At 36.4% G+C, this 244,719-nt stretch overlaps 10 protein-coding genes and 1 long non-coding RNA gene across 12 annotated transcripts; 6 read left to right on the plus strand and 5 right to left on the minus strand.

Moving 5' to 3' along the window:
- The first annotated feature begins 4,419 nt into the window (after window positions 1-4,419).
- On the plus strand, window positions 4,420-7,352 carry foxc-like (forkhead box C-like protein). The gene is given in 1 exon segment (NM_001164993.1): window positions 4,420-7,352. A coding segment is annotated over 1 exon segment (1,431 nt). The 5' UTR covers window positions 4,420-4,531; the 3' UTR covers window positions 5,963-7,352.
- A 28,793-nt stretch (window positions 7,353-36,145) lies between these two features.
- On the plus strand, window positions 36,146-38,602 carry Foxl1 (forkhead box L1 transcription factor). The gene has a single exon (NM_001168072.1). It carries the CDS (start codon window positions 36,327-36,329, stop codon window positions 37,821-37,823), a length of 1,497 nt encoding a protein of 498 aa, NP_001161544.1. The 5' UTR covers window positions 36,146-36,326; the 3' UTR covers window positions 37,824-38,602.
- Window positions 38,603-43,178: 4,576 nt separating this feature from the next.
- Window positions 43,179-44,808, plus strand: LOC146742163 (uncharacterized). Its single transcript, XR_014929815.1, has 2 exons — window positions 43,179-43,209; window positions 43,465-44,808. It is a non-coding gene; the product is annotated as an uncharacterized LOC146742163 (long non-coding RNA).
- An 11,609-nt stretch (window positions 44,809-56,417) lies between these two features.
- Window positions 56,418-91,698, minus strand: LOC146742164 (GDP-mannose 4,6 dehydratase-like). The gene is made up of 12 exons (XM_085500209.1): window positions 91,566-91,698; window positions 83,508-83,594; window positions 82,275-82,319; window positions 80,370-80,457; window positions 77,321-77,430; window positions 70,441-70,633; window positions 68,174-68,278; window positions 66,821-66,948; window positions 65,667-65,785; window positions 65,289-65,385; window positions 57,053-57,121; window positions 56,418-56,888 (listed from the first exon to the last, which is right to left on the minus strand). The coding sequence occupies exons 1-12, from the start codon at window positions 91,605-91,607 to the stop codon at window positions 56,826-56,828; spliced, it is 1,146 nt and encodes a 381-aa protein (XP_085356335.1). The 5' UTR covers window positions 91,608-91,698; the 3' UTR covers window positions 56,418-56,825.
- LOC100377597 (uncharacterized) lies at window positions 84,060-87,447 on the plus strand. Its single transcript, XM_085500806.1, has 5 exons — window positions 84,060-84,317; window positions 85,501-85,698; window positions 85,907-86,074; window positions 86,368-86,537; window positions 87,019-87,447. The coding sequence occupies exons 1-5, from the start codon at window positions 84,086-84,088 to the stop codon at window positions 87,304-87,306; spliced, it is 1,056 nt and encodes a 351-aa protein (XP_085356932.1). The 5' UTR covers window positions 84,060-84,085; the 3' UTR covers window positions 87,307-87,447.
- Window positions 91,699-100,020: 8,322 nt separating the features above from the next.
- Window positions 100,021-129,882, plus strand: LOC102800914 (uncharacterized). Its single transcript, XM_085500631.1, has 21 exons — window positions 100,021-100,332; window positions 101,027-101,172; window positions 113,213-113,328; window positions 113,426-113,548; window positions 113,983-114,093; window positions 115,891-116,034; window positions 116,452-116,574; window positions 116,736-116,882; window positions 117,025-117,135; window positions 121,814-121,909; window positions 122,543-122,650; window positions 122,973-123,276; window positions 123,485-123,594; window positions 124,274-124,437; window positions 126,456-126,545; window positions 126,969-127,074; window positions 127,255-127,327; window positions 128,411-128,468; window positions 128,709-128,779; window positions 128,955-129,030; window positions 129,365-129,882. The coding sequence occupies exons 1-21, from the start codon at window positions 100,021-100,023 to the stop codon at window positions 129,524-129,526; spliced, it is 2,751 nt and encodes a 916-aa protein (XP_085356757.1). The 3' UTR covers window positions 129,527-129,882.
- Window positions 129,883-145,436: 15,554 nt separating this feature from the next.
- On the minus strand, window positions 145,437-165,752 carry LOC144343113 (uncharacterized). The gene is made up of 22 exons (XM_085500632.1): window positions 165,591-165,752; window positions 163,441-163,586; window positions 159,369-159,484; window positions 159,156-159,278; window positions 157,039-157,149; window positions 155,360-155,503; window positions 154,800-154,922; window positions 154,310-154,456; window positions 154,099-154,209; window positions 152,957-153,052; window positions 152,712-152,741; window positions 152,440-152,547; window positions 151,845-152,148; window positions 151,547-151,656; window positions 150,806-150,969; window positions 148,212-148,301; window positions 147,794-147,899; window positions 147,547-147,619; window positions 146,752-146,809; window positions 146,406-146,476; window positions 146,149-146,224; window positions 145,437-145,598 (listed from the first exon to the last, which is right to left on the minus strand). Exons 1-22 carry the CDS (start codon window positions 165,750-165,752, stop codon window positions 145,437-145,439), a joined length of 2,631 nt encoding a protein of 876 aa, XP_085356758.1.
- Window positions 165,753-170,023: 4,271 nt separating this feature from the next.
- Window positions 170,024-184,774, minus strand: LOC144343114 (uncharacterized). 2 transcript variants are annotated; one of them, XM_085500808.1, is made up of 20 exons: window positions 184,415-184,774; window positions 184,226-184,324; window positions 182,343-182,660; window positions 181,650-181,791; window positions 181,059-181,178; window positions 180,852-180,974; window positions 180,530-180,562; window positions 179,689-179,796; window positions 179,282-179,320; window positions 178,818-178,919; window positions 173,284-173,503; window positions 173,041-173,147; window positions 172,657-172,820; window positions 172,131-172,220; window positions 171,901-172,009; window positions 171,699-171,771; window positions 171,444-171,501; window positions 170,992-171,062; window positions 170,506-170,581; window positions 170,024-170,363 (listed from the first exon to the last, which is right to left on the minus strand). In XM_085500808.1, exons 3-20 carry the CDS (start codon window positions 182,592-182,594, stop codon window positions 170,241-170,243), a joined length of 2,010 nt encoding a protein of 669 aa, XP_085356934.1. In that variant the 5' UTR covers window positions 182,595-182,660; window positions 184,226-184,324; window positions 184,415-184,774; the 3' UTR covers window positions 170,024-170,240. The 2 variants fall into 2 exon arrangements, with proteins under 2 accessions (XP_085356934.1, XP_085356933.1); XM_085500807.1 differs by having other exon boundaries at window positions 173,284-173,587.
- Window positions 184,775-185,514: 740 nt separating this feature from the next.
- Window positions 185,515-224,381, minus strand: LOC146742165 (low-density lipoprotein receptor-related protein 6-like). Its single transcript, XM_085500210.1, has 28 exons — window positions 224,295-224,381; window positions 222,632-222,741; window positions 220,445-220,530; window positions 220,155-220,275; window positions 217,148-217,316; window positions 216,618-216,740; window positions 214,912-215,321; window positions 214,178-214,320; window positions 212,561-212,663; window positions 211,898-212,081; window positions 210,050-210,281; window positions 209,003-209,171; window positions 208,405-208,536; window positions 206,529-206,937; window positions 205,419-205,609; window positions 201,198-201,392; window positions 200,440-200,553; window positions 199,684-199,833; window positions 198,750-198,899; window positions 195,624-195,662; window positions 195,275-195,313; window positions 194,877-194,915; window positions 193,060-193,317; window positions 190,578-190,823; window positions 189,921-190,082; window positions 188,634-189,104; window positions 187,691-187,846; window positions 185,515-187,279 (listed from the first exon to the last, which is right to left on the minus strand). The coding sequence occupies exons 2-28, from the start codon at window positions 222,705-222,707 to the stop codon at window positions 186,837-186,839; spliced, it is 5,010 nt and encodes a 1,669-aa protein (XP_085356336.1). The 5' UTR covers window positions 222,708-222,741; window positions 224,295-224,381; the 3' UTR covers window positions 185,515-186,836.
- Window positions 224,382-227,319: 2,938 nt separating this feature from the next.
- On the plus strand, window positions 227,320-228,912 carry LOC100377750 (beta-1,4 N-acetylgalactosaminyltransferase 1-like). Its single transcript, XM_002741525.3, has one exon. It carries the CDS (start codon window positions 227,320-227,322, stop codon window positions 228,910-228,912), a length of 1,593 nt encoding a protein of 530 aa, XP_002741571.1.
- A 2,834-nt stretch (window positions 228,913-231,746) lies between these two features.
- Window positions 231,747-240,336, minus strand: LOC100377897 (homocysteine-responsive endoplasmic reticulum-resident ubiquitin-like domain member 2 protein). The gene is made up of 6 exons (XM_002741526.4): window positions 239,717-240,336; window positions 239,443-239,520; window positions 237,647-237,825; window positions 235,479-235,637; window positions 234,783-235,091; window positions 231,747-234,125 (listed from the first exon to the last, which is right to left on the minus strand). The coding sequence occupies exons 1-6, from the start codon at window positions 239,852-239,854 to the stop codon at window positions 233,777-233,779; spliced, it is 1,212 nt and encodes a 403-aa protein (XP_002741572.1). The 5' UTR covers window positions 239,855-240,336; the 3' UTR covers window positions 231,747-233,776.
- Between the last annotated feature and the right edge of the window lie 4,383 nt (window positions 240,337-244,719).

The following is a 244,719-nucleotide window of genomic DNA, read 5'->3' on the forward strand; positions in this document are numbered from 1 at the left end:
GTTTCAATATTTGTTTGTTTGTTGTGTTATCACTTGGCAGCTCACTGTTCTGACAAGATTATTCTCGCAACTACAAGTAAACGAAGTCGTCGCGACCAATAATAATAACAGTAAATGCATACCAATGCATACACGCGTAAGCCTCGATCACGATTTAATTAGTAGAGAAATGTACATGTTGGAAGGAAACGTGGTTGACCCCGAGGTCAAAACTAAACATCTCTTTTCGCGCCTTTATATATTTTATAGTGAATATTCGTTTCGGGGGATACTTGTATGTTTAGGGATTAATAGGCAAAATAGACACGACGACCATATGGCGATAAGATGTGTGCAGTAGAGATCGGGGAGTGTATGTGTTTATCGAGCTCAATCTATCATAATCCCGATTTCAGCAGGATGTCCCAATCGTTTCGTACACACCTTATAATGGACTTGTTAATCCGTTGTGTTTTATGTCCTTTCAGCTAATGCTGGCTGCCAAGCGATGGATTTGGATATCCGGTATGCGCTGTTAGTGGAAAGTCATGTACAAAAAAATAAAGGGGCGTGTATTTATTGCGTCGTAAATCACAGATGTTTTTTACGAGTGTTTGCTAATTGCACGATAATTAGCTTGTGTGTCTGTAAACTTCTGATTCTGTTTGTCTCGCACCTCGTTATCGGTGGTTCGCCAGTGTATGAATAAACTCCCGTCTGCTTACAAAGGTGTCAAGAGGACACTTCCGCGGGCAACTATGTGTGTTCCTACCACCACTCTACTGGCTATCGGAATCCAATTTACCTCTGAACCAAATACGTTCATACACTTTTTTCAGAAGTTTGTAATATAATTATGGACGAGCAGAAAGTCTAGTTCCCGTTACCTAGGAGATGACTTAATTGTTCTCCTTTCTATTTGCCTGCCACTCCCCCGGGCAACTTGTGGGGCGAGTTCAAAGTTGAAAGTCACACATCCTACCCAATGTGTGATTCAACCATAGAAGATAATACCTGCTATTGTTAGGAAATACAGCTCTCAGAAAAATCATTTTATAAGAATTGAAGTTGTGCAAAATAGTTCCATTCTCTGCCAATCTGTGCATGTCATGTTCATAATTGCGTACGCTTTCTGAAATCTTTTGAAACATTATTTGTTTGAAACAATCACACCAAATTCAATTCTTTCAAATAAGGGTGGCATATGACATATTCCTTTTACGTAACATATAGGTTAAGTTAGTCACCTTTGATTGGCCAGGATCTGTTGTATGTATAGTAGATTGTTTTGTATTAGTTTTCTTGTCCTGGATTTACATTTTCCTTGTCATGTACTATATAACCAATTTAATTCCTTCCGAGGAATTTTACGTGTTTTAATAAACTTTACTGGTAAAGAATGACCGTTTTTTGGATCACAGGTTTTACTTGCCCAATTACTAGCGTCGGACAAGACTGCGTGCTACGTATTATGAAAGTAAATACAATTGATTCCCCTCCGCACGTGTCTTGAATTTTTGACAACATTTTCACAGTATTTCACGGTGTCCTGACCCCGATGTCGTATATTAATAATATTATAACTAATAAATAATACAAATATTAGTTTCCACAAATTGGGCGCCTTGACGCGTTTTTATAATCGCTCTATAACCCAGCAATGTAAAATGTCATGTAAAATAAAGAGTTTTCAGTCGGTACCAGCTGGTCTTCGCATATTTCGTGCATTTCCCTTTCTTATGCGACCCCTAGAGTAAAGCCGCGTGGTATTCCCCATATCAAAACATAACGCACAGGCATGGGTCTTTACCGGGAGCTTGCTCCTTATTGCACAAAGCCGTTTCCCGGCGCGCGGCTGGACTCATCACACTAAATAATGATATAGGATACATAAATAAATATGTCCCGTTATTAAGATGTTTTATGAAGAAATACACTACCAGCGTTCACGTTGTAGTCATATGAGCTCGTTTTACAAACTACACTGGGTCTGTAATAACAAGTACTATGTTTCATTGACGGATGAATGGTCAGAGGACGTTGCCACAACCGTTTTTCAATACAGGCCTTATACTCGGCAATACAAGCCTTTACACACAGCCTCACCAGTTAAATTATTGTGATATACACAACAACACCTGACACGAAGTCCCCGAAATAATGGTATATCTAATAGTGTTACGACACCTAAACATACGCGTGGTTTGACTTTCTGTAATACTTTTATGCTAAATTATTCGTCATGCATATGTCGTTGACGTTGAACTTCAAAGAAATGGACAAAATAAGGCCTGGCCCGGTAAATAATGTTCCAATCGAAGTGTAGTAAAATGACTAAACAAAAACAATTAACCCGAAATCTTCTTTGATGGCGTAAACTGGCCCTGTTGTCGCTTTCTTTCAAGGAAAGCTTTAATTGGTTACGAGGCTGAAATTACAACAACTTTTCGAGCGCTATTCGGCCTGATGGATTTCTGAGTCTTTGTAAGTATTGTTTCATGCCGCGTTTAGTGAAATGAGAGCTTGGGTCAGAACGGAGTCACCTGGGGCTACATCATAGCCGAAACTAGTGGGGATGTTGGACATTCGGTAATATTAGACACAGCTTCTGTTGCTCATTATAAAAAAAGGGCAGCTATATGTGGGAGGAAGAGGACGAATGATCTGCCAAAATTATAGGGATTACGGGTTGCAATTGATGTATCGATGCATTAGGGAGTGGGTTTCATTTCGTGGTGTGCGCATAACTGTTTCTACCTGTAGATCACGCTCCCAAGGGATTATTGATGTAAAGAAAAGGGTCTCCATACATACTTACATTCTTGTGTTGTTCGATCGCCGGGGACTGACAGAAGTTAATTAACACAAAAGCGTACATCAAAAGGCGTACTAAAGCAACACACAGAGATCGAATAAATCGTCTATGCGTTATGCTTAAAACTAAAACGCGCCCCGGGCGGGCTATGTCGCGATGCGAATAATTTCCTTGCTTTCGTGATTTTTTTTTTTTTTGATTCTTTCTCTTGCTTCATTTTCCGAACTGTGATATATGTAGTAGAAAGTTGTGTACATATACATACATCTGTAACTCGAAATAGACGTGTGAAACTGGAGCGCTCGTCTTTATTCGCTTGGGTGCAGGTGCAGGAAATCCAACACCAGGCAAGTCACAGTAGTTGGGGCCGGTACGTCACTCACTCCCACTGATGCTGGGCCTATCACATTTAGCATCCTAACACGACCAGTCGCGCACAAACAAACATGCATTATTAGTAGGCCTCTGATTCCCTGATTTCTCGCAGGTTAAAACAAGACCACGCTGAAAAATCAGAGATGGCCGTTACACATGTCTTGTTTTAAACCGCTCTTAGATTTAACGACTGGTACACCTTTGGGTAACGGAGTGGCACGTTTCTTTCGAAGTTTATAACATTTGAAGCGGGGTACGCGACTTGTTTGTCTGTTGATTCAACACCGGCTTAGACGGAATAAGCTACGGTTGCCAGTGTGTTACAATGAAAAGATCTCAATAGCTATATGTATGCATGTACACTATGGCTGCCAAGAGGGGTCGCGTGTTTGTTAAGCCGAACAAACCTCCGGTCATCCAAAGTATTATTCGCACAACTCGGAATAAATTTTAAATCGATTCACGTTTAATTCTATTTCCTTTTCTATGTTAGGGGGCGGCTACGCTAACGTGTTGAGATCAGCTCGGTGATGAATCTGTGTAGTGTTTATCATTGATATTTAATGCGAACCAGCTGGTTGCCGTATACCAAACAACACGCTAGCTGCTCAAGTTTTTTGTTCCCCCCCCCCTCCTCAAAAAAAATCACGCTTTAATGGTTTCACTTTTCACATTTGCTCGTTTACGTACGACATTGAAGTAAAGCATTGACGCGATACTCCGCACTACATGTTGCGAAATGGGCAATAGCCAATTAAAGCGATAGTATTCAGTGAGAGAATTAAAAGCCATCCGATGAAAACAGTGTTTGTACTTTATGTACGAGTGGATATTCAAACGCCGTATGTTTATTCTGGGTATGTGAAGTGGACGATTACACAAAAGTCTCTTATAGAAATACACTCCATTCATTTATGTACAACAACAATCGAACAGTCGAGTGTCCACGCTGCTGATCGTAGAGGGGGGAATAAAGCGGAAAGTTGTCTGCAATAGCAAGAAAGTTTTCTCTCTCAATTATATATTGTTAACTGCCGGTGTTGAAATGAACGAAATCACCAATTAATTTATTTGCTCGTCAAGGCGCTCATGACATGCACGTCTTTATTACTGGCGAACTCGGTGTGTGGCACTCCAGTATGGGTGGTCAGCTGACACCAGCGGTGATTGGCTGCGCCTGTCACTGGGCGGAGTCAGGGCGCCGTATAAGGCGAGGCCTCGTAACAACAATCGGGATAGTTTATGTTGATGATTTGTCATGATCAGAAACAACGTCAGGAACTCTCTGCGCATATCTCTTTCGGTTACACATTGGTGGCATCAATAAGATCGTAGTCGATAGCTTATTTCGCTGTGTAAACCATGCAGCCACGATACCCTCCAACACACGGTACCAGTCCCGGCGGTTTAGGAGTTATGCACCCTATGTTCACCGACCAGAACTACTATAGACACGCCGGATACTCCAGCATGCCGATGTCTATGTACGGACACGACCAGTATGCTACTTCTATGGGCAGGCCGTATGCTGCTTATTCGGCGCCTCATCATACACCGAAGGACATGGTCAAACCGCCGTATTCGTACATCGCCCTGATCGCCATGGCTATACAAAATGCACCAGAGAAGAAGGTCACTTTAAACGGTATTTATCAGTTTATTATGGATCGTTTCCCGTTCTATCGCGAGAATAAACAAGGCTGGCAAAACTCTATTCGCCACAACCTTTCATTAAATGACTGTTTTATAAAAGTTCCCCGGGATGATAAAAAGCCCGGTAAAGGTAGCTACTGGTCGCTGGACCCCGAAAGCTATAATATGTTCGATAACGGGAGTTACCTGCGACGTCGTAAAAGATTCAAGAAAGTTGACGGATCGAAAGAAAAGGATGGAATATCACGACGAGTTTCATTAGATCAGCAACAACAACAGAACGGCCAACAACAAGATGGCGTATCGGCCAGTGAGCAAAGAACCAACAACAGTTCCACGCCTGTCTCCTCTGCTGCGGCGTCGCCACCTTCCTCAATAGCTTCGACAGATACCACAATAACTCTTATAACTCCAAAAATAGAGCCTTGTGAAAGAAATGGCAATATTTTAAGCGAGACATCGGCAACAAATAATCGACAGTTGACAGTAGATGACACACTGGACTCAACGCAATCTTCCGCCAACTTTAGCGTGGAAAATATCATGACTCCTCTTCGTGACTCACCTAGTTATAGCAATACGGAAATGAACATTAACTCTGGTACATCTGCAATCTCGTCTAGACCAACTCAATTGATTTCTCCGCAACCCCAGAGCTATCGTTCTAATTCGTCAACGATATGTACGCAATCTAACAGCATTAACGCTTCCGTCGCGGCACTCAATTATCACTGTAGCGCACATAATGCCATGTACGAAGACACGACCGGTAAGCACATGAGCATAGCACCAACACCCGACGAACTGCACGCCGAGCACGTCATCCAGCGGCACAGTCCGCCACACGCCCACAACATAGGCTCACATGCAACCCACAGAAGTCACCAGCAGAGCATACTGCATCGAGCAAATGCGTGGTATCACCAAACAGACCTAGGCTCAACGCCCATTCACACCACTCAAGCAGGCGGCAACTTCCCGACTGTCAGAGAAATGTTCGAATCACAAAGACTCGCCACGTCAAACGCGACCATTGCACAGTCGCCGACGAATCCCTCGTGCATGGGTTACGGAAGTCCGTCTATTCCGTACCCGGTGACATCGTATGCTGCGGCGTATACGGACTGCAACAAGTTCTAACATCTCGCGGCTATCACCGAACAAAAACATTGCTTGAGAGGGTAAAAAAAAAGAACTTCTGTTAATCGTCGTCCACAGCTCCCAAGTTGTAAACGGTAACGTCTATTTATCTTACCTGTCCGCGCATAAAGAAACATATACACTTGAACAGTTTAAGCCTGTTATTTGCTTAAAGACAATTTGTTAAACCTAATTTTTCTCATTAATTTCGTTCCGATAGATATTGCTAGGCACACACGTACCCATGTTTTTAAACTTACAGACTATGTATCAATTTCTGGTGACTATATATGTTTGCCTTTTTTGTTCCATGTGTTTTTCTTGGGCAATCCAGTTGATGACATTGCTTGGACAAATAGACACAGCTTGTAACTTCCAAGGTGTTCTTGCCCAAGACTAGCTTGTCTCTTAGCAGAGGTATGGGGTAAGACTCTTACATACTGATAATTGAAATCAGGTGCATGGTCTTTTTTTATGGATGAAAAAAACTGTTATTTCCATATTGGTTTATTTTGGACATGTTAAAAAAACATGCACAAAAAAATAAAACGACTAGAGAAGCCAGGTGAATTTTTAATATTTTACGTAATATTTCCTATTTTAGTATGGAAAAATAATTTCTCAGGTTTTTAAAGTGGGGCGATCAAACGTATAAATATGGGTTTCCGTGCTTCATCTTTCTCTTATCCCATTTTTTATATAGATTTCCAATTTATATGGGGTTCCACTTCTTTTGAGTTTAAAAGTGAAAGATACAGTGGTGTTACTTACTTCAAATTTGAAGGACTTCAAGGAGACTAGTTATAAACAGTCGCCAGTCCCTCCATGTTGTTTAAATGCAACCCAAACTCGTGTCAATGAAGCCAATTTCTTGTATAAAAGTGGCATTTTTTTTTTCATTCCGCGAAGATTGGGGCATTTAGTCTAATAGCCACGTTTATACGTGTTGTGTGAATTAATAGTTGTTTTAGTATTTTTATAGCGCAGGTAAAAATCAAATCAGGGTATAATTTATTGACAAAAATACGAAAGGAAATTTTTTTTATTGGTTTGTTAAAATAGCCCGGAGTGATCAAAAACAGTATTTTCCAGCCTCAAGAAAGAGGCTTTAATTTATTAGGTACCGTTCTAGTCCAGTACAAACATATAACGTTGGACTGGTTTATAGGAATCTATCTATATTGGCTTTAAGAAAATACACAGTATGGCCTTTCAGACTCATTATCTCGTCGTTGCAAAATCAACAGTAAGCGTTGAACCATTGCAAGAGGGCTCTCGTTGGCGATCTCGCCAGGTTTTATGTTATTTTGTTTCTGTAATTTATGGTTCCCACAGCAATTTTCGTGTTCGTCGACAAAATAAATCATCATTTTCTTTGTTTCGATTGAAACTTGAGTCACTGCTTGATTTTTCACCCCGACGTCTTTTATTTTACCCCAGCCCTTTTGCTATCGCAAGGTTCAATGAATGGGTTTTCTTGCAATCTCACGGCCCACATCCATGCATGGCGTAAACAGTGGCGATGTTTGAGTACACACTGAAAGTAATTGACAAACATTCGAGCCTAAACGGTTTGGTCTGCTTTTATATTCGCAATACTGACTCAGTCAGTCTGGGTTTTCGTTCATTTACATGACGGAATACCTATTCATAAACACCGCTAGAGTCGGTAAAACTCAATATTCTCATTGGAGTCGTGTATTACAATGCAGCCACTGTTTTGCCTCGCCATGGATCACCTTAGAACGCGGCGGTACGAGACACATTACCCAGTGGGCTGGTGCGTCGACTCCGAGTTGCAAGAGCTTATTAACAAATCGGATAAATGAATAATGTGGTAACGAAATTTGATGTATTAATTAGGTAGATTGGAGCGTGCTTTGGCGGAGCATTGATGGCTTAATTTGACCGATATTTGCCATACATTTATTTCACAAAATTTGCAGGGCGGGACGGTATACCATACGCAGTTAAAAACATACATGTGTAACGTCTACCCAAGTGGCCAGAATGTATTTCTCTATCATCAACCCCTTAAAACACCTCCTATTCAGTTGGTAACTAGTCGTCCGTCTGTGGATACCAGCCAGCCAACAAATTAAATACACTCCATGTTGATTAATTGATGAAAAGATCGACTTCGCCTAAGGGAGTTTTCACTCAGGAAAATTACACCGCACATACGACAATCTATACCCGGTGTTGAAAATTCCCGACTGTCATAAAACTGATGGGCAAAGTACGTGAATTTCGTGCTCCGACATCGGCAGATTTGCCACACATGCAAACTGTATGCGATTTAATGGCCCCAGTGACTTCCTTGTTGGTTGTTAAGCAATACTCAAAGCTGTTACTAACATAGTCGTCGAGATAGTGAAGAGGGATGTACACACAAAGTTAAAAACCATCTGCTGAACGTCATTCTTTGTCAAATTGACCAAACATCTGCAAAGTCAACATAGTATTTACACTTCTGGCCCAGTCGGCTAATATGTTTCTTTCTTTTGGTTACAAATGTAGATTTCCCGTCCGATGAAATTTTACACTACACTTTAAAAAATAGCAAACTGCCACAAATTCGTGAAGTTTTATTGATCTTGTTAATATGATAATCATTGTCATATACATTAAAGCATTTTAATACGCAATTTTCGCTGACGCAAACGCCAATCATGCGTGGGGCACGTGACAAATCATCATATATGCAGTCATGTTATATTTGCATGTGCAGCTCGGCTACTCGATATATTTAGTTTAAAGCAATAAAAAGTTAAATACATTTTCCTGCAAAGTTATGTTACAGCACCCATTTCTCCCACCCTTTAATCAAGTATCGCTGAAGCAGTGAAATTTTGACACAACTATAAGAATATATATTCATCACTGAATTCTAATTAAACAAAAATAACATAGATATTGTAGGTACTCATTCTCTTTTGCTCATAGCCAGGGTCCAACTCTTCAATATTAATCCACCAATTGGTCAGTGAATCTTGTGTAGTTTTGCCGGTTTTTAAAACGCAGTGCTGTGCGTTTGTGTGTGTGTGTGTATATGTGTGTGTGTGTGAATTTCATCATCAACACATGACCAGTTTCCTTTTTTTGAAAGTTACCTCAAAATGATACAGATCCATGTAAAATTAGAACGGTGACTATATCCGGGTCGTCACTAACGATATCCCATGAAATCTACTTGAGTTAGTGTCGGCAACGAAGTTAAATCGTTGTAAAATTACAGGGAGATTTCAATTAAAGAAATGCATTGAAAGGAAATGTACAAATCCGCGCGTTAATGTTGTGTGGAAATTACGCGTGTTATTACATTTTACATTCCACCTTGAATTTAGACACAACCAAAACTACCACTGAACGCACCTGTTTTCGATTGTTTCTAACTCGTACGTCGGAAAACACTTCAATTTTCAGGTAGGAAATGGGAAACAAAATTAGCACCTCCGCTCCAGTATGAGATTATATTATTGGATTACACAATCTTCAACTTCAAAATTTCAATTTGATCCGCACCTTATACAACAATATTTCAGACAAGTAAATCCAATATTTGGAGTTCGGAAGAAGCAGTAAAATTGTACGTATTTTCACGTTCGTATTTGTCGTGTTTTTCAACTCCAATCCTCGAAGCAACATGAGTCTCACCCGTCATACATGATTCTGAATCAGCGTTTGAAATGTCCATACCATATCCAGTATGGATAAAATGAACAATTGAACTCCGAGTCGAGCAACTTTATTTCTGCAAATTCATAATTATGATTTTGGGCGTTGTTTGAGATATATATTTTAGGAGATCATGGTCAAATTTCCAGTAGTTAACACTCAATTTTCCCTCTCAGAAAATAACAAATATAATATGATCACGTAAATTGTTCGCGGAATATGTCATTTCATTTTAAACATGTTTACATTGATTCCTCTAGGGCCACAGTGCACCAATAAAAATGCCGTATACCGCCATACAAATTGTTACCCGTTCAATGATCCCATCATAAAACTGGAGTCGATGATCATGTTAAAAACATGTGATTGACCACAAACTCTGACTTAATGGTGTTAAAAACCTGGTATAACCGTTCCTGACATATGACAATATTAATTGGGTGCAAGTGTAGTATTCAAAACCTCGTGTGTGAGTATTTCGTCCTTCTGAATAACTACTTTGTGTATTTTTTTCTACCGCTAAGACTTGTTTGTCGTTCAGACCGACAAATTACGTAAAATTGCAGATTATAATAAACGAACTTTTCCTAAATTTACTGACTAAATTTTAAAACCCAAATGGTTATATATGTTGACAATAGCCGCCGGGGTAAGAACGTTTGATGGCACTCGTTTTGGAAAAAAAAAAACACTAATTGCCGTCATTGATTTTACCCACTTTCGTCATTGTTTTGCCTTTCTGCTGTCTGTGGATCATTTTACCTCACAAATTACCCGATTAATAGAGAATATGCAAAAAATACAGCGAAACCACGCACATACACTAAACACAAGTTAGGAACCGTAATATTATATAATAATAATAGAAAAACAACATGTTTTCCGGGCTTTGCAATATGTATGTCGGATGCGTTCAGGAATGAAACAATTGATCAGCAAAGTCTATCAAATTATAACGATGAAAAACAAAATTAAAATGACTTTCTGAGACCAATACTAGAAGAAAATTCGCAGTCGGATTTTGAGAAAATTAATTCATAGGACTTCGATGCGATGGGCTGTGTTCCTATTGTTAACGTGGGCCCGCAATGCTCATTCATATTTCCAGTGTCATTGTGAAGCGAGCGGCCATATTGAAAAAAAAAATCATATACTGATTCCTATGATTTTTAAAAAATAACGCCTTTTGTGGTCTCGGCATTTGCATTCGATTCATGTAAAAATGCTACCGTGATGAAAGAGACTGATTCTCTCTTTTTTCACTGATATTTTCTATAGTTTTGAATGGTTAATGTTTTCACACTCCTCCCAAGCGTGAATTGTAATGGGCGAATTAAGACGACGCGAAAGTGGATATTGGAGAGAGGGTGCCAGCTTTCGGGATTGGCGACACTGAAATATATCTCAGTAAGTCCGTATACGTGTGCATTTAATAAAGCAGCTCAGGACATTTTCTGAGAGCACATTTTGGAATTAGCTGCATCGCACAACCCACTCTTTTTAAGAGGTTCGCCTAAGAGCCCAAACACCCTCGAATACCGCTAAAATTGTTTTAAATTCAGAATATTATAGGCACCGTAGTTTTTTTTTTCGAGTTTGCTGGGGAGATTAAAAAAAAAACTTTGATTGCGATAAAGAAACGTGCTGTACTCCGGAGGCGAAATTTATCAAATGTCCCCAAGAAAAAAAGCAAACTGATTACACGAGCTTCTAAGCTGTCTGTCCATTTCAACAGCATGTTCCCCTTTTCATTCAAGCTACTAATTTCCCCCTGTATACAATATATACTTAGCAACCCCTCCCCCCACCGCAGCTGCCTAATTTCGACTTCTGCCGTCTATGACTCCGCCCGTGGACGTTTATCGACTTTACGCATGCTGCAAATTATCCAGAGTTGCGCCGATGGGTGTTATGTATCATGCTTTTACGATATCCGTGCGATAATCTCTTCTTAAATCTCCCTCGAGCAAGCTAAGGTTTAAACCCTTAGAATACCGGTTCGGCGTTCATTTAAACTGGTTTTAACATTATTTTTGTGTGTGTGTTAAGCTATATCTCAATTCAACTTGTTCGTGCTATAATATTACCACTACCGGGAACGTTTACGGGTGTATCCTATCTAAGCACTTGTTAACACGACTTGATTTATATACACGCTATCTAATTGGTGGGCCAGCCTTCCAAAACATCACACATAATTGCCTAAACACACATTCACACAAACAACATCACCGGGCAGTTACTTTTGTTGTAGCGTTAACGCAAAGCGATGGTTGTTAGATATTTTTACAAAAAATAAATGCAATGTATTGCGTTCGAGAGGGACGTCCTTTACGAAGAAGACCGCTACACGTTTCTCGTGAGGTATCCACACCAATATAACAACTAAAATAACAAACACACAAATAAACAGACGAGCAGCGACTCCGACGCCCTGCCTATAGCTCGCGATTACTACCACCGACTGAGGCAACTAACATGTTTGTCAAATGGCTGGCGTTGTGATGGAACACGAAAGCCATGTACTGTGGGACCAGTTGCCTAATACGGAACGGAAGCAAATCCGACCTAAATCCAAGTAAGTTCGATTATAAAGCACGTCCACATAGGATTTGCCGGTTAATCTGTAATTCAAGCAGTCGTCTCTCATTCATAAACATGTGGATTGTGTACGATATGCACCGCCTCGGAATGCGATCGCCTCACTCTAAGGTATATTATATACCGGTGTACATAAGCCTTACTGTGGCGCCTGTCAGATATAATAACACATTGGGTATTTGAGGTATGGGCCTCCCATCACACTGTAGACCTTCGCTTCTATTAGTCTTCTCATTAAAAACTATCCCCTCTGCCCCCACGCCACGCATACATCCCACATAACCTGCTAATTAGAACACAGAATGGAATTCCTGAACTTGGCAAACTCTTTTTTTTCTGTTAGTGGTTCTTTGGAGTGTGTGTATTTTTTCTCTTATTTGGTTTTGTTTCGCTTTAAACAGTTATTTCTGCAGTGTGGTTAAATGGGTGCATAATATCATTAATGAGTGGCAAAACAGCCGTGACACCTCCCCAGTAATTTACTATTCCCTCGTTGGTCAGGCAGCCCCACCCCTCCGACATACAACAGAATAGAACAGTATAAAAGTCCATTTACTTTGGATGTGTGTGCACCTTTGTGGCTTTCTATACAGGCTTAACGAGGGACATATAAATGTAAATTGGTGCACATTTTTAAGTGGCAGTTCCACAGTGATGCAATTAAAATGAGCCAGTTCAATTCTTTCCCCAATTCAATACCGTGTATTGTTCTGTCACTGGCCCACAGGACTCCGTTTGATATACTATACAAAAACCAATCCGAACAGGGGGGACGGTTAACGAGAAAAAATTTCATTGCAACTACTAGCGAGGTGAAGTCCATTACATGACAGCGAACACAAAACCATTACCGAGATTGTCGTCTGTCGGCGGACACTACCCTCTTGGTCACTCGAAGGCTTGGGACGTTTGCGCCGAGTATTCACTCAGTTGTTTCAATGATTTCAGCAACAAATAAGGCGAAGTTATCGAGTTGAATACGATGTATTATTCAGAAGTGGAAAAAAAAAACTCTGAACAATCGCTTTGGAAATACCGTGAAATGACAAAGAAGCTATGGACGGGCGTGTATGTAGCTCAATAGCTCTATAGCGATGGCTGGTACCTTCAATAGAGAAGCCCGCCTTCCCGTTTTAATTGGGTGAATAAGAGACACAAGTGAACCATGCTTAATGAAATAAATGCATTTGTATACAAATACACAAACCCTTTCACCATCGCATGAATCCTCCGGACGTTTTTGTTTGTTCCAATTCTGTACGTATTTGTAAGTAAAGTTTGTTAAAACTAATTGCAACACAGTGGTACAACAAGAAAAGGGTTGGCTCCAATGCTTGCCAAACATGCATAAAAGCATGTTATCGGCCGATCAAGCAAGTTGCGCGCCAAAAAACATCACGAATATTTTTTAAGGTGCTCTCATAGTTAGTGAGTGCGTGGCAAGTTGTGAAGTTAATTCATTTCATGGCAATAGTTTGACTCGGCCACAGAAGATGGACGATTCCAGTAGAGTAAATTGGCACAAAAGAATAATAAACATAGGTGGAAAACAGTTCGAACATTTGCCAACGTTTCTCTTAAGACCACATTAGCAAGAGTGTTGAAAGCCGATCAAACTTACGGGTTTGAATTAAACCATTGCTTAGCGAAAGGGGGAAAAATGACACCAGCCCGTCTTCATATCACAGCTTTTGACGTCTATGTAGTCTGGGAGTGGTACCATGTGTAAAGACAAAATGTTTAGGTGGTCGAGATAATAAGAGTGTCAGGGACTTGGAAAAAAACGTCACATGGTGTTATTCTCGATTTTTACGAGATTGCAATATGAAGTTAAAATAGAGACTAGGCATGTCTCACCACTGTGCATATACAAACGCGGTGCGGTGTTATTCCTTTTTTTTTTTTTTTTTTTTTTTTTTTTACAAATGAATATTTAGAAATGGTATTAAAATGGATACATAGAGAAACACGTGTCACCTTTCTGATATGGGTGGAACTGTACACCGATACACGGCAAGCTGAGTCGATACGGCCTATGTGTTCAAAGTTGTTTTAGCAAGCAGTGGACACAAACATATAACTAGTACCAACACAATCTGCAACATATTACGGGTTACATATACGTTTCGCCCACTGATTTCAAGTGTCAATGGAGCGAACTGGCGAGGTGCTGGCTGGCTGGCAGCAAGCATGCGGCAACGATCGCTGCAAGGGATAGATTGAGAAGTAACCTCACTAGCGAGTATTCATGCGTTATCGAGTGGGAAGTTAAAACTGGGGTGGTCATATTGTGGACCGATGATAAAACCTTCCAAAAAAATCTACACACGCAGGCATTATCGGCTAGAACAATGTGTGAAAAGAAAAAGTGCTGGAAGGGAAAATCATTCTGCTTCGGTTCACTGCCAGTCTCAGAGTGGTGAAAGAGCTAGAAACATTTCATTTATATAACAGAAAGGCAACTCTACAATAGATTCTATGCTAGTTGTACCCCTGGCAGCGAAGACAGAAGAAGAAGAAAAAAAAGAGTTTGGAATGTTTTTCGTTCAATTTTCCAGACAGATGTCGACGAGCCAAACGTCCACCAAACTCTCCATGCTTCACGGGCCCATGGGAGTGAAGATAACTGTAGCCATGGAAACAGGAAAGGTAACCTGGCAACATATGGTGTGAGAAACGAACTGGTTCCTCGCCTTGCCATCTTCCAAACTGGCAACAAAATGACACATTTGATTGCCAGGTTGAATCAGACGAACAGCCTCTTTATTTTGTACGGAAACGTGGACCACCATCGAAAACGTTTTTAACTCGAGGATGAAAATTGAAACCGGTATCATACATGCTTACATGTTTACGTAATGCGGTGTCAGAGGCCGCCTTAATATAGCTTACAGCTCTGAACTTTGCCAAGCGATGTTTAGACACTTTCGCCCGGTAAGAAGATTAGCTCGCGAAGATCGGATACATTTCCTTCAAACACTTTGAATCACTGTCGTCCTTATAGGAGCTTTAGTGCTCACTTCATGGCGATGACAGATCATTGAATTCTCAGTGGCCTTATCATACACGCACATCGGCCGGTTGCTCTTTCCTCCTTGTGGGTCTACTCTGAAACGCCTTTGCTAAAAACAACCACTTTAGAGCGTCCCAAGTTCATTTCATCACGATGAAACAACTTCCGACAATGCTCGCTTGCCCTAGGCGCCTTCCATTACAACAACTGTGTATGTCTCGATTTGTTTGGTTTCGCCGCAGAATATTTCCAGTCGGTTATAACAAGTGAATTTATAACGGAACCTCACCTGGGGATAGTTTGTCTACGTAACGCGTAACACCGTGCCCGTTTCTCAGAAGTCTGGGTTCGTGCGCATTTTAATAAACAAGCATATTACACGTGTGTATGTAAGCAAGAAGGGGGGCATTCGCGCAGTAGATATAGACCAATAAAAATACACAAAGATTGAAATAATACCACGAAGAGTGAAAGAAATTCTGGGGTCGTCAGAATGCTGGTTGGGGAATAATGATCCCCATGGTGTATTTACCATGGCACGGTGCACAGGTGAACGTTTGAACCTAATGCCATTAGGAGATACCTGACGCCTGGGGACCGTATCCCCAAACCTACGTTGCGAACAACGTATATGCATTGGGTCGTCTGCCAACCTCATTATACCAAATAGGGTATGGATATACATTGTGGAAGTAGTAGTATTATTATCGTACCCCCGTACAATGTCAACACAATAGCACTGTGTCACTGAGCGAATTCGATTAATTGGATTTTTTTTTATTTGCTTTAATCGTGAAATATTTTTGTTTGATTAAAAATGCTGCGGCGAAACTGAGAACTCGTCAAACTACACTTGAGTTAGCCGCATGCACCTCGAATTGCTAATATTTATTTGACGGTCAACTTGATTTGTTTTTATTCGCATGAAACATTCTCGAATTTGTACCGATCGAAGTATTTTTTTTAATGTACTAGTATGTTCTATAATTATCAATTTTGACGAACTACCGTATTTACAGATACCTGAATTATGCAGCGTACCACTACTACTAATTATTAATTAAATAATCGAGCAATCAATCGACATCACCCCTTCCCAAATATGCTGTTATGGTGTCTGGAATTCGATGTTCTCTCTCAATTCCCCATACTCACGTATAATACGATAAAAGTTTAATATCATATAGGCCGTTTAAGTTCTATTAAAGCGCCATTATTTTTAAATACATCCACGAACTCTGCAGCCAGACTCATCGTCGGTCTCGTATGACGTTCTTCGTATAAATATTTACCACAAGAACTTCGATAAATCTTCATCGGAAACCACAGATCTTCTCCTGAGTCACATCCATTTAAAACTAGAAACCATTGTTCGCAGCGCGTTGGCCCGTCTTGAGGGTTTACAAACGTCGATCATTCATTCAATATGGTGTTAGTTTGACGTATTGTATTTAAAGAACCACATATCTCGCCGGCCGGTATTAGACGTGCTCATATTTCTTAAACGTATGACGGCAAAACGCTCTTTCTCATAGTTTGTGCGAATATAAAAAAAAAATATTTAGAGTAACATCATGTTATTTTTCGACGATTTTTTTTTCTCACAAACCTTAATTTCTAATTTACAAAGAAGTGTATTTTATTGAGTATATAGCATTCAATTCAAGTAAGCTAAGAACGCGAGCATTATAAAGATCTACCAAACCGCATATTTTAGCTCCACTGTTGAAGTTTACATTCTCGACTTCTTGTAAATGCCATTAACCATATGACTTTCCGGGAAGAAGAAACACCTTGGGTGTTTTTCCCTCAGATTCAGAATATAATTTTTGGTAAAAAATGCTACTTCGATTTTTTTTTTTAAACTGTTAGGACAATACATTATATGCAGTGGTATTGGGTGGGCATCATTTTATGACAATAACTTTAATTCTCTGATTTTAATGGAAATTTGTTTCATTTTTGTTAAAAAAAAAATATATGCTATTTCCGAATATTTCTTAAAAACGACTAGCAGAATTGCATTGATATTTGAATCGCTCTCACATTTTAAAGTTGTTGACTTTGTGACAATAACTTGTATTTTCGTGAATTTGAATATTCCATATGTAGCCTAGGTAGACTTCTCCCAAAGTTTACCATTTTATGGGTCGTAAGTCTTTCTGACCAAGGATCAGTGTCAGCCGACAGGCTGCTTGTTTTTTCCTTAAACATTACCAATTTCAGTCGACCACGAATACAATTATTTGACGTGTCTCTGATCTCTATTCGTACCGATAAACAAGTCGCGATACAATACACAACTTGGTTTTCAGACGGAGCTCCACGTGTGTCCTCAATGACTTTATTTGCACTCATGCAGGATCATCAACATGTTAAAAGTCGTTTTCCTATATTGCTATTTAATCATTTTTGACATGACCGGCTGTTTTGCCTTGCTATGTTTAATTTTAACACACAGAAAGTGTTAAATTGTTTGCATTGTCCATTTCATTTCCGTCTGCAATATTTTAGTTATGTTCATTTTGCCCCGGGCACGTCAAGTGGTATCAGTTGATGATACGACACGAAATCCACACTTTTTTCCGCTCCCAGTAAGCATCGTGAGTTTGTGCATGTTCATATCCACAGACGATTTAATATCTAGGAGATTATAATTATTAAGCGTGCGGGCAATTAAATAATAATTAGATCGATTAAATTCTATTGTGATCAAATTGCTTTTGTGTTTTATATGTTAAATTAATGCCTTTACTGATCGTAGAATTGGTCCCATCGCCTGTAGTAGTTTCGTTTCCGTGCTGCGTTTAGCTGATTCAAAGAAGAAACTGAACAACAAATACAATCCGTCGTTGCAACATTTCTGTGAATATGAATGGAAATTTGCGTAAACCAAAACACGTCTTACATGACGTTGCATGCAAATTGCTGCCGATCCACCGATTCCATACTCCAAATTGGATGAAACAGAAATACGGCATTATTAAATAAGTTAAAATGTAAATAAATAAACAAATATGCCATGAATACATGCATAATGTTGCCGAGTCCTGTCCACAAACGGCATTAAAACTTGCAATCACATATGCAATCTAAGATTAACTTTCTAGTTTGATTGCGACGTATTTTGTCTTGCAAACAAGCGTTGGCGGGATTTACGAACACAATCTCGTAGACACGGTTGGAGTATACGTAAAATCCTACGATCGATATTTTCATTTTTAATTGACCAAGTTATTTTTTTTAAATGTCCATTACGTTTTGAGTAATAATCGTGAAGGGCAAAATTCTGGTTGAGACTTGATAAATGAAATAAACAAATCTAAACATTATCGAATACTATATAAAATAAAATAAAAAGATGAAGTGCGTTTGTGAACAACATTTTATATTTTTCTTTTGGAATTATTAATTCCTCTTCGAAAGTATTGTTCATCCAGACGCGGTACGATGATATACACTGTGGGGTACTTGTAAAAAAAAAATATGTTTTTAGCTTTTACGCCCCTCTCAATCTACGCTTTATTATTAATGTCGATGAAAGAGTATATAATGTTGTGGGTTCTCAGTATATCCTGTCTCTCAGTAATACTTGTATATTGCTGTATACTTGATGTATACGTACGATGGATGGCCCAGAGCGACGCACCAGCAAGCATGAAGTAAGCACAGGCAACAACGATGCGATGGTGTCGCCAACGCTAATGGGATCACATGGAAAGAAAAAAATAGTGTTTCCATATTGCGCTATGGAAGATAAACTGAGAAAGAGGGCTTTCTGTCACGTGTCAATCAACGATGTCAATAACGACGGAAGTATCTCCATTGAGAACGCTGTATTAATGGGGATATAATAGTATGACGTAGTCGTCACGCTACATATACTGCACTGAACAAATCTCGTCGCCGCTGATGAGGAACCAAAAACTTCCCCGAAGTTTACAATTTTGTCTGACCTTTAACCTCTTCATGGGAAAAGAGTATACACATGGATGCCAGCTTCACTTTTTTTTTTCTTCTACCGCGTGAATGAACGATTATAGTATGAATATCGTGGCGTCGCGCAGGTTCCCGTGTTCTCTTCCGGTCTCACGTGTTTCGTCATTGATGCAGTCAATCTTGTTTACGTTGTTGAGAAATGTCTCACGTGATATTTTCCCACCCTTGTTTAGAAATAGGTTTTCTCCGCTTGATTTTCAATCGACACGTTTTGTACTATACCGAAATTGAATGCATGCCTATGTGCTTTGACGCACGATAAGGGGGGGGGGGCTCTCGTTTAATTTTTTTTTAAATTAGAGTTTTTAGTCATAACAGCGTATCAGCTGGAAAACGTGTCTGTAGTGTTATTTATATAAAATGTGAAATGGAGCTTTCTTGTAGCAATATGTTTGTCTACATGGTATATTATTATTTTATTGTTGTTAGCCCTATAGGGTTCTATTATCTTTTTTAATTGGACGGTAAAAAAAAAGACGTGGGATAAAATGATACAGGAAAGGTGTGTAGTTAGAACCCGGATGCAACCGATCGAATTTGGGAATTATAGTAGAGAGAGAGAAAAAAAGATTAAATTAATTAGAAGTTAGGGAGATGTATTTTCAAAATCACGTGACAGGAATTGAAATGTGTCGAAATCGTGTTCTTTTAGCAGCTTCGATTCGGATCCTCGGTTGAACGCATTCGCATCAGTTTGGAATGTTTTGTGCGAATTTCGCGTTAATGATAACGCGGTTAAATAAATCCAAGGTGTATCCCAGCACGTTTTAAAGAAAGGTAGACCCATGTCACCGTAAACCACATTACGGTGTCTTCTCATGTTTTTGCGTGTATACGAGAAAACGAGCATATAGGTCGTCTTTATTTTCCCCTAGACCACACATGAACTTTTCATCCAAGAATGTAGACTCATTTATTTCTCGATCCTGTCCGCTAAATCTAAACAAATCGTTTTTCATGTCAAGAGCTCGCAGTAAAAGAAAGCAATTTGCCACAACAACACACTATCAAACTGTAAATCCTCAAAACCAACACTAGGAGTCTTCTGTTCGATGCTTGGTTCTTTAAAAAAAAATGTGAACAATACATAGGCGTGCCATTGTCGCAGTAATAATTTCCTGTTACTGCACTCAAACAAAAAAAATGGATCAGGAATAAATAACTTAATAAACTCGGCCATTCCTACTTCTTAAGATTTGCCAGCTAATTAAGGTGTTTTCATTTCGGACAAGGAACAGCGAAGCTAATTCAGCCACCTGTCCCCGCTACTCAACAGAAGGCTGGAGGAATGCCTTTTCAAAACGTCAAATGATTGGCAGTTTTTGACAGATGACCGTTTTCTTTCTCGCAGTGAAGTTTGCGGGATACAAGATGCACTTAAATGCATTTCGATTGCATTGTGGGTCACTTAATGCCGGTAGTTTCTAGTTTCTCTGACATCAGAGATATTTATAATCATAAGTTAATACTTTTTTACTTTGGAGAATTATTAAAAACGATTTCAATCAGTCGTCTCTATAGTAGCTCCACGTGTCAAGCCAGGAACACGTCACTCGCGAGGTACCCCCTGGTGTCTGGCATAACGGACTATTTTATTTTTAATTCCAAAGAATGAATTGTTAATCATATTTCATTCATAAATTTAAATATTGTTTGTTTGCCGCAAAATAAAAACATACCAATAACACAAATCAATTTAAAAACACATCAACAATTTTACAGATAAATAGTTGCCATGGCTACCTATATAATTATGGTCAGTAGTGCGATAATACTCGACTACGCTAAAGTTCGGACAATTTTAAATCAAGCAACGAGTCAATTTCTAATTCTTAATTAGTTTGCATTAGACAACATTAGACAACATTGGTAGAAATATCTTTGTTGCAAGCCATCGAAGCTGTGCGTACATGATATACGGTCGCAAACGGCGTCGCGATACCCTTAATTGGCCCGATATCAAACGTCAACGCGTAACAGACAAGCCAATGGGACACCCAACAGTTCATTGCTTCCGCTGTTTGATATCCCCATTACTGGCAATTGTCATTGATTTCTGCTGTCTGTGGTTTTGGAATCTCATAAACGAGCTTATTTTGTCGAACACATCATCGCAACTCGATACCGGCGATAACCATCTTGATAAGTATCATCACTGTACTAAGTCACTACATGGTGTCCTTTACGGAAATGGTTTCTCGGTGACTGGCTGGTAGGCTTCCGCCTTTCATGCTCGCTATCGTTATTCGTGATAGTAGGAGGTCGGGCAGAAGTAGAATGATAAGAACCATCATTACTTTTTTGAATCTTCTCCCCTCTTCTCGACTTTCCGGCTCATCTCTACCCCCGAAATCCCCCCTCCTCTTTCATCAATTCACATCACTAACACTGTATTGAAAAAATTAAACAATTAAATTTGTATCTTTCGGCTCCACTTTGCAAAAAGAGTCGCAAATTCAATGTCTGTGTTTATGCTAATTGCATGTGAATGGTATACTTGTCATACACACACGCTAGTGCGGGCTGTTGAACTTAGACTATCCTTTTAGAATTAAAATTATTTACATTTTTGACGAGACAAAAATTCCCTCCATGGCGATGATCAACAAGGTTTTCACTTTAGTGTCGACTGCCACAATACTGTAAATGCATTAATTATTCATTGAGTTTTAATTTCCCTATTTTCACCGATAAGTAAAATCCGCTAAATTAAATCTACGTGAACAAAGTCATGTAAAATAACAATAAAACTCACAGTTTCCTTGACATATTCGTGAAATTAAAACAAAGCGAATGTGCTGAAAACTTTAAAATAACGAAATTAAATAGTTTTACAGTACATGAATTATACATAACGGCGGGGCTACTGTGCATAAATAAAATAAAATATTCAGTACGTCTGCCGTACTATTTATCATCATGGGTTAAGAAATCAATTGAATTTTGAATATTTAACAAGAACGTGATATGTGGTCGCAGTCTGGAGTTCTTCCATGCCGAGGGGTACACCGCGTTCCCCGAGCTTCATATCAAAAAGAGTTTGCTTTGATACCCTGGTGAAAAATATAACGTCGCGCGAACGGTTCACTCACATTTCAGAGAAATGGGATTTAAGTATCTGAATAGAAGCTGACGGATATTTGTTTATATATTCAAAAAACATTAAAAAAACTGATTTCTTCCATATTAACCAAAATACACGCTACAAGGACACTCATTTTTACGCGTATAGGATGTTTTATAGTTTATTATTTTTGCCTGACACACACTGTGCAATCGATATACCTTTTTTGTTATTGCTGGTGATTTTGTTCGCACGGTTTCATTTTAACACAGCCCGTATCGCGGTGCATGCGATCCCGTCCCAACCTGTCGCTGAAAGTAAACAATTCCCAAGCCTTCCTATCGCCACAGCTGAACCATCTAACCGATACAACAGGGACAATATATATATATTTTAAAATGAGAAATACTTGTATACCAATTGATTGTTTCGTCATTTTTTTTAAATTTTGACGGGAGTAATTCATTGCGTATCCCAGTGGTTCCCAGGGTCCCGAATATCAATCTCTTTTGGCGGATCAGAAAAGTTTCGGTTACACGACACTGACCAAACATGGCCAAAATTCCCTTCAATTTCTATCAATTCTCTGCAGGTCATGGGTGAAAGAAATGAACAAACAGATCGGCGCAACTGGCCACTCAACTTGAAGAAAGGAGAATTGCAATTTTGTGTGTACATATACAACGCACCTTGTTTGCGTAGTGGCCGATTGAGTATCGATATATCAGAGGGTCCGAAAATCAAACCGCGGGGGCAGACCATGGGAAAAGTGCTGAAAGTCTGTCATCGCATACATTTGCAATATCATTTCCCTTGAAATAGTGACAGTTGAGTCTACTGTAATGTTCCGACACTTCCGGTTCTGGTCGGTAAGGATGACTGGGCCTCTAGCAAGGTAAACGATGTAATCGTATTCAATTGCCATAACGTAGCACACATAACAATATTTCTAAAGTAATATACCGACAAAAAACAATTCTTAAGAAAAAAGGAAGTGTGCTCGATCAACGCTTTTGCGGAAACTGAAGGTAGTCACGCTTTGCGAATAAACGATTACATTTATGAGATTCTCAATTTGAGTGTGATGTGAACAATCCACGTTAAGTTGAGGTATTGTCAATACCAAGGTAAGTAGGCCGATCTACCAAGTATTTTAAAACTGTTAAAATCACTAAGCTACGAACACAAAATACGTATTATTCACACTGTGTGGGTTTACCGGTTGCAGCATATTGTAAATTGTCTATATTCGCCAGCTTCTGTCGCAAGGCTGTCTTACCCCCCCCCCCCCCCATGAATATTATCCTCTGACATCCTTGCGCAGCGAATTTCCTTTCATTAGTATCAGCAACGTTCAGACCCTCCCTCAATAGTTTTATACCACCAGACCGTTGAACGGAGGAAATTACAATACCGTAACACATTTACGAAATGAGTGCGTCTACCTACAACTCCCGGGCCTGTTTACGGTTTTCATTGCTTGTAAGTTTTGTTTTCCTGTTGTAACGTTTATTGCGTTTACCTCATTAAATCAAATGACTGCTGGGGTGGAAAATTACGCACACTAACGTTTCAAAGATGGAGACTATTAAAACTAGCCCGAGACTGCATTTAGTCCATAAATAACTCTTTCTCTCTCCGGATACTACTCTCGTATATAACCTACTCCATTCAACGAGTTGTCGTTCCGAATTAAAGATCACATACATCATGGACACCAACGCGTCAATTCGAATTGTGTTAACGCGGAGCACAAACAGTGATGGAACTTAAGACCAGGCCAGTAGGGCAGAGTATGGTGTTGTCAATCACATATCGATAGCAGAGCCTTGTATGCCTGGTTCATAAGTAAACGTTGCCAACATGTAAATGGCCGTATCATTTGTAGAGGAAAAAGTGGTTTACATATTGTGTGTAACTAATATCGCAAGTAGTATTTCCACCCCAAACTTGTAAACACAACCAGGGTTCAATATCCAGTCTAATTCAGACGCACTCAGCACTGTGGAAAATGTTGAGATTCAATGTCTGAACCGCAGAAAAAAAAGTAATAATGGGCTGCAAACGAGGCTGAGTAGATCTATGTAACGCAAAAAATCTCCTACCAATCCCGGGATCTCCGCGAATCATACCGAATCACGAATGACGTGTTTTCCTCCGCAGCACCATCGAGCGCGCTCGCTGCTTTACTGAGCTTGTGTAACACAGCTCCAGCGGTTAAGTATCGTTAAATAAATTCCAATACTGTTTTCATATTTAGTTTGCAACAACAACAAAGTGTGAATATTTATTTATTTATTTATCGAGTCTAGTCTGTGTGTGTGTGTGTGTGTGAATATTGGATTGCAGTAATATTTGTCATAAAAATAGTGGATATTTCTTCAGTGTTAGTGATAGTTGACGCATCCCTTGTTAGACGATGTTATCTCAATATTATTATTATGTTCACACAACGCCGGGTCCCTTTATCTCCTTTATCGCTGTAATAGCCGTTTTCAAAATATATTTTACTGGAAAGTGGAAGTGCAAATATGGAAAGATAACAAAAAATAGAGATAGAAACGTGTGCGGTGTATAAGTGGTTGCCTGTCAGTATTATGCGTATGCTTATCACTGTGGTGTCAGCAGGTGCCGAGCGCTGCGCCGCCTGTATGTTCGTTGTACTTGGGACTATTGGTACACATTTCACTCTCTGTATCAGACACCGTAAGATAGTACGAACAGCACTGATGAACACTATAATCCAAAACACAATCTAACCCGACCCAGCATAATGCTAATAAATTGATATCACTAAAAATAACCTTTTTAGGAAACTTTTTTATGATGTGTTTTTTTCTACTTCTTGAATTCCAAACGTATTTTAATATACACAGAAACAGTGGTGTTTCCGCGTGCTTGCGTAGCCGCGAGACGCGCTGCTATCCGTCGGCGAGTTGAAAGCAGCTCTGCGCATAGTGTGTGTGTAATCGGGACTGATGTTTGAGAATTGATACGGCTGAGCCGATCACTGTCGCTGTCAGTGGCGATATACGGAACATCGCCGTGTCAAAATAAATAAGCACGTAATGAATGGAAAAATGAATAGACGAACGAATGAAGGAAGGAACGAATGAATGAATGAATAAATATATGAATGTTCTTAAAGATAGATGAATTCACTGGATGGCTTTGCAAAAAACACAACGCGTATTGTAAGTCTATATTTATACGGCATGGCGACAGGGACATGCACGTACAAAGCATGGCAGCCCACGATACAATAGTGAATCCCTTGGTAGCAGTTTGGTGGTGCGCCCTCCATGTACATATACTAACAATCTTCACATTCATCCACACGTCTGGCGATATCCAATAATTGGATTGATTCAAACAATACAACACTCAATTTGTGAAAACTTTGTCAATTTCGCGCGTCGATGAAAATTTGCCGATATAAATAAACTTATATAAGATGGCCTATTTAAAAAAAAGAGATTATTCAATTTATGATCCGAGAAACGAGTTAATCCATTTGTGACAGGCGATCTTTCATCGGCTGCCAAATCTGATTGAAGTACATTTGAATATTAAAGTTGAACATCTTTCCACGGAACACGAAGAACCTTAATTAATCTACAGCTAGATATCAAGGTAACAAATTAAAATAAATAAATAAATAAATAAATAAATAAATAAATAAATAAATAAATAAATAAATAAATAAATAAATAAATAAATAAATAAATAAATAAATTAATTAATTAATTAATTAATTAATTAATTAATTAATTAATTAATTAATTAATTAATTAATTAATTAATTATTTTTTCCTGTATGACATATCAACTCAACAAAATTAAATATTCACGAATATTATGTCTGTCGGAATCATGGAGTCGATGCGGTAGCCATGGCAGCACAGTAGCCGTGTGAAAGTATTGGTAACCAATATCCAAATAGATATTAGACTTTTTCCGATTCATATTGACTGTCATTTCCACGTTCATTATGGAAATACTGTGTGTAATTACAGCAATAATGTTATCTTTGTGGCAGCATTCGGCCAATAATCACGTTAACACTTGGCAAACGCCCCGCGGCTTAGCGACCTTTCATTGCGCCTAACGGCGGTCAATGAATACAATTGACTTGACGCCAGTGTGAATTTATTAAAATATATTGATATCTCATTGTGTGTCCGGTTCGTATTATACTCGACTATTTTTGTGCAGTCTTTTTTTTAATAATTATACCTTTATGTGTGTATACTAATTCGATATAAGACCCGAGGCGCCCAGCAAGAATGATTCGGCGCGAGGGGCTGTGATCAATCGTTATCTCTCAACCTGAACTCAAAGATGATGTTCGTCCTCTATCTCATCGGGCTTCAATTGACCATCGTTGTGAGAATCGTCCGCTCTTGACAGAAACTCGATTCTGATTGAACATCATCCTCGAGATTGTTGTGGTCTAATTAAGACTATCAGTTTTTCATAATTGGGATTCTTCATAGTGTGTTATGTAAAAGGTGATTTTTTTAATAACGTGGGGAATATTTAATCAGACTAGTAACTATTGATCTTGCCTTCTGTAAATTATTAATATATTTATGTAGTACATTGTGCCTAATAAAGTTGCGGCACTCCGTGATCATTTAATATCTTTTTTTTTTGAGGTCCGGAGACTATTGTGACATATTTGATGATAGAAATATGCACAAATTGTGGGACATAATTTAATTCAGCATACATTCCCCGCAATATGCACAAAATATCAGACCACCGAATGTTTCTTATTATAACCCCTAATGGCTTTATCACAGTCCCTCTATAGAGGGACTGTGGCTTTATAAATAGTCTCAATGAAATTTTAAAGTCGCATTCTGACACATATCGTGACTTGACACTGCAACAGTCTATATTGCTCACCAAGCGTATTGATGCCTCACATCGACCTGAGGTGTCAAAAGTATTGATTAGACTATCGTTTCAAAATGTCTTTTTGAAAATTTAAAATAGTATTAGTATAAAGATCACGGCGGTCATATTGATTTTTTTTTCGGAACTGTGGGAACACTCTTACAAAAGACAAAAACTGAAATTCATTACGCACTTTTTTATCCTCTGCATTGAAAAAAAAAATATGCTTTTATATAAATTATAAAATTAAAACTTGATGTCTTAATAACAATTTGATTTGAACCTTTTCTGTGCAAAGTACCACACCGTTCTGTGCAATACACTACACATCTCAAACTTTGGAACAATGGAACATCGAATCTTTATAAATTGTGTATGATCTTTAGATCGACGGCAAAAAAGGTAATAAATTATATACGTTTGTTCGGAGACAGATAACGAACAGAAAAAAAAAACTGAATAGAAAATGAGACTTACCCTCAAAGAACACCTTTTTTACGAGAATTGCTGTTAATTGTTTTAAAATTTGTATTTTGTAATTCGAATTGTATGTGAGATGTACGGGAACATATTTTTGTTTCTCTTCTTTATGTAATTGATTAGGCACCAATGCGTTTTTAACAGTAGTATTTGTCATCAACCGATGCTTGTTTTGTTTATTTATTTATTTTTTTTTGCTTTTCTTTGTAATAAACATACATATTCAGGATTCACCATTCATTCATTCAATCCTTAGTCATGGATAATGGGCATTTTGCATAATTAATATTTTTTCATTGTTAAACAGCGGTACAAACCGAGTTACGTATATTCGACCAACTCCCTGCTTACTTGAAACTCACAAAACAAAATTGGCTCTTTACCGTATTCAGTTAATACCGAACGTTGAATGACTGTTACTGTTTACTACGTGACGTCACACTGCATTTTTCCCGACAAATGGCAAAAACTATTTGAAAATCGTCTTCTTCAGAACCACTGAACACAATGATTTGAAATTTGTTTTTAGCATTTATGCTCTTCAAAGTTTGCGATTATTCATATGGTTTGGGCGCCATCTTAGATTTTCGCCAAAACAGTCACAATTTGGGAGCATTTGTGCCTCATGAATGCTTTAAAGGGCGGTAGTCGTCGCGCTGCGCATGTGCGACATTTGTGTTGATAAACATTGATTTTCCAATAATCCAATGCGCTCTTCTAATGAAAATCACAAGTATGAGGTTCGACCTTGGCGCGACTTGCACTAATTACCACCGGTGACTCCTTCGATACCTTCCAATCACATGAAAATACCTAATTAAAGCTTGGTAACGTCCCAGTGTGTACTCTTTTGATCTGCACAACAGCCAAAGTCACCATCTTTGTTTATATGAGACCTATATATATCTCGCGCATGCGTGGCACGACGACTACCGCTCTCTGACTGATCAACTTGCTATTTTGCATGTGCAACCAAAGTTTATTCTGCGAAAAATCACATTTATATCAGTCAGTACTCATTGAGGCATATTCAGCCTTTAAACATGGCATATTCAGCCTTTAAACATGGCATATTCAGCCTTTAAACATGGATCCGACAAATCTGGTCTGTAGCTTTAATGGAATTTGTATCCCGGAAATGTACTACCAGGATGTTTGACCTTTTAGGGTCACGAGAATCGACCTCTAAGCCTTGAACTTGAAATTCATATTTAATAGTGTATATTAAGTATCGAGGTCTGAGACTAAATTCGATGGTTACACGTACACAAACTTCTTAATACCATCACCAATCCTACCAGAATCGCACCGCAATGGAATCTCGAACCGCGAAACCCGGGTGGGGGATCCGACTGGCTATTGAGTTGTAAAAGACGATTGCACATTGCTCTGGTTTCCAACTTCTAGTCGGGTGCTTGACATCGCCGTTACTAATAACCTTGCTCAGAAGCGAAGCGTATCGTAGTGCCGTTCACTTGGGAAAATACAATCGGGCTTGATAGTGAAAGGCACGTTTGTATCCCGTACGCTCTCTACCGTATCACAATCGGGGCTTTCATAGGGATGTATCATATTTCCGTGGGGTAGCCATTACACACAAAAAAAACGCAGGTCAAATAAAATGCTCATATCGGCAAATTTAGACGTTTCGTAAATATATTTTTTTGAAACCGTCTAAATATACTGTTTTCTGACTCATATTTTTCTCTGTATTATACTAGCTCTACACATTGATTGTTTGCGAACATACCACATCGCGCGCGGCGCATCTTCTCAAACTCAGTATTTCGTCCACTTTTATTTCCCAACTTTCTGAGTTTTAGATTTGATATTTCGCATACACACTTAAAAAAAATGACCGAGTCGTAAACATGGCGGTACAGATCAATCAGACTGTATCATTCCCGGCGAAACATACAAACTTGAAGGCCATAAAAACTCGCCTTGCGATTTATTCCTTGTTTTTTTTTCTATTTTGATAATTAACTTCCTGTATTTATTTATTTATGAACATACTTTTTTTATTATAATATAGTATACATATATTAGTACTAGATATTATTGTAATCGGTTGTGCATTGTGTCGGACACGGCCCATCGGGAGCCCCACGTACGATACGTATTGTTTGATCTTGTAAAAACATGGCAAATAAATAAATTATTTTAAATAAATTGGAACACTCGAATCGAGTATTATTTTACTGTTAATACGAATAATGTGATTTATTGACTAAACATCAAGCAATAAAGGAATACTAATATTACAGTATTTAAAAATACATTCAATATAAACAAAGTCTTTTTCAGTGAAAGCTTTCTAAATATGTAGTAAAATCGGACAATGAAATTGACATGACTTATAATTTTTTCAACAGGGTTATGTGGTTGGGCCAGCACGGAACAGTATGTTGTCTTCGCCACGGTCACGACGGTCTTCTTCGCCTTTATAGTTTCTAATGTGTCATGACAAACATTCGCCGAAACCGTGACGTATTTCGTTGTTTGCTCGTATGTTGATCCTATACGTCAAAAATAACCAACCCGCGGCTAACTGGCAAACTCACATTACGTATTCTTGAAATTCTGCCGAGCGAAAAGTTCCATCACAAATATGAAGAAAAAAAACTATGGAAACAATGAATGAAAATTGGTTAAAAAAAAACACACATACAACTTAGGTTCACAATTGAAAAACTAAGTTTGGGTACGCGAAGATTCAGAAATGCAATCACAGGAAATGACCGCGAACATCCACACTTTAAAATCTAGAACATTACCGTTACGCAATACACTATAAGGTGAGCTAGACACTCTCGGCTGAATTTCCAAATGTACATATTCACATTACATACAACACACTCTCTCCTTTGTAGTATAAATGAGTTGTTCATGTACTTCAAAATCACATATGTCGGAGTTCAATGTAATGTGATGCCATAATAATATTCAAATCAACCCGGTGTTTGTGTGCATGCAAATGTTATTTAAGTGACAAAAAATAAATGCAAAGAACACCGTGTATCCATTTTCCCCCAGAGCTGTGAACATTGTGGAAAAACCGTGCATTCAGTTATGTTACGTAGCCTACTTGGGGTTACAAGTTTTACACAATATGTACGGTGGAACCGCGGTACAAGTTAACTAACATACGACGTTATATTAAGCTAGTCGAATTATTTGAACCAAGCTAAAACATGCTGCATATATCCCATCCGTTAATTTAATAACAATAATATACTTTTAAATTTAATTTAATTTAATTTAAAACTACATAACGGAATGAGAACAATTAAATTACATCTGTCTGAAATATTCTTGTCCCAATAATATTTAGACGTTCTTTATGCTCCTGAATCTCGACATACTCGACTGAAGAGAATAATCGTGGTTACCGTAATCCTTTTATACAGTGTAGACTGACCGTTGAAGTTTCCTACCATTTACACGGTAGTATAACACGGTGGTGTATTTAATTTACTTTTAATGAAGCTTTGGAAATCTGTCTTTTAATAATAGATATACGTTTAATCTGTGAGAGGATATATATATATAATATATATATATAAAGTGCTGGTCGTAATAATGCCTGTCACTGAGCTGCCGACATGTGATAGCTTGTTGTAATTTGTCTACTACTCGCACCAATTTACTAAGGTCCCACAGCGACGGCTGTACTTTGTCAGAAGATCTTTTAATTGAATATTTAGCGTTTTGTCAATTATACACGAGCCGATCGTTTTCAGACGCGATGAATTCCTTTAAAAAGAGTTATGAGTGGTAAACCACCTGCGTGTACGAGTCGTTGGGGGAAAGGCGAATGAATACGAGCCCACCGCAAGGTGAATCGCCGTGGCGATGATTAATGACTCCGGGGATTTGCGATTATTAAGATAAAATACAATTATAATTTGGGGTTTGTGGTGTTGTGTAAAATATAAGCGATTACGCCGACGGTCGTAGCATCTCATCGCTTAGATTCACACGACATCCCGTAGTGTGCCGTCATCTATATATGCACAGTGTTGAAGTTCTGGTCGTGGAAGCAAAAACTTAAATACAAGTATAATATTATGCGGAAAGTCCGAAGTCAAAGATGAATTGTTGTATTGTTAATACATGTACATAAAACGGGTTATAAATTAAAAATTAGTACCTGACTGGTTTATGAATGATTAAATTGCCCTGATTAAAGTGGTTTAATGGTCCCTGGCGAGAGACCTGTGCTTGACAGGATGCGTTCATCGCTACGGAAAAGTCTACCCTATTCTGTAACGACGCGAGATGAATTCGCAAGAAAAACAAGAACAGATGAAGCGATACTGACAACGGTGGCATGCAGGTATGGACTGGATGGCTCACTTTACGGTGGTACGTGGCAAAGACATCTCTCGAAACAAGCTGAAATCTCTGTGGACAGATTGGCTTCGGAGCACGACTGAATTTTCTACATTCTTGCCATACGTTGAATCTGCTGCATCAGCAAGGAATGCACAGAAAGAACAAATATGTGTATCTTTAGGAAAAATGTTAATTCACTAATTTACTGTAGACCTTGAATATTCAAGTTGCTTCTTTCGGATGATTCCATTTATTTTTTTGTAATATCATCAAGTTGATTTTTCTAGTGTATAAGAAACCAGAGCTGTTACTTCCATGTAAATACATATAATCAGTACGACAGCCTTTCATCGTCAGACAATCAGGAGAGCACGTGTTCGACTGCAGCGACGCAAGACAGACAGCGTTAGTCGAAAGCGCCCGCTACATACGAGATTTGGTTTTGAATTGTTCTATAAACATTTCCTGTTTTTCTTGTTGCTTTTCGTCTTATTTTTTATGTAATTGACCCGTTCAACATAAACATATTTATGTACAGTGGAGACAAAGCATGAAAGGTTTCTTTATTACAGATAATCTGTACTGTTGCTTTATCGCCCGAATCGTTATAGTGAATCGCCATATCGCCTGTTTTGATGTATTTTATCGATTTTTTTTTCTTTTCTTTTTTTTCTTGCAGAGACCACACACGTATGGGTCGGCATTTTTGGCGATTGCTTTAATTAATGACTGTAAATAGACGTTCAATGGTTACCAAATACGTAATTGTAAAAAAAAAGTGCCAAACCTACCGTCTGAGATTCACACCCACACACTCACTTTCTGTGTCGCGCGTAGAATTACAATTGTGAAGGGTGATCGGCTGTCATAAAGACTATTAAAATATTTGAGAACTGCTCATATTACCAGACACTGTATTACAATATATAGTTGAATGATGTTCATGTAGGATCTCGCAGCAACTTGTCCCTGTCCCACACTCGACTTGGCGACGTTTTCCAATCTGTTCATGATGAAACATGAAAACATGCACCAGATCTGACTCCCTCCCTTAATTTCAACACATTTAGTGATATTAATATGGTCGTAAAATCAAAGAGTAACACAACCAAGCATGTATAGTGTGGAACCACGTAGGCAGGGTACGAGTAGCTGGACGGTAGGTAAATAAATAAATAAATAAATAAATAAATAAATAAATAAATAAATAAATAAATAAATAAATAAATAAATAAATAAATAAATAAATAAATAAATAAATAAATAAATAAATAAATAAATAAATAAATAAATAAATAAATAAATAAATAAATAAATAAATGTACTTATCGATACATAATCACCAAATGACAATTTCTAGGGGTCACTAGTATTCGTAACACTTTTGACCCTAAATACTATGTTGGGTCTGAGGTGGAAGTGATGTTATGGATCGCGGTAGACGATTAATTAAAATAGGGTGATCGTACAATTCTAAACACAATTTCACACAAAAAGGAAACTAGGTAGTAATGTTACGGAAAGACTTTGGGGTAACGTGGTGTTGATTATTTTACTGAATAATAAAGTTACGGAAACACTTTGGTTAACGTGGTATTGATTTTTTTTTTACTAAATACTAGTAACAAAATTACGGAAAGACTTTGGGGTAAAGATGTGTTGATTTTTTTACGGAATAATAAAGTTACGGAAAGACTTTGGGGTAACGTGCTGTTGATGTTTTTACTAAATACTAGTAATAAAGTTACGGGAAGACTTTGGGGTAACGTGGTGTTGATTTTTTTACTGAATAATAAAGTTACGGAAAGACATTGGTGTAACGTGGTGTTGATTTTTTTTACGATGCCATATATCAAGCGGGTGGCATAATCACTTTAAATAGAGCGTAATTCAATGCAGCCATTCCATACACATGTCTTAATACTGAGTCGGACCTTTACCACGTACAATAATAAAATTGCAAGACATCAAGTACCGGCAGGTATTCGGAATATCCCCCATCAAACACGTGGAGCGAGATTGTGGGAATACCTCGACAAGCAGGGCTGTTGAAGTTATGCCAAGTATTGTCACCGAGCTGAACTTGAAGGGCATACTACAACGGTGTGTTTAAAAAAAAACTTGTAACCCGTAAACACAGCGTATCGAGTTGGAAAAAATAAAATCCACTTTTAGTATATCCGTGACGAGTTCAGACAAAGAGATCGGTTAACAATACTCTGGGAGCCGTTATAGGCTTATATCGTTTAGCAAAACATAAGAATGGAGAGGAGTCAAGCAAAAGTCAATTACATGTATTGCCTTTAAAAAATGAAGTGCTGAGGGGAGCATTTGAAAAGAAAAAAAAACAGTACGAAAAAAAAAGTTTTAACGGGGGTTGCGTATCAGCTGCTCGCCAGGATAGATGGCAGACACGATTGACGGCAAATTTCATCTTCCAAGCGAGGCCTAGTCTGCAACTCGTGTACCCTTAAATTGGCGCTGAAGTTGAAGACACATTAGAGAAAGGTCAAGAGTCAATGGACTTGGAACAACAAAACCTGCATTTAGATAAAATAGTATTTCTATCGGATGACCCGATTTGAGATGACATTGTCGTATAAATGTGAACTGTTTACGGCAGTTGGTAATAGTGTTTCCTCCTGTCAACTCACAGGCAACATTGAAATTTTGACAAAGTTTGAACATTGAATAAGTCCGACTCGTGCCATGAATAATTAAATAGATTTTTTAAGACTAAATTGTAGGAGCTGATACAATATAATCGTGATAAATATTTAATTCTGGACCCCACGCTTGTATTCCCGTGAAAAGTTTTATGACAAAGAAGAATTTCAAAATGGAAATTTGGTTGATTAATATTCTACTTGCGTTGTCTGCAACGTTCATATATTATCATGCTGTAAACATATTTTATACGTTCCGTGGATTTGGCCGAAAAGCAAACGTGTTCGTTTCGTTCCGTGATCTTGGCGATAGGTAAGCAGGCCCATGCAAAAAACGACCGAACAACAAAAAATAACAATGCGATTTCGTTGTCTATAGAGGGGGACAAGGGGCATGCGATTTTGACGGCCTCGATCTGGTATTACATGCTGTCAATAATTTGGAGGACATATCCAGGAATTGGTGATTACATGGGATCGTTGAAATTGGCAAGAGCTGACAGACCTAAATCCAATTAAAGCGCCGGATGAAGGGATAAATGGAAAATTGGAAAATTACCGTGATGTGTACTGTTAGTAAGGGAGCAATCTCATGGAAAACAATCGGTTCTGGTCGACTTGAAAAACCTACAAATGATACTCTAGTTCACAGCGGTAAGGTAAATATAATTTTAGCGGTCTATTCATGGTCACTGGTGCGACTGATGATAGCTTGTGCGGGGATTTTGTGCGGGGTAAACTGGGTTCCATACGGACGTCGAGGAGGATTGTAACGATTCTTTGTCGTATGTTGAGCAGGCGACTGCGACGAATAAAGACGAACACGGAATTTCGCCTCGGTGATGGGGATCGGTGATCACGCGTCTTCAGGACATTCAGCGCCACCAGTTTGGTTAGTCGAAGCTCTGTCTGACATGTGTACATTGCAATGTGTACCTTGGCCTCGCTCTCGATGTGATGTTTTAAAAGCCTCTGTAACGATTGTATACGTTTGCGTCAATCTTCCACTAACACGTTGGAAGTTTTGTCGAAATGGCGAAGTCGTCCAATGGCAGCCACCGACACACGATCCTGTGCCATTTTTCACACAATACGAGTGTTTACCAAAATGGGTGGTCAGTTTCTCTTCAGAAAAATTCAAAATAAACAGTAGTGAAAGCGGCTTGGGTGGGCCGCTTTAATTGGTGTTTGGATTTTATAAACAAACTTTTCCCCGATGGCGGATAGCGATTGGTGGAAACTCGTTCGACACGTGTTAATATGTCGTAATGTGCCATTGTCAAGACGTGTGGGTGGGCACTAGCACAAATCACTGTTTACCCAATGTTGCAGATATACACTTGTGTGATGGCTCACCTAACCCTAAATACAACAACATTCAACAACTTTAAAACAAAGTGGCATACAAGACGCACGAACAACACCGACTATCGGACAGTCCCCCAAGAGCCAGTTCGAGTCGACAGCTGTGAGTCAAGTATCCGTTGCTGCTCTGTCGGTCACCATTACCGGAGGAGAGGAACAGATCGGTTTTAGCAGGTGCGAAAACGTAACGGTGCCTTCCTGCTACGATACACCTGCTGTCAAGGTGATTGCTCAAAAAGGAACATTACTGTTAATGCCATGGCATCCATGGGCGGTCTGTACCCGGGACGCTTCGCCCCACACTCTCAGGGACATTTGAGCTACCTCACCCATCACCACACCGGTTGCTATTTCACGCATAGAGACAGCACGTACAGTCCTCTTGCGCTAAATGTCCTGGAGCGCCGAGAGCAGCCACAGAAACCACCGTACTCTTACATCGCGCTGATCGCCATGGCTATTCGCAGCGCTCCGGATCAGAAGACAACTTTGAACGGAATATATCAGTTTATTATGGAACGTTTCCCGTACTACCATGATAATAAGCAAGGGTGGCAGAACTCGATACGTCACAACCTCAGCCTCAATGACTGTTTCGTCAAGGTTCCCAGAGAGAAAGGGAAGCCGGGAAAAGGAAATTACTGGTCACTGGCGCCCGACTGTGAAGAGATGTTCGAAAACGGGAACTTTCGTCGTCGTAAGCGGCGACCAAAATCTTTTCTGAAAAGTGTTGAACGGGGGACTGAGAAAAGCACGAAATGCGTAGATCAGCGGGCTGAACGCATCGCAAGTTGCGAAGCTAGCTCCGTGAAAGAAGATGCAGAATCCCCAACAACCATGCCAGGTGAGGAGAACATGAGCTTTTTAACACCTGGTACGATTACCGGTAACACTGACAAGAAGTCTTCCGAAATTGAGCACGATATTCTTGACGGTGATCGAGTGATTACCGATACGGAGTTAAACGATTGCAGTGGAGATGGTTCGTCTTCTGATTCCGAGGATGTATCCGACACTGAGAGCCACAAGGACGGATATCGCAACAAGACTGGGGAAGCCAAACACGGGCAGTACGTAACAGGACACGGACATTCGTTATCATCGACCCGCAACCAACATGTATGCCAGAGTAGTAGTATTTCCTTCACTATTGAAAATATCATGAAACCGGAAAGAAGGGGTTACAATGACTACGATACGAAGGAATCTGAGAGGGGAAATTTTATTTCGGACAATAACCCTCACTTACTCAACCGGACAATCAAAGTTGAGCCAGTTGATGAAGCCGGTACGATGTTTACCAGCAGGCAGGGGATTATCAACGGACAAACCAGCAACTGCGAAAAACTGATAAAATTAGCCAGCATAGCCGATAGAATTAACGCACCTGATAACTTGGACATTGGTAGAGTGTACCCTAGATTTGACGTGTCGAACGTTTCACGCCGAGAATGTTCGTACCCAATCTCATCGAGGCCGCATTCACACCCCTCATCGTCCGCCCTACCCGCTCCAATGTCGCATACGGCGTATTCGAATTTGATGACGAGCACAGCGTACCAACATCTGATCCCAATTAGGTATTCGCCGTACTCCCTACCATACTACTTCACCCAATATCCAACGCCATTAGATGTAGCGTCATTGCCTCATCCGAGTCCTACGGCACACATGGTTTCCCTCCCTTACGGGGTTAAGCCCTGGGCACTGAACGAAAGGTCGGCCAATGAAGGACGATTGCCTTGTTTATTATAGTCCTCTAGTAAAACTTAACGGTGTTTATGACGGAACTGTGAGGACAAACACTGTGTTTGTAATATATTTCTAAATAATGTCAATTTCTGTTATTTCAAGATTTATTGTAAAATACCACCACGGGTGGAAAGTGTCTGTGTATACTTGTAGACTACGTGTATACACATTTTTTTTAGTTTTAGATATTCAATATTACTGGGTTTTCTTGGCGGTAATTGCTGTTCTGAATGAATGGGTGGGGGGGGGGTAGGAAGTAGGGAACTTGAAGAAGAAATGGATGAGTGAACAAACGAACGAACGAACCATCGAATGAACTTGATGAATGGGTTTAACTTGCGTTAACTAACCAAAATAATCACTTTTGATTGCCTTTTTGAATTTGGAATATAATTTTAGGCTGAACTATTTCACAACTGTACACATATGAAGCTAACATGTACTTAGTTTTTATTATCAAAATGGTGAATACTGTACCTTGGATGTGAAAATTATGTTATGAATAGTATTATCATTGCGATATCTACCTTTTTCAGAACATGCTTTTATAATATTTAAGTTGACGTCATGTCAGGCACGGAATTGGAAATATTGTTATAATTCTGATTATGTTACAGGAACTCGGTCACGTGATACAAGTGAAACTTTCTGTAAGACATTGTCACCGAATTTGTTTTTCTCTTCAGTGAGGTCTGTACTTTTAAGTGAAACAAGAGAAATATATCATTGTCAAAGTTGGACTTGAACAAAATAAATAATTTGCAAAGTTTTTGTTAAAGTAATTTGTCTTGAGTGTTTATTAATTTACGCTTCTTGTCAAGGATGATCAGCCTGAGCCTCGTTATGGGCGGATGGTGTTATTAGTCGGACTGCCCTACAACTGGTACATGATTGTTGAGTGGCGTCGATTTGACACAATGTCAAGGTTGATTATTTATATTCCATCTTGAAAAAAATGTGACAGAAATGTTTTCCGCATGCGACAATAGTACTGCTGGAAGCCAACTTTGAATCTTCCAAACGATATGTCATTATTAAGCTAGAGAATATGGGAACCTGTCAACATTTCGAATATCGTTTCGGTTGACTTTTCTTTGGTACTGAGTAAAATCGAACTATATGACAATCAGTACATCATTGGGCGCTACTTTCATGACCATTAAAGATAACACATCCTGGTAATTTTGTTGGTATGACAGCATCACAAGCATACGTAATTGGGGGTATTTTAACGTGCATTTTGTTTCGAATGAGAAACATTTTACCAAAGCAGCTGAAACAGACAAGAGACTCGGAACTTGTGCCGAAATACCAATAAAATAAACTCGTGTTTTATACCAACGAAAGTACCAGGATGTGTTACCTTTAGAGGTCATAAAAGTCATACCTGAAAATGTATTTCGATGTTACATCGATTTATCACCAAACCTGGGAAAAAAGGGAGTCGCAAGAAAGTATCTAAGCCCAAACTTTCGTCGAATCCAGGAGAATAGTCACCCAATTTTCGACTATATCCTTATTTCCATGAATAACAAAAATAATTCACTGATTTCGACATTTCTTTTTATGATTTGTCCAATTAATTCAATAGTAATTGCCAGCCACCGTGACTAGGTTATATTTATCAAAAGCAGTTCCCAGTGGAAACTTATCTGCATGGACGTAAGCTTAATATATTTCATTTATCAAATTAAAAGTAATTTGTCTGTTACTGAGCCGAGAATACGAAGTGTTGTTAGCAGTCTTCCAAGACAATGTTTAATTTTCCCGTGAACAACAACACCCGTTTATTTGACTTCAATTCGAAGGAGTAGACAGGGAGGGTGGGAAGACTCAGCCATCATTGTTAGGCATACACAGGTAGAAGTGATCCCGGACGATCGCAACAAAACCGATATGAAGTTCTACCTTTCGTGTAAATACCGATTTAACCGAACCCTGGAGTCAATAATATTGTTTCTGTGACCAGCGTTTATAAAAAAACAAACATCATCAACAATAAATAATATGCCCAGTATGTTGATTTCATCGGTGTTTATTAGTCCCTTCATCGGGGTAGCCTCCCTTTGTTAGACGCTTTGTCCGGTGGAGTCGTTGAATGGATGGGCTAGTTAAACAACAAGGTGGGGTTATGAAAAGGTGGATGCAGTTGACGGGCGTTAGGGAAAACATTATTAAGCATTCGCCTTTGTTCTCTTGAATTCCTTTTTTGATGTTTGGGCATTATGCTTAAGGGGAAATCACGGGGAAGAATGCCCACAAACAACAGTGCGTGTTCACGTTATAAGTAGGCAAGCCGAATGTACACAACTTGGAGTTTGTTTGAGCAATGGTCATAGTTGACATAAATGGAAACATAAACTCGTATGTTTTACAATCGAAAAGAAGACGAATGTGGGAGACGGGAACATTTCTACTCAGTGCCATAGTTTGAGAAAGCAGGACAGATACATTTTACAACTGACAGTCACACAATATTTGTATCAACACCATCACCAAATATGACGTAAAGTCACGTGGTAGAATTATGAAAATATGTAGTGTAACTTTCTTCAGCAGTTTCCCCGTACAGCTTCTGCCACTGTATTTCGCAGCAACCCTATTTTTTTAAAGAAATCACGTGACAAATGAAACTAATCGATTTGTCAACAGCAAAGCTGCAAGTACAAACAAATGTAATTAAAAGCGGCAGTATAAACACTAAAGTTTGGAGACATCTTTCGCGAACAATGTGTACTAGTTTTTCGACGCCTGTCAATTAAGTCAGGATATCGTACACCTGGGAAATCATTCATAGGTGAAGGCTAAAAAAGCTTAATTTGTAAAATGAGAATTTCGAAGTATCTCTCAGAAAACTTGCCGATCTTCACCAAGTTTTGAACATGGGGTGCATTTTATTCATTTATTCTTGCAATATTGGATAATCTGATTTCTGTGTGTATGGGAATTGCAAGTGTTGATATAGAACAGAAAAGACGAACAACTTCGGGTAGAGAAGATAAATGGACGAACAAACATTGAACTACTTCACCATTCAAGTTCACCAATACCCAAGTGGTTACCACACTTTGTAAAACGCAGAGTTTAACTACTAGTATTGGCGATCCTTAAAATGTGAAATTATGGGATAGTTGAAAGTTTGGCTTTCGGTAAGCAATGTTTAGTCTGTAATATGAACGGATGTAGATTTGCACAAAGTCTGTGTTTTTTTTCAATAAAATAAAATATCAAGGGAGTGTGTAAATGGCGAAAACCGAGTTACAAGGTTTTCTTGTTTGTTTCGCCATTTATAGACTCCCATACCCCCATATTTCATATTATAAAAAGTAACACAAAAAATAAACAGAAGACTGTATGCAAGTCTAAAACAGATGATGGGGTGCTCCAGTAGTTCAATATAGATGTTATTGCGCATGCGCGATATATGTGGCGTATGTATACAAATAAATAATATAAAACCGGTGATTGTTGTATTTTGTAGTAGATTAAAAATAAGTATATTTGGTTTTAGTAAAAATCTAAACTAGAAAATGAGGTAAACTCGTATATATCACGTGATGAAGTGATTGCATATGACGATAAATTAACTTTTGTTGAAAATAACAAGCTATGGTGTACCTATAGAGGCGTTTTTCCGATTAAAACAAACGCGAGTTGTCCATTGCAAACAATTGAGCGTGTACTAGTACTAATAGGCTACGCTGGCCGCCAATAGTCGACCGGTACGTAAAGTCAACAGTGCATCTCACGCAACAGTTAAAATACATCGTATGCTTTGAAAATGAGCCACGAGCACATTTCTGGCTATGATCAAAGTGAAACAGCATACCGGATCCATCTGTGCCGGTATGCAATTCCACCCGGTTAATTCCAGGTGAATGACTAACGATATTAACTAGAAATTGAAATATATATTTTTATGCTTCGCATATGATTGATTTCATTTTCAGACCCATCTGCGGACAGTATTACCGAAATGTGACGTCATACTTGTGTTGCCTTAACTACTAGTATATGAGTGTTCCACCACTATCATCGTGAAATTATGTAATCGACCCCAAAAATGGAGAGTTATTTAACATCGGAATCTGCCAATTTACATTGCCTCAATAGCCAGAAAAACTGTCGATCTTGTTTGACGAATATATTCTACTGAAGTTTAAAATAGACACCAATATAACGTAATGAAATATACACGTTGAAATAATTTAAATTCAAGTTGATATGACAACTGTGTTATTAATTGTAGTCAATATTTCCGCCCACAGTATTTTTCTTAATTGCGTATTGTGGCAGACTGTCAGTCAAATACATTTGAAGTACGGAGAACAAACGAATTCATCACAGCTTGTTTGGAAAAGGGGTGACCGTTTGCTTTTTTGACGGTACAAAGAAACAAGGTTTATTTTGCAAACGTTAGTTCTTTCCCCGTCCAGTTTACACAGTCTGTGCGTACAAATCCAATGGGAGTGTTTGGAAAAAAACAGTTGAGACCAACCGGTTTGTTGTATTTCCTCCTGTACATTTTATTGACCCGAGTTTGTATCCCATTCACACGCAATTGCTCGCCAATTGAATATTCGGGCTTTACAGTAGCATTTTGCAAACACTACAACGATGCGAAAATATAATTCCCAGTGTTGTTCTGCGACCAAGCGAGGAATGGCCCTTTCCGCTATGCTTCGCAACTAAAACCTAATGCGCTTGACGTGCCCGCTTATTATAAGACTCTCCCATGGTTGGATTGCAGAAAAGAAGAGGCTATTTTTCGGCGACTGTAACTCAAGTAACCCCGATCTAAGATGTAAACAGCGACGGCAGGAAACGGTTCTTAAACCGCGGCCGTGGTTGATAGATTTGACTGTAAGACGAGAACCATTTCAGGAGTTGTTTCTAGAAGCATACTCCTTGCATTACAGTTTATACTTTTCTGTACTGTTCTACACCACGTCTCCTATTGTCCGCCATGTTTAATCTCAAGCAAACTTTTCAATGAGAACAACTAATACTTTTCTCGTTTCTCTTCTATTTACCAACTTTACAGGTCACGCAGGCCAAATAAACGCCACCCCCCCTATTTCTATTTTGTCTTATCACAGAAAGTAAAATCACAGTCCCTCAATCTATAGAGGGACTGTGGTAAAATTCATGTATTTGTGAAGGTGGTTTGCGTTATCTTCAGAGAGGTTTTCTTTTCCCCTAAAAGCTTTTGAGTTCCATACTACTCGGTTTTCATGGAGGCTAATTGTCGACGATCATTGTATTAAACCTATGCGGATCAATATCAGTGAAAGGTCGACTCAGTTGCGAATTATGCTAAACACAACGGAGACTGGAAAACATGTTTTCACACGGTTAGTGAGGTTCGCGGTTATCCATGATGACGAAGGTCTGTTTGTTTTACTGCGATTTTCGCGTAGGTGTTTGTCCTGGCAAACCAATAATTGCTTTCAACGCCGATTGGATTACATTTCAAGAGCAGGCCTTTATATTTGCCATGGCAGCACGGGTGAAACAAAAGAACGTCTGCACTGTACGCTGGTCATGCCGACGTGTAGCATTATGAAATCAACTATGTTTAAATACTATTAATCAATATTTTAATGCTTTATAGTGATACTATTTGTGTCTTTTCTTTAACTAGGGTGGGACAGTACAGGTGTGAAAAATTGGAGAATGGACCGGATAAGACACGGTTTATTATTTAATGTACGTCACTGAAAAATGTGATTGGATATAATGGTACCTTCTTGCAATAAGTATATATCAATGTATTCGCGCCTGCGCCACGTGTGTCATCAGTAGTGAGACTTCAATGCGAGCCCCCCGAAAAGGTTGGATGTAGAGATCATAATTGGGCCCTCCTACACTTCGGAAGACTCTCTCCTAAGTTACGTGTACATGGAAGAATGTAAAATTATGATTCGCAATTAAGCTGCCCGTAGGTATCACGTGACGATGTCTGGCGATGTTATTTACGGCTAGCGTTGCGTTGGTGCCAATCAGGCTTACCCACCGTGTTTCTCCCGGAGTTTACGGAGTTAACCGTTCTTTGTAGCTGATTTTAATCTGATTAGAAACGTTTGTAGTAACATCCAAATTTGTTGCGAAAGCCAAATAAACAGAGAAGGAAAGTTTGGTACACAATTCCTCTCGAGTGTTTACATTTAGTTGAAAGGGCACAGGGGAAAACGAGCTCTTAGCCACGGAGCACTTATACGCCATTCTCACGAATATTACGCGGGCTTGAAGTGACCACACTCAGTGAATGGCACGCTCAATTCTTGTCCATTTCCAAATATTGCCTTATACAGTTTCCGCATACTCGAAGAGCTAAACGAAAAAACAACAACACGCATTTCACCATGACGCTTCAGAATCGGCGTACACCAGCCAACCGGAAAGACCCATCGTCTTCATAAAGAAAAAAAAGAACTGGGACTCACTCAAGCTTTCACCTCAACGAGTCTGCTTAGAAACATTTAGAGATATTTATTTGTCTTTGCCGGTATAATGTTATTAGGTTCCGCTGCTTTCGTAAATAGTGTTGAGCAATTTAATGGCTTTGTAGTCAGCCATCGACGTCACTGAAACTGGGAATCCTTTACATAGTGTATATGCCACGCTGTGGGTAATGGAAGATACCCCCATTAAAAGTGACAGTTTCGTTATGAAGATGAATATCACCGTGTGCGGTCCATATGTCAGATGGTAGTCGGTACTTGAAATTAAAAAAAAGAAAGTCATGATGTAATGTTTATCATCATCATCATCATCATCATCATCATCATCATCATCATCATCATCATCATTATCAGTTTATAATGCTAGCATTGAGAGTGAAATATTCGCAGTTCAGTGTCACTGCCATTCCGGTCACGGCTTACATGCCCAGTCCAGCATCATATACGAGTGTTTTAATTCAACAAATCAGTGGAATAAATGCGGAAGCTGACGTCTGTTAGACAGTATAAACTTTCAAAGATCACCTTGCGTGAAAGCTATCGTGTTTTACTCTTATTCACTTCAATGGTTTTACACTTTATTAAAAAAAAAAGAGCTCAATGGGAAAACAACATAAAGAAATGAGCCCGTAAGACTATTACCCCCGAAGAATGCGATTAATTGGAAAGTTGGTCTACCCTAAAGGAACCAATAATGATGAACTGATATAAGGGGAGGGAGACGTTGAAACAAACTGAAATGCAAGTTAAACCACACAAACAAAGGAGTGAATTCCTGCTTTTGAAGGGATGTTTTGATTCACTTGGAATATAGGAACCAAACACGGGAGTCCGTTGTATGCTCGTTTGTCACTGTTATCGGCAATCAACTCGCCCCAATAATCCGTTGATAAATCAGTATTGTATGAGTATAATAGTACCCCCAGGCAACATATGACCAGCCACTTCCCATTTTCTTCTCTTTTTTTTCAACAATAATTTGATCCAGGCCACAAGTTTGGCTAGCCCGTAGTTATTGTTGTAAAAACACTTGTGTTGCCGATATCAAGTGATAATAACTTTTAATGTCATTGAACGCACCACAACGCTGTGGTAAAACCTGCCCCGCAACTACTCGGAGGGTTATGGGTCACAGCCTTACTGCTCCGCTAAACTGCTTGATTTTCTACGGAGTTGGATAGATCAGGGGGATGAAAGGGACTCCTTAGGTCGGGAGTATGGGATAAATAAACACTAAAAAGCGAGTCTGGCCTAATTGACAGCTGTCACAGTGTAGAGTCTTCCATTGACCATTTTCAGTCGAACCATAGAGGTAAGAACATTTTTTACCTCCATGGTCGAATATACACAAAGATACATATCCGAGACGCGTATCCGACAAACTGAGTTAAATATATGTGGTTAGAATTTCGTATTTTACAAGTCGTTCTAGTCTAGCTATTCATAGAGGCACGAAGGGCCGACGAAATAATAAATAATAACCAGGATAAAGTAGTTCCAAATACAATTGCCCAACATTTGTTAAAAAGAAGGTAGACAGTAAGAATGTACTGGTATATATACCTCTACGCATGGTGATCGTAAACGTAACCATGGTAGTTTAAATTAACTGTAGGGTCATTGCCCGATACGTAACTTATCGTTAAGTAATAAATTTAAGCCAATAATTTGTATTACACTTTACCACCATGATAGTACATGTCCCAGTCACTGGTTGCACACGCATATAACTTGAAACTGTAGCAGTAAACTAGTACAACGCGAGGTGGTGAAAACGTGTCATCGCAAATTGAAAGCGACACAGTGTAGGCACATGTGAAACGTACAATTGCCGCCTTGCTAATTTATTTGTAGGTTTCATTACAAAATCAACGCTAGTATGTTTACAGAGTTTCCAAGTTACACGATAGCGAACATCGTTTATATTTTTTCTAGGGTTGTCTTCGCAATAATATCGCACATTGGGACAATAAGCAGATGATGAACAGAGATAAGACGTTGTACTAGGCGAGCGGGGTGCGACAGCTAATTATTCTAAATCCGGGCATCCGGTCTCAAAACATGCACAGCAGTCCCGGTGACGGGTGTTACAACTGGTGTTACTTACACACGCCACCAATCGGCGACGATTGTCGCGAAATTTTGCGATTACTTTAACCTCGTGTCACTTACTAAGTTAGCATGTGCTCAGTGCTTCCAATTTTACGTAGCCATGGTAACTTGTGCCACGTGACGCAAAAACTTCGTCGTATCCTGTATTCCTTTGCAGGGGGGTGCGCGTCTGTAAATTCGAAATAATCTGTCTCCTTTCTTCATGAACCATTACTTCGGGTACCAATCGTTTCTTAACGTGAAATAAAACGCTACACAAACTGTTACAAGTAAAATTATATTTGACATATTTAGATTGTTCGTATGCCTTTTATTGAGAGATATAGTTCATATTTTAGATATCAACACTAACATAAAAATAATAACGTAAAACGCGGTGTGTTACTACGTGTCATAGGAATCGAGAAATTCACCTCGTTTACATACGAGGACCGATGTCATCTCAATTAAAATCACGTGCTCAGCAACCTAAAACAAAACAAAAAAACAAAAAAAAAAAAAAAACTGACAACCGAATGAAGTGTCAATCACTTGGATGTGAATTTGAGTCAGACTAGGGGGTCAAATTCAAGTTTACTCGTCAGCGGATAGGACTTCCAACTGTTCGATCACGCTGGGGGCAACATGATCTGCCATTAAGGAGGAATGCTAGGATTTGTTTGTAGTATTCATTGCAGAATGGGATCGAGATGAACGGCATGCTCAACAGAAGTGTGGTCAGATAGGCTAAATGACGACCAACCACCGGTATTGCTATGACAACAGCCATCGAGCGTCTTACATTACTTTTACTATCAAACGATGCAAGCGAGCTGAATTCTCACATGTAACGCGTTATTGCAGCCCCGGGGTATGATCGAAGGTCTAGTAAAGTGCTCCGTGCATGGTGGCTGAGTACTCGCTTCCATCTCCGCGCTCTTCGGATCTCGTCTATATCTTTGTTTATGTTTTCTATCTCGAAAGTTTTCAAGTGACTATTAAGTTTTATTTTAGCCAATTAAAATACAAATGTATTCGAGGCTAACGTTGATGAAGTACGTACAAATGAAAACACAATCATGTTTGCTTTGTTGATTTGTTTGTTAATGTGTGTGTTATGGATTGTGGAGTGGGTGTGGCACGCTGTGTCGATCAACCACGCGTGCGTTATGAAGATTTCCTCACGCTCATTGCTACCGCTGTACACACTAGTAACGCACACATACATTCGAACGACCGACATTTTTAGCGTCTATGATTCGATCTATTCAACGAGGACATTTAAAACAATTTGTTTCGAAAATGTTGCATAATTCGTGTAAGAAAAAAGTAAAAATAGACATTTTTGGAAGTATTTTCAACTTGAAGGGAACTTTTTACAACAAATATATGATTCGTCAAATGATTTCCTAATAATTCGTGACACACAGAAGTACTTCTTCATAACTATAATTATTGTACCGTAACCAAACAAAAATGATAAGATCCTTTTACTAACGGTAACTTGCTAAATAAAATTACAATTTAATAGAAAACTGACCCATGTTGGATTTTGTGGGCAAAAACATAAAATAAAGTCTGCTATGATAAAGGAAACGTGGCAACATGTTTTGATGGTAACCAACTACCTTAACATAGCGTTCGTTCGCGGCACCAACGTCGAAATAAAGAATATCGATATTGCTAACCATCTTTGGAACTGTTCCCGAGATCAGAATCAGGCACAGTGTGTAATTCTTTCATTTTGCCGAATTTATTTTGGGGTTTTTCCATGGTCCATACTGACACTGACAGATTTGAATCCCGGACCATTTTACGAAGCTGAACGTCACTCGTGTTGCATAATAAACAATTTCACCACTTTTGTGACACTACAAAACACTATAAAATCTAATAATTTTTCCGAGCGAAATAATCCTTCAAATATATGACAAAAAGCAAATAAAAAGAGTGAACTTCCAAACTCGTTTCCATGGAAACAATGCAATTTCTCTATATCAATAAACTCTAATTTGGCGGCCATTTTGGATTGGAAATTGTCGGACAACAGACTGACAACTGGGGTTGATCAATATTTATTCTGTTCACGACAGTCTTGCAACCATGGAAGGCCGTCATCATCGGGACGACATTGAACCTGACATTGACACGTAATGTATTACCACGGGAAGTATTTATATCATTTGACTTGATTTATTTCATAAACAATTTATTAGATTTCGGAAGTTTATAAACCATCCAGTCCCCCCGGCGTTTACTCCCGTTCTAAGTAAAGCGAATACCGTGAACTTTTCAAAGACCAATCAATGACTGTCACTGACTGCGAGGAACGCAGTAATCATTACCAATGTTTGTTATTACGTGAAATGATACGAACCATTTGTCAACGGGAATCTATGAACGATACATGACGTGGGCAATCACGTGATGAACGCGATAAAAAACGGTAATACAGTATTCACAATTAATTTCGCAAGTTGTAAAATCAATATACGTCCGACTCCCTTTAAACTACATCGCGCCTTTTATTTGACAGCTTTCTAATATGGTAAAAAATACGCAAACATGGAAGATATATATTGTGACGTGATTATTATCAATGTAAGATTGGTGGGATATAATTAAAAGTAGATCAAATAATACCCGGTGTAATATTCAAACATGGTCTATCTACTACACTATTCATTCTAATTAATGCAAATTTTGCCCAGACTGCAGCACAGCATATTTTATAGTTTCACAACCGATTGATGAATAAACGAATACCATTTATCAGTTTATAGGGACAAATAAAACAACTCTGTAACATCAAAATCGGAAGAAGAGATTGAGTATAGTTTCAATAGCGCCGAGAATGCGGCAATAAAAAAAGTGTTATTGGTTTAATTTGCCGGCGTGGTAAAAAATAATCTACAGCCATTCCCGCAATGTAATATCACGACAGTAGATTATATCGAACCGCGTTACGGTGAACTCTTGCCCCGAACTTTGACTATACAGGTCCGCATTTCCCATTAAACGCAGTATAAGTGACACATCAACAATGCTGGCCACCCAGAAAGTGTACCGTCTCCAGGCAGATCGGTTGCCGGAAAACTTTAGAGCATTAGTACAACTAAATAGCGGACAGACCCCGTTGTCTCTCGACATCGCCCAAAGCACTATACAGTTCAGCGTTTTTGAGACAGAGAGAAGAAAAACAAGCCATATTGCATTAGAGGATGTGGAAGTGGGGGAGGAGTGTTTTATAAACAGATCACGAGTGAACGTTCTCATATAATCGCAAACGTGCGAAACGCTAATGCTTATACGTTTACAACAACAAACAAACAAACAAACAAGGGGTAAACCAGATATCAGCCTATGCTAGTATTTGAAGTTAGTTTCGCGTTATGGAAGCACCATCTACTCCACTGGGCGAGGTCACGATTGCAATGACCCTTGAGTAAAGATATTGCTTCTCAGCTGGACAGCTGACAAATTGCTGAATGCAAACTTTCTGCGTGGATGTCACCTCCATCATAAACAACGCACAGAGTGTTAACGGATAGCATAAGCTTTAAACTGCGTTGTAGCAACAACAACAAAAATATGATATGTGGTGGTTAGTCTCTTCAGCTCATTCGATAAAAGTATGAATTTCGAGGTATCGTCTCAAAGTAGATGCAGCCACAACTTGGACGACCTTCGACCTCTTTCCAGAATTTTAAAACTAGGCCATTTATAGCATTTTTGAAAACAGAGTTGGGATTTAATAAACAAAAAGTACGAACGTGGCTCAAGTAACTCAGAGGTTTCAAATAATGTGTGTCTAAAACTAAGAAAAAAAGGCGTGGTTTCTATATACGTGTTTAGAAAACAATGCAGTACACTGCGAGCGGAGTGCATTCTAGTCAATAATATTGAAATCTACATGAATAGAAATCGACACGATACACATCAAAAACATTATGCGTTTTAAAAATGGCAGTCCTTATTCTCTCATTCAAATGCACCCAATTCAATGTATACGTATATCCCTGTAACATTTAATGAGAACAACAAACAAACAAAACATGAAACGTGACCGAAAAAACGGTGCAACACGGGTTTAATAAACAAACAAAACATGACACGTGACTGAAAAAACGGAAGAAGAAAATAATCCCACATCCAAATGTTATTTTTGCATCGATCGCATTTATATACCATACACAACCCCTCGTCTTCTTTTTTTACTTTTTCAGGAATGGATTATTTTCCTACCCGCATCTGTCTCTAACCTCATGTATATTTTCCCGAAATCATAAAAATCAATAATCTGTCAAATTAATGGATGGGGCGTGGTGATGGCTTATTTGAGGATGGGATGTATATGTATTTTGTACACTTTTTAATTTTGCTGATACCGCGTTTGAGGGCTGTAGAGTTATGATTTATCGCAAACAATTGTCACTTTTGAAGCAATTGTTCTATGAACAATTATAATACACATTTGGAGTGACTGTTCAACAATCGACACAACAAGCATATCCGTTGTTTTATGGAACGAATACTTACATCATGCACGAACACCATTTTTAGTCATAATCCTATTACATACACGTATTCAACAACATGCACCATCAAACAGCAGCATTAGAAAATGATATGTTCTCATTTGTATTTTTATCTTCAAGGAAAAAGAAATACAATATTGAATGTTTTGTGTGTGAGTGTGTGTGTCTTTAAAATGTTCAAATATGTACTCAGTTTATTAATTGCCTACATTTCAGATTGCATCTAAGTCTGACACTGCCCGCGGCACTACATATACCGGTTAATCGACTCACTGATGCGGCATTGCGTGTATCTATTGGCATAAAATAACATCCTCTCAGTCTCAGATTGAAAAGAAGGGGTGAAAAGTACTCGATTTGGACATATATACTCATATTGATGTATATATGTATATATTACATTATATTGTCCCGCCACGCGACGTACCCACTTCTCCGTGTTTCTGTTTTTTGTTTAAATAAAAGCTGTACGTTTTAGAGCATAACACCGCGTTTAAGTATGTATTGGTAGAACCAGATGGGCGGATGAGCCCATAGGCGAATCACTACCTATACCTAGTAGGTTAAGTAAGCGTATGTATTACGTTCGTGCTAGTGCAGTCTATACCTAGAGGGCGTAACTTAAGAGCATCCATAGTCTATTATTAGTGTGTCTATTAATAAAGGCAATACATATTATATCACATTTCCTAAATGGAAGAAGCTGTTTAAACGTTTGTGAAAAGGCAGACGTAATAGAAATCCCGATTGAATTGGGCAAGAGGGCGCTATTTTCGTATAAAAATAATGATGTATACGTGCAAAAACGATTAAAGCGATAGTATAGATAACGTTCTGTATTTTTATCATGGTTGATATTATATATACATGTACGTACAATAATTCGATGCGCATGCGCGTGCGCACTAACACCTGCATAATTCATTATTGCTCCGAATATATACAGCCAAGCAACACTTTCAGTTTACAACAAACCACACCACATTATTTTAATCATTGTACATTTCAAGCAAAAACATTTATAAACACGCTCAAAAATATTCAGTTATCCATATTTTGTCAACTGATACAGCGTTTGTTATTACATTTAGTCGGTATCCAAACTATTTTAATTGAAATTAAATTCTACCAACCAGTGCAGAATCACCGCACAATATTACAATATTTGTAAATTTTGCATCATAATATATCGTAGTGGAACGGAATTAATCATGCAAATCGAACAAAAAGGAAAGTGAAGATTGCCTAAAATTATCTCATGGCTTTAAACAGTGTCACGCCAATTCAGGTTTTCATATTCATCGCGATTCATACTACGATTAATTGACTTAAAGCGGGAGGGTCGTCACCTGCGCACGCGCGAGGATCGAGTTCCAAGCGATAACACACGCTAAGAACGCGAAGGCTCATGGGTAGACGCTTGTTTGTAAACAATGACACACCTGACGCACGCGTAGTGGGTTGTCTAGTTTCTGAAGTTGAATACATGTACTAGTACTATACAGCATCATCACAAATATGAAAGTCCCAAATATAAAGCCGACCTGAGCACAGTGACAATATAGAAAACGTTGATCCAGTCGAGTACACTTTCTAAACCATTTCTAATACGCTGATTCGGTAAAGTTTGAAAATACAAGTATACCATCCCTTGCAATTGTTATTTCAAAAACAGAAGGGATTAATTACATTCGTAAACCTTGGTGTTTCTGAACAAAGTAGTTACTGATACTACTTAATCGTTCTTACTGATAATATAACCACAAGGAAAAACCAGATTCAACTGATGAAAGTACACATAGATGTTAATGCAAATTGATGATAAATTCAAAATTATTATAAAGATCCTGCCAACAAAAGATTTATTCTGGTCAAGGGATGTTTATTGATATGGTTGTTATGGTAACAACAGGAGAAAAATGAGTGTAATTGAGACTTTTTCCAAATATCATTAAGCATGTTACTATAGCAACTTACACATCATCTGAAAACTTAGATATACTAAAGTGAATAAAGGTAATGCATATGCTTTACCAATCTTTGTCTAAGGGGTTACCTGGCGGCCAATTTCGCTATTGACGTTTTTGAATATCAAACACTTTCAGTCACGCGAATGACCTGTGAATTGCACACGGGACGTTCATAACTCTGTAGGCCAGACGATCGCTCATTTGGTTTACCATCATTATTTTCACAACCAAATTACTACAGACATGATTCAGACGGTTGTAATTAGAAAACTAAAGCATGGAAAATAAATGTCAAGAAATTGTAGAGAACATGCTAAAATCAATTATGCAAATTAGTTAATTCAAATGCACAGATGGATTCCTAACAATTATAAGTATTGAAACTACACTAGCAGTATACATGCTCCCCAAGTTTCAAACATGCAAAACATGCTGCAAGTAATTAGATAGTATGTTAGCTAATTAAAATGCCCAAATTAAATCCATTTTAAGGTTATACATTCAACTAAACACACATGCAGATATCAAGTTTTAATTAATCCATTTGTACAAATTGTTAGAAAATAAAAAAATATGACAAAAACACTTAATTAATGTGTAAATTAGCAAATTTAAATGCACAGATTAATTAGAGACAATCAACTGTACAAGTGGTATGCATGTACCAAGTTTCAATGCATTTGAGGGACCATTTATGATAGAGAAGCTGAAAGCATTTAAATAGCATGCAAATTAGCTAATTAATATGCACAGATGAATTAGAAACAAATATCAGGTATTGATCCATTCTAATCCAGCCTCTTGGAATATCAGTGGAACAAAAAAATAAAACACAAGCAGAAAGACAGATGGACAGCAGACATTGGGACAACATTACCTTCCCAAATAAAACAGTTATGACAAAAAACGCATCAAGTAAATCTAAAACAGAATTCAATCCCATGATGCATTTCACTATACTCAACAACCAAACATTACATGACATCCAAAACTTTGTAATATTTTTTTTTTGAAGCATCATTGTCTTCATATACATGTATAATCCTGCCTTCTATTTTCAGGTTGCTATGGTTACCAACAAACATGAACTAACACTATTGCAGAAACAAACAAACCTTATTAACCCCTTAAATTCTCAATCACTTTAATTCTATTAATAAATTAAAATACACTGACTTTATTAACCCACCAGGTTCAAGGAAAACAAATATTTCAAGTTAAAAAAAAAAACTCATTTGTGACTAAAACAATCACCAAAAACTAATCACTACAGATCGGGCTTGGTTGGAGTTATTCAGTAATTTGAAAATGAAAATCAACAAAAATAGAAAATTTTTGACTCAGACATGATTTGAAATACAAGTAAATGAGTTTAACCAAGGCACATATGCATCAGACATATACTCTTTAAACTTTTATCACACCAAAAATGTAAGTACATACGTAAACTATAACACCTTGGTAACTATAAATCTGAAAAATAGGCACACGCATAAAAAAAAAATGGCTGCAAATCTGCATTTTGGAGACAGAAATGGCAGTAAATCAGATCTTATCAAATCAGAACAACGTACTGCAGCGTCTGTAAACACAAACTACCAACAAAATCAGACATTTCTGATTTGCACACAAAGTACAATCGAACAAGCAATGATACCACAACAAACATTCAAACATTTAAGTCACAAATATTTTGCATAATGTAAGATTAACCATCATAAATTGTAGAGCACCATCAATTTTGATATTATCATCATAAACACATGTATGTTACTTTCCAATATTATGTTTTCCTGAGATTTATCTTGAATCCAGCAAGGAACATGGCAGTAGGATGAAAACAGACGCTGTGGGAAATGTACAATCTCTCAATAAATGTCAAGTATGAACTTTTTTCAGCTAATGCCATCAAATAAACATCAAATAGTGACCACGGAAACCATAGACCCTACAAGGCACAGATACTGTGATTACCCACAACTATTACTAACAAATAAATGTGCAATTACGGCATTTCCCCCCAAAAAATGTGAATTATACATCTTGCTGTATTTATAACTTTGTAATTGTAAGCTATATCTCTGATTTCCTGAGTTTACAAAAAATTCAAATTGTCACTGAAAATTACAATTTCATAATTAACAAATAAATAACAAATTAAATATGCAGACATTTGATAAATAAGAGATGACTCCCATCATTGCATTAATTGCCTAGCTATGCTGCTAGTAATATCCCATTATTCATTTTGGCAGTTTGAAAGCAACATAATGGTGCAATCTCAGGTAACAGTTTATTTAATAACTTTCATTTATTTTGATGCAATTTAGTTTTTGCCATGTTAAATGTCATATGTGTTTGAACCAAAGACCATATCAACAAATACCTGTCTAAAATACCTGCGTATTCAAACCATTGTTTTGAGCACCTATTCTGAAATAAGTAAAAAATAAATACAGGTAACCATGGCACTCATTGGCATGGGCAAACATAGATAGATCCATAGATTGTGCGAAATACGCTTGTACATTTTACAGTGACATACACAAGAAATCAAGAAATTCACCCTCAACACCCCCCCACTTTTCTGACCCTTCTAATTTTACACATCACTCTTACCAGTACCCACTGTCTCACAACCTCTCACCTGTTTACATAAAATTTTTTACATTTTTTTTCACTATCAAAGAAAAGAAGTTACTGTAAAATGACTAATTTTCCCTGGGTTTAATTTTGCTGATTTACCATTTCAGGCATAATCAGTGGGTTTTAAATTCACGATTTTATCATTTAGGTAATGTGTTCTATGCTAAATTTGACATATTCAGTGGGTTATTATAATTTAGTGCATTTTCCAGCCAGCGAAATAAGCAAAATTAAAACCCAGTGAATAATTAACCTTTTTACAGTACTAAATATTTAGGCTTTCAGAATATATATAAGATGGTGTGTACTTTAACGGAAATAAAAGTGTATTTTAAACAATTCATCAGTCAAATAAAAAGTTTTAGAAGATACCGGTTCTATGGTGAAGACCGGCTCATAGTTAGATTGGTTTTACACGGGGTGTATTTGTTCTCAAATTTGGTGATTTACAGACAGAAATTTGTCATTGTATTTTGGTGCATTTTAAATGGTCAAATGTTGTATTTAGATTTTACGTGATATCAATACAAAACAGGCAGATTCCTGTGTTCATACACACCGATTATAAGCAGTGCTGTCACTTGAACAAAATAATTCACCGAGTATTGTCCACTTCCATTTTGCATCAAAGTGTTAAATCGGTTTTCGTCTCATGCCTGTATCCAATCTAGATTCAAGTCGATAGTGATTTCGAGATCACTTTGATCGTAGTCATGATTACACCGAGAAAAAGACATGACCATTTTTAACCATATGTTGATATTGTCGCCATGGTGATCTGAGTATCACTATACAGTGATATTTACTTCTAATAAACATCACAAAACCTAAATTAGCATGATTTAAATAATCACACTAAAAAATCAAACAAATAACAAACAAACAAAATTTCACCAATTACATGGACTCAATGAGCACACATGGAATGTAATTCAATGAAAGGAAGGCTAAATAAATAAATACAACAAATATCTACTCCCAAAAAAATGTTTCCCAATAAAATGTAAAATAAAATTTCTATTGTTAACTTAAAAAACGAATATTGGAAATTATTGATAAGTAGATAATTATTCTGAATGGATTTCATTTTTACAGTTCTGAGATGAAGACAATAACCAGTCTAGTTCCTCCCATCACCTCAACAAATGAATGTTACAAAAGAGAAAAATAAATCTGTTCTTAATATGCTGACCTCATATGCAAATACTGTCTGTACTGATAGTGGATGGAGCAGATATTAAAAGAGGGTAAAATAAGCCAAAATAAATGAAACAACAGAATAAGTAATATATTTTTCTATGCTTTTGGATTGGATTTCATCAGCTCGATGTCAGCTTCCACCATTTCTTTCACTAGTCCCTGAAACAAAGTAGACAGGAAAAACATTATTCATTAAAAAGGGCCACAAAAAGAATTCGTGTATTTTGTGTGAACAACCATGTCATGACTCGATATTTTAATAAAATTATTACAGAATAAATCATAAAATTCTGAAAATACATAAAATCACAAAATATACGAACCTTAAAATCAGTTTTTAATTCCCATTTGAGTTTGGTCTTTGCCTTAGTGCAGTCACCTAGCAAAAAGTCCTGAAAAGATAAAGAAATAAATAAGCGCAAATCAAGCGCAAAACATTTTCTGATCATACTACACCACAAAGTATTGACTTACGAGCTACGGCTACAAAGTGGTAACAAACTTTAATGCAGATTTTGAATTCCTACCAGCTGTTACCGTATTTGCTCTATTAAAAGAACAGCTCATCAGAAGTGCATATAAATCAAGCAATACATTGGCTGTACATTGAATTATTACAATAATAACTCATATGGATCATAGACGAATCTCTGTGAGTTACATAAGTGCATGGCATTTTACTCTCCCCTAAAATGCATACACACTGTGACAACAGTCAATATTGATGTTTAACTTTTGAATTCCATCATTTTTCAAAAACAAAAAAAATGTGCTCTCTGCAAACCATTATTTTTCAATAATAGCCTTGTCCATTTGAAGCAAATCAGCATACTGTAAAATCATTTATTTTCACTGGCATTCACCGGTTATTACAATATATTGTGATGTTTGAGTCTTTTCACTGGGTTTCATGTTCACAAATTTGTAAGAGAAATATTGAGTTTGATTGTTATTTAACAGATTCATGCGAATTAAACTTACTAGTGAAAATAGCAAAATTAAAAACCTGTGAATAATTAATACTTTTACAGTAATCCCCCCATATGGGTCTTGATCAATATGGAAAAAAAAATCAATTTTGTGGGAATCAGAGAACAACGTTTCTGCACACTTTCCAATTACAACTCAAATCCAGCAGTTAAGTACATTATGTGCTTTTTTTCTATGTGCAGTTTTGGTAAATAGCAAAGTACGAGTGAAATTAAATCATGTAACACAGAAGATGACTACCTGTGTTTGTTTAGATGCTAATTGCTCTACAATGCACAATGATGTTTCATTAGTCAGTTGGAAAATTTCAACCATTGTTCAAGAACAAAGAACGCTAATTAAATTAATTTGCATTTGCAGGATTAGTCAGTAAGCTGCTTTAAAGGCTCAAGGAGACTGAATTAACACATTTTGAGAAAGCGCTGTGATCTAAGCAATGAGCAGACAAATTGGCCATTGTTGTTATTCTTTGTTAAACCCTAAGTAATTACAAAGATCCAATTAATGTCATTTAAGAATGAATCACTTTTAGCACCGATGCACCTCATTCTACAAAAGTATTAGTGTTATGTGCCAATTTCCAGATACACCTGTTTGTGGATCACCACTTTATTCACTTAACAGTACACAATATTTAAGACGGTTACAAAACAATCAGTGGCACACTCACTCACTAAATTGGGTGGTGTTACAAAGAAAAAAAATGTGTATAAAATATAACCACTCAAAGTACAGTGTTTATACACTGAAACGAAATCAGGATTAAAGAAGATACAGACATCGCTAGAAGTGAGTCCAGACTCTGCACATGCAACCTGTCCAATGACTTTATCAGCCAGAGCTAATGTCGGTAGTAATCACTACAATGCCACAAACTATCAGTGTATACATCAGTGAAAATAGACTGCATGGTGTCAGTGTATATAAGACTGCAATATGCGAGTGTCAATATGTTAATATACCGATATGTTAACATTTGTACTTTACTCCGGTAACAATTCTATTGGTGACTCAATCAATAGGACACTTAAAATGACATGAGCATGTAGTGAATTTGGATATCAAATTGACCAAAAATCCAAGAATTGTCCAGATTCTTTCCTGCTCTGAACTATTGTGCACCGCAGATGGTGGAGGTGATTCTTTGTGAATTTACGTTAGAACTCAATTCAAAGGTGGTAGAAAAAGAAATTCAAACATCCAATCAAATGTGAAGTCATAGTAATCCCCAACATCATTGAAATTGAACGTATTTTTTTGCAATCTGTGCAAAATCGCACCAGTCAATATTTTTCAATATAGACCCAAATAAAGATATGTGAGTATGAAAAGTGTAAATTTAATGAGGTCATTTACATAGTATTATGCATAATTAATCATCACCAATACATTGTATGTAAGGGAACCAATAACCATCAGGTAGGAGTCAAACATAAGCATTAACAAACTATGACCATTTGTGATGCACCAGATCTTCTCTTGTACGTAAATTAGAACCACCCTCTCATGAAATGACGGTAGCTGGGTTCAATTTTCTAACATTGATTGCTGTCAGGTTCATGTGAAAAGTTTAATGAGAAACAAAGGGTGCTAAACTAAGAAGCTAAGCAATGTGGCCTGATTTGATTATGGACGTGGATTTCAAGAAATGTTGATGACTTTAGAATTGGAGTGTGATTCTGAGTGACACTGAAGAGAACACAGATTAACTCAGAGTAGATTATTGTATTGAAATACAATCAAGCGTTCACCTGATTTGTCTGTGATGTCATTTAAATTGTGTGATGTCACCTGATTTGTGTGTGATGTCATCTAAATTGCGTGTGATGTCACCTGATTTATGTGTGATGTCATGTAAATTGTGTGTGATGTCGCCTGATTTGTATGTGATGTCATTTAAATTGTGTGTGATGTCACCTAAATTGTGTGTGATGTCACCTGATTTGTGTGTGATGTCACCTTATTTGTGTGTGATGTCATCTAGATTGTGTGTGATGTCACCTGATTTGTGTGTGATGTCATCTAAATTGTGTGTGATGACACCTGATTTGTGTGCGATGTCATTTAAATTGTGTGTGATGTCACCTGATTTGTGTGTGATGTAATCTAAATTGCATGTGATGTCACTTGATTTGTGTGTGATGTCATCTAAATTGTGTGTGATGTCATCTAAATTGTGTGTGATGTCATCTTAGTTGTGTGTGATGTCATCTAAATTGTGTGATGTCACCTGATTTGTGTGTGATGTCATCTAAATTGTGTGTGATGTCATCTAAATTGTGTGCGATGTCACCTGATTTGTGTGCGATGTCACCTGATTTGTGTGCGATGTCATCTAAATTGTGTTATGTCATCTGATTTGTGTGCACTTTGGTTTTAACCAATACATATTTTGTGAGATAAGCAATTACACGCCAAACTGACAAACATCCTATCAGGGTGTACCATCCGTGAATTTAAAAAAAGAGATAGTGAGATGAACTTCATATGTCCAGTAGCTATCTACATTAGCCCAGATATATCTACGCTTAATTGTAACAACAAAAACAAGCAAACAAATAAACTGAGTAACACAGCAGATTTATCTATGAAACCAACACACATATGCTACGCATATGTCCTGCTGAGAAATAGACTTAGACCATCCTTTCCACAAATCAAAGTGATGGCAATTCTCAAGTGTTTGCTGCATGTAGGACACAGCAATATTGGTAAATCTCACTCACAGATACAAGTTACTCTTAGTCAAGTTCAACCAAAAAGTCCTGGTCGCACATTCAATATTTATGGTACCCCCATGACAGCGCCCTCTATGTACAGCATATGGCAACACAGCTGCTTTCAAACATACCCTCACTTGATCTAAACAGATTGCACATGTTATGATTGGCAGCTGATAGTAACAACGCATGACCTACGTTAATAAAGTTCAGAGACCTTCCCTGTAGGCTACCATCAGATATGCTAGCACACCGACAACACAGAGGGAACTAAAACTCAAGCCCGGGCAAAGAATTAATATTCGTCCATCTAATAACGAGACAATCATCACAGGGTTACGTTCACATCAAACATGAAATTATAGAATAATCGGGAGTTGGAATCAAGAAATGCGAAACTACCGAACGAGTCGAATTTAAGAGAACTGAAAGGATTACGAAAAATTGAAAACAGTATTCTACAGAAAAGTGAAAGCTCAAAAAGCAATTTAGAGCTGTCAAAATGATCTAGCTGTGAGGGAGAAGTAAGACAAAATTTGCATAATTGTAGATTAAAAGCTAAACAGTATTACAGATTTAAAACTATGTTTTTGAACTTGGCATAGAAGATGTTTTGTCTATGTCTACACAGCAGATAATAGTGTACTGTATTCTTGGTATGCAATTAGACAGAGAATACTGGTTAGTTGGGGTCTAGGATTAAATCGCTAAGAGTATAAAATTAACATCGTGTTAACGCAACAAAACTTGCTAGAACATAGTAGTGAATGCTGGGAGCTGAATTAAGCAACAAATACGGCAGCCGCAGCCCATTCAATCTTGAGCTGCAAACTGTCAAAACAGATCAGGACGCTGTCTAACAACAAACATGATTGTAGTGAAGTACTGAGAAGTTGGTAGATATGTGTTATCTCAGTTTCACTGAAAACAATGAGAACACACACTGAGCCTCCCTGCTCCCAAGGCTATGGTTGGAACTTTAATTGGCAGCCACAGCCTGAAATTCATTCCCAATTAGCATCAATCGGAGGTCAAAGTTGACAACCAGGGATCATTGTTCATTTTATCTTTCCTTGTTTCAACTGTCTTCAGCACTTTTCTTACCATAGCTTGGAAACCCAATAAGGTATGCAGCTTCAACACAGCAAAGTTGAGTGGTCAGGTCTGAATGAACAACAGCCATCACACTCAAATGGAGGGAAAAATTGGTTATTTATTAAAAACCTACTTGGAATGGTGAACCCATTGTTGCGAAGAAGCAGGTGTCCCGAAAAATAGATCAACAGAGAATAGTTTAATCTGACACGAGACAACCCATGTGCTTCACCAACAATAACACTAAAATGCTAAAAATGTGAAATGTGAAAAAAAACATGCAGGCCTTAAGGGGACAAAACTTGAGGGGATGAAACAAGAGTGATAGTAAATTAAAAAATAGGGCATTCACATATCTGGAAGCACTAATAGCTCTTTCAAATTAAGAAGATAAAAGAATTCAAAGTCATCTTTTTAAAAGTTTTTTTTTTTTTCTAGATGAAAGGGAATTGTAATAAAGGTGGTATCAATTATACCAATTGTTTGATTGTTTTCCAGTTTGCTGGCCTTGCAGTCCAAATCTGATTACTCCTACACTGCAAGTGACTAGAGGCGTATAAAGCTGAATAACAGAACAGAATTTAATGCTGCAAGGCAAAATAAATGGAATCTGTAAATCGGAACAAAGACTTAGACAAGAAGAAAGAAAAAAAAATGCATGGTGAAAATTAGTTTGGGATGTTGTTGGCTTAATAGAAGTAAGTGCAGGACTACCAAGGGACGTGTTATTAAACAAGCAATGTTTACAGGGCCAAATTGGAACAAGTCAAACAATGTTCTTTGTAATATATAGAATAGGAAGAAATGTGGATTGGATTGCATGGACATGAAGTTAAATTTTGTTGATCAAAGGATGAAACTAAGCGTGGTTTAAAAAATGTACCAGACTTCAAACTTGACTGTGATTACGTAGATTGAGGTAAAACTTTGGGGGTGGGGGTGGGGACATAATTTATACACTATTATGCTTTGTAATATATCACAATGGACAGGTAGAACAATTAAATTGAAACGACAATTAAAACAATGTAAATACTATGTAACATTCTCAATTAAATTGAAAGACAATAAACACTAAATAACACTCTGTTGACAATTGAATTAAACACTACACAATAAAACAAACTTTAAGTAATGTCTTATTAACAATTACATTGAACAATAGACAATAAAACAAACTCCATGTAATGTCCTGTTTGTTTTTTATTCTTTCCAGACAAAGAAATCGACACAAAGAAAATCATGAACAAAAAAACAAATGTCCTTTTGAGGTCAGTGTGCAATAACACAACTCATCACAGACATTTGTATTTGTACTATTACTGTTTTCTTAGTGGCCTGTTACCAGCAAACTTTCCAACTTTCCAAAATAAACATCAGAGTTACTTTGAGAATGTTTGACAATAAAACAAATAAGTATTCTTGTTCCTTGTTACCAAAACTGACACAGGTGAGCCCCAAGGTTTACAAGATAAACAAAATAGAAATGAAATTCAATCAGTTCCCTATTATGTATTGTCCTGTGAAAAGGAAGACAACGTGAATTGAAATCGACAGCATGTATCTTTTCGGTTACATATGCAGACATGTACTACTGACAACGACCAATTTTTTTTATTAATTTGATTAAAGGGTCATAAGCTGTATTTTTAGTAAATGATTGTATGCTTATTAATCCATCTAATACTGAGGTATCGTGGTACATTGTATTTGTGATACCTTAAGATAAAACAGAGTAGATAAAATATTACGATGTCCGTGCTAAGCAAACACAAACAGAACCTAGATAGATCATGCATGCTAGAAATTGAAAAACACAGCTCCATTTTAGAAATCAAAGTGTGAACAAGAGTATTGGAATGATACATTTGAAAGGTTGTTTAAGTGAGTGATGAGACTTTCATAAAATAGGCCATCTGGATCGCCAACTGTCGGACATATCGGACATATCGTAATCGGAAATGATAAAATAACAACTCATCCTATGTAAAGAAAACAATAAATTCTCCCTATCAAGATAAGTGGGATAATGAAGACGCTCCATTGTGATGAGTCTCTGGAGATCAAGAGATAACCTTGTGGCCAGGGGGCGTCTACCGACTACGGCAGGTGATTATGTGGTCAGAGCTGTGGAAAGAACACTTGAATACAACTGCTATACTTGTACAATGATACAGAAGTTAAACAGCAAAGCTGATTACATTTCTTTTCAATTTTCAAATAACATTCACTGATGTAATCAAGAGATTAGTTCATAAATCGTACATGTATCTCTCTGGATGTCAGAGGTCACTGCAGTGTCAACGGGCATCACAGAAAGAGGGGGGAGGGGGACAATGATCAGGGGCACACCTGGCCGTGTGTTGTCACTGAGCAACAACCCCTATCATGTATACATTAATAAAAACACACATTTGTTTTCTTAAGAGTGATTCGCAATGTTCTCGCCAGCGTTAGAAATTCCAGCTATGTATTACAGCTGTACTTTAAGGGAATTAAGTCTATGAACTCAACTCGGCCTTTTCACAGGGCACTCACAGGAGGACTCCAATCAACTTAGAGGCTGGCCACGTCATAATTGACACACAGTTTCAAACGCAATTTCTCTACAATTGTCCAGACTCTTGTAACTCAATATCAGGCATATGCTCCTCTATTACAACATGAAAATTAACGTCTAAGTGGCTGCCATTCCGAGCGTCAAATAGGTAAACTAAATACGCAGGACAAGTTCGGCACCAGCTGTCATAGTTGGTAACAATACAATAGTGTTCATTTCCCAAAAAGCGCGCAAGGTATCACGTGACTCCCTCGTTTCAAATTTCCAGGCATCTCATTTTGTTAATTAAGTCAGTCTTTGTTCTCTTGCTCAATGGCATGGAATTGATGCAAAAATTGTTAATTGCTTATTCATTGCTTTACCGAGTCATCAGGGCACTCACCCTGCTTCGTTCTTATTTTTTCACTTGACAAAATAGTAATACATCCAGTAAACTAAGCCAGGCTGACTGAACAAAGACATGTAGTTATGTAGGACAGCCAAATAAATACAATCTTACAAGTTATCGGCATAAAATATCATGTTCTCTATTGAAATAAATCAATGCTGGACTAGCATTTTTTAGGAAATATCAAATTTGTGGAAAAAAACAGTAAAAATTAACAAAAATTTCTAATCTACCAATTTAATTATGTTGTATGACACTGTGCTCACATAGATGATGTTTATTTTTTAAAGCGTCAAATGATTAACTTTTGAGTAATTTTGAGCATGTTTTAATAATATTATAAATAAAAGTGTTGTTTTGTTGACAAACATACAACAGTATTGATTAGAAATAATAAAAAGCTGGCATCCCAAATTTACCCACATGCACAAGTAACTGAAGCACACACATACACATTATTTTACCAACACACAATGCTACTCGTATGTTTGTTGCCAAAGCATCATTTTTATTTAACATTTTTATATAATATTTATCTGACTAGAGTACTCCATTGTTACTTCGTTTACTGTAAAATACTTTATTTTCGCTGAAGGAATGATTCAGTGAAAATAAATCCTACGAATATACCTTTTTTCCTATATTTTACATTCAATTTGTCAAAAATCAGTGAAAATAAATTCCATACAAAAAACACCCAAAATGTCTTTTTCAGTGAAAATTAATTCCAGCTAAAATAAAGTATTCTACAGTATTTATGATTTTATGTATAAAAGGAACTCATGAATAAATTAAAATTTACTCACGACTTCTGTTGGTCTGTAAAATCTAGCATCAATCTTCACTCGTACTTTCCCAGTTGCTTTCTCTTTACCCACCTCATTCAATCCTTCACCTTCCCATCTGAGATAAGCAAATGCGAGCATTGTTAAGAAATAAAATACATTCATAAAGTCACACATATTTAGTGTACAGACAAGACCTAAAAATTTAGTTTTTTATAAATAATAAAAAAACAAAACCCTGCATGCATTGATTTTGAAAAACTCCTACTTTTTTTCTAGACCTAGCCTACAACATATGAATCGGCCTTTCTGATTGGTAATTGAGTAGCTATAGAGGGTTTGTACCCCAATGAAAAACAGTGTTGTAAAAATTACATCAACAGTAAAAAAATTACTTACTCTATTTCTTTATTGACCAGTTTGAATGATTCTTCGACAAACTCTCGTACACTGTGGACCTCCCCAGTTGAAATGATGAAATCCTCAGCCTGCTCTTGTTGTAACATTAACCACATGGCCTGAATCAACAAGACATCAACATCTTACATCACACATTCTCAGCAGCTGAGATTTTCCCTGTCTAAATAATTTATTGTTCCTTGAAAGGATTGCGTAATGTGCCATTCTATTTTGACCTGTATCACCTGGACTCAAAGTAATAGTATTAATCTTATCTATCATCAAAAAATTGTCTTCTACTGTAAACTGCTTTAATTTCAGAAGAAAAATGTTCGCTGATTTCGCAATCAATTTTGTAGACGATTCAGCCAATCAATATTCATTTGATTCAAATTAAACGTATCAATTATTGAAGATTATGCAAAATATTGTAACAAAAAACTGGGAAAACTATGATGTTCAAAAGGTAGGAATAGTACCTCAGTTAAGAGGTTGTATGAATATTTGAAATTTGTCAAGAAATGGCCAAGAGTCAGCTGCGTAATGGCAAAAATGCCTGACTGTGATTCAATTTTAACACTAAAATGGCCACCATCTGGCCAGCTTGAATTGGATTGTGAAACAAATGTAGTTGTATAATTGTGATATTTGAATGTGATTGGTCTAGGCATGTCTGAGATACATTTAAGTATACATAGACGGACAAACAGAGATGAATTTCAAAGTCCCTGCCTACTTCTGAATGGGTATAGTAACTAAAAAGGTAATCTTTCAGCCATAATACAAAAAAATAAAATTTCTGGTTTTGAGATGTTTGTGAGTGACTCTTTTTCAATTGTCACATGTTCTTACCAGAAACTAAATAATTTGAAAAAAAAAATAGGCATAATATAATAACACTAAAAAGTTAACAGTCAGGGACGTGGAGTCATTTTAAATTAAGATGCAGCATGCACTGACCCGCCAAACAATCAGAACCGAATGTAATAATATTCGACAAATGCATTTACTTCACTTGTAGCTTATCCATGACAGATTGAATCAGAGAACAACACAAAATAACCATCAACACAGACGGACACCTACACAGACAGAAGCCAATCTGCAATGACCGGTATTTCTGTCATCATCTGATATGTTTTCATGAGCTTTACCTGTATATAATCTCTTGCATGTCCCCAATCTCTCTTTGAATCCAGATTTCCTAAAACTAGGTCCTCTTGTTGTCCTAGATGTATCTTAGCAACCGCTCTGGTGACTTTCCTTGTAACAAATGTTTCACCTGAAGGGATAAAATGTCCATATTATTATATCTTGTCAACTGGTTCTATTCAACCCTCCAAGCAACAAAAGTAAATTTTTTTTAAAATGTTTTTTAACATTTTGATCAGGATATGTAGGTTATAGAAAAATAAGTATTTGGTTCAAAATTGAGAAAAGAAATTAAAGAAAAATCCATAAAATATGCATACTGCTAGAACAAAGTCTTAAAAAACCAATTTGGCATTATTAAAGGGTTTATTTAAGGCCTGTTGCTCAAAACTTAAAATAATTGTTTGGCAAATGTTTGACATAAAAAAAAGATTTTTTGCGAGGTCAAAAATAATTCAACATAATTTCTTAGCAACAAGAAAATAAACTAAACTGACACGACCTTTTCCATGCAACAATAAATTCTATCTACTATTCATCATTATTTTTCCCTCTAAAATATTTCTATGTAAAAATGTCTTCGTTAATTTGGACAAAATAAAACCAACGCCCATCTTGATAAAAATATATGAAAAAATTCACATAGCTTTTTATTTTGAAGGGCAACAAAAGTTTGGTATTAAGGTAGAAGCCTAGTCATAATTTTTGACAAAATTGTTCAGAAATCGCATGACAATGTTCATTAGTTTATTATGTACAATCATGAAGCTAATGTCTCATGGTACAATGAAATAGCATTATTTTGTGTGTTACAGTTAAGCTTTTCGAGAAATGCGTCCTAATATTTCTTGAAAATTGCTATTTTTAGAACATTTCCATAGAATATAATGTTAAAGAAAAACTGCATTTTTTGACACTTTTTAAAACCCAGATTTTTTAAATAATTCAGAACAACAAAAAGTACTCCATCATTAACAATATATGTTTTTTTCAGCCTATGTCACCAGGTTAGATTTTGAGATATTGCATAATATCTCTGCCATAGAAACCTGTGGTAAAGGCGTTATAATAGTGTCAAAATGGCGATTTTCCACTAAAATAAAACCATAAATTTCTCAAAAAAAAGGCAGGTGACACCCAACTTTTTTTCGGTCAATATCCTTATATTGCCTTGGAGTACAATTTATTGCAAAATGAATAAATTCTGGGTTTAGAGTAGGCTTCTACCTTAATAGTTTAAAAAAACTGCTTGCTGATACTGGCAATACTAATGAGCAGATTAAACTCTGTGTGGACTGCAAGGGTAAGCACTGCAAGAAAAATAAAATTTTTACTGGAAAAGCGTTTGTACTTACCTCTTCTGGGACTCTCATGGTTAAATAGTATACCATTACATGCATACATATCATAAGCCTCTCGGAAATTGACAGTGATCCAATATGCGTATACTTTCGCACAACCTGCAGGAAATGACAATGTAAGATATGAAGTTTTGCAGTCGGTAACAAAAAAAAGGTTCTGTAAGGGTTAAATGAGCATGGAGGAAACATTTTTTTCTTACTATTTTTTATTTTCATTCAAGTTAACCATCAAATCAAATAAAATTTGTGACAAAAGTATAAAAGCTTACATAAAAGTAACCAAGTGCTGTAACAAAGTTTGATAGCAATAAAAAAAAAAAACAGTAAATAAAAAAAAAAAAAGTTCACATAACAGATGACAACAATTTTGAGAAATTAAGTTCTTCAAACAAATGCACTCATTTCTGCACAGTGTAATTCAGGGAGGAAAGCCACCTACTGTTGCAGGGCGATTTCCACAGTTGCCTAACTTTCAAAGTAGCACAGTTAGGCAAACAGAATATCACCAAACAGAGATATAAACTCCTTGCCTAACTGAGAGTAAACTCATCAGACAGCTGAATTACTCACATTATTGGCTTAAAATTGTAGAAAATATTTTTCACAGAAAGACTTTCTAAAATTTTTGAACTATTCATAAGAATTATTTTATAGAAAGTAAATACTATTCATAACAATTTCCCTCATTAATACATTTTTTTTTTACATTTGGTGAATAAACTACATTAATCTTGGAAATTCTAAGCATCTAAACTTTTAAATAAGAAGTGAACATGAATTTGTTTGTTTTGTTTCAAAGGTGTTACATAGCTGTTGATTTAGTTATTGAATTCAGGGTCTTTTTTTGTATTCAACGTTCAAAAAAGGATCTTTTTGAAACAATTTCCACTGGAATTCATATCTAAGCATTATATTGAGAAAAATAAATAGTATTCTACATAATTTCACACAACCATCGGTACACATTTTACATATGATCTTAACATTATTTGTACACAAATAAAAAATAACAAAAAAAACAATTTTACAAAAGAAATCAATGCTAAATAGTTCAAACATTTTCATGGGTGTTTGCCAAATTTTTTGTTCGAAAAGTAGTTTAGAAACCATACTATTTTATCTAGATTTTAAGGAAAGAACTTTGACAAGAAGGTAATGGTTAACCAACTTCCTTAAATCACTGAAAATCAAACATTTCTAATAATAATATTTTATTTTAAATCCTAATCTTTATAATCAAATACAAGTTTAAAATAGTATTTTGTTTCCTGTTTTATACTTTTGAAGGATATTCCTGCAATGCAAGAACTCCCCCCCCCCCCCCTCCTATCTTCTTGACGGAAGTGCTAAGCTGAAAAAAAGTTTTACAAATTAAGATAGAGGGGGCTATCAAGAACTGCCTGGGTTTTATCAGAAATATAGAGGGCGCTATTACTAAAGTAATTTTTTAAAAGAAACAAAGTAATTTCTAATATGACAGTAAGAGGGCAGTATTCAAAGAGATACACATTTAAGGATTCTCAATCCGTACAGGTTCTACATTAGAATTGTTACACATAATTGTTATTACAGCACTAATTCTCAAACTTATAATGAATGGCCAAATATTTCATCAATAAAACAATGTTAGATGTGTTATACAGGACAAGAAGCGATGTACACAATAAGTAAGTGATCAGTCAAGCACTCATACAATCAAACATAAATAAATTTCAACAACAATTTACAATTCATAAGAAATAGTCCTAATAAGACGAACAATATTGATGCACGAAACAAATGTTATACTTTCAAGAGCTGCCATAGAGGGGGCTCTATGAATAAATGTGAAAAAAAAACCAGGGCTGTATCCAAATAAAATATCACTCATACTTGAATTTATTAGTGTGAAATATCACTAGCTGATATGGTACAGTAATTAAACAAACGTTAAACAAACTATGCTGTGGTATTGTTTTTTGTTACAGTGTGGTATGTTAACTGACTGGATAACCACAATTATTGTAACCTGTAGGGGGCACGGGCACTGCAATAACTTTCACTGTATAACCACAATTTTAGGCAACAAATACTAGTACACCTTTCACAACGACAACAGCTACCATTCACACAAGCCACATTGTATTCCTTAATAGTTAAAAGATACACCTAAAATCATAAATTCTACCTTAAAGATAGAAGTAATTTCAAATTTATACTATTATCTAAAAATATTCAAAAATTAAGAGTAAGCTTTTACGGTACCGGGGGTAATTACTTACCATAGGGTGATCTGGGGTAGAATGGAGTTGTTTCTTTTTGTGGGATTTCCTGAACTTTGCCAAACATTTCACTGCTTGACGCTTGGTAAAATCTTGCCTTCTTCTCTAGACCGCACGTTCTAATAGCGTCGAGTAACCTGAGAGTACCAACCCCATCAACATCAGCAGTATACTCCCCCATTTCAAATGACACCTTGGAAAAAAAAACAATTGGTCTCAAAGTGACTCAATGTTTATTTTGCGTGATGAAAAAATAACAAAATTTAAATTGTATGATTTCTCCCAAATTATGAAGTTTAGATAACAATAATTCAGTCAGCAGTTATTTATCAGATATGCTTGGAGAACAAAACTTCAAGATGCGAATCCCTCTGGTGATGAAAAATTAGTGGTGATTTGTAATGTAGGACACGTATTAAATGCCACAGGCCAGCTTGTTGGATTTATATCACAAATTTTTAAACTGACCCCTTATAATTACATGTGTCTTTACACAAGTAAAAGTAATATCCCATTATTTAATTTAATTCCCTTTCGACTTGTTTTTAAGATAAACCTTGGTGCTGAAAACCTTGCAATACTCAACGGAAAATCAAATTGTTTGAATCAATCAAAGTCTAAAACCAAGCTGTTACAGATCGACAACACACAATATGTTAATCGCAATAAATACAATATCAGTTTTTTTTTTAATCCCAGTGCCACAGATTGCTCTTATAAGCAAAATGTCAGCATTATACCTACAATAAAATATTACAAATGGGAGTAATGCAGTCTATACAATTCAGAATTCATCAAGAGAAATCAGCAGATGTGTGCGGTAAACAAAAAAAAATTTCGTAAATTTAGAGTCAAGAAATATATAGACCGTAATATCAGTTATTTGTCGGAGGTTCAATTAGCTTTATGAAACATATACATGTATGCAAATTAGCATACAATGTGTCAAAGGTCATTTCTAACATTTGAGGAGAGAGAAAGCAAATTCATTGACGTAATATTTGTTGAACAAGGAGATAACCTTTGGGAATCTATCATCAGATAGGTGCATGGTAACATTTTATAAAACTTTGTAAGGATTTTATATATTCTTTTTGGCAATGCATATAGTATTTTTAATAAGTACAATATTGTCAGATTTTGTTCGTCTATCAGAAACAACTTGTGGTATTATGGGAAGCAGTATTGATATATAGTGTGAAACAAGATAATAAATAACTGTTTTATCATATATGTAACTACATCAGACTGAAAATCTCCAAACTGAAAAACAGAAAGACAAACGTTTAGATACAGGAGTACACAGTAGTACACATGCCATACCAATTCTTGTCGAAAGCATTGCCCGGTGACTAATTTTGATTTTTTTTGTTTTTAAAACTATACCAACTATTGTAAACATCCACGATCAACAATTTCGGTCAAGTGAAATGCACAGAATGTTCATAACACTGTTGGCTGGGCATTTGTGTTTCGGTTTTTTTTTATCTGCCTATTTTTTATCCATGACTAGATGAATACTGACATACTACTTATAACTGATTATAAGTGACACGTCTGTAGTTTAGTTTAGCCGTAGCTAGAAAACGATTAGCCTGACATGTATACGTGAGTAGGCCCTCGCCGACTGAACAGCATTAGACCTCACTAACGCCTGACATAATAGTGTATGTCTCGTCGACAATACTGCAAATTTGCATAATTCACGCCTTCTTACAATGAGTTCAGAGAATATTCATTTCGGTGGTCATTGTAATACCGTGGTAACATTGGGCGGAAATTTGCCGGCACCTTATCGCAAATTATGTCAACAAATAAACTCTGCCGTGAATGGTTACTCTTTGACGGCTGTCACTATCTGACGTTCCTGCAATTTGATTGGTACCAACAAAAAATCGTCGGGGGAAGTGAAAAACTACACTATTCTGTCAGGCGTGTGACGGGTTTGGAGCACCGCAGAGGGCGCAACTCACGGGACCTCGTCAGGCTAGAAAACAAACTGTTGTGTTCTGAGCAATTCACAGGTAATTTGCAAATAGGGCAAACAAAATATTCATCAAAATGGACATACAAGTTTTAATATCATCAATGCCATTGAAACTAAATTATGAGCGATAATTTTGGAAGCTAATGATAAAAATATCAATTTTAACCCCAACATATTTAGTGAGTTTATCACTAAAATAAGGAAAAAGTCAATGATATTATTATGAAAAAAACAAATCCAGGAAATTTTTTACCCCAGGCCAAAGCAAAAGCAATATATCATATAGTTGAGTTGAAAAAAAATGGAAATATAAAAATTGATGATTTGATGAATGTCTAGACACTGAAATCACTGAAATCAAAAAGCAAGAAATTGTATTTAAAGTACATAAACCAGTGTCAGTGCCCATTCTGAGCACATTTGACACTGAAAAAATATTTTCTTTGAAAAAATCAAATAGTCTAATATCACAGAGCAACTTGGTGAGGTCACAGCGCAACTTGGTGAGGTCACAGCGCAACTTGGTGAGGTCACAGCGCAACTTGGTGAAGTCACAGCGCAACTTGGTGAGGTCACAGCGCAACTTGGTGAGGTCACTGAACAACTCAGTGTGGTGACTGAACAACTCAGTGTGGTGACTGAACAACTCAGTGTGGTGACTGAACAACTCAGTGTGGTGACTGAACAACTCAGTGTGGTGACTGAACAACTCAGTGTGGTGACTGAACAACTCAGAGTGGTGACTGAACAACTTGGTGTGGTCACTGAAGAACTCAGTGTGGTCACTGAGTAACTTGTTGAGGTCTATTAGCAACTTGGGGAGGTTACTAGGCAACTTGGTGTCATCACTGGACAACTCAGTGTGGTGACTGAACAACTCAGTGTGGTGACTGAACAACTTGGTGTGGTCACTGAACAACTCAGTGTGGTCACTGAGTAACTTGTTGAGGTCTATTAGCAACTTGGGGAGGTTACTAGGCAACTTGGTGTCATCACTGGACAACTCAGTGTGGTGACTGAACAACTTGGTGTGGTCACTGAACAACTTGGTGTGGTCACTGAGTAACTTGTTGAGGTCTATTAGCAACTTGGGGAGGTTACTAGGCAACTTGGTGTCATCACTGGACAACTCAGTGTGGTGACTGAACAACTTGGTGTGGTCACTGAACAACTTGGTGTGGTCACTGAGTAACTTGTTGAGGTCTATTAGCAACTTGGGGAGGTTACTAGGCAACTTGGGGAGGTTACTAAGCAACTTGGGGAGGTTACTAGGCAACTTGGGGAGGTTACTAGGCAACTTGGTGTCATCACTGGACAACTCAGTGTGGTGACTGAACAACTTGGTGAGGTCACTGAACAACTTGGTGTGGTCACTGAGTAACTTGTTGAGGTCTATTAGCAACTTGGGGAGGTTACTAGGCAACTTGGTGTCATCACTGGACAACTCAGTGTGGTGACTGAACAACTTGGTGTGGTCACTGAACAACTTGGTGTGGTCACTGAGTAACTTGTTGAGGTCTATTAGCAACTTGGGGAGGTTACTAGGCAACTTGGGGAGGTTACTAGGCAACTTGGGGAGGTTACTAGGCAACTTGGTGTCATCACTGGACAACTCAGTGTGGTGACTGAACAACTTGGTGTGGTCACTGAACAACTTGGTGTGGTCACTGAGTAACTTGTTGAGGTCTATTAGCAACTTGGGGAGGTTACTAGGCAACTTGGTGTCATCACTGGACAACTCAGTGTGGTGACTGAACAACTTGGTGTGGTCACTGAACAACTTGGTGTGGTCACTGAGTAACTTGTTGAGGTCTATTAGCAACTTGGGGAGGTTACTAGGCAACTTGGGGAGGTTACTAGGCAACTTGGGGAGGTTACTAGGCAACTTGGTGTCATCACTGGACAACTCAGTGTGGTGACTGAACAACTTGGTGAGGTCACTGAACAACTTGGTGTGGTCACTGAGTAACTTGTTGAGGTCTATTAGCAACTTGGGGAGGTTACTAAGCAACTTGGTGTCATCACTGGACAACTCAGTGTGGTGACTGAACAACTTGGTGTGGTCACTGAACAACTTGGTGTGGTCACTGAGTAACTTGTTGAGATCTATTAGCAACTTGGGGAGGTTACTAGGCAACTTGGGGAGGTTACTAGGCAACTTGGGGAGGTTACTAGGCAACTTGGTGTCATCACTGGACAACTCAGTGTGGTGACTGAACAACTTGGTGTGGTCACTGAACAACTTGGTGTGGTCACTGAGTAACTTGTTGAGGTCTATTAGCAACTTGGGGAGGTTACTAGGCAACTTGGTGTCATCACTGGACAACTCAGTGTGGTGACTGAACAACTTGGTGAGGTTACTGGGCAACTTAGTGAGGTTACTGGGCAACTTAGTGTGGTCACTGAGCAACTTGGTGAGGTTACTGGGCAACTTGGTGAGGTTACTGGGCAACTTGGTGTGGTCACTGAGCAACTTGGTGAGGTCACTGAGCAACTTGGTGAGGTCTCTGAGCAACTTGGTGAGGTTACTGGGCAACTTGGTGTGGTCACTGGGCAACTTTGTAAGGTCACTTGGCAACTTAGTGTGGTCACTGAACAACTTGGTGAGGTTACTAGGTAACTTTGTAAGGTCACTTGGCAACTTAGTGTGGTCACTGAGCAACTTGGTGAGGTTACTGGGCAACTTTGTAAGATCACTGAACAACTTGGTGAGGTTACTAGGCAACTTTGTAAGGTCACTTGGCAATTTAGTGAGGTCACTGAGCAACTTGGTGAGGTTACTAGGCAACTTTGTAAGGTCACTTGGCAATTTAGTGAGGTCACTGAACAACTTGGTGAGGTTACTAGGCAACTTTGTAAGGTCACTTGGCAATTTAGTGTGGTCACTGAACAACTTGGTGAGGTTACTAGGCAACTTTGTAAGGTCACTTGACAATTTAGTGAGGTCACTGAGCAACTTGGTGAGGTTACTAGGCAACTTTGTAAGATCACTTGGCAATTTAGTGTGGTCACTGAACAACTTGGTGAGGTTACTAGGCAACTTTGTAAGGTCACTTGGCAATTTAGTGAGGTCACTGAGCAACTTGGTGAGGTTACTAGGCAACTTTGTAAGGTCACTTGGCAATTTAGTGTGGTCACTGAACAACTTGGTGAGGTTACTAGGCAACTTTGTAAGGTCACTTGACAATTTAGTGAGGTCACTGAGCAACTTGGTGAGGTTACTAGGCAACTTTGTAAGATCACTTGGCAATTTAGTGTGGTCACTGAACAACTTGGTGAGGTTACTAGGCAACTTTGTAAGGTCACTTGGCAATTTAGTGAGGTCACTGAGCAACTTGGTGAGGTTACTAGGCAACTTTGTAAGGTCACTTGGCAATTTAGTGTGGTCACTGAACAACTTGGTGAGGTTACTAGGCAACTTTGTGAGGTTACTGGGCAACTTGGTGAGGTTACTGGGCAACTTTGTAAGGTCACTTGGCAACTTAGTGTGGTGACTGAACAACTTGGTGAGGTTACTCGGCAACTTTGTAAGGTCACTTGGCAATTTAGTGAGGTCACTGAGCAACTTGGTGAGGTTACTGGGCAACTTTGTAAGGTCACTGAGCAGCTTGGTGAGGTTGCTGGGCAACTTGGTGAGGTCACTGGGAAAGTTGGTGTGGTCACTGAGCAACTTGGTGAGGTCACCGGGCAGCTTGGTGAGGTCACTGGGCAACTTGGTGTAGTCACTAAGCAACTTAGTGAGGTTACTGGGCAACTTGGTGAGGTCACTGGGCAACTTGGTGAGGTCACTGGGCAACTTGGTGAGGTCACTGGACAACTTGGTGAAGTTAACAGAGCAACTTGGTGAGGTCACTGGACAACTTGGTGAGGTTAATAGGCAACATGGTGAGATCACTAGGCAACTTGGTGAGGTCGCTGGACAACTTGGTGAGGTCGCTGGACAACTTGGTGAAGTTAACAGAGCAACCTGGTGAGGTTAATGAGCAACTTAGTGAGGTTACTGGCAACTTAGTGAGGTTACTGGGCAACTTGGTGAGGTCACTAGGCAACTTGGCGAGGTCACTGGGCAACTTGGTGAGGTCACTGGGCAACTTGGTGTGGTCGCTGGACAACTTGGTGAAGTTAACAGAGCAACTTTGTGAGGTTAATGGGCAACTTAGTGAGGTTAATGGGCAACTTAGTGAGGTCACTGGGCAACTTGGTGAGGTCACTGGGCAACTTGGTGAGGTCACTGGGCAACTTGGTGACATTACTGGGCAACTTGGTGAGATCACTGGGCAACTTGGCGAGGTTACTGGGCAACTTAGTGAGGTTACTGGGCAACTTGGTGAGGTCACTGGGCAACTTGGTGACATTACTGGGCAACTTGGTGAGATCACTGGGCAACTTGGCGAGGTTACTGGGCAACTTAGTGAGGTTACTGGGCAACTTAGTAGTGAGGTTACTGGGCAACTTGGTGAGGTCACTGGGCAACTTGGTGAGATCATTGGGCAACTTGGTGAGATCACTGGGCAACTTGGTGAGATCATTGGGCAACTTGGTGAGATCACTGGGCAACTTGGCAAGGTTACTGGGCAATTTAGTGAGGTCACAGAGTAACTTGGGCAGGTCACTGGACAACTTGGTGAAGTCACTGGGCAACTTGGTGAGATCATTGGGCAACTTGGTGAGATCACTGGGCAACTTGGCGAGGTTACTGGGCAATTTAGTGAGGTCACAGAGTAACTTGGGGAGGTCACTGGACAACTTGGTGAAGTCACAGAGCAACCTAGTTGTGAGAAAATAAGGCTCGGAAAGAACTGTGACAGAAGTGAAGACAACCGCAGCCAATTCAACACATTGGTTCATTGTCTACACACATACAATTACTAGAGAAATAGATTTAACACCAACCTTTACGTGACTTTGTGCACCTAAGTTGTAAATTTCAGTTGGAACCACATCACTAATGATCTTCACAAGATTAGTACTATCCGTCAAATCACCATAATGAAGTTTCATAGCTGAAAGGAATGATAGAAATCGATAAGTACATAATCTATTTCTATAGTCTCCAATAGCAGCACATATAAACCAAAAATTTATTGTATGCTAGAGGCTTATCTCTGTTAAGGTAGCGAGAAGGGTTTTGTGACGTTTTCGAATAAAACATTCTGTGTCTGTTGTCTCGTTCAGAACAGTAATTTAGCTTATATATTTCAAAAGACTAAGTATAGAGGTACAAGTTCACACAGACTGGACAGTCATTGTTTACATAATTATCATGTGATATCAAAAATGGCGAACCTTGTGAAAATGACTAAGTCCGCGATTGCGAGAGCACACTGCGGAATTTCCTGGTAAAATTTACGTCATGCATTGTCCGTAATCAAGTCCATTGAAATGTGTCCACGATAATCAAAAGACCTATTATTCCGATTTCTATGCAGGTTTGTTTTTTTGTCCCCAAATTATTTCATACTTGGCACCTTCAACAGACTATTATTCTGTGACAAAGCATTTTCAGACATATTTCGCACCATCATTATCTATTGAACGATAACTTGATTTGGCGGCGGTCCCAATGAGTCGTACTCAATCAAAACTTCAACACGAGAAAAACGCGAAAAACAATTTTGGTTAATAAAACACTGTAGATTTGCTGCATTATTATAAATATACACTAAAAATGGCCAAACATATTAACCACTGATATCATAGAACTCATAAGAGTATCAGATAATGAATAATTTCAAGCTCGAGCGTGAAAAATGAAGAAAACTGCAGGCATTTGAGTTCGTACTCCAGGAACGTTCGGGTTTCCATTGTTATGTAAACGAACAATGAGGGATAATCCTCTGACAAACATTACTGTCTCACTGTACACGCTGACAGTTTACAAACAAGCTAATCCTTCAAGTGTCTCTGATTAGAGATCTAATAAAATAGAGCTGGAGTTGCTCGCGGTGAAACAGCCGCATTGAAGACGATGCAACTTCAACTAGCCATTTCTCACCTTGAAATAAAAAAAAATAAAAATTCGAAGAGCATCAGGGAAAATATTAATAGTCATTCTTGTCAATCGCTTGCGTTATTTTATTCGAATCCATGAAATTTACGAGTTTTTTGACATTTGTTGGCAACTTCCGCTCTAAAAAAGATTGAAAATGTGGGTGTGGTTCTTTTGCGAGGTCCTGTTGTTAATACGGACAAATATGGTTCTGTGACCCAGGTCGTGCTTCGATCATGTGACTTTCAGCCAATCAATGATGTTGTAACAAAGCATATTTGACGCTAAGTGAAGGGTTGTCGTGCCACCCAATTTCCGGCGTCGATTCATATAATGTGTTTGTGCTGTGACAGGTTTCAAAATTATTAGCTGAAAAACATCAGTATATTTTGACAAACGGATGGAATTTGACCTCAATTCAAAAAGAAAATATAGGCTGAGCTACGGCGAGTCAGTTTTCTCTGCAAGTTGGGAAATAAAGTAAACCAGAGAAGGGTCGATGATTTTCAGCCTAGGAGGACTTCCGTGTGAATCCTGAGTTTCGAATTTTTCATCGACTGGCCACCAAATATTTATGACTATAACTAAATTTGACACATTTTTTTAAGCCCAATACATTATTCATACATGTCAAGCTCTATTCGATTTTTTCAGGGTATGTGGTCGTTTTTAGTCGAAAATATATTTTTACGGTACGTATACGGTATAGACTGAACTCATTCAATGATCGTGACTTATTTTTGAAAATTGAATGTCAAATTTTACCAGACCGACCGACGTGGATTCAGTGGTATCGTTGTTTTTGAAATTAATCATTAACATTTCCTCGTTTCTCTGATCTGTCAAAATGAGTTACCTATGCTTTTTTCACGTAACTGTCTCATTAAAATATTACATCTAGAACAAGCACCCAAAACACGTAACAAGAGGTCCCAGTTCAGTTGCGTTCATGACACAAGTGTCATACAACTATTAGATTTGAAGTGATGTTCAAAATTTAATAATAGTTAATACTAGTTGTATGTTCACACTTTACTATCAAAACCACCATTTCGACCACTCATGTGCCAGTGATCAGTGTTTGGGCTAGCGGTCGGTGTTTCAAAAGCGAGCGTGTGAAAAAAAACGCGATTAAAATGCAAACGGTTTCCGGTAGGACAAGACCGCATGGTCGGAAATTAAGCGATAAGCGGTTGATGTAAAAGCGGAAGGTTGGGCGAAATGAGTACTGTATGCCCGGACTGTATGACCATATTTCTCAGACGAAGTCTCGACTGACAATAATGCTAACAATAAACATTAGATAAACACGCTTTGTTTGCGACGGGAAGCTTATCACCCGTTATATCAGAATCATCAACAACAGAGTATACAGATAAGATGTTATCATTTAAACCCTTCCAAAGATAAACATTATGCAAATATCCACGAAACGGCAGTTGTAGTCTTTTCTGCTAGCGTTTCAAAACACTAATTTAAGCAACGTTATTTCGCGATTTTGATCTTTTGTAAACCTGGGATGATGTATCAAGGTCTAAAGTAACCGTTTTATCAATTTTTGAAAAATCAAGAAAAAAGTGAAAATTTCCCTTCCTGCTACCTTAATTTCCTGAAGGAATGCACTTCTAATAGAAAAAACTTGGTATTTACATTCAGGGTGAATTTTTGTGTTCATAAAATCTTAAAAGAGTTCAAATACAGTGTGTGTCTCTTGGATTTCAACGGTCATCACTGAGAACTGAACTTTGAATCATCACAGACACGCTGTATCAAAGGTTACAGCGCATGTAAAACACATTGCTTGTTTATGAGTCCAGTGCAGTGTCCTGTGACTCCTTGTCATTTCGCGGATACACAGCCTATCCGTTTGCACTGAAATCTAGCACTCTTCTTCTATTCATAAAAACTGCAAAGAATCACAAACTATCAAAGTGTATGTAGTAACTGTCTCACCTCCTTGTTCGTGTGTTTTGACATCTGCATAAAGATGCTCAATCCTCCCGGTGTTGAAGGAACTAGATCTTCGTATAATACCATGTACCTTGATAGACAGATAATAAGAATCAGGAATAAATAAATGATGGCGAGACTAATTGATTAGTGATTCAAGAGTGGAAGATAAAATGAGTTTATTACATGTACATTTTTGCTATCACTAAGATAAACCTGAACCAAATGAGGTTATCACCTGATATCACTTGTTTATGCAGCTGGTTGATACCAGTGACATCATTACTAGAATTATCCATAAAATGATAGGGTGCACGTAAATTAAAGCCCATACTGCTACAAGCATCTACCAGCTTTAAGAATAAGTAATATCAGTGGATAATTATCACATGACCAACTGTGAGCATTAAAAAAAGGCATCTATGCTTATGAATCGTATGTTTATTTATGCAAATACAGCATTATGTCAAAGTGCATCGATAAACATGCATTTGCAGTTATGGTTGTTCATGGTTATTAATGGGGATAAGCAACTGGTGTACCAGTATATCCTATGAAAAGCCATTTGAATAAAAATGAATGTGCAGAAAGACAATGATACTCAAAAAACCTAGTAATGCAATCAAACAAATCTATGAAAGAAATATGTTTGTTTTGTTCTTGTGTGTTTCAGAATATGTCACTCATTTCCATTCTTACAACTGAACCTTCCCATGATTATATGCAGGGGTTTTACATATCCATTCAATAGCAGGCCATCATCCTGCAACAACAGGCCAAAAATAAATAAAAAAGGCTCTTGCTAGTTCGAAGCCTGCAGCGAGGCCAGCGTAGATCAGGAGATGGGAGACCAGAAAGTCGATGGCCAATTTGGGCTTGTAACTGGCCATATGGTCAGTGGCTGGCTCTTAACAAAAGCCTTGATTATGTACCAGCCATTTGCAGCCTTGGCTTCCCCAAATACACAAAAATGCAATACAATCTTAGCTCGACTGGGACTGAAAAACAAGTACATAGATGCTACAGTGGTCTCATGGCCTGACCAAACAAATGTCCTGATCTTGCTTCATGCTGTATGCAACAGAAGAGTACGAAATGATATTTTCTTCAATATACGGGGCAACTTTTTCGAATGTCATCTCTCATATTCTAGTATGTCAAGCTGATTTAAAATTTGAAATTTAATAAATCATAATAAGTTTATGCAAATCACACAGGCATTCCAATCTTATGATGTCTGTATGTTGGACGGACCGCACAAACACAGTGTTGGCGGATGAGTTTAGGAAAGCGAATTTAGACATCAAATGCAATATTTTGAAATGTCAAGCCACGGACCGGTTCGGCAAATTTGATATACACCACAACAATGTTTCATTTGTGCTGAGTGTACCAAGAGTTATTGCTACTGCGCTCATCGATTGTAACATAACAATCGATTGTAACATAACAATACATAAACTAAAGCAACCAGGTTATCAGCATGGTCGGCTGATGAAGATATGACATCCAAAACATTCTTGTCAATTAACATGCTGCAAATAGGATGAATATCTCCTTGTACAGTACTGATGTCTTGAGACTATTATGCCAGGCCGCTGAGACAAGGACATTATACCTTGGTGAATAATTGTCACATCATGAAGACAAATCTTTATATATTAGTTGCAGTTAATCCCTGCAACAGAGACAGTCAAGTTTCCGGCATAGGAGGAGGTGTGATTGCAATTGATGGGTACATTATTGACATGCATGGTGTTCTGTGATTGGTCAAAACATATATGTATGTCCCACATGTGTAACACAGACTGAATGTGATTGCATATGATCGTACATGGTTATGACAGTTGTACAGAAAGAGATACGAGTAGAATAATGATACACTGAATAATTTAGAATATACTTTACCTCGTAACCCTTTGCTATAAGGAATTCAGCAAGATATGAGCCATCCTGGAATGAAAAGATAAACAATTATTATATAATCTGGATATTTAATTTTTAACATTAAAAAACAAATTTGCATGAAAGCTTACAGTAGAAGAAACTATTCATGAAGCTTTCCATTATCCTATTGCCTATCTACTAGTATATGTGTATTTGTTTAGATTCAGGTCGGATTCAAGATGACCCCCTCCCCCTCATTTATAGTAAATATCAGTGAATTAATCACAGGGCCCCCATTCTGCGAGTGACGAGTCCATGTGTATTTAGTCAAACAACTCAGTGACATAGCCCAATTTACATGGTTTCGGTGAAGCCGAAAGTCTAGGTCTGTTGCACAATGATAAGCTATAATCAATTGTACGCCCAACATGTAAGGTATGCAGGGCGGGGAGGGGTTATCAACTGGTATCTAGTGTGTAAAAATAGACAAGGATTGAACGCTCCGGACAAAAAGAAAGTCAAATTTATAAACAAAAAAATAACAGCTTGGAGAATATTAGTTGCTCTTACAATTTCACCAACACTTTTACTTTACCAATGTCAGTAGAATTAATCTTGAAATGTAAACAAACTATGAAGTCTGAGTGGTGTGTATGGATTTACCTGCATGGTTGGAGGAGTGGCCTATTTATAATCGGTCACGCACTATAAATCACGAGACTGGGTACGAACCTATCAGTTAATTATTACATTTTTTTCTGAGTGGGGGTAAAGTACATTTTTAATTAATATGAAAGCTGTGGTTGAACAGATGATATTTTGGATTTTTTTTTTTAATTCTAGCGAAGTACGACACAACTGTATAACGCTGTGTTTGTCGTGATAACTATTAATGAACAATGTCCTTATAGTTGGGGGGGGGGGGTCGCCTGTCCGCATGAAACTAACTCTTGACATGCAGCCTATGTAATCTCTAAGACAGACCGGAAACGGAAACGATACAAAAACAAAAGATTTTTCAAGTTAGCGTGGGGGAAATAACGTTGCTAAGTATTATCGTCAGGGAAAGATATTGTTTAAGCTAGTCTGTGATTGGTTGCTGGCAATGTTTGGGGGATTTTGACCAGTTTGTGACGTAGGCTTGTCTACTTGCTAGTACATCCATGATGTAAAGTACTATACAGAAGCCAACGACACAAGTGAATAATCCCTTTTCTACTTACGTCCTGTAAAATATAATCTGAAAGGCCTTACCTGTCCTGTAATACCCGTGATAAGTGCCACTTTTCTGTCTCTCCAAGCATCGTCGCCTCCATTCGACTTTATCGTTTCTGCAATTCCCTGAAAAGCAGCCATAATGTCATGGTATCATATTTAGAGCCATCTTACATGGATCTGTCTGATTGGTTGAGTCAAAGGTGAAAGGTTACACAGAGCAGAAATCCGGTAGAATTTTTGTGAGTTAATTTTAATGTTTTGAAACGGTTGTTGAATATATTTTGAAGTCATCATAAGACAAAAGTAAAATGTTATAGCTATCAGACCAATATTTTCTCATGAACCCGCGAACGCGTTCGGGCATGGCAACCGCATATACTTTGCATACATAATTACCAGTAGCGTGGGTTGTCCTCTGACATGTCTGAGCAGGCACGAACATGCTGCTATTTTTAGACGGTTGGAAGCTACGTCACGAAATCTTTTGTATTTTAATGAGAAAATTACAGCTGTAACCAATCAGAACGTCCCATTGCCGGCTCATATCGGCTAGCCGCATAATGAGCAAAACAAGTTCATTCATAGTCCCGCTAAGAGAAACATGAACGGAGGATATGTCCCGGTGTTTTTTACTATCGGGCACCGGGACACTGAAACATATTTATTTGAACATGGACGATTGTGCTATCGTAAGTTTTCTCGAGCCGATAGGTTTAATGCAATATTTGGAGACTTTCCAGACCAAGGGTTATGACAGGGAATCGGACTTCTGTCGCTTGACCGATACGTCCCTGGATGATTTGGAAATTACGGACATTGACCACCGAAATGCATTACTACACGGAGGTAAGAAACGATTTCATACGTAACACATTTAGCTGGAAGATATACAATATATTTGCATGTGTCGGTGAAAAGTTGTTTTGTCGCGAGTACGAGTATTACCGTAGTTTCATAGCGAAAACCGTAAATTACCGTTCAGTCATCTCTAGCCGGGGAATCCCCGATACACAAACAAAGTGTGCCCAATGCATCTGTCCTTGAATTCCATCTTGTTATTGAAAACAGCGACAATGACCTACCAGGACATCTCAATAATCCCGGGAATTTTAAATCGCATAAAACCGTGTTCATAAACATTAGATTTTTCCTTGTTATCGTTAAAATCATATTGCGGCGTGCATTGTTGATATGTGCCAACGTCAACTTATCTCCACGTATCGCACCATGACCCACGCCCATTTGAACCAGTCACCCTGTGGATAATTAATGTGATTTTACTTCATTTCCTTGCATTTTCGATGGCTGAGTTTAGTTTTTATTATTTGTATGTGTTTACACCCACGTTGTGATTCAGTGGTGCACAAATAGTGTCAATTTATTTTGTTTAAATAGGAAAGGTGGCGAAATAAAATAAGCAACAACAACATTTGTTATCATAAAACAAAGTACTTTTTTTTTCACACACACTGACCGTTCGGATTTATCCCCTACTTACGTTACGAAACTTGGGCAGTTCCAGTCTATTTTGGTTCGGTGCTTTTGAGTGACCTATACCTACGTCGATGACTAACGGGACATACCCCGATCATTTATGTGTTTTCAGTAGGGGCTGAATCACAGACCCTCTATCGGGGACTGTGATTCAACACACTCAGATGCACTCTCAGGTCGCGTAATCAAATGAAAAGTTTTCTATAAAATCTAAAATTGGTGTCTGCCCTGGGCGGTTAACTTGTTTCATATCTATCGCACATCGCGAGTACTGTGACCCCAAGATCAATGCCATAGAGCACTTTCCCCCTATACAATCTTGTGCGAATTCTTTTGGGAATTCCGTCGGACGCTATAAATAAAGCTGACAAAATCTATTGACAAACATGTTAATCTATTTTAAAACAAAAACAACATATTTGTTCAACCAAGACGAAGCTGGAGGTAGCAGGCGATGCTGGTCTAACAATTACCCCGATGGTGTAACATCGGGTCTTCCCTGAAATCATTTTAACACTATTTTTTGGGGTTTCAGCCGAGCAGTATGTGCAGTCAGACCAGTACAAAGTTTACCAATTTTTAAAAGACAACGACTTGGAGTATTATTACAAACATTTTATTAGCAGTGAGTACACGACAATTGAAAGCTTATCCAGGATTGATGTCAACAGAGAAACGTTGGACGACTTAGAAATCACTTTACCTGGTCACAAAAGGCGTTTGGAAAATGCCAGTAGGTTTTATATTTATTGTTTTTAAAATTGTTTTTATTCATACGCCATATACGCGAATCTCGGTTTTGACTTGTCTTTACATGTATCACCAATTTACATCCGTTATATGCAAACTTATTGAGAAAAAAAAAAAACAATATTTGTAAACGAAATTTATAGCTCCGAAATCAGGCACACAGTAAATATTAAACAATGTCTTTTTTTCAGTAACAAGCCTCAGGAAACGAAAAAAGCGAAATCAAGAGGAAGCGGAAACCCCCGTTGCCATCGGTTATTGGGGTCGACCTCAAACCCTGGAAGGAGCTAACTTTGACTTTCTTTGTGTATTTGCCACTATCAAATCAACTAGATCTATCATGCCGTCCATTGGACTCGGTAAGGCCATTATCACAGTGAAAAGATGTGTGTGTGTGTGTGTGTGTGTGTGTGTGTGTGTGTGTGTGTGTGTGTGTGTGTGTGTGTGTGTGTGTGTGTGTGTGTGTGTGTGTGTGTGTGTTCAAAACAATGTCATTCAGTGAGAAAACCTTGACCACTGCCGATGATGACTAATTTAGATGATGCGCCTGACTCTGTTTTGTTAGTAAAAATCAATACATTTTCTGTAAATATATAAATGTGTCGTTAGTAAACAGTAATTGAATGATCCGGTGTGTTTTTTCTCGTCCCAGAGTTTATGGTTGACTCGGGAAGTGATGTGGTGACGGCCCGCCAGGAGGTGCTGGACCAATTAGACTTGGAACTAATCGGTTCCATCGAAAGTAAAGGTGTGCACGCCACGGTGGAAAAACAGCTTTACAAAGCAGTGTTGGGGATTGGTCAAATCGATATCTCGATTGAGGTAGGTACAACTCTGAAGCTGAATAACACTGATTTATGCGTGGAATGAGCTATGTGTAGTATTACAAAAATTACCGGTATGGCACCAATGTCACTATCATGGAATGAGCGTACCGCAATAACTGTACAAATAGCAATATTGAATTTCAATATAACATGAAAATATGACTTCACCTCTCGCTCTCCCAATTAGAAAACTGCGTTGGGGGATGGTATCAACAACGACGACGTCGTCGTGATTTGAAAGAATTTCGGAAAATAGGAATAAAATATTCATGAAGATCGACGATTCGTGATATTCTATGTATCTACAAAATTAAGTTGACCATTATTGGGAGGACGCAGGATGCAGTTGAGGCTACACTATAGGTGACGTAGGTCGATGTGTATACATATAACCATTAGAAATAATGGAACATCCCTAATATTCAAGATGTTCCGTTTTTAAAACAGTAATATTAATATAATTTGTATTTGCACAGGTTATGGCACAGTCATACGATTCAATTGGAAACAGGGTACTGAGACACTTCCGCCATTTCATCGACTCGAAGCGGCACATCTGGCTGAAGGGTGACAAACTGGATACATCATCACCTTTCCCTATCGGCGCTTCTCTTTCGAGCTCCCGGAGCGCTGGGCCGTCAACTTCTGCCAAGGAGATGTCAGAAGAACTCATACCGCCACTTAGCCGGGAAGAATCGACGATGTCGACCACACTAGCTAGCGAGAGTACGAAAGAACACAAACAAAGCCAACAAAAAAACTGAGCACGAATTTTGACGATGGATATAATCAAATTATAACTTAAATATATTTATATGTTTTGTAAATAGATTTTATTGTAAATATATTTTTAACAGTGACACTATTTTCTAGTTTTTAGATAATAAATACTGTATAACTATTAATATTCGCATCGGAATGTGTGTTGATACATAAAGGAACAATTTAGGCTTGGTTATGATTTTATAAACGAATATTTATTCACCTATGTTGTGGCCATCGAGGTTCAGTGCTTGGACCGTTGTTATTTACTATGCACGCATGCCTCCTCCCACGCGGTTTAATTGTATAAACTTTACGAAGCTACGCCAAATCTTCGCCGGCGCAACGATCCTGGTAATTTGACTACTTAATGTATTTAAGATGCATCTGATTCAGATTCATTTCGATTTTTAGGTTCAGTTCACTCTACCGAAAAATGTCAGTGGTATATGAGAGACAGAGAGAGTGAGTGAGAGATTGGGGCAACCAGGGCAGACCACGTAATAATAGTATGATGTCACCAAACTAGTAAATTTTGGAGTTACGGACGACTGAGCTTGTCATCATTAACGCCGACAGCTGTGCCCTAACCGGTTGAACACTTCTACTTTCAATAATGGAGGTAAAAGGCCGTCATCCAATTATTGTGAATAAATGAAATCGCCCAGTGATATAGTTCAGTCGAATTTTATTTAAACAATTTATTTTACACCCGTTGTAAACATCGCATGGAACAAGACACGATGCGTCGAATGTGGCGATTTAATTGAATTATGTGTCAATGTTTTACAAAACTCAGGATATTGTGACCGCAAATCTTCGTCAATGACTCATGTAAAAATAACCTGCTTTTGTTTGTGTTCCAAATAAATAAAAAGTTTTTGACACAATAATTCGAAAATCAAATGTTAATTTACATTTATTAATTTAATTTAAATCAAAGTCGAAATATTACCACCAACACAACGTATATAATTTGATATCATACAAAATATTGACCCTTAAAAGTAAAAGATAAAACAAATAGGTCTCCATACTAATAAATCTAGTACTTAATATTTACTGCGTAACGTATTTTTTTCACGAAAACATTTGCATATAACGGATGTGAATTTGTTATACAATTTTAATATATTTAGATTTGTTTGATTCCTCTCACAGATCAAAACGCATTTTGTTGACTTTCAAGGTTTATTTTGAGTTACAGGTGTTGAATACACTTCCGTGAAGACTGAACAATTCAGACTCCTATTAGGCTAAAAAACACCAGTTACCGCCATACTTCTTCCATACTGTGGCGTATAGATATATCTAGTTTGACGGTTGCTATAGAGACCAACGTTGGAATAAAATAAAAGCAGTAGTTGGGACTGAATTCCACAGTGAAACATTTCGAGTTTGTGAACTATTCTTATTATGTGGTATCAGTGAAGCATTAGACATTATATAGACTAATTGTTAAAAATGAACATGCCATTATTATTTTTCTACATGCTGGAACAGCTTTCATATAGTTGCTAGGCTACCAGGCACGGGATGGTATCCATTTTGTATTCAGAGCCGGTTACAGTAATGCATTTCGTTTTTTACTTTATTTCTTTCACGTCCGTCCAGCCCGACACTTTTTCACAGCTTTTGCCATATTTTAAGCTTACATATACAGAAGAGTTAGTTGAACTACGAACTGCAATTTTTTTAAAAATAAATCCCGTTGTTAATGCGAACTAATATACATACACTATGGAACGTGATCAAAACTCGTCCAATATTTACTTTCGCAGTAAACCATGTATGTGTATCCTTCTATACGATATCAGCACATACATCGATATACTTCCTGGAAAGTCCAACTACGAATGTTCTTCAAATATGCATGGAATCACTCGACTGATTCATGTTGTGAAATGTGTCCGGTGAAAAAAAATCGTTGCGTTTATAAAATAGAAACTGTATTAATCGACCAAACCTGAGAATTTGCGTTTATAAAATAGAAACTGTATTAATCAACCAAACCTGAGAATTTGCGTTTATAAAATAGAAACTGTATTAACCGACCAAACCTGAGAATTTGGCAGTCTAATGCACATGTGATGACGATCTGCTACGCATCACACCAGTCTTATCCAATAGACGATGGAAATCGACAACGTTGCAAACCGAAATTGTAGATTAACATACTTAATATGCGCATAGTTACCCTGTATACATACACACATCATGGAAGGTACCTTCCATGCACACATGGACACCAATATTGCGAACATGGGCTGTAGTACGTAATGTGTCACGTGGTGTCACGTGACGATTACATATAGTGGTCGTGGCTACCAGACGAGCATGTATTCGTAATACAAAAAGTAATAGTACTTACTGAAAGTCGCCATTTCAACATTTTGTTTTACTGCTAACGGAGATACCTTCGGTACCTTTTTATATAACATATACGGCCACGTACTATATTATAGTATACACCCTCGCGCCGAAAAAGAGCACCGTTATTTTATAGGTAAAGATCACATGACACGCTAATCTGTAACAATTGGCGTGTAATTATTCGAACGTCAATTAACTATGTATTTTAACGAAAAAAAAACACCATCTGAAACATCCCACGTGTCACTTTTAAGTCAATCAGGTCACGGACAGCTGTTTCCCATATTGCTTCACTACACACGTATTTGACCAATGTCAAATAGTGAAAATATGTTACGGTGTACAAGGCTGCGTGCATCGATCATGCAGCTGGCTGTTTATATAACCTTTTGGGATATTATATGTATGTATAGGCAGTTTTTTTATGAATCATTTCCAATTGTCATCATTATTTTCACGAAAAATAATTTGTAAAAAGCTAAATGCAATGTCGACACAGTTTACTTATACTAGTATCCCAAAGCGCGTTGGGCATTTTCACTAAAAATAATAATATTGTCACGTGATGATAATGTCCTCAGAAAACAAAAGCCTATGAATGAATGAATGATTGATACTTTTTATAATACTAGTATTACATGTTCGATGTAGGCGACTGCTACTGTTATTTTTATATGTTGTCAGCATTTCGCGGCTGTGCTGTTTTTCTATGTTGGCGACATTAGCTCACAATCGGTAACCTGGACTGGTGCTGGTGTTTATTCTACCACGGTGCTTGTTGATATTTTAATTCAAGTGCTTGTACCCCGTGTTCACTATACAAAAAGGGCAAAATTGTTCACCGTTACCCTGATTTTCGACAGAGGGCGCTCATACCCATCGCAACGTGGCCACAGTCCGAGAGAACGAATTTCCGAATTACCTCGTTTTTTCCCGGTGTATTTGCTTTCTATGGTTCATTACCATTGTATGTATGACCCCTTATTAATACACTTGGAAATGATAACTGTTTATGTTACGTTGGTTTGAATGTACCGGTAGTTGTTGATTTATATGTTTTTATACTATCAATTTGAACTTGATTTTAATTTATTACTTGAATATTAACTATATGATTTCGAATATAGTCAACTACATGATTACCGGGTTGCAATCAATGCATCACGTGTTTTGTCTGAAAACAATTGCTCGTCAGGACAATAGGGATTAGTCAATCACATTTAAACCGATGAATGAACTTGATTCATCAACGCGCACAGTAAACACACTCACAGCTCCACCATACGGATTTGCAACAAAAATGTATACACGGTGGCCCGTTATATTCCTGTATTAAATGTGAATCATGTTAGAGTGTTGGCGGTTGGAGTGTTTCGCGTGACGATGATCTTTCCGCGCACAGCTGCATGGCCCGACACGGAGTACGCCGAGTATCAAAGCACTTATAACACCGCCACGTCTAGGGGTTTAACAGTGATACCTCTCATACCCACAATACTCGGTAATAATCAGCGTATTTAAGAATCTCACTGAATAATTTTGACGGCGAAAACGCACATGATGGTAGAATAAAATAATTGTACAGTGAATCGTGTTTTTTTTTAAATTATAATTTAAGAACTCATTATTCGCCATTTCTCAGCAGTAAATACTATTTCACGATAAATTGTTGATACAAACGTATATAGATATAATTTTAGAGCGATCTAGCTATATATAACTGTTGAAATATTCTAACTATATTTCGAGTTATAATTTTACTGGTAGCAGACGGTGGTTAGAATTACTCACAAAAGCGCTAAAACAAATCAATGTCGATTTCAATTATGCAATGCAAATTACAATTTTAGAGAAACAGACACGATAAAGAAATGTATTAAACACTTACTTCAACCTTCGTCTTCAGTGCTGACTGTATACCTGCCATCATAGTATAGAATCAAATATCGAACACCTATAGCAAATGTTGTTTTATGCCAGAGAGAGGGTTTCTCAGTGCGTAACTCCGAACTTTGCGATTGCGACTGATGGATGTTGGGTATATATCAGATCATTCCGTGGCAGGGTAACATCCTGTCTTAATCCGGTGACGTGTGAGCCTCCACACAACATGACGCGCCGTTTTTAGGCGTTCATGCACAGCTAATGCAACTGTAGGTTTTTAGACAGAAACAATAAATCCCACAAATAATTTTAGTTTTAAGTATTCGTGATTGCCGTGCATGATCGTTCATGAAATGTAGTTTTGATCATCCCGACTAGCCACTACGTATACCCGGCGCGCATGTTCTGGCATCTTTATTTTTAGCCATATTGTTATATATGAAATGTGAATCATACATTTCCACAGATACCATGTCGTTGTCGGATTTCACCAATGGTGTTATGTAGCAAATTGTTTTTACAAATAAATATTAATAATGTATAGACATATATATGCAGTAACAGATAAATAAATAAATAAATAAATAAATAAATAAATAAATAAATACATAAATAAATAAATAAATAAATAAATAAATAAATAAATAAATAAATAAATGAATGAATGAATGAATGAATGAATGAATGAATGAATGAATGAATGAATGAATGAATGAATAAATAAATAAATAAATAAATAAATAAATAAATAAATAAATAAATAAATAAATAAATAAATAAATAAATAAATAAATAAATAAATAAATAAATAAACCAATCAATAAATAAATAAAACCAATCAATAAACCAATCAAATTAACTAATCAATTAAAGGGGCACCTTCCAGTTAAGATTAATTTCACAACAAATTTACTTTCTAGATTAAAATAACAATGGATAACAAAAGATAGATTAACATTGTAAACAACATAAACAATAGTGTCCCATGATTCTTTGGTGCAATCCATGGGATTGAGCGGTTCCCCTTTAACCAGTCAATTAACCAGTCAAACCACCAATCAGTCAATCGCTCTTGGGGGACAACTGTGACAAATACATTTTTAATTCTATCCTGAACTTTGCATTATTTGTTACATATTTCAAAGTATGGGGTAAGTTATTCCACTACTTAGTTCCCTGGTAATCTACTAAATGAAAATTGTCCAAGTGATGTTCTTTTCTTTGGGATAGAAAAATGTGAATTTGTTGTTGACCTGGTGAAATATAAACGTTCATAAGAAGTAAAATAATTATCTGTGATAATAAAGATCGTGAATAAAAGTACAGATTTGATATTTAAATCGAGTGTAAAATCTAAAATACCATGAGAATGAAAAAGAGGATGACTGTGAGTGAATTTATCTTTGAATGAGATGAGGCGAACAATTTTCTTTTGGAGGATATATATAGGATTAAGAGAGGAATTATAACTGTTGTCCCATACTTCTAAGTCATAAAATATATGAGAAAGTATTAGTTAAAGCACAAGGGCAAATTTGGAAAGTGAATGCCGAAGTTTCGTATTCAAACCAAATAAGGTGAAAATTTTAAAGCGCGGTGGTATTGTAACAGAAGGACTGTGATAGCGGTAATCTTCGCATACACCGTTCCGAGGCCTGTTCTCGGCCTCGCCAGATGTGACGTGCGCCACCAACGATATACATCGTCATTACGCGTTTCACAGTTTTCTACTAACCCCGAGCACGTAATACTAGTATACTGTAAACTACTTTATTTTAGCTGGAATCAATTTTCAATAAAACGACTTTTTGGGTGTTTTGTATATATTTATTTTCACTGATTGTTGACGAGTTGAATGAAAAAAATATAGGAAACAAGGTATATTCTCTTGATTTTATTTTAACTGAAATTTTTCCTCAGCGAAAATAGCGAAAATTAATTCCAAGCAAAAATAAAGTAGTTTACAGTATTCAAAAAGAACTGCATTAGCTGCAGTATTTCATCAATACTCCGCTTCTTCATCCATGACACAATCTATATCAAAGATTAACTACTAGTATACGCACAAAAATGAATTTAAACACGGGTGATGACCGCAATGTAATAGTTGAAAGCTCTCCCTATCGCTACGCTAGGCGGCGACAAAATACTAACTTAGGGAAATACAGTTTTGTTCAACACAATTGTTGAACATTCAAACTTGTGACATGGCTGCCACAGAGGGCGCCCACTATATATAATATCATATACACGATGTAGATGTTTTATGCTAAGACGCGCACCACTGTGAAAACTCGAGAAAACAACACAAACTCAATTTTGAAGTAATCCTGAACAACCAAATTCATATATGTTACACACGTAGGGCTAATCTTGTTACACTGTTCAGGGGACTCTCATCAACTATCGCAAAGTACCGTTTTCTGCGACTTTTTAGTCTTTGTTTTCACCGCCAGGCGGTAGAAAATGCCCGGATGTCCGCCCCCGAGGATATAGCAAACTTATCCTCGGGGGCGGAGCTACGTCACAGACGTTCCACGTTGCTAAGACGCGCACCGCTGTACCATGTATTTCTATGGACTTTGTGCGCGCTGCTGTGGAACGCCGGTCGAGCCGGTGAAAATTCGAGAAAACAACACAAACTCAACTTTGAAGTAATCCCGAACAACCAAATTTATATATGTTACACACGTAGGGCTAATCTTGTTGCACTGGTCAGAGGAGTCTCAACAATCATCCCAAAGTACCGTTTTCTGCGAGTATTGGGCCTTTGTTTTCACCGCCGCGGGTTGCCAGGCGGTGAAAATGCCCGGATGTCCGCCCCCGAGGATACAATACATATTGAACAATTGCCATTTGTGTTATCGAAGCGGTGCGTTTTTATACGATCTACTTGATATCAACACAATCATATGATTGGCAAATAATATGAGATATTATTTGTATGCATTTGGGATATGAATAAATAATTTATTTTACTAGGTACCAGTTGATTTCTTGCGTGGATATCTTTATATTTTTCAACACGTGATAACACTAACATTTTCGTATTTTCAAGTTGGCGTGGATAAATAATCGTAGGCAAACAACGGAACATTCCCATAGCAACATGCATCACACAACACACGGAATGGACATTGCAGGCGAAAACACTAACCGATCACCAAACTAATTAAAAATTAGCCGAGGAACGAAAATAAAATTATAGAAAAGCGACTGTCTCTTGACATTACTGGTTCAGCTGAACCCGCTTTATTCATTCGAAATTCGCAATTCACGAAATATATCACATGTATAAACTAAGAAAATTACCACCCAAAAGAGTTGTTTACTTTATATTTCAGTCAGATACATATATTAATATACAGATTAATACACATATAGGTATATTTTATATAAATTTGATATCACGTGCTCCGTGATTGGCTGTCAAGATTAGCTATCAAGCCAGTCACGAATCTCATTAACTTGTTTACCCGTCAAAAAGTTCCTTGGCTGCACCGCTGAGGGCGAAATAGATTCTACGAATAAGGAATATTCCACGTGCTGATAGTTCTGACCCCAATCGTCGTGTTTAAATTTTCGTTCTCTGATTTTGCGGCTTTTGATTGGCTGTTTTTGTTGTTGTTATACTGAGCTGCCCTCTTTAGACATAATCCTTGATATTTATCTGGACCGGCAGATGACGCATCTGTGACATAATTATGATTTAGTTTGTTTTATAGCTGGTTCAATTTTCCAAGTGCTGATACATGGTTTTGACGTCGTGTTTCATTTTTTTTTTCTTCGATATCGCGATTTTTTTTCTCTGATTGGCTGTTGATTAGTTTGGTTTTAATGAGCTGCCCTCATTAGGCATACTGTAGAATACTTAATTTTCGCTGAAGGGCTTTTGGGTGTTTTCTATGGAATTTATTTTCACTGATTTTTGATGAGTTGAATATGAAATACAAAGAAAAAAGGATATTTCACTGGATTTTATTTTCACTGAAGCATTACTTCAGTGAAAATAGCGAAAATATTCTACAGTACAGTAGTATTCCACAGATGGCGCATCTGTGATATAATAATAATTTAGTTTGTTTTATAATTGTTTTTATTTTTCTTAAAACCTAAAGTTTGGGGATTATCCTTACAAGAACTTCACCTATCAAACACCCTTTTCGATCCACTGTATAATGCACGGCAAACGAAGTGAATTATTGAAGACACCCGAACGCCATCTAGCGGTCGGGTTGGGAAATACCTTTTCCCATTAAGGGCAATGCCCGGTTATTTAATTATTCGGACAATAATTAAAATGTTCCTTTGTTTTAAAACAGCGCAACATTTGTAAATATCGTGACACCTTGTTGTATGATATAACAACTATTATATTTGAGGTTGTATAATTATATAACAATTCTCGTTAATTCACAATTATCACGTCCCTACAACTGTGAAATACAACATACAAACCATTGCTAATAGGCACAACAACAAAATAAATATATAAAACTACAATATGTATATAACGAGTATGTTTTACTATCGATAGTATAAGAGTTTTGAGCTAAACACACTATGCATTGTGGGAAATTGCCGACTGCGCATGCCTTGTGCATGAAAACAATTCGGTTTGGGAGGTTGATATTAGCGCACTGTAAGCTATAGGGGGTCTCTCGTGTGTGTTTAGTAGAACGGCTTCTCTAACATTGATTTCTCGGCATGTCTTGTGTGCTCGTCTTTCACCAACTGTTCCATGCAGCAGGTAACACTCTTCTGGGATACACCGTACACGCTCCGACTAGACTATTCTCAATCGTGCGTGAATGTATTCCTTCCTTTATTTCCTTCCCGGTCTCCTAATCAGTCAAAAACTTAATAATATGCATGGCTTAGTGAGCTACATAATAAAATAAATCAACCAAACGAAATGACACACACATTCATATATGCTGCCATGCCCACCCACACGTTTCCCATTTAAGATCTGTGTCCCACTGAAATGGGCAGTTATTTATTTTTTTGCTGAAAATGATTACTCGTATCCAAGATATTTCTCGCGCTGTAGCCATGCCCACCTATCCTGAAACGGTCTCTTGTTTCCGGATTTCCGACTCTCGCCGAAAGTGCGCCACCAAATGCCAAAATATGAGAGGAAGCCATACCCCTGAGCCCTACTTTTATAACACTGCGTCATTCAACATACTTTTAAACGATATACACTTTCCTTTCTTTTTGTCTATTTTTTTTTTAGTAAACGGCTTCTAACTCTTCCTTGCCTTTCTTGGCTGGGCCGATTTTGTTCATACTTGGCAGGCATGTCACACCTTCACTCTAGTTGGGTGGTAAAATCCTTGGTAACCGTTTCCGTGACAACAACCAAAAACTGATTTTTGAATAACTTCGACAAATCTACCAGTCTTGTAATAGCAGTGCTCAAATAATTTTTATTTTGGCCAAGTTGCGCATCGACGAGAGACCACCGGCGCCGACATTGTTACACTTTTTTAAGACTTGTGAATCATCAATTATTAGAAACTGGAGTAGAGGCGGTGTGAGGCATATGCAGATGCCATATACCTGAAAACATATGCACGAAATATCAATAGTGATACAATCTCCGTATTCACACACATGCAAATGAAGCCTAGCATAATTATGGTAAGAACTACCTACTCGACTACGATCGCCCTGGGAAACAATACTGCCCACCAGCAGTGACAAACACATGAATGAAACCCAAGATTCGAACCGACAACTCAACAAATGCGCCACGTAAGCGGCGTACTCCCCGTTAAACCACAAGATACTATCGATGCGTACTTACTATTGACATCAACGGACATCTGCGGTTTTTGTATTATCCTTGAATGAATCAAATATACAATTCTGTAGTTATGTAGTCATTTTATTGTTTTATTATTTTGCGATAAAAGTCAACTGTTTTAATTAATTGAGCACGTTCTGTCATGTGAAATGAATTATTCGTGGACATATTATTCTCATTTTTCCAGAATATACTGTTGAAAGTAATATTTCTCATACCCTGGTAGGTAAAGTATAATATTATTAACTATCAAATGGTTCCCATTTATGGAGGTGAACCCCGGGAAATTACAATTCGGATCAATACAACGTCTGACAACATTACAACAAAATATGCACAATAGTTGCATATTTCCGTGTTCATGTGACCCTAACATACATAATTATACATCTGGCACCGTAACGCCATAAGTTACAGCGTGTCGTAATTTTGTGGTATTTTACGGGGTATTTTCATTCTACCATATTAGGAAATGCGAATTCCAAATATGGAATGATTACGCACGTAGGCGTCTTCTAATAATGGAAACAAACATGGCTGCCACCAGGCTTTGACCGAACTCCACACAAAGTAGTTCGCTGATTTTGTTCTAAACATTTTGGAGTTGGGCATTCCCATGATGTATCCTGCGCGGCGGTCTATACCCCCGCTGTACTGTCTTCCAGCATATTTTAAGGTATCTTCGTAATAACTTCATATTACTAGATGGACATGCGTAATTCGAATCCCCGACGTCATGTTACGTCACGTTACATTCAAACTATTTTCTATTACTAATTACATATATAATCAGAATTCAATAGAAACTAAGTGTAAATGAGCGTTGTTGTGTTTCCAGAGCAGTGTTGTTGCTGCAGAACAAACATTAAAATGCTCTATTCATCAACCAGCTTAACAAAATAACCCACAATATGTCTTTATTAAAACTTCACACTCAATTTGTGGCTTGAACTATTAAGCGAAGTTGCAATACTAATTGTGATACAAACCATAAGTAATAATAGTATTTTAACATCTTTTCATCAAGACACTGTTTGTGCTGTCCATTATATCATGTCCAGTTCCAAGTCAGAAGGTGCAATTACCGACATACAAAATAACCATTTAACATGAGACCTGAATATTTCATGGAATAGAACACTGATTTCAGTTATACAATACAACAACACCTAGTCTGAGAGAAGCTATATTCAGGCACCAATCCAACACTTAAGTTCTAGTCCAAACCATTCTTACATTGTATCAACTAAAGTCCAACTAAAATGGTATTCTATTCTCCGTCAATTACATAAATCACCCAGCATGTTTAGTGCCCCAAGTGATTTGTTTATCTCAATAATCAGACTAAATACATTCCTTTTCGTCATTGGTGAAAGTTCATATACTTCACGTTACTACACGTTTTGCTGTCATATACAACATTTTTGTAAAGCCCAGCTATTGGACTTTTTACTTTTTGCTATTGTTTGAAGAGGCGCCACCATGAGAAAAATATCATAATCTTAATATGTTTGTTTAATATTTTTGTTTAACAACATGTAGTAAACTCAACATTTATGAAATTGGAAGTTACTATATAATTCTTCCGTACAGCTACAGTTTTTGAAATGAAACCATTATAGAACACCTGTTCGAACAACAGAAATCAACGTTTCAATCAATGAAGAGAAATTTTATACTCCATGTTCAATAAATCCCCACAAAGCCATTTGTGTAACTGTTTCAGAATAAACAGTTAATTGCAATGGTATTGACACTCAATATTATATTAATTGACATAGATTTGATTATTCACAAATGTAAACACTTTAAGATACACAAGAGGTAAACGAACAAGAAACCTAATCGTCGGACGAGCGGACGGTCGGACAGACGTACGCAAATGGTTGAACAGTATTCCAGACGATGACGATGACATATTGAACAATACCGCAGTCGCCATGGTACCCACTCATGGATGTTCTCTTATAAATAATACATTGAAGGGATTAGGTGAAAGAAATGAACATCAACAAGTCCGTTCGCCAATTGGAAATCCACAATGAAATATACATTCACTGGTTTGTGAAGGAAAATATATATATTCTATTGGTAATGTTGTGTATTAACCGGTTTTTAATTAAACGCATTTAGCCATTAGTGAAATAAGCGAGAATAAAACCCAGAAAATAATTAAAGCGGGGGAGTCGTCATCTGTGCATGCATCAGATGGCCATAGCGTGTAATTGTTTACAAACAAGCGACTACCCATGAGCATTTGCGTTTTTAGCGTGTGTTGTTATCGTCGCTATATATATATATGTTAATCAGGCATTTGCAAATTTGCATATAACTTACGCATTCTGAGTATCTCGTCAGACGTCCAGTATTCATGGTATATATTTGACACAAATTGTTACGGAATATATTGCCTGGTCGAAGGTTAGTTGAAGAAATAGTTGAATTATGTTTTTGTTTTTTTTTAGTGTAAAGCGTGTTTTTCACAATTGAGCGTAACTTTGTTGTTAACAGTCATACTGAAGTACGCCTAAAATGTGTGTAGCGTACATTTAGTCTTACAGCATGTTGCAAATGTTATGCACGCTTACACATACCTACATTGCCAATTCTATATTATCATCGCAATTGTCTCATTCCATTCATACAGATGTTGCCAAGAAGTTATACCCGTGAGCGCGAGTCCATTTTTTGGGCAACGCCTCGAACAGTGGTACACAATTCCCAAATTGCTGAAAAAGTTGAAACTCAACCAAAAGAAGACGAGAACGAGTCTTACAAAACTTTGGTACATCAATTTATGTCTGCGACGAATGCACACGGGCTACCGAAAGCGTTTGATGGCCGTGGCACCTATGTTAGTTTGTTTTGGGCTATCGTCTTCTTGGCCGCTCTCACGGGTGCAGTGGTTCAGATATCCATGCTCATGGTTCAATATTTTGAATGGGATGTAAAGATCAAAGTAAGTAACCCGGACACTTATATATATATTCTGTGCCAAGTAACTTGTTCTGTTACGCAATGAGTAGATAAACATAGTAACAAGTATACACGGTAATCGATTTTTGGCAATAGTTGTTCCCTAATCAAGTTTGTATTAGCAAAACGATAATCTAGTGAGCGTACTGTTGAACCAATGTAGGCTTTCCCACATTAACTACATAAAATGCTTTAAACAACATCCCTGGAAGTCAATGTTTCTTTATAGCAACCATACGATTAGAATCAGTCAATTCCAGGATAATCGTTTTTATCTAGTTTTACTTCAATTATATTCTGGGGCATAACATTCCTTTTTCTCGTCCATGTGTTGTCATTGACAACGTGTACTGTGTAAGTCGTCTTTATTATGCATTGCTCGGTATTGGGAAAGAAATATACATAGATTACAATACTTATCAGGGCAGGCAGAGGCGCATCCCACCACGCCACAGTCCCAATTAATTAGATTGTAATAAATATGCTTTCTATCTAATGATTCTACTCGTGTAGCCTGAAATACTGTATTACTTTCCATATTTCATCTGGAATAAATGAATAGGGCAATTTTATTGAGATCCAACCACGAGTTTATCACTCATATATTATAATAGCATGATTTCCGATAAATGACCACTGCTTGATTTCCCAACTTATGAAATCATTTATTTTAACAGATGAAGGTAGTTTCTGCTCAATATTTGCAATTTCCGGGTATCAGTATATGTAATACAAATAAACTAAAAAAATCTGCCATCGAGAAATCCGAGCATAAGGACCTGAACAGCGTTGACGACGAGATAGGGTTCCCATACTATGGTGAGTAAATACATACACTAAATAAAAGAGGTCTTATTCAATATATTTATAGGATATAAACGGATGGTTGTATTGGTTAGTGGAGAGATCTCTAGGGGTGGCAATACGTGGTGGGATATAATTACTAAGAGAGAGATAATATGCCCGAATGCAGTCTTATATCTGTTAAAAGTACTATCAACGTATACTTTCATATTGATCAGGTTGTGTATAAGAACGTCAATTAATTTCATTTCATTTCACCACCATATAACGGACATTCTGAATGTAGTTATTTGGTTGACTAAAGCAAGGTCTTAAAATGTGTGAAGAATTGGTAATTGACAAATAGCAACGTGATACAAACAAATACTTTGTAGTTTATTTCTTGTGTGACCATATTTATAATAATTTAATAAATAGCACCTTCACACACTAGATATACGACTTCATTTTACAAACCAACCATGAAAACCTGAATAATTTATAGCTATTAAGGAAATTAAATTGTTGAATGTTCATATCTATATGTATCCTTGTTGATTGCACTAAGTCATGCGCGAGCACAGAATTCAAATTAATTCATAATTAGGTAACGCACCATTGAGAATAATTGGGGCGTGTATTTAGTGCACATTAGGAGAGAATATATAGCATGAATATATGACAGTCATGCAAGGCATAACACAAATACTTGTCAGAGAAGAAGTTCAAGAAAACAGACGCAAACACATCTACGTAACTCTCAGTGCACCCTGCCAGTATTGCTTAACATTGCACCCCCCATGTTATAGTACTTATAAGATCGAACTATACCATAATTATCTACACTGTATGAATTATATTTTACTCAATCACCAGTGTAATACACATAAAAAGTGCACATTAATAATATCATGCTGTAAAAATGTCTACTCTATTTTTATTGGGAAAACGAGATTATTGTAAAACTATAATTGTTAATTATTAAATTATAATTATTAAGATTAGCATTAATCTATTCTGCTCAAATTTACTAGGTGCAGGGAAGCTCTTTCCTCCAGTCCCATCATAGATTATCGATTTAGTAGTAGTCTGTGATATTTTAAGTTGCACGGAACTACAACCACATACTCTTGTTCTTTCAAATGCATTCGAATAGAGAATGTAATATATCCGAATTAGCTGCTGATGATAGTTAATTTCACAGCACATCAACTAAAACATATACCATTAAAAAAGCTCCGTATTCAAAAACGACCTCTCAATCACCAAACACAAAGCAGATGCACACACTGTAGCTGCTCCAGTAACCAATGCAAAATACTGATGTAACCTTCACTTTATTTTATGACGAACAATATTGAGAAGATTGTAACACCGTCAAAACTCGTTGGCAGCACAAACGATACTTGGGCAGCGAAAAAGACGAAAACCAGATGCAGTGAAACGAGCGTTTCACTTCCAGTGAAAGCGAAAAATGGCGACTGCTCCAATCCTCGTACAGAGCGCGCACAACACCAAAAACTGCCGTGAGATAAACAAACGAGTGGAAGCACTAAAAGAATCAGGAACAAGTCTAAACAACAAAACTACAGTACCTATTAGTATGACCTGTAGTAAAATTCGGAAGAAGACGTCTTTCACGTATACATAGCACGCCGACAAATGAACGAGGCTAAACAAAGCGCGGGAACGCAGCAAAGTTTCAGTTGCTCGGGCAACGGCAGCCGCACTCCCACCCAAATCATCCAAGATGATTTCTAAAAAGAGGAGGTATTCGGAATAAACAAATATCGCCTTATCAATGTAAAACATGTGAACGATCAAGGTCAACTACTGCGTCTACTCAGTAGAAGAAGTAACATCATTTCAATCCTTCATGACAGGAAATGAGAAGAATCAGCTTATGAATTGGACGGTCTAAAAAAGTTCTATTGTAAATTGGCTTACCTGTTTTATCCAAGTCTGGAGTGGCCATTAGTAGCTTTACCTTTCTCACAAGACCATCACTAGAAGGATAGGTCTCTACCACTTTAGCCAATCTCCAATCTGAGCGAAAGATGTTCTCGTCCTTTAGCATAACTATATCACCAACTCTGGTATTTTCTTTGGTACCTTGCCAGGTTTTCCTTGACTGAAGATTGTACAAATATTCTTTTTCCCACCTTGTCCAGAACAGATTGGCCAGATATTGGACTCTGTGCCACCTCTTTCTCGCATATATATCTTCCCTCACAAAATCTCCAGGAGGTGGAGGGGTGACAATTCCAGATTTCATTGTGAAGATATTGTTTGGCGATAGAGGAAGGGGCACGTTAGGGTCTTCCAAATCATCCACAGTCAGTGGTCTGCTGTTGATTATGGCCATTGTCTCGTACAGGAATGTACGCAAAGCTCGAATGGCAATAAGGCATCTCAATGCATTGATGAACAAATCCGTAGACATATCATCTAAGACATCAATATGAACAGCTCTTGATGCGAGGCACGCAAGATTAACCCATACCTCTTCAGCTCCTTTCGTCCTTCTTTGATCATAAACAGCCCAAAACAGTCCAGTCCACAGTGGGTAAATGGTGGAGAGGGTTCTGTCCTGTCTTCTGGGAGGTTTGCCATTTTTTGTGACACTCTTCTTCCTCTCAGTTTTTTGCACGTAACGCAGTTTTGGGTCAGGGACGGCACTGTCAAACGACACCCAACAATCCAGTATCCATGATTGCGAATCTCGTTGATAGTCATGCTTCGACCTTGATGACCTATGCGGCCATGATAATGACTTTCAACCAACGTTGAGAAATGGTTTCTCTTTGGCAACAAAATTGGATGCTTCACTCCATATAAGAAGGCTGACCTTTTCAATCTGCCTCCCACCCGTAGCAAACCATTCTCATCGAGAAAGGGGTCCAGGTTCTTTAGAGGATCGTCTCTATGACTAGAAGTGTATCTCTTCTGGAGATTCTGTATACTGTCTTCGAATGTTTCTTGCTGTATAACTCTGATAAGGTTTGTCTCTGCTAAGTTTCTAACCTGTATTTTGGAGAATAGCTTTTCCCGTTTCTTAAGTGAACATTCAACAATGACTGCCACTGCTGTCACTGCCTTTGAATAGCTAGAAAATCTGCTCATCCTCTCTGTGAAGCTAGTGAACTTCATTTGCTGTACAATATGTACAACTGTCGGTTTAACCTCTACATCATCTGGTGGGATTTCCAAGTCAATGTCTGCAGTCTGAGGTGAAGCCTCTGTTTCCCACAAAAACTTAGGGCCTGTAAGCCAGTTGGATTTGGCGATTTCATCAGCTGTTAGACCACGTGTGGCATAATCTGCAGGGTTATCAGTGGTTGGAACATATTTCCACTGTGTCGGCTGGGAAACTTCTCTAATTCGTTGAACCCTGTTCGCAACGAAAATCTTAAGTCTCTTGGTATCATTTTTTATATATCCCAAGACTACCTTGGAATCCATCCAAAAATGATGTGACATGTCTTTATAGCCCATTTCAGTCTCGAGAACCTTAGAAACCTTTTCTGAAATTGTTGCAGCTTGTAATTCCAGTCTAGGTATAGTTACAGGCTTCAATGGGGCAACTCTGGCCTTCGCCATGAATAAGGCACAGTGTACCCTTTCATCTGTGGTCTTCAGACGCACATATGAACATTGTCCATAACCAGAAAGTGACGCGTCAGAAAAGTGGTGAAGTTGTACTGAGACTGCTTGACCCAAACCATCTGGAATGAAACATCGCAGAATTTTGATCTCACTCAGTTTCAACAGCTCAGCATTCCAGCATTCCCAATCTGGACGAAGATCATCTGGTAATGGGTCATCCCAATCTGATCTGTCCTGGCACATTCTTTGGAGTATCATCTTCCCAACTAAAACTAAGGGCGAAATAAGACCTAAGGGGTCGTAAATTGAGGCAACTGTTGCTAGAATCCCACGACGAGTCAAGGGGTGATCCTTTAATGTCAACCTAAAACAAAAGGTATCTGATTCGATGCACCACTGTATACCTAAAATCTTCTCTGGCGAAAAACTCTTCTGACTAGGTTCAAGGTCAGTCTGTGTTATAGTCGCTCTTTCGGACTCTGGAAGACTTAACATTACCTCAGAATTATTACAACTTATTTTGTGTAGCCGCAAGTTACCCTTTTCACAGATCTCAACAGAATTGTGAATGAGATCCTTCATAGCTTCTACACTTTGTTGCGACTTCAACCCATCATGAACATAGAAGTTGTTTTTCAAGAATTCTGAAGCATTCTCTCCAAGGTGCTTGTAGTCCTTGGCAAGTTGTTATAAGCCGAAGTTCGCACATGCTGGCGATGAAACAGCTCCAAACAAATGGACTTTCATTCTAAAATCAACTGGGGGTTGTGTGAAGACTTCGTCTTCACCACCACAAAAACCTGAGAAAGTCTTGGTGTTCGGGCTTCACACGAAACTGATGGAACATTTTCTCGACATCACACGTCAAGGCAATTGGGTGTTCACGGAATCTGCAGAGTACTCCAATTAAGGGGTTGATCAAGTCTGGACCTGACAAAAGGTGGTCATTCAAGCTTGAACCCTGGTAACGAGCGCTACAATCAAAGACAACTCTTACTTTATTCGGTTTTCTGGGATGGTATACTCCATGATGAGGTATATACCATGGTGTTGATGTCAGTGGCTCATCATGTGGGACAATTACTGCATCACCTTTCTTTAGTATCTCTCTCATGAAAGTGGTGTAATGATTTTGATATTCTGGTTTTCTCTGGAATTGTTTCAACAAGCCTATGGCACGATGCATGGCTGCTTGACGATTGTTTGGTAACTGTGGAGGTTTTACATTCCTAAATGGTAGCGGCATCTAATAATACCCATCTTCTCTCTGCCGAATACCATTTGATACGATTTCTATAAACTTCATGTCTTCTTGAGACATAATCTTATAATCTTCATCTCTGAAGTCTCTTTCCACGATACTCAGCAAGTCAGCAATGGTGACTTCTTTGATTGGAGTCTTATATACATACATCACGTTTGATTGCTCGTCAGGTTTAATGGGGGCATGTATGGTTCTGCTAACAACCGTGTGGGTGTGACCAAATGCATCGAATTCCTCTGAAAGTTGAGATCCACCAACAATGCTCAAACCGAGTTTAGTTTCTACACCATATGGTTGTTTGCCACTACCTAAGACGCAATTCTGAGGTGCTAAAGCGCTTGGGCAGTTGTATTCAATTAACAAACCAACTGGGCAGTCTTGCTTAGGAGTCAACAGATCTGCAATCCTACGTAGGTGAGACCATTCACGAGCAGTTTCAGGTGTAGCAGTGTGGGACCTGTCCAGTGGGATTTGATCTCTGGAATATGTTGTTGGGAGAGGAATCCTTGACGTAGAGTTAAATCCTCTCACCACAAGATTTTCATATTTATGACTTTCTACAAGGTCTCCCTTTGAAGTCATCGTTGACAAACGTAGCTTTGCTGGGCTAGAGTGTCCTTGTAGATCCTCCCCGATCTGGTCCAATATAAATGTGACATCTGACATAGTGTCGAGCAGAGCATAGACCAGCATCTCACTGCCTGGGTTTTCCTTGCACAATACCCATACTGGCACTACCATGGAGGAAACTGATTCTTTGTTACCGCTTAACACTTTGTGACAGGTAGTTTCCCTTTGTTCAATCTCATGGGTTTCAGATGTCTTGTTACCTGATTTTGAGTATTTGTCTCTGTCATGCAAACTAGTAGGGTGTTTCTTATGGCAAACCTTGCACTCACACCTTTTGGTGCACTGTCTCGACATGTGGCCTTCTCCAAAACATCCAAAACAGAGGCCTTTCTTCATTATAAAGTCACTTCTTTCGTCCATGGTTCTCTGGGAAAAGTTTCGACAATCTTGAACAGTGATTTCCCTTATCACAGAATATGCATTCATTTGATTTATCAACCGTCTGAACCCTAGTTGCTAACGACCCTTTTGAGGGTTGCGAACGAGAGTAATTATTTGAATTCCTGTAAGTATGATTACCATCTGGTTCCATTGCATTAAATTGCTTTGGTTCAAAAACTACGACAGGATCATTTAATATTTCTGACTCCTCCATAACAAAGGTAGCGAAGTCTCGAAACATCGGGTAACATCCACGCTCTCTTTTGTTTCTAGCATCAAGACGATTCCACCTATGACCTAACCATTCTGGTACTAATCTCCTGTTCTCTCTCATGTCATCAAGTATATGGAGTTCTCGGATTTCAGTAGCAGCCACAACACACTGTTGTAGAAAGTCTGCATATCTTCGTAAACCTGTGTTGTCCCTGGTTTGAATCAAGTTTTGATCTGAAGGCTTTCGCAATGACGAAGGGATTGCCAAATCTCTTTTCAAGAACACATTTTGCTTTCTCAAAGGCATTTTGGCTCCGTAGAAGAAAGAATCCACTCACTGCTTCCCTTGCCTCCTAAATAACGTTTCAAGTAATGAATTTTTTCACCCTGTGGAATGCCTCTACTTCCAATTAAGGTGGTAAATGACGATATCCAATCTGGGTATTGAAGTGGGTCTCCAGTAAAGACTTGTGGTTCAGGAGTAGGTAGACGGCTCATAGCAATTGTCCGGGAAAACATTTCTGCTGTCAACTCTGAAGATGGCAGGTAAGCTCGATTGTCTGTGTTCATGTTCTTGGTGTATGGCGTTGGAGGAGCACATTTCTCAGGAGGTACGTTTTCCTTCTTTACAGTTGGACTTGTGAACAAGTGCTCAAGATCAGGCACTTTTTTCGACAGTTGAGATGTGCTACGAATCGAATCAGAGTCATCTTCTTCATCGCTATACACTTTCAGTCTTGCTTCTTCTGCCTTCAACTCGGCAGCTAGTTTCTGTTCTTCTAATTCCTGTCTCAAATTAGACATTTTCCTTTCAGTTTGTAAACTCTTTCGTTTTTCTTCCAAACTTCTTTGGTTTTCTTCAAACTCAATTTGTTCTATCATTTCTTGTTTTTTGTTAAGGAATATTTGGGCTTCCAACTTAGTTTTCAAGGCAGCTGCCTCTGCTGTGGCTTCTCGACGTCGGTACGAACTGCTTGAAGCTTTGGAATATCTGGAGACTGAAGATGCTTTTGATCTCTCATGCTTGATATGCAACCTTGACATGAGGTCTTTGTTGTTGTTAAATACTATTTGAGCTTTATCAAGTTGATTGATGGCCTGTCTGGAGCTTTCAGAAATCTTGTCGAGAGCTTTTCCCAACACTGTACTCTCTTCGCCGGGCAGGACACAAAGATGCTAGCAATTCAACCACATCCTGCAATACTTTTAAGCAGTTTTCAATATCCAATTTGACTGCTGTCAATTTCTCTTCGCCTATAGTTGGCTCAGTTATAAGTTTCTGTGTATTATCTATAATGGTTATTAGATCAAAATGATTTTCCCAGAATTTACCTGTTAGTACTTCACTTCTATACTGTATTGCTTTTTCTGTAAGTTTCCGTGTTCTTTCTGACCTCCGTAGTTGACTTGTTTCTTCCTCAGTTTGCCTTTCAACGGGAATTCCACTCAATCCCATCTGTGCCTCTGGTGGCACTTCATTGTCATGTGGACTAATGTCTGTTGGTGTGATGGCCTCATCAGCCATATCTGAAAAGAGACTATTAAACTATATGGTTAAATTGAATCAAAATTGACTAAACACTAATTCACAATCGATTTCAAAAGGCAGATATGCTCACTATTTGGCTGGGAGTGCGGTAAACAAACAATCGCGACTACAGCGGGAAAGCACAGAGCGCAAGAGCAAGCCAAGTACAGATGTCGAGCTTGCTAATAGCACAGATCCTAAATACGACACTAAAATTACACCAAGTTCAACAAATATTTGAATTATAAATGCAGAGTATCCTCAGTATGCAGATTGAGTCTTATTCTATATCACAATTCTCATTGGCGGCGACACCTGACAGCTATACTGAATTTAAGCAAGTAACTCAATGTCTAACACAGTTTAACACAGTTCAAGTTCGATAATTAAATCAATGACATTCACTGTCAGCTTGTGTACACAAATGTCAAATGTTATATACGACATGTATGTTTCATACAATGTTCAAATGTACTGGACCTTGCAATCTTGCGTCTATAAGTAACAGTCTTCTGTTGTCAACAGTACTCTGTAGAATAGCTGTATCCTACATCTGCTGCATACAGTGCTTACGAGTGTCCACTGATTGTCTTGATAGTAGCGAAGTCTATCCGAGTGACATCTGGACGTTCAGCTTAGTATACGATACGATGCAGTGGATAGTGTAGGCAATTCCTTTCTTTGACCTCACAGCAATGACTATAGTTTCGACCAGAAATTGTTGACTGTCGAGTTTTGACTGTAGCTGCCCCAGTAACCAACGCAAAATACTGATGTAACCTTCACTTTATTTTATGACGAACAATATTGAGAAGATTGTAACACCGTCAAAACTCGTTGGCAGCACAAACGATACTTGGGCAGCGAAAAAGACGAAAACTAGATGCAGTGAAACGAGCGTTTCACTTCCAGTGAAAGCGAAAAATGGCGACTGCCCCAATCCTCGTACAGAGCGCGCACAACACCAAAAACTGCTGTGAGATAAATAAACGAGTGGAAGCACTAAAAGAATCAGGAACAAGTCTAAACAACAAAACTACAGTACCTATTAGTATGACCTGTAGTAAAATTCGGAAGAAGACGTCTTTCACGTGTACATAGCACGCCGATAAATGAACGAGGCTAAACAAAGCGCGGGAACGCAGCAAAGTTTCAGTTGCTCGGGCAACGGCAGCCACACACACCACTTTATCATCTACGTAAAAATAAGTTTATATGGATTAGAACATTTATACCACTTTTGGTCACGTGCATCATTGTTCTCGCCAACGATTTATTCTTGCAAACAGGGTGAATTTATATGCAAATTGTAAAAAGCAACGCATTCGCAAATATGCAAAGTGTAAACGGTCACACTTTTATTCATATGCAAAGTGTAAATGCTACACTTTGTGTCAAAAGTGTAGCGTTTAAAATTAACATATCAATAGAAGTGTAACCGTTTACAATTTGCATTACAAATTAAACAAAGTATATGCATTTAATCACACAAATCACGAGGAGGGTGCAAATCGCACTAATTTAATTATACTTTCTATGGAAAAAAAGTACTACAAAACTACAATTCAATATTGACACATTTGTTTCCGTCCTGGATCTTAATTTTAATTTGTTTAGACTAACAATCATTTGAACAACATATTTCTCTGAATTCTGCATGTGATGTTGCAGTCACTGGTTCAGGCGGTGGCTGTTCATATCTTTCAACCTTAGGCTTGGGTACGGAATCGAAATCGTCAATTACGATAGCTGAAGTACTTGCTCTCGGTAGTGGAGGTTAGAGAGCATCAGATACGATTTTCTGAAGTGAGTTACTTGTTCGTTTATAAATTCTCAACCATCATTCGATCTGTGACCAGTGCGTTCTTTGATTAGTTGCTCATCAAAGCCTTTTTCATATGTCAACGAAGTCGTCGCAGTAACCTAAAAGTATGAAAAGAATGATTTGAGAAGTAAATATACCGACATTTATTTGCATCGAGTTTGAAATACGTTTTCACAATGTACAATATTTCCAGCCAGATCACACATTCTTTTTGGATATTGTCGTAAAGTATTTACTCCAATCTTCTGTTTAGAAAATTTGAGCCCTCCGCTGGACGTCAGTGGACGTCGGTAGAAGGGACCTTTTGGTGAAATACATTGCAAATAACGTTTCAATAACTGAACAACACAATCGCCGTATTGGCGCACATTTTTATACGGGATTTTCCGTACAGTCCTCCTTGATTATTTTTACACGGTCTACCATTAAATTCAATATAGTCAGCTTGATTGTCTGATCCTTGTACGAACTGTTCGGCTGTAAGGTTACTATGTTCGTCGACTGCTCGGAGAGCGAATACTTTACACACATAAAAGTAGACCACATAACTCAAATTTGTAGCAGACTCAATGGAAATAACCTAATCCCACAATTTGTTTTCATCATCATCTGTGTATGGGTCAGCTTGACGTGTACTAACACCTATTCCCCGTCTGTCTATACTCTTCATTACACCGTCCAGGGTGTGATGGAATTCCATAAATTTCCGAGCATGTGTATCCATAAAGCACAAGTCAACTCTTTTGCATTTGTCACGTAAATATCTCTGAATTGCGCTACAAAGTACACGCATGCTATTAGATGGATATCCTGTTCCGTCTTGTCGACGAGCCTCGACAACAAAACGACACAAACAAAATGAAAGTTCACGTACACCAAGTTCGCTGCATAATCTGGGAACAAATGTGAACACGTCACTGCTGCTTACCCCTTGCTTCTCGACTCGTTCATTTCTAGCTCGGCCCCATTCATCCCACACAGACACTCCCCAGTTATTACATCTACGTGTGTTTTTTGGCACTCGCGAATTCTGAATGGCAGCTATCTATTCATTGTCTACAGGTAAACCGAAACGTTGACGTTCTTGTTGTTTTGTTAACTTAAAATCTTCTTTTTCATCGTATTGAGAGCAAAATTTCTCAATGTCATCGTTGTACTCCGCATCGGAGATGTCACTGTATTCGACCATCACTGAGCGCTGCCTGCATTCGAAATGACAAGACCATGCTTTGACACGTGAAGTTTATTTGAAAAGACCATTCAGCAAATAAGGCTTATTGGTCATATCACTTAACATCCAATCGTTTTCGATGAACGAAGATGAGCTTTACTAATTTGAATCTCAAAGAGCATTCTCATGCAAATTTGAAGTGGCACAATCTCACGCACAACCGAAACAGTCACTAAAAATCTCTTGCAATTTAATCGTTTTATGCATGGAGATGCGTGGTATAAGCCGTTAATCGCAACTCGCCTTCGGCGTCGTGCATTTACAAGATGCTTACAAAAACTTTGGCCTTTATAGTTATAAACGCACTCCAACTCGTGCGATTAACTAAACTAAATACTATATGGCCTACAGTTACTATTGTCCGCAACTGAGAGTGTTTTACCTCGAACACGCTGTCTACCATACCCACATATGTAACATGTATCATTTACCATTTAAAGTCATATAAATAAGGTTAGCGGTTTTCTTATGTAAGTGACTTGGGTTTGTTTGTTAGGCTTTCGCCTTTTTCTACAAAAGTGCTTTTCTAGAATACCTCTATTTCTTATATGCATTCATTCATTTGTATTGTAAACCTGAATAGCTGCCATGTTTTTAGGGATACACGTTGTGACATTTAATAACCATTAGTATATGGTTAAAAGTTTATGTGGTCGTTCATGTCATTCACATTCACAATTATTAACGTTATTTGCTACTCAATCGCCTTTAATCATCCCCTATTTAGGGAATGTCTTCAAACAGTTAACTTAACATAAGATTTAACATGACACTGAACAAATGAATTCACCCCTTTAAAAATAGCATATAGTATTTCTGACAAAGAGAGGATGATTACTGAAATATCTCGGGCGTTGGAATAATCAATTGAGTTTTTCAGTTGTCTGACATTACATGACATCTCATTATTAGCTTATTCAAATTAGCGGTAAAACACTTGCTGAGTGTGTACGACCCGTCAAATCTCAACTCGTTCAGTTGTAGATATAATGAAATGTGACGAGTTTTGATGTGCGTTAGAATCTTCGACTGCATCTAATTGATCGTGACACTGGTATCTAAGTACTAATGTTTGTATTAATCAATATGACAGAAGTCTGAATAAATGAGAAATTTTGATGTCTTTGATTATTCAACTGTAGTGAATAGCCAAAACTAAGTTCACATAGGCACTCTTGTAACAACTTGCAACAACCTTGTCTCAATCGATTCAATATTCAAAGCTTCCCACATGGTCCAATGTGACCACCTCTGTTTGCCATATATGATACCAAGATAATTCATTTGGGCAAGGTGTAGCAACGTGGTCACATGTAAAGCCATGGTGCAACTCTGGCAGTGTTTGGCGAGGTTATAATGTAGGTTCTTACTTTCATACTCTCACCATGCATACAGATGACAGAGGCTGTATGCCCAATGACTTCGCATGTAACAACACAGGATGCATTAAGAGCTATCTTCAGTGTGATGGATATGATAATTGTCGGGACAGAAGCGACGAGATCGGATGTAGATATGGTTAGTATGATGCAATGGTACATTGATTTGTTACTGACGTGATACGAAATGAGACAATAGGGTGACACTTTTAAAAGTAATAATTTTATATTTACAGGTAGTTGTGGCAGTGCACAATTTAGATGTTCCTCTGGCAGTAATATGGGAGTTTGTATTGAGCTTACATTTCAGTGTGATCGGAATTTGGATTGCTACGATGGTGAAGATGAAAACGATTGTGGTAGGATAAGTGACATTATATACTTGCTTCTGATGATTTAGATTTTCAAAAAAACATGGGGTCACTGTATACATTTGTGTGACAAATTGTGTCAAGTGACAAAAATATGCACTTACGCCAAACACGCATGGACTGCATGCGCGCGGAATGTATAACAATATAAATATGTAGGTCTGTGTGATCTATATATACTTATATGTACATACAACTATGAGAATAATTGGAGACACAGACAACATTATCGATGCACATAAGCCGAGATGTTAATATATTATGTATGTAACAAGTGACTATATACAAATTGTCATTCTTTGTTTCCCATGGTGCCTACGGGAATGTACCATATCACTCAAACATTGCACATGGAACAACAAAGCTTGGATTGTCCACAAGGCAACGTGAACGTAACACTAATGTTTGATGTTTATTTACAGCATGCAAGGAGAAAAAGGAGTTCAGCTGTTTTGATAATGGGCGCTGTATACCCGTTAATCATCTCTGTGATGGCGACAATGATTGTAACGATGGCAGTGATGAAAACGAATGTGAGTGTGTAATAATATCACAGTAATACTACATATGTGATGCATAATTTATATGTACTACCTTGAAATATTAACACAGGATAATAATGCATACACAAAATAATCATGTAAATCACGTATTTCCTAAATTTTGTTCTGAATATGCAATCTCCTAACTGCCTAGTGCATGCAATACATGATTTGTGCTGTGCTACTAAATCAGTAATATGCCGTTTCAACCTCAACAAGTGACTGGAGTTCATATTAACTTGTATGAATGTTGGAATACGTACTTTCCTATTTGATAAGTGAGGATATAATTCCACCAAACAGGGTCGTACGTCGAGGACGACAACAAGCACAATATTCAGCGGGTACTCAAAGTAAACATATTTCACTAACCTGATTTTTTTTCTTGCCCTTTTAGTGGACGTGTTTTTTCTTCTTCTTTCCCAAATGAATTTGATATTGCTTTTGATTAAGAATGAAGGAATTTGGCATGAAAGATGGAACCATCCAACTAAAACCATTGTTTTTTAATGATTTAATGTGGGAACGAGGGAATATTTAATATTCACAGGTTAAATGGAACTTTAAATCAGTATTTCTCAATTTTATTTTTGCAAAAGCTTTTATGTAGTTTGTAGTATTTTAAGGAAACACTCTTGTGGAAATTTGAGGGATTTTGTTTATAATGGCGTTATGAAATTGTTGCACAGTACAATTTATGCAAAGTTAATGAGCACCGCATGAATCTCCCTAGAATAAGCAATAAACTTTGTACTTTTTTGCCAGGCAAAGGAGGAAATATTTGTGAATTGTACACTCTATTGGAAATTATGTTAGGACTCACAGTTTCAACAACAATATTTCTTCAGAATGTTACCTATTTTTGCCTACTGAATTAAATTATTTGAATTTTCGAAAACAAATCTACGGCTTTGAGGTGGACAAAGTTATTCCATCATTAAATTTTGCAATGTTACACATGCAAGGAAAATTGAAAAAAATATATGTATATCATATAAAACAGAATGAAAAATATTGTCATACACATGTATTGAAAAATAGGAAATGAAATCTAAATCAAGTGAAACAGAAAATTAAAATGATAATTGAAAGCAAAATTTCCTCTCTCACACTTCCGAATATTAAAATTAGCAATTGTTCAAGCGGGGGAGTCGTCACCTACGCATGCGTCAGGTGGTCATAGCGTGTCATTGTTTACAAACAAGCGTCTGCCCATGAGCCTTTGCGTTCTTAGCGTGTGTTGTTATCATCGCTTGGGCGCAGGTGACGACCACAGTCAGCTGGCGCACACGTGATAATAAAATAAATACGATATTTACTATATGGGGGCCGCCATCTTGAATGAGGCATAAAACTAAATAAGAGACAAGTTGTGTAGCTGGTACAGTTTACAGGAAATAAAATGAAAGTTCCAATTACAGTAAAAAATAGTTTTTACACTTTACCAATAAAGCAAATTCCTAATTACATTTTTATAATATATTTGATAATTTGTGTTTAAGAATCAAAATTGAAAATTGCATACGAATTACAAAGTTTAATGTAGAAAATGCTTTATAGCCTACGTTAGTTTTTTTAACGTAAACAACGTTATAATCTGTGATATAAAATTTGCATATCTTTTGAAATAATAATCATATTGAAGAAATAAATACAATATTCGATGTTATGAATAAGAAACAAAGCACATTTTCAAAATAAATGTATTTTTGTAATCTGTTAGTTTACTGTTAATGTCAGGAATAAGAAAGAGTTATTGTTACTGGGCAATGTGTTTTGTTACTATAGGCTCCAACGACGGGACTTATTGCGCATCAGACTATTTTAAATGCGATAACGATAGGACTTGTATACCACCGAGCTGGAAGTGTGACGGAGGTGCGGACTGTAGTGATGAGACGGATGAAAGCTCATGCCCGACCCAAAATCCAGGTAATTTGAGTATTCATAATGAATACTGCAAGGTTGCAGGAGTGTGTGTCGTTGATGATCATAGACGGAAATATTTGTCATTGGGTAAACTATTGCTCAAAATGATAATGTGACATATTTACCAATTTACATTAATTCTCACTGAAATTGTTAGACTCTTGCCTTTAAGTGGAGGTGAATTCCTTCGTTGTGTGAATCAAAATTTGAACTTGATTGATTAGATATTTCCATTGACCAAAGTTAAAGTCCATGTTCGCACCACTTCTTTGGGGAGAATCTGTTTATTGGCTGAACTTAGAATTTAAATTGATATGTTTAATTCTCATCAATGTTCTACAGTGTAATATAGTTGTTATCTCTACACCTCTAAAGCGCTAACATGTATACTTTCTGGTATTTCTCTTTTTGTTTCACAAGGCACTATTCAACAGTGTTCAAACTCTGAATATCAATGTGAACCTGGACATTGTGTTCCAATGAGTTATGTGTGTGATCACTACGCTGACTGTGCTTCAGGATCAGATGAAGAGGATTGTGGTGGTAATCGTATTCTAAAAATATTTGATTTTCCTAAAGAGTGCAACGTCTTACCAAATTATATTTTTTAATTATTTCTTTGTGTGGTATGCTTTGTTGCGTGTTTAGTTTCACTGGATTGAATACCTGAATTATAGTAATCAGAGATGATGCTCTATTTGCAGGATGTGCTGATGACCAGTTCTTATGTGATGAAGCCTACTGCATTTACAAAGGATGGTTGTGTGATGGAGAACAGGACTGTATGGATGGAACAGATGAGCTTGAGATAAACTGTATTACGAGTTCTGGGACCGAGGCAACCACAACAAGTATGCAGTGTTAATACACTTTAAAGTTTTGTAGATTCTCTTTTGAGCATAGCTTATATTATGAGTATAATAAATACAATTCATCGCTCACGTGTATATCATATACATGCTTGTTAATATGTACATGTTCTTGTTTACTCAGACCCTTGTACAGATTGGGAGTTTCACTGCGGTGACGAAGAATGCATCTATGCTGGTTGGGAGTGTGATAGTGAATCGGATTGTTCTGGGGGCCAAGATGAGATCAATTGCCGTATGTACATTGTGTATAAATTCTATGTGTACTTCGCGATCCAAATAATATTGTAGTTTTCTGCAAAATGAATCAACATGTGTATTAACTCGTGCATTAAATTTGAATAAGCATTTGTGTTCTAATTTGTTATAGGTGGAAAAAAATTGTCTAATTGTTAATTCTTCTTCAATAATTAATAAATAGACCATCAGCTATACTCATGAGACTGTAGAACTATTTGGTCATAAAAGTTTGGGTCCTTATTCTTATCGTTCTTAGTTTCGAAATTGTAATTGGTCTCGTGATTCGGTGGCCATATTGGTTTATAGCAAAACCAGAAGTGTTTAATTCATCTTACTTTCAGGGGTCTCAACGATGATTTTGTTATTGTAGCGTTATGTGCATGATTTATACTCTATTTTACTAATGAATAATCTCGTCACGTGACTTTTCACGCTTTAATTAGTGATTTAAAATTATATTTCTTCTTAAGAACCGTCAAACACATTGCTCTGATACTTGTTTACACATCAATTTTATACAGAGTACATTAAAGTTTGTAATTGTTTTGACAACCATGCTGGTATTTAAGAAAAACCGGTAGTGCGCCATGTTTCATACTTCTGGGGGGTCTCAGTGATGTGATGTTGTTTTTATATAGCAGCATTTATATAAATTCTATCAAAAACTAGAAGGGTTGTACAAACCCGTTTCTTTACATAATCATACCAGAAACTCCGTGGAAATAATAAATTTTATTTATTACTCCGTGGCACGCTCACCGGAGGTTGGGAAGCTCCGACGGCTGAAATGCAAATTTAGTAGTTAATGAAGACATTCAGGCGTTCTCCAGAACCCATCCCGAATCACCTGTTTGGGGGAAGCACCAGACACCAAGGCCAAAGAGCTGGCTAACCCGCGCACTTTCTGTGCCCTCACCTAAAGTGTACGCTTCAACAACCGTATTGACAATCCACTGTGAAATGGTGATATTCGAGGCAGAGTGGTTTTGCTTGCCCGACCCATAATTAACAAACAAACATGTGCTTCTCGCTGCCCCAAGACACGTTGTGGTGTGATCGAAGTACCAACTCAGAGCTTGGACAGGACAAAAAAACGGCGGTCTTCCGGGCTCAGTAAGCGTGGGATGACGATTGGTTCAGGATCACGCCCTGAGATCAGATTTTTGGCAAAAAAGTCCATTCGAATCTTCAAAACAACTTGTGAGTTCATAAAGGAGGCACATTCGTCCACGAAGGACAGTGCTCCGATCTCTGAGTGCCGCCTACCTGACACCAGAGCCAAGAGAACAACGGTTTTCATAGTGACATATTTCATGTCTGCCTCTCTCATAGGCTCAAGGGGGTGTTGTAGCGCTGGCAAGTCCCAGTCTGGAGGACTTGTTAGCCCTTTGGCGTGCGGCCTCTTCGAGCGAAAAGACTTTCAGTCCAGCAGATTCTGATAAGACTGGGAAAAAAAACTGAAAAAGACTGATATCCAAGAATCGTTGATATAGATTTTCCCTGATCAAATAAATACAAGAAAAATTGGCTACCTCGCTAATAGAGAACATGAGATGACCAATCTCTCTTTCATTACACCAATCAATATGGAGTCTCCATCTGTACTCATACAAACGTCTGGTGCCGCCTGACTATGCCGAAGTGAAGAACTTAAACTCTGCAGAAAAGCCTTGTGCTTGTGCGAGTTTATCCAGAACTTAAACTTAAAATGGCGAGCTAATGCTCCAAAGCCAAGGAAACCCATTCTATGAAGTTGATGGGCCTAAGTTCTGCCCTCAGCGCCCAGTTGCACTTGCAGGCTCTGGTGCCAGTCAAATGACCATGCAATGGGGCTTTCAGGATCGGATGGGGAACCTGTGGAGGAGGCTGTGGCACTGATCGTGTAATCCTATTGACGGTTTGCATAGCCCCAATGGGGTATTGGCTCTCCCAATGGAAGGCATGGGACAGAACAGATACAAAACAAGGGTCAGCCTACTTGTCCTTGTCTCTCGAAGGGTACCAATAACCACCCTCCATTGCCACCTGAGCCCCTCCACTGCCTGGGTCACATAAAGTGCCCAGGGGAGTTGGCCAGAAGGCGTAGTCTCCATGCCAGCAGTGGAAGTAGAGAGCGCTGATGAAAAGAGATTTAAATCAGGGGAGGTGGGATCACCACAAAAACAAAACAAAAGTCTTGTGCCAAGCACTGCCTGGTTCATAAGCTGCGTCCTTAACTGCATATTGTTAAGAGGCAGCTGGGCTCTGGTTGGCTGGGTAGCCTGTGCTTGTCCCAACAATGAAGGTGTGAAAGACAACAAAACACTCCCGCCTTGCTGAGGGTGTCGTAGCTGCGCCCGCCAGGGGCACTGTGTACCACCCTGCACAGGGGTACCAACACTGGACCCCTCTCCTCACAGAAGAAAAAATAGGGGCACTCTGCGTGGCTTGGTGAAGCAGAGGCAATGAGACCTGCTCACACCCTGCCTGAGGGAGGTGTGGAAAACTTGACGCCCCCTGTCCCACTAATGTGAGTTGTCTCCTCTTATCCTCTTAAGGAAAGAACAAAGAAAGGATGAGACACATCGGGCCCAATGCCTGACAGAGGGGCAACACGGCCCATCCCCCACTGACTATCATCCCCTGGTCCTCCTGCGTTGTACCCCGTACTAGAGGAGGGAGTCCACTTTGGCAGCCCAGCCAACCAGCAAAGCCTTCCAAGCCGACTCGTCACCATGGGAGGAGCCTTTTTCACCCTGGCTAACATCGGTAGGGAGAGACAAGAAGGTCTGTTCCTGTACTTGCACAACCAACCTGGGTTGCGTAAGCACCGATGAAGTTTTGGTGGATTGGACCAGCTCAGCCCTGAGAGCTGTAGAGATCCCACCTCGGTACTCATCATAAATATCAACGCCCCAGCAGGAACACGCTATATCCTGGTGTTGGTACCAGCTGTGGTTGACAGTTTCGTTCCCCCAGCAACAGGGCATGCCCACCTTGGTACTATCACACAGGGTAACTAACTCCGTGACGGGAGAAAATCCCGCCATCAGCGCCTCGGAGACAGCGAGTGACACCTCCGCCACCTCAGAATGGACGGCTGAGAAGGTCTTACCTCAGTCGTTGACCCCACCACATTGAGCAGGGAGTCGGACCGTGGCTACTCTGGGTTCCCCTCAGTCAAAGGGGAGGGGGAGATTTTCAACTCATTGAATCAGACACATCGCTAGCTGCAGCTGGGGACTTAGAGCGACAATGAATGAGAATCCCGAGTCCCGTTTACAACCATAGCATGAGTGCAACACATGTGTGTGTCCCAAACTGCCATCTCCAAGTGGCAAGATAAACATATCTTATGTGCCGTAGGGATAGTCGGCACGTTTTTAGTCTTTTTTAATGACTTAGGCTTGATGCAATCTAAGAAATAACAACAAATGAATTCGTGAAAAACGAGATTATTCACCCCGCCAAAACGAGAATCGAGGCGAACTCAAACTGAGCTGATGGTTCAACAAAAGCAGGCAAGATTTGGGACCCTTATAATGGAAAGCCCTAACCATAGAAACTAGATTTCTAGGAATCTCAGATACACTGTAATCTGCCCCTTTTGTTATGCAAACAAGCAGTGAAATATGTCCCTGTGACTGTGCCGGAAACATAGGAGAATTGAGACGGAAGTGGCCTCGACAGCAAGATCATCCTGGGGGGGGGGTGATCCCTTAGTCGGGGCTTTTTTCTTAGAGAATTGTTACCTTAGGGTGTTCATTTTAGACCCGGGTATATTCTCTAATAGTTTCCATCGGGGCTGTAATCTGTAATTAAGTCTAACGAGTAATAAATGAAATTTATTATGTCCACGGGTTTTCTGGTAGGTGATATAGTAAACACAACTATAGCACGCAATGTGAATTTTCGCAATATAATTCATTTCATTCCCAAATATTGCATTACATGCTTTTAAATCTTCGGCTTAAAGTACCTTTAAACCTATTAGTCTGTAATCTGACATGTAGCGTGTATATAAAGAGATTATTTCAATTTGACATTTGGTGGTGATTGGTCGCGTGGTTTAACAACAATGTTAGATTGAAGAATACTGGGCAATGCTCTATTTATCAAACTTGGGGAGGGGGTAGCTGCCACAAAATACAGCTATCATGAGTGTTACACTTGTCTTAGTCATTTGAATTGCAATACATATTTAACTAAGTGTTGCAAGCCAAGATGTGAATTGTATCATGGAAACTACTGGGCTAATTGGTTTACTGTGTACACATGTGAAAGGTTTGGTATAATACAAGTTATCACTGACGCTGCCATGATACATTGCCCATATGCATGGTTAATAATGCAGATCAACCATGTGGCATTGACTTTGCAGTGGCACGAACACATGTAATGTTTATCTGTTGCTGTTTGTTATTTTAATATTTTAGATTGTTGAATTTACTTGCTAAGCTTTTGCTTAACAAAAATAACGATATTGTCTAAATTGTCCACTAAATGTCATTCATTGTCTAGTATACCAATTATTAACAATATGGCAACCTGTATTATATACAAAAAGAAGAATTTAAATTCATATGATTGATGGATTCATTCATTCATTCATTTATTTAAATTTATCGACATGTTGTATATGTAGTAGTTAAAAAACTTAAAACCTAACCAGTTGTGTTGTTCTCTGACTGTAGCGACATGTGACGATAGTGGAGAGATTATACCAAGGAGTTATGTCTGTGATGGCGATGCAGATTGTACCGATGAATCAGATGAAGTCAATTGCACTGGTAATGTATACACAACAACAAAAACACATCGAGGTTTCTTCATATATGAATATGACTTAATGCAAAACGACCACCGTCATCTCGTTAAGAACGAACAAGCCAACTGGACTTGTCTTTGTCTTTCACATTGTGTTCCACTCCCGTTATCTTGCCCACAATTCTACTGATAATGGCGTGTGAAACAGTGCACGACATGCTAGATTCGATGGACACGTCTGAGGGTATATATATAACAGTACTGGGCGAGATGCCTCCTTAAACTTTCTGTAATAGGAACCTTTATGCAATCCAAGCCATGCAAGCGCATACTGGTGTCTGCAGAACGCACCGAATTAAAATGGCTGGTAAATTCCTGGTGGAGGTGTCCTGTAGATTGTATTAAGTTAACTGATTTATGGAAATGTCTGGTGTTAGTGTTATGTTGATTGCAGTATGTTAACTGTTTGTGTTTATTTCAGTCACTACACAAAATCCAGCTAGCACAGAAGGCAAGTTATGCTATTTTCTCTGAAATATCCCGTTAACAATACCGTTTATAAATATTACGTGACCATAAATTGGTTTTATGCCTGGAACAAATCCAACGTTATCGTTGTACTTCTTTGATGATCTGTGTTTTTGTTTTATTTATAGTCGGTCCATTTGTATGTCAATCGTCTGGAATGACCGTTGAACGTGAGTATGTGTGTAATAACGTGGTTGATTGTGAAGATGCCAGTGATGAGTACGACTGCTTTCAAGGTAAGCACACCCCAATCCATAATTCATATTTTCACATATATATCATATTGTCTCCTGTACTCAAACATGGACGATGTAAATAAATTGATGCCAGTTTTACTAAACTGATAGTCAATTAATAATGATAACAGTTCATGTGGTAAGGCGGTGTAACTCATTGCTAAGAGAATTGTTGTTTCAACCGTAACCATGTCCCATGCCCTTATTAGCATTGGTAATAAAATACGTATTAGTCAGTCAGTCCTGTCTTGCGTATTTGCAAACAACATAACATGCAAATGTATCAAGTATCAAGCTAACACATATCTCTATATTTAATCAGATGCAAGTGCAACGTATGTCCCGGATGTGGGAGAACTTTTGCGGAATTACTCAGCGCTCTCAACGGACAGCAACCTATACGAAAACTTTGTTACGCATCACTACGCTGACAATATGTTTGGTCGAGTTGTACGCGAGAATCCACCAGACTGGCATGGGTTTATCGCATACAGTTCTTCTCCAGATTATAGTGATCTGGAAGCTGTACTAAAACTCCAGACTGGTGAGATGAATACACTCGGGCACCAACTAAATGATTTTGTCTTAGACTGTACATTTGATGATGTAGAGTGTGACATGGAAAAGTAAGTTTATTTTTTAAAAAATTAACGGGATTGGGCAATGATGATATGTATGGGCGGATCTATAACAAGCTGTATAATTAAACAGTGTTAGCAGTCAATTAAAACTAATACTGATCTTTTGCATGCGTTTTTGATATCACGTTATTTATCATCCTCTATGTACAGCAGATTCATATTTTGTAAGATTTTTTAACCTCCCTTTATGCAGAGACTTCCGTACTTTTTATGACGATCGTTATGGAAATTGTTACCAGTACAATTATAAAGAACCCGACGACCCAGATCAACTCTTATCTACCAAAACTGGAGTCAAATACGGTAATTTGTTATTCTCGTTGATGTATGTGAAAATGCAACACTGATTAGCGTACGTGGTTGGGATTGTCTGTACGTATGAACTGATTTGCATAAAAGCTGGATGTGTTTAGTTCCCATTCAAACAAAATCGCATTTAATGATTTATCTGTGCGTTCGATTACCTCACAGGCCTGAACCGATCTCGTTTCAACTTTACAAATACATTATGCAAGGCCAACTAACAACCATTTTTGTGCTTAAATTACATCAACATATTTTTCTACATTGCTATACATCATTTTAATTCAAAATGGCGGACATGTGGACATTTTGTTTTCAAAAACGCTGTCCGGGCATGACCGATCAGTATTTTCTCGGTGTTCGATATAGGTCAGTGGCAACTCTTATAGTTAATGCAATAAACACATTTCACACAGGATTTTATATGTTACTTCTTGCACATTTTATTTCATGGTTGCTTACGACATGGAATGTTTAATGGAAGAGTTGTACGAAGAATATTGATCACTATGATTGGCCGCAGGTCGTCCGTCATATTTTACTTCCCAAAACACAAACTTATTAGATACATCAATGGCATTCCGTTGTATTTTTGCCCCTGACATTCACAGCTTCTGATATGAATGAGACATCTGTTTTCCATCGCAGTACATGCTACACTTGCATATTCAATTCACAGGGTTAAAGTTGACACTGTTCACCGAGCAAGAGGAATACATCAGTGTGTATGGTCGTGATTCTGGTGCCAGAGTGGTGATTCATCCGCCATATATGACAGCCATGCCATGGTCCGAGGGAATTACCATCGAGCCCGGTAAAATTACGTCAATTGGAATAAAAGAGGTATAAACACACGTATTGGCACGACTTTGACCTACCCATATAGCGTTTTCTGTTTTGTGTGAATAAATTTAGAAGCATAGCCATTGCTAAAGTTATTGCACGACAATACTTGTTATATTGCGTCATATAAACACAGGCAATAACCACTTTGTCAAGAGTAGTTTCTGTATACGAAGTGGGAAAATGTAGATGGTTTCGAAGTAGATTTTGGAGTTCCTTTGGAACAAGATGCATCAACTGAAGGCACAAGAGGAAGGACGAAGATGCATGCACACCATTAACCAAAGCACTTCATAGTTGACATCTAACTGTTATATCGCATACGCACACATGTGAAATAGAAATGAAATGTTGTTGATTAGAACTATTTAAGGTAGCGGGACTATTATTTGCATACTTGTTTTCATCTTCTAATTGGGACCAAACGACTACAAATAGACGTCGTATATAGACGGAAGTATATATTTTTGAAATCGCCAGACTTCAAGCTTTTCAAAGGTGTGTTTGCCATGCCCGTATCTGCATTCTACTGTGCGTTACTTAATGAAAAGTGAAAAATTACTTTTTTTGTAAAAAAAATAATTACGCATTTATGCTGGTGATAAGAAGTTTTGTTTTCACTTTTCCTAGTTGTTCAATAGTCTGGTAAATTGAATGTGTCTGGGCAGTTTTATTCAAGCAATGCGTTTTGAAAAGTAGTGTCCTGAATTTTAATTTCTGTTTTAGTCGCATTGACCCCAACTCAAACCACAACACATTGGTAAATAATCCATGAAATAGTTTGTCTGGACACATTCAAGTTCCTCTCATTGTTACCTTAAAGCTGTGAAAATTTGGTGTTAATCCGACGACAATAAATATACGTTATTTTTTGTTAAAGACCTTGTATTTTGAAAAGCATAAATTCCTAGAAAACGTCGATGAAGTCACAGCAAAGATTTTCAAGCTTGTTTATCTGCACAAGCGATTTGTTTTCCGATCAAGGTCTGTTTTAACATGTGTAGAGGCATTCAAATGTGTAAGGCTATTGGAAACCAAAACAATAAAGGAATGAGATAGCTATAGTTCGATAAAATCGGCAAATGAAAACACTAAAATCAATGATTTTTTCAGTGGCTGTGTGACCTTGTGTCTGACACATTCATATGCAAATGACTAATCTGTGAAATAGACAGGGGCGGAGACAAACCACTCAAATGTTTGGAAACACTCATTGTGTGTCAGATAGCTACTAATAACACATCCTAACATTGCTTTGTCTTGAGTTAATCTTTGAAACATATAGGCACACAAATTAAACCTGTGTTGTTGATTTTAGAAAACACTACTGAAGCTACCTTGCTTCCCTTCAGAAAATCTACATTTTAACCAACTTACATGGCATTCTAGGTTAAGTTGACTTTGTCAGATGAAAGATTATAGTGCATTTCATCAATTAATAAATAAATGTGGAAATCGTAATTTTCAACACAAATAATAGTCTCGCTACTTTAAGATATTTAGTAATTTATTTTAGTGACGATTTTGGAAAACCGAATTTGGAACTACTGTTTGTTGTAGTGGTAGTTTCAATGGGCTGCTTTCCTTACTTATTGAAGTTAGGTTAGAGCCGGGTAAGTTTGTTGGTTGGAGAAATGTTTTCTAAATAACTTTTCATCGGGCTTATTCCTTTGAGGTGTGTGACAGGTGCTGCAACGAGACGGGGCGTTCTCACTCGTTTCGAAATACCTAACCTCTTTGTTGGTTTTCAGGAGATGTATGTTTTTTCCTGAATTGACTGTGTTGTGCTTGTCTCTTTTGTTTTTTCCGGCATTGTAAATTTGCTTGTTGATTCTGATATTGTCTGCGTCTGCCTATTGGATTGGATATTTCACATTTTATGTTTCGCGCGCATAATTTAGTTTTGATATTACTAATGTATTACACAATCTCATGTTAATTTCATACTCATATTGTTGGTATTCATTCAATCACGATTTAAGGTTACAGTAAACTAAACGTAACATTGTTTCTTACAGACACGTGTTTATCGTCAACCAGCGCCTTACGGCACATGTGTCACTACCACTCATTACGAAACTGACTACGGCAAGTACTACAAGGCATCGGTAATTCCAACCATTCCATATAAAGCTTAATTACTAAGTATTCTGTTTTCGGTAGCCACGGCAAGCTTCGCAAATTCGAAAGCAGGAATATTTATTAATTAGGAAAATTATTTGCACATTTATCGTTATACATTGCCACAAACTAGTGTATTCATCTGAATTTATTTTCACCATACAATAATATGCAAAGAAAGAATTTAAACTACTAACATTTATCAAACAGCGTTTCTTTTTGCATGTCCAATAATCTTGTACGTCGTGGCGCGAATTTGGTAAAATGCTGTTAAACCAAAATAATGCTTGAGTTTAATTTCTATACTCTATTCTTCATTCTCAAGTTAGGTAATCAAAATGACCACCTGTTCGAAAAAACAAAACACCGGCGATTTCATGGCCTGTTCATTTCTAATTCTAACCATACAGGCATGCGAAGAATCCTGTATCCAGGACAGAATGATGGAATACTGTAGATGTGTCGATACTATGCTAAGGAATGCTTCTCGATGTATGCTATTGAATCGCACTCAGGGTAAGTTGTACTTCAAATTGTTACACTTCCCACGTGACATTCTATATTCACCTAGATTACCATTTCTTGATAGATGATTCTAAGTAGTTAATAATGTGTGATTCGTTTCACTGGCTGTTTTGTTGTGCAATACGCGGACCCATGCAATGTAATTAATCATACTTTGGATATACTTACCAGATACGTGCAGGCAGCTGATGTACTACGCTCTTCAGCAGAACATATTGGGATGTGAATGTCAAGAAGCCTGCAAGTAAGTAAACTAATGTGATATACATATATGCATATCAAGGGGTGGATTAGCTTTCATTGTGTCCCATATGATATGTTGATTTTCTAACATGTTATTTATTACGCTTCGTTATGCAGTGTCTCACTGTGCTAAGCTTTGATTAACATAGACTTTATATTAAGATGATGTCCCGGCAACTCACTGTCCCACATCACCTTGAACAAAAACGAAGCAGTTAGCGAAATTCATTGTCAGCGCTTTTGAAAATACGTCATGTAAATAACACATCAAGGGTGAAAATAGCTTCCATGACCCAAAAACTTGAATGAAATGAAAAATGGCAACAGCAGTTAAGCATTTCGCAAAACATTATAATTAATTTCATGGGCATTTCTTGTAATAGGGCTACTTTAGACGTATTCTAACATCGGTTTCGATGAATTGATGAGACACTTAATGACGCCAAGACTCAGCATGCGGGGTTCCAAACTCTCTCATTCGCTTGCGTTCCTGGTTTGTGGTGCTTTTTAGAGCTACATAATTCAATTCTTTTTAATTTGCTGATCTTAGATATAGGAAAGAAACTGATTTTCTTGCTCAATCAATGAAACGAATGAATATTAAGTTCAGAAGACGCACAAAGACACCAGTCATATGTGCTCTACGGTTCAAGGTTTTGAAAGAAACTAGTTTGCATAAAGAGCGGAAAAATATAAAAGTGAATAATTCGCATAATTATTTCATGATATTTTGCGCCGTATTATTCAAATATAAGCTCAACTACAGTATTCACTAATATAATCAGAGAATGAATGTACTACTAATTTACGTTATGCAACAAAGGCCAATTTTAGAAACATTTTTGTATTGTGAATATTTGTAATTGATCATTATTATTCCATGAAGAACGACAGAATAAGCTCTTACAGTATTTTATATGTAATGAACCAAGGCTATTCGGTTACCTGCCAAGAAACAAAATGATTTGAAAACATCCAATCAACGTGATCGACACACAGACAATGAAACAATAATCGATGTATAATGATTTTATTAATCAATAAGCTCATGTGTTTAACTAACTAATGATAAAACGATTTTCAGGGAACTTTACTATGAAACATCTATATCACAGTCTCTGTGGCCTTCAAATACGTATTTGGTAAGTAACCCCGGGGTAACTCCCCGGGAATAACTTTAATATACTAGTAATAGGGATTTTATTTAACTTATTTCCTGTGCACTTCACTCATTAATCCTCGTACCATGGTTGTATTCGACATACTGGAAATCTCGCCGCTAGTCGCTTAAAATAAAACACATAGTTGTTTCGTGCAATGAATGTGTATAATTCAACTTTTTGTAACATTTCATAATATAATTTACTTGTATTTTCTCTCAGAAACACTTACTGAAACAGATACATGCCGAAAACCCGAAAACGTTGAATATTAATGATCTAGAAAGTGTTAGGTGAGAACCCATAGTTACGAACCATGCATTCGTATGTATATGTTATTCTAAATATTAAATTGCCTGCGTTCACCTCAGCAAAAGGGGTGCATTTACAGTCACAATTAAGCATTATTGTATTCCCAATACAGAGCATTAGGGGCGTTATCAATAATATGTTTTGTGTAATTTGTAGGCAAAATCTTATTCGTATTGAGCTCTACTTTGATGAGTTGAATTTTGAAGCAATTACCGAGAAGCCAGAGATTTCGGTAAGTATAATAATAACAAGTATTTCACGTCTGTCAATCGAAATTTTCACAACTTCATAGAGCTGTTGTCTACGTCTTGACGGTCGTAATTGCTATTTGCAACCCTTAATTTTAAACACCATAGGGAACGGGCTTTAGCAGCCAACACACACGCCATACTAACTAGACTAACGCTTCAATAACCTGGCTATTGTACTAGCTATACCTTTACCAACTATTTTATCACCTTAGTCACTCAATCCATAGTTAATCAACGCTCCAGGTGTACTTGTGTAAATCGCTATTCCGGGAGATGTGAACCACTAATCATTTTGAATATATCACTCCCACTCAGGAGGAGGTGTTATTGAGCAGTATTGGTGGTAGTCTCGGGTTATTCTGTGGATTTTCGTTCTTGACCATCGTTGAGTTCATTCAGTTCGCCTTTGATCTGGTCAAGCTGACTTACATTCGTCATATCTTCAGAAGACTGCGGCCTGTTGGCGTGACAACCTGAGGAGCCTGACAAACCTAGAGGACTGGCAAACTGATGAGTCTGGCAACCTGAGAAGTCACGTCGATAGACTTCCATCTCTCAACATTTTTTTATAGTGTGCGCTTGTGTGTTTATTTTTTCATGTACAGTATACCTATATCTCAGACCGATCATTTCCTATTGTACTACTTTTGCGATTCAACAAAAGGTGGCCGAATTTGATATGCTTCCTCAAGTTCAAAATGTACACTTTTGGACATGCACGTGTATTATAACAGAGCATGCTCGCCATATTGCAACTAGATTTGAATGATTTTTATTTTTTATATCAAATTCGAAGATATATTATTAAAATATGTCTTGAAGATTTCCATATATACCTTTTGCAAAGACGTATTGTAAGATATATGTACCACATACTATTATAATATCACAATGAAAAGGTGTGGGGACTTTGTTTTATTCTTTATTATTCATTATATTTACTTTGATGATACAGTCATATATGATACAACACTAATGGATACAAATGAAATGCAATATTTTGAGATAATCAATAAGTATTCTTTGTTCTCGAGGTAACTGTCACAAAGTATTATTTATAATTACTGCAGTCTTAGATAAAATATTATCACAGAATAGTCTCTATGGTATAGTACAGTTTGTACGCAATCTGTCATTGGTTCCGTAGTTATCGTCATCGCCCATTTACGGTATTCACACATTGCATTTATCACCATCGCGTTGCTCATGTCAGGGCATTCGAACGCTGCACTTATCTCCACCGCATTGTACATTTATTGCAATCGGGTCGCTCATTTATTGTCAACGTGCTTCCCATCGCCCATTGGGTCGCACAGTTTTCAACGTCGCTTTGTCCATTCATGGTATTTCAAGTTGCATTTATTTCCATCGCATTGTCCATTTATCGCGCATTTATTGTCGCATATTTACTTACGCTGGAAAAGTACGTGTGTGCGCGATGATACTATGCGATTCGAAAGCAAAGGAAGGAATGTAAATTGGCTACAAGGCGAAACAGAATTTAATAGGTAAATGTGCGACAAATTGCCGAAATGTGCGAAAACCGTACTGTACTGGAACTACTGAATGTACTGTGTTTAAATACTGTTATATCAATACACCCTATTCTGAAAACACTACGGTCTTTTCTGGTATGTCTAGTTTTACTGAATCACCGATCGTTTGATATCTAGCCGACAGTTGAATACGATAAGATATTATTATTATTATTATTATTATTCTACAGTAATTTATATTTTTATGGTTATTTTCCTGTTCTATTTTTCAATGATGTATTTTTGATTTCATGACGTATAAATTGGACTATTATATATCAAAATACTTTTTCAAAAGAAAAAAACAATTGGTGGATATTTTTTTTTACAAATTTTCGGGGAAAAAAGATTTACGAGTCTTTAAATTTCCGTGTGTCGAGTTGTGATTTCAAAATTCTGCTATCCCTGGTGTTTTCAAATATCTCCCATTACCTCCAATAGGGAAAGTACATCGTAAAAATCAGATGGATTTCTAAGCGATCCAAATTTGATGAGATTCTAAAACCTTTGAAGCCATGATCCAGTCGTCAGACAAATGCAAGGTAACACAGAAATGGAAGACATTTTTGCAACACCATGAGCAAGTTTTGTTCCATCTTATTTATCCCAGTTAAAACTTGTGTAACTGGGAGTTCCATGACATTGCACGTTGTCGATTCATCGCACAGTTTTACATCTAACTCAAAACGAGTGAATCTTAGATGGCAGATCAGTCAGCTGGCGTACGTGTGATAATAAAATAAAAGCTGTTAATATATCGATATTTACTATATTGGGGGCAGCTGTCTTGAATACGGCACAAAACTAAATAAAGAGACGATTAGAGAAACGCGTTTTTCAGTTTCGTTGCAATTATGTACGCCTTTCATTGTCAGTGTATACATTTTCTATAGAACAAGTAACCTGTAGAATGCTGTGTGGGTAATATTTTTTTTTTTGATTTTTGTTGCATTTGCAGCAAATAATTACCATACAATGAGAAATCTATAGGGTCGGATATACCTCTCAGCTGGTTTCACATGCATAGTTCAAGCCTGCCTAACCGGTGCTTATACCAGGATAGTTACAGCACCTAGACGGTCTGTGGTTACAGCACCATGTTCCGAGTAATCGCAAGAAATTGACATTACAATAGAAAATAAAAGACTGGCACTCCCATGCAATTAATAGCAAGTGAAATTCCTGGGATTGAAACATAGAATTTGAAGTAACTGATGCAGGCAATGAATAACTTGGCATGAAGACGAGCTAGTTTATTTAACCAGTGCTGAACTAGAGGCTGGAATTATAATTACGTTCGTTGTCATATAATTTGTTTATTTCAATTTCTCATGAAGTCACATAGAATATACTAGTAAAAAGATGTTTTGGGGATGTAGTGTATATGGAGGGGTAGGGAGGGTGTCATATAATTTGTTCATTTCCAACTCTCATGAAGTCACATAGAATTTCACTTAGAATTTATTTTCGCTGAAAAGTGTTCAGTCATTACGTGTGGATCTAATTTTCACTGTGCTGTGTCAAGTCTCAAAAGAGTATAGGGGAAATGGCATTTTCACTGGAATTTATTTTAGCGGAAAAATGTTTTCAGTGAAAATGAAGTATTCCACAGTACTACGTAGGGGGCGTTTCAGGGTCAAAAGGTATATTTGTGTATCAAAATGACAATGGTTAGTTTACATTAGTAGTCACAAATAAGAAAGAAACTAAGAGTTTTTATATTTTATTTGTGAGTGGAAAAATAAAAATCTTTTATAAGTATTGATTAACACCGAAGTGTGCAAAGTGTTCGCAACTGACAAAATATTGAATAAAAAATATGACTTCCAACTGAAAGTAAGATTGACTGAATCTTTTTATGTAAATTCAAGTGGGATACTGCACACAGTATAGTTAAGCAATAACCCCCGCCGAAGGCGTGTATACCACGAGATATTGCACAATTCACGACATATATGCACGAGCCGCAGGCGAGTGCATATATGGAGTGAATTGTGCAATATCAAGTGGTATACCCAACTTCCGCGGGGGTTATTGCTATTATATTATACCAGTATATTGACAATTCGATAAAACTTGTAAAAAAAGAGTTTACTTTCATCTACTAAAAGATCATGATTATGGTGGCCCTTGAACATGGATATTTATAAGAATAGTATGTAGTTGTACGCTGAATGCATACAAAAATTACATGCGCAACACAGTTCAAATTGAATACAAACTAATTTTTATTCCACATGAAAAAAAACATATCCACGTTGAATACTAGAGCAGCGTAAACACACATATTAGCATAACAAAGGATGACCTTTCTGACCTTTTACTGACGCACAACGCGATTTGAAATACAGGGTCGTGTACAGTTTGGATCATTTAAACAACGGATTTTCCACGTTTTCATTCCGGTTGTTGTACAATTTGGACTGTAATTTGCCCATTGAAAGTACAGTTGTGAAATAAACCGGTTTTGTGACTCATCATACTACTTGTAACTGTGGATATTTGACGTTCAGCGGTACGCGGCGGGACGCGGTGTATCACGTACGGCGACCGGCACAGCGACCTCGGTTCCAACATCTGACCTGGATACCTTTGGTATAACCAAAGTTTTGTGACAGTATGACTGACAAGTTAGGTCGTTGTTCTGGGGTAAGTTTGATGGTGTAAGATCGGATTTTCGCATCGTTTTTGTGACACGTACATGATATGCCTTGTCTCAACTCCGGCCGAAAGACTTTGCACGCCGTCGCTCTAATACAGTGGTTGGTGTACACTCGGCACAAATCTGTAGCTTTCGAAATTACCTTCATCATCTCCTGTAATTTATTTACCCATAGTGAAGAATTACAATACCATATATCGTCGTCGAATCCTGCGTTGTCCCGTGTTTTTTGAAACAGATGGCAATTACCCGGGTGCACTGCAATTTTGTCAGCTGCCGCTACCGGACACCGGTTGTTATTGGTGGCATACATTTTTGCCTGTGACTCATAGTTTTTTGCATTTTTATGTCATTAAATCCCTCAATTATATCTTGTACTTAAAGATCATGTTTTCTTTGTTGGAAGTTCGCAATCCATCTCAAAGTAACAACCCTGAGAACATAGCGTCCTGGCGTTCGTGTAGGCACCTCACGATGTTAAGGGACGGTGGTTTAGGTTTGTGTGGCGAACGACAATCACCCAACGACCGACGCTCACAACTTGGATCCCACCATTAACAAAAAGCAATATTATAGTTATATAACTTTTCAGATGTTTTTAATTCAGTATTTTTTTCAATATTCTTCTAAAATTCAACCACTATATTTCCCTAAAAATAAAAAAATACCGGTTTTATGTATTTCCGTATTAAACCTGTAGTCAATTCATGTTCCAGGGCCACTAAGTTTAGCCGTGCATTATCAGCCAATATACCATGGATTGCATATGCAAATTTTGTGTTTGGACCAATCAAATCAATGGATTAACACCATCAATATACTGGTATAATATAATATACAATATATTTTTTGAAAGAGGAAATGATAATTTTTTTTATGAAAATTGGAAGACAATACCACTTAAAAGGTTTAACATGTCTTTGAGGTTAAACTTTTCAAGGTATTGCAGCACAATGTACTGATGTAATGATCGAGTGATAAGAACTCATTAGATAAGGCCAGAGAGGATATTTAATACTAATCCCCAGTGAAAAATAAATCGTAAAAAAAAATTATTGTCATATATAGTAATGTAAAAGAAATGATAATATTTTGATACCGTGTGTCCTCTATTAGCAGCGCATGTGTTTACGTAATTTGACAAAAGTAATTGTATAGTGAAAATAGAATATTTAGATAGTACATAACATAATAGAAAATTTCAATAAATCTGTGGACAGAATCCAGTTTATTAAAATGGAGAGCATTTCATTATTAATTCACCTAACAGTATAATACTGCAGAAGAACGCTACATATTGCATATTCAGTACAAACCCTCTCTATGACATAGTTCACCGCCTCGCAAAAAATGAAATCGGTGATTACATTAATCATTTTTAAAGAAAATAATCACTTCTTTCACCAGGGGGGTTACATGACACGATTGGTTGAAATAAATAAATTAATATTCATGTGCAATGAAAACTCGTCTTTTCAGTAAAATTGTACCAAAATGCTTTTTGAGAGCACGCATAATAGTTTTAAATTGACTGATTCTATCGCTACGAGATGAAAAAAAATAAACGGAAAACTGATATAAAAGTGTTTTTGAGACACGGTTTTGATACAAACTGTTGAAAGTAGCCATATATTTTATTCTTTACCGTGATCGTAGCAAGTTACGAAATGTATGGAGATTGCAGAGGAACGTATACATTTCACTCTAGTACTATTGCTCAAAATGTTTTCAGTAACTTTTATCAGTGACAAGTTACCTAATTAGTATACATTTCGATAAACCGCTTTGTATATGCACAGTTTGAAATGGAAAATTTTTGAACGCATTAAAATCACGCGTAGAACTCAAATTGGTTGTCGGTTGATTTGTTTTATAATAGATATAATTTTAGAGCCTGTTACTATGTGATGTTTCTAAGTTGTGTCGCTGAAATTATTTTTATCTCATTGTAAAAGGAACGTTATTGCCTAGACGATGACATACGGAGTCGGACGAGTGACTTCGAAACGTCCCACCTCAGACTAGTCTGAGATTCCATCCGGGGGTTCCACCGAGATCGGACGGCGCCCTATCGTGCCAATCCTTCAATCCATTGTTTTCAAAACAATCACGTGGTGCGCTGTTCAAACCCGGGATTCAACCATTAGGGGCGTTTCAGTAAAAACACATCGCAAAGCATGCCAATTCAACATTTTCAAACCAGTATACTAAAACAGAAATGCTAAGCGATGCAAAAAAGGTTAGATATTATTTTTTAGTTTACATATCTCTGTTGATACAATCCCTCACATATTCTACTCCCAATTATTCCTGCGTAAAATGGAATAGCCTCTTTCCATGTAAACATTCTTAGTAAAATCACGTGACAGGCTGTTAAAATTGGCTGTTACATACTCTTCCGCCGGTCCGGAAAATGTGTTTAATTAGCTCTCATTCAAGCAACAATGCAGATTTCCCAGTGGGAGTGAAACTGGTTCAACTCTACCATTGAAAAATAGGGGTGTTTTCAGCAAAAAACGAATAACCCGTGAGTGCACACAATACGCTGAATTTCAGAACAAATCTTGCATTAGTTACAGCAGCAGAATACCACAGAAATATCAGACGAAACATGAAAACACTACAAAATGTAATTCAGACTGAACCCTCTCTATTGTAATTCCAGAAATTACCCCCATATGTACAACCATTTTCCACCTTGGTATCACCCACTCCTGAAAACAAACTCTTAATACCACGCTGAAGCGTTTGTTAATAAAATGAATTAATAATAGTTAATAACATTACCATGTAAATTGTTGAAGCATACATATGAAGTATGCTAGGTGAGCAAATTGAAATGACTCATGGGAATGATGTTCAATTTAGTTCCATAATCAATTATTCATTGTACAATACATTGTGTCGTGTTTTCAATTCGATACATTTTGATACACGTGTTAGTTCATACGAGTAACTAAAACACTTTTCTTCCAAATTGGTTTATCATGAAGCACTTCCTAAAACAAACACACATGTAATGTTTCAAGGTAAAACACTCGACAATGCATGTTTTATAAGTGTTTATGTATATGGCATGTACACAATTTCATTTGAGTAACTAAAACACTTCTTTTTAACTGTTTTATTTTGAGGCACTTCAAAAAACAAACACGCATGCAATGTTTCAATCTAAACACCCGATTAGATAAGTGTTCATATACAGGACACTTTTGTATGCCGTCTACGGTATGCATCTATAATGTACACAGTACTTATTATCGACTGTATTTATTGGAAACAAATGCTCACACACGTCACATTTGTCAGCAAGTCATACTGTGCATGTATCGATAAATTTACCAATTTTAGTATTTTGTGAGTGTGCATACCATGTACCTGTCACACGTTGAATAACCGATGAAATTAAAAATGCAAGGTGTTGCAATCAATGCTCGAGTTAGTAAGCTAGATGACTCAGCGCTAAACAGGCGTTAATTCCCTGTGATCTAATCATCACATTCATTTTCTGTACAGCTCTTATTCTATTGGCGGAGCCTCGGTGTTGAATCCCAATATGGTGATTACCACACACCTGTGCAAATTTGCGTCCAATTTAAACGAGCTCCTCTAAGTCTCTAATAATACTTAACCATTTAATTGATATTTAAAAATGTAATAAATACATTGAATACGATATGAAAACAATTATTGAACAATCAATTAGTTTGCTACTTCTTCATTTTCAGATAACTTTCATCAACGACGGTGTTCACGACGAACAATAATGAATGTTGCGTGTTTAAGTAACTGGTAACTTGTGTCGTGCGCACGCTCATTCATGAGGGACGGCATCGAAAGATCGATGTCGGATAAAAATCTCATTTGCTTTAGTTTATGGCTGGGGGTGACCTCAAAAACTTTCCATCCTATAAAAAAGTCAAAGAAAATCTTGGAGTATTTGTATTTTTCTACGCAATCATGGACAAAACTGACAGAAAATGAAAAAAACACATCCAAGACAAGAAAATAGTTTGGTCCCAGTGTAAATATGTACGTCAAATGAGGTCAATTTCAGGGCATGGACCTAGAACCAACTGCTATGCCATACTACTGTCCGATTATCAATTTGTATTTAATGGTGAATGTAGTCTGATGCCATGATCAATATTTATCAATTAAGTTTCAGTGGGGGGGGGGGGGGTGTTTTGAGAAAAAACTAAAGTAATTAAGGTTTTTATCCTACATTGAACTTTTGATGTTGTCCCTAATGGAATTATACTATCGGGAGTGTGGCATATTCGTGTTTTGATTTTCTGAGATGATAGGGGCCGGAAGTTATCCTAAACAAACTTGAAGGTATGATGATAGTGTAACTCCGTTACGAAGCGTGTGGAACGTGTAATTGATAGAACCAGCGTCGGAAGTTGTGTAATACATTGATATTTGCTGCGGCCTTCCGTTGTTCCTTTATGAGCGGGATAATTGATTAAACTCAAGTTCATGCATTTACAGGATCAGAGAATTCCGTACTACATAACGTCCATGCCATAACATTCCCAGAGACAAGATCAAAGTTACCAAATAAAATCATAGAAATGTTGCAGAATTTGACAGGAAAATGCAGTTCAATTCGTGTTAATGGTGCATGGTCATATTTTAGTTTTCACATTACATGCGCGTTATTTTATAACAATAACAATTCACATCGCATATTTCTGAATCAAATATCGCATTGTTTGAAACAATAATCGCAAATAACTAAATATTACTCACTGGAATTTGATAATATTTTAGTTTTCCGATTTTAAGAGAAACGATCGGAGGGTACAAGATGACACTGGTAATATTTGGAATTAATGTTGTCCTGTTAATATGGGTTATTGTTGGTTCAGTTCCCTCGTCCTATAGAGGAACTCTGGTTTAATAGGTAATAGTTTTAAATAATTTTAATTTGTTTTGTCCCACTATTTTATTCCCCATGAATTTAATGTGCCCGGAGAGACTACATTCGGCAATTTCAGTGAGGAATGGCTGCAAAGATGTTATTGTTCGTTTCAGTTCATTACTCATCTGTTTTGAAGTTTTAATTTTCACTAATATTGGGTATCGTATCTACATATTCACGAAAGGTTTGAATTTCATAAACACGCTTATTCAGCTGCACAATAAATACATTTTAAAATGTGTCCCTGTTACGAGCACTTGTCAATACTCAGTTTGTGTTTTACTTTTCAAATGGTTGCGATGATAAGCACTTTTTTAATACATATTTCTGGTGGAAACTTTTTCCAAAATGTGTGTCTAGTGAAATCACTTTTCAAAGAGTTGTGATATTTAACACTTTTTATACATGATCCTGGTGGAAACACTTTACAAAATGTGTGTCCATGCCCGACACTTCTGGGACCGCATGTTTTTACAGATCATCACATTATCTGCTATCCAGATTTCACCCGTTTCTCAGTTGACGGCAAACGGTACGAGGAATCAAAACCAGGCAGTGACTAGGAACACCAGTTTTACAAGTGTGAACTGAGTTTATTTTGACAAATCTCTTGCTTGGTGTTGGGAAGTCGGCTTCGCTAATTTCCAGAGTTCTTCATTTTGACAATTCACTTGCACTATTTTCATTCATCGTAATGTATTTCAGAATCATGAATAACAGCTTTGTGTCTTATTTCTATAAATGTGTCAAGCTCGTAAATTTGTTTGTTGGGTAATCTGTGAAGCTCGAACAGAACAGAACTCATAATATCGTGGACATCTTCTTTTTTCCAGTCCAAATCAAGAATCGGCCAGAGCTCTGACCATAATTTTACAAATATGCAGTGAGAAACTCGGATACCGATAGGAAGAGGAATAGCATAAATTTACAATCACAACACTTGTGAAATGTAATGTTATTAATGTGATCCAAATAAACTATATTGCCTGTCTTAGATTGAAGCTATTTGTACAATAATAAATAAATCATCAGTCTACATGTATCAATTTGCATATTGCAACATATAATAATTCCAAAAATGGGCAAAGTGATACCGAACAATCTGCGATCCAAATGCGAATCAAAGAAAGCTTAGAAAGAACTCCCATGTGCCGAGAGTATTGGAGACACATTAAATATAATTCGAAATTACTTAGCTGAAAACTAATTATGCAAATCAGAACATTAATATGACCAGATTTGAGTGTAAAACTAATGAGGTCTGCGCAATGTAACAGAAAATCTATGTCTCCAAGTTTAATTGAAATGTGATTAGAACCAAAAAATTATGAATTATTATGCTTATTAGGGAATTAATATGAACAGATTTTTACCCCAAACTAATTAGGTTTGTACATTGTCCTAGAGCATCTTTGTACTAAGTTTCATTGAAATGGAATAATTAGTACCGTGAAAATTCCAAAATTTCGACCCCTCTAAAAATTCGATTGGCTATTTATTTGCCGGATTTCGGTGTTTTATTTACCTCCAAATTTTCGACTCCACTAAAAATTGCCGACTCATTCTTATTCGAAAATTGCGACCAGTTTTAGTTTTCCCCCAAACGAAAAAAAAAAACGATGTGAGCGTTCAAACGGGACCTTCCTCGAAGGCATGAATCCGGGTTTCTGATTGACTGAGAGATTTTTATTTTATTGGTAACGAAAATATATTCTAAATAAACGAAGTTTCAAATAAAAACGAACACAAAAATCTCGGCATGCTGCGTTTCTGAATTGTTGATTATTACTGTACTCAGTAGTGATTATAATAATGTACACAAAATAAATTTGTTGAATGGTTATGAAATACAAATAAAAGTCAACTAAGTTTCATCGTAAGCGAATGATTCCGGTCTCGTATAAACGTTTGATGCTGTAGGATATCCGCCATGTTCTCTTAGGTCAAATAGGTCAAATCGCTAATTAACCAATCAAAAGCTGGATGATGCCAACGTGTTCAAATTACCATAGCTTATTTAAATATGTTAATGTTATTGAACGCAATGCGAAGAGATTGATGTTGTAGTACGATATTTTGGCTTGGATTTTGATGCGAAAACGGCATGATTTTTTTTTAAATAAAAAAATTAGTTGTTTTTAAAAAACAAACTGGTCATCTGAAGAATAATTTAACATTGTTCACAGTGATAACAGCTCATTCTCGAAAGGAAGCTTACCCGCTCACGCTAGTCACGATAAAAATCATACACGTGTACTCTTGAATAGACAGACGTCAATGACTACGGTAAAACTTAGACTCTATTTTAGCCGGCAGGATTGATTGAAATGTCCGAAAAATGACGCCAAAATACACCTTAAAAGTCCCATTTTATTTTCTTAAATCCCATTTTATTTTTTAATCCAAGGGCGAATTTACGGCAGAATTTGGTCCCTCAAATAAGGGACACGTGAGCTTTGATTCTAACCGGATACATTGCACTGGGTCGGGGAGATAGTTTGCTAAACTTCCATGTATCTTTTGTCCAATGGGTACCTGTACTTCGAACATTCGCAAGTTTTCCTAGGTAGTGCGAGACAGCTTTGTCTTTTGACCTATTAGTTTTGTGCTGACCTCTTCTGCGCGTCTTGATGTTTTGTTTTGCTTGTCATAATACTCACTGATTGATGACTTTGTTTAGATTTTGAGTTACAAGTCGGCCACGACTCTAAAAACATGTCACATTTCTAACGCCAATTATTTAAAACCGGTCGAAATTTTGGAGTTTTTACGGTACTTTAGATATCAGTGTGAAAGCTTAAAATTGGTTAATTATGCAAATTAGGTAATTAATATGTACAGATTGTAACCCACAATTATTCAGGTCTGTCTATTGTCCTACAGCATCCATGTACATTCATTGATATGTGATGTATAGTACCTGAGATATCAGTGTGAAAGTTGGTTAATTATGCAAATTAGGTGATTAATATGCACAAATATTTACCGGAAACTAATTGGGTCTGCATAATTCTAGATTCATTGAAATGTAAATGATTAGTACTTTAGATATCAGTAGAAAAGCTGAAAATTAATTATGCAAATTAGGTAATTAATATGCACAATTATTTACCCTAAAACTAATCAGGTCTCTGCATAGTCCTAAAGGATCTATGTACCAAGTTTCATTGAAATGCGATGATTAGTACTTGAGATACCCATGGAAAAGCTGAAAATTAACTAATTATGCAAATTAGGTGATTAATATGCACAAATATTTATCGAAAACAATCAATCTCTGCATAGTCCTTGAGTATGTAAGTACCAAGTTTCATTGAAATGTAATGCTAACTACTTATATCAAATGCTGAAAATTAATTAATTATGCAAATTAGGTAATTAATATGTACTGATATTACCATAAAAACTATCAGGTCTGTGCAGTGTCGTATGACATCTATGTACCAAGTTTCATTTGAAATGTGATGATTAGTACTTGAGATATCAGTGGAAAAACCGAAAATTGACTAATCATTATGCAAATTAGGTAATTAGTATCCACGGATTATTACCAAAAACTAATCAAAACCTAGCATTAGTTCAGAGCATCTATGTACCAAGTTTCATCAAAATCCAATGAGTGGTTGTTTAGATATCAGTGGAACAGTCATGGAACCACTAAAAAATAGCTAATTATCATGTAAATTAGGTAATTAATATGCACGGATTTTTACCAAAAATTAATCAAATCTGCGCATATGTTCAGAGCATCTATGTACCAAGTTTCATCAAAATCCAATGAGTGGTTCTTTAGATATCAGTGGAACAGTCATAGAACAGCTAAAAATTAGCTAATTATCATGCAAATTAGGTAATTAACGAGCATGGATTTTTACCAAAACCTAATCAAATCTGCGCATTGGCCCAGAGCATCTATGCACCAAGTTTCATCAAAAACCGATGTATGGTTCTTGAGATAGCAGTGGAACAGTCGGACACACATACACACACACATACACACATACACACATACAGACACACTAACTGCAAAGACTCCCATTTTGTGCTTCGCACATGGGAGTCAAAAACGGACAATGCGATTGATATAAGAGTCACCCGATTACGATAAATGAACATGGGGATAAATGCAGCGTGCGGATACCCTAAATAGACAATGCGATGACGATAAATATGGGATGTATTATACATCTGTCACCGTAACGCCATAAGTTACAGCGTGCCGTCATCCTACCATATTAGGAAATGCGAATTCCAAATATAGAATGATTACGCACGTAAGTGTCCTCTAATAATAAAAACAAACATGGCTGCCACCAGAGTTTGACCGAACTTCACACAAAGAAGTTCGCTGATTCTGTTCTAAACATTTTGGATTTCGGTATTCCAAATGGTATATCCTTGGAGGGAAAAGATGTATAATAATAAGGTTATTACGAGGATATCTCAAAGTATGCTGTGCGTTGGTCCATACTCCAGCTGCGCTGTCTTCGTGCATACTTTGAGGTTGTCGCAGTGTAAGGCCTGCTTATTGATAATGAGAGGGCACCCACAGAACTCACATTGGGCTGGAGATTCTTTCACTGCTAGTACGGGTAAACAAGACAATAGTACCGGAAATGAAATACACCTACACCAAAACATCGAGTTAAAGCTACTGGCTTTAATACCTCCCAAAATAATTACAAGAAATAAATCACAGAAAATACAATAAATAAAGTCACTAAAATAGGGGATTGCCGAGGAAAGTGTGCATTGGTGATAACTCACAGTTCCAGGATGTAATAATGGACGACAGTCAATGGCTTCTTCAACACCACAACGAAGAAATACAGGAGTATTGCTTGCTGAGGAACACTGGTATTCTGGAGGGCACTGCTGAAAGTAGGAGATCGCAGAGCAGTTCATACAAGTCTCACAGAATGATAATTGAAGCCTGTATCTCTTGTCTCACAATATCTCAGTAACTGCACACAGGGTACACAGTAGAAATGATGTACCCCAACAGTCCTCAGTCTGTCCAATTTATAGGCATGAATGGCCCAGATTCAGGGACACCACCTGGGTTTCCACATGAGCCAATCAGAATGTGATCTTGCTAGCAGCTTTGTCACATAGGCAACTCAGTGTTTCATAAACATCTTTTTTTATTCAAATAACAGCACACCTGGTAGATTTTAATTGTCCTTCCAAAGTTGTAAACACCCTTTGTTATGTAAATCAACAGCACTTCTGGTAGATTCCAACTGTCCTTCCAGAGTTATAAACAAGTATGACCTGTCAATCACCTTTATGACAAACGGTAATGCACACCGTTTCGTCCCATGATTCCATGAAAACTTCTATTTGCAGGGTTTGAGGTAATATGACAAAATTATAGTTTAAAGGATGCTGACAGAGGTATCCAAGTAATAACCTCATATTAATTGGAAACTAGAGAGATATAAATGCGCGACCCGATTACGATACTTAACACGATTGCGGTAAATCAGGTGCAGCCAGTGGAGCTGTTCATCTGAAAAGCTGTTCCAAGTGATTTTTAATGAGGGCAGGGGATTTTTTTTTATTTTTTGTAGGTGGCGGGAAATATCAGTACCCCCAGTGGGCAGGGCAGATTTCTAAAAGGACAGGGAAACTTTTTTTAGTGGGTAGGGTACTTACGTAAACAAATATCGCAGGGATGGGCAAAACGGCGGTTAGGGAAGGGTATAATAAAAAACGCATTGGGGGAAATAACATCTGCTAAATGTAGGCAGCCTTGTGCTATCAATAACTGAAAATGCGATTCATCCACTGATCTGCTGAGTGGTTAATGTATTCAAGAAGCCCACAGAAGCCAATGAATCGATGAATTACGCCACCAATCGGCATAGCAATGCAATGTTCTGTCACTGTGAATATTCACTAAAATTGTACTGCAACAGTGTAAGTGTAAGCGAGTTCAGAACAGTTGTCATCACTATGAATGTACGAAGTTGATGTTACACCTCGGCAGCGGCTGTCTGACCTTGTAAAGAGGTCACATAACGAGAGAAGAGTAGGGGAAAAGCGCTTTTTGATGAGGGGGATGGAAAGATGAATTTGGTCAGCAGGAGGGCAAGAAAGGCAAGTTGGCGGTAGGGGAGTAGGCAAACAAGTGTTTTTTTAATGAGGGCAGGGGAAAGATGAATTTGGTCAGCAGGAGGGAAGGAAATTTTTTCAGGTGGAGGGTAGCTTATGAACAGTTTTTAATTTCTCCCCTTTCCTTTATATTATATTAAATTAGCATACTTCAAACAGCCCATAACATAAATTTTGTCCCAGAGAATTGACTACTAGTATTTCAATTTATTGCTCGTTGGCTGCACCTGATAAATGCCCCCGCATAGTATAAATAGGCAACGCTATATCTTAAATGTGCGAACCCAATGCGATAAGTGGGCAACATGATGACGATAAATGCAGCGTGCAACTACAATAATTGGGCAACGCGATGACGATAAGTGCGGAAACAATGACATATTGTGTATAAGTTGTATTATATCATCTAAACTATTCTGTGGTAATGTTTATATTTTATAAAACATTGAATTATTTATAAAAAGGAAACCAGAGAATATTTAAATGACTTCATATTTTGAATCTCAAAATACTACATTCCATAAATAAATTAGTGGCTTATTATAAATTACTACATTAACGTGAATATGAAATATTACTGCGTTCCCGCAAATATTATTATAATATCGTATAGGGTATGTGAAATTATTTCTTAGAATACATCTTCGCAAAATACTAAGAATGTATAAAATGCCCGACATATTCTGTACGACGTAGGTGTAATGTTTGAATTAGTGTGAACATGTCAAATATGGCGCAGGAATAGGGCCGTTAAAAGTAAAATAATGAACTGATGTGTGCAACAAAATGTTATGAACTACGGTTTTATGATGTTCAAGATATAAACCAAGGTTGAATGAAATCCATCCATGCACGAAATTTATAAGATGATTGACTTTGTGAAGAATTTCCAGTACTAAACTGGCCGCCATTTATAAGCATGTGCATACAACAAAACATACACTTTAAATTGTTTAAAAAAAATACTTTTCATAATGCATCAGGATTTTTTTTTACTAATTGTGCATTAATGACGAATAGAAAATGTTTTACAAAACGATTTATGTCATTGTCAAGTCCCGGACAGTTTGTTGAGAGATGGGAGTAATCGACACTACTTCTCAGGTTGCAGGGTAGGGTTAAGGTTTACCAGGCTTCTCGGACTTCTTAAGTTGTCAACGCTACAGGCTTTATTCTTCTGGAAATATGACGAATGTAGGTCAGCTTGACTAGATCAAAGGCAAACTGAATAAACTCAACGATAGTTAAGAACGAAAATCCACAGTAAAGTCCAAGACTACCACCAATGCTGCTCAATAACGTCTCTTCCTGAAAATGATAAATTGAAAATTCCAAGAAATGCTATTCAGTGTACACAGAGCGTGGATGGACAATATACCGTTCTCAAATGTGCGGGTTGCAAAGGCCGCGTTGGTTGCTAATGACCGTTCTAAAATTAAGGGATGCTAATAGAAATTATGTTTTTATTTTACAAATTGTTTTAATATACTGTTTGGGCTATACACAAGGTATCACTCGCTGTGTGCGTTATTGATTAATATCAACATGGCAAGATTGGCATTGTGCCACAGCTCCAAAACGTTACCACAAAGCGAATATTTTCATTGATTAACCATTTCACTAAATAATATGGCAGATATTTGAGCAAACTCCTAAAACTGCCACCATTTTCAGAGTTGAAACTTGATTTAATGCAGAATGGGTTTGGCTGATAGCGCAAGCTCTGGTATACAACACACTGTAAGGCTCACCAGATGCACATCTTTGATGAGCTGTAGAATTTATGATCTTTTAGGGACAAACAATTTCGATTGTCGGACGTGGAATAATACAATCATTATTATACTAATATACTTACCGAAACCTCTGGCTTCTCGGTAATTAATTCAAAATTCAACTCGTCAAAGTAGAGCTCAAGACGAATGATATTTTGCCTACAAATTACACAAAATATATTATTGATGCGGCTCTTCGTACATTCCACACGTTTTTCGGGACAGTTTAATACTTGGTACTTTCTCTTACCAACCTCATTCGCTAAGGCAGACACAATCACTCAAGTAATTAGAAAACCATATATATACTTAGGATTTATATAAAACCTAACATTCTCACCTTACGGTTTCTAGATCATTAATATTCAGCGTTTTCGGGTTCTCTGCATGTATATGTTTCAGTAAGTGTTTCTGACAGAAGGAAAACAACGTATTATATTTATTTTTGATAGTACAAGTGCCATTTGAGGGCGGACGTTTAGTTATACACATTCATTTTTTACAGCCATAATACACAAATCAAGAACAACTTTTATTATATGTAACAGGAATCCTAACAAAATATTAACTCTACATACATTTTAAGAGTTCTAAGAATTAGTTATGGAACAGGATTTGTTGACAGGCACAAGCATTATATCATATATATATTGAATTATTTCACGCAGTTACCCTGGGTTACTTACCAAGTAGGTATTTGATGGCCAAAGAGATTGTGATATAGATGTTTCATAGTAACGTTCTCTGAAAATCATAGCACGAAATGTTAAGACATGCATTCAAGTCACTAACACTGGCAACATATTAGAAGGACATTGGTTCGTATTGACGATTCTAGCATATAGAAGATATTATCACACAAAGAAATGATATAACTTCTATACAACACACAGGTCGGAAAAAAACGTGACATTTTCCTATAACATTCAATGTTTCCCGCCTGACATAGCCTTTGATCCGAGTGTACTCAAAATGGCTGGTGAGAGGCAAAAAAATCACACTAATTCGATACGAATTATATGTAACAACGATGTCACAATTCGGTGTACCGTTTAGAATGTCACGCTGTTTATAAACATTTTTCAAGGCGATGTGGGACAGTAAGTTCCCGGGACAGCATCATGTTATTTATTGGTAGCCTGCTAAAATCCTGTCTATGAAAGTTATGCACAACGATACAGAACGCAACCATAGACTAACAAATCACTAAGTAGATAGGCAGCATTGTAAACTAATAAACTAATGAGTTGTAGCGAACACAACCAACTGACGTTGTCGATGAGTATGGTAAAACCGTTCTCTTAAGTGTTTAAAAGAAACAGGTGTACCAAAACGTTGTTCTATCGTCGATTGATTGGCCGCGCAATAAGTTTTATCAGAATCACAAGCTCAGCAATTGCAATGCTGTTAGTTCTATGAAATGAAACGAATTTGTACTATATCTTTAATTATACAAGTCACCATAACATTATTTCACTTACCTGCACGCTTCTGGACATTCACATCCCAATATTTTATGCTGAACACCGAAGTACATCAATTGCCTGCACGTATCTGTTAAATATACCCAATGTATGACATCAGAAGTGCAATGACAATTACGTCATATGTGTAAAACAAATCTAAGGAAATAATTTTAAAGAACACGCATTGGTAACTATTTAGAACAATCTATCGAAAATGGCTGTGAAGTTTAGGTCAACACTAAGTTACGTAGCTACAACTTACCCTGAGTGCGATTCAATAGCATACATCGAGTAGCATTCCTTAACATAGTATCTACACACCCACAGTATTCCATAATTCTATCCTGTATGCACGATTCTTCGCATGCCTATGTGATTAAAATTCGAAAATCGCCGGTGTTTTTTTTTTTGAACGGTGTTTTTTTTTTTTTTTTTTTTTTTTTTGAACGGCAGGACATTTTGAGCACATAACTTTAGAATAAGGAATGGAGTATAGCAATTAAAATCAAGCAATATTTTAGTTTAATATTATTTTACACATTCTGCAAATAGTTGGCTTCAATGTTGTTCGTTGTTCGAATTCGCGAAGCTTCTCGTCACTATGCAAGACCTTTGTTTTCAAATACTGATCACCAAATTATTAACATTAAGACTGATTTGAAATTAAGACTTGAAATTACCGATGCCTTGTAGTACTTGCCGTAGTCAGTTTCGTAATGAGTGGTAGTGACACATGTGCCGTAAGGCGCTGGTTGACGATCAACACGTGTCTGTAAGAAACAAGTCATTGTCAATGACACGTCCCCGTTCCGTTCATATTTGAGTGACATATACATTCAAAGCAGATCATGACCGAAATGCATATGTACAACACATTGTGCTAAATCTGAACAAAATCCATCCATGCATGACTGAGATCCGGTTCTGGAATTGTGAAAATACGTGATTTTGATGCATTTTCGGCCTTAAAATGGCCATCATTCCGCTATTGTTAAGCAGATCATGAAACAAATGCACATATCTATTTGTGACATGATGTACCATGTGTGTGTGAAGTTTGAACTTGATCAATCCAGACATGTCTTGGATACGGATCCAGAACTGAATTCTTTAACAAAATGGCCGCCAGTCGGCCATTTCGAACTTGATCCGAAAAAAAAGACGTGCATCAAGGTCCTATTATGTTTAATGTATGTACCAAATTTGAACAAAATCCATCCATGCATAACTGAGATACGGGTCCGGAATGGTGAAAATGTGCGATTTCAATGCATTTTCGGCCTTAAAGCGGCCCCATTTGGCTATCGTTAATGAGATCATGAAACAAATGCACATACATATTTGTGACATGATGTACCTTGTGTGTGTGAAGTTTGAACTTGTTCAATCCAGACATGTCTCGGATACGGATCCAGAACTGAATTCTTTAAAACAAAATGGCCGCCAGTCGGCTATTTCGAACTTGATCCAAAAAAAAAAATGACGTGCATCAAGGTCCTATTATGTTTAATGTATGTACCAAATTTGAATGAAATCCGTCCATGCATAACTGAGATCTGGGTCCGGAATGGTGAAAATGTGCGATTTCAATGCATTTTTGGCCTTAAAGCGGCCCCCATTTGGCTATCGTTAATGAGATCATGAAACAAATGCACATACATATTTGTGACATGATGTACCTTGTGTGTGTGAAGTTTGAACTTGATCAATCCAGACATGTCTCAGATACGGATCCAGAACTGAATTCTTTAAAACAAAATGGCCGCCAGTCGGCTATTTCGAACTTGATCCGAAAAAAAAATGACGTGCATCAAGGTCCTATTATGTTTAATGTATGTACCAAATTTGAATGAAATCCGTCCATGCATAACAGAGATCCGGGTCCGGAATGGTGCAAATGTGCGATTTCAATGCATTTTCGGCCTTAAAGTGGCCGCCATTTGGCTATCGTTAATGAGATCATGAAACAAATGCACATACATATTTGTGACATGATGTACCTTGTGTGTGTGAAGTTTGAACTCGATCAATCCAAGCATGTCTCAGATACGGATCCAGAACTGAATTCTTTAAAACAAAATGGCCGCCAGTCGGCCATTTCGAACCCGATCCAAAAAAATGACGTGCATCAAGGTCCTATTATGTTTAATGTATGTACCAAATTTGAACAAAATCCGTCCATGCATAACTGAGATCCGGGTCCGGAATGGTGAAAATGTGCGATTTTGATGCATTTTCGGCCTTAAAGTGGCCGCTATTCGGCTATCGTTAATCGGATCATGAAAAAAATGCATGTGCATATGTCCCATATAATGTGTGATGTATGAGTGAAGTTTGAACTTAATCGGTCCATGCATGTTCGAGATACAGGTGATCACGGACGCACGGACGCACGGACGCAAGGACGCACGGACGCACACAGGGCAAAACATAAGTCCCCGTTTTCGGACTGCGTCCGAACGGGGACTAATAATGTTACGTTCAGATAGTTTGTATTCTGAAATCTGGATTTTAGGAATATACCTGGCAATATATTTCTTGGGAGGGTACTGTACAGCGCATCATGAACTTAGTGCTACGTACCGGCAATTTGAAGATTGTGAGTATTTATGTAGTTGAATAAATCGCTTTTCAAAAATTGTAGTTTTGAGTTTAAAATTATTTATCATAAACCATTGTTAAATCTACATGTGATGGGATACTAAACAGTCATAAATATTTATGTTTCACAATACAACCAATACGAGTGTAATTTAGCTACGAATGATTTTAATATTTTAGTTAGATTTCAACAATGATCTAGTAGGAAACAATCGGAATTGTTTGGGTCGTCTGGTCAATTAAATTTTATTTCAATGGATTCGGATCATTGTCTGGTTAAATAATTGGACGATTTACACACTTGTTTGGCTAAGCAGCATATTAGAGACGGGTACAATCAAACATAGAACACAAACATTTATTATTTCAAATATTTTTTTAGGGGCGAGATGTACCTAACTGAACTTTTGGACAAACAATTAACATGACGCCTTCATCAACTTTGTCCGGAGAGTGTGTGCAAATTATTTAGCTGGGAATTAGTTGATCACATTTTTTAAGAATAGTTTATTCACCAACCAACCAATCTATCATTACCTTGCCAAACCAAAACTAACCTAACAAAATCAACCTAACCTAACTAAATACATTCATGCTTAACATGTGTACTAAATATTTGGTTCATTTCATTCTACAGTAAAAATTGAACCCCGTAATCGACGAGTATTTCTACCTCTTTTATTCCAATCGACACGATTTTTCCGGGAGCAATGGTAATTCCCTCGGACCATGGCAGGGCTGTCATATATGGCGGATGAATCACCACTCTGGCACCAGAATCACGACCATACACACTGATGTATTCATCTTGCTCGGTAAACAATGTCAACTTCAACCCTGTAAATTAAATATGCAAATTAGCATGACATAACATAACAGTTTTGGAAGTCTGAGATGGCACATATGTTATTCGCCAAGTGTTACTTCTCAGCAACAAAATAAATTTTCTCGAAACATGAATTTAATTTCTCACAACATATCTTTTATTTTGCCTTGAAGAACTGAAATTAACACGGCACAACATTGATGTATCCTATGAGTTTGTGTTTCGGGAAGTAAAACATATCAGACGCGTACAACGCTTTCTTGGCACAGTCCATGCATAAATAGAACAACAATGAAATAAAATGCGCAAGTTAGCAAGATATATAACCATGTCATGATATAGAACTGCTGTACTAACTCTGGGAACCATTGCTATTCACGTATACGAAATCATTGGTTATATATTGGTCCCAGTATGTCAGAGATGTGGCCTCGGACAGCGTTTTTAAACATAACATTACCACGTGTCATGTTTAATCAAATCTCATGTGATTAAGGATGTGTCTCCTGGAAGCAATGTGTTCATTTCAATGGAATAGCTAATTACGATATACATATATCGTTGCATATGTACGTAGATCAAAAATACCGTATTTGACTCCAGTTTTGGTAGATAAGAGTTGATCCGGATCGTCGGGTTCTTTATAATTATACTGGTAACAATTTCCATAACGGTCGTCGTAAAAAGTACGGAAGTCTCTGCAAAATGAAAGTAAATAATTATTAATGTATTGCAAATAAGGAATCGAAAAAATCACGACTGTGATGAGAGGACGAGAAACAACGTGACATCAAACACTTTTTTACTTATTCTGCCAGTCGTATACACTAATCTGCGCATGCGTATCACCATAACATAACCTGTCAAATGTTTAAAATAAACTTACTTTTCCATGTCACACTCTACATCATCAAATGTACAGTCTAAGACAAAATCATTTAATTGGTGCCCGAGTGTATTCATCTCGTCGATCTGGAGTTTCAGTACAGCTTCCAGATCGCTATAGTCTGGAGAAGAACTGTACGCGATAAACCCAGGCCAGTCTGGTGGATTCTCGCGTACAACTCGACCAAACATATGGTCTGTGTAGTAACGCGTAACAAAGTCTTCGTACAGGTTGGTGTCCGTTGAGAGCGCCGAGTAATTCCGCAAAAGTTCTCCCACATCCGGGACATACGTCGCACTTGCGTCTGATTAAATAAAATATAAGATAGGTTGTTGGAGTTAGCCTTATACTTTATCGGTTGCATGTCCATTATATGTTGTTTACAAAACAGAACTAACTAGCAAACATGTCTATTAGTCCCAATGCTAAGGTCATGGGATGTCGTTAGAGTTAAACCACAATCATATTATTTTTTTGAATATTTCATCCTTAGTATAGTGCCTTTACTATATTTACTTATTTATACCCATGTTAAAATACAGAAGAGAATGTTTTTATTAGTAAACAAATGAATTATGGATTGGGATGTGCTTACCTTGAAAGCAGTCGTACTCATCACTGGCATCTTCACAGTCAACCACGTTATTACACACATACTCACGTTCAACGGTCATTCCAGATGATTGACATACAAATGGACCGACTATAAATAAAAAACACAGATCATCAAAAAAGTACAAAGATAACGTTCGAAGTGTTCCAGGTATATATAGAGCTACTTACGTGTACATTACCTTATGTTACCTCATATTTATTATTGGTGTTATTTAAAATCATTGGATATCACGTGTAAAAAACATAACTTACCTTCTGTGCTAGTTGGGTCTTGTGTAGTGACTTAAATAAAAAAAATGATTAGTTAACATGCTGTAATCGACAGAACATTCAACTTATCAAATATCAGTGAGACGTGAGAGAATGGAATGCGATTTTAAACTCAAAAAAACAATTCTCGTTGGCTTTCGTGCTTTAAACAAGATTTCAGTGATCCTTTGTTAATAAAAAAATCAACAGATCACAGTGTAATCAAGGCACGGATTGGTATACATTACCAGTGCAATTGACTTCATCTGATTCATCGGTACAATCTGCATCGCCATCACAGACATAAGTCCTTGGTATAATCTCTCCACTATCGTCACATGTCGCTACAGTCAGAGAACAACAAAACTAGTTAGGTTTTAAGTTTTTTAACTACTACATATACAACATGTCAATAAATTTAAAAAAAAATGAATCAATCAATCAATCATATGAATTTATTTTTTTCTTTTTGTATTAATGATTATATAAGTTTCGAGCCAATATGCCTCTATGCAGCTTGCCCCCTAGGCTATACACTAATTTACCAGCCAATGCTACTCACATGATTAGATGGATTAAATATTAATTATTAATTAATTAGGCTATTATTATGGAGCAAAATCTATTTGATTGATAACAAATCTTCAGAATGTCATTCATTTTTTGCAATTTAATGGTTATATGATTGAGGAGAATAAGCAAATGTAGCATGTTTTGTTATATCTCGCGTATTTTAGTGGCAGGGTTGCCGTATTGTTGAAAGTTGGTATGCAAGACAGAAAATACCATTTAGCAGACAATATAAAACAACCTTTAAATATATGAAGATGTAAATTATCATGTAATAAATTATTGGAATATTTCTTGTAGTTTTCATTGAACCAAGTAACGTTCATAAAATTATGAACTTTTTCAGTCGCACAGGGTCAAAATGTTCATGACGTCAAAATGTTGGCCATGTATTACGTAATTTACGTGTGAATCTCTTCAATTATAATTCACTATAAGAATACATTTATGAAATTTGATGTCACTGAAATTTGTCGAAAGGCTAGCATGTTTTTACAACTGCAAAAATCAACGTTCCAATCTACATGTACGTTTTTCGTTGGTAGCACTATTGATTTAATCGATAATGATTGCTTATTAATACGTTTGTCCCAGATATCAGATGGTGTTTGTTTTTATTTTTCAAAGCTCGTTTTGAAAATATAGAGGTACAACGTAATTAAAACTGACCAAACTGTACGGGATTTACGGTTTCATCATAAGTAGAATTTAATGCCTAAATGTATACATACGTTGACTAATTTTGCATAAAACCACAATATGATTTGTATCACGAAGTACAAATAGAATTAGTACGCAGTGTACATAAATATATACATACGGCAATCGATCTCATCTTGACCCCCAGAACAATCCGGTTCACTGTCACACTCCCATCCAGCATAGATGCATTCTTCATCACCGCAGTGAAACTCCCCATCCGCGCAAGGGTCTGAGTAAACAAGAGTATGATCACTCATGTGTATGATATACACGTGTACAATGAATCAAATCAACAAAACATTAAATCATATTATATTAGCACTGCATACTTGTTATGGTTGCCTCAGTCCCAGAACTCGTAATACAGTTTATCTCAAGCTCATCTGTTCCATCCATACAGTCATGTTCTCCATCACACAACCATCCTTTGTAAATGCAGTAGGCTTCATCACATAAGAACTGGTCATCAGCACATCCTGCAAATAGAGCATCATCTCTGATTACTATAATTCAGGTATTCAATCCAGTGAAACTAAACACGCAACAAAGCATACCACACAAAGAAATAATTAAAAAATATAATTTGGTAAGACGTTGCACTCTTTAGGAAAATCAAATATTTTTAGAATACGATTACCACCACAATCCTCTTCATCTGATCCTGAAGCACAGTCAGCGTAGTGATCACACACATAACTCATTGGAACTCTGATTACTATAATTCAGATATTCAATTCAGTGAAACTAAACACGCAAATAAAAAATATAATTTGGTACGACGTTGCACTCTTCATGAAAATCAAATATTTTTAAAATTACCACCACAATCCTCTTCATCTGATTCGCTAGCACAGTCAGCGTACTGATCACACAGATAACTCATTGGAATACAATGCCCAGGTTCACACTGATATTCAGAGTTTGAACACTGTTGAATAGTGCCTTGTGAAACAAAAACAAAAGAAATACATGTTGGCAATTTAGGAATGAACATACGAAACTATGTTATGCTATAGTCCAAACAAAATGTTAAAAAACATTGGTGACAATTAAATCCACCAATTTAATGTACCAGCTAATCAACCGCTGGGATTTTGGTTTTCTTTAATTAAGCGATGAGATAATGGTCTCACACTATTGATCGATGTCAACACCAAAACACTTTACACAAGTCCACATATTTAATTCACACCAAAAATTAAATTCACTGCCACTTACAGGCAAAAATCAAACAATAAAGAATAAATGTAAGTAGATAAAGGTGTCACATTATCGCATTTGTTTATAATTTTGTCACAGTTTAACTCATAACAAACACGCCTCCATGCTATTTAATCACATATTTGACAGTGCAGTATATATTATGTATATTCAATTACCTGGGTTTTGGGTGGGACATGAGCTTTCATCTGCCTCGTCTTCACAGTCCGCACCTCCGTCACACTTCCAGCTCGGTGGTATACAAGTCCTATCGTTATCGCATTTAAAATAGTCCGATGCGCAATAAGTCCCGTCGTTAGAGCCTATGGTAAAATAACACATGCTCATTGTTTAACTAATTCTTTCATCTATTGGTTTAACAATGACTCGTGTACATTTCTAACATTAGCAGTAATCCAGTAAACTTGTTATTCCATTTGACTGACTACTTCAATACTTATGTGTCGCTAAATTATGAGGTGCGAACGAGGTTGTATACCTGTTCTGAAAACGAGGCAGTTGACAATAATGGCCGGGAGCTAGTTTTGATTTGTTTTTGTTTTTTGGGCTCTCTGTATGTAAAGCCCCTTTCACAATTGGCGCCTCACTCGTGCGATAATTTTTTTTTTCGAAAATATTTTTTCCGTCCTGTTGTAGAAGTGGTGTCTTTGAGTCGCAAGCAATATATAAAATCGTACGTATTTGGGATGAAAGCTCAGGAGTTCTCGAGCTTATATTGAGGGTGAAAAAAATCGTACAACGTTGCGAAGGGGGAAGACAGGTCTTCCAATAGTCTTAGGGTGGTACAACGGACTCGTACGACAGAACGCATCATCGTACGACATGAAAATACTCGTGCAACACTCGTTCGGGGTCTTATGAGTGCGTGCAAAGTCGCACAACACTCGTACTGCCTGTCGTGCAATTATTTTTCATCGCGTCAGTCGCTCAAAATATCGGAGCAGCACGTTTTTTTTTCCCGACCGAGATGCGACCATTTTGTCGCATCTGGGTCGTACAATAAGTGGTACAACGGCTACAACGAGTCGTACAACGGAAACAATTTCAAGTCGCAAGCCGTTGTAGTCTGTTTGGCACTAATTGCGAAAGGGGCTAAAGGATTCTAGCTATGTTGTATGTATAACTTTGATGCAGCGAACGAATATATCTAGGAAAGGAGTGCTAGACGAGTTGTTATATCAGCACTTAACAAAAACAATAGGGTCGAAATATAGGAAAAATAAACCTCTCAATACATCATATCCTTCTCGCATTGTATAGTGTTAATTTATGCAACATATCCAAGGCTCAATTTCTTTGTTTCTAATCTACTCACTTCTATTCAAAATAAATGAAGGGATAAAACCAGTTGGACAGCAATATCACATTATTTTGTTATATTGACGATGTGGTAGTTACCGCTTATATATTACATAATTTTGATAGGTACTTCTGGCCATTCTATTAAAACTTTGGTCATCAGAAGCAGCATGTAACCCATTTAAAAAAAAGAAAAAAATACTTCCAACAAAAAGGTAAAATTACTTTTGAAGGCGTCATGCCCACTACAGATTAGACAAACACAACGCGACTCAGATGTGACACAAGCACAACACTGTTCCTGTATCATATGCAACATACCGCTATTTGAGTTCACAGCGCAATTTAGGCGTCACATGCCTTACACCATTGGTTTGGATTGCCTATGCATTTTACCGATGTGAGTGCAAGTACTCAGTGGACTAAACATAACATGCATTATTACTATGTATTGAAATGATATGTTAATATTTCAAGGTAGCGCATGAACATTATGCATCCCATATGTAGTATTACTGTGATATTATTACACACTCACATTCTTTTTCATCACTGCCATCGTTACAATCATTGTCGCCATCACAGAGATAATTAACGGGTATACAGCGCCCATTATCAAGACAGCTGAACTCCTTTTTCTCCTTGCATACTACAAATAAAATATACACCCAACATTAGTTTTACGTTCACGTTGCTTTGCGAACAATGCATACTTTTATTGTGTCGTGTGTTACATGTGAGTGGTATGGTATATTGCCTAGGCTGGTAGGATTCATGGCAAATAGGTAATGATATTCTGAATTAATATATCACTGTTATCAACGCGATATAAACTAGAATGTCATAATTGGTAGCATTGTCATTCGAAGTGCTGGTAGGACCAATTGCAAGAAATACATACAGTAACAAAGACATTGTTATGTTGCAACTCGTCAATGTGTGTGCACCCAATGACAGGGACACAGATTGAAAAGAAAACAACATTTCAACACACTTAAATAGCACAAAGATAAAATACCTGAAAATAAAACAAAACAAACATACATTTTGAGCAATGTCTCTCTGACCACGTTGTAATATATTGTCTTGCATAGGCAATTAGGTGATTGGTCGGATTGTCATATTTGTATGGATTTAAACTTTCTGAGTAGTGTGTCATGAATTTTTATTATGTATCTTTATTTTCATTTGCATAAGTGATTTTGTGACGTGCGCCCTCTGTGGCAGAATGAATACAGACAGGTGGGGCTAAGATGGCGGAGTAGGTAGCGAGTGGTAGTGGGTAAAGTCGGAGTCTTCAGCGAATGGTATTGAGGCGAGTTACCGGAACTACTGATTAGTTAAGGTAGACTTTAGTGAATTTTTGGGCGTGGCCCATGTCATTAGGGATAGCCTGTTTAAAGGCAAACGGGACAGAGCTGTTCGCGCAATTATTGTTGGGCGTGTATTTTGCATTGTGTCATACTGATCGCTTATAGCGTTCTGTGACATATGAAGTTCCCCCTTCAGAAGATTCTACTGATAGATGTACCATTCAAAAGGGTTGCTGTTGATTTAGTTTGTCCTATTTATCCCCCTAGTGAGAAAGGTCATAGATTTATTTTGACACTTTTATTTGGGGGATTAAACTTTAAAATCGCCAGACTAAGTTATAAAAAAACGGAGGGTCCGGACCCCAAGAACCCCCTCCCCCGAGATCCGCCACTGATAGTAGACTATGCTACCATGTATCCAGCGTTCTGTGACAAAGTGCCTGCTACATTATCCTAATACGCATCCGGCCATGCATTTAAATTTACTACAAATTCGTATATAGTGCCTTGTGTTAATATATTCACATCCCGGCTCATCGATAAATTTATCTGTGCTTTCAATTATTCCCCATTCGATCGCCATCCGAAAACTTGGACTTATGAATTGTCCTCATGCTTGAACCGATTCACACTTCACACATACATCCTACATAGCATTATACATATTGCACATCAATTTGTTTCACGATCTGATTCAATGGCCGAATGGCGACCGTTTTGGTGCTGAAAAACCATCGAAATAAACATTTTCTCGGCTGTTTACAGATGGATTTTGTTCAAACTTGGTACATACAATTGGACATTATTGGACTTTGATGCACTCATTCTGTTTTTCAGAACGGATTCAAAACGGCCAACTGGTGGCCATTTTGTTTTAATGAATGCAGTTGTAGTGCCATATCTTTCAATATGACTAAGTACTCGTTTGACGAGCAGATACAAGATGACTGAATGTTAAAAAATCTTAATAATCAAGCATCATCTTCTGGATCCATATCTCTGACATGTTCAAACTACTGTAAACGAAATTATATATACACGATTACTTGATAAACTTAGTAAAGATACCTCACACAAACCTACATAATCATTTTGACATCCATCTCTACTTGGTTTTTTAGAATATTTGCATATTTTTGTATGGTCGTATGATTGTATGACTTTGAATTTGAGACAAACTGTCAAACAGTAGTCCAGAATTGACATATAAAATGGTGTTACAATGTTATACCATTTTGTCACTCGACACAATTTACCACAAAAATGTGTACAGTGCATGTGACCCCGTGTTTTTTGACAATCTAAATCATCAGAAGCAAGTATATAATGTTACTTTTCCTACCACAATCGTTTTCATCTTCACCATCATAGCAATCCAAATTCCGATCACACTGAAACTTAAGCTTGATGCAAACTCCCATATTACTGCCAGAAGAACACCTAAATTGTGCACTGCCACATCTACCTGTAAATATAGAATTATTTCCTTCATATGTGTCACCCAGTTCTTTCGTAATGTCAGTAACGAATCGATGTACCATTGCGTCATACTCACCATATCTACATCCGATCTCGTCGCTTCTGTCCCGACAGTTATCATATCCATCACACTGAAGGTAGCTCTTAATGCATCCTGTGTTGTTACATGCGAAGTCATTGGGCATACATCCTCTGTCATCTATGAATGTATTGAAAAAATTAAACTTACAAAGTACATGACTGCGACTGTGAGCGTCACACAATCGGTAATCGAAATGGTTTTGCGTGACTGAAGGTATACTACACTGTGTGCAAAGTAAGAATCGGAAATTTTCCTGATTGAACACAACTCATCTAATTTGTATTAAATTGCTTGCCCTCAATTAGGTCATCCCCTTTGTTCAATGGCTTTATTTTCCACGCCTTATGTTTAAAGGTCATAATGTTGATGTCCAAGCGAACCCATGAATACTGGAGCAACTGAAAAATGGTAAATTAATTGTACACGCAAACAGACAGAACATTATCACAACATAAAACGCAGGTTTTGAGTTCGTTATTACGACAATCGCTCGCTAAGGCAGGCATACACGCTACCTTCCACGCCACACTCACTGCACCAAAAGACGCCGTTCGAAATGACTTATGGTGAACACCATTCCACAGATGGTAATGTACTGCTATGTAGTATTTCCCAATCATTCAGACTTCTGCCTTATTGATTAAGGAATAACGCGCCTGAAGATTCGTCTGTCCAATTGGATGCAGTCGCATATTTTAACACATGTCAAAACTCACCACATCTCAATACATCCACGGTAACGAACAGGTTAACAGTTGAACCGCATTCTTGAATGAGTTGACGTTGACACGACATGTCATGACAGGAAACTGGGAATGACAGTTTTCATTCTCCCTTAGCCAGTACTACCATATGCTATTTTCATTGTTCACTGTGACATCTCGCAGAATGCCCGAAAACAATCTCGCAAAAAAATGAATGATTTGTTTTTGAATTTGGATTTCGCTATTTTATATAGTTCAATGCCGAAATGCCTATTTTACAGAGGGGAATATGGCGTTGAGTTATCCTTATAATTGGCCATCATCAATTACATATCACATCATTAACTGTGGAAATAAACCCTAACATTGTTGAATCCAACGCAATGTTTTGAAGCCAAGACGCTATAAGTTTTGTTTATCCTGTTTGAACGTTCGATTTCACGCAACACGCAGGAAAACTGTTTATCACTATTTGAATCCTCAAATAGATAAAATTTCCTCTGTTTATGTGTATTGCATGGTCACAGTCGGAGTCTTTGGAGTTAGTGCATGTGTGTATGTTCCACTGATATCTCGGGAACCAATTATCAGATTAATGAAACTTGGTACATACTCTAGGATAATGCTAAGACCTGGTTAGTTTTTGGCTGAAATTACGTGCATATTAATTACCTAATTAGCAATATTAATTAACCAAAATTAAGCATTTACACTTGTTTCTATTTTAATATTAAACATATTTCAATAAACCTTGTACATACTCTAGCATAATGCTCAGACCTGATTATTCTTTGGTTAAAATTCCATGTATATTAGTTGCTTAATTTGCATATTAATTAACTGATTTAAACTTTTTCATTTGTTTCTCATGTACTATTAAACAGATTTCAATGAAACTTGGTACATACTCTAGGATAATTCTCAGACCTAAGTGCATGCATATCAATGACCAAATTTGAATAATAATTAGCCAATTTTAAGCGTTTTCATTTGTTTTCAAGTACCTTTCAACTGATTTGAATGAAGCATGGTACGTAGTTGCTTTTGAATAATAATGCATAAACTTAATTAGTTTTTGTTTAATATCTGTGTATATTAATTACCTAATTTGCATATAAATTAGCCAATATTCAACTTTGCTAACAATATCACAACCACGCATCAGATTCAATAAAACTTGGTGCATACACATGTAGATGCTTATAGATAAGCCATAACTCAATGACATGTTCAGTTTAAGGTTAAATTTTGTGTTTACTAATGACCTCATTTGCATAAATCAACCAATTTTTAGGTGCTCCATAAATATCTTGAGTACTACTAATCAAAAATCTTAATGACATTAGGCTTTTAGATAATCCACAGTTATGATTAATTAATTGAACTATATTACTATACCTAACTTTAATGTACTGGATACTGTTGCAGATACGGTCATGCAACTAGTGCTTTAGTTTCGTTGTCTGACAAGATATATGACTAAAATATTAAATCATCATAAATGGTCATTATTCCATGAAATATTTATAATTGTTAAACTATACTTGGAACCACCCTAGGAGAGTTCTTTCCATACTTTCTTCGATTTGTATCTGGCTATAGCTTTCTATAGCTGACCAGCTACACCAGAACGGACATATTTCGCATCTACCTCAACCCCATGCAACAAAAATTGATACTATGTGTTCATTATGGTCCATTTCTCCTCGACGAACAAGTACATAAATGAAAATTTAGTCAAAGACGAGAAAACTGCACAAGAAATTTGCCGTATTTACACGTATCGGCAATGCAAGCTGACATGCGACTTCCCCTTCTGACGTCACAAGGGGAATTTCAGTATGCAAATAAGAAGCTAATGAGGAGCCTCGTTTTAAAATATGCAAAAATAAAGTTACCGTAGATTGAGTTTTTCACCTAAAAAAATAATTCTTGCTTAGAAACATAAAAATTATTAATATTTATGTAACAATGGATAATTTTAGGCGTGAAAATAGCAGCCATTTCACAGGCACTTTAAAAACAACATTATCAATTCAGGTAGGATGCACTGCAAGTTACATAGATGTGTTTGCGTCTGTTTTCACAAACTTTTTCTCTGCCAGGTATTTCTGTTATGTCTTGTATATTTGTTCATCGTCTAATATATTCAAGTCATATTGTATTCTCACCTATAATGTACACTAAATACACGCCCAACTATTCGCATTGGTGCATAATCTAATCATAAATTAATTTTAATCGTATCCTTCGCTTATGCTTGGCTTAAGGTAATCATGTGAGCTACATATAGCAATTAATATAACGGTAGCAATTCATTGTGTAATAACTATTATGTCAATTTCCATAACCATAAAAGTGAATATATTTATGAAATAATAGCCATTGGTCTCTACTTTACGTTGCACTTATTAGACAAGTACAGGTAAATGAGTGCACCGTGTAAAAAAAAACGTTTCCTTTTATGGCTGTTGATTTCTTATCTGAACTAAGCAAGGGTTTTTAGTAGCGTATATAAGAAGTCCCCGGGGAAAATTAGCATATTCGGTGGAAGATAATAACCAAGCGTACGAGATGTTTTATATCCTGTTGTTATTTGTAAATTTCCAATTGTTGTCTTTGATGAAACTGTTATCTTGATAAGAATTCATGTTCTCTTTTATATTATGAAAAATGTTATGCACCCATTTTCGCAAGAATTAGTTATATAATGATTCCCTCGCAGAGTTTGGGTTTTATTTCTACAAACTGACATTTTGATATGACATTTTCAATGGTCAGTATAAGCCCGCCACGCATTGCGCGTTCAAGATTTTGTATTTAAAATTGCAGTGCTAAAACTTACTCCATAGACCATGGCATAGATGGACAGATGCATTTTAGTATACTTCAATGAACTGGCGGAATAAATGCATCTTTTTTTCATTACACAGACTAAATGACGGGGTCTCGGCATCCAAAGAATGTCATTTCCGCAGCAACATTTTCTTTCGTTTTTGATCTGGGTTTTCGAAGCTTCTCAAATCTACACGGTTTGTTTTTCCTACGTGTTGATCCTACACAGAAACGACACCTCGACGTTCACATAGTTTTTAATATTAGTTTTACAAGAATGTAACTTTGGACGTTTTATTATCTTGTGACACTCTGCTCAATACACACTTTTAATTGTCTTATACGTAACCTGGTCAGTGCGAAGAATATACGCGAATATTAGTTCGTCGCTTTGCTAGGTGATTATCACCCACTAAATATGTAAATTTTACCAGAAGGCTCTTCCACTAACGAATACCACTGCTCGTTTATAACCCCCTAATCCAATTGAATAGACCTAATTTATTCATTTTATTCCATTTATTTACTTACCATAGTATGGTAACACTATGTCGTCGTCCACTTTGTTGAGGTCCTTATGCTCGGATTTCTCGATGGCAGATTTTCTTAGTTTATTTGTATTGCATATACTGATACCTGGGAATTGCAAATGTGACGCAGAAACTACTTTGATCTGTTAAAAAAATAAATTTATTAATTAAAAAACCGAGTAGTGGTCATTTACCGGAAATCATACACCGGTGGGTGCATCTAAACAAAATTGTCCTATTCATTTATTTCACACAAAACGTTTAATTATTTATATGAACGTTCCCAGGCCGGATTTTAGGCAACACTTTTTCTGGTTACACATATTAATAGTAATATTATTAGACGAGTTGCAGTCTGTGTTTATACATGATTCATCGTACTGCAAGCCTCATACGTGTATCACTAGTCTACTGTGTGTTGCCGTGATAGGATAACACACTAAGTCCGTGTTTCGACTTGTGAATTTCTATATTACGCACCTATTAGAATTATGTCGGCCGATATCTCTTGTAAATGAATGTACACTAGAAGCAGTCACAAGCGAAACTGAAAGGTTATTCCACTCTTGTACCGTTCTATTTGCAAAAACAAATTACTATACCTGTGTTCTACAAGGTAACAGGTTCAATTTGAGTTGATTTAAATTTATAGTATACATTTCAGGACCAAAACCATTCACGCGGGATGATTACATTTCTGTGAACTATTTTTATAACACATGAACTGTAATTCTTCTAATCTATAGATGTCTCAAACTGTATTGGCAAAGTCTAGTTTTGAAATAATTACACTGTTACACACTTTCATGATAGCATCTAACTCGGAATGTTTCCGTATATAACCAAGTAATGTGTTACATTTTTAGTTGCTAGTTTTTTTTTTTACAATAATCGTTCTATTTCAGGTCATAATTCAGTTATACACCTTACAATACGTTTAACAGTTTGATATCACACTCATTCAAATAACTTACAAACAACAGACAAATTACAGCGCAATCAAACTACTGACAAAAAAGTATAGTATTCCCTACTATATAATCAAATCAGTAAGAGAATAATATATATAATTGACCATTTAATGATAGACATGTACCATTAAAATGGCGCATTGGATTGTGGGGAAACAAAACAAATGTCGCACATGCGCAACGCGACGAACACCACCCTTTAATCATTCAAATGACATATGCATTACCAGTCCCCGAAGCCATCGATACCACGGGATATATGCACGCATAGTGTATATATGGAAATACACAAAAGATTCTAATATTGTCGTTGAAAACATGCTAAGAGTTTATATTTATCGCTCAATATATCGCTGTATACATTTTCGAGCAAAGAATTCTTCGATAAAATAATAGAAAGAAAAAAAAAAGTGTGCATTTGCTGACGGGGAAGCGCGTAAACCAAATTTCCCATAATTCCGAGAAAGAAAGAACCAGCGAAAGACGAGGAGTGCCTGACGACAATTACATCATCTCTAATTCGGGCAATAATCTTGACATAGAGTGGAACATGTGCTGGATTCTAAACTATGAGTAATACGATGATGTCTTCTTTGATTATTCTGCTATAATACTACTATCAATACAAGTTCGTGTCTATTTGATGGAGTTAAAACCTCATTTGCAATATCGCTACTGTATTTTGATTTTGAGGCCAGGATTATTGGTGTCACAGACAGAATAGAACCAAACAAAGTATAAAATTACCGCCTACAAAACCAAATCAGGCAAGCCTATAACGTACAATATCCTAAGAATCAATTTTACAGATCGAGATGTTCATGATTGCTACAGAACACTTATAGTAAACGAGGAATTTATTGAAGAAACCATTCCGAATGACATAGAATTAAAGACATAGAAGAAGATTTCAGTTGCGCTATATAGACGAGCACCAAACACTGAAGTAGATAGTTTTACCAATTAGTTTAGTGCCGTGATGACGACGGACTGCCATACACGACAAAGGTACCTATTTTGCCATTAAGTTCCAAGCTGAAGATAAAAAATGCTAACATGAAATGGCTATGGTTACCTGTATAAAATCTAGACTAAAATACTGATATCAAATAACATAAACTGAACAACGTGACAGAACACGTTTCTTGGCACAAATAAAATATAAGTGTGACTTACTTTGATCTTGACATCCCATTCCAAGTATTGAACCATGAGCATGGATATCTGGATCACTGCACCCGTAAGAGCGGCCAAGAAGACGATAGCCCAAAACAAACTCACGCAGATACCACGGCCTTCAAACGCCTTCGGCAGTCCGTGTGCCGTTGTTACAGACATAAATTGGTGGACAGAGTCCTTGTAGGATTCCTTCTCATGTTCTTTCAATTTTATGTCATCTTTGTCAGCGATTTGGGAATTCCGCATCTCAATTCCGGACGTTGCCCAGCAATTGGTCGGGTGCTCACGGTTATCGCCTCTCGCAAACATCTATAGTGAATTAGATAATTACGATGATAGGATAGAGTAAGATATTTTATTTGGAATGTTCATAATTCGGGTAGCAAGACTGATAACAAGAAACGACACAATTGTAACATTTTATATTCAAATAACGAGAGTGTATGTTTACGCAATGTACCCCGTGTACCGTATATCCCGTCTGAACATTCTACCACAAAGTACTGTGCGCTACAATAATGTCGGGCATATTTCAATGCGACAATTGGCGTCGTGGTAAAAGTTACGCTCAATAGCGGCAAACACACTATACAGTATTCGCTGTACACTACTACATTCGGTATACATATATTTATACCTTCAACTAACCTTCGGTCAGGAAATATACTCTGAATACTAGACGTCTGGCGAGATGCACAGAGTGCGTCTAAAGTCGTCTGTAAATGCCCAAGTAACGTGTTTTAAAGAGCATTTTATGTTGTTGGCGATTGCCATGGTGATGTGATTAATTTAACTTTGAGTTGTTCAAAAGTATCAATAATTAATTTGCTGTCCATCGTACATCATCATGCAACAGTGCTGAAATAATGAGTAATGCAAATAAATGCGAAGAAATTACGGCACGCTGTAACTTATTGCGTTACGGTGACAATAATATATAATAATAATAATAATAACAATTCTTATTTTAGTACCATGTATTTTCCACGGGAAACGGTTTTAACGTGCATATATGTTATGTTGAATGTTAATTAATCCGTAATGATTGAAATGCCATAAATTTATTTCAGGTTTCACAATACAAATGCGCATTTTTTAACGATGAATAAGGGCCATTTGATAGCGAGATATGTTTACGACCAAGGCAAGAGAATGTGTTAAGCACATACGGCATTTAAGTAACACACTGTTAACACACAAAAAATGTCTCTAACCTAATGCCATAAAGAGGCACGCAAACATGCCCAGTGAACGTTATATAGTTTTACAATATTTCTTTATATATTTTATGATATATCATGTGTCTGTCTGTCTGTCTGTCTGTCAACTGATCTTGAAGTTACCTGATAAAACAGTGACAATTTTGTTAAACATTTAGCATGAATTCAGAGTTTATACATCAGCGGTCCTGAATATAAGAAAACTATAACACCGGCTGCCCGTTGAACAAATATTATTAGCAGGTAAATTTCACCCTCTATTGGAAGTAAGTGTTTCTTGTTCGAAATGTGTCGTGCTCTTGGTTTTGAATAAATAATTAGTAATTACTTCCGCTTCTACGACATATGAATTGTTGTACGGAGAGAACCGCAATTACACAGTTCGCTGGCAGTTTAAAATTGAAGTAATTGTTATTTTGCTGTCATATGATTTGCTTCAATGATGACAATGATGGCAGAATGATAAATAAGTTAATGTGTTGAAGATATAACTGAAAAATGAGATAATTTAGCTCAATTTCAACTGCATGGACGATGTACGTGTTGACATTTGCTGCTGTTCGTGAATCTATAATTGACTGATTGTATGACTATTTGAAATACGTAAATCTCGTTCCTAAATGTGTTGAAGAATGTAGATTTACCAATAGAAGTAGTTTCGACTATATATATTATAAGACGTGAGTGCGTGAATGAGCCATTACTGAGAGTATACAAGGTCATATAAACCTATTAAATACATGTATTTATATCTCATACCGTCATGACAGTTTCCTGTAATGAGGAAGTGATAATACTACTAAATATTATTAAATATCTACACACTGTGTGATATAAACCTTATTATCTGATTGGTCAATGCAAGCCGATTACTGTAAAATACTTCATTTTCGCTTGGAACACCCCTTTTTCTTGTCAAAAATCAGTGAAAATAAATTCTATACAAAACATCCAAAAACTCTTTCCAGCGAAAATTTATTCCAGCTAAAATAAACTATTCTATAGTAAACCTGTTTATATCATGAACGACATAATACACCAATATCTCAATATGTTGGTTTCACACTATTCTCCGCGCACGCGCAAGTTTGTTTCACTAGTGGCCAGCTGTCATTCCCAACAGGATGTGTAAAACTCACGGGTCAAATTTAAGTAGCTGATGTCACCAATGCATTCCTGAACTCGTAAATATAATGAATTCTCAAAACATAATTGTTGACTGATGGAACGGCCATGAGACAAACGAAGTCTTTACTTTGTGTTTGAAAGCTTCAATGCTAAACTATGTGATCAAATTCGTGACATCACACTATTAGCTTTATTTAACACGCCACAAATTAACAAATTACCTTGTTTAATTGTAAGATCATTCATATAGATAATCTTCAAATATTTATCTGTATTTCCGGCATTACAAATTGCAGATGGCTGTTCTGATACTTTACTATGGGATAGGCAATCGAGATGCAAGGTCTTCCACAGGGCAAAAGGTATGCAATTTGCGCTCGATTGCCCTATCAAGAAGGTTTCTGATTTGAAAATATCATTATTGCAGTCATTGATTTAAAAAATATATAATTTGAGTGTTTTGTACATATTTTCTTAAGCATTCCAATTCCAATGTAAGCAAGTCGATTAACTTCTGCGTTAAAGCAGGCAATTACTTGTGATTGTGGGCTGTCATGCAGATGACTTCGTCCAGTACACGGCCAGTCAACATTACGTTGCCAGTATTCTACAAAACTCCTTCGTTTTTGATACATAAACCGTGCAATATATAGCATTGTCAACACTACACGTCTCAGGCCAGTAATTGACTCGTGATATATTCATGAAAGAAAACAATACCTGTTTATCAATATATACATATATACTACATAATCACAAATGTATGTAAAAGTATTCTATGTTTCTATGAGAGTGGATACAATTATTTTTACCCACATTTTGCCGAGTTATATGGGCTAGTACTGGTCCAATAAGCCGATTTTTCTCTCTTTGAATGTTTACAGAATGACGCTCTTTTTCATTGTCATTTATCGTATAATCGCGTTTAGTGTATCACGTGGATACACTCGTACTCTTTGTTGGTTTGTTCTTTTGCTACCAAATCTCAAACGTTTTTTAAAATCTAATATCTCCTTACCATCTACATTTTACCGGATATTAAAACATAGGTCAGCTATGACGTCATGGCCATTTAAATAATCAATGCAGCAATTCTACTTTTCATCTATCAATATGCAAATTAGTTACAATACATTGTCCTAATTCTGACATTAAAATAATTAAGTATAATAAAATACTGAGTAGTACCAAGTAAGCACATATTTTTTTTGTCTTGTCAGTGAATCTACATATATAGCATTACAGTCACGTCGATTTTTGTTAAACCTAAACATTCTAATGATTTGGCTACCTGAACATAAAATGATCAGCATATTTTAGTGAAAACACAAAAATAAACATGTAAAATATGTTAAACAAAATCGGTGTGGCTGTTATGTTTTCGCGTGTGTTTTTCCACATTTTCCCGAAAAAAATAGGATATCCAATTTAATTTCTCCACAGTAATCACTTGAAACTAACGTAACATTGAGTTTTGATTAGTGTGAATTATGTGTTTTCATAGGATATATAGTTTGAAATTGTTCTATGAAAATAATTAATGTGCATTTAACTTCCTGAAAACTTCAACTACATCTTTAATTCACATTTCATACTCTTAAGCTTAGTCTAAATATGTAATTAACCTCAGCAGAGTTTGTCTCATAGTCCGTGTGTCATGATTTTGGGTCAACCCGTTATCATTGACAAATAAGTGACAAACACTAAATATTCATACAAATGTTGGTACGTATGCTGTAGTCTATTGTTCTGGTTATACGTTTATTTTTTGAAACTTGTTGATGTTATTCTAATTTCAATAGTTACAAGATTAACACGTGATATGCAGGTCACGTGCCACCAATTATCCTATTAGGGTTTGTATCAAAACCTATGGTTGGTGTTAGCCAGTGGGTTTCCTTTTACCTCGTGTGAAATAGACACACGACCAATTGATCAATTTCTCGACGTCGAATGTGGCATGATTGAAATATTATTCATTTCCCCCATCTAATTAGAGTGTTTTATAGCTTCTCATTTGTCATTGAGTGAGCTGTTTGGTTTTGAAGTCATTATTGGATTCCACTTTCCGCTCTCAGTAAGTATGCTACCTTTAATTTTTATTCATTCAGGGCACATCTTGAGATCACTTTTATTTATCGGTGATACAGCTGCAGTAAGTTGATAATTAAAAGTAATTTACAAGACACGATGAAAAACACGCGTTATATAAATGTACAATATTATACGATACCCATAACCACCCAAACTCATGTCCATAGTTATACATGCAATACCAATTATGACCGACGATTATATATCAGCGGCGAATCCCTGCACGTGTTAGGTCAACTGCTAGTTGTATGAATTCTACTATGGTGATAAATGAAAATCCACAATACAGACCAAGCGTTCCACCAATGTCACTGAGTAAGTTTTGTTCCTGTGGAAGTAGACCCCATGAACATGTACACTGAACACATATTAGTGAAAACGCACCTATATTTAGAGATCATCATTACGTGAAATGAATTGATTGATAGTATTATTGATGCGGTAACTCATAATTATGTATCTCAATTTACCGTTATTGCAGGCCTCTCTGTAATACTTTCATAATTCAGTGCTTCAAAATAAACATCTAACCGAACGAGATTTTTACTGAAATATAAACATTTGGATAATACTTGAATGTATTATATCATCGATTACAAACAGATGATGAGCTCACTATGGAAGTGTTGGTAATTTTGATTTGTACAATGCCCGACATTGTGAACACGAATTAAAGTCAAGTACGACAATTTTTATTGTAATCTAATCTCATCTGATCGAACTCGTAGAAATTAATACTAAATTACACATGTTCCGTCTATAAGATATTGAACACTATCATAGTATATTGTGATTTGATGATTTGAAGTTTTGTCAATAGCCAATAGATGATAAAAAAATTACTATGACACTCAATTTTTATATAATATCATTGTTATCGCCCCGATTAGGAGAAATCACTTCGGGAGGTAAATACAAATAGAGATTGAGAATGGATTATCAAGTGAATTGGTTACCTGGCAGTTTCGAAATCTTGAATGTCTTTTGTCTTGGGATTATCATAATGTATTTGCGTCAGTAGATGTTTCTGTAGCACAAACATATGAGTAAAATATTGTTTACATATTGTATTTCAGTATATAGATATTCTCATAGGAAGCTCTAAGCTGCAAATTTCCTGCGGGTTTATTACGTGTACAGTATATACATAGATCATAATATACATATATTTTTAGAATAATCATACTTATTGATTATTAAGACTTTTTTTTTTGTTAACCGATTAACATTTAGTCACGAGAATAAAGCATGCAAATCGACACAAATAATACGATTATAATATAACGTTTATATAAAATAATTAAAGTATTATTGTTAAAAATAAAACTGTAATATAATTAAATATAATTTAATTTAATATGGTAATAAGTTTGTGTCAGGTCAGATTACTGTGTACACATTTGCTTACCAGGTATATATCAGATGGCCAAAGCGAATGTGACGCGCTGAATTCATACCAACTTTCGCTGAAATTAATTAGTATTGTATTCAACCCGTAAACATTAATCAAATCATGATATGCTCAAACATTTTTAAATTCTGCAACATTCCCTTGATATTATGTTTTGTTGTATAATGAAGATTTGTCGACAGAACAGTATTGGCATGGCTTAAAATACATACGACTTTACGGCTAAATATAAATTTAGATTGATTTACGCACTTGCATGGTTGCTTGCATTCACAGTTCAACGCTTGCTTCAAAGCGAAATAGTAAATCATCTGCTTACATATATCTGAAACGGGTGCATATGAGTGTTGTTATAAAACGGTTATGGAAATAATGCTTCAAACAATATATTGTTTATAACAATTTGAAAATGAGTAAACCTCATTTAATTGATCTGAACCTATCAACTACATACCCTGTGTCCTATCGAGAAGCTTGCATCTTGGAAACTTGTTTCTCAGCATTGTATCAACGCATCCACAATGCTTCATCATAGTGTCTTGAATGCATGTTTCCTCACATGCCTAAAACACTCGTAATAAAAGAAGAAAACATACACCCCATCATTCTTAGTGAAACACCTCTCAACTCAAGAACATTTAACGTTTTAAATAATGAAAATTAAGAATAAGACTATTAACCAACCTTTTTATCATAATAATCACCGTAGATCGAGTTATATTCATATTCCCTTGTACAGTTACCATATGGTTCTGGCTCTCTTGCTATCCGAACCTGTAACAACATTCATATGCGTTATAATAATGATAATCAGTATTTACATTTATATTTCTCGGCATTTTCAAACCATGTGCGTGCGTATTGTTACATACATCATACGCACCACGCGGATGAGTTAAAACTAGTATGGCACCCAAGTGTTGTGCTAACAAAAATATCTCATTTTTTTCTACAAATTTTAACTATGTTCAATTACAATACACCATTTCATTCTGGCTAATGTACCATTTGCGGTTTTTTGCTGTGCGTGATCGTCTCTCTGATAGCGTCAGTTATTTGTAGGCTAGTTCGCTAGGTTGGTTTCTTGCGAGCGAGGGCATACTATATTTCGTTTATAGAAATAAGTGACTGCAGCGTTTGTGAGACATCGTGGTGTAATCTGTGATATACATATGAGGACGTTTCTAGCGACTGTGTAATTTGACTGTACCTCTTTTATCCCTAAGGATGTGACTTTTCCCGGCGTGATCGTGATACCTTCTGACCACGGTATTGGCGGTGTATGTGGTGGATGAATTACCACTCGTGCTCCGGAATCACGTCCGTACACACTGATGTATTCCTTCTGCTCGGTGAATAGCGTCATCTTCAATCCTAATAGTCGGAAAATAATAACGTTAAGATAATTAGTAGTTGTAGAAGTGTTAATTAGTAGCTGTAGAAGTGTTACTAGTATTTACATGTGGTGATCTCGGGACATGAATGCTCTACAAACTAGATATATCTCGAGAACTGAAACAATATTTTATTTTATCAAATATGTTTCCTCCAGTCGTTCTGTGACTTCACACATACGTTAAGTACGTATACTGACCATATCTGGCACCTGTTTTAGTGGCATAAAAGATTTCTCGGTTCGGGTCCATTGGATTGAACTGATAACAGTTACCATATTTGTCATCAACAAAATGTCGAAAATCTCTGTAATGGAATAAGTATAGTACATTGATTAACTGTCTAGAGTAGTTAGGTATGTTAGTCAAAGAAAAGTCAACTTTTTCTGCGTGCAAATGTAGTTTAATATTCGGTATCTTGCATTCTGTTTATGTACATGTACCTGGTCATATTACATTCCTGTGAATCGAACGAACACTGCAATATAAAATCTTTCAGTTGATGTCCATATTCGGTAACCTCACTTGCGGTTAGTTTTAAAACACTCTCCAAATCACTGTAGTCAGGTGTGGTGCTGTGACTGATGAATCCAAACCAGTCTGGTGGATCCTCGCTTACTACTCGTCCCAGCAAATGATCATGGTAATAACTGTTGATGAAATCTGTGTAGATGGATACATCGTTGCTGATGTCTGAATATTCTCCTGAAAGATACTCCACAGTGGGCTTGTATACAGGTCTTAGATCTATTTCAATTCAACACACACATAGTATGACGTATGACGTAATTAGTATATTCACAATACTTGAGCGGAGATATGTTCAATTTATAAAGCTGTGCAATGGTACACTTATGTGTGGCTTGTGGCAAAGTGCTGAAAAGTAGTGGCAAAGTACTGAAAAGTAGTGGCAAAGTACTGAAAAGTGTAGCAAAGTACAGTAAAGTAGTGGCAAAGTACTGAAAAGTGTGACAAAGTGCTGAAAAGTAGTGGCAAATTACTGAAAAGTAGTGGCAAAGTGCTGAAGTGTGGCAAATTACTGAAAAGTTGTGGCAAAGTGCTGAAAAGTAGTGGCAAAGTTGTGGGAAAGTACTGAAAAGTGTGGGAAAGTACTGAAAAGTTGTGGCAAAGTGCTGAAAAGAAGTGGTAAAGTACTGAAAAGTGTGGAAAAGTATTGAAAAGTTGTGGCAAAGTACTGAAAAGTAGTGGCAAAGTACTGAAAAATAGTGGCAAAATACTGAAAAGTAGTAGCAAAGTGCTGAAAAGTGTGACAAAGTACTGAAAAGTAGTGGCAAAGTGCTGAAAAGAAGTGGCAAAGTACTGAAAAGTAGTGGCAAAGTGCTGAAAAGTGTGGCAAAGTGCTGAAAAGTAGTGGCAAATTACTGAAAAGTAGTGGCAATGTGCTGAAAAGTGTGGCAAAATGCTGAAAAGTAGTGGCAAAGTACTGAAAAGTGTGGCAAAGTACTGAAAAGTTGTGGCAAAGTGCTGAAAAGTAGTGGCAGAGTGATGAAAAGTGTGGCAAAGTGCTGAAAATTAGTGGCAAAGTAGTGGCAAAGTACTGAAAAGTTGTGGCAAAGTGCTGAAAAGTGTGGCAAAGTACTGAAAAGTTGTGGCAAAGTGCTAAAAAAGTAGTGGCAAAGTACTGAAAAGCAGTGGTAAAGTGCTGAAAAGTGTGGCAAAGTGCTGAAAAGTAGTGGCAAAGTACTGAAAAGTAATGGCAAAGTGCTGAAAAGTGTGGCAAAATGCTGAAAAGTAGTGGCAAAGTATTGGAAAAGTACTGAAAAGTGTGGCAAAGTACTGAAAAGTTGTGGCAAAGTGCTGAAAAGTAGTGGCAGAGAGATGAAAAGTGTGGCAAAGTGCTGAAAATTAGTGGCAAAGTAGTGGCAAAGTACTGAAAAGTGTGGCAAAGTACTGAAAAGTTGTGGGAAAGTGCTGAAAAGTAGTGCAAAGTACTGAAAAGTAGTGTTAAAGTGCTGAAAAGTGTGGCAAAGTGCTGAAAAGTAGTGGCAAAGTACTGAAAAGAGTGGCAAAGTACTGAAAAGTTGTGGCAAAGTGCTGAAAAGTGTGGCAAAGTGCTGAAAAGTAGTGGCAAAGTACTGAAAAGCAGTGGCAAAGTGCTGAAAAGTGTGACAAAGTACTGAAAAGTAGTGGCAAAGTACTGAAAAGTGTGGCAAAGTACTGAAAAGTTGTGGCAAAGTGCTGAAAGTAGTGACAAAGTACTGAAAAGTAGTGGCAAAGTGCTGAAAAGTGTGACAAAGTGCTGAAAAGTAGTGGCAAATTACTGAAAAGTAGTGGCAAAGTGCTGAAGTGTGGCAAATTACTGAAAAGTAGTGGCAAAGTACTGAACAGTGTGACAAAGTGCTGAAAAGTAGTGGCAAAGTACTGAAAAGTGTGGCAAAGTACTGAAAAGTTGTGGCAAAGTGCTGAAAAGTAGTGGCAGAGTGATGAAAAGTGTGGCAAAGTGCTGAAAATTAGTGGCAAAGTAGTGGCAAAGTACTGAAAAGTTGTGGCAAAGTGCTGAAAAGTGTGGCAAAGTACTGAAAAGTTGTGGCAAAGTGCTAAAAAAGTAGTGGCAAAGTACTGAAAAGCAGTGGTAAAGTGCTGAAAAGTGTGGCAAAGTGCTGAAAAGTAGTGGCAAAGTACTGAAAATTAATGGCAAAGTGCTGAAAAGTGTGGCAAAATGCTGAAAAGTAGTGGCAAAGTATTGGAAAAGTACTGAAAAGTGTGGCAAAGTACTGAAAAGTTGTGGCAAAGTGCTGAAAAGTAGTGGCAGAGAGATGAAAAGTGTGGCAAAGTGCTGAAAATTAGTGGCAAAGTAGTGGCAAAGTACTGAAAAGTGTGGCAAAGTACTGAAAAGTTGTGGGAAAGTGCTGAAAAGTAGTGCAAAGTACTGAAAAGTAGTGTTAAAGTGCTGAAAAGTGTGGCAAAGTGCTGAAAAGTAGTGGCAAAGTACTGAAAAGAGTGGCAAAGTACTGAAAAGTTGTGGCAAAGTGCTGAAAAGTGTGGCAAAGTGCTGAAAAGTAGTGGCAAAGTACTGAAAAGCAGTGGCAAAGTGCTGAAAAGTGTGACAAAGTACTGAAAAGTAGTGGCAAAGTACTGAAAAGTGTGGCAAAGTACTGAAAAGTTGTGGCAAAGTGCTGAAAGTAGTGACAAAGTACTGAAAAGTAGTGGCAAAGTGCTGAAAAGTGTGACAAAGTGCTGAAAAGTAGTGGCAAATTACTGAAAAGTAGTGGCAAAGTGCTGAAGTGTGGCAAATTACTGAAAAGTAGTGGCAAAGTACTGAACAGTGTGACAAAGTGCTGAAAAGTAGTGGCAAATTACTGAAAAGTAGTGGCAAAGTGCTGAAGTGTGGCAAATTACTGAAAAGTAGTGGCAAAGTACTGAAAAGTGTGACAAAGTGCTGAAAAGTAGTGGCAAATTACTGAAAAGTAGTGGCAAAGTGCTGAAGTGTGGCAAAGTACTGAAAAGTGTGGCAAAGTACTGAAAAGTTGTGGGAAAGTGCTGAAAAGTAGTGCAAAGTACTGAAAAGTAGTGTTAAAGTGCTGAAAAGTGTGGCAAAGTGCTGAAAAGTGTGGCAAAGTGCTGAAAAGTAGTGGCAAAGTACTGAAAAGCAGTGGCAAAGTGCTGAAAAGTGTGACAAAGTACTGAAAAGTAGTGGCAAAGTACTGAAAAGTGTGGCAAAGTACTGAAAAGTTGTGGCAAAGTGCTGAAAGTAGTGACAAAGTACTGAAAAGTAGTGGCAAAATGCTGAAAAGTGTGACAAAGTGCAGAAAAGTAGTGGCAAATTACTGAAAAGTAGTGGCAAAGTGCTGAAGTGTGGCAAATTACTGAAAAGTAGTGGCAAAGTACTGAAAAGTGTGACAAAGTGCTGAAAAGTAGTGGCAAATTACTGAAAAGTAGTGGCAAAGTGCTGAAGTGTGGCAAATTACTGAAAAGTAGTGGCAAAGTACTGAAAAGTGTGACAAAGTGCTGAAAAGTAGTGGCAAATTACTGAAAAGTAGTGGCAAAGTGCTGAAGTGTGGCAAAGTACTGAAAAGTAATGGCAAAGTAGTGGCAAAGTAGTGAAAAGTAGTGGCAAAGTGCTGAAAAGTAATGGCAAAGTAGTGGCAAAGTAGTGAAAAGTAGTGGCAAAGTGCTGAAAAGTGTGGCAAAGTGCTGAAAAGTAGTGGCAAAGTACTGAAAAGTAGTGGCAAATTACTGAAAAGTAGTGGCAAAGTGCTAAAAAGTAGTGGCAAAGTACTGAAAAGCAGTGGTAAAGTGCTGAAAAGTGTGGCAAAGTGCTGAAAAGTAGTGGCAAAGTACTGAAAAGTAATGGCAAAGTGCTGAAAAGTGTGGCAAAATGCTGAAAAGTAGTGGAAAAGTATTGGAAAAGTACTGAAAAGTGTGGCAAAGTACTAAAAAGTTGTGGCAAAGTGCTGAAAAGTAGTGGCAGAGTGATGAAAAGTGTGGCAAAGTGCTGAAAATTAGTGGCAAAGTAGTGGCAAAGTACTGAAAAGTGTGGCAAAGTACTGAAAAGTTGTGGGAAAGTGCTGAAAAGTAGTGCAAAGTACTGAAAAGTAGTGTTAAAGTGCTGAAAAGAGTGGCAAAGTGCTGAAAAGTAGTGGCAAAGTACTGAAAAGAGTGGCAAAGTACTGAAAAGTTGTGGCAAAGTGCTGAAAAGTAGTGGCAAAGTACTGAAAAGTAGTGGCAAAGTACTGAAAAGTAGTGGCAAAGTACTGAAAAGTAGTGGCAAAGTACTGAAAACTAGTGGCAAAGTACTGAAAAGTTGTGCCAAGTGCTAAAAAGTAGTGGCAAAGTACTGAAAAGCAGTGGCAAAGTGCTGAAAAGTGTGACAAAGTACTGAAAAGTAGTGGCAAAGTACTGAAAAGTGTGGCAAAGTACTGAAAAGTTGTGGCAAAGTGCTGAAAGTAGTGACAAAGTACTGAAAAGTAGTGGCAAAGTGCTGAAAAGTGTGACAAAGTGCTGAAAAGTAGTGGCAAATTACTGAAAAGTAGTGGCAAAGTGCTGAAGTGTGGCAAAGTACTGAAAAGTAGTGGCAAAGTACTGAAAAGTAGTGGCAAAGTGCTGAAAAGTGTGACAAAGTGCTGAAAAGTAGTGGCAAATTACTGAAAAGTAGTGGCAAAGTGCTGAAGTGTGGCAAAGTACTGAAAAGTAATGGCAAAGTAGTGGCAAAGTACTGAAAAGTAGTGGCAAAGTGCTGAAAAGTGTGGCAAAGTGCTGAAAAGTAGTGGCAAAGTACTGAAAAGGAGTGGCAAATTACTGAAAAGTAGTGGCAAAGTGCTGAAAATTAGTGGCAAAGTACTGAAAAGTAGTGGCAAAGTACTGAAAAGTAGTGGCAAAGTGCTGAAAAGTGTGACAAAGTGCTGAAAAGTAGTGGCAAAGTACTGAAAAGTGTGGCAAAGTACTGAAAAGTTGTGGCAAAGTGCTGAAAGTAGTGACAAAGTACTGAAAAGTAGTGGCAAAGTGCTGAAAAGTGTGACAAAGTGCTGAAAAGTAGTGGCAAATTACTGAAAAGTAGTGGCAAAGTGCTGAAGTGTGGCAAAGTACTGAAAAGTAGTGGCAAAGTACTGAAAAGTAGTGGCAAAGTGCTGAAAAGTGTGACAAAGTGCTGAAAAGTAGTGGCAAATTACTGAAAAGTAGTGGCAAAGTGCTGAAGTGTGGCAAAGTACTGAAAAGTAATGGTAAAGTACTGAAAAGTAGTGGCAAAGTGCTGAAAAGTGTGGCAAAGTGCTGAAAAGTAGTGGCAAAGTACTGAAAATTAGTGGCAAATTACTGAAAAGTAGTGGCAAAGTGCTGAAAAGTAGTGGCAAAGTACTGAAAAGTAGTGGCAAAGTGCTGAAAAGAACTAAATGAACAGAAAATAGTCATATCAGTATAAATATTGAAATATTGTAAAATTATTATGTCTGTTAAATATTCCTTCTACATTCCACATACTCGATGGAAAATGCATATTATCTATGACGTCACTTGTTACCTTGAGGACAGCCGATTTCATCGCTGGCATCCTCGCAATCAACAACATTGTTACAAACAAATCTGGACAATATTTCTTCTCCAGATGTTACACAAATAAACCCTACAATGTCAATAACAACATACATTGAAATAAAATATATTTAGTGATATATGGGTACTTACACGAAGTAAAATAAACACATTACATGACATAGGTACTTTATTTAACTTTACTTTTACAATCGTAGAAGCGTTCTAATATAACGAAATTCCTTGCAGATTTTTCAAACGAACTTAACTTTGTAGAATAATTAAACACCACTAGAAACAAGTATTTTATTAGAAAAAAATGAAATACTGAACGATTGAAACATATTCTTGTATCTTCTTCATTTCGTACACACGTGTGTATACATAGATATGTTACTTGAACCCAAATTGTACGACGTAGCAACTCTTTTTGAAAATGTTATTCTGTCTTACCTGGTACATGTTCTGGTTCTTCAGTGGTGGTTACGACAGCTGCATATAATAAAAATCGTATTTCTTAGAGACAATACTTCTTGACATTAATTTCATTTAGTTAATTATTTGATTATTTTAATTATTAGGAATGAAAGTAAATTTGGCTTCTTCACCTGTGTAGAATACATTCTGTACAACATACAGATTATCCGTGTTTACATAGCCATACAGTACACAAATTAAGATGCACAAAGATCTGTAATTGTTGTTAGCCATGAAAGTTCGTTTGTTCCACATGAGTTGCAGATTGTTATGTTATATATTATGTACAATCGCCCCTAAATTCATGTTATAAACCATTCATTATATCGATAGCACAAATACTATAAATAAAATCTGTAATTCACTATTCATCATCTACTCACATTCACAATCAGCCTCGTCTTCACCTTCTGAGCAATCATCATGGCCATCACAAACATATGCCTGGGGAATACACTCACCATCGTCACAATAAAAAACACATCGTCCTCCTAAAAAACACAACACATGTGTGAAAATGACATAATTCAAATGAAACACCTAAAACAATTTGTATTTAATTTAAATTAATATTCTTTTATTTTATTTTGTTAATCTGGTGAAGTGCATTCATCAGCTTTGAATAACCTACTAGTAATACAATTCAAATCATGTCGCTATCAAATTGTAAACAAACATTTTACTTTGTTGACAATAACAGCTCACGCAAGTCTTGGCGGTGTGAAATACCATACAGGTCTTATATTACACCTTTAAACACTTCAAAAACATCAGTCATAGGATAGCTTCACCTTTCTATTATTTCGCGGGTCCCTCACTATAACAGTCGATTTTGCACATTAACCATATAAATTTATTCCAACGTCACGAATAACGGGACAGTCACTCTTTCGTCTTTGTTACCATTATTACTTGACACACTGTGCAGAGAAGATACACACTTCAAATCCATTCTTCGGGACATTAACATAATCAGATTAGCATCATACTGTATTTATCAACCAATCAACGTCGCAGTCATCCACTAACCTTACGCAAAATCTAGTTAACGTTCACAGACTAGAATGGCGAGGGCCGAAGGACCAACGAAATAATATAACTTAGGTAACTAGTTACATTATATAAGGTAATAATTATTACGTCATTTCTTATTCTTCAATTTTTAACTTTAATTTCTCTGTCTGTCTGTCTGTTTGCATGTCATACATTCATCGTTATATATACCTTGTCGATATGTTCCGTTCATTCGAGCGGGACCTGTGTAATATAAATCAAACTACGAGGTAAATTGATTCTAAAATTCTGTGTTGAGTTTATGAAGTCTCACGTTGCAGAAAATAAAGATGCATACATTTAGCGGTAAGTGAAAAGAACGAAAATAGGTACATTATTTTTCTGGTCGCATCATGTGTCTGACTAAAGATTCACATATTAGATATATTATATATTATCATGACAAGAATCGCAATTGTGTAAGATGAAAATTGTGTTGTATTAATACTGTATCACGATATAGCATTTAGCAATATATACATTATTGGCCTACCACAATTCAGTTCATCCTCGCCACCATAACATTGTTCTTCACCGTCACACTTATAATTGCTGTCAATGCACACCCCCAAGTCACTTCCAGTCGTGCACTTAAAGCTGTCGCTTCCACAGCTGCCTAACGGTAAGTAAAATAAACAAAAGTGTATTTTTCGTTTTGCAAAAAAGTAGTTTTTTCTCAATGTATAATCGTTGTACTTACCATAATTGCAGTTTTTCTCATCACTTCTATCTCGACAATTATCGTATCCATCGCATACGAGGTACGGTTTTATACAGCCAGTGTTTAAACATCGAAAATCTCGTTTAAAACATCTAGTAGCTTTGAAGATAAAAGAAGAATTCAGTACACATGGTTAATTTATTCAGGCTTATTTTCTGAGGCATGTCAAATAATGTCTATTCAGTATGGTACTATTTAATTTTTAAACACTGAAATGGATTGACCTGCATATAAAATGTCAAGTAGTGTATCTTCATAATCAATGTAGTGAGTGTGTTGGGTGTGGATTTCGCTGGCAACTATGATTGATCTAGTTTTCTACAGCTCCAAACAAACACATTCATTACAATGTTACAAAAGAAAATCGCTAGTCAAAGTTGCAGTTACATCATGCGATGTCGTGTGGGCAAGAACTAGGATCACGTCTTGCACATATCTTGTGATTGATCAAATAGTAGTATCATGCTATGCTATTATTATGAAATTTGTCGTCATCGTGGTTAAAATGCATTAGGAAATTCTAAATCACGCGATTACCATAGATATGATTTGATTCAACTACATACATACCATAATACGGCCGAACTATGGCCGTGTCAACTGCTAACATTTCTTTATGTGGAGAATCGGCGATGGCAGATTTTCGTAATTTATTTGTATTGCAGACTGAAACACTCGGAAACGTTAGTCCTGGAGCTGTCACTATTTCAACCTAAAATGTAATTTTACATTCAAACTTGAATACTACCATGAAAAGCATGACAATTATGATAATGCGAACACGGATTTTCAAACATTTACTATAAGGCCAACTTAAATGAAAGTAATGACATTGCTGCCACACGTAACTGTCCTGTTTTGTATGAGATTGACAACATGGCAGAGGATTATCGAACAGTATCATCTCGTTGGGTCTTATATAATAAATAGTCGTGACATGATATTTGTTTGATTTAACTCTTCCAGAATTTCTGGGAAGTGAAAACGGTAGCAATCATTGAATGCAAATCTTTGAAAATTAGTGCTCTATTAATGTAGTTATTTTTCTGCATTGTTCAATTTTTTTTTTCTGTTTAGCTATTTTGTTCAAAAGTGTCATCTCAATCCCACAGAGTTTTAATTGTCAATCCCCTGCAGTGTCATATTGGATTCAAGTAATCCCATCTATAGAACAGACCACTGATACATGTATATGTATGTAATAAGGCATTCATGTGAAAGTTTGTATCACTCCGCCCACATAACTGATATGTGCATGCTTACCCTGACGTTGATATCTCTGTCTACAAACTGCCTTATGAGGTTTTGTATTTGCCATGCGGAAACTGTCAAAGCTGTTGCAAATATCAAAGTCCAAAAAATAGTGATCACAAGTCCTCTTCGGTCGAAGATTCTTGGTAGACCATGGGCAGATGTAGTTGCCATGAAGTTGTCCACAGTCGTCTTAACACTCTTGTGTTCTTCATTGCTGAGTGGTTTCCCCGCATTCCGTTGGTCTGCGACGTTTTCAGTCATATTTCACCACAATTCTGTACTTATACTAATGTCGCGTTTAGTTTGTCCTCGTACTTGTTCGTCTTCCTGTAAAACAGACAGTACAACTAATCGATGACTGTCGACATTTTTGTTTGTGCTTCAAGACACTTATTTTATCACAATATTTATATACAATAGTTTGAAAACCGAACTCCACAGCAGCTGACTCAAGATTTCATTTTTGAATCAGGATTTCAACAAAATCAATCTGGTTATTACTCGTAACATCATGGGCTGTATCGTCCAATTACCTTCTTTATGGTTTATGGATATTACTAGCTCATGACATTAGGCATTACGTTGTCTGTCAGATTAGGCTCTCGAAACATGTGGCCAGCTTTTCTATGTTTAAATACATTTATATGTAGTATCTAGCGATCAGTGTACACGTATTCCATCACTTGGAATTAGATAGGAACATAATTACTGAAGTCACATGAAAGTTTATCATTATCGATTTAAAAATATCCAGTTAGTTGTAAATATCGAGATGGCAATTAAATATATACATAATAAATAGCTAATACCTTATCTAAACCTGTACATCCATGTAGAATTTAGTAGTGTATAATTCCCACAGATTTTAGAACATTAGAACAATCCCAAAATATCGGTCATTTAAATAAGTTTTACATAATAACGAAGACAGTACAGCTGGAGTATCGACCGACGCGTGAACTGTCCGAGTGCATACTTTGAGGTATCCTCGTAATAACCTTATTATTATACATCTTTTCATTCCAAGGATACATCATGGAAATGCCGAAATCCAAAAAAGTTTAGAACAGAATCAGCGAACTGCTTTGTGTAGAGTCCGGTCAAACACCGATGGCAGCCATGTTTGTTTTTATTATTAGAAGCCGCTTACGCGTAATCATTCCATTTCTTTATATGGTAGAATGAAAATACCCCGTAAAATACCGCAAAATTATGGCACGCTGTAACTTATGGTGTTACGGTGACAGATGTACAATACAGTGTACTCTAAAATAACTAATAACCTTCACTGAATCGACAATGTACAAAATTCCACGTAAAAACTAATTGTTATTGGGATATGTTAAATTTCTCATTGATATACACCACTATACAAAATAGAGGGTAGGTATGTTATCCACATTTTATCTCACAGCTGGAACGATAAACGGAGAAAATCTTCAAAAACAAAAACAATCGGTCTATGCTTTCTGAAGCCATCCTGAAAAATCGAAACAAAAACAATAGGCTGGCTGGAAAAACACCACTCACTGTAAGAACAATAATCAGAACAGAGACAATAAGCTGGACAGAAAGCTCATGCACTTTCAGTAAGCCTAATACTGATTCTGTATCTAAAGCGTAATGTGTGACTGTGATCTTGATATTTTACTACAAAAATAAATGTCAATATGAGAATAAGCAGCATTCGCACAGGTATATTTGTCCTTACATATGCGTATATGTATCGATGAAAACAGACAAAATAAAAATATGAGAACAAAATTTATCAACATGCTAAACGGTTTTTCTATTCAAGTATCTCCATAAGTTAATCTTTCCTAATCTTTCAAATGGCTATGATATATATGCATTTTTGCATAGACATATCACATTGATGGAAACATATTTACCTGATGGTTACAGTCACTGCATAATAACGGAGTACAATAAATGTTTTACGGAACACAAATGTAGGATAAATCGTATTTATAGTAAATCCGAGAATCAATCTAAAAATAACAGAATACAAAAGATTAATTCAGCTGTTGGATGTTGGAATTCTGTGAATATATAATATTTTCAATCGTATTTTGTCTAACCTTATTTGAGTAGATAATGAACTTGACATCCCATTCACATATGCTTCAACACAATTAATTAAAAGCGTCACTTTTTTCCAAATCAGCGTTTCGAGGTCGTATGTCAAAAAAGTAAGACGTATAAAGTCATTCTCTTTTTCAATGCAAAGACAGATATGATCAAGCCGAAAAACAGTCAATTAAAAAATAATAATTTTCATAGGAAGCTAGGCATACTAATTAGGCCAACATGTGGCTTAATGTGGAAAGCAGAACAGTCCGATGTGAGCTCATCTAACATAAAGATTATTGCAATAGTAATAACATGTACTAGCATATCACGAACACACAAAAAGCAAGGTTCGAACGCCCCACACAAAAATCGTCACTTTAAGCAGATACGCTCCCCGCTACGCTACAGTGCACTGTCGTCTTGAAATAACGTATAGTGAATGCGCACTCGTAGTAACTAGATGGACATGCGCAGTTAAAATCCCACAATGCAACTTGCAGAATATAGTCTGCATACATATAGGGCCATATCATGACCAGAACGACCTACCCAGTTACGTTTCCACATGGAAACGGATACATGTCCAATAGAATAGAAAAGATGCACATGTCAAACACGTGGGTGAAAGTAATATTAAATACTGACACATTATGAGCATTATACGCATATAGCAAGTAAAATCGGCATTATGAAAATGAGCTAATTAATGTGTAATTTGAAAGATTAATAAACTTACTTTGCAACAAGCCTAACTAGAGACTGAACAGGATTTTCAAAGATATGTAATAAATTTGCAATTGTAATGCCCATATATTGAATATATTACAATTGTTTCAATCGACACCGTCATAAAGAAAATTTGCTAATTCAATTGTAATGGAAAGGAAAGGAATAATAAACTTACTTTGTAACAAGCCTAAATACAGTAATCCTCCATGCACTGTATCATTTCATTATATCTATCATAATATTGCATTACTTACTACATTATTATAGTTTATACCACTTACCTATTTGTGTGTTGTATTCATCTTAAAACAAAGTAAGGTACACTGGAAATTAAACATTGATGCAAGTATATACACACATAACATTTCTGGTTACATCCTTATAGTTACTCTGAAGTTGAAATGAATTGTTTTCAGCTTGTTTATTATTTGAATCATAACATTGACTGAAACTGAGAATAATCTGCACATTTTAATTACCGAATTACACACGTATTTTCAGCTAGAATATTATTTAACGTTAACCATCTTCAGGATATTCTATGTATAGTTTAACATGTTTCTGTATTCCATTGTATCGAGCAAACAGTTGAATATTTGTTTCTAGTCATCACGTGCATTACTTTGAATAGTACAGACCAAATTACAGCGCAATTAGTAAAATAAAAATAACAAAAATATAATATTCATGGAATTTAAATTGAAAAAAAATAGAAATTATGGGATTTTTTCAGTTAATTAACTTTGATAATCATTAAATATAATATTCATGGAATTGAAATTGAAAAAAATAGAAATTATGGGATTTTTTCAGTTAATTAACTTTGATAATCATTAATTAAAACATAAATGAGCACTTTCCGTTCACGCCTATCTTTATAACAGAGATCTACTCAAGTTTCCGTCGTAAAATATTATTCTGTAACGTAGGTTACAGACAGTTGACAAGTTAGATTGGTCTTGAAATTAGATAAATTTAAACTTACATTAGTTAATTTACAAATAATTCCAATTATATACAGTACAATAGTATAAATATGTGAAATGGATAAATAAAGTTAAAAAGCAATATATTCATTTGTACAGACTGTGTTTGCTACATATTGTATATGATATTTACGATTATAAACAATAGTAAGACACGGAGCCATAAGAAAACAACTATCAGTGAATGAATGCTTCCATATGAGGGGAAAGCTGTTACACTTCAAATTACCGAAATAGTATTTGTGAAAGGTAACTTACAATATCTTTATATCAAATGTTTGCCTAATTGGATTATGGAAATTAATTTTTTTTTAAGTTATATATGAAGTTTAAATATCTATGGTTTAATGCGTTATTTTCACATTACAGGGTTGCATTCGTTAATTCACAAATACAAACGCCAAAGTTGCATGACAAATTTGATTCCAAATCTATAAGCTCATAACCTTTGCAGTTGTCCATGTGTTGATATGTTTAGAAATATACTACATACAATCATGCATATATTTTATACGTAATTTAAATGTAAATATAAGACTATAATATTTCCAACAGGTTACCCAAACCAAAATATTATCTATTCGAAAGTAATATATTATATTCTACTAAAAAGCAACATAATACAATACCTACACCAGTTTCTAAATAATACATTTGAGATGAATAAAGTAATATTAGAGAACAAAATGTATATTTTTTAGAATGCACAGTTATTTTACTCTATCTCAACTGCATGTTCTTCTGTCGTCTCTCTCGGCAAATTGAATGTCTTAAGATTTTGTTCATCGTCTTTTTCAAGCTCAAGCTGGGATTGTGTATGTAATGCCTCATATTCACTTGTCTGTATATCCTTCTTGTTGAGCTCCATATAGTTCGAGTCCTTTTCAGGTATGGCAGAGTAATCAGTGTCCTCATGTTCAAACATCGCCTTGTGTAGCTTCGCAGTGTTTGTTCTTTTCAAGTTAAGCTTCAATTCAAAATCATCATCTTCATAGATATTGCTTGCATGGCTGGTACCTGGTATTGGTTCTTGGCTTGATTTTCTACGGCGACACACAAGTACTGTCACTACCACTACAACTATAAGTAAGACAATGCCAACAACAGCACCAATTATAATGGGAGTTTGACTGTCTTCTTCAGATGAAGCGGCGACACCTGAATGAGACAATAATAACATTAGACATGCATGTTGTCACATTTATTCTGAGAGGAAGAAATAACTGAAATAAATATTAAATAGACAATAGACAACACATATCAGATAATTTGAGATGGCAAATATGGACGTAAAACAATAAATATTGAAGTCTTTTTTGCAACAATTTCTAGGCAGAAGTCGAGAACTGTTCCTTGGTGACATCTCATCCAGATGATAATGAGCATAAGCAATTAATTAATTTCTCCCTGTCATAGAGCAGTAATTAAACTACGTCACACAAAGCATTTTAGGAGAGTCTATATTCACACCAACACATCCTCTGATCACCTCTGATCATCGGAAAGTGTACCCTCATCGAGTAAAACATATATACACCCGTCACCAAAACCACTACCACCAGTATTTACATTGTGATTGTTTGAAGCTTCCTTCATGTACAGTATGTGTGTTGTCTTCACATGGAATGCATTCTAATTGTGCTTCTTTACTCTGATATGTATCAAATGGACAGTCGATACAAGTATTGGTATCTGGGTTGTACATTGCACCTGATGGACATGCATCTGAAAAAAAAAACGAAACATAATTTAGCAATATAACCTTGCCGGAAGTTAAATAGCTATAAATCAATGAAAGTAAATGTGTTTTAATAAAAAGATGTAATGGGTTAAACACAAAATATTCATACACTTGCAGGAGAGACTACGATAATTTTACTAAAACAATTAGTGTGGTTTGGTTTATTCTGGTTTTAAACAAATTGTGAATGTCGTAAAATATATATTTTTTATCAAAGATCTTTTGATTTGTCCCACCGAAGACAAACTTTGACCAAAATCAGACCAAGACAACAACCACAATAAAAACACTACCACTAGTGTGACACATCGGACTGGCGAACTTATCTGAAAAAATAAGGTAACAATTTAATATATACATACTTGTTTGACGTGAGTATGTGTGATTAAATAATACAAATTGTATCTCAATATTTTTTAAATAATGAAATCTTGTTTTGATCATTGCATATACATAATACTATTCGTATATGCCTACTAAAACAATACCTACTACAATCAGTGCACCAAAGTTTGTTTAATAGTTGTGTATAAACAACTGCTTGAAGACATTTCACATGCACGCCACATCTTGTCTTATTTATGCAATACTGATACTGGTCCGATGAACAATTGCATAGTGATCAATACGTTCCTATATAGTTCAATAATAACAACTTCAAATTGGTCTGTCAAATGGAAACACCAATAACAAAAGTATAAACATTTCTTTCTTTCTTTTGCGAATTATTCAAAGAAGAACAAACATGCAGAATAGTTAGTGCTCACTTACTGCATTGTGATGAACTTTGAATATATCCATCCATGCAATACCATTCTACTTCAGTTACTGAGAAAGACTCGGGCTCTGCTGGGAATGTCTGCCCATCAACCTCAATTACTAGGCTCCCATTGTTGATAAATTCTTCAATCCTATTGGCAGCTGCATTAAGTTCATTCTCCATCTGTTGCTGTTGAACCTCACGTTCCTCATCATCAAGTATGTATTCTTCTGACGTAATTTCGATAACCATTTCAACAGTTACGACATTGTCCGTGTCACGTTTGTTTTTGTTATTATTGCCACAGCGAAACGTAATGTTGTTTTTACTACATACCCTTTTCCCTTGTATGTGACATAGGTTGTGTTTATCTAAGTTACTTGCCAACACTTTCAAAACATCGTCCCACAAGGTTTCTATATTCTGACAAGTGGTCAAAATACTAAATGTTAGAGTTGTTTGCCCGTTTTGTCCACGTATTCCTAGAGGAAAAAAAACAATACTCACTACATATAGAGCATGTCGGTTCACATTCACACCCAGATAGGCCAGAGTCGCAGATATACAGTAATGATTACTGCTGGTGCATATCATAATCACAATTTAGTGCGCTACAATAATCTGTATGCAGATTGTAGATATATAATCTTGTCAGCACACATTTGTCATCACAGTATTATAGTAACTTTGTACCAGAAAAGCAATTAATCATATAGTGGGATTAAACAAAATTTATATTGAAAAGATTATGGTAATAATTATGCCAATGCGCATCCATGACGTACTTAAACTTTGTAGATTATGCGACAGAATTATTGGTGAAGCTGCCATCTCTGCCTAACAGCACATGTTTAAATTACAGATCCATCCATAAAAACCTGAATACATGTACTACCCATCATAATTTGAATTAAAAGTCAAGTTACCAAAAAACATTACATTATATATCTACACTACAAACCTTACTTTACAAGTCGGGGGATAACTTAATTTTATTACAGAACGTTATTTCAGGGTCACTTCATCAGAGTTTTCTGATAGGGTTGTGGAAGTCCAAAAAACAGCCTCAGTCACACTGGCACCCGTAACCCACGTACCCCGTCAGTATATTAAAATGAAAGTAGAAGATCAATGAAAACACTGCCTACAATACTAACGGCGTCATACACATTAGAAAAAAATCATTTACAGAAGTAGGACAGATAAATAGAAATATATACATTTTTAGTTCAATTATTATAAATAAATTTACTGCAAGGTTACTGCAGGGGGTCGAGGTACTATTATTAAACACTTACTTGAACATCGTGCTTGGTCGGTTGGTTTCCACTGTCGGTTGACACAATTATATGTTTCCGTGGATGATGCATAGCCATCATAACAATGTAAAATGCACTGACTTGAGACAGCAATATCGCATGATAGTGCACCATTGATAGCATTCAGATCTCCACAATCAGCTGCAAAATTGAAGAAATGTGTGCAAATTTGACAAAGTGTTTATAATAATAGTATATTCATTTACACAAACTAAAGATGATGGCTTCACATGTGAAATTGAATGCATGCAAGTCTACGAAAGAAATTGTGCAGGTTTAATGTCATAAGCTTCTGCATAATGCCTCCTAACAGCAATTTTAGTACTATAAACATGATCAAAGAAACAGAAACCTTAGAAGTATATTCTTGTACTGTAAATTATTTATACCTGTGTATGATGGTCATTACGGCCCCACGTACCCAAATACATTCAATTTGCATATTAATTAAACAACACACAAGACTTGCATGTTAAAATAATGAATCCACATTTACCACACACGCCATCATGACCACTGCTTTTTCAGTTTAATACTCTCTCTGCCACCACAATTTCATTTTGAAACTCAGAATGACGCTCTTGGTTTCTCTATAGCAAACTATACGATACAAAATATGTGAAATGAAGTATATACCTTGAATAAGTTCAATGGTAACATGAAATGAACACGTAGCAACATTCCCAGCTGTGTCAGTAGCTCTGACATCAATTGTGTGAGCACCCACTATAAATTCACCACCCTGTCTGGAGTATTGAATTGAATTTGAAATTCCAACATTGTCTGTAGCTGTAGCAGGATGCCATGTTACAATCTTTCGGTCACTCCCAGTAACAGTTTCAAATATACTGGGTGGACAGGACAACTCAGGTGGATAAGGATCTATGAATATCAATTAGACAGAGAAAAGGGAGTACAATACATCAAGTTGTGTTGTGATAACTTATTACGTTAAGGTAGCGAGACTATTATTTGCATACTTGTTTTCATCTTCCAGTTGTGACTAAATGACTACAAATAGACCCAGGAAAATATATATTTTTAGAATCGCCAGACTTCAAGCTTTTCACAAGTGTATTTTGCATGCCCGTATCTGCATTCAACGACGCGTTACTCAATCAAAGGTGAAAAATTACTTTTTCTGTAAATAATTACGCATTTATGCTGGCGATAAGAAGTATTTGTTTCACTTTTACTAGCTGTTCAATAGTCAGGTAATGTGAATGTGTCTGGTCAGTTTTATTCAAGCAATGCGTTTTAAAAAATAGTGTGCTGAATTTCAATTACTGTTTTAGTCGCATTGCCCCCAGCTCAAACCACAACTCGTTGGTAAATAATCGATGAAATAGTTTGTCTGGACACATTCAAGTTCCTCTCACTGTCACCTTAAAGCTGTGAAAATTTGGTGTTAATCCGACGACAATAAGTATACGTTATTTTTTGTTAAAGACCTTGTATTTTGAAAAACATAAACTCCTAGAAAACGTCCATGAAGTAACAGCAAAGATTTTCAAGCTTGTTTATCGGCACAGTCAATTTGTTTTCCCATCAAGGTCTGTTTTAACATGTGTAGGGACATCCAAATGTGTAAGGCTATTGGAAACCAAAAAAATAAAGGAATAGGATAGCTATAATTGAATAAATTCGGCATATGAAAACACCAAAATCAATGATTTGTTTTCAGTGGCTGTGTGACCTTGTGTCTAACGCATTCATATGCAAATGACTAATCTGTGAAACAAACAGGGGCGGAGACAAACCTCTCAAATGTTTGGAAACACTCATTGTGTGTCAGATAGCTACTGATAACACATCCTAACATTGCTTTGTCTTGAGTTTATCTTTGAAACTTATAGGCACACAGATTAAACCTGTGTTGCTGATTTTGGAAAACACTACTGAGGCTGCCTTGCTTCCCTTCAGAAAATCTACATTTTAACCAACTTACATGACATTCTATATTATGTTGACTTTATCACATGAAAGTTTATAGTGCATTTCATCAATTAATAAATAAATGTGAAAATCGTAATTTTCAACACAAATAATAGTCTCGCTACCTTAAACAAGTCATTGATAATGAAAATTGTTATTCATGCCTAAGATATAAAGCAAGACAAGATTACTGCAAGTCAGTCATCTTTAATCTGATCACAAATTGAATTGTTATGGACATGTATTGCTACTTATATAATAAATGTGGACAAATTAGACATGCAAATCACTGGTCATGTGACCAAGTAAATTGTTTCTGAATGAATTTGTAGTGCATGGTCAGTAATTGAGAGTGAATAGTATGTGTACATGTATGTCAACATGTGTAATGTATGTCCCGAATTTGAATGAAGCCGACAAAAAGATGGCTGTCCATCGACCATCTTTAATCCAAGGTTCTAACTTTGATTAAAAACTGAATCGCGAAACAAATCATGGATATGTATCCTAACATGTATAATGTCCGGGCGGATGGTCAGGCAGATGTAGATACATATCCATGATTTGTTTCGCGATTCAGTATTTAATCAAAGTTAGAACCTTTGAATAAAAACTGACAAAGGATGTCAAATATACATTTTCAAAAAATCAAGGTGGCTGCCAGTCGGCCATCGTTGGTCCAATCGTGAAACAAATTGTCATGGACATATATCCTAACTTTGAACACAAACTGACAAGGCATGTTCAAGATATGGCATTTTGAAAAAAGCAAAATGGCTGTCAGTTGGCCATCTTGGATCTTAAATTATCACTTAACCACTGCATGTCCCACATGAAGTACTGGGCACATGCTATTAAAGTGAACAGTTCAGTGCAGAGGATCTGAAATACGACTCTGGGCGGATGGTCAGGCAGATGAAGACCAATTTAAAAGTTCCAGGTTCAAACTGTGTTCGAATACAGACTAGTCTCCAAATATATGTTTCAAATATATGTTTTTGCTTGGGTAACACTATGAACATTGTCTCTTCTGACTTGTTTTATGTACATTGCCAAGTGCAAGGCAGTAAACATGTATATACATGCAGAGATATTTAGGACAACTTCAGCAACACGATAATCTTCCTATCAAAATGAAATAATGGTTACAAAATAATAATCAAAGTATCAATGAACAACTTACCATTGACTTTAACAGCAAACTCACAAGTGATTGATTGACCTTGATCTTCAGCTGTGAGTATGATATTATATTGATTCTTATTGAACTCCAGTGTAATTGGGAAGGTAAACACTTCCCCTTTCCATTTATAATCGATTGGTCTGTTATTACCATCAACTGCCCGTATTATTAGGTCTATAAATGCCCAATTTTCGCCATATTCCACACCAAAGGTGTAGCGGCCCTCACTCGGGCAGTCAGTAAACCGTGGACCAGTACCTTAACATGTACAAAGTGTGAGAACTATAAACAGGGCATGTGTACAAGCAACATCTAGAATTGTTTAATCATTTTACCTAACCATGAATTGAAAAATGTTTCTATGCCATTTGTAGTGTAAATTTGGCAAAATTAATATTTAATATTGGATGCAATTATTATTCACATGTATATCATTTCATACATTGATCACTGGGTCAATAGTTTCTTACTCTCATATTATACCAGAGAACTTTTATAAAAAAACAAATATTTATCCAAAACAAAGCAATCAAGGAACAAAATCGAAAACTTATTTCAGGTTTGCTACACCTTAATGATTAAGTAACTATGTACATTTTCAGAAATTTACAGGATAATGTAACTATGGATATTCTGGTTTAGTCATTACTCAAGAATTTAAGTAATGAGAAAATTTTTTTTTTTCCAATGAGTAAGCTATAACTATTATGTCAAGTAAGACATGTTGATATGCAAAAGACCCCACATTGCATAATAGTATGACGAATTTGTAATACATTGATGCTGTTAGTAGCCCATAAGTGAATCCCAGGTAAAATCAATGTCACATGAAAACAATTTTTGATATCTTGTGACATATACATATAGACTTTTGCATTGTGACGTTATGTTTACATTTTAGCCAACCAGTATGCGAATATGTGATATGTCACTTATCGGCAATATACCTAACAAAAAGTTGTTTGTATGTTATTTAATAAACACACGCATATACATGTACATTTAATAATGACAACAACGAACAATATTTTATCTTTGTATTGGGTTATTGCCAACCAGTCACTGTGCGACAGTGTATATTCAATGCATTCGATTGTCTGTTCTAATTTTGATGACATGATTAGTCTAGACGTAGACGAGGAATAACACTTGACGGAGAACAGCTGGAGGAGGTAAATGAGTACAACTACTTAAATCGACTGCTGACCTCAGAGAACGAAATAGCAAAAGAGATTGACCAAAGACTAACAGCAGGTTGGCAAAGATTTGGACAGTATAAAACATTCCTTAAGGATAAAAATTGCCCATCTTCTTGAAAAGGAAAATCATGATTACTGACATCCTACCAGCAATGACATACGGAGCGGTGACATGGTCACTCACAAAGCATCAGAAAGAAAAGCTAGCCGTGGCTAGCATGGAAAGATCAATGCTGAACATAACCTGGAAAGACAAGATCAAGAATGAAGCAGTAAGATCAAGAACGAAAGTGATGGATATCATCAAAAAGATTCGGAGCAAGAAAGGGCAATGGGCAGAACATGTTGCAAGAATGAATAACAACAAATGGGCTAAGAAAACAACAGAATGGAGACCGAGAGAGGAGATCAGAAAGAAAGGAAGACCTAAAAGAAGATGGAGAGATGAAATTGAAGAGAAGGCCGGTATCTTGTGGACTCAAGTGGCACAGGATTGCCAAGCGTGGAAGCTGTTGTGGAGGCCACCCGCCAACAGTGGCGTGAAAGGCTGAGATGATGATGATGATGATGATGATGATGATGATGATGATGATGATGATGATGATTAATCAAGCTTACCTCTTGTGGTTGTAGTGGCCTCTGCAGTAGTGGTAATACCTTGCATTATGAAAAATGAAAAAAACATTTATATTTAGTAATAAGTATATATGTCCATGCAAGTACGATAATCAGAAGATTGTCAGTAAACATGTAGCCAGCAAGCAGCTAGCTGGCAAGATCATTTCCACTCTAATCAGTAATACAACATGAATAAATAAATAAATAGACACGCAACTTGGTCGGTAAAAGGGTCGGCAGATGACTATGTGACATTAAAAAATATTGTCAATCAGTCACTGTGTTCATGCATGCATGCATGCATGCATACATAAAAAATGTAAACAAGTGCGACAACATATATTGAACACATTCATTTACGTTGTTCCATTTTTGAAAACATGATAAGTCCTACTTACCTCTAGTGGTTGTAGTCGCCTCTGCAGTAGTGGTAATACCTTGCATTATGAAAAAGAAAAAAACATTTATATTTTGTATTAAGTATACATGTCCATACAAGTACGATAATCAGAAGATTGTGGAAACAAATGTAGCCAGCAAGCAGCTGGTAAGATCATGTCCACTCTAATCATAAATTATTAATGATAATTAAGCCTATCTGTGTATATTTGCATAATTTTTCAATATCAATAATTACAATATAAACTTTCACAAATGAATTAGTAATTATTGTTATGACTTCATTTGCATATGATTTGCTAGTGGCTGTTTTGTAAGATTTTTTAAGACATGATTAATTCAGCTTACCTCTAGTAGTTGTAGTGGTCTCTGTAGTAGTGGTAATACCTTGCATAATGAAAAGGGAATTTATATTTTGTAATAAGTATATATGTCCATGCAAGTACGATAATCAGAATATTGTCAATATACAGGTGTAGCCAGTAAGCAGCTGGCAAGATCATGTCCACTCTAATCAGTAACACAACACAAATGAAGCGAATAATTTAAATACATAAACAACAACTCAACCTGGTCGGCAGAGGGGTCCGCAGATGACGTATGACATCAAAAATATAAATGGAAAAATTGGAATTTCTTCATCAGATTTGCTTTCATTAAGTGTATGCAAAGCTGGCATTTGTAAACAGAGACCTTTGCACACATGCATACATATGAACGAACCAATTATATAACATCCCTGACAATCGTATAATATAGGGGAACCAATGGCAAAACATCCCTGACAATCGTATAATATAGGGGAACCAATGGTATAACATCCCTGACAATCGTATAATATAGGGGAACCAATGGCAAAACATCCCTGACAATCGTATAATATAGGGGAACCAATGGCAAAACATCCCTGACAATCGTATAATATAGGGGAACCAATGGTATAACATCCCTGACAATCGTATAATATAGGGGAACCAATGGCAAAACATCCCTGACAATCGTATAATATAGGGGAACCAATGGCAAAACATCCCTGACAATCGTATAATATAGGGGAACCAATGGCAAAACATCCCTGACAATCGCATAATATAGGGGAACCAATGGCAAAACATCCCTGACAATCGTATAATATAGGGGAGCCAATGGCAAAACATCCCTGACAATTGTATAATATCGCGGAACCAATGGTATAACATCCCTGACAATCGCATAATATAGGGGAACCAATGGTATAACATCCCTGACAATCGCATAATATCACGGAACCAATGGTATAACATCCCTGACAATCGCATAATATAGGGGAACCAATGGTATAACATCCCTGACAATCGTATAATATCGCGGAACCAATGGTATAACATCCCTGACAATCGCATAATATCGTGTAACCAATGGTATAACATCCTGACAATCGTATAATATAGGGGAACCAATGGGAAAAACATCCCTGACAATCGTATAATATAGGGGAACCAATGGTATAACATCCCTGACAATCGCATAATATAGGGGAACCAATGGCAAAACATCCCTGACAATCGTATAATATAGGGGAACCAATGGCAAAACATCCCTGACAATCGTATAATATAGGGGAACCAATGGCAAAACATCCCTGACAATCGTATAATATAGGGGAACCAATGGCAAAACATCCCTGACAATCGTATAATATAGGGGAACCAATGGCAAAACATCCCTGACAATCGTATAATATAGGGGAACCAATGGAAAAACATCCCTGACAATCGTATAATATAGGGGAACCAATGGTATAACATCCCTGACAATCGCATAATATAGGGGAACCAATGGCAAAACATCCCTGACAATCGTATAATATAGGGGAACCAATGGCAAAACATCCCTGACAATCGTATAATATAGGGGAACCAATGGCAAAACATCCCTGACAATCGTATAATATAGGGGAACCAATGGCAAAACATCCCTGACAATCGTATAATATAGGGGAACCAATGGCAAAACATCCCTGACAATCGTATAATATAGGGGAACCAATGGCAAAACATCCCTGACAATCGTATAATATAGGGGAACCAATGGTATAACATCCCTGACAATCGCATAATATAGGGGAACCAATGGTATAACATCCCTGACAATCGCATAATATCACGGAACCAATGGTATAACATCCCTAAAAATCGCATAATATCGCGGAACCAATGGTATAACATCCCTGACAATCGTATAATATCGCGGAACCAATGGTATAACATCCATGACAATCGCATAATATAGGGGAACCAATGGCAAAACATCCCTGACAATCGTATAATATAGGAGAACCAATGGCAAAACATCCCTGACAATCGTATAATATAGGGGAACCAATGGCAAAACATCCCTGACAATCGTATAATATAGGGGAACCAATGGCAAAACATCCCTGACAATCGTATAATATAAGGGAGCCAATGGCAAAACATCCCTGACAATCGTATAATATAGGGGAGCCAATGGCAAAACATCCCTGACAATCGTATAATATAGGGGAGCCAATGGCAAAACATCCCTGACAATCGTATACTATAGGGGAGCCAATGGCAAAACATCCCTGACAATCGTATAATATAGGGGAACCAATGGCAAAACATCCCTGACAAACATATTTGTAGTTATGTTCCATTGTACAATCCAGGGAGTTGCGAATGCATAATATTAGAATATCAGCATGATTTTCTCAAGGTTTCTGGGTACGTGTTGCCAAGATTGTCTTAATGCCATACTGTGTTTTTGATTGCATTTCAGTGTTTCAAAAATGTCCCCAGTTGATCAGTCAAAGGTCAGTGCAGTGAAAAACAAATAGATAACAGTGATGTATGTATGCTACTATAACTTTGTACTTAACACAAAATCTGTACAGGCAAGTCTGAGAAATAAGTTGTACACACATTTTTATGTGACAAATGTTGGTGTCTATAATTTCCTAATTCCTAATGAGTAAAAATGATTTTGGGACAGACTTTGGTGAAAACATATAGTTCACAAATGACGTAATGCAATTAATTATTCATAAATTCATTTGATTCGGACAAACAAATATAACAAAAACTAGAATAACAGATATCCCTTAATTGTACTATTAGTTAGCGGATGTTTAGATCAGTACACAACAAATGTAATTGTTGGTTTATATGACTTATATTGAGGATGCACTGCCATTAGAGGAAATATGGTATTTATAATTGATGTGGCATTGCAATTAATTAGCAAATATAATATGGATTTGTTCAGACGTGCAGTGAACTTCTTTTAGATTCACAATAAATCCAAAAGTAAAACTCTAGCAAAGAAATTAACCTAAGGTGTTAAATGATCATTATCGTCTCGGCACATTGTCAGTTCTGTTTTCTAGTAATCATGCCAATTTAATGCTATCTATCCTAATGATACAGAATCCTCAAAACCTTCATTGAGCTGCTATAATTAGAGTTTACATACCTTCTTCAATGCAAAATCCATTTTCCATCACGTAACCGGGATCACAATTACAAGTTGTCTGTCCATCTTGTCCACTAGTACTCAAATGTTCCGGACATGCTTCGCAATCTGCTGTTCCTAGATGGTCTTTGAAATGATCTACACCACACTCTACAGGATAAATTCATTTTACGTATTACATTTTAGTTTCATATTACTGTTAAGGTTACAATGTATTTGTATCTGCCTGGTAGAGGTAAATTGCAATTAATTGCAGAAACTTACTGAATGCTAGGGACTCTTTTAATGGTCTGGACATAAAAGAAGATATACATGTTCAAAACAACATATATATATAAATATATAATTTTGGTAGCTTATATACCAATTTGTGATTATGCTGATACTTTGGATACATATCCTAAGACTCATATCATAAACATTACATGTATTCTCGGGGTGGTTATAAAGTACAAATGTGCTACAAATATCAACAAATGATTATGAACCAATTTTATGAACAAAGTAAAAAAATGTTTGCAAAACTGTAGTATGAGGGTGCTATACCACTTCATGCAACCACTACAATCTTGTTTCTGAAGCCCTGTCTATGAAACTGTCCATCTTGAGTATGAGAATTGAATAGAACAGCCAAAAATGGCGTTGAAAAACATGTTGAGCTTTGTGAACTTTTGTGTTTAGGGACCGGATTCTATTTAAATCATTTAAATCACAAGCTATAGCACTTTTTGTGTTAATGCAAAAAATGTTCAATTGTGATGTCTGTAATTTTAAAAATCCCAATGTTGGTGACGACATAGTTCACCCCAAATAATGGGAAACTTTTGAATTTTTAAACCTAATACATTTCTTACACAGAATCGTGAATTCTAAGCTTTTTTATTTCAGATGTATAAATTAAATTATTACTGATACTATAAATACTATAACTCACTAGTACACGTTGATACACCATCTCCTTGGTATCCTGCTCTGCAGACACAATTGTAGTTACCAAGAGAACACAGATTTTCAGCACAATCTGCATTACCATGGCAATCACTAGAACATTTTGCATCATCAGTTACATCCCAAACATCACTACCTGGAATGGTCATAACATATTTGAATTTAAATTCAAGTAAATTTCTGATACAAATTAACATGTAAAGGTTCTAGTTTGTGAAATATAGCTAGATAATAATCTATATTACATCCTTAAAAATACAAATTTTCAAGCAGCTTATATTATAGAAATTTGTATTTGAATGAATAGAAAAGGTAAATACATCAAAGTCAATATTACAAATCAAAGGAATTTTCATTTCTTAAAATGAAAGAATTTGGATAAATCACCCAACAACCTAATTGTATTTTTGTCACTAATTTTCATTAAATTAATATATGTAATATACCTCTGCAGTTAAATACCATTTTAACGCCATACAGAATAATATACATGTATATGGAATGTATTATGCAGAAATATTGTATTCACCGATTTGTCTAATACTGTGTTTAATTTATACCAGCTGTCTTAAGCCTCAACATTTGAAAGTTTTTTTTTTAAATAGCATCTATATTTTTGTATTTTTTTCAAATGTTTTGAGGCAAGAGATACGTATAGGAACTAAATCAACTAAATCTCAGAAAATGTGTATTTCCTGAAGATACTGAGAACTGAAAATTAAAGTAAATTACTAAAACTCACATGTAACACATGTCCTCATATCGTCATCAAATATCATACCAATAGAGCAGACACATTGATAACCACCAGGTATAGGCTCACAGTCATCAGTACAGTTGCAACTAGTAGCACCACCTAGAGAAATATACATATACAGGTAGTTGGTGAGTTAGAAAACTGCGCAGATGAGGTAGAAGAATTCAGAGGACAGCTAACTTTTAACAATTGCATAAATCACTACTGGACCCGCAAATTTGGTGGCTGAAATAAAATATTTTACTGACCAGCTCAAAAATTTTACTATTGCTACCAACTGGGTGGGGGTCTGAAGATTTTTAAACAACCTTACACTCAAAAGAGTTATTTTTGAACAGTTACCATAGCAATTAGTTGCCTGTTGATAATTTTAATCGCATTCGCAACTCTTTTGATCACTATGGCAAGTGCTGGAGGAGATGGAGAAGGAAGAGCCGGAGAAAAGAATGAAGGGGAAGAGATTGTTAACATTTTTAGAGCCATTTTCAACTTTTTGCACCATCTACAAAATTTGTTTGTGTAATCTGCTCCTTCTCACATGAAATGTTAATAAAAATTGACAAACCTTTTGACCAAAAACGAAAAGCAAGATTTGAAACTGTTTGTATGGTAAAAAATTGTGATGAAATTTAATAAAAATTTCACAAAATATGAAAATGTTGGCACTGAATTTTGGGAGGGATTAGTATCTGGCCATTAACGGGATAATAAATGATAAACCTTAATACATCTCAGTAACTTACCAGGAGCATGTAACACCACTGCTGTTGGTCTTAACATATTTTCAGCAATTTTTTCAAATCTCCTAGTGACGGTATTGGTCATGAACACAGCTTTGTCTTCCCAGCTACTGAATATCAATGTATTACCCATAACAGCCAAACCATAGGCATGCTTAAATCTACCAGTTAAATAGTCAATGGTTTCCTTTCCGTAACCTGTTGGCAAAGATAAATATTTATTCTATTGGTAACGTTGTGTTCAATGTACATTTTGTTCAATTTCAAGACGTACATATCACGGTTTTTGGACATATTTCATAGTTAGAATATGAATATCAGCAAATTATTTAGAGCTATTTACATTACAATCCTTGTGATATTTTGACAAGTTGTGAAGATATATAGGATCCATGTATGATACTTTTTATGAAACTTTTTCACCACCAAACTTTCTCGCCCAAAGTATTCAGCATATTTTTTCATATATTCTTCAATATTTCTAGAAATGAACTTGAATTTTGGAGCCAACAGACAAAATTTGTGTAAATTCCCTGTTTTTCTGGCTATTTTTGTCCCAATTTTTTCATTAAATAGGACTACTTTGTGAATTTGTGATGAAACAAGTGACTTGACGGTCGAAATAGCTCCGCTGTCTTCACTATCATGGAAAAAGAATCAGTAAAGTGGCATTGTGGTTGACGGTTTCGAACTAGTTGTCGAAAATAACATTTTTTACCAAAAATGACAAAAATATTCACTCAAAATCGAAATTTGCATATTTTTAGACGAATTTAACAAATCTGACAGAGGACCACCCCACGTATCCTTGCTGCAAATATGAATGTAAGTGGTCAAGTACTTTTGAAGAAGAAGTCGTTTAAAGGAAAACTTCACGCGGGACGCGAGACGAACGGCGGCGGAGAGACCCCCCATACCAACAACATCGGTGGGTCATCTGCGATGACAGCGGAGCTAAAAAGGGTTAATGTGTTGAGTTTTCAGTACTGCAAAATTGTTCTGAATTCATGTTATATCACATCACATAATTAGTAATATGCAACCATTGAATTTTTCCTACCCAAAATTTAAAACAACTTTTTGCACATTTTTATGAAATTATTAAATGCGTACACAGTTTTAAAAAAATCATTACCAGGCACCTCAAAATGAAAAATCTTAAAGTTGCATTACAATTTGTGTCACACATGTATACATCTCACTGACTATTGTGATTATAATAATAATAATAATAACTTTATTGCATACTTAGAAATACAATGTTTCTATCAGTTAATAGCAATAAAGATTAGTTGTGATAACTACTACTACAAAAAGAAAGTTAGTTGTTAAAAAAAAAGATAAAGCAAGTGTTACATATCAAATGGCATTTTTATTTCTTGATTGAAATGCATTATGAATATAGTTGCCAATCTTTTTTATTATTACATCATCTTTTGAAGTCATCAAGAAATTAAATTTCTGGAGATCATCCTGGGTTTCTTGTGGAAATATAATGTCTTGTATGATTTGTTGGCGTATTACTTTATATTGTGGACATTTCATAACAAAGTGCAGTTCGTCTTCTATTTCATTCTGTGAACATTGTTTGCAAATTCTATTTTCAGTAGGTATTTTTGGTTGCATATGTCTCCCTTTTTCTATTGCTAAATTGTGATTACTAGTTCGAAATTTTGTCATTGAAATTCTTTGTTTCAAATTTAGCACATCTAAGTATTTTTCAAAATTATAAGAGTCTTTGAATTTTTCATAAGTTCTCAGCTTTGTTTTTTTTTTGTTTTTTTTTTTTTTTTATTGTGATTATGATGAAGAATGATAAAATCAGTTGGTTTCAAACAAATCCTAAAATATTGGATCATTAAACCTATCATAGCCTACACTAATTTTTAAACTCATAGTTGCTGTCGACATAGGAAGTAAAGTAAGCAAATAACACCGAATAAACGGCAAGGTAAAGACTATGTCTAATTATAGTAAATACGTACTGCGTGCGTGACTCGAACCGGCGCTCGCGTACGGCACCTAATCGCCTAGCTACACGCCACTACACGTCTTCCCCTCGGCCACCGGGCATCCCCAAAAAAGGATGCTCAATAACCGAGCTTATTACGTGCAGAGAACGTGAAACCCGTCCACGCGATACGCGCCACACAGCATGGCCAGAATGCGGCAAAGGCCTTCAGATCTGGCTGTAGTAGGATGGTGAAAGTAACGGTACAGCATTTTAACAGTGAATAAGTACTGAGAAATAATTTTTAAACTCATAGTTGCTGTCGACATAGGAAGTAAAGTAAGCAAATAACACCGAATAAACGGCAAGGTAAAGACTGCTCAATAACCGAGCTTATTACGTGTAGTGGCGTGTAGCTAGGCGATTAGGTGCCGTACGCGAGCGCCGGTTCGAGTCACGCACGCAGTACGTATTTACTATAATTAGACATAGTCTTTACCTTGCCGTTTATTCGGTGTTATTTGCTTACTTTACTTCCTATGTCGACAGCAACTATGAGTTTAAAAATTATTTCTCAGTACTTATTCACTGTTAAAATGCTGTACCGTTACTTTCACCATCCTACTACAGCCAGATCTGAAGGCCTTTGCCGCATTCTGGCCATGCTGTGTGGCGCGTATCGCGTGGACGGGTTTCACGTTCTCTGCACGTAATAAGCTCGGTTATTGAGCATTCTTTTTTTGGGGATGCCCGGTGGCCGAGGGGAAGACGTGTAGTGGCGTGTAGCTAGGCGATTAGGTGCCGTACGCGAGCGCCGGTTCGAGTCACGCACGCAGTACGTATTTACTATAATTAGACATAGTCTTTACCTTGCCGTTTATTCGGTGTTATTTGCTTACTTTACTTCCTATGTCGACAGCAACTATGAGTTTAAAAATTATTTCTCAGTACTTATTCACTGTTAAAATGCTGTACCGTTACTTTCACCATCCTACTACAGCCAGATCTGAAGGCCTTTGCCGCATTCTGGCCATGCTGTGTGGCGCGTATCGCGTGGACGGGTTTCACGTTCTCTGCACGTAATAAGCTCGGTTATTGAGCATCCTTTTTTGGGGATGCCCGGTGGCCGAGGGGAAGACGTGTAGTGGCGTGTAGCTAGGCGATTAGGTGCCGTACGCGAGCGCCGGTTCGAGTCACGCACGCAGTACGTATTTACTATAATTAGACATAGTCTTTACCTTGCCGTTTATTCGGTGTTATTTGCTTACTATAGCCTACACTAGACAGAAACAGGGTCTTGGTGACTAATCACCTAGTTAAACAATTCTCATAGCTGTAATTACTTGCACCCACTTTACTTTAATGTTCTTTACTTTAGAAGACTTTTTTAATTTGGTTTCAGGATTATATTGGATATGATTTTTATTTAAAGGTACAAAACTCTAGGTCTTAATTCCTGATGTTTATAGGGGTCAGTGAGAGATTTCTTCAGATCATACTAAGTGGGAATACAATTTTAATTTTTTTTGCATTTTTGTAATATCAACTCACAGTCCCTCTATGATAGAGGGACTGTGATCAACTTAAGGTAGAAGCCTAGTCATGATTTTTGACAAAATTGGTTATAAATCGCATGACAATGTTCATTAGTTTATTATTTACAATCATGAAGCTAATGTCTCATGGTACAATGAAATAGCATTATTTTGTGTGTTTCAGTTATGCTTTATGTGAAATGTGTCCTAATGTTTTTTTGAATATTGCTATTTTTAGAACAATTCCATAGAACACAATGTTAAAGCAAAATTGCAGTTTTGACACTTTTTAAAACCCAGATTATTTAAATAGTTCAGAACAACAAAAAGTACTCCATCATTAACAATATATGATTTTTTCAGCCTATGTCACCAGGCTAGATTTTGAGATATTGCATAATATCTCTGCCATAGGAGCGTTTGGTAAAAGTGTTATAATAGTGTCAAAATGGCGACTTTTCACTAAAATACAACTTTTTTTAGGTCAATATCCTTATATTACCTTGAAGTACATTTTATTACAAAATGAATACATTCTGAGTTTTTAAATTTATGAGTAGGCTTCTACCTTAATTCCATGGTTTGCATTATAAATTTTGCCTTACAAATCATATATCGTCGGTTAACTTTTTAATCTTTCACAAACTCTAACATCATTCTAATTCAGATATCAATAGAGATTTTAACTATGAATGATTTTGTACATAAAACAAAAAAAATAATTAAAATAAATCCTACCGTTTAAATCAGATTTTATTACAATTCCTCGTCCTCCATCAATAACATACAATTTATCACCTTCAATGGCCAATCCATTTGGTATTTCTAGATTACCAAGGGGTAATATATCTGGTGGTATACTATAACCAAACAGATTCAATCTCTGTACTTTACTGTAACCAATGCCCCATTCTGTCCAATATACATATCTGAAAAGAAAAGATTATTATTAGCAGAGGTACATTACTTTGGGTTTGCAACTACGGTGACATGATACCAAGATCCCGACTCAATTTCGCTCTCGCATAAGCGTTCCAACTCGGAAAAATGCGAATGCACATGCCCGAGGTAACTAGGATACTGGGATGTACAGGTGGATCAAGATAGCTGTTCACGATATGACAGATTACGGTAACTATATTTTCTGTACATTTTCGATGTATTACATTTTTTCGCTATGATTGTGGTAATACACGTTTTATTACAAATCGCCTATGTCATGTCAGAAGGTCGTAGCATCAGTCTCGCTATTTACGAGATGAGACTTGAATGGGATCTTGACATGATGTCACCATACAGTACTATGTGCGTTGCAAACCCCAAGTAATGTACCTCTGGTATTAGATATATAAAACATTTCCTATAACAATTTCACAAAACTAAATAGTTGCATGGTATGCTTTTCATAGGTAATTCTATAAAAAGTGTTCTTATAAGTGCAAACACAGTATTAATATAATATATAATTTTATTAATACCGGTATATTAATGAATTTTTATCAAACCCCTCAAATGTGAGTGAGAGAAAACATATTTAGTTTTTGAAAACAAATTTACATTTGTTGAAAGATTCTGACAGTCAATGAGATGAAGCATACTTTCTCTCTTGTGTATTTAGATCAATGTCAAACATAATAGTAAAAGTATATGTACTGAAAAAAAATATATAATTTTTGCCAAATGATAATTTTATGGCGTTCAGTTACATAAGGGTCACTGTGACTTGAATTAATTTGCTGTCTTCAAGGCTCCAATAAAATTGTCAATGCTTTGTGACTGAACTACCTCCCTAACTCTCATGAAAATAAAACAGTAACTGAGTAAGAATAAGTAAGTCATACTGCTTACCCATTATGTAAAGTAATGGCTCTTGGACTATCCAAACCAGAAATAATCAACTCATGTGTGCTAGTATCCCCGAATAAGTTCATTCTTTCTATAGTTTTCAACTCATAGTCAGTCCAGTATAACAGTTGTTGAGACTCATCAATGGCCATTCCATCAATCACACCACCCCCTCTGTAAAACTCATCAGGTTTGTCAGCGAGTGCTTGTATACTGACTCTGCTTATCACACCAGTATGGACATTACTATAGTAGATCATTTCATTACTAGGGTCATATACAACGGCGACGATGTTGTCATCTTGGTATCGTTGGATTGCTGGTTCTTGTGGGTACACCCCTTGACTTGATGAGTCAAAACTAATGATTTGAATATCTGTGACATCAGCTACCAGTAAAAAGTTGTTCGGAACTGTAATGTTGACAAAAATTTTAGTCATTATAAACTTCTTTTGAAACATGCATGAATTAATTAATGTTTTTTATTAAAATGGAAGGTAAGCCTAATGCATATTAAATGTCTCATACCACTAATTATCCTATTAGAAACTGTAGCCCCCAAATCATCTGCAGTAGCAAATGATTTTTTTCTGTCAATTTTTTAGACTTGCGTGTAAAGCTTTGTTTATAATAATTGGCACCAGTTACCTGTGGATTTGGGTAGCTATAAATTAAAGTGGGGGAGTCGTTACCTGCGCATGCGTCAGATGGCCATAGCGTCTCATTGTTTAAAAACAAGCGTCTACCCATGAGCCTTTGCGTTATTAGCGTGTATTGTTATCGTTGCTTGGGACTGAATTCCCGCGTGTGCGCAGGTGACGACCCTCCCGCTTTAATACACTACTTAACAGGCTATAAGCTGAAAAAATCCATGTGTTTTGTTTACATCTCTTTTTTGGAAATATGAGCTGGACAACGTGTATTTCTAGAGAGATGTGGCTTCATCTAATATTTCACTTTTTGAAACCTGTTTGTTTTTATAGAAATTTACCCATTATATGCTAGCATCTAATTAGTCGTATGAGACCACAATAAATAGGATAACATTAATATGATGTTTGGGAAGATGTCGTATCATTACACACACCACACATCTTCACAGCACCTGAACTGAAAACATGCGATGCTGTATAAATATGCTTTTAAGAAGGTTCAAGTCGAATTGCAGATAATATCTTATATTTGTTTTACTTTCACTATTATAAGTTACCATTAGGATACCGAAAATAAAAAAAATTTCGAAGTTTGAAATATCTTGGAAATTGGCTAAATTGTCATTCTTTTACACTGGTTTTTGTGGTAAGATTATTTATTCATATCTCAAGATGTTTCTATATTATATACAATGAAAACATGCACAGTACTGACAAATTTTAATTTGTCTCCAATTGTCTTAACAAAGAAATTTAATTTAAGCTTTCAGCAAAAAAAAAAAATTGTAATAATACTTTGTAATGAGAAAAGATGTACAGTATTATCATTGATAAGATATAACAAAAGTTTTAAAAAAAGTTCTCATTTTAAAAAATAAACACTGATTTGACGATTGTTCCGGTAGACTGTAAACTGCTTCAATTTAGAAAGAGACACATTTTGGTTAATTTTGTGTGTGTCAGTGAAGTCACAGACTTTTGTATACTTTGGGGGTATACAACACAAGTGTGTCAATGACTTTTGTCAATACTTTATTTTAGCTGGAATTGATTTTCGCTGAATAGACTTTTTGGGCGTTTTGTATGGAATTTATTTTCAATGATTTTTGAAAGTTGAATGTGAAATATAGGAAAAAAGGTATATTCACTGGATTTTATCATCACTGAATCATTACTGAAGCGAATATCAATTCCAAGCGAAAAAAAGTATTCTACTGTATCCTTACCTAAACACTGTGTTGCAGTGCTGTCTAATATCAAACCACTTTGATCAGGACATAGACATCTTGTACCCCCTGGTACATGGACACATATACCTCCACTATTACTGCATATACTTCCAGCACATCGATCCATACCTGTACAAAGAACAATATGAACCAATACAGGCATACATGTTATAACATTTCAAGACAAATTTATCAACATGCTGAAAACAAAAAAAAGAAATAAACTATTAGAACAAATAAGATATACAGAACGCTTTAGAAATTGAGAAAAACAATTCCAACAGTGTGAAGAAATATGCAATGATAAAGCGCCAAAGAAAATGTCAATTTTGTTATGGTGGCAATAAAGCAAATATTCTATTTTATTTTGTCTAATCTTTTCTATTCTAGTCTAGTCTAGTCTAGTCATTATAACAGCATTTACTGGCAGTTAGGATAACTGCTATGCTACATATTTTCACATTAAATTTCAAATATTTAAGCACAGTTCACAATATGTACATAATATCATGCCTATTTTATTGAACATTTTATTGACAACCAGACACAAATTTTTATTTATGCCTTCATAATATACCGGTAGAACAATTCTTACCCAAATTATTTGATGCGGCTCTTGTTGCATGTTTAACACCCATGGGATCAATAATGTCATCAACTATTTTCTCACATGGTCCTGTGTCTAAAGTACATTTATAAATACATGTGTTGTTCCAATCACTGTAGAATTGAGTGTTCCCGATTATGTCCAATCCAAAGGGAACCTAACAAAAAGTGAATATTATTATTTGCAGTATTTATGGTACAATCCTCAAGCATGTATTAGATTCACTCATATCATAAGACACGACTTTAATTGTTTTTTTGTCATAAAAAATTCACACAAATCCTTGTCATGCACAAGTCCTGAAATGAGTACACCTTGTACAAAATATTGTATTATGTTTTGAGAATTACTATAAACACAAATAATTATTCACAGTTTTTTAATTTTGCTATTTTTGCTGTCAAGTAAAATTAGCTAAATTAAATCCATGTGAATATGTAGAATAACAATAGAACTCGTTGTTTCCCTGCCACAATCATGAACTTAAAAAACAGTGAAATTGTTCAAAATATCAGAATGGTGAAATTAAATGTCAGTGAAAATAGATGAGGTAATAAATGGTGTGCTTGGGTATTTGGTAGCAACTATAACACCCCTCTTAACAAGATTAGAATATATGCAGGAAAGGTTAATATCTGCCATTAGAGAGCTCTTATGTTTACTACCAAATCCCCTTGTTTGCTATATATTCCTCTAAATAAAAGTGTTGGTTTCAACGGGAAACATAACAGTAGATAATGGAGATGATAGAATGCTAGTGGGTCTAGATTTACCTTTACATACTGATAATTCGAAGCACAAGCTTTCTCATAAAATTATTGAACCAATATTGCATATTTTATATCAAAAACTTACAATATTATTTAACAAAATAATTTAAACATGATGGAAGCATTGCCTTTTTATTTCATATCTACAACATTTTCAGTTCTTCTGTGTCCCATATTGCATTGGTAAGTTAGAATACAATAATCCAATTAAGTGTCACCATTATCATAACTATAACAGAGAGTATGTAATCAGAGTAGACATTACCTTCAACGGGAATTGTAAACTAGCTTTGTTCGTTCCATCCAAATTTGAATATTCCATAGTTGGCGGACTTGGACTGTCCACGTGTGAATCCAGCCAGTACATTTTATCATTTCTAAGTGCAATTCCATTTGGGTTATCCACGCCAGTGTTCTGTATCACCATCCTGTTTTTACCGTCCAAGTCAGTTCTTACAATGCCAGGTTGTACATCCCAGTCTGTGTAGTATAGATACCTGACAAGTTAACATAGATATCATTATTAATATATAGGATTTATTATACAGAAATAAGTACCTGGAGTAGTATATGCAATTATAATTGCAGTTTGAAGTCACAAGAATGATGATCTTGTATACATTTCTAAAAATACAAATGAGAGTTGCATGGTTAGTGTACACTTAACTGTTTTTTTTTTATTCTCTTATTAGTCACAAAGCATGTATTACATTTTTTGTCTTTTGGAAAATGACAATATAAATAGCTGGTGATAACATAAACCTTATTTCTAAATCTTTAGTGATGACTCTGGTTAGAAATACGACTCATGTGCACATGCAACTCATGGCATCTTCATTGCATATACGTGGATACTATGAGGTTATTACGAGGATACCTCAAAGTATGCACAAAGACAGTACAGCAGTGGTCGATTCAACGATGCACTGTCTATTATACATTTTTTCCTTCTACGAATACATTATGGGAATGCCTAAATCCAAAAAGTTTAGAACAGAATCAGCAAACTTCTTTGCATGGAGTGCTGTCAAACCATGGTGGCAGCCATGTTTGGTTCTTATTATTAGAGGACGCTATCCTAATATGGTAGGATGAAAATACCCCGTAAAATACCGCAAAATTACGGCACGTTGTAATTTATGGCATTACGGTGACAGATGTATAATAATACAACGTAATAATAATTCTTTTATTGCCTCCTTGAGTTTTTTAGCAAAAGTTTTTTCTTAACAATAAAATAAGAAATATATCTTTGACAAGGTTAATGGTGTACACAAAATTATAAAAAAAAAATTTGAAATAAAAGAAAATATTGTGTTGAATTATGTTCCCTTTTGTTCAAAAAACAGAAAAGTTGACAAATCAATATTCACAGGTAATCAGCAAACTAATATTTAGTGCATATATTTAAATTCACTTGAGTGGACTAATCACTGGGTCAATAGTGTATTCATATACCAGAGACTTTTTAATTCTAGATCAACAGGTGTCCATTTAAAGGATGACTGCAGCGAACTAGTGAAAATGCAAATACATTAAATTAAACCTTTGATTGCTATAATTCTTCCTGGCAAAATGTTGATTCTGCTAATTTTTTTAATGAACGCTTTGATAATTTTGGACCAAATAGACTTGCTATAGATCAAAAACATGCAAAAATTATGGGGTTTTAATTTTCGGAAAATGACAAATGTAGACTTTGGTGCTAAAATTCTTGATAATTTGCATCAAATAAATGAAAGAGAATTATTGATTCATATTTCAAAAATTATTTTATTTTTTTTGCTGAGACTTTCAAATAGCCACTCACTTGGCCAAATTTTAGGAATCTCAATTTTATTACCAGAAAGTGAACTTCTTTGTATCAGTGAAAATAACAAAATTAAAACCCAGTGAATAATGATCTTTTGATCACCAAAAACAACTTTTATCATCATTTACAATATTTTTTTAAAAATTTGTTTTTCCTCAAAATTGTGTTCAAAATCTATAGCCAATTTAGTAAAAAAAAAATTTTGAGCCAAAAATATGGTGATTGAAGGGTAATATTGTCTATACACAGTACATGTTCTCTGCATGTATTTTCAGATTGAATATAAAAAAGAATCCATACCCTGCCTGTACATCCAATATAATTGCACGTGGTCTGTAAATGTCTTCATCTATAATTCTCTTGCGATTGTTTCCACTGAGATCTATCATCTCAATACGAGCCCAGTGATCACTGGTGTTACTGATAAACACCATGTTCCAATTGGTAAAGTACAATCTATTGTGTAATATATCCAATGCCAGTCCTATATAGAAGACAAAATTACTATTAAATTATTAATTAATAAGTATTAAACACGCTCACATGTTTCTTTGAATAGCATCATGTTTTCCTGTAATATTTTCGGCACAATATTTTCCTTTTTTTTTTCTTGTACTTTTCAAATTATTTAAGATTGTGTTATAAAGGAAGGGCTCAATGGATTAGAGTGTACACTTTCACACCATGGTAATGATAGATCCCATGAAACGTTTGCAAGATGTATCAAATATAAGGTTTACACAACGTGTTTTTTTTCGCTTAAGACATTTTTTTATATTTTGGGGGATTTTTTTTTTTTTCGGCTTACCTATTGTTGTGTTTTTTTAAAAAAAAAAGCCTTAAATACAAATTGGCAAAAATCTGGGGCATCTGGGAAACCATTTCCATGACTTGCATGGAGGCAAAAGCCTGGGGCATCTAGGCAACCGACTTCTTGACCTGCATTAATTTAGTCTCACTCACCATCTACAATGCCTATGCCTTTTTGCAGAAACACTTCAGAGTCACTTCCATCAAGATTTACTTTTCTGATTTGTGCCAGGGCAACATCACTGTAGTAGATCACCTACAATCAAAATCACATGGGTTATTGTAACCACGCATGTAGTTAAAATGTCACTACTGGAAATTTTGATAGTTTGATAATCATAGGATGTTTATAAGAACTATAAATGTCATGAAAGTCAAAGCCTACTCCACTGTTTCAGGTTTTTACCTGACTCGTACAATTTGTGAACCTTGATTTTTCGCAAAATTAAGGACGAACATAGCTAAAAAAAATTGCAGAAAATTTAAAAAGCACTATTAATACAAATTCTTGATGATATGTTGCTGAATGAAAAAATGTATTAAATAAATGAAAAAAGAGGAGAAGTCCCTGAACCTGTTCCCATGGAAACAATAACTTTAGTATTAAGTCTACTCTGACAGCCATTTTGAATTAAAAATTGGTTGAAATAAAAACTTGAGGTTCATAATTAAAAAAAATAGTTTGATTAGGTTTTTTTCAAATTCCAAATATCCAGTCACAAGGAATTTCTGTGCCAAAAGTATATTTGGCAAATTGTAGTATAAATCAAGGGAGTTGTCACCAGTGCATGCATCAGTCAGCCTTAGCATACTGTTGTTCACAAATATGTATCTACCCGTGAACCTTTGCATTTTTAACATGCATCATACATTATCGTCGCTTAAGACTAAATTCAATCATGTGCGCAGGTGACAATTACCCCTCAGCTTTGAGATGAGGGGAAGGGTCTACTGTAAGATGACATGTGAGGTTCTACTGTAAGATGACATGTGAGGTTCTACTGTAAGATGACATGTGAGGTTCTACTGTAAGATGACATGTGAGGGGAAGCTGAAAATATTACCGCATTTAGACCTTTCCTTGACTCTAGTATGACACTGTGGGGGATTCATTTTTTTGTTATAATTCAACACTATGAGAAATATAAATGAGCAGCCTCCGCTGTTAGAAATGTACATTTCAATTAAAGAATTGAAGATATCATCACAAAATTATACAAATGGTATATCGGTAGTACCTATGTGTATAAAGCAAAACAATCAGGCTTGCGGTTTTCAACAAGAAGTCAAAAAAATCACTTTTTACCAAAAACGTCAAAAATATTCATCAAAACTAGAAAATTGAAGATATCATCACGTCTACTGCAAAGCTACAAATTATTGAAATTTGGGGTCTTATTGTTGGAAAGAAATTACTTGTGAATAAAGGTTTACTAAAGTGTGGTGAAGCTATGACATCATATAAACACTCTTGATAGTGGTATACATGTGGTACACCAGATGTGGTCTATTAGCGATACATCTGCAATAGTACATTAGCTTCATGTAATATATACTAGATCATTAAAAAATGATCATAATTTTGACCATAGACAAACATCTGCCATTTATGTAAGTACATGGGCTACTAACAGACCAAATACAGTACATGTATTATAAATTTCATTAAAAACCCTGTACCAAATGGTAATTATTAAAAACATTTTAACACAGTATGTTATCACATGACTTTGACTTTCGGGGTAGTATAGTAGACTTGTTTAATCTAACCTTTTGTACTGGGTGGTAGTCCAATGCCACACATCTTGCAGTCTGATCAATCACAATGCTACGTCCATCAGGATCGCCGTCCAATGATTTCATTCGTATCTGACCGTCATTCCCAGCACAATACAGTAAAAAGTCATCAGACACTGAAATTGAATGTAAAATCATAATTAAGTTTGAATTTTAGTTTCAAATTCTGTTATAGATAATAATAATAATAGATGATTATTGGTAATGTGTGAAACAAAAGCTCTTCTCAAAATATAGCGCCCTCATGTGGTTATATTCAAGGTTCCTTTTGTTTTAGTCACTTAATTTGTATTTACAACACCAGATATTTAAAAAGTTTGCAAATATAAAAACAATAAAAATAACAACTATTAAAACATTCAAAACTAACCAAAAATGTTTTTTTAACAAAAAGAAATCAATTTCTGGTGATGACAAAACTTTGAATCTGCAGCAGATAAAATTATTTTTAAATTCGAGGTTGAATTTATTAACTCCATTAGGGATATTCAACCAAAAGTTTGCATTAACCTTTTTTTCACCAGTTCCCTCTTTTCATCACACTTTCCTTAAGAAGATTGGGACAAAAATTGCAAAATTTTGTTAATAAAAACTAAAAATTGACTCAAACTGAAAGTGAGGCTTGTGCATATTTTGTCGCTATAGTAACCATATTCAATGATTCAGAATACATGTAAAAGACTTAAAGTGCTGACAAATGTACTCACATTCACATGAATATCCATCAGAAGAGAGTGTAAGTTCATCAAATGAGGGACATGCACACGATCCACTATTCAAACCATCGGGCAAACATATATGGGAACAGGACGGGGAGCGATTAGTGCAGCCATTACTAGTCTCTGTCTGAATTGATGCGTCACTAACGGCCAATCCAAACACTTCATCAGCAAGCCCATCAGACGTCACCAAAACTGGATCATACCCGGGGATAACAGACCAGATGCTACTGACATTCCAGACACTGAAGTATAGAGAGTTGCCAATCATTCCTAATCCAAACATGATGTCAGTTGATACAGTAGATAAATCAGCCACTTCAGTTGGAGTTGTTGACACACCGTATTCTAATGACTTAATGTTATGATAATAGCCATCAATCCAATACAGAGTCTTACTCCTATTAATGAAAAACAAATGTGTTGTATCAAAATAGATTTCCCCTCATACAAATATATACCAATCGTTTCATTTCATATCTAGTGTGAAATTAGGCTTTCCCTCAATATATAGCTTTGTGTGGTTCAGTAAATATTTTATATGAAAATATCAGTTTAGAAAATCAATACCAAAAACGTATACAGCATCCTTAAATCAATCAATGATGGTTAAACCTCGCTGAGCCAAATATTCATGTTCAAGTTCTTGATTGCCATAATATGTATCATATTTGCTTTATTAGAAGCGAATCTCCGATAAAAACACGTATTGTTGCATGTATTGTATACTATATCATTAAACAAATTATGACTTAATTATTTGGCCATACATTGTACGCAAGGACATGTGCTGCTAATAGAGCAAATACAGTACATCCAATTTCAATAAAGTGTTGTATTCACTTAACGCAGTCAAGATTAGATGAACAGAGGTTAATTCTTGCACAATCATGCACCAGATTTGTGTTTTACGCACAAGCACACAGCGGTTCATTTTGAGAATCTTGGTTATGCGTGAAATCAAATGCAAAAACAGGACAAACAAATACAATTGCATCGCAGTAATGTCAGAACATTGCGTGGGATTCAACAAATGCGAAAAGATTTTGGGGTATTTCCATGCTTAATAGTGTACTACACACATTTGACGATGGTCAATTTTGATGAAGTATAGGTATCTTAATGCAATAATCCCCTATCAAAGATTGGCTTTTCGACATTGAGCTATACAAAAAATTTCTAATACAAAATCAAATCATTTAATTTTTGCGGCAGAGGCTCGGTTCGTGTCTATAACTCAATGTGTAAGATCTTGTAAGATAAGTGAGTGGGAAATCACTTATTAGGGTACTGTAGAGTACTTTATTTCTGCTTGGAATTTATTTTCGCTATTTTCGCTGAAGAAATGATTCAGTGAAAAAAAAATCCAGCGAATATACCTTTTTTCCTATATTTTACATTCAACTTGTCAAAAATCAGTAAAAATAAATTCCATACAAAACACCCAAAACGTTTTTTCAGCGAAAATTAATTCCAGCTAAAATAAAGTATGTAGCCGATCATAATTTTTTATATAAATCTTGATTCTGTCGCTTAATCTTTTTTTATAAACTCTGATCTGTGCATGATTAAAAGTCACTGCTGCAGATATGTGCGCATTTGTGATAAACCAACCTATTTTCATATGAACCCCATGTCTGGCACATGACAACCACTGTCCTTCATATATTGATCAATGACAATCATATACTTACTGGGAATCATAAACGATCTCATTGGGCCAATAAAGTCCAGTATTGACCAATGATTGTGGGTTACTACCATCCATATTGGCACTTTCTATCGTGTTACTACCCTGGTCTGTCCAGAACATAATTCTAGGATTAAAAAAAATAGTGAAAATATCTCAAGGTTTATGTCTGCAGATACAAACATATTTATAAGTTAATATGAGTAAAATTTAATATGTGCCTTAATTAACAGTGGTCGAATTATATTATGCAAATTGGGTGAAAGAGAATGAATGTACTTGATAATATTAGGTGCATATGTGTCCATCGAAAAATCTCACAATCATGGAGGTACCCTATTCGCCCTGCATGGTCAGCCGGGCCAAACTGGACAAATAGAGACACCATATTTGCACCCTGCCCTTCACCCAACACAACCCAAATGTGCATTTATCAAGTTTGGGCAGTACTGACTCATAAAAGGAAAAAGGCATTTCAAATCAAATTGATCACGAGCAGTGACAAGACACAAATTATATATTTTTAATACTCACCCATCGACAGGATCAAGTGTAATACTTCTCGGATTTGACAAACTATAAAGTAAAGTTCGGCGATTGTCGCCATTGTAGTCGGCAACGTCAATTGTACCATACAAACCGTCAGTCCAGTAGATGTGATTTGTTATCCAGTCTATAGCAATACCATTGGGTCTGCCAAGATCTACAATAAAATATATTTTCACGATTACAAATTTACAAATAATCAACAAGATATTAAACTTGTGGCCATGTTCTTGCATATTTGACAATACACATCTAATTTAAATAACTGAATATTGTGGCATATACTGTGAATCTTAGTTTCAAGAGTCTGCATCCCTGTTATTCAATAGTAAACAAATCGTAAACGAATGCATGTACATATGTGTGACATGATTTATGAATCATGTGAAAAGTTTGAGCATAATCGGTCATGGCAAGTCAATAATATATAGATCTAAAACAGACTTCATTAAAACAAAATGGCTGACAGTCAGCCATTTTGAATACAATCTGATGTGCATTTGGGTCCCAATATGTTCAATGCACCATGTTTGTAGAAATCTGACCATGAACAATCACAATCCTCTCCTGAAATGGCAGAAATGCCTAATTTTTGTGAATTGTTAGTACTAAAATGGCTGCCATTCAGCCATCTTGCATTGGATCATGAAACTAATTCACAGCATACAGTAAAACAAGACTGCCAAAGTCTACAAAATCGTATTGTTTGTTTCAATGGTAGCAGGCAACTTTATGAATGATCACAGTGACAGTGAATTTCATTCTCAGATTTATGATATTTTAACAGACTGTTAAAAAAATTTCAAATCATATTTTTTAGCAGCAATTTACTAATAACGTATCGAAAAATTTTATCCAAAAACACAAATATAAGAGGTTCAAATAATATTATCCAATGGTGAAAATATGATATTTGATAATTATAGTGTTCACTGTATGTGTGCATATCCCAGTCAATGATAAGTTTAATTTTTTTAGCACCATTGTCAACTTTAGGCACCATCCACATAAAATGTTGCAAAATTTTCATTTTTTTTTTAATCAACAACTAGTAATTTCCCTTTTTTTTGTTTGGTCTAATATTTAGATTGAATTCAGGGAAACTACAGAAAATTTGAACAAATTTACCGTATTTTGAATAAAATTTGGCACTCAACATGTTAATATAAAAATGAAGATGATATATGGCAATATTCTCATAGTACTAGAGAGTGTACATGAAATCATGAGAATAATGTCGGAAAAAATTTAGCAAAATTAAAAATGACATATTTTTACTATAAAGGCATTAAAATCTAATCTTGTCTCTGTATATGATAAACATTTATTTATCAATAAAGGTTCCAAACTTGCATACAGCCTATTCCATTGTAATATCCAACTGATGACTGAATAGCGTCTTCAGAAAGATTCATTTGACAATAACAATTGTATTTAAGCATAGGTGATGCTACACACCAATGATTTTATACAACTGATGTCCTAACCTGGCCTATATACATATACGTAACCCTTGTGTCACCCAGCAAAAACACATCAATTGACATAAACGGCAGATGAGCACAAATCTATTTTTAGCTTATTTATGTAATCACTATTTGCTCTATCACAAGAGTATCACATCATGGAAGTATAAACAGATATATATATATCTCCATGATCACATTCATATACTGTAAAATTACTAAATTTCACTGGGTTTAAATTTCACAGATTTAGCATTTCAGGCATATTCAGAAGGTTTTAAATTCATGGTTTTATCATTTAGATAATGTGTACTATGCTAAATTTTACATATTCACTGGGTTTTAATTTAACGCATTTTCCAGTCAGCGAAATAAGCAAAATTAAAAAAAAAGTGAATAATCAATTTTTAGCTTATTTATGTTTGCTCTATCACAAGAAATCACAATTAGAGGTGCACTCGTTCCAAACATTGATTTCTTTTTATATATACTGATCCCTAAAGCATGACTTAGTATAACTATACCAGTAGACACATGTCATTTATGTAAGCACATACGGTTAATACCTTAGGTATCTATCAACTTTAGAAGTACAGGTGTTTCTAGATGATAGCAGAATGAATTGAAGTCAAGACAATAATATAATAACTAAAAGATCTGCAAATAACTTATTAGCAGACTAGCAGAGATTAGCAGACATTGTACACACTTTTATACAAGCACTATACAATGTTACAATGAGCATACATATGGAATAGTTATTACCCGGTACACTGGAAAAGTAAATTTAATGGCATAATAAACAATATAGGATTACAATTTTATCAGTTTATACAGCTCATATTTCTAAGCTCAATATTAAGATATGAAGAAAACATTTAATATGAGAGATATTTTAAACATTTCTTTTTCTTTATATTTTTGGTATTGTAATGTCCATAATAATGAAAATATGACAAAAATTAAATTTAAGCTTTTTTTTAATATTATGCAAATTAACTTTCAAAATTATAACATGTTTATAAACTAATACATTGTACCATGTGTTACCTTTTAGTTTGTTATAATTGTCATCACACAGCCCCATGGCAACTACATGCCCAACGAATCTAAAAATTGGCTACTAAAAACTATTATGCAAATTAGGTAGTTGATATGCATATATCATAAATTAAACTAATCAAGGTTGAGAATAATTCCATATATCTAATGTTATTAAAAGCTAATGAAAAGTTCTTGAAATATTGTGCTCTGATTGTCAAAAAGAATGTAGAAATATGGTACTGTAAAAGGATTAATTATTCACTGGGTTTTAATTTTGCTTATTTCGCTGACTGGAAAATGTGCTAAATTAAAACCCAGCGAATTTGTGAAATTGAGCATAGAACACATTATCTAAATGATAAAACCGTGAATTTAAAACCCACTGAATATGCCTGAAATGGTAAATCAGTGAAATTTAAACCCAGTGAAAATTTGTCATTTTACAGTACATTCTTAGATAATTTGTCAGTGAATTGAAAACTTACCTGACAGATTTGCAATAGGTGCAACCTGTCCATCAATACTTCCTCTATAGATAGCCCTTTCTTCTACATCACTCCAAAACAACTCATTGTCAGCGTAATCAACACCGACTGCTACAGCTCTCTACAATTGATACATCAGAAATTTAAAAAAAACTGAACTTCATATAAAAAGACAAAATTTTGTGAAAACTCAAAACTGCTACAAAAGTCCACAATACTCACGAGTTCAACATTTGCAATATTTGTCTTTGACAAAATTAAATTAATCAGTGTATATTAATTTTACTAACCTGAATTCCACTATATATTGTACGTTTGTTGTTGTTTACACTCAAGTCAATACCAATAATAGTTGTGGTGTTGGCAACTAACAAAGCTGATGAGGAAGAGGAACAGTATTTTTTATATACTTTAAAATACTTTTTGGGTGTAATCTTTGTGTCACCCTGCAAAAACACATCAATAGAACTCGTGCATAAAAATACAGACGAGCACAAATCTATTTTTAGCTTATTTATGTACTGTATAATACTTTATTTTAGCTGTAATTAATTTTAACTGAAAAGAATTTTTGAGTGTTTTGCATGGAATTTATTTTCACTGATATTTGACAAGTTGAATGTAAAATATAGGAAAAATGGTATATTTGCTAGATTTTATTCTCACTGAATTATTTATCAGCAAAAATAAGGAAAATTAATTCTAAGCAAAAATTGACTATTTTAAAGTAGGCATCCATACAGAGAGTTAATATTTTCTCCACCTGACTATCTCGTACTTTTCCCTTATATTCTTAATATAATATTTCTGGAAATGAACCCTAATTTTGGAGCCAACTATTTTTGTCCCAAACTTTAGAAGGAAAGTGCAGACTATAAACAGTACTTTTTTTGATGAAAAAAAGGAACTGGTGGTGAAAAGTTTGGCATGTATTCTGGGAGTTATCCTCACTATGTATATACCGGGTAACTATTATCTGCCTGGAAATTGTATGTCAATTGTTTTAAATATTTTCACAATATTAGCATTCATATCAAGAATAATATATAGTTTTTTTTCATCCCATGTCAATTTATTCAAATTTTGTATGTTGAACAAGTATATTGGGTTACATGGGCGTGTCATATTTTTGATACTGGCAATTTTTATTGCTGTTGATTCACATGAGCACTATATCATAGTTTGTGTTATTTTGCGATTTGTCGATTTGACGGCCATTTTGTCAATGAAACAAAATGAAACAGATCCAGAACTATTTCTCAGAAATGAACAAGGTGATTTCATTAAAACATTGTATCCAGCTTAAGGTTTATACATATTGGATTATTTGATCCTATTAAAGTTGATAAACATAAAATATATTGAGAGATACACTGAAAAATGTTTTGCCATCCAATCTTTATAATCTTTATATTATAGCTGTTTCTCTGCCAAAATACCACCCACACTCCTGGATCCCAGCTAGTGATGAACTTTTTGACATGTAAATACACAACAGGGACTGTGCATTGCCAATGTTTGTTATCATAGAAAACAACATGATATATCAGTGGCGTCGGCACAAGGAGGGCAGAGGGGGGTGATCGTCCCCTCAAAAAGCTGAAACCCTTTGTATCAGCAAAATTTGCCCCTCAAAATGCAGAAAATAGCATTCCAGAGGGTCTAGATTTCCAAATTTTTAAGAGGATCTTGCCCCCGGACCCTCTAGTAATGTCGCGCATTCGGCGCAAGGTTGGTGAGCAGATCTTGACCGACTACCCCCACCCCGTGTCAAATTTCATGCCGCCACCTCTGTATATTGCTCAAAATTAGGATTTCATTGATGTTTAATCAAGTTTTTTAGCGGAATAGTACTTTGATAGTAGTATTTTTATTTGGGATTTGTTAACAACCAAATAAAATAAAAGTAAAGCCATATTAAAGAAATTTGATCATGTGTTTTATAATAACCAAGGAAAAACTATTCTTCTTTTTCAAGATTTGTATTAAATTAAGCATGTATTCCCTAGACAATGATATATATTTTGAAAAACTCTATACAAATTGGGGTAGAGATTTATATTTAAGTTAGAGCTTCACAAACATTCTAAATTTGATGAATTTTTGTCAAAAATGTGCACCAATGAAAAAACATATGTAAATACCAGTTCCCTTGTTATCTAAATTTACTGACCTACTGGGTGACTCTATTAACATAAAAACAAACTGTGGCAATAGAACAAACACATTTTTTTAGGTTAAAATTAAAATTTGTGTAATAATAAAATTAACACTTAACACAGTTTTAACAATTAACACACATTAGTTACAACCTTTCCTACCATTAAAATAACAAGACATACTTTGATATCAATAACATGGTAGTTTATGAAGCAGCAAATATAGGATATATAATCGCAAACAGCAAAGCACAATTAAATTACAGACATATTTAGTTTCATTTATTCAATCACAATCATTTTCTTCATTGTACTTACTTTGTGCATTCACAGCCACTAAGGAATTCAGGACAATAATAAACAGAGCAGAAACTCTTAATGTCAACCTGGTCATTTTTATTGAGTGGCTGTCTCTTTTAAAGCCAGATCTGTAATAAAGTGTTTTGAATATTATGGGATGCTCAGGAATATATAACATGATACGGATAATGTATGGTGTTGTTTAGTCTGTTGATACCTACATGATTAGGACTTATCACTGTATAAAACCTATATAGTCTATAGTCTAGAAAATTGACACTACCGATAATTATTAGTTTAAAGGACAGTGGTCATTGCGGTTTGTCTTCATCAATATGGGGCTCATAGTGACATACACAATGCATGTAAATTCGAACACACGCTGCACGACAACCTGTTGACGAATAATAAATGTTTTCAATAAACCAGTTTTTTTGATACCCGTAGGTATTGATTGGACATTAGAAACAAGGGCGATTCCAATTAAAGGTCATCAATAAATCTTTTGTGGAACATTGAATTGTAAAACATATTCATGTTCGAATCAGGGACAATTATTACGTTTGGTTAAAGTTCAAACTGACCATTACAATGAAATCAGATGATGAAATGCACTTCATCCTAACTTGTAGTTACTTTGAAAATGAAAGACAAATGTTATTTAGAAAATGTGGATTAACTCTAAATGAAAAAATTAATATTCATTGAAGTCATGAAAAATAATCATATTGCACTATCGAAATATATTAAAGCGGGGGAGTCGTCACCTGCGCATGCGTCAGATGGCCATAGCGTGTCATTGTTTACAAACATGCATCTACCCATGAGCCTTTGCATTTTTAGCGTGTGTTGTTATCGTCGCTTGGGACTCAATTCACGTGCGTGCGCAGGTGACGACCCCCCCCCCCTCCCCTTTAATGAGAAAATTTACAAAACTAAATGGGGTTAATTTGGAGTTTAAGATAATTGTGTACTCTGTAATGTTGTAGATGTTTTGTAGTGGGGGGGATACAATGAGTCAGAAACTAACAATCTGAAACTCTGGAGAGAAGGTACATGCAGGTAGAACCTTTAATCAAAATTATTTCTTTTTACTTCTCTTAGGGGTTGAGCATTAGAAACTCTGGGGAAAAGTAAACTACTATTTTTTTTTTTTTTTTTTGAGCTACAATTTTTTAACTTGATAATGTTTTTGTAAATTTAATTATTAATTTTATTTATTTCCCCTGTAGAATTTGTTCTTCCATTATTTTCTAATTAATCATCTCCTCTCAATCCTTGGGCAACGACATCTGCAATCCAGCTAATATATATATATATGTTATTGATAATCTAACCCTAACAGGTACAAAAATGTCGTCGCTTAACTACAACTGAGCTCCCGTGAAATACGCGCCAAAAAAAGACTCTTGCTTCTTTGTGATCCTAAACGCTTCATACAGTAGTCAAAATAACAATAATATTTTTATTTTCATCTGGGTATATTTGAAGCGTTTCTTATAACAAGCAATTGAAAATAATAGTTATGCGTTTATCGTGGGGTTTAGCGTTATTACTTCCTTGTTGGCTCCTTCAAGTTGTTGCTTTCGTCGCAAACAGATTAGACTATAAAGAGTTGTTTTATAACAGAAATGCGGCCTCCGTTAATAATCATGACCTCGCGTATAGTGTCAGTACTTACGTATTTCAAGGAGTCTCTGTAAAACCCATAGAAAATAAATGCAAAATCGATCCGCAACTTTAAAATCTGAGCAATAACACAAGCCACTCTGCTGGCACAGTAGTAGAATAATTCACTCTTACTTCCGGGTACTTTGCATAATACTGAATATTAGTTTCGTGTCACCCAGAAGCATTTATTTTGCTTGTCGGATTGTCAACTGTATTATTATAAGAATATATTTTGGACACGTAGTAACTTATTTGTCATATTGCAATTTTAGTTCTTGCACTTACCGCAATCATTATATTCTTACTCTTTAATCAAATGTAAAATGGGGAACTCGAAACAGTAAGAGAGAATGAAAGTTCGACTCGCTGAACTCGATTTGGGTTTCCTTGGGGGTTTTCCCTTTGCGTTCTTAGTTACCCTTTCTTCTATTGTCATCATATATTTCATTTTCCAGTGTCATGAAAAATCTATTTTATAAGAAAGTTGTTCTCTAAGGCCGATATCAAGAATTATCTTCCCCAATAACACCAACATGAGGGACGATATTAATCCAAGGACAATAACTGTTTTATCATCCCAAAATAGAATAACGAAACAGTAAGCGAGGAAAAACTGTGAGTAAAGACGCAAACTTTTTGAGTAAAAATCATAAAGAACAAAACCATTCGAAAGTGTCTTCCATTTTTTTTTTGAAACACAGAAAATGACGTCAGAGGCAAGAAATGGATTGGAGAGACGAATATCAATATTTGTCAAACGACCATGTTTACATCAAGCAAACATCTACTATTGGGGAAAATACAAAAACATGATATTTGTGTCAAAATCAATAATAATAATAACAATAATAATAATAATTGTGTCGGAGAAAGAGTCACCCCCCAATTAACGTCCAGACAATTAATTCAATGCGGTTTGTAGTGACAGTGATAACAATACTGCACAACAAGTCACAAATAGAACAACTCTGAACATCATGAGGGCGTGAAATATTGGCGAACTATGTATATTGAACGTGTAGTTACGTCAGAACAGAGGGTCTATGGTCAGAACCAGGGATTCATGGGACACTACTGATCTTTTCATTCTCAGGCTGTTGGTTTCTGTGGATTTACTACTTATACAAAAAAACTACTAGTAATATTGTGACTTTTTTTCTGTTACGATTTTCCTCGTGCACCTTTTTGTTTGACGACTGGCCCCATGATGCAATACCACACTTTTCATTGTTAGCATTATAATTGATTTTTGAATAATTAAAATATGATTAATAATTAAAAACAACAGACTCTGTTTTCCATCTGCTACTAAATAACTCTTAATAGTTATACTATGAGGTTATTACGAGGATACCTCACAGTATGCACGAAGACAGTACAGCAGAAGAATCGACCGACGCGCAGCGGAAGTTGATGCGACGGCGTACTGTCTGAGTCAAACCCTGGTGGCAGCCGCCATGTGTGTTTTTATTATTAGAGAACGTTTACGCACGTTATCATTCCATATTTTGAAATCGCATTTCCTAATATGTTAAGATGAAAATACACCGTAAAATACCGCAAAATTACGACAGGCTGTAACTTATGGCGTTACGGTGACAGGTGTATAATAATCAATAATTCACAATATCAAATAATCTGCAATTTTTCGAGGACTGCAGCTGTTTGATTTCATAAAGTTTTATTTTTAAAAAGGTACATTTAGTATAACTATTTTATTATTTATATATTGAATTTATCTTTGAAGCGTGAAGTTTAGAACTAGGTTCATGGCGGACATGTTCTACTTTTTCAACGGTTTAAATTGTCTTTTTAAAATAAATTTGCAGTTGATGTAACCAGCATATGGTATGTATTAGGCGTTGTATATCAAACATGACCTCGTGTGCACCGATTCCTGGTGTTGCCACCCTTATTGTTTTGTTACATGGCTATATTGACAATTATGTCATTTATATTCTCCACTTGAACAATACGAAGTGAGTATATCAGTGGCAAACAGCTGTGTTTTCATTGTTAGTGACAGCAGCTTGATGACATGGCTATAAAGCGGGAATTTGCAAGGTACTTTAAATGAATGGCGTGCATGAATAAAATCACGACCCCGACTCATCGCGTCGTACGATTCGGTAGCTTATGCATTAACAAAGGCGAATTAATACTACTTTTTAATGATACGTCTGGAACCGCTTCGAATACAAAGCCGTTATTATATTGACACTGATGCCAGAAAAGGAGTAGATTGGTGATATATATGTGTGTGTTATAGAGACAACGAGTGTGCTTACACATATTTCGGTTTGTGAGAATAAAGAATTACAAAATGTCTAGTAAAAACGATGAAATAATTATTAATAATCTCCATTTTTTCCGGATATCTAGATGCTAAGAGCACTTCCAAATTTCTCCCTTTCTCTTGTGGGTGTGAACGAATACTTGAAATATTGAAATAATTCAACTGCTTGGATTTTTTTCCAAAATTATTCAAAAGAAAGCGATTTCCTCTATTGTTTTAATCCATGTCTAGGAAACTGAATATTTGGTCGAACAAAACATTTATTTTTTTTGCTATATTCATGCTGTTATTATACATCTATACCATGTTACATGACAATGACCTTCAAAGTCTTCACTGATGCGGTAACACAAATGGAATTTCGGTTCAGTTTTACACGGGCTAAAAATACCATACACAATTCTGAAAACGCAGCACCTTAATTATCATATTCTGTATTCTGATCAGCAATATTAAATTAGCACGAGATTATGAATACAGATTATATGAATTTGTTATGAACTATGAATTCGTTTTATTAGTCATAATAAGGTTCGACATGCTTTATGTATGATGATTTTCGTACATTGATATACCTCCTACCATTTACGAAATTCGGGCATGTAATGCGATTACAACTTGTTGAGTGTTACGTAGTTTGCTTTGCGTAATGTTTGCTATGAAGATTTCAGCTCCTAATGTATATATATGAGAGACTGGCGTCACTGTTGTGTAGCAGATGTGCACCCATCTATTAAACATGGCGGCCATACCCGTATACGGTCACATATTTATATGTTTGGTGATGTTTGTTTCGGGTTTTTCTATTTCATCGATATTTAATTTTTCGCACTTCAGTCGGGTGCCATCGTCGGTGAAGACGGCAAGCAGAGACATCGAGACTCAGCACGCTGGCAGCGATGATCCTTTATCCTCAGTTGACCTAAAGAGATACTATGAAGACCAATCGCTCGTGGATGATTCAGAGACTGAGGAGAGTTACAGAACTACTATAATAAAGAACTCCAGGCAGAAGTGTTATTGTTCAGAACCTAAGAATCCTGAATACAGAGAGCAGTACAATCGCCGTATGAAAGAAGCCAAGGTATTAGAAAGAGAGGACAGACGACGCGAAGAACCATTAGCAATTTGTAAATCTATGTCGCCTCTAAACTATGTAGGAATAGGGCTGAAAGTTGAACCATTACAGATGGTACCAATTGCGGGTTTATCCGTGCACCGCGTTGCCATGGAAATGATTAGAGAACACCCTACTGAACTGGTTATTCGGTGTCTTAATGGGATGGGTACGGTGCATGTAAAGACGCAGGAACTGTTAAAAACAGCGGATTTGTCAGACGTGACGTATAGCGGCAACAGCACTGGGGAATTCTCCATTCATTTCCCCCTTGCTGTGTCAACGGACACCTTCCAAAGTATTCTCGATAATTTGTGGTATGAGAGTACGATGTATGATATTGACGCCTGGGAGAAACTAGAAATCACATTATTGAAATTTAAAATTCATTTGGCTATCCACATTAAACGGGTAGTTTTGCCTGATCTGTTTGATACAAAGTCGGGGTCAGTTGTTGATAAAGTCACCCTGATAACCAAGACATTTGAACGCTATCCCGCCGTCCATAGACTCATTGATAGCGTCCACAAATTCTATCCCGATATGAAAATAGTGGTCGCTGATGACTCCGAAAACCCGGTGAAGATCGAAAGAGAAAATGTGCGGCATTACTTCATGCCTTTCAGGGAAGGTTACTTTGCAGGACGCAATCTAGCTCTCAGTCAAGTTCGGACCAAATTTGCAGTATACGTTGACGATGATATGTTTTTCACAGACGAAACAAAATTAGAAGTGATGTTGGAAAAGTTAGAAAACCCAGAACGTCAGATCGATTTGGTTGCCGCGCCTGTGCAAGGTTTCGACGAAATAGAGGGCATGTTTGACATTGCCTACGGTGATGACGGGATATGCATCCTTGGCATGAAAAGGGAACGAATTTACGTGCCTGGATACCCGCAGTGTATATACGGGGAAATGTTCCTAAACTTTTTTATGGCTAAAACCAATGTGCTTAAATCGGTTGGGTTTGATCCGGGTAGTCCCCCGAACAGAGGACACACCGAATTCTGGTTAGACGCGGTAGGTAAAAGCCAGAGCGTATTTTGCACGGATGTGAATATTGCCCACGAACACAAACAACTCAACACCGAAAAATACCTTAAATACAGACACACGAAAGGACTTAACACGCACATGTTTTTCCAGAATAATCTATGTTATTATTTTTATTTGCCGAAACGGTTCTTCGGAAGATCGTTAACAACACCACAATAACTACTGAATGTCTGCACAGGGACAGAGACTTAACACTTGAACGTTTAACCCTTCGAGCATCGACGTCAGCTTTCTCAAAATTATGTTTGACTAACCCTTTCGCCGGCAGCGGACCAGTAATGCCATTGTCAAATAATGACTGTATGTGTCAAATGTCGATGATTATAAAGACAAAGGAAATACATGAACACACATATTGTAAATGTCACTTATCTTCAAAAAGCACGCCAAATATTTTAAATATCAAAATCAATTATTCATGGAAATAGGTGTTTCGGAAAGCCTTCAGATGCATGCTGTGCCCACTGTCACAGTGTATTCATATGCATGTTGTACATTCAATAGAAACCGATTTGGACACTCGCCGGACAATTCAACAATATAATATGTTGTGTCTTTTCATTGTCGTACAGATATCTGAAAACTAAATTTCATTTGAGTAATTCAAGAAACGTAAGTATCAAGTTTATAATAGAATATGCATTATATCTTAGTTAAATATGCGCATAACATTAATTAATATGCACACCACGTTAAGAGCTTTTGAACTTGTTCGATTCTGAATTGAGATAAATGGTCATTAACACAGTAAGGAATAATCATTAGGTGTACAGTTAAAAAAACAAATAATGAATTTGTTTAATTGTTTATTAAATTCTTCAAACCCATACCGTACTCAGTGTGTATTACTTGCATGTCCCACAATTATTAGGAACTCTTTTGAACTCTGTAAAACACTATATACTAGTAATCTGAACTCTCTATTATCAAAACGCAAATTGCAAGTCTTTGAAAATGACACAGTCCTCGTTCATTCCAACATTATTTTTATGTTCTTGGTACATAATGTACCATTGAGGAGAGGGCGGGATAAGATAAATGGAATTTAATCACGATCTCACAGGAAATTGTTTTACATTATTGTCGGAGCTTATATGTTTGTCTAAACTTTATAATACTAATTATGTACACTACTTGATAGAACCATGGAAGGTACTAACGGACCTTAGTAAATATTACAGTCCAGCATGTTAGTTAATATATTTATTGCCAATCACATATTACTTGTAGTAGTGAGGTCGTTCATCTTGTATATAAGTGAACATTTTGATTTAAAATTACAAAGAACATTCGTATGTCCGGACAATAAGAATTTGCTGAAAATGTAAAGAAAATATATTTGGTACTCAACTTTGCAAACTCATTTTTGTGTTAAACTTGCATAGACTGAATACAGATAGTGATAAAATCATTTATTCAAATAGAACACCAGTTTTACATGAAACAAACAAACAAACAAGATATGTAGTATGCAAAAACTATTCTGCTTCTTCAAAAAGCGGTGGAGGGTTATCGTTTGGCACACTTATCTATATGGCTCTTCCAAATAACCAGCATTTAGAACATTGTAGAAGTGGCGCCCTCAATCGGGGAACATCAATATTTTCCTCCGTGCTCACACTCTCCTGCGAAGTTTTTAATTATCATAAAGCGGGTTTTCGGCAATATGTATTACGTGTTCTGTAGCTATGTATTGTAGACTTGTCACAGATCATTATGCGTCATTAACTGTGATATAAGGATAATACGGACTATTGATTTACATCTACTTAAACAAATCATTATACGATATGAACATTGGGACATTATCTAATGTCATAATTAGAGATTTTTATGACGTCTTATCTTTACATTATCACACGATAATTTAATCCTCTTTTTGCAAGGAAATTGTTTTATGATTTATTCAAAGACGTGGTTCACTTCAAATAAGATCACATTTGCATAATGTGTATTCGAATATAAAAACACAGGTACTATGTTAAAGAAAACGTTGCCACATTTTTACATTGGATGCATCTCAAGCATTCTTGTTTGATATTAAATTTTCAGTTTGTTTTGTGCCCAAAACATTTGCTTTCATCATATTGAATGTAGGTAGATTACCTTTATGATATAGTTCAGCAATTTAAAAAAGATATTGTCACCTAGAATTACTAGTACTTGTTTTGCTGAAATATTTTCTGGAATATTAAGGGATGTAAATTGATATTCCATAGTGATTTTATATAATCAAGTGTTTCGTCGGCATCGTTACAAAACGTACATAGACTCAGCTGTAGACTTGAGGCTTCGCGAGGTCTCATACGAAAAAGTATAACATTAGTATACAAACTATTATGATTTACTTTCCATTGGGATTCCTGAAGTTTTTATTATATTGCAACTGTGAATGGGAGTATACAATTCTTTCCACTCTTTGTCCCTAACATCAAATAGAGATTGATAATACGTTTCATTACTGGGAGGTACAAAATAAGATACAAGCAGCAATCTGCATAATTTCCTACAATTAATGCCGCCCGAAGGAGGAAACTTATTCTCAATATACATACTAATTGGTAGTTCTGGTCTAACACAATATGATTTACATGACTTCCCTTCTGCAGGAAGAGATGAAAGTAATCCTTGATAAAGGAGAAAATCATTAATGTGTTTTTGTTAACCTTGTGCGTTGAAAAGATTCCCAAGTTTTTGAATACCTGTGTGTACCAGCATCATACAAGCCAGTAATACCTTTGGAAATAAAGTCAGAGTAACGTACACTCCTGTCATCGTTGCAAAGTACAATATTATGTACTGACTGGGTAGACAGAGAAATTTCATAGTTACTTCTGAAGATAATGCTACCTCAGAAGGGTTTAAGATAGGAGAGAATTGTTTTCCCAAGGATGGGCATCAGTTGGGTCTAGGAAACGTTGAATCTACTTGCCCTGAAAGCATGATACAGAGGGAGAAATCAACATTAAATAATCTACAAAGAGACAAGACAATCCATGTCAAACATAGTTTATTCTTATTTACAAGTGAATATGCTTTTTGACTACAGAAAAAGTATTGCCTTTTAATAATAGGTTATTTAAACAAACAAATCACAGACTTCATGTTGTTTTCACAATTGTCATCCCTCCCTCCCTCCCTGGCAAAATATTGAAGCATTGTAGATAAAATAAATATTTCAAATAGTTTTCAATCAAAATAGGTAACTGGCAACATCATTTCAAAAACAATATCCATCCTATCATACTTTACCTTACAATACAAATAAATCAGCAATTTTTGGGATACTAACGAGATACAATAACCCTGCAACAGAATTAATTCAGTGGAAAATGTGACCAATACCCCTAAATAAGAGCACCATGGGGTAAGAACATTGGTAAAGAATAAACATAACATACAAGAATTTCAAAATGGCAAGCAAATGTCTGCAACATTGTTATCGTGGAGGAGAGGCCATTAGACTCTAAGTAGGTTTAAAGGGGCACCCTCTAAGGCTAACCTCGCAGCAAATTCTTTTTATTGGTTTCATAATACAATGGAAAACATAACAAATAATGTTACCGAAATAACAATGGTGTTCCACCGAGATCAACCGATTTAGTATCAAGAAAACTACATTTTATTAGTGAAGCCATGCATCTTCACACTATATTGTAGAATACTTTATTTTCGCTTGGAATTTATTTTCGCTGAAAGGATGATTCCGTGAAAATAAAAATCCAGCAAATATACTTTTTTTTCCAATATTTCACATTAAACTCATCAAAAATCAGTGAAAATAAATTCCATACAAAACGCCCAAAAAGTTTTTTCAGCGAAAATTAATCCCAGCTTTTGTTGTTGTACTTGATCTGCAAAGTAGTCATTTATTAGACAAGGTCCAGACTGTTGAGTGGTTAGCGCCAACAGACTGTGTAAATTAGAGTATTATTTGTTGATGAGGGAATTGTGTTGACCAGCTTACTACAAGTCAGAAACACCACTGAAAAGATACCTTTAACACCACCCTGGCTGTCCCATGGTGTTTCCGACAAGTCTTCAGAATCCACTCAGCTATTTAAAGACTAACAGAAAACAATTACAGTGCTAACAGTACCCCGTGGCTTACAACTATACTGTAACAAATGCAAAAGTTTCTCTGAAACCTTAGTTGTACAAAATGCATGTCACTAAATATCTTGTACAAAATGGTCCAAAGTGGGCATTAATTTCATGCACGCAAATTCGCAAAGACGGACCAAAGTCATGATCAACCCCCCAAACATTGCAGGGACTGATCACAGAAGAGAAAAGACAATGCTTTTCACCCCATGCTAGCATAAAAAATCATTTGTCTTCTGATTCCTATTCAAGTCAGTCTTGGATGCAGAACACATCCGACAAGCAGTCATACAGTATATCAACAGATACAACAGTTGATTATTTTTACGCAAGAGGCAGGGATAGCTTTAATGTTTGGCGAGAATCTGAGATTCTCAGCACATTATTAGCCAGTCATTTAATATTTCTATACATATACAAGCGTTGAATAAAAAAGTGAAAAAAAATGATATAGCAAAATATGACACCCCGCTCCTCTTCTCCTTTTCTCTTCTCTTCTCTCCTCTTCTCCATGTAATTATCAACATGCCATTATTGCCTTGAATTTCTTTTGACAAACTACAGTTTGGATGACGCCACATTTCTGTACTTCTATTAAAGAGTAGTGTAGTTTTTTCGGAATTAAAATAACTATACATGAAACCACAAAACATTTGGCTTGTGGCAACAAAGTCGCACATAAAAGCATTAATTTGATAGGTATAGAATCTGTTCTGGTTACATATGTGTGGTGCAGCAAAAGTTGAAGAATCCTAACACAAAACCCCACCTCAATGCTGTTTAGGTATTTCCACAAATAAAATTGAAATGAAGAAAAAAAAAATACTATTTTCTGATATATGTAAATACATTTTCAATGTAATTCTGCAATATAGCATAAACAGTCAGTCAGTCAGTCAGTCAGTCAGTCAGATAGAAATCAGTTTGGAAACTCTGCAGGTCCTTGTGGTATGAGAGAAGTGAAAAAAGATGAAACAAAATTCCAGGCAGTTTCTAGGACACTTGGTAGGGGTTCCTGGGGTTCCTGTTGTTGTTGTTGTTCACGGTCGTTATTGCTATTCTCAGAATTTTGTCCCTCATGATCATTGTTCATATTATTATCATCAGCATTTGTGTTACTGTCCGGTCGTGGTTGTCCTTCTCCAGGTTCTACTGGGTTTTCAGGGGGCGGCGGCACTTCTTCTGCTGGATTGACAGGCTGAGGTGGATTGACTGGAGCATTTCGACGAATCTGTCTACGCCTTACTCTGAACCAGCCTCCTTGGTATCTGCAAGAAAGGTGGCAAAGCAAATGATAACACTGAGTGTGACTGAGTAACCTGGATTACACCAACTGTAAAAACTCAAATAATTTGTGATTGCAAAAATAATTGTTTTTCTCAAAAGCATGAATTAGCATACAAATAGATTTTTTTTCTTTGGTGCAAATTAAAATAATAATTTTGTTTGATGCAATAAATAACACAGGTTTATCAAAAAGTTCACAAACACACACTTAGCACAGTATTACGCTGATGGAGCTTTTCAGACTGTATGCAAATCTTCCACGAAAATAACAATGTGACATCCAAGTTGAACATTCCAAAAAACTAGATACTGTAAAAACTCACTCAACAATGGTCACCATTCACAACATTATACCCACATCATTGGAAATTATGGTCATTTGGGCAAAAATTATCAGAAAATTATAGAAAATTGAGTGAAAATGATGGTTCCTAAAGGCTTTATGAGAAAGTTTGTGGCATCAGTTACTCAATGTCTTAAGACATAAAGGTCAGACAGCATCCACGAATAACCAAAATGAATGGGGAAAAACAACATCAACGAGAATGTCCTAATAACCTCCAATAGTTTAGTGCTACACAATTTCCTGATTAATTATAACTGTTTACAGTAATAGACAAATTGAGAATAGTACTTACAGGTACATGATTGCGACAAATCCCATAACCAACAAGAATCGATCAATAGATGAATAGAAATAAACTATACTAAGCAGCAAAGAAAATCGAGACAAAACATAAACCCAATCCAACCAATCACGATTAAACTGTTCTTCTTCGTCATCCATTGGTGGACCAACACCAGCATTCATGCGCACGTTCTGATTGGCAGGTTGATTGTTAGCTTGATTCTCATTAGCCGGCGGTTGAGGAATTGGAATCTGATTGGCTGGGGCTTCTTCAACAACTGGGGACTCCATGTTTTGAACCATATTACTCTGATTCATGCTGTGCAAATGGAAAATAAGAACACTGTAAATAAACTGATATTAAAACAGCCCAAGTTAAATTCATCAACTGTTAATTCAAATACCTACTGTACAGTGCTCAATTATTAACTGGATTTTATATTGCTTATTTTTATGAAATGTACTAAATTAAAATCCAGGGAATAATATAACCATAGAATATAGTTGCTCATGAAAAATTTTAACACAATGTCCATTTCTACTGTTACAGTATACTTAATACTGCTATAGGGGGCAAATATAATTAAACTCGCTATCATAATTTTAAAAACAAAGACCAAACCAGCAAAAAAACTACACCAAGACATTTTCATGTAGCAAAAACCATTGAAACAAAAGCTTGAGACACACAAGACGTAATACTTACTACTGCATGTATTGTGCCATGTGTTGCTGTGTATACATTTGCTGCATCCATAATACCTGCTGTTGGTATGGAGTCAGGTACATGTTATTATATTGCTGCTGTTGTTGTTGTTGCTGCTGTTGCTGCTGTAACTGGGCCAAGTAAAAAGCACCCAAGTTTCTGAAGGAAAGAAAGAGCACATAACATATTACACAAATGACAAGGTATGTGTAGATAGCATGAACAATCTCCATTACATACATCAAAATAATGAAACTCTGATTATCAGCATGAAAATAATTTCATATCACATGTAGACACTATTCTTTCAGAGGATTTGAGACAATTTTCCATAGAAGGAACATTTCTATCCACACAATTATACAATTAATTCAACAGAAACACACTTAAGTGGATCATGTTAAAGTATATGCAAATGTGTGGTAGATCATTTATAAAATACAGTGTTCTCTCAGAGATTTTGGTAGAGGCTGGTGGCTAATTAGCATATATTTGCATAATTTATTCACAATTTTTGTACAAACTCTCTATATTTGTTAACAGATGAATCAACTTAAATTCATAATTAACATTCCGACCGGGCATCCATTTGTTGATTTTTATTTCCAGGTTCTGCAGTCTGTATCAATAGATCTGTTTAAATTTATTGTTCATAAAACAATCTTATTTGGGTTTCATTATTAAAATGAACAAGAAATAAGTGTTGTATATTTCATAAAGAAAATGTGAATCATCTGGAAGAAATCAATAAAACAGGAAATCAATAAATCATTAGTGTTATTTTTGACATCAGTATTATTGGGCCATAGTTGTTGCAAATACTGTTACAGCTGAAAATGTACTCATGAAGCCTAAATACTGTGAAATACTTTATTTTCGCTGAAAAGGCTTTTTGGGAGTTTTGTATGGAATTTATTTTCACTGATTTTTGATGAGTTTAATGTGAAATATAGGATTAAAATATATTCGCTGGATTTTATTTTCAGCGAAAATAAATTCCAAGCGAAGAAGTATTCTACAGTATATATACACATAAATATATATATATTTCACCTTAACTAAATAAATACTAAACTACATTGTACTACATCTATCATCTGTTGTGCTATCCAATATAAAAATCTTGGCAAAATATACAATAGAGACATCTGTTAATTAAAAAGAGTAATAATCAAACTGTAGAAATACTCTATAGTGGAAAGTGTGGATGATGAAGTACCAGGTACAATGTCACGGCGGCCAAAAAACAGTCATGTTCGTTAGCCCAAATCAATACACATCTACTTAGAATGCATTACTTTAGTTGTCAACTCTGACATAAATCTGACAGAAACAAACAGCTGCAGAAATTGTCAGCAAGAAAGAGCTGGTCTGTGAAAAGATTAGCCAGTGAGTGAGGGGATGCAGTAATTATTTTTAGTGTGGCGGCCACTCACTAGGAACAACATTTCATCCTCAAGAGATCAATGTATGCAAATGCATGAATAATGTCACTAAACATAAAACTAATGTTTAAACGAATATAAAGCAAGCTGCAAAGCAATGTGCTTTCTGAGGCCACAGAGACTCTACTATAAATCAATTGCATCATAAAAACACAATCAGTCAGCTATTGACCCTAATATTGGATCGGTTGCTTTGGGCCATTATAATCTAGAGCTACGAACTCTGATATTATAAGTTGCACCCTGAAATTCTTCTTTAAGCTGTATTGGTGACAATTATGTGAAATATTTTATGGTTTGAATTTGCCTAAATTGTGGAAAGTACATAATAACCATTCAATTGCAATACTTTTTACTATAAACGAGTGTTAGCAATCATTTTGGCTTCTTCTCTGATTGTATCTGAATTTCATTCGCTATGGCTTTTGAATAGTGTCCCAATACATGTGGCTTCACAAAAATTTGTTTCTGTTTTGAGTAAGGCTTTCTCCAAGCAAAGCATTATCATTATTTCCAGCAATTGACACATACTCAAAATGCAGAGACAATCAAATATTTGACATACTTATAATAATCTACAACTATACCCCACTGGAATAATCTTAATACCACACTGAAACTCAAAGGAATGAACTTTGTGACATTTTTTTGGAAACTCTAGTCACTGCACAAATAATAGAGAATCTACTATGATTTAATTATGAATATTAATAGACTACTTACCCAAGAGGCTGTTGATGCGGAATTGTATTCTGTGCATTCATAACAACCCTCTGACGTAATGTAGTTCCATCGTCATTGCTTGACTGACCATCAGTGTTCTGTGAGTTACCAATGTCCAATGGTCCACCCAGGGCAGTAGCACATACTAAATGAACAGTGTATGCTACAGTATCTTCATACTGAATAAGAAAAAGAAAAGACCAATCAAAAAAAGAAACAAACGTGTGTGCATGCATACATGTATGAATGCATGATGCTCTCTACTTTCAAACTTGCTTCATTTATACATTGTACATTATTTTTTTTCTAAACCTGGGAACACGGGCGCAGTGCAGTACTCTTGGCTGGCGCCCTGCATTATCACAATCAAAAACAACCTAAAAAAATACACTGCTACCCAAATAATTTTGTAATCAGTAATTATAATTCTATTTATAAATCTTTCATATACACATGATTAATAATGTAAAACTAAATTGTTAGTAGTCATTACAGGTGCACTGATTATAATCATAATGACACCCACAAACAATTATTTCCCGGGGAAACTCTCTCAAAGAAGCAATAAACAGGATATTTTTTATAGGTTTTAAATGTAATACATGTACATGACAAATACATGACAAAAATGACCATTGTAGTATTGATGTGGCTAAAAGTAGCTTTTTCAAAGGGTTTTATAGTATATGTTATTACATGCACCCTATTATCCCATAAGTTTCTATACATAGTTTTCAACTGAAAAAGCAACAAACATTCTGACTAATATATTTTTATGTCAAAATTCATTTTGGAATTGCATCATCATCATCATGTGCTAGTATTCCCATTCAATGCACCATGAATTAGAATTTTTTATTATACTTGAACCACAGTCAATGAAGCGAAAACAGTTATTTACCATAAAAACTCTTAATTTTGTTTTTTTAAGAGCATGAATATGGATACAAAAGAAAATATGAAGTCATTCATGCTGACAGTGATACTTTCTAAATTTATTTGCGTCGACTGAAATTTTTTTTTATTTATATGCATTGTCAGTATTGTTTTAAAGCACTTTTTCATTTGCCTGTAGTTACTTTTCAATGTCAAGAGTCAAAAAGGATTTACGCTCATGTTTTGTTGTAAACATCACTGGTATTATGTGTTGCAATCTCCAGAGATGTACTTAGCAAAACAACGGTGAAGGGAATTCCAGACGTAATTTATTGAAAGTGATGTATACAACAAGGGATGTCAAATTTTGCAACACATTTCCTTTTTTTTAATTAGCATGATAATAACCTTAGAGCGGGAATTAAAATGATGCAAATTTATATTTTTTATTGAATGCCACAAATTTATAGGATGTTTGCTAATTATTTTGTTTAGAATCAATTGAAAACGTGATTAATAGTTTTTATGATAGTAAATATGTATAATGCTGCTAGAAATTAAAAAATCACAATATCAGATTTGAACTAATTTTGACAGTGACAACACTACTGCGGGAGGTCGAGAAGAACAACTACTGAGTGTTCTGTAAAGTACAAGTCAAAGTTCCAAAATTAGGGATTTATTTATTTTGTGCAGAAAAAAACATCTTTGTTACCACAATTTAGTTTTTGCTTTAAATTTTCCAAAATCTGACGTCTGTAAGCTTAATTTACAAGTATTTTTTTTTCTATTTTACACCCTAAAACACATAAATTTGTGGTTTAATCTATATTGTTCTGAATTATATTGTTAAATTCATCCACGACATTACCAGATGGTACCAATGATCAGCAACAGGTAATGATAACGTGTACACATACCTGTCGTAAAATGTCCTTCAAAGTCAAATGATCATGTAAGAGTCTACCAGAATATATAATTTTCTGATCTTTTTCATGCTGAAAAATATAATAAAAGATTTAATTTAGGTCAGTGGAAACAACAATCAATACTTCATTAACATGGAAATACAGATTTGACAGATGAGATTTACTCTTGTCCATATGGGTGATGATGTCTTTCTATACCAAGTTATTAATCAACAGTATCTTAATAATATGCCAGCGGTGATCAAAAATACTGATGGCCTCTTACCGGTTTACTTGGGTACACGTTTGAAAGGTGGTTTTTGAGTTTCTTTACCGTCCAACCAGCGGCACACTCCACGGTCTGATCTGCAATCCTCTGATTAGGTGCTTTAACTACTAAAGTTATCGTCTGGAATGGATCCATGCTGTTAAGTTGTGCAATCCTCAGATAGGTTTGTTTGGTATGCGATATGCGGGTGCGATGCGATAAATAAACATTCAAATACAAGGCGATTACAAAAGCAGATGTCCTCTCAGTATTGCATCAATCGGCTTTCCGGGACAATAACGAGAAGTAAGTCAGTGTATTCCAGATCCTGAACTACCGAGGCACACTGGTGAGCCGTACAAATACCCCTTGTCAGCAGAGCAAATCGAGGAAAATATAATACAGCACGAAGTGACGACGAACACAGAATATTTCTACTTCCGGTTGCAGAGTGTTTCATAAAATTTGGTTTACAGTGACTTATTTTGAAAAAAAATATAGGGAATTACAGAGTAAAAGTAACAGAAGTGCTTACTGGATAAGTAACAACGTAAAAATAGGCACCAAAATACCAAACGATGACTTGATTATCCCTGGTTCGCGAACGGTCGACGACAACATTTAACAACCATGTATCACGTGATCTTGTGTTCACGTGACATATGCTGATATGTCGAACCTTGATTGGTTGAATATTTCCGGAAAGGACCGAAACTGCCACGTAAACTAACGAATACAAATTCACTGAAATGGTTTCAAATTAGAATTTCCATACGGTGTGGTGCTTGCGTGTCATTTATCTTATCTTTTGTCAACATTTTAAAACTGCGAATGTTGTAATTCATTCGCTTACAATCAGCAAAATATTACTTTGCGGAATTATATGTCGAAAATAATGGACGAGTGCGGAAGGAGAATAGTAACCTTTACTAGTAAAAGTCCTTTTTTTTCGATTTCACAAAGTAAGCCCGGCAATTTTTTTCCAAATCGGGTTTCAAAAATGTTGATCAAAATGAGAAGTTTGGTCCAAAAATTAATACCAAAATTGTAGAAAACACATACAATTTTGCAAAATATTACACCACACTAACATTTTTGAATGATTTTAGTGTTCAGCCACAGCCACACGTGAAGTATTTATTTATTTATTTATTTATTTATTTATTTATTTATTTATTTACTTACTTACTTACTTACTTACTTACTTACTTACTTACTTACTTACTTACTTACTTACTTACTTACTTACTTACTTACTTGTTTGTTTGTTTGTTTATTTGTATATTTATTTATTTATCAAGACATTATCTGAAAGCAAGATAATTACATAAAGCTGGTTCTACCAATATCTGAAAATTACATATGATTTTCTTAGTTCTACTGCAGGTTTTGTTTTTAAATTTCGTCTATTTTTTATCTCTTCGGCATTGTAATGGCATTTTTACATTTTTTAAAACCTAGATTTTTGAAATAAACAACAAAATACCCCACCAGTCACAATATATATATATATCTCAGCCTATGTCACCAGCCTAAAATTTGCGATATGACATAATATCTCTGCCATAGGAACTATGGTAAAAGTGTTATAATACAACCACCACTTTCTCAAAAATTAGGCTGGTGACCCCAATTTTTTTTTAAGTCAATATTCTTATATAGCCCGGAAATACAATTTATTACAAAATAAAGTATTTTCATTCATGTATAGGATTCCACCTTAAATATAATTTACAACAAACTGCACTCTTTTATGTGACGCGATTATTTGTAATATTTCAGTTTTAATGTCAAAATGTCCCAAGCATATTCAATCAACATTGTACAACATTAGCCACGTTCAGACAGGATTTCAGCACGTGCCGGAAATGACTTGAGTTAATCTTTGATCTGAAAATAGATTATCGCTGTTACGTTTAGACCCTAACTGGACCCACTTAGTTCCACATTGGACATTTGAGGGTCGGCAAGCTGTAATCAATTGATTTTATTCTCGTAATAATGTAAACAAATAAAAAACGTAAATTCGTAGACATGGGCAAGGTATAATGAACAAATAAATTCCTGCATTCCGAATATACATTCCGTGAAAACGTAAAATTTTGTCAAAATTGTTTAAAACTTGCCAGGCATTATCGGCAATCTGCTTCTATGTTCAGGGTGTACTGTGGTGGCGCTTAAACGTATCAGGCGAACTTTATAGGTCAACACCAACAGCAAACGAAAACCAGCCACATATACATATAGCTTAGATTGAGTGTGGCCAAAATACGTTATCCGCACATGGGTATGTATCATTTTCTCAATAACTGGTGTAAACAATTGAATATGTGGGAACTTGGCGCAATTAATTATTTCTTTTTTGTAAAACAAAATAGAAGGCCCGAATTTGTCAGTCTAGCCTCCATGAAACGTGGGTCTATGTTAACAAAATAGCGACCTGACCACCACGACCTATGGTCATATGAAGGTCAGTGACGACAGTTTGTGGTATGTGTTCATATTTATTACCAATTTTGTTCCATTGTCTTATTTTGTGATCGTGAACTCTTTGTTTTGTGTTTTATAGTAGTTTTATGGCGAGATAATGGTATGCAGTAAATATCCTATTCACGCGAATTGCGAGATAGTCAGAAAATTGCAAAATAAACTTGCAAATGATCTGAACATACCACTTTATTATTTTAAAGAGTCTTTAAAAACGTACTGTTACCATGTACACACGAGTATCACGTCAGCACACCCTCTCAGGACACATAAAGGCAAAATGACAAGACAATCCAGAAAACATAGCACATTTATTTATGTATATTGTTCTACTTCATTTTATTTTATTTAAGCTTTAAAAACTAGCATGAAATAAATTAAAATAAAATTGCATTAAATACATAATTGAAAACAATAAAAATAAAAAGTCGTGAACTAGGATCTTATTTTAATTAGATTGTTGTCACGGTGTACTGGACCACGATATTACCACTGATTGCACGGACGATGATGCATGTTGCTGGAGAATCGCACTGAGTCAGACGTCGATATTCTAGCAATATTTGTACGGTGTAACAAATGATGTAGAATCTAAAATTTTAAAGAATAAGGATGTGATGAAAAGACTCAGATTAACCCCAGAAATAGTAGGCAGGCAACAAAAATCAAATATTTGCCACAAATTATAATGCAAGATTGAAACGTAACCAAAACAAAGATTCAATCGCCGATGAGTGGTCAAGTTGTTTCTAACCGTCATCCTAAATTTATAAAACTCATATATAATTTATATAAAACAAAAACGTTTCTGTCGCATCTATGAAAGGGAGACTGTATAAGAGAAGAAGTAGACTGGATAATTAAAATTTACTTTTACTTTTAAATTATTAAAAACTCACGTACATGTTATTCCAACTCCCTTGGTATGACCATGGGGAGCAGCACAAATGACAGAAATAAAACAATTATTGTGACGACATATGTGGCCAAACCATTTTTTGTTGGGGGTGTGTAGCCAGCGCCACTGACTACACCCACTTCTAGACCCATTTTGTTTTTATTTATAGACCCATATCTAAATCACAGTCTTACATTCATCCATATATAAACCAATCTCACAGGCACAATCCGGGAAGGACAATGACACACTGAATTAGATATATCATACTGACTACAAGGTATTTGAGAACACTTCGTGGCCAAGTGGCAAGAGTACTTTATACATCAAGTGTATATTCCCATTTAGTTTACCATATTACTGTCAATAAGATTTAACTAAGTTTCAGATCAATAACAAGTTGTTTTATTTGCTGACAATTATTTGTTTATTCGCGGGAATTTAACGAATGGAAATTTCATAATGCAATGGAACATGACATTTATGATTATCAACTCATAAGCGATATAGTGTGTCACCACTATGTAGGTACAGAGGGCATCGCTGTGCTCGCCATCCGAGCGTTGTTATTTCATGGTGAAATTGGGATCGTTCAAACCTATCATACAATAATTAAACGCACCAGATATATGAACAGTCGACAATTGCAATTTTGAAACAAAACTTTTCACAGATAAAGTAATTCCAGAAAAACTTCTCATTGAATTCTGTAAAAGAGTTCTGGGTGTGCACAGGAAGGCATCTAATGACCCATGTAGAGGTGAATTAGGTCAATATCCACTTATATTGGTTATTTGTGTTTTAGTTATGAAATATCTGACGCATGCGCAGGGGACGACACACCCGCTTTAAATATAATCAGACTGTCAATGCATGCGCTTCCCTGTACTATGTACCAATCCAGCCAATCACAACTCTCATAAACTTATGTTTATCAAAGTCAACACTGTTATTAATAATTAGTGATTGCGTGTGTGCCCGATATTGACACCCTCCCCCAACACAATTGCTGTTGTGTCTTTGAGTCGTGCGATCATTGTTCACCCGCATACCAGTTCTAATCTCTTATTCAAACTCCAAAGCAAATCAAATACCTCTCGCGTACCAATGTCATCGTAATAACAAACGTCTTACATGTGTTGTTTTCGTAATAATGTCATTTAATAAATAAAAACCGTAAATTCGTAGACATGAGTATAATGTAAAATGTAATAAGCTATTTTATTCGTCCGTAATTTGTACAGAGATATATTTGTAAGCGTATAAAGCATTTTCCAAATTAAATGTTTTAATTCGTACGCAATTTACATTTTTGAGTCTTAAACTCAAATTATCAAAAAATATTATAAAAATGTAAAATGTAATTATGAATCTGCTTTATCTTTAAAGTGTAAAAACCTATTTTTTATTGTAAATGGAACTTTCATTTAATTACCTGTTAAAATGTAAAATGCCGTTTTTATTTCCCGTAACCTGTACCAGCTATCCACTTGCCCCCCCCCCATACATTCATCACAATACCCATAAACCTCGTAACACTCAGTCAGACATTGTAAAAAGAGAGCAACATTGTTTGTAGAGTACTTATACAATTATAGTACTTATATAACTCTCTAGTATATTCCCACGTTTTTAT

This window comes from Saccoglossus kowalevskii, chromosome 6 (genome assembly GCF_978046115.1).
Source record: "Saccoglossus kowalevskii chromosome 6, keSacKowa6.1, whole genome shotgun sequence".
Classification (NCBI taxonomy): Eukaryota; Metazoa; Hemichordata; class Enteropneusta; family Harrimaniidae; genus Saccoglossus; species Saccoglossus kowalevskii.

Bases quoted from the DNA above. Each gene is read 5' to 3' on its own strand.
- LOC146742164 (XM_085500209.1), bottom strand. From the start codon at position 91,607: ATGATGGCAGGTATACAGTCAGCACTGAAGACGAAGGTTGAA. The intron at 80,458-82,274 runs GTAAAGTATATT...CTGTCTATCAAG, and splicing joins TTATAGCAAAGGGTTACGAG to GTACATGGTATTATACGAAG. The intron at 68,279-70,440 runs GTAAGTAATTAC...CATTTCCTGCAG, and splicing joins CTACCCCAGATCACCCTATG to GTTGTGCGAAAGTATACGCA.
- LOC146742165 (XM_085500210.1), bottom strand. From the start codon at position 222,707: ATGACCAGGTTGACATTAAGAGTTTCTGCTCTGTTTATTATTGTCCTG. The intron at 199,834-200,439 runs GTGAGTTTTAGT...TGACCATTCCAG, and splicing joins TATGAGGACATGTGTTACAT to GTAGTGATGTTTGGGATGTA. The intron at 190,083-190,577 runs GTATATACTTCA...TCAATTTTGCAG, and splicing joins TACCATTGAACTTATTCAAG to CTGATTGTGGAGATCTGAAT.
- LOC100377597 (XM_085500806.1), top strand. From the start codon at position 84,086: ATGTCCCGGTGTTTTTTACTATCGGGCACCGGGACACTGAAACATATT. The intron at 84,318-85,500 runs GTAAGAAACGAT...TTGGGGTTTCAG, and splicing joins AAATGCATTACTACACGGAG to CCGAGCAGTATGTGCAGTCA. The intron at 86,075-86,367 runs GTAAGGCCATTA...TTCTCGTCCCAG, and splicing joins CATGCCGTCCATTGGACTCG to AGTTTATGGTTGACTCGGGA.
- LOC100377897 (XM_002741526.4), bottom strand. From the start codon at position 239,854: ATGGATCCATTCCAGACGATAACTTTAGTAGTTAAAGCACCTAATCAG. The intron at 237,826-239,442 runs GTATGTGTACAC...TTTCTTATTCAG, and splicing joins TGAAGGACATTTTACGACAG to TATGAAGATACTGTAGCATA. The intron at 235,092-235,478 runs GTAAGTATTACG...CCATTTGCACAG, and splicing joins ATGGCACAATACATGCAGTA to CATGAATCAGAGTAATATGG.
- Foxl1 (NM_001168072.1), top strand. From the start codon at position 36,327: ATGGCATCCATGGGCGGTCTGTACCCGGGACGCTTCGCCCCACACTCT.
- LOC144343113 (XM_085500632.1), bottom strand. From the start codon at position 165,752: ATGTCTGTAACAACGGCACACGGACTGCCGAAGGCGTTTGAAGGCCGT. The intron at 154,210-154,309 runs GTATGCAGTGCT...TTGTTTACTCAG, and splicing joins GACTGAGGCAACCATAACAA to ACCCTTGCGCGGATGGGGAG. The intron at 146,225-146,405 runs GTGAGAATGTTA...TGTAATTTGTAG, and splicing joins AATGATCTAGAAACCGTAAG to GCAAAATATCATTCGTCTTG.
- LOC102800914 (XM_085500631.1), top strand. From the start codon at position 100,021: ATGTTGCCAAGAAGTTATACCCGTGAGCGCGAGTCCATTTTTTGGGCA. The intron at 113,549-113,982 runs GTAGGATAAGTG...GTTTATTTACAG, and splicing joins TGAAGATGAAAACGATTGTG to CATGCAAGGAGAAAAAGGAG. The intron at 121,910-122,542 runs GTAATGTATACA...TTTTATTTATAG, and splicing joins AGATGAAGTCAATTGCACTG to TCGGTCCATTTGTATGTCAA.
- LOC100377750 (XM_002741525.3), top strand. From the start codon at position 227,320: ATGGCGGCCATACCCGTATACGGTCACATATTTATATGTTTGGTGATG.
- LOC144343114 (XM_085500807.1), bottom strand. From the start codon at position 182,594: ATGACTGAAAACGTCGCAGACCAACGGAATGCGGGGAAACCACTCAGC. The intron at 172,821-173,040 runs GTCAGTATACGT...TCCGACTATTAG, and splicing joins TAAAACAGGTGCCAGATATG to GATTGAAGATGACGCTATTC. The intron at 171,502-171,698 runs GTGCGTAAATCA...AATTAATTTCAG, and splicing joins GAATGCAAGCAACCATGCAA to CGAAAGTTGGTATGAATTCA.